Raw genomic sequence first — 281,010 nt, 5'->3', positions numbered from 1 at the left:
AGTGCGTGCCGCCACCCTGGACCCCTTCAGTGCCCAGAGCTCGTGCTCCACCACCTCCCTATGCCCCACCGACAGTATGTGCCAATAGACAATATCCAAAAGGCAAATACAGGCTCTTGAAGCTACTAAGGGTTTGCATGGGAAATATTGAATCTGTCACATTAAAAATGGACTTTGAACTAATTCGCTCCTTCTGACTGTTTGTTCCACTCACTCAGTGGATGACTTGTTTACATTGATGTTCCTATTTTCTGTCCCCTTCTTTATGTTCCCTCTTTTTATTTTGGAAAATTCTATATAAATGATTGATTTAAATAAATAAAAAAAGTGGACTATGGTTTAAAATGGAATACTATAAATCCTATACACTTTAAATACAGAACACTTCTGTTGGTTCAATGCTAGGCAAATGTCCAATTTTCAGGGAGAATGTTTATTATTCCCGATCCTCCCGATGTGGGAATGGGGGATTGCTGCAACCCATCACTGGTGTATAGGGGGGGGGGGATAACTTTGATTTACCTAAATTATTTAGTATTTTTGTTCCGCTAGTAAAAAAAATTTTTTCCTTGGTAGAATTCACGTAGGCGATCATTCGGTACTTGTTTCCTAGCACGGCCACAATCGCGGCCATCGGGTGTCATTTTTAGTGGTCTGCGACGCGACCGACGCGATGCCCCCGATTTTCCCATTGAAATGCATTGAAAAAAGTCAATATCGTGTCGGTCGCGTCGTATGCGGCTAAAAAAGGCTTAAATGGTCCAGACGCGATGCCCCCGATTTCCCCATAGGGAACAATGTTAAATGCCTCAATTTACCCGCGATGCCCCCGATTTCCCATAGGAATCAATGTTAAATGGCTCAATTTACCCAAATCATCATAGGGAACAATGGTAAATGGGCCAGAAAACCCAAAAAACACCCCTGAACCGTGAAATGTCCCCCCAAAAGTAGTTGACGCCACCCCACGATCAACGCGAACCCGAAGCGTGGCGAGCGCAGCGAGCCCGCGAGGGGCGGCGGTACGCGTCCTCCGACCTTTTCATACCCCCACTATCCACGTCGGCGTGGAGTTGAGAATAGAATAGTGTGGCGAGCGCAGCGAGCCACCGAGCCCCAAGCGTGGCGAGGGGATGCGGATACCTTCCCAGGTAAACGCGTCCCTTCGCGGGCTTCGCGTCCCCTCGCGGGGCTCGCTGCGCTCGCCACACTATTCTATTCTCAACTCCACGCCGACATGGATAGTGGGGGTATAAAAAGGTCGGAGGACGGGGAAATCGCGGGCATCGCGTCGGGACCATCGCACCCGATTTTTTTAGTGCATGCGATGGCCGCGATGCCCAAGATTTTTCCTCACGATGCCCACGATCATGATCGTTGTGGCCGTGCTAGGAAACAAGTACCGATCATTCTGATTGACCCACAAAGCTGCGAAATTTGCAGCTTTGTGGGTCATCTAAACGCCGCCCACAGGCAGATTTATTTATTATTTAGTTATTTACAGTTTCTTATATAGCGCAGCAAATTCCGTTGCGCTTTACAATTGTATTTCACCTGCACACATGCGAATGGATGCATAAACATCCATTTGCAGCTTGCGTGCGGGGCAGAAATAATTGGATGGTTGCCAACCATCCAATGATTTCTCAAGTGCTCGCAGATCTAAGTCAGTCTCTGCTAAGTTAAATCTGCAGCGCCCCTGTACAGGAAGAGGGCAGGCAGCTGACATCTGCTGCCTACCCCCAGCACCCATGACACCGATGAATAACCATGAGAACGCCCAGCGTTTTCATGGGAACGCCCATGACATGCTGGGTGTTTCTATGGGTGCGACTGCACTCTGCAGCCACACGCCCCCACCCGCACTGCTCTGTGCGAACAGGCCAGCGATTACACAACTCGCCGCTTCCGCTCACACATATGGGCTGCACATGCGAGTAAGCAAATATGCGCTTGCGCAGTCCATCAGCATCGCTCACCCTTGCTAATTCGCAACAGTGAGGATGAACCAGAATGACCCCATAGTATAATCATGTTTTTAATAGTATGTTAAAAAACATTTGTCCTGATGTTGCAATGAATACTTGTTGTTCCAGTGTGATAAATGTTGAAATCAGAAAAGGAACAGGTCAGATTAAATGGAATAGATCAGCATTTAAATATATGGCATGTAGCTAATCATTTGGATACGGAAGGTATCTTTGGGTCAGTGCGCGTATTAATAAACCACAAGCAGCTTAGTGCAACATATAAAGTGAAATCCCACTTTCACTTAGATTGGACACAGATTACAAAAAAGAAATATGGCTCTAAGCGCTAGTGATGTTTGTCAAACATCACTAGCGCTTAGAGCCATATTTCTTTTTTGTAATATGTAGCTAATCATTACAAAACCTTGTGATGTATTAAAAACTGGTACAGAATTCTGACCTCTGCAAAGATCTTTGACATGAGTTCTGTTTTGTTCTTGTAATGAGCTTCCACTGAGGATAGATAGCTACAAAAAGCAAGACATCCATGAGGCTTAAGGATTCGATCAACCTGAAATGATCAAAGTATAATTAATAATAATTAAAGATAAAATAATGATAAAATGATGATGATAATAATGATTAAAGCAGCATGTTAACACAGATGGAAAACCAAATAAAAATGTTTTTACATATATAAATAGCAAATTGTCATTGGGAATGAAGTATGGCTCCACCTTTTTCTGATTCACCAGCATCTATATCTATTCTGGATGATATTTCCAATAGTTGTAATTAACAGCCAGGACCTATTCATTCTGGGCATTTTTCATCTGGGGCCCGGTGCTGGGGCTCGGAGCTGCTGATTCAGCTTTTTGAAAAGCAAAATCCGTATTGGTGGAAATGGCTGCTAATTTTTTTAATTACAGTAGCTTCTGTTTCTGCCTAAAAAAGACATGCATTCACCTATCCACGTCTTTTCCGACTATCGGAATGTTTCATAAAGTCGGAAAAAAATACAGCACATTGAATAGATTGAATGTGAATTTGATCTATTATAGACTAAATAAACAATATTTCCAACTTTCGGAAATATTGCCAGGGATTGACTACTCTCCTAAGGCTTTAGTCTAGTCTCCAAACTTTAGGGCGTTTCCTGGAAACTTCCCTCTTCAGCCAATATTATCAAATCCCAGAACCACCCAAATTATCTCCATAAGCTATCCTACCCAATTACATCCTCACATAACTTTACATATTTCTCTCTCATGACTTTCACATCCTCCTGACAAGTTTGCAAGTTTGCCAACATTGCTGGGTGTCCATATCATACAGCCCCCCCCCCCCCCCCCCCAAGAACCTCTGCAATCTGGCAGGACCAATATGCAAATAGGCGGCACTTGTCCTGGTTTGTCAATGCCTAAAGCCCAATCCACACTAGGCATCCGCACCAATGCCAATATTGGTGGGGGCCCAGCAGGTGGTGGGGGGGTGGGGGGCGCAGCATCGGAATATGGTGATACTCGATAATTAATTGTTAATAAATAATAATAGTCCAGATCCCAAGGTGGGGTAAAATTCTGGGTGTAAATAATTGTTGTTGCAAACTACTAACATCTCTACAAATGAATGTAATTGTGCACTTCTATGGGCGGTATCCAATTGTCTACAATATTTTCTCATGGCTAATGGTTTGCCCAAGGTGCTGAAATGCCGCGGCAATGGCACATCCCACCATTTGCTTATAATTGGATTGAGCCCAGAGTTGAGAATAAGAGATGCCTGCTTGTACATTATCAAACACGCATCTTCATATTTAGGGGCTCATGTACACAAGGACACATACGGGAAAAGATGCACACAAGACAAGTATGAACAGTTCACATTATTATCATTAGTATATTATATATATATATATTTTTTTAATGACAGAATAATAAACCGTTTTTTTCTTATGTGCAATATACAAATGTGTTACCTCCTTTAGAAACGTCTCAATGTTGAACCAATGGACAGCACACCATGCAGTTATTAGATCTACAGAGCCATCTTCCACTGGTACTTCCTCAGCTGGAGCGGCACTGTAGGAATTACAAATGATTTCAATTGATTTAATTTAACTCTCCATGACAGCCATGACGGATGGGATGTACTTATAACCAAAAGTATGTGGACCCATAAACGTCACACCCTGGTGTGCTTGTTGAAAGTTCATTCTAAAATCAAAAACATTCGCTTAAGGCCGCCATCCACTAGTTTGTTTTGCCCACTTTTTATGCATTTCCGATGCACTACTGCGAAGGATAGCATTAAAAGTGACACATTGCATGTCATTTTCATGTGGTTGCTTTGTGAGGTGTATTCCCGTTCGCCACGCATTGCAATCGCAGATCCTACGGGCGCTATGAATATTCTTGGCAGCCTGTAGCCCCTGCAAGGTTCGCTTACGCCCAAAAAGTACCTCATACAATAATATTGTCTAGCAGCTGCCTGGTGAGTTGGTGGGGTACCGCATGCGAGGTACCGCATGCAATACCTCGCCCTAGTGGATTGGGGGCCTTTAGATGTAACATGTGCAGAGAGAGTTAGATTTGGGTGAGTTATTTTGTTTCTGTGCAGGGTAAATACTGACCGCTTTATTTTTATCTCACTTTGAAGTAAAACCCCACCCAAATCGAATTCTCTCTACACAAGTTACATCTGCCCCACCTTCAGTGCAAATGGTTTTGTCAATTTGAGAAGGAATTTGCATTTGCGAGTGAACCAGAATAAGGGCCTGAGAGCCATAGGGGGTAAATATACTAAGATGGGAGTTCCATTGAAGATTGGATGTTATCTATTATCTTGTAGACAGAGCTAAATAAATAAGAACTAGAATCTGGTTGCTATGGGCAACACCCCATATGTAAAAACTACCCTGGCTAACAGACTGAAACATTAGTTTTAAATTACATGTAAGGTAATAGATCAGGCAGAGAGAATATAATAGGATGTTTTATGTTCTTGTTTTTGGTTGCAACAAAATAAAAAAAAATGTTAAAGAATAAAAAGTTATGCAAAAAATGTATCACATTTCCTTCAAGAATCATTATCACACTCAAGCAGTGGGGTAGTTAATCGACCCCTATGTTTCAAAAGCAAAATGCAGTGTTCTACAGCTAAATAAACAACCTGAAATAATATATATTTCAATAATTTACAAGTTGGATTATTCCTTTCAGTGTCTGCATTCCCCTTCCAATATAATAAATGATAAAGGGCCTGATTCAGACTTAGTTGCCATTTTGTGAAACAAAGTTCAACTGCCGGCGCTAGGCTGTGGGGGGGATGCCTGTGAAGCCATATTTTGAGTTGCAGCAGCTGTGTGTGACATCTCCCCATGAGCGGTCCAGACTTGCCTGCAGTGTCCGGGCCACTCCCACAAAATACAGCGACCTGCCCCTATAACGCTGCCCCCAGCCAGCACTGAAACTGCGATCTGCTGTGATTGCAGTAACATGGCCAGCGGTGTAGCTAGGCACCATGGTGCCCAGAGCAATATATAAGACACTGTAACGGACTCTGCTGCGCTATATAAGACGCTGTAACGGAATCTGCTGCGCTATATAAGACACTGTAACGGAATCTGCTGCGCTATATAAGACGCTGTTACGGAATCTGCTGCGCTATATAAGACACTGTAACGGAATCTGCTGCGCTATATAAGACGCTGTAACGGAATCTGCTGCGCTATATAAGACACTGTAACGGAATCTGCTGCGCTATATAAGACACTGTAACGGAATCTGCTGCGCTATATAAGACACTGTAACGACATCTGCTGCGCTATATAAGACACTGTAACGGAATCTGCTGCGCTATATAAGACACTGTAACGGAATCTGCTCCGGTATATAAGACACTGTAACGGAATCTGCTGCGCTATATAAGACACTGTAACGACATCTGCTGCGCTATATAAGACGCTGTAACGGAATCTGCTGCGCTATATAAGACACTGTAACGGACTCTGCTGCGCTATATAAGACACTGTAACGGACTCTGCTGCGCTACATAAGACGCTGTAACGGAATCTGCTGCGCTCTATAAGACGCTGTAACGGAATCTGCTGCGCTCTATAAGATGCTGTAACGGAATCTGCTGCGCTATATAAGACGCTGTAACGGAATCTGCTGCGCTATATAAGACACTGTAACGGAATCTGCTGCGCTATATAAGACGCTGTAACGGAATCTGCTGCGCTATATAAGACACTGTAACGACATCTGCTGCGCTATATAAGACGCTGTAACGAAATGTGCTGCGCTATATAAGACACTGTAACGGAATGTGCTGCGCTAAATAAGACGCTGTAACGGAATCTGCTGCGCTACATAAGACGCTGTAACGGAATCTGCTGCGCTCTATAAGATGCTGTAACGGAATCTGCTGCGCTATATAAGACGCTGTAATGGAATCTGCTGCGCTATATAAGACGCTGTAACGGAATCTGCTGTGCTATATAAGACGCTGTAACGGAATCTGCTGCGCTATATAAGACACTGTAACGGAATCTGCTGCGCTATATAAGACGCTGTAACGGAATCTACTGCGCTATATAAGACACTGTAACGGAATCTGCTGCGCTATATAAGACACTGTAACGGAATCTAATGTGCTATACAAGACGCTGTAAATAAATAAATATATATACAGATAAAGATATAGATATATACAGCACAGCAGGGCAGATGCCAGAGAGGTTCTCTGGAGCGCCTGAGCGGGTGTCAAACCCGGGGGTCCATGGCCTGGAGTCTAAGGTAGGCCGCGGCTCTCAGGGGTTAATTCAGGGTTAATAGGAGCTATCCAGCTCCGTTGTATCACCCTGCTTGGACCCCTGGAGGGGGGGGGGGATACAAAGGCTGGGTGGTTATTGCGCCGGGAGGGAGCCCCAGCGTGAGTACGGTGGAAGGCTTCAGGGCCGGGGGTCTCCGGAGCGGGTCTCTCTCTCGCGTGACGTCACGGGGATCTGCGCCCGGTCTGTGATATGCACTGACAGCCGGGCAGAGAGAGAGCCGAGGGCTGCCCGGCTGTATTCACAGTGCTGCACGTCCCGGACTCCCGGCTATTTCAAATCTCGCGCCACTGCGGCAGCTCGAGATTTCAAATAGCCGGGACTAGGGAGTCGGGAGCCTCGCGTGCAGCATAGCGAATAAGGCCGGACAGCCCTCGGCTCTCTGTCTGCCCGGCTGTCAGTGCATATAACAGTATGACAGACAGACTGGGCGCAGATCCCCGTGACGTCACGCGGGAGAGAGAGGAGGGAGGGAGTCAGAGGCAGGTGACTCTGGAAGGAGTCTTGAGTGCTGCTGCGCTATCCGAAAGCCGGACCGAGCAGCAGCAGCAGCACTAGAGAGGAGAGAGTCAGCCGCTCTGCCTCACCGTTGGTGGCAGGAACCAGGCAGGGGCAGGGCAGCCGTCGGCGCATGCTGCCTGCTGCCCGCCGTTAGTCCTATTTAGTTAAGTACTGTGTTGTTCATCTTACTCATTTGCGGAGGGGGGGGCGGGCCGGCGGCGCCAGTCGTCCAATCGGCGCCCGGAGCGTGAGCTCCGGTGGCTCCGCCCTCCCTACGCCTCTGCCTATGACAGAGGCTGCTGCAAGCCATGTCCCCATTCTTGTCACTATGGTGGCATGTCGAACACTGTGTAAGCTGTTGTACATGCTCCCAGCCCCTATGTTTCAGCGAATAGATGCTGCGCACAGTGTCTATTCTCTGCTGCTCACCCCCCCCCCACCCCCACCACCACCACATGGGACAGTCCTTCAAAAATTGTGACAGTTGAGAGGTACAGTATGTGTAAAGTACAGGTTGAGTATCCCTTATCCAAAATGCTCGAGACCAGAAGAATTTTGGATAACAAATTATTCCGTATTTTGGAATATTTTCCTATTTGAATGATGTATCTTGAGGTATCTTGCATTCATGTTGTATAAACACATCAAACACATGAAATACACACAAATATATTTTATTTGTGCATCAAACAAGGTTTTAAAATATAAAACAAACTTTGTGTACTACCTCAGACACTGAATTTGAATTACAAACAATCATTTCCTTGCACATATTTAGTGCCAGTTAGATGTTATTTCCCCAGTAGTGCACATGTTATTTCTCCAGTAGTGCCAGTTACAGATGTACCCAGAAGGTTTTTAGCAAAAAGTAAAAAAAAAAAAAGGACATTTTGGAGACTGGTTTTCAAAATAATTTGGATAACAGATATTTGCATAAGGGATACTCAACCTGTAGCAAAATGTCAATCCAAAAATAGTTTTAAAGATTGGAACTGTAAAATCTTTGATATTTACATACCTCCCAACATGACCCTCTCCAGGAGGGACACTTTGCACTGTTTCTGGACTTCCCTCTTAATGTATGATTGCCATCACCTTTTTTAAACAGGTAAATGGGTAAGCAAGGCGTTACACCACAGGTGATGCTAATCATACATTACGAGGGAAGTCCAGAAACAGAGCATTGTGTCCCTCCTGGAGAGGGTCATTTTGGGAGGTATGTATTTATAATGTTATCCACAAGTATAAATTGTTATATTATTGCTGGGAACTAAATTATATTTTTTATTTGTTTATAAACTCATTATTTCATTAAAATCCTTACACAAGTTCAGAACATGGGACCCCTGTCGCGAGGAAGCAAGCCCAAAAGGGTACACTTTTTGATGTTCTGGACAAGTTTAATGATGTACTGCAGCAATTTATGTATGCTAAATTGGGGGGCCCTAATGATCTGAACTTGAACCAAAATTATTTGCAAAATTTTTAGATAAAAAGTGTTATTTAATTTTCAGTCAGCAAATACCTGTAGGAAATATGCACCATTATAATTGGATTGCAGGCGTATTGCGCTCCATTTGTTACCATATAACAGTATTTCATAATACCAGTGCCATGAATCATCTGAATTTATCTGATATTTCTATTGGAATTTTACTTTGAAGTGTATTTCAAGATACATGCTTATTTCCTGTTACCTATACCTGCCCCTGAGATAGAGGCTGTAGCTCCTGTGCGTCACTTATCTTTGACTGTTTCATTGGATTTGTCAGCGTGCCCAACTAAGCAGTTAGTCTTATTTCCAAACATACAAAAAAAGTACAGGGCAACGCCTGTCTCACTAGCTCCAAATATGGTCTGAAAACACACCATTAATTACAGCCTACAAGCCCTTATCCTAAATCTAATTACCTCAGTCTCCACCCTCCACCTGCTTCATGTAGGTCACCAATCATCTTAGTAGGTTAGCTCTAGCAGACAGGGCCCTCTTATCTTGTGTTCTCTCCTTAACACTACTCCTGTCTCCTGTGCTCGTTGTCTGGTTTCCAAGTCCTATTCAGTAAGTTTATGTATGATTGACAACGGGATGGTAGTACAAGGCCTCCACATAAAATAGACCAATCACATGGTTAGCGATATATCATAAGCATTCAAATTGCATTTCTATTTTACACATTTAAGTAATCTTCTGGGCTGGATTAAGGGCCAAATCGGCCTGGGGCTGGACATGTTCAAGAGAACAGTAGAGATATTGCAGATCTTTTCTTCTGGCTGCAGTTAGAATGTACAACTGCCATGGTCTGTAGAAGACTTAATGCCCTCATATATTATGCGATTTGGGCCCGATTTTACCCAATTCGGATGAATCAGGCCGTAAAATCGCCCCAAATCGCATGTTTTGACACCCTGTCCGACCCGATGCGCGGTCCCGTGCACATCGGATCGGAGTCGGGCAGTCGCACCGGCTGCACATAAGATTTCCTAAATCTTATGTGCAGTCTCCGGGCAGGGTCAGTGGGCGGGGGACGCCGGGGAACTGCAGGGAAGAGCGGTGCAGGATGAGCTGACAAATAGTCCGCAGGCGGGGGACGCCGGTGAGCCGGGCATAGGGAAAGGCTGGCAGGGGCAGCGGACACATAGGCAGCGGGCGGTGGAACGCCGGTGAACCGGCGAGGGGATCAGGTCACGTGCTGGGCAGGAGGACCAGGCAGCCACAGCTGCAAGGGAAAAAAAAAACAATACAAAAGAATGGGCAGCCAGTGATTGGCTGAGAGCTCTCTCAGCCAATTGCTGATTGGCTGAGAGAGCTCTTAGCCAATCACTGGCTGCCCATTCGATTGTGATGGGGTTTTTGTTCGTTGCAGCTGCGGCTGCCTGGTCCTCCTGCCCAGCACGTGACCTGTTCCCCTCGCCGGTTTACTGTCATCCCCCTGCCCACTGCCGTGCTGCCCCTGCCAGCCTCTCCCCATGCCCGGCTCACCGGCGTCCCCCACCTGCTGACTATTTGTCAGCTCACCCTGCCCGGCTCTTCCCTGCAGCTCCCCAGTGTCCCCCACCCGGCTCTCCCCCTGCAGCTCCCCGGGAGTTGCATATGATAAATCACATGCGATTTATCATATGCAAAACTTGGCACATCAAGTGCCTAATCGTGTGTTCCCCTCCTGGGGGGCTGCAGGGGAAATCAAGTCTGACTTGTCCCTAGGACAAGTCAGACTAATGTATGGGGGCCTTAACATGTTTAGATTCTTGATTTATATTGTGTGGACTTCATATCTTATCATGTGTGTTCTTTAAATATGCCATTTACTCTTATCTGTACTTGAACCTTGCTGTAACAATTGCAAATTTCTCTATTGTGAGATGAATAAAGGAATTCTATATATCTAGAAGTGGAGGAAGTGATGCCAATACCATGTAGGCATTTATTACCCATACACTATACCCCCAGAGATTAGTACCAGGGCCAGATTAACAATGGGGCGGGTGGAGCTCCAGGCTTCCACATAAAAATAGTCCAATTATAATGAAAGCATGATGATCATCAGACAGTCATCATACAGTTGGCAAATAAATCGAAAGTATTTCATTTCTATTTTACACATTTATGCAATTTTTGTACTTTGATATATGTAGAGATACACAGGGGCGTATAATGTATGGGTTCTATATGCCTACATGGTATTGGCCTCACCCAGGTCCTGGAACATTTTCAGCTCTTAATCCAGCCCTGAATGTACCAAACACCTTCATACCTTATTCAGAAGGAAGAAGAGAGAGAGAGAGAACTGCAGCGGCTCCCTGCTGTCCGACGCTGTACTCGACCATAGCTATTAAACAGCCGCAGGCTAAGGTATTCAGGTAATAGGCCATAAAATATGTCACGCTAAATTAGCATTCATTTGGTGCCTCTATACAGCAGCGTAACTATAATTTTGGCGCCCCCCCGCCGATAATAAAACACGCGCCCCCCCCCCCCCCACCTCACCCTCACCCCCACTCCGGACGCCGATGCCCCCCCAACCCCCCATCCCCCGCATACTTACCTGTATTCGCTGCGCTGGTCCCGGCTCCCATTCTGGCTTCATTCTGATATGAAACACGGACCATCACAAAATGGCCGCCCCCATACAGCAGACAGTTTCAAAGAACTGGCTGCTATATGGGGGCGGACATTTTATGGTAGCCCGTCGCAATAGCAGAATGAAGCCAGGGGAGCCGGGACCGCCGCAGCGAATATAGGTAACGCTGCGGGGGATGGGGCATTACGATAGCACCGCAGCCCCCCGGCGCCCGCACTTACCCAGCGCCTCCCCGCGACCGCGGGGGCTGCGGTGCTGTAGTTACGCCAGTGCCTCTATATAGGTCAATAGAAATAGTAAATAAAAGCGGTTATCTGTTACTATTGTATTAGTGCTAATCTTCAGGTCTCCATACATTAATCCGACTTATCCGATGGAGTCGGACCTTATTTCCACGTCAGCTCCCCCGGGAGGGCTCTGACACGATTTGGCACTTGATGTGCCAAGTTTTGCATGTGATAAATCACATGCGATTTATCACATGCAACGCCTGGGGAGCTGGACGTTGGAGGGGAGCCAGGTAGGGGGACACTGGAAAAGTAATTATACTTGGGGACACAAAGGAAAGTAATTATACTTGAGCACAAATGAAGACATTTGAAAATGAACTTTTTTTGGGGGGATGTCCTATTATCATCCATTTCCAATACATTTCTAATCACCCCAATCCCTTCTCTTGGCCGCTATATTACCATTGACGTCTGTACTCACCAGGCTGAGATAGCTCCATCTCTGGAGCCCACGCTGTGGCCAGCTTTTTTTCACAGAGAAGCAATCACAGGCTTTCAATCAAATTCCTCATTGGACAGCTGGCACCAACAACCCAGCAGTGCACGGCGGCTGTCATCGGCTGCTGGCGCAGCTTCAGCGCTACACATCAGTTGTGAAGGCCCGGCCTGTGGCAGGTAGGGTTGGCCAGCGAACTATTGATGTTCCGAAAAATTGTTGGTTAGTATTAAAATTGATATTTTAACAAACCAGTGGATAAAAAAGTAGTTATACTGTATTCGTTAACCTTCTACATCATGCACCCGGTTACCCCTAGCAACCGCAGGTTGCCACAGTAATTTCAGCAATCAATAGCTCTTCCAGTGTAAAAGCTTCCCCATTCACAAACAATGTGAATGGCTGTAAACCACATTTGCATATGAATAAAAGCTGCTGACTCTATTGTACAGATTCCTTACAAGATTAACCAGTTCACTGCTATATAAGAAATAAGCCTTTACACTTTATATGCTGTATGATCAATGCAGCCGCACAGCTAATTAAACGTGCTATACAGACGCATCTGCGAATGAGACGCTCAATGAGAGTTTATGCATTGAATATCATTTTATAACTTTAGGTTTACCATAATTAGACTAACTATGCCAATCAATATACAAATTGATTATGGTTAGAGCTGATTTTGCGTCTGCAACGCTGATACCATGATAACGAAATAATACACACAGACATTGGTTATGTGGAGATCATGGATCTGACCCTGTGCCTTATATATTGAAGTCGACACAGGGGGGTACAGTGTAACAAACAATACATATATATATCTATATATATATATCTATATCTATATATATATATATATATAGACAGAATAGCAGGCAGGCGGCGGCACTCCAAGGGTTTTTTATTCGTGCAAAACAATCTCCAACGTTTCGGGGACTAGCCCCTTTGTCCGAAACGTTGGAGATTGTTTTGCACGAATAAAAAACCCTTGGAGTGCCGCCGCCTGCCTGCTATTCTGTCTACAACACTGATCCGGAGGGCACCCAGGTATTCACCCATTTGAGTTGGAGTGCCGATCCGCCCCACCTCTCTATATATATATATATAGATATATATATATATATATAGATATATAGATATATATCTATATATATATATAGATACATAAACTATAGAATAGTACAGTACAGCTTATACATGGGATTATAATAGATATAAATGCAGGTACCGCTAACACACATAAGAACTAACACATATAAGGGATACAATTACCGTCAAAAGGAGAAGACACCACGATTGGACAGGGTTTCTCCATGATCCTGAGAATTTGTTCTGAATTAGATCACATGTCTGCACTCAGGGGTCCCGGGCTTAGGCTTTTAAACCAAATGGGTGTGGGGTCAGACTGGATGATCATTGGGTACAAGAAAGGGGCTTGGGCACCCCATTGATTGGCTCTCAGCTTCACAGGGACGTCTTCCTGTTCATGGGAATCTCGACAGAGCATGCTTGTTTTCTTTGTTCTTGGGGTGAGGCGAAACTTAAGTCCTTTTTTCTTAAGCACACTGATTCATTCTATAACACAGACTAGGTAACTGTAAGGTCATTTATAGTGATTGTTTCACTATACTGACCTTTGCGACTGTTGATGGCAATTGTGACAAGTTAAATAGAAACTAAGTCTGGATTTACACAAGAGGGTTTCACACACATAAGAAAGAGAACATATAAAATAATTAACCATTAATGTTTCACGTCCGACCCTGGTAGTTACGTTTAAGCTAATAAGGGCGGTCGTAATACCTTAATGGGATAGAGGTACAATTTCGACTTCCACAGTCCACCCTTTGACAGTCAAATAAAACTGTCACATTTCACAATATCTGGAGACACATACAAATAATTCATAACTCTAATATTTTGAGTTACATAATTAAACATAAAAGGGGAATAAACCATTGTGCGCTATGTCCAATCCGAGATTATGGATAAATGGGGAGCACATTAAAGCCCCTTTCACATTGCAGTTTTGACACAGCATATTGCCGATTTTTAACTGCTTTAAAACGGTACCAGCTGCAATATGAAATCTCCACAATCAATTTACCGGTTACAAAATACCGGTATTTTGAAACGTGTTAAAAGCAGGATCCTACACGTTTCTGAGCCGTTTTCCCTGCAGTCTGAACAGTTAAGAAACGGTATTTGCTACAAATGATAACCACACATTATCCCCGCCCACAAGCAGGAAAAAAACATTTAAAATGACTTTGTATGGCTTTCTATGGGTGAAACGGGTTCAATCTTAAGGTACAAAAATGTTATTGAAACTGCAATATACCTTTACAACATGCAATATGAAAGGGGTTTACCTGGCTTTTGACCCATTTAAAAAAAAAAAAACATTTACTCAGGGTGACAAGGGGAATAATGTACAAATTTTGGGACCAAAATAAAAACAGGGGTGTTTACATTTATTTACATTTTCCAGATAGGGTGTATCTAAGAAGAAAGAAAGGAGGAGTCATAGAAACACTTATACACTATTAGGATAAAAACGAAAAGAAATAGAAAACATTTAAAGGGAGGAGATATATAATAATTAGAGTAAGAGAACAAAGCAGACATGCATTTCTAAGTATGGTATCCCTTATTGAATAATGGTCTCTATTGTAACCTGAGTCTTCTGTGGGACCACCTTATACTCATCATTTCAATGTGTTTCTTTCTATCCTGGGTTACCCACCCCATACATTTAAATAAAACGCAGAATAATATGATGACACCACTGATACAGAGCAACTATGTAGTCTATGATCTCTTGGGACCATTATTAAACCAATGCATTAGGCCAGTGGTTCCCAAACTGTGTGCCGTGGCACCCTGGGGTGCCTTGGGGGACTTGCAGGGGTGCCCTGGGTTGATGGTCCAGGACCAATTCAAGTTCTTTATATCCAATATAATAGTAAAATTATGGACAAACAGAAATTTTGTCCATTACAACATAACTGATCCTAAGGATGAGATATAAACACAATTTATTTAATTTAATATTTGTTTGTGAATTTCTCAATGAGAAACCTATAGCCTAGGGGTGCCGCGAAAAAAATTCTGATGCTTCAGGGTGCCGTGAGTCAAAAAAGTTTGGGAACCCCTGCATTAGGCTCTACCAAGAGATCTCTTCTCTAGTCTGTTCATAACCTCCTGTGCAGAACCAATTCTTTTATAGGCTTGTAGCTCTTTTCCGGTGTATCGGAATGTGTCATCATATGTCTCAATTATGTTATCCATTAAGTCTGTCAATACTTGCTAGTATTGGAAGTTAATTATTCACCTGGCAGTATGGGTGATATCTAATGCGAGGGGAATTTGACACTCGAAGGTCTCATGGACTAGATCTGAGGCCAGAGGTTTCTTTCTGATACTCAGATCTCTTCTATGCAATTGTATGAAGTGTGTATGAGTATAAGGTAAAGTTATACATTTGTGGATCTTTACCATTGAGTCATGTGTAAGGGTCATCACTCCACCTAAATAACACCGTCCAATATGAGTCATAGAGCACATTTAGATGCTCGTGTGTTACAAATAAAATAAACATCAACTGGAAGGAAGTGAGGTACAGAGAATTTCATAACCCTTTTATACAATATCCACATAAACATTCCCATTCCCTCCTTCCCGACTTGACTTTCACAAGAGTTCGGCTGTATGCACTCTACCGGACATCTGTTTCACTGATTAGATAAGTTTATTCTGCGCCTTTCGCTTGTGCAGGTTTCTAACAATATTTTCTTGGTCTATTGGCTCTCCATCTGGATGCTGTGAATAGGTTATCCTCTGATTATACCATGTCGCTTCCCATATCCCTTGTACCTTTGAACTAATAAAGTTCTAACATATAAGGGACTTGTCTACCTGATATGGTTGCAATCTAAGTGCAGGAGACCTGGTGCATACGTATTCCTTATGCAAGGATCTTTCTTTGCTTAGATTATGTATCTCCGCCAGAGATAGAGGGTGTGGGATTAGATCCCTACTACTCCGTTTCTGGGGTACTTGCGAACATACCCAACATTCTGTCTGATCTAAAACTCTTCCTATGAGCGAGTGATTGTTAGGCGCCGTCCCAGGTACCGCCGCCGTCCTAATCCGTCAGCAGCATCTGCGCTGCTAGGACGGCGGCCATCTTCCTGGGACGCGTTACTGGAAGGCTTCGGGGATGTTGCTAGGCTACGCCTCCGTCTCTGCAGGGGGAAGACTCTGCAGGACGGACCGGAGGTGACGTCACGCAGGGGGCGGCAAATTCAAAATATAAGCCGGCGTCTCTCTCAGACAGACGCCGGTTATAACGTTCTGTCAGCCTATGTCAGAGTGTGTTCCTGGTCCTGGTTCCTCTCGGAAGCCCTCCTGTTGTTCCACGCCTGTCCTGCCCTGCCTGGTTTGGTCCTGCTGTGCCTGGGATTCAGCTTCTGCCCCGCTGTACACTCATCAGCCCAAGAGATCTGCAAGTGCTTGTCTGGGACTCCGTCATCTTCTCAAATAAGTCAGGGGTTACCCTGTCTTTCTCCTTACGCAGTTTTGACACACGGTGTCACTGGGCATTATTCCCATTTCTTTATATAACATCTCATTTGCATTGTTGCCATTCCCTTTATATAACATCCCATTCGCATTGTTGCCATTTTCCTTATATTACATCTCTTTAGCATTGTTGCCATTTCATTATATAACATCTCATTAGCATTGTTGCCATTTCATGGTATTATATCTCACGTGCACTGTTGCCAGTCAGTGTCTCCTGCTCGGCCTTATTACTTCTTTGGGCTTCTGCGAGTTCCCTGGTATAGGGATTTAGCTAGCTGGTTCCCCTTGCCCTCTCCTGGCCTCGGCGGACGTGTTGTCATTTCCTAAGACCTGCCTGTAGCGGAGTGGGGCGGACCTAATTCGCCCTTCAGCCGAGACGGGCCCAGGTGAAGCCTAGCACTGCACACGTCCGTCGATTCCAGTCAGAGGCAATGGAGTTAGGGTACTTGGGATACTCCCAGAATCCTTACAGTGATACTCGCCCAAAGGATGTTGCTTTACATCAGCTGTCAAGTTATGTTGACATGTGTGCATACAAGTTTTCTCCATATCAGGACTACATCTCCTGCAAATACAATATTCATCAGACGACAACCCATCACATTACCTTCACCCTAAATTTTCTTCAGACTCCTTACCAACTCTACGGTCGAGCAAAGTATCAGGACTACTCAGGGATCCTAGCATGGCTTGATTATGATCCGCCCACCTACTGTCAGAACTCCGCCTTTCCTTTTCCACCCTTTGGTAACCACGCAACACCTTGGGGAGAAAAGAAATGAGAAAACAGGAAGAAAGTAAGGTCTTCATCTTCTGCCTGTTGCTTCTTTCTTCGTCTGGCCAGGGGATAGTCAGGGTAGTCTTTCCTTTGTCTTTTCCTTCATTAGATATCTCGGCTTTAGTTGTTTCTCAGTCTTCCCGGAACAGCGCTTCTAGCGATACTCCTTTTTCATTGCTTCTCAACCGCTTCCGGATTATTGACCTTTTTACAACGGGACGAATGGATCCAAGCTTCCTTCTCTGCAACCTTTACTGACGTGGTGCTGATCAATAGTACTTGGTTTGGCCCTTCTCCAGTAGCGCACGCAGGGGGGGTTTCTGAGTACCCAGAAACCCCCCCAGGAGTCTAAGGGCCATAGGCAGAAAGCTGAGGGTCCCCTCTTTCCATGGGTACAAGAATTTTAAAAATCGGCCCTTGGGAACCAGAGATATCTGACTTCAAAGCAGTGGTCCCCATACAAGCCTGTTAATTGCTCTTCCCAGTCAGATATTTCAGGTTCTGTCTGACGTAGAGTTTTTCTGAGGGTATATTCCAAAAGCTGTGATTCTCCCCCTTTGAGGGACACTAGTAGCTTATCTCTACTGTTCCCAGAACCAGAGATATCAGCCTTCCAGCAGCTGGTTACTGCTCCAGCTCCACACACCTGGTATGTAGTTTTATATACTCATTGGCAGATTGCTCTGCCTCCTGAAATCTGATCCCCTAGTCCCTAATTCCATTTGGTAGGTGGGATTCTCTAGTTTTTAATTCCATTAAAATCTAAGAAATCTATTTCTGGGAACTGGAGATATCTGCAGTCAAGCAAGTGGTCCTCCCACCAGAAAATTATGAATAATAAGCCCACTCTACTATACACCCCTCCTCTGCATATTAAACATCCTCTACCACCCTGGAAGTTATGTATCAGGGCCCTTTCATTCAGCCCAATGCCCCCTTCTCCCACCCCATCTCCCACCATCTGTGCAGTAAAGGGGTAATTAGTGGAAATTACTCATCCAGGCCCTACATGCTGAGCGGTTGATATAATACCCCCTACCACCCGGGGGGCATCAAAGCTTCCCCCACCCCTACTGCTGGAGGATCAGTAGGTGCCCCAATACATTGCTATGCCCAAGGGTCTACACTGATGTATGTATATATATATATATATATATATATATATATATATATATGCAGTTTTCAGCGGCACTCGGTAATGAGAAAAAACGACAGAACGCCAAATGACGCCAACGTTTCAATGCTTTATGGCATTTTCGTCAGGGCAGCAATTCTTATTACAGTACTCACCATTTTTGTAGTGCTCGCCTTCACCAAACCATCCCTCTGGGCGGGATCCGGTCACTACCGGTGTCTCGCCCGGAAGTCATCACCCTGTGAACCCACCACCGCCATCTTACTTAAGGGAAAGCTGTATATACACAAGGAACAAGGTGTTGGCAAAAAGTCATGATCATACATTCCAACAGGCTTTGTACTGCAGTGAATACATAGGATATTATAGACAGTTAAATGCCACAATAGCTATAATAAATAATCATAAAAAGCATTGTAAACCCATCGTCTCATTCAGCCCACCTGGACTGAGGGAGTCTAGTAAAAAAATCCACTTAGCTTCTTTTTGTAAAAGTAACTTAGACCGATTGCCACCCCTTACAAGTGGGGGGACATGGTCAATTACCATATGTCTAAGCGCAGTAGGTGAGTGCCCAGCCTCTGCATAATGTCTGGCCACCGGCTGATTGCTGGTGCCAGAGAGAACTGCTGCACGTATTGCTAGCCGATGTTGGGCCATTCTGGTCTTAAAAGTGCAGTCAGTTTTGCCCACATAATATTTGCCACACGGGCATATGAGGGCATAGACTACAAATGAAGTATTACATCCCAATCTATGATGAATTTTATATTCTTTGGCCAAAAAAGGGTGTTTGATAGTGTTACCAGTCAACATATATCCGCATGTAACACACCCTGTACACTTAACACAGCCTACTTTAGGTATACCCCAAAATGTGCCACCACTCTTCTTTCCAAAGTTAGTGACATCCGTGTGTACCACGAAGTCACGAATATTTTTGCCTTTGGAATAGCTGGTCATTATTCTCTTGTCATGGAGTGCTGTTAATTTTTTATCTGACGTTACTATAGGCCAGTATTGTTTTACTGCTTTTTTAGCTATTTGGCTGGAAGTATTGTACCGATTAGGCCAAATAATAGTGTTGGAATGGTTTTTAGGAGGCGTTTTGGTAAGAACACTCGCTCTAGATCTGCGCATTACATTTTCTTTGGTTTTAATCAGACCCTTACGATCATATCCACGTTCTGTAAATTTTTCTATCATTAGATCTAATTGTGCTACGGTGTCTGCATCATTGTTACATATCCTTATGTAACAATGATGCAGACACCGTAGCACAATTAGATCTAATGATAGAAAAATTTACAGAACGTGGATATGATCGTAAGGGTCTGATTAAAACCAAAGAAAATGTAATGCGCAGATCTAGAGCGAGTGTTCTTACCAAAACGCCTCCTAAAAACCATTCCAACACTATTATTTGGCCTAATCGGTACAATACTTCCAGCCAAATAGCTAAAAAAGCAGTAAAACAATACTGGCCTATAGTAACGTCAGATAAAAAATTAACAGCACTCCATGACAAGAGAATAATGACCAGCTATTCCAAAGGCAAAAATATTCGTGACTTCGTGGTACACACGGATGTCACTAACTTTGGAAAGAAGAGTGGTGGCACATTTTGGGGTATACCTAAAGTAGGCTGTGTTAAGTGTACAGGGTGTGTTACATGCGGATATATGTTGACTGGTAACACTATCAAACACCCTTTTTTGGCCAAAGAATATAAAATTCATCATAGATTGGGATGTAATACTTCATTTGTAGTCTATGCCCTCATATGCCCGTGTGGCAAATATTATGTGGACAAAACTGACTGCACTTTTAAGACCAGAATAGCCCAACATCGGCTAGCAATACGTGCAGCAGTTCTCTCTGGCACCAGCAATCAGCCGGTGGCCAGACATTATGCAGAGGCTGGGCACTCACCTACTGCGCTTAGACATATGGTAATTGACCATGTCCCCCCACTTGTAAGGGGTGGCAATCGGTCTAAGTTACTTTTACAAAAAGAAGCTAAGTGGATTTTTTTACTAGACTCCCTCAGTCCAGGTGGGCTGAATGAGACGATGGGTTTACAATGCTTTTTATGATTATTTATTATAGCTATTGTGGCATTTAACTGTCTATAATATCCTATGTATTCACTGCAGTACAAAGCCTGTTGGAATGTATGATCATGACTTTTTGCCAACACCTTGTTCCTTGTGTATATACAGCTTTCCCTTAAGTAAGATGGCGGTGGTGGGTTCACAGGGTGATGACTTCCGGGCGAGACACCGGTAGTGACCGGATCCCGCCCAGAGGGATGGTTTGGTGAAGGCGAGCACTACAAAAATGGTGAGTACTGTAATAAGAATTGCTGCCCTGACGAAAATGCCATAAAGCATTGAAACGTTGGCGTCATTTGGCGTTCTGTCGTTTTTTCTCATTACTGAGTGCCGCTGAAAACTGCATGTATCGGGACGGACCTAGTCTGTGGACAAGTCCTGTCTATGTGAAGGCACCGGGAACAGTAATTCTTCTACCCTAATAGTGAGTGCCGGGACCTCCAAGTAATATATATATATATATATATATTATTATTATTATTTATGTACATTTGGTCTATCTATAATACTTTAACTGACCCGGCATATACTGGGTCACATAAGTGTCCATCTCCGTGCTTTGCTCCGCCCCTCTGGAAACCCCCTTCTGAAAATCCTGCGTTTGCCACTGTTCTCAGGGATCTATCAAAAAACTTGGGCATAACAAATTTCAGAGAATAACAAAAGTCCCCTGGCTCAAGACAATGTCAGTCCTTTACAGGCAATTCAGATGTCAGTACTGTCAACTTCCTCTGCTGCACTCTCACTTGTTGATTCCTCTTTATAAGATATTGAACAGTCACTTCTTTATTACACTTTAGCCATCATAATGTGAATGCCTTCCGAGCAATATTTCGAATGGAGACAGGTTAAGTGGAGTTCTGATACTATACAGCACTATAGGCAATGCCTCAGGCCATAGCAACCCTTGTTTCAGCCATAACTTTGCTCAATTTGTTCTTGATAGTAACTTCCATTCTCTCTGCCTTTGCGCTTGCCTGCGATCCGTAAGGAGCATGGAGTTTACTATCAATCCCTAGGAGTTTACACATGACTTGGAAGACTTCTCATATACAGTGAGTACTTTTGGGATACCATATCTATAAACAAATACATCAACACATACCAGTAATATTAAGAAAAATTTCTAAACATTTCTAGAGTGGACTATATGAAGTCAATTTGTATTACCTGCAAATGATCTTGCTGGAGGAGGGATGTGGAGATGGCTCTGTAGGAACGGCCTTTCCAGTGTCTTTCCTCAGACAAGTAAGGCATGACATTGCCGTCTTACCTGCCTGTGGAGTGAACTCTGGGGCACACCAGTACGTTTTTACTAGTTCACACATACCTTCCCTGCCAAGGTGAGTCAGGCCATAGGCTGTCTCTGCCATGACAGTGTTGCATGCTCTGGGAGTCACTGGTTTTCCTTGTCCATCTTTCCATTCCTGTCCACATCCCTTTGGCTTCCAGACTGCTTTCTCCTGCAGGGGACACAAATCTTGCACCTCTATGTGAACACACAGACATTTACAGGGGAATAAAAACATTATTCGCAGAACGCGTGGCACACCCAAATCTCTTGTGTTACCCCAACAAACGTACTTAGAGTCGGGTATAAATATTGACTGCCTTTCCCTCAGCCAGCTCACACACCTTGGTCAGTGCCACTAATCAGGCTACTGTTGCTGAATGGGATGGTCCAAGAGGTTCAGCCTCTACTATACCTTCTCCATCTATCACGGTATAGCCAGTGCACAATTCTCCCATCTCGGTGTCTCAGTGGCATCTGCCATCAGTGAAGAGAATTTTTTTTTTATTATCTCTACCTTTTCCAATGGGTTGTTACCACCCTTTGGGGATATGCTGAAAAGGTCTGATTCAAACATGTCATACAATCATGTTCGTCTAGGCTCTCACTAAATTCCACCATTCCAGCAACCTCAGCATCAACTCATATTTTAATATTAGGACCTAGTGCTCAATGTTTTGGGCATCGATAAGGGAGGCTCAAATATTTGAATGCCATTGAAAGATGGCATCCAATGTTTTTGGCCGGGGTGTGTGCACACTGCATGTGCTGCATCGCCATATCCAGCGGCGTTGCTGAGGGCGGCCCATCCCGCCGGGAAGTGAGTACATACGCAGAAGAAACTTTAACTAGATGGATAGCTAAAGTTTACTCTGCGCATGCGCGCACCTCCCGGCGGGGCGGGCCATCCAGGGCAATGCGGGGGCCTTCTATGTTCTTCTGCGCTTGTCCGGCCAAATGACAGCAGGAACCATCGATGGTATAATGTTTTATAGTCATCGATGGTTCCCACTTAAAAAGCCATTGATGGCAACCATCTATGGGGATGTGTTGATGGCCATCCCTAGTGGCAGGGGGCCCTCTCAGAGCAGTGGAACTGGGGGGTATCCGCCCCCCATAATCCAGCTCTCACTGCACGTGTGTCCTGGTCACACTGATGACATCCACCAGCTCTAGGCTTGGGGTGGATGCCCCTAGGCATCCCAAATGCTCTAGGCAATTGCCTGCTTTGCCTATGCCTAGGGCCATCTCTGAGGTTTGGAGACTAGAGGAATGGATGAGGAGGTAGAGGCTGGAGAGTGGGTGAGGAAACTGGCAAGAGGATGGAGATGGAGGCTGTCATCAGGTGAGTAGGAGAGAAGGCTAGCATGAGGGCAGAAGAGGCTGTTTGAATAGTGGAGAGGGGGCTGAGGCTAGCATAAGGGGAGTGGGTGAGGAGGCTGATATGATGAGAGAGGAGGCACCTGATATGTAGTGTAAGAGGTGGGCGGTGAGGTAGAAAATATGTATCACAAGGGGAACACCTGCTGACAGGTAGGACATAACTTCTATTGGCCTTAGTTGTTGCATTTACTCCATGCCCACATGAGGCTCATAGTTTTGGCATACTCTTTTAAGCCACACCTATTTTCCAGGAGCTGGCACACTGAAGGAAACCAGACAGGCTATCAGAGTGCAACAAAACCTATTTGAGTGAGGGGAGAAGAATAGTCCCAAAAATATCTGACTAGTAATTTGCGTTGTATCACACTTATATGTCATTATCTAAAGTCCTTGTGTGTCATTGTGAAGAATACAAGATAAAAGACTGTGATTAGGTGGATGCCAGACTATCTTTTAAAATAGAGTTATTTAGTTAGCATTGAATTTACTGCACACACAAACTTTATGAATAACTAAGACGTTTCAGAAATATTTTCCTGCCAGGATGCTACCCAGTTGTGCTGTCCTAGTAGAAGTCAAAGTCCTTAGTAATTCCCGAGCATGCCCTGTTACAACTTGCATGAGAGAGAACCTGCTCAGTGTGCATTTCTCTGGGACACGCTTGGTGCGCCTTTCATGAGCCTTCTGATCTGATAGTGGTGAATTACATTCTCTGCGTGACAACAAGGTATTACCAGATGTTTCTTTTGTGTCATCTGTGATTGAAGCCGCCCAGCAATTGATCTGTGTTCCTGCTTTCCACATGATGCCTGACTTTGTCTTGTGCCTGTGCTGTTTTCTTTAGTCTTAAGGTGCCCACACACTAGAATGATTTTTTGGCCGATTGGCCGATTTCCGATAAATCGTCCGATGTTTACAGATAATCTGTCGAAAATCGGCCGATTTCGGTCCGATGCGCGCTCCCGTAGATCTTTTGCTAAATCTTCTGATCTTACGTGCTGCATGAAAGATCAGAAGATTTAACAAAAGATCCATAGGAATGCACACGGAATCTTAAAAAAAATCATTGGTAAAGATGTGCGCTTGCCTGAAATCTTTTGTCCAGGACAGGCAAAAGATTTGAATTCTAATTTATGCGCACATCTTATGATCGCAGATCTTTCTAGTGTGTGAGCACCTTTACTTTCTGGCTGTGTTAATCCTGCTGATCTTTGGACTTTGCGGTATGTTTTTTTTTTTGTTTAGTCCTTTGAGCATAGCTTTCCGTCCAGGTATATCCTACATTGTGTGCATATTCCCCAATATTTTGCATTCATTCTGCTACCATCTGAGGTATTGAGCACTCTATTCCCATAAGATCCACGGGAGTGCGCATCAGACCGAAATCGGCCGATTATTGGTAAACATCGGACTATTTATCGGAAATCTGGCCAATCTGCAAAAAAAAAACGTTCTAGTGTGTGGGCACCTTTACATACTGCATGAAAGATCAGAAGATTTAACAAAAGATCCATAGGAACGCACATGGGATCTTAATAGAAATCTTTGGTAAAGATGCGCGCTTGCCTAAAATCTTTTGTCCAGGACTGACAAAAGATTTCAAGGCTTCTGATCGCAGATCTTTCTAGTGTGTGGGCAGCTTTACAGATTCATATCATATGGTGCAGCACCAAAGATTTTATCATCAGATGGATCTTAAGGTGCCCACACACTAGAACGATATTTTGGCCGATTCCCGATAAATCTTCTGATCTTAAGGCCCCCATACATTACGCCGACTCTTGTCCTAAGGACCGACTTCCACTCAGCTCCCCCGGCAGCTCCTGATATGATTTGGCACTTGATGCCCGCCCAGTCTTTTGAATAGGATGTTTCCTATTCTCCCGCCGCTACCCGGACCCCGCTCCTGCCGCTAGCTCACTACTCCACTAGCGCAGCTCCCACGGACCGGACAGGACCCTGCTCTCCGGTCTCTGGTCCCCGCTGCCCCGGACCTGCTCCCTGCCTGCTGCACATAAGATTAATTTTATGTGCAGACCGTCCGACATCACGATCTGATCCGATGCACACGGGACCGCGCATCGGATGAGATCGGATGTCATACCCTACGCGATTTGGGAATCGGGCCCAAATCGTGTAGTGTATGGGCGCCTTTGCATGCTGCACGAAAGATCAGAAGATTTAACAAAAGATCCATAGGAACGCACATGGGATCTTAAGAAAAATCTTTGGTAAAAATGTGCACTTGCCTGAAATCTTTTGTCCAGGATTGACAAAAGATTTCAAGACTAATGCTGGGTACACACCAGGATGACTAGGGCCCGATCCCCTCAATCTAGATCCAATTCCAACCAATTGGATGTAGATTGTGTGGTGATTGGGCCCTTTTCTGACCTGGTGTGGAACGATACCGATCCGATGCGTGGTCCCGCGGGTCGGTCGGTCGTTATTGAGATCCCACCTGCTGCAGGTAGGATCTCAATGACGACCATACAGCCGGGTGCGGGTCGCCATCGGATCGGACCCGCTCACGGTGCACATCGTGAGCGGGTCGTGCCCCCCCGCGTCACCGTGAGCGGGTCGGACGAGACACTGACGACCCGCTCATGATGTGCATCGTGAGCGGGTCGTCCTGGTGTGTACCCCGCATAATTTATACGCACATCTTAAGATCGCAGATCTTTCTAGTGTGTGGGCACCTTAAGATCAGAAGATTTAGCAAAAGATCCACAGGAGTGCGCATCGGACCGATATCGGCCGATTTTCAGCTGATTATCGGTAAACATCTGATGATATATCGGCCGATTTATCGGAAAAAGTCCAAACTGCAAAAAAATCGTTCTAGTGTGTGGGCATCTTTAGACTCCGTCGCATATCTAATCTGAGGGAACTCAGAATTGGCCTTTTTTTCTACAGACCTGTTTGTCCGATCCATCTGAATCTGACAAAAACAGGCCAAATCTGACTAGTGGATGGGGCCCCCCAACCACTACGCAGACATATCTGAAGCTAAAAAAATCTCTTCAGATTTCCCTTGAGCTCTCCCAGGAATCTGATCTGGCACTGTGCTAATTTTTCACTCTATTCACTTTAGATACATCTAAACAGACCTTTGATAAACCACTGACAGCTTCAGACCAGATGGATCTTTGGTGCAGCACCTTGGGCCTCCATCCACTAATCAGATTTGGCCTATTTTTGTCAGATTCAGATGGATCTGACAGACCAATCTGATGAAAAAAGGCCAAATTTGAGCTTCCTCAGATCAGAACGATCGGTCGGAAATCGGACAAAAAAAATCGTTTTAGTGTGTGGGGGCCTATAGGGCTGTCAGATCCATCTAAAAGCTGGAGAAAACAGGACAAATGTGACTTTAAGGTGCCCACACACTAGAAAGATCTGCGATCTTAAGATGTGCGCATAAATTAGCCTTGAAATCTTTTTTCCGTCCTGGACCAAAGATTTCAGGCCAGCGCACATCTTTACCAAAGATTTTTCTTAAGATCCCGTGTGCGTTCCTATGGATCTTTTGTTAAATCTTCTGATCTTTTGTGCAGCACGTAAGCTCAGAAAATTAAGCAAAAGATCCACGGGATCGTGCATCCGACCAATATTGGCCAATTTTCGACCTATTATCTGTAAAAATCTACCAATATATTGATTGATTTATTGGAAATTGGCCAATCTGCAAAAAAATTGTTCTAGTGTGTGGACACCTTAGGAGTTTACCATAGGTCTACCCAGGGCTATTTTTCAGCAGGCTCCAGCAGGAACTGAGGCCCTTATTCTAGTTCACTCTTTCTGACAAAATATTTTTTAGATGGACAAAACCATGTGCACTGTAGGTGAGGCAGGTGTTACTTGTGCAGATATGATTAGATTTGGGTGGGGTTTTACACCTGCCTCACCTGCAGTGCACATGGTTTTGTACATCTAAGAAATATTTTGTCAGAAAGAGTGAACTAGAATAAGGGCCTCAGTTCCTGCTGGAGCCTACTGAAAAACAGCCCTGGGTCTACCATAGGTATCCGAAGTGAATAGAGTGAAAAATTAGCCCAGGGTCAGATCAGATATCTGGGAGAGTTCAAGGGAAATCTGAAGAGATTTGTAGCTTCAGATATGTCTGTGTAGTGGATGGGGGGCTTAAGTGGTAGAAGCAGTGATAAGGGAGGAGAAGTGATAAAGTGCCTGGTACTTTATCACTGGCCAATCAACTCCTAAAGGCCCCCACACACTAGAACGATTTTTTGGCCGATTGTCCGATTTCTGACCGATCGTCCGATAATCGGCCGATTATCGGTAAAAAACTATCCTTTTTTAATCCCAGCCTGTAACTTCAGTCTGGAGCTTACTGGCCGATTATCGGTAAAAAACTATCCTTTTTTATACCAGCCTGTAACTTCAGTCTGGAGCTTACTGGCCGGTGATAAAGTACTACCTATAAGCCCTACTGTATCCTGGAATGTAAGGTAAGCAAAGGAGTAACCGGCTTAGTACTAGTGTAGGGCAGCCATAGGGAGAGATGAATGGCTACAAGCGAAAGGAGATGTGGGTTAAGAGGTGTACACACGGAGCGATTTTTGCTAGTGAGCAACTAATTTAACTAAGCAATTTTGACTAAGCGATTTGACTAAATGCACCAGCGATTTTGACTAAGCAATTTGTCTATGGACGATTTTGACTATACTAGAATTAACAAACTTGCTGGGTCTAGTGAATATCTCCCTCAGTGATTGCAGATCGCCTAGTGAATATCTCCCTCAGCAATGAATAGCAGAGATTTTGACTAGACAGCCAGTGATCTAGTCAAAATATTCTTGCCTGGCAACTCTTTTTTACTAGGCGATATTATAGGGAGATTTGTCTAACCTTGACAGAGATCTTTACTAACCTTCTAAGCAATTTTGACTATGTAGTCAAATTGCTTAGAAGGATTGCTCCGTGTGTACACCCCTTTAGATGAAAACTGAGTATGTGAGGGCTGTAGCTGAAGTGAGAACTGTGAGAACAGGAGCTTACAATCTAGGGGAAGAGGGGAGACAGACAGGTGGCATGAGTTGCGAGGAAAGGTTTCTTTGCTGAACTTAATGGATCCAGTAGGCTTCTCTTCTTCATCTTGTTGAATGGAAAAGCAGCAGGTGACCTGTCCCTATGGGGGTAATTCTGAATCATTTGTTGTCTCTGCGCATGCGCATAATGATTTATACACATGTGCAGGCTCTGTTGGAGAACAAACTCCGCGACTTGCATAGTTGCCGGCCCATTTGCACGGAGCAGTGCAGGTGGGGGGCATGTGGCGGTGGGCCCGGGTCGCACCCAGCGTTTCCGCTGGATTGCGGACGGAAAGAGTTGTGCCGGGGGTGGTCGGTTGACGTTACATGATGCCAGCCACCGCCATGACTTCAGCGGAATGGGCACAAATATAAGTCTGTCTCCACAGACTTATATTTCGTGGCATGAAGAAATCATTCAATGGTCGCCGACCATCGAATGGTTTCTCCTGCTGCAGGCACATGCGAGGGGATGTGTCATGTGTACTACGGGCCTAAGGCATGAGCAGTATATTGATAATCGGACGTTGTGCGAATTCACAAAGCAGCAATCAGGTCTGAATCGGCCCCAAATGTCTTCATTCATGCGATATGTGTATCGCAGACTTCAGCTTAATTCCACGCAAGGTAAACGTAGAACTAACAAATATCCCGATCCAATCGCTCTTTCTAATTAGTTATGTGGTTCATTAGGAATTTACACAAATTGTTTCTTTCACAGCGACAAACAGTGGTAAACTGTTTAATTCTTAATGTAGAACATAACCCCTTAAGTGAGTGCTAAATGTGTTATATATCATAGAGAAATGGCCCTTGGATTGTTTGTTTTATATAAAGTTAGGTCAGCTGCTTACTGTACACAGCGGTGTCTTTTCGTCTGAGAAACGTATTTGTCTCAGGTTTAAATATGGGACATCATTAAACATGCCTCATGGGATCTCTTTGTGTGTCAATATTCGGACTTTGCTCACCAAAGGTTACTATTCATAATAGATGTACATGTGGATAGTTTAGGCATTTAGATATGACATCCCATGTTCTAGAGCTGAGATTAATTGAGATTTTATTCTGTATTTTTTTTTATGCACCAAACCATTTGTATATATTAGAGATCTGGCTTGTGTCTATACTGACCCTGGAAGAAATGCATCAAGCCTTGCAGAGAGATAAAATTGAGTAGAAGGCGGTAGCCCAAAGCATAAAATCTGCTTCAAACTAGGGAGGGCCTTTGGTGTGGTTGCAATCAATGGTGATAATGCAAGCGACAATGGGACCCGGACAAAACCCCGGACTGGACATCGAACTCTGCATTCCGGAGCTTTTAGTGTCCGGTAAGGGGGTCTCTTGTCCGGGGGATGCCTGTGATAGCTTTCACCAGGGACAGGGGGAAGGGGAGATTACAGCCTCCCCATGTGGTCTAGACCGCTCCGGTTTTTGCTACATGCCCGGACCATACAGGGAGGCTGTAGTGTATTCTGACCTCCTCCTCTCCCTGGTGACAGCTGTCACAGGCAGCCCCCTGAACAGGACACCAGCTGAACCGGACACTACAACTACAAGCTCCGGAATGCAGAGTTTGATGTCCAGACCAGCATTCCGGGGTCTTGAATGGGTCCGGTTTTACCCATACCTAGTGATAGTAGTCAACTTTGAAATGGATTACTATGGTTTTACAAGCCGATGCTCATCCTTTTTCTTTGGTGGTAAAAAAAATAATAATGCACCATTAATGGAGCATTTTGCACCGGCCACAAAACGAAACTATGAAACCTCGATGACCAGCTCTACGTTCAATCTTAAGTTTACACATAAGCAAAAAAACGGATAAGGTGCTTAGGGCAGAGTGCTGCTGCTGCAACATACCACAACCGAACCGGGTGGTTGACTCGTGAATCGTGATTGGAAGCTGTGCTGGTGCGTACAATATCTGGTCACGCGGGAGAGCGGAATTGGGACATTGCCAGCAGCTCCCCGTGACAGAAAACGGGGACTGGGCGGGGTTCTAGAGAGACCACAACCCCCGGCGCCGCGAGGCCACGCCCCTGGACCGGAGGCCAAGCTGACTGGTCTTCCCTCGCACAGGGAGCAGGGAACGGGAGGTAAGCCTCAGGCCGTGACATGACGCTACGCGTCCGTGCTCCTGGAGACAACGGGCCCGTGCTGGGCGGCATAGTGCGCTCATACACGGGGCCTGCGTCATCTTTACTGTCTGTGCTATGGTTACTGTATTACCACACAGGTAACGGGGTGCGAGGCAGACCAGGGCAAATGAGGACATGGTTTTACATGTGATGGTGCGTCATTCCTGACAACATAGAGAATGTTTGCTCTGGGGGCAGTGCTTATTCACTGTATTTCCCTGCCTCCCTATTGCACAAGCTGTTAAACTGCTGGATCACCCCTACACCTCTGCTGACCAGCTATTTCTTATTACTGTAGGTTGCACTTACTATAAAATGGCTACACGACTATTTGAGACGAAAGAACATGCATCCTGCTATCAGAAATACAGGCTCACGGCACCACAGGAGATCCTAGACATCATGATGAGCTATCTTGGGGAAAAAGTAAGAAAAAGTCTCTCATCAAGAATTACAGTCAGCTTTGTAATAAACTATACAGGTCAGACATTAGTTGGTTTCCTGCAACATGAATACAATTCAATTGTCACTTCTAGGGTAGAGGAGAACATACTAATGCTGTGTACACATGGTGGGGGAAATTTACAAAGAAGTATTCGTGAAAAAAAATTAGTATTTTCATACGAAAATACAATCTTTTGGGGCGTATACGTATACGTATATTTGGCATTTACTATACCAAAAATACGAATTTTCGTATTGGTATTGATGGGACATTCATATTTGTATTTACAAATACGAATGAATACCATGGGTCTTCAAACTGTGGCCCTCCAGATGTTGTGAAACTACAAATCCCAGCATGCCTTGCCACAGTTTTAACACTCCCTTGTGGCAAGGCATGCTGGGATTTGTAGTTTCACAACATCTTGAGGGCCGCAGTTTGAAGACCCATGGAATACACCATCAATACAATACGACAGAAATCACCATTCAAAAGATGGTGGTTCCTGATTTACTAAGCGGCCGTATTGAAAAAAAACGCTAATGTAAAACGCCCGCGAATGGCCGGGCAAATACGACAGGAAAATACACTTTATTTTCCTGTCGTATTTGGCAGAAGTCTGCACGGATCAGTCAGATCCATGCAGGCTTCAGTGTAAAAAAAAAATAGAAAAATAAATAAATTTTAAAAATGGCGTGGCCCCCCCCCCCCCCCCCCCCAAGCCATAACCAGCACCAGGCTGAAAGAGCCGGGGCTGGTAATAAAAAAATCAGGAAACCCGGCAAATAGGGGTTCCCCGATTTTTTTTTTTATTTTTTTTATTTCTTTTTTTTTTTAAACCAGCCACACGCTCCAGGTCCGGGGCTGGTTCGAAAAATACGGGGGACAAAATGACTGGGGCCCCCCATATTTTATAAACCAGCCAGCAGGGTATTGCCACAGCTAGGGGGAGACTTTTTATACAAGTCCCCCGGCCAAAGCATTCATCCCTACCGACCAGTCAGCCTGGCCAGGGGCCCTGGGGGAATGGGGACCCCCCCCTCAATAAAGCCCCCCCCCCCCCCCTCCAGGACTTACCTGACCAGGCTGAAGCCTGGTGCTGTCCCCGATGACCCTGGAGCGGTGGTCACCGGGCTGATCTTTGTGTAAAAAAAAAAGAATAAGCTATTGTTTTATACTGTGGAACTATGAGTCCCAGCAAGCCTCCCCCGCAAGCTGGGACTTGGAGAACCACAAGTCCCAGCATGCGGGGCATTAAAGGGCCCGCTGGCACTTGTAGTTCGACAGTAGTAAAAATGGTACTCTTTACCTAGATGGGCGCCCGTCGTGGTGATCGCGGGTACATTTAAGTCTGGCCGCGACGCGACCGACGCGATGCCCGCGATTTCCCATTGAAACCCATGTTAAACATGGAAATCGCGTCGGTCGCGTCGCGGCCGTCCATAAATGTACCCGCGATGCGATGCACCCGATTTCCCATAGGAATCAATGTTAAATGGCCCGACCGGCGCGATTTTACTGTTAAATGCCTCAATGGACCAGATTTGGCCATAGGAATCAATGTTAAATGGGCTACAGAGCCCAAATAGGCACAATTAACCCTTAAATGTCCCCCCAAATTTTTAACGCCACCCCACGATCCACGCCAACCCGAAGCGTGGCGAGCGGCGGCGGTACGCGTCCTCCGACCTTTTCATGCCCTACTATCCACTAGGGCGTGGAGTGAGAATAGAATAGTGTGGCGAGCGCGAAGCGTGGCGAGCGGACGCGGATACCTTCACAGTTATACGCGTCCCCTCGCGGGCTTCACAGGTGTCCGTGGCGACGCGGACACCTGTGAAGCCCGCGAGGGGACGCGTTTACCTGTGAAGGTATCCGCGTCCCCTCGCGGGGCTCGCTGCGCTCGCCACGCTTCGGGCTCGGTGGCTCGCTGCGCTCGCCACACTATTCTATTCTCACTCCGCGCCCTAGTGGATAGTAGGGCATGAAAAGGTCGGAGGACGCGGGCTCGCTGCGCTCGCCATGCTTCGGGTTGGCGTGGATCGTGGGGTGGCGTTAAAAATTTGGGGGGACATTTAAGGGTTAATTGTGCCTATTTGGGCTCTGTAGCCCATTTAACATTGATTCCTATAGCCAAATCGCGGCCATTGCCAAATCGCGGCCATTGAGGCATTTTACATGAAAATCGCGCTCAATCAGCCTTTTTAACATTGTTCCCTATGGGAAAATCGCGGGTAGCAGATTTTTATGTACCCGCGATGACCGCGATTTTTACCCCCGACGCCCGCGATTCCAATCGCTGGCGCCCATCTAGGTAAAGAGTACCGTAAAAATAGTCAAATAAACACACACTGACACACGAAAAATAAAGCTTTTTTACATCCAAAGCCCATACATACTGATACTTACCGATCTTGAGCCCGTAGGTTGGTCGGGTGCCGGACGGGGTCCCGACAGTCATTAACCCGACGTCGGGATCCCGACTGTTAAAACACGACCCCCATAGAGGGAGAATAGAATAGGCGAGCACGCAAGGGGCTTTGTTGCGCTGGCCACGCTGTCTGACACCGGCCAGTTGGGATCCCGACGTCGGTATAATGACTGTCGGGATCCCGACTGTCGGTGAAACATACCACACCCGGTAGGTCCCTGGGTCCGGGGCTCCATGGTCCAGAGGTCCGGCGACATCCATAGGGGACCTGTGGAAGGAAATTCTACTCACGGGTCTCATCCGGCGTAGATCTGTCCTCTTCTCTCCGCAGTAGTCCTCCGGTACTTGGCAAAATAACAAAACGACACCCAGCACCAGCAAACAGGAGAAGCACAGAATGTTCATCTTCTGCGGCTCTCCTCCGAATGATTCTATTGGCCGCCTAGCGGCCAATCAGGAGCATAGAAAGTCAGAGAAGAGGCACGGAAGATGAACATTCTGTGCTTCTCCTGTTCGCTGTATTAAACAATAGTTTATTCTTTTTTTTTTACACAAAGATCAGCTCCAGGGTCACCGGGGACAGCACCAGGCTTCTGCCTGGACAGGTAAGTACTGAAGGGGGGAGGGACCCCTTTATTGGGGGGGTCCCCACTCCCCCAGGGCCCCTGGCCAGGCTGACTGATTGGTAGGGATGAATTCTTTGGCCCTACCAAAGCATTTGGCCTGACTTGTATAAAAAGTCTCCCCCCGGCTGTGGCATTACCCTGCTGGCTGGTTTGGCCTGGGGCTGGTTCTTAAAATACAGGAGACCCCTAGTCATTTTGTCCCACGTATTTTGGGTACCAGCCCCGGACCTGGAGCCTGGGGTTGTTTTTAAAAAATCATGGAACCATTATTTGCTGGGTTTCCTGATTTATTTATTTTTTTATTACCAGCCCCAGCTCTTTCAGCCTGGTGCTGGTTACGGCTGTGGGGGAACCTCACGCCGGGTTTTTTTTTTATTTATTTTTCTATTTTTTTTTTATCATATAAAACATTCATATTCCACAGCGCTTTACAGAGAATATTTCACATCAGTCCCTGCCCCAGTGGAGCTTACAATCTATATTCCCTACCACATGCACACACACACACATTCTAGGGTTCATTTGTTGGGCAATAATACCCCTTTCACACTTGCAAGCCGGGTTGCAAGACGGGTTCTAAGTTCCGGGTGCGACCCGGCTTGCAAGTGCTTTCACACTGGCCACCCGAACCGGAATGAAGTCGGGCGGTGGCGTCATCTAGAGGCTTGGCCGGGGTGGCGCTGGGAGATGTCGGAACCTCCCAACGGTGCATTTTCACTGCAGTGAACGGGATCTGGGTCACTCTGACCCGGAATACCTGTTCACACTCACCGCATCCCATGTCGATTCCGGAATCTACCCAGGTCAGGACCTGGGTAGAAATCCCAGACTGCTGAACACGGGATGCGGTGACAAGACCCTTTCACACTGAGCTAAATCCCGGGTTGATGCACAAAAACCCAGAATATGTTTGCAAGTGTGAAAGGGGTATAATTAGCCTACCAGTATATTTTTGGATTGTGGAAGGGAACCGGAGTACCCGGAGGAAACCCATGCAAGTACAGGGAGAATATACAAACTCTGCACAGTTAGAGCCATGGTGGGAATGGAACCCATGACCTCAATGCTGTGAGGCAGTAATACTAACCATTACACCATCCTTACTGCTATGAGGATACAATACTAATTAATGTGTGCCCTGATTAATCTGTGCAACTAATTAATTAATTGCAAGGGCATCCCAATGGCTCACAGACCATGTCTAGATCAGGGGTTCTCAAACTCAGTCCTCAGGACCCCACACGGTTCATGTTTTCCAGGTCACCCGGCAGTTGCACAGGTGCACTCATGCCTGACACATTTTAAAAGATCCACAGGTGGAGCGAATTATTTCACTTGTGATTCTGTGAGGAGACCTGGAAAACATGCACTGTGTGGGGTCCTGAGGACCGAATTTGAGAACCTGTGGTCTAGATAAACACCAAAAGGTTGACATGCACTAGGGCAACATTGACAAAAAAGTAAACAAAGCAAAGGTGGACATGACAATGGGCGACACATGAAAAGGTCGACATGAGATTTTCACAATTTAAGACTAAGTCTCCAAAGGCGCCCGCATAGAAACAAAATATGTGCATGCGCATAGCTTTGACCCTCCAGCTGTTGTGAAACTAGACATCCCAGCCTACCTACTACAGGGCAGAAATCGGTCCACATTCTTGTACTGTTTTTTTTTATGGCCTCTACTGGCCAAAAGGGTGTTTGAACCAGGTTTCTGGGTCTCCAACTGTCCGTTGAAAGTATAGGAAATGGGGTGTGACCACACACCATTTACCTGTGGCCACGCCCCCTTTCCTATACTTTCAAACCCTATTTACCTTATCCACACTATATCCTGCCTGACAACACCCCCCAACACTCCTAGTCTACCTAATCCTTTACTTTGCCCCCTGGTACCACCTCTATTCTTCTCTCCTAGTCTCCTACATCTCTTCCTCTCCCCTCTACTCTTCGTTACCCTTACCCTCCTTTCCTGTTACCCCACTTGCCCTCATTTCTACCCTATCTCGGGCCCTCTACTCTACCACGCAGCCCTGCTCCCTCATTCCTCCTACAGTTTCCCTTCATAGCCCAGGAGTCAGAACAATCACTAGACCCTCTACACCTCTGCCTTCTAAATTAATATCACCTCAATGCTATAGCAATCCTAGAATGTGGTTTTGGAGTGTGTGATATTTCTCGGGCGCTCCTAAGAGGGGCTGCTTATAAGTGTACCTTAGAAGTCTAACCTTTAAGACTTGACAAAGAATGTGGAGGAGAGAAGGGTGGTACCCTCTATTGGGCGCTCACTTGTGTGGACACCCAGTGAAATAATAAAATAATACTTCCTTTGGTACTTGTTTCCTAGCACGGCGCCACCGATTTTGATTGTAAGCATCGGATCGGAAAAATCGCGTCGATCGCATCACATGCTAACCCAATCGCATGCGATGCGATCGACCCGATTTTTACATTGGAATCAATGTGAAATGGTCCCTGAGACCAGATTTTGCATTGATTTTAATGTAAAATGCCCCAAAAACCCCATTTTCATAGACAACCCCCCTGATGTTTCAAATGCCCCCCCATTGTTAACGCCACCCCAGTATTGTTGCCAACCTGAAGCGTGGCGAGCGGCAGCGGTACGCGTCCTCCGACCTTTTCATACTCCTACTATCCACGTCGGTGTGGAGTTGAGAATAGAAAGTGTGGCGAGCGCAGCGATTCACCGAGCCCGAAGCGTGGCGAGCGCACGCGGATACCTTCACAGGTATCTGCGGCCCCTCGCGGGCTTCATAGGTATCCGCGTACCCTCGGGGGGATCGCTGCGCTCGCCACGCTTCGGGCTCGGTGGCTCGCTGCGCTCGCCACACTTTCTATTCTCAACTCCACGCCGACGTGGATAGTAGGGGTATGAAAAGGTCAGAGGACGCGTACCGCCGCCCCTCGCGGGCTCGCTATGCTCGCCACGCTTCGGGTTGGCGTCAATACCGGGGTGGCGTTAAAATTGGGGGGGGGGGGGGGGCATTAACCATACTTTTTACACATATTAAATGTGTAATGGGCCATATTGGACCATTTCACATTGTCACCTATGTAATATCGGGTTGATCGCATCGCGGGCCATTATAATGGCCCGCGACCAATGTGATCAACCCGATTTTCACTTTAAAATTAATTTAACATTGTTCCCTATGGGAAAATCGCGTTGATCGCGTCGGTCGCATCGCTGCCCCTTATTAGGGGCCACGATGGACGCGATCAACGCGATTTTCACTTTTACCGGCAATTGAGCTGGTTAAAGTCAGAAAATCGGGTCCATCGCGTCCATCAAGTACCTTAACTTAAGGCATGCGATCAACCCCGACGGGTGCCGTGCTAGGAAACAAGTACCCTTCCTTTTATAAGGGTGATCTGTTGTTGTATCGCTTCTGTTCTTCAATTCCAAATCCTTGAAGTTTTAATCCACGAAATATGTGGGTAGAAAAGGTAAAATACAACAATGGGTGTATCTGTCTATAATCTCCACATAGGATTAGGGTATATGGTTTGAGGTGCGTACCTCACTTACACAATCTAAGGTAAGGTTAAACACGTAGTGGTATCTTTAAAATAAATGGTGTGGGTGGCGTACCCGTACTCACGGTGTCATGTGCTGCTGCAATCGTATAAAAGTATCTTTCCGGTCTGCTTGCATAAAACTTCTTTATTTGCATTGGCCACTTAGGGCAGTATTCAATGAGAAATCTCGTCGCGTGCAGAGAATCCTGTTTAGGATTCGCTGCACACTCGCTGAGTTCCGGAGGGCTGGCTGCCACTCGCTCACTCCGTATTCAATGTTGGAGGGGCGAGTAGCCCCTTGCGGCGAATCTTAACCCCTGCAGCGGACGAGCGTCCGCGGCAGGGAGCCGTGGGACGGTGGCAGACAGGGAGATTGAAGTCTCCCTGCCTGCACCAGAACGTATGTGGGGGGGGAGGTGCCCCCCCCAGAGCCAGCAGGGGACCGGGTATATTCACTGCTCCCTATCATGCATATGTAATGATCGGGTGCAGTGAATATATGAATATCTAATGAGCGGCTTAGCTATAAGCACATGAATAAAAATAGCATGCCCCTTCACAGAATCAAATTCCTGATTTTTTTATACCAAAATTAAAACAAAAAAACTTTTATTTAAAAAGTTCACATTCCACTTCTCCATGAAAAGATGGAGAATTGCTACACGGAGAGACACGGCGAAAATCACTCAAAGACGGCGAGAAGTGCATGTTGAATAGGGTTGCTCGCTTTTTGAGAGCAAAAGTCTCCATCCAACGCGAGAAAAGCGCAAACACGCCATAAAACATGGCGAATTTTTCTCATTGAATACTGCCCTTAATCTGCCATGCCTATACTGTCTGCCTTCTCAGAAGCCAGTATCCCAGTCTGTTTTTTTTTTTTATATATATTTACATTTTTGATGGAGGGTAACAGAATAAAGTAAAAAGGGGGGGAAGGAACAGGGGGGACAAGGGGGGGGGATACATAGACTCTGTACATAAGTAAGCAGGCAAGAAATATCGTCATATGGTACACAATGAGAATTTAGTAAACCTAAACAGAAACATCAGGTAAAATATTTAACCATAATAGTAATGTAAGCTAGGTCTATAGTGGCCAGATAAATCTAAAAGTAAAATAATTAAATAAACATTAAGTACGCAACCAACACAGGCAGATCGTAAAGTGGAGAATTAAGGAATCATGGAGAGTCTGCATCTCGTTAAGGCTGAATTGATGGGGGTCACATTGGGGTGATTTGGGAATGTGCGATGTACCTGCTCAATTAGTAACATATTCATGCCAAAGCAACCAGCGAGCCATTGAAGAAGATGTAGAGCCTGAGTAGGAAGACTATTGTGTTTCCGTGGTGAAGTTAAAGTTTAATTTTCTGAATAACTTTTAAAAGTAGAGGAGGGGTGGGTTGTTTCCAGCACTGGGCCAGGGCTGCGCGGGTCGCAATGAATATATGGCCTAGAACATAGCGTTTATTAGGTAAGACCGTGTCAGGGAAGATATTGAATAAGGCTAGTAAGGGAGTGGGTAATATTGTAGTGTCTAGGACCTGATTTGCTAAGTCAAATACTTCCTTCCAAAACACAGTAAGGAGGGGGCAAGACCAGAATATGTGGTATATGTGACCGATACTACCACATTGTCTCCAACAGAACTTGGAACACGTGGGCACATGTATTAGTTTTATGTGCATCTCGGTATGGTTCATACATTTTGACATAGCATAGGAGGTGAGAAAAATTTTGCTCCATTGAGCGTCTGAGAGAGTCACACCTAGGTCAACTTCCCACTTAGTCTGTGCATTTGAATTCGGGAATTTGGAATGTCTAGCAATGTTTTTTACCAAAATGTAACGTCCCCTTTCGAGTTTGGTAGGTTAAGGCGAGAGTAGATACGTGAATCAAAGTTACCAGGTGTACTAGTAGAAGTAGGAGCAGTATTCCACCAGTGGCAAATTTGAAAATAAGGTAGTAGTTCAGATTTGGGGAGAGAGAATCTCTGCTGGAGGGCAGAGAAAGGGAGGATATGCTGGCCTTCCAAAATGTAACTGAGTTTAGAAATACCTAGTGTGGTCCATCTGGCAAGGTGTAGATTGGGTATTAGTTTGGATATTGATTTCAATGAAATTAGTGGGAGTTGAGATATGGGGTGGGGGAGTCTAGAGATCAAGGCATCCCCGGTTGCAATGGAGGCCCTAGTGGTTGGGAGAAGCGAGAAGAGATCAGGACGGAGTTGTTTAGGAATTCTAAACAGATCATCAATTGGGGTCGGTGCATGCGATATCTCAGGGTCCACCCACTTTGAGTGCGCTTCGAAGAAAGTTTTTATCTAGGCCAGTTTGCAGGCATCACGGTACAAGGCTAGGTCTGGGAGGGTCAATCCACCTTTGGCTCTAGGGAGGGTCATCCTAGAGGGAGCCAGTTTTTTGGGTTCCTGAGGACCAGATATATTTGAGCATAATTGAGTTACATCCCAGTCTGTTTTAATGATTCGGTCTTATAGCTGAGTACTATTGATAAATCTCATTGCATGTTCAGCTTCCCCTCTGGTGTAGTATCTCAGAAAAAAGGGCCTTATTCTGGTTCACTCTTAGAGGCAAATTCCTTCACAAATGGACAAAACCATGTGTACTGCAGGTGGGGCAGATATAACATGTGCAGATAGAAGTAGATTTGGGTGGGGTTTTTCCTCAAAGTGAGATAGTTCGAATCCCTTTCACCGAGTCCATCCTGGTGACACAGCTCTACCATGGGATGTAGCTATAGCAATCCTGATAATCTCATTCACATCAACCACTAACTCATACCTCCTATCCTGTGCCCTCTGGAATGCCAGATCTGTTTGCAACAAACTGGTTCCCACTCATGACCTTTTAATTTCCAACTCCCTGCATCTCCTAGCCATTACTGAAACCTGGATCACCTTCTCTGACACTACTTCCCCTGCTGATCTCTCTCTGCTGGGGGCCTCACATTCTCACACACACCTCGACCTGGAGGTCACCATGGTGGTGGTGTTAGGGTCCTTTTACCCTCTAGCTACGCCTATCAACTCATTTCTCCAGAACCATCCCTAACATTCTCTACATTTGAGGTCCATGCTATACGCCTCTACCAACCTGCCAATCTTCAAATTGCTGTCATTTACTGTCCCCCTGGCATGCCCTTCAAATTCCTCGACAACTTTGCTTCCTGGCTTCCTCACTTCCTCTCTTCTCACATTCCCTCTATTATCCTAGGTGATTTCAACATCCCTATTGATAACCCCCTCAAAATCACCTGCCTCTAAACTCCTTAATCTCACATCTTCACTTGGTCTCTCCCAGTGGACCACCTCACCCTCCCATGTGAATGGGAAATAACTGAATCTGGTTATCACTCATATTTCTGATTTCTCCAACTCCCCTTTCCCCTCTCTGACCACCACCTGCTCTGCTTTACCTTATCTCTCTCTGCTTCCCCATCTCTACCTCTTAAGGCTACCATCACCAAACGTAACATTGAGGCTATTGACACCTCATCCTTGTCCTCCCCCTTTGACTCACTTATCTCTCCTATTCTCTCTCTCATGCCCTGAACAAGCCACTTCCCTATACAATTCATCCCTTACCTCTGCACTTGACACTGTCGCCCCACCAACTAGTTATGGCCCTCATCCATTCCTCCCCCACCACCACCTCCCCACTTAAACCTATCCCCTCCCACCTCTCCTCCGCCACCTCTCTTCTTCTGCCTGTTCCCATCTTGCCCACCTTCTCAATCTCTCCCTCTCATCAGACACTGTCCCCTCTGCCTTCAAGCATGCTATTGTCTCCCCTATTCTTAAAAAACCTACCCTTGATCCTAACACCCTCTCCAACTACCGACCCATCTCTCTCCTCCCTTTTACCTCCAATCTCCTTGAGAGTATTGTCTACAACCGCCTCACTGACTTTCTTTTCTCCCACTCTATGCTTGACCCGTTCCAATCTGGCTTCCGTTCTCTCCACTCCACTGAAACTGCCCTCACAAAAGTCTGCAATGATCTTCATGCTGCCAAATCTAAGGGCCACTACTCTCTGCTTATTCTTCTTGACCTGTCTGCTGCATTTGACACTGTGGACCACCCTATCCTCTGAATCCTTTAATCTCTTGGTCTGCGTGATACTGCTCTCTCCTGGCTGTCCTCCTACCTCTCTGATCATTCCTTCTCTGTATCCTCTCATAACACTATGTCCCCCCACTTCCACTAACCGTTGGTGTCCCACAAGGTTCTGTTCTTGGTCCTCTTCTTTTCTCTCTCATTAGGTGAGCTCATTTAGTTCTTTTGACTTCCAATAGCATCTCTATGCTGATGATGCTCAAATCTACCTTTCATCCCCTGACCTTTCCCCCACTCTCGTCACTCGTATCTCCAACTGTCTCTCTGCTATCTCTTCCTGGATGTCCCAGCGCTTTCTCAAACTTAACATGTCCAAGACTGAGATGATCATCTTCCCACCCTCCCGCACAACCTCGCATCCCACAATCTCATTATCTATTGATGGCACGACTATCATCTCTAGCTCCAAAGTACGCTGTCTTGGAGTAATCCTTGACTCCTCTCTCTCCTGCAAACCACATATTCAGCACCTCTTACAAACCTGCCATTTTCATCTCAAAAATATTTCCAGAATTAGACCTTTTCTCACTCAGGATGCCACTAAGACCATTATCCACTCACTGATCATATCAAGGCTGGACTACTGCAATCTCCTCCTAACTGGTATCCCTGAGAAATGCCTGTCTCCACTCCAGTCTATACTCAATTCTGCAGCCCGGCTCATCTTCCTAAACACACTACCTCCACCTCCCCTCTTCTATAAGGCCTTCACTGGCTTTCCTTCCCTTTCAGAATTAAATTCAAACTTCTAACACTCGCTTATAAAGCCATCACCCACTCCTCTCCCATTTACATCTCTGACCTTATATCCCTTTACACTCCCACTCGTCCCCTTCGCTTGGCTAACACCCGTCGGCTCTCCTGCCGACTTATTACCTCCTCCCACTCCTACCTCCAACATTTTTCACGTGCTGCTGGAATTCTCTACCTCTCCCCCTCAGACTCTCCACTTCTATACAGAACTTCAAATGGGCTCTTAAGACCCACTTCTTCAACAAACCCAGCAAACTGTCCTTCTAACCTTCTGTTCCTCGCCCTATCTACCCCTCCGGTGTCACCCCTGTCTGTCTGCCCCCGCTCTATAGAATGTAAGCTCTCACGAGCAGGGACCTCTTACCTCATGTGCTTATCCTTTCTTACTTCAGCAGTCTTCGACTGCACCAAAGCATGCGGTTTGCTGCCACCTTGATACTTATGTTGCAGCAATCGGCTGATGTTCCTATAATCATTTAACCTGTATTGTCTTAAACTGTAAGTTACTGTTTTTCAGTATGATTATGTGTACTCTGTAACTGGGCGCTGCAGAACCCTTGTGGTGCCATATAAATAAAGGATGATAATAATACTGTACCAGCCAAAAAGGTGCATGTAATCAAGATCTGAGCTAGGGATGGCAACGCGCCAGCTCGCCCATTGCTGTCACTTGGGGGCATACTCAGGGAGCGATCTGTGCTTAGTTTCTAAGTGATTTAGTCAGAAAATGGGCTAAAATCCCCCTGTGTGTATGGGCCTTAAGCCTCTCTTTCTCTCTTTTCCTCCCTCCTCCTGCCCAACTGCTGTGGGAGAGAATAGACAGATAAGTAGTCATACATTTCTATCTGATCTATGGTTGCCTACCTGACCCTCGCCATGAGGGAGAAAATGCTCTGTTCCTGGAGTTCCCTGGTAATGTATGATTGCCATCACCTGTGGTGAGCTAGGTAATTGATAAGAAAGGTGTTTTGTCACAGGTGATGGCAATCATACATTACTAGGGAAGTCCAGGAACAGAGCATTTTCTCCCTGAAGGAGATGGTAAAGGTGCCCATAGACGGTCCGTTCCCGGACCGTCCGTTTTGTACTATGCGATGCGCGCTCCCGCGCATCACATAGTACGGTACAAAAAGTATGTGCTGCACATACTTTTTGTACTAGCTAAACTTCGCATCGGATCGCATTGCATGCACACTGCATGCACTAGGGATGCGAAGCGTGCTAATTAAGACCCAAACGGATCCGTTTAACGGACCGTGTATGGGCCCTATTAGGTCGGCAACCCTGATCTGATCTATCAAAATCTACATAGTGGGAAGAATTCAATGCATTTTTTCTCCATGTGCAGCGAATCCTGTTTAGGATTCCCTGCACATTCGCAGGGTTCCGGAGGGCTGCAGCATTCGCTGCCAGCCCTCCCTGTCACCCTAATCCATACCGCAGGGGCTCGCTGCCCCTGATGGCGAATTTTAACCGCAGGGAGCCGGGGGACAGCAGCAGGCAGGGAGATTTAAGCCTCCCTGCCTGCCCCAGAATTTGTGGGGGAGAAGAAGGGCTCCCGGGTACACAGGCAGCAGAAGCTGCCCCCCCCCCCCGGGAGAGCTGGCAGGGAACAGGGGTAGGGAGCCACTTCACTGGTCCCGCTTGTAATAAGCCGGGACCAGTGTGAAGTGAATATATGAATATGTAATGAGCGGCTCCCGGCCCCCTGCTGGCGAATGTGTAAAAAAAAAATATATATATATATATATATATATATATATATATATATATATATATATATATATATATATATATATATATATATATATATTAATGTGCTTCAAGCACATGAATAAAAAATAGCATGCCCCTTCACAGAAAAAAATTCAGATTTTTTAACTCCAGAAATAAAATCAAAAAACCCTTTATTTTAAAAGATCACTTTCCAGTTCACCTAAAAAAGATGTTGAATGCAAAACTGTGAATCATGGCGAAAATCATGCTGAAAGCAGTTCTCCATCCTAGCATTGAATACACTCTCGGGGAATCCCAGTGAAAACCACATTGAAATACACCAGCGAATTGCAGAAAGCATGAAATGGCCGGCATTCACTGTTTGCTTTCGGCGAACAGTGAACATTGAATAGGGTGAAATCAGATTTTCAGTGAAAAAGATTCACTGCAAGGAGTGAAAACACCCCGAAAAAACGGTGAATCGGGAGAATTGAATACTGGCCTTTAAGTACACTGCTTTCTTATATAGTTGCTTATTAGATACAAAAGAAGAATGCATTGATGTATTTATTTAACACAAATTAGAAAGTTAATTTACGTAAAATCTATTTTAAACATCAGTAATATCTAATAAAACTAGTACTGTATAATAACTGTTTTCAAAATCAGTTGTTTTTAGAAAGCATGTATTCCGAGTACATTCAAATCAGCTTTCCAGTTTATATACAATGCTGCTTTCTTTTGTATTAACCCTTTGAGTGCCAACATCTGTGAGAGATGCGAAAATGTCCTCTAAAAATGCCAGCATCGCTCACATTTGTTACTACATAAATTAATTTAAAAAAATGTTGTGTAAAATAAGGATTGTAATTCCTATATAAGCTAAACATTACAGGTCATTATGATGAATACAAATGTTTGCTTGGAATTTCACACCTATTTTGACCAACATAACAATATTCAGACCCTACAAAGTCTGTATTGCATAGGGACGGCTATAGTTACAAATATTTTTTCTTATCAGACATGAATCCTTAAAAGAAATGAAAACAAATGTGTAAGTTGGAAATATATAAGGTGTGCTTACATTTCTGCCCAGTGTGAGCTGTATTTCATTGTAAAGGTCTTTTTCTCTTTCTAGTTGCCAAAGCCTTATGAGCTTGCCGTGGATGTTGGCTGTGGAACAGGACAGGGCACCAAAATTATGGCTCCTTATTTTAAAACGGTGCTGGGAACAGACATTAGTGAAGCCCAAATTGAAGAGGCCCAAAAAAATCCTGGGATTTCAAACATAACATTTAGGTGAGATGAACTGCTCATAATTCTCAATTATTTTAGAAACTTATTTAATTATTGTACACTACAGTTCAAAAGTTTGGAGTCACTTTCCTTATTTCCTTCTCAGAAATACACTTTATACATTATAATGTGGTAAATGACTATACTAGCTGCAAACATCTGTTTTTGAAAGGAATATCGGTACTTGTGTAGTTTCACGGCGCCAGCGAGGCTCGCTTCGCTCGCCCACGCTGCGGGCTCGGTGGCTCGCTACGCTCGCCACGCTATTTAAAATCAACTCCATGCCAACATGGATAGTGGAGGTATGAACTATCCATGTTGGCATGGAGTTAAGTTATTTTTTTAACATAGTTTGTGGCGAGCGTAGAACCCGGAAGTAGCACGGCGCCATGCTGGCGCCGTGAAACTACACAAGTACCGGAATATCTACATAGGTGTATAGAGGCCCATTTTCAGCAAACATCACTCCAGTGTTCTAATAGTACATTGTGTCTGCTAATCACGTTAGAAGACTAATGAATGATTAGAAAACCCTTGCAGTTATGTTGGCACAGCTCAAAACGGGTTTGCTCATTAGATAAGCTATAAAACTGGCCTTCCTTTGAGCTAGTTGAGTATCTGGAGCATCACATTTGTGGGTTCAATAATACTCTCAAAATGGCCAGAAAAAGAGAACTTTCATTTAAAACTTGACAGTCTATACCATGGGGCTTCAAACTGTGGCCCTCAGATGTTGTGAAACTACAAATCCCAGCATGCCTTGCCACAGTTTTGCTATAAGGGAGTGTTAAAACTGTGGCAAGGCATGCTGGGATTTGTAGTTTCACAACATCTGGAGGGCCACAGTTTGAAGACCTATGCTCTATACTTGTTCTTCGAAATTAAGGCTATTCCATGCGAGAAAATGCCAAGAAACTGAACATTTCCTACAACAGGCTCTAACCAGAGTAGAAAGAGAAGTAGAAGGCCCCAGTGCACAACTGAGCAAGAAGACAAGTACATTAGAGTCTCTAGTTTGAAAATTAAATGCCTCGCTGGTGGCTTCATAAAAATGGAACCCGCAAAATGCCAGTGTCAACGTCTACAGTGAAGAGGCGGCTCTGGGATGCTGGCCTTCTAGGCAGAGTGGCAAAGAAAAAGCCATATCTGAGACTGGCCAATAAAAGGAAAAGATTCATATGGGCAAAAGAACAAAGACATTGGACAGAGGAAAAAATGTGTTATGGACAGAAGTATCGAAGTTTGAGGTGTTTTGATTACACAGAAGAACATTTGTGAGACACAGAACAAGTGAAAAGATGCTGGAAGAGTGCCTGACGCCGGGTGCCAGTCGGAATCCCGACAGTCATTAACCCGACGTTGGAATCCCGACTGTTAAAACACTGACGGCCGGGTTCCCGACGGCCGTCTGCTATTTTCCCTCATGGGGGTCCAAGACCCCCATAGAGGGAGAATAGAATAGGTGGCGAGCTTAGCTTAGCAAGGGGCTTTGTTGCGCTGGCCACGCTGTCTGAGACCAGGCAGTCAGGATCCCGACGTCGGGATAATGACTGTCGGGATCCCGACTGTCGGTGATTCATACCACTCCCTGACGCCACCTGCCAAGCATGGTGGAGGTAATGTGATGGTCTGGGGCTGCTTTGGTGCTAGTAAAGTGAGAGATTTGTACAAGGTAAAAGGGATTTTGAATAAGTAAGGCTATCCCTCCATTATGCAATGCCCTGTGGACAGCCCTTGATATGAGCCAATTTCCTTCTCTAACAGGACAATGCACACCTGCAAATTATGCAAGAACTATTTACAGAAGAAGCAGGAAGCTGATATTCTGTCTGTAATGGAGTGGCCAGTGCAGTCCCCAGATCTCAACCCCATTGAGCTGTTGGGGGAGCAGCTTCACCGTATGGTATGCAAGAAGTGCCCATCAAGCCAATCCAACTTGTACGAGGTGCTTCAGGAATCGTGGGGTGAAATCTCTTTAGATTACCTCAATAAATTAACAGCTACAATGCCAAAGGTCTGCAATGCTGTAATTGCTGCAAAACAAAGTTTGAAGGACAAAATTATTTCAAATAAAAATCATTATTTCTAACCTTGCTAATGTCATGATTATATGTTCTATTCATTTTGCAACCTCTGATAAATAAGTCAGTTTTCATGTAAAACACAAAATTGTCTGGGTGACCCCAAACTTTTGAACTGTAGTGTGTGTTTTAGGTAATTGAGTGTATATGAACCAGTCACCTACAAAGGTTGGGATACGGTCATTAGGTATACAGTAACTAGGTCGACGTGGGTCTAGGTCGAATGACATTAGGTTGACACTAGCGCTAGGTCGACAGTCAAAATGTCGACATGGGGTTTTTCACTGGTTTTTTTTTCAGCCGGTATGTGCGGACAGGCGGTATTTCCTCTACCTCCCCCATGGCAGCCATCACTTATGGGTTCTTCCCCTATTGGGTAGCTTTGGAAAGGAAAAAAAGACGCCCCTTCTCCATAAAAGGCTCCTCCTCCTTCTCTCTGTGTCTTTTTTTCCTTTCCCAGGAGGGTAGCATGTGTTTTTTTTTTAGTGGCTTACCCTGTGAAGTAGATCTGGTTTCCACCGTCGCCTTGAGCGTCCAGGTGGAAACAAAGTAACCAGGCGGCTGGTGAAAACCTCAGGAAGCCGCATGCCGTCCTCAGGTTTGGGCGGCTAACAAGCGGTGGCGTCCAAGGAGGCAAGGTGGAGGTCTCCTGTCCGGAATCCAGGTGAGACCGGGCGGACGTCGTCACCTGCGGCGGGTGACAAGCAGACAAACAGGCCGCGGCGCGGCCGGACAGCGCGTCCTTATGGGCGCAGGAGGTGACGCGGCGTCTGACGCGGCAGGGGCTGGCACCGGCGTCTGATGCGGCAGGCGTCTGACGCGGGTATCGCTGGCGTCGGCGTCTGACGCGGTGACGTCAGGACGCATCGCTGGCGCCCTCGGATGATGCGGTCGCCTGTGGCACGCGGAAGGCGCTTTCTTTAAAAGGAGGAAGCGTGTGGGAACGCTGTACCACCAACGAAGGGCAGCTCCACGGTCTACAGAGCGGCGTTATTCAAGAGGTGGTGAGTGTGCCACCTGGCTCCACTACTGAATGTGGTAATTGTCTTTGGTATATACTGCACAAATACCCTGATAGGTTATTGTTGTTTATAGACAGCCTTAAAGGGTCAGTGCAAGCATGGAGGAAGAGAGGAGGCAGATCAGTCAAAAGTCAGGGTAAGCCACGAGGAGTAGATTGTATTTTCTTTTTGGAACATGGTCATGAGGGTGACAAATCCTGCTGATGATTATATGTTGTTATACAGATCTGACAACAGCAAGGATAAAGGGGAGAAATCTAGACACAAGAAAATGCACACGGCTAAATGCCTTATGTGCAACTTATCATTGCCGGATAAATACATGGGGAGTGTATGTAAAAAATGCAAGACCCCACAGTTGTTACCCCTATCACAGATGTCGGGGTTGGTCCACATGTTAAAGACGGCCCTTGCCGACACTTTTGTGACCAAAAAAGATCTGGAAAAAAGTACAGGGAAGAGAAGTCGCTCCAGAGTAAGCGAAGCGTCGGCAGAGTCTGGAGATGAAATAGCAGATACAGCAGCAGATGAGGCTGAGGATCTGGTGGTAGATAAATCGGAAAGTGACTTCAATGCTGACATGGTGGAAAACCTCCTAACATTGATACACAAATCCCTGAATATCGAAGACGCACAGGAGGAGGTGAAACTCCAAGAGCTTCTGTTCCGAGATAAGAGAAAGAAAGGGAAAACTTTCCCTTTATCTCAGACATTAAAGGATATGGTGTCGGATGAGTGGAAGCATCCGGATAAAAAGATCACTGTACCTGCAAAGATAGGGAAGATGTATCCATTCCCTAAAGATCAGACGTCCACTTGGGATGAGGTTCCTAAAGTCGACGCAGCGATAGCAAGGATATCAAAAAAGACGACCTTGCCTCTCGAGGACGCAAACATATTTAAAGATCCTATGGAGAGGAGAGTAGAGCTGGGGCTGAGGAAACAGCACCTGACGTTAGGGGCAGCTATGAAGCCTGCGGCCTCTATGGCTACCACATCCAGGGTGTTGCGAGAGTGGTGCCAGCAACTAGAAGCAGATATGATGGACGGCCTAAGAAGGTCAGACATGCTGAAAACAGTGCAAAATATACAGCCTGCCGTCGAATTTTTGTGTGAAGCATCTTTAGATACGATGAGGCTGACAGCAAGGGCAAATGCTACAGCAACAGTAGTTAGGAGAGCACTCTGGCTCAAACCGTGGGCGGCAGACGTGCAATCTAAGATGAAGTTATTGTCACTCCCTTTCCAAGGCGATTATTTATTTGGAGCACAGCTAGACCAAATCATAACAAAGATATCCGGAGGGAAATCTGTTTGGCTCCCGCAAGAGAAAGTGATAAAGAGGATGGCAGTGAATAGGTCGGTTAGATACCAACCACAATAATATAAAGAGGCAATAAGCTACCGACCAGGTAGAGGATTTCGCAGGAGTAATTGGTCATCAAGGGCAAATTTTCGCTCCCAAAGGGGAAGAGAAAATAGATTTGCCGCAGGGCAAAGCTCACAATGACGCCAAGTTTCAGGCGGTAGGAGCCAGGCTGCTGAGATATATAAGCACCTGGGAGAGGTCCACAACGGACAAATGGGTCCTCGAAATAATAAGGACAGGATACAAACTGGAGTTCGGGAAGATTCCAGGAAATTTTTTTACAGAATCCCCCATACCAAAAGTCTCGTCAGAAAAAGAAGCCTTGTTGTCAAGTCTAAAGGAGATGATAGATCAAGGGGTAGTGATAAGAACTCCCCGAGATCAAGTGGGGATGGGTTGGCATTCCCGCTTTTTTGTGGTCCAAAAAGCGTCCGGAGGTTACAGGACGATTCTGGACTTAAGGAAACTGAATCAATTTCTAAAAGTGAGGTCGTTCAAAATGGAGTCAGTGAGGAGTATACTCCCAGACTTAAGAAGAGGTTCATACATGACCTCTATAGACCTCAAAGATGCATACCTACATGTACCTATATTCAAGGGACATCAGAAGTATTTGAGGTTTTACATCGAAGGAGTAAGTTACCAGTTCACGGCGCTTCCGTTTGGGTTAGCCACATCCCCCAGGACGTTTACCAAGGTTCTGATCGTAGTAGTTGCAAACCTCAGAAGAGAGGGGATAGTGGTCTGGCCATATCTAGACGACCTATTGATAATGGCGGAAACAAGGGACTTAGTTATAAAACACACCAGCAGGACAATGCAGTACCTGACAGAACACGGCTGGTTGATAAATCAGAAAAAGAGCCAGCTGGAACCTACAAACCGGATAAAATATCTGGGGGTGATACTGGATACGCAAGACATGAGAGTGAGTTTAAGTCCAGAAAGGCAGCAAAACATGGTGCAGACAATGAGATCTACACTGGGGAAGTCGGTCGTATCGGCGGAGTTGTGCATGAAAATGCTAGGGCTCATGGCGTCGGCTCTGGAGACGGTACAATGGGCGAGGTTTCATACCAGAAAGCTCCAAAGATGCTTCCTATCACAGTGGAATGGAATCAGCAAAAACCTAACACAAAGGATAGTATTAACAAAGAGGGCGAAGGAGGACATAAGGTGGTGGTCATGCAGAAGCAGACTAGAAAGAGGAAGGTCCTTCGCCAAGACGACTCAGGTGGTGGTTACCACGGACGCGAGTATGATAGGATGGGGAGCAGTGTGCCGAGACCAGACAGCTCAAGGAGCATGGATGCACGAGGAAAGGAGGAAACACTCCAACCTCAGAGAAATGAAAGCGGTCCTATGTGCATGCAAGAGTTTCCAGAAACAGCTTGTCAACAAAGAAGTAGTAGTCAGGTTAGACAACCAGGTCGTGGTGTCATATATAAACAAACAAGGGGGCACTCACAGCCTGCACATGATGATGGAAGCAGAAGAACTGTTTGCCTGGGCGGAAAACAACGTGGAGGATATACGGGCAGTATATCTGGCAGGCGAGGAAAATGTAGTAGCTTGAGCAGGACAATGTGTCTACCAGGCGAATGGGGCCTAAACGCAGAGGTGTTCAGGACACTAACGAGGATGTGGGGCAATCCAAAGATAGACCTCATGGCAACATTCCAGAACAGGAAGGTCAGCAGATATATTTCCAGGTTCCGGGACCCACAGGCAGAGCAGTGGGACGCTTTGACGGCAGATTGGCCGAAGGAACTGGCTTATGCGTTTCCTCCATTCCCGATAATACCAAAGTTTCTGAGGAAGGTACTAAAGGAAGGGGCAACCGTGATTGCGATCCTGCCGTACTGGCCCAGAAGGGCATGGTTTGCGCAGCTTCTACGTCTGGCAGTAGACGGACCGTGGAAACTCCCAAGGAGACCAGACCTGCTGGTTCAAGGCAAAGTAAAGAAACACCAACCGGAGGATTGGAACTTGATGGCGTGGCTACTGAGACCAGGGCGCTGCTAGGCCAAGGGTTTTCGGAGCAGGTGGTAAATACCTTACTGAAAGCCAGGAAAACATCCACCTCCAAATCTTACTACAAAGTCTGGCTGAAGTATACATACTGGTGTAAGGAAAATAAGAGGTTACCGGAGCAGATACCGACTATTCTTGAGTTTTTACAAAAAAGGATTGGAAAAACAACTAGCAGTTAGCGCTGATATTTGCACTTTCAAAGTGCTATCAGCCATGTTGGACATCAATATCGCAAGCAACAAATATATTCAAAGGTTTATACAAGCGGCCAAGAAAATAAGACCACGTTTTCATCAACCTATAGCTCCATGGGATCTAAACCTAGTTCTCAATGCTCTTACACAAGAGCCGTTCGAGCCCGTTCAAGAAATTCCATTGAGAATTCTGTCATGGAAAGTGGCATTCCTAGTAGCCATAACGTCCGCCAGAAGGGTTTCAGAGCTACAGGCCCTCTGGGCAGAAGAACCGTTTATGAATGTGTTCGAAGACAAGGTGGTAATGAGGACAAACCCCATGTTCTTACCTAAGGTAGTTTCAGATTTCCATGTAAATCAAGAGATTATATTACCATCTTTTTGTGCAAAGCCCGCAAATGCGAAAGAAGACAGGCTGAACAAGCTAGACGTAGTCAGAGTATTAAAAGTTTATTTAGAGAGGTTAAAGAAGGTTAGGAAGACAAAAAATTTGTTCGTACTAACTGAGGGGAAGAACAAAGGGGAGGCAGCTTCCAAAATAACAATCGCAAGATGGATAAAAAGCTGCATTGCAGAAGCATACAAAGCAAGCAATCAGGTACCCCCAGAAGATCTGAAAGCACATTCCACGAGGGCAGTAGCAACCTCATGGGCAGAGAAAGGGGCGGCTTCCATATCAGATCTGTGCAAGGCAGCAGGATGGTCGTCCGTGCACACATTTACAAGGCACTACAGGGTAGATGTCATGTCTTCGGCAGATGCCAAATTCGGAAGAAAGGTCTTATCTGCGGTAATATAAAAAAAAAAAAAAGAATCTTTTCTTTTGTTGTATTTCTAATTAATTAATTGATTTGATTATGTACCCAGCCCAGTGAGAATTGAACTGCTGGGGCATTTCCCATAAGTGATGGCTGCCATGGGGGAGGTAGAGGAAATATCAGATTTTTACCTGATAATGTGTTTTCCTCTACTCCACCATGGCAGCATAGTTCCCGACCCGAAAGATGTTATAATTCTGTATGCGATTAACTATTTGTGTTTAAGAGCTAGAAACGAAAGACAAAGAGAGAAGGAGGAGGAGCCTTTTATGGAGAAGTGGCGTCTTTTTTTCCTTTCCAAAGCTACCCAATAGGGGAAGAACCCATAAGTGATGGCTGCCATGGTGGAGTAGAGGAAAACACATTATCAGGTAAAAATCTGATATTTCATGCCCTACCATCCACTAGGGCGTGGTGGGAGAATAAAATAGCGTGCCGAGCGTAGTGAACGATGCGAGGGGATGCCTTGAACTTCAAACTGTGTCCATGTCGACTGTGAAAAACCCCATGTCGTCCTTTTGACTGTCGACCTAGCCCATGTCGACCTAACTCTTGTGTCGACCTTGACCCACGTCGACCTTGACCCACGTCGACCTTGCTGCATGGTCGACCTAGTGGTGTCGACCCAATGCTTGTCGACCTAGTTATGGTCGACTAAATGATCCCAACCCCAAAGGTTGAGGCAGTCATTTTGGTAACTGTTCAATGGAACAATCCATTGGCAATTGAAAATAGGCCTCACCCACATGAATATTGATTGAGTTTATGATCACTAATTACAACTGTGTAGTAAAACCTGTCAGACGCCTTTCTGATGGTTTTTTTTTTTATGCATTTAAAGAATTATTAGTATTTTTGAGCAGAAGTGTTCCTGTGTGACTTTTCTTTTTTTATTGCACAGAATGGTTACCTCTACTATGTGTAAGTTACCAAACACTTGAATTATGTACGTATTAATACTTGCCTATTTTTTAAAAAGTATTGTGTGTAGTGTTAAAGTGGACATGTACTGCTCTGTCTGAGCACTGTTGCTTAGTAAGATCTACTTGTTGATGAAAAACTGATACTTTTCATTGCTTATTCATGTATTCTGTATTACATGTTGAGTATCCCTTATCCAAAATGCTCGGGACCAGAATAATTTTGGCTAACGGATTATTCCGTATTTTGAATATTTTTATATTTGAATGAGGTATCTTGCATTTATGTTGTATAACACATGAAGGTACTTGTGTATTATCTGCGTAAGAACATTGCATCGCATGCGTTTTTTGCGTGCAATGTGATTTTCCTATGTAATTTATTCACTGCTCTTTTTTGCCCCTGGGCGGTGCGATCGCATGCGATTTTATAGGGTGAGATGCCATTTACTTTACTATACACTTATATGAGATGCAATGAGATTGAGGCACCCCACCCCCCACTATCCACGCCACCTCGAAGCGCAACGAGCGACAGCGGAACGCATTCTCCCGACCTTTTCATACCCCCACTATCCACGTCGGCGTGGAGTTGATTCTATATAGTGTGGCGAGTGTAGCGAGCCACCGAGCCCTAAGCATGGCAAGGGGATGCGGAATACATGTAATGTAATCCGCATCCCCTCGCGGGGCACGCTGCGCTCTTCATGCTTTTTGGAGACTATGGTTTTTGGAATAATTTGGATAAGGGATACTCAACCTGTACTCATGTACTTACTGACCTTTTATACACACACACTGATTACAGGCAAACAGATCACAGGTGAGGATGGTTACCTTTAGTAGCCAGTCAAACCCGTTTGTGTCAACTTGTGCATGTTATCAGGCCAAAATCTCCAGGGTATGTAAACTTTTGATCAAGGTCATTTGGGTAGTTTCTGTTGTCATTATGATTTAAAAAGAGTAAACAGAGTAAATGGCGTCACCCTAACCATGAGTAAAAGAAAAGTTTGTGAGTTATCATTCATATTCTCTGACATATGGGCAGAGAATCACACATTCTGCTAGGGTTATGAGCATAACTGTAAGTGGCCACAAGAAACCCATTTTGAAATTGCATTAAGCTATAGGGGGCTTTGTGCCTTATAATTAATGCAGGGAAATACCCTTCCCTGGATATTTTCAAAATTGATCATATCCCCAACTTCTGTGAAGCAGAGGTCATAACCTTTGTGCACGCTAAAGTGCACCACAAAGGGGGCATGGCTATACAGCAAACTGCATAGCCTTGCGACAAACGATTAACTTAAACTCCAGTTCTGCACCCTCCACTGTATGCGGTCCTTAGGTCGGCACAAGAAAGGTCAACACTCCTTAGGTCGACACAAGAAAGTCGTCAGTGTCCTTAGGTCGACCGGCAGAAGGTCGAGACAGGGTTTTTTCCCCCTACTGTGGTTCCAGATAAGGCAGTAGTTCATGCCCTACCATCCACCAGGGCATGGAGGGAGAAGAGAATAGTGTGCCCGAAGCATGGTGAGTGATGCAAGGGGCTGCCGTATACTTAGACAATGTCCAGGACTAGACGTCTAGAGTTAGATATCTAAAAAAAAAAAACTGTCGCCCTTTCTTGGGTCAACGTAATGACCCATACCCCCTCCACAAATTGGACCCCAAACAGGAGAAAAAGAAACTTAAAGACCCATATAGGAAAAATAGAAACGCATTGGCCCCACTGGGGAAAAAAGTCACACATCTGTGTTCTCTGTAATGGCCAATCACAATTATTCATCTCCCAGTCCGTCTAATGAATGTGGGCCTGACTGATACAAGAAGAAAACTTTGCATGAATGTTTTCTGCTGATTTAATGGTCTATGGCTGTTGTCTTGGGCCTTTTAGTTCCTGTGAAGTGAAATGTTAATGCTATAGCATGCAATGACAGTCAAGATAACCCTGCATTTCCAATTTTATGAGGAAGGTCATTTCCTGTTTCAGCATGATCGAGCACAAGGTCAGGTCCTTTGGTTTGTTGAGTTTGGTGTGAAATTTGAGCTCCAGCTGTGAGGCAGGCCTTATCACTTTGTCTGACCTTACTAATTGTCTTGGTGCTGCATGGATGCAAGTTACTCACATTCATGTTCTGGAATCCTTTGCTAAAAGAGTGGAGGCTATTTTAGCAGCAAAGGGGAATGAAGGGTGTATGGGACAACTCTAAATTAATGCTCTTGGTTTTAGAATGAGCTTTCGACAAGCACACCAATGTTCGTGGGTCCACATACTTGTGGTTACCTAGTGTTTATTTATAATTTAAAAAACGATTATGTAATTATATGGGTTAGTCAGCTGATTAAGGACGTGCTTTTTTTGACCATTTTCCAGCATTGTGTGAATGTAGTGCTTGTCTTGGCAATTTTTGCTAACCTCTTCAGAACCAAGGCATTCTGGAAGACATAACACATGGAAGACATAGTATTTTGTCCTTCCCGTAGGACCCTGTCATGGACATGCTGTGTCCACGCAAGAGAGATAAAGGATGTTATTGTGCAGGCTGACCACAGAAATTAAATAGAAGTGCCATTAATTAGTAAAGGTGCATTTTATAAGGTAATTGCAAACTAGGTACATGGGGGAATATTTACTAAGCTGGGATGTTGCCCATAGCAACCAATCAGTTTCTATATATTATCTTCTAGAATGTGCTAAATAAATAATTAAAATCTGATTGGTTGCTATGGGCAACATCCCATCTTCAATAGAACTCCCACGTTACTAAATGTACCCACATGGAATCGGGTCGCTGCAGTCGACGTATGCAAAGCATTTTTTGTAGTACTATTACTGGTTGCATTTACTTAACCTGACTATTTCAGCACATCCCATCTGAGTTTTAAAGGAATAAATGAAGTTCACTGAAATCATTTGTAATTCCTACAGGGCCGCTCCAGCTGAGGAAGTACCAGTGGAAGATGGCTCTGTAGATCTATTAACTGCATGGACCGCTGTCCATTGGTTCAACATTGAGAAGTTTCTAAAGGAGGTAACACATCTGTATATTGTAAAAAAAAAAAAATTTAAAAAAAAAAATAACTATATTTCTCTAGAGGGGCGGGCGCTAATATAGATAAGGAAAGGATATGGTGATCTAATATTAAATAAATTGTTTCAACAAGGATTTTGGTTATAAGAGCTGCAGAATTAAAGTGAAGTGTTAGTGTAGACCCCTCTAATTAGCCTAGGTCTGGTTCCCAACCTGTGACTCAGACGCATGGATCTAAACATATACAATTTAGAGCAAAGAGAATTCTGCTCTAATAATTCCAATGTTGTTTGAACATGTATATTATTATTATTATTATTATTATTATTATTATTATTATTATTATTTCAGTTATCTAACAATAGAAAAGTAATAGTAAAAAATAGGTGGCCAACTTAGTTCAAATATGATACATTCAATAGCACTTCAATGATTCTAAAAAATATATTTATATATAAAACAATAAGCAATATAATGATAATACTTAGTATACTTTTACCATATTAGATTGCCTTTGGATATGCCATACGACCTGTAATGGGAATAGCCCGTAGGTTTTTTTCCGATAGATTGTAGTCCCAGTTAGGAGATTAGGAGGGGTCTAGAATGATTGACAGTTTGAATAGGCGAGACCTCGCCACGTCAAGCTGAAAATTTAAGTCGAGCAAAACGAGAAAAAAAAACCTCGACAGTTACCCTCGCGCGACAGATATTGAATACCCCCCTAAATATTGACTATATAGTAAAAATCGAATCGGTATCACATAGACATTGAATGGAGATTGCACATAATCCAATTATATGCAAAGTTTGATGTGCCGTTGCTGTAGTGTTTCAATGCCCTGTGCAAATTCATTAGTCATAGAAAAATATTATGGCTAATTAGATACTGCCCATAGAAGGAAGGAGGAGCATTCTGCCAATAGCAGCAAGATTACATACTGCACATTTGTATTCACTTGTAGAGACGTTAGTGGTTTGTATTAACAATTACTTACACACAAAATTCAGTACTTATGTATTATCTGGGCTCCCATGTTAAATGCACCCCATTTTTTCATACCCCTACTATCCAACTACGCATGGAGTTGATTTTATATAGTGTGGCGAGCGCAGCGAGCCAACGTGCCCGAAGCGTGGCGAGCGGACGCGGTCTCATAAGAAAAACGGGAGCCCAGATATAAGTACCCAAAATTCTAATACCCCCCAATTGGATCTGGACTATAGGAATTACTATTTACTAATTAACCATTAAGTATATAGCACCACCATTTTCCATTGCAGTTTGCAAATAAGAACAAACCCGTAATAAACCAAGACTGGGTAATAATAGACAGACATAGAGGTATGAAAGACCTGCTTGCAAGCTTACAATATATAGGGATATGGTCATTGATACACAAGGATAAATGCTACCTGTTGCATAATCACAGCCAGGTTCTAAGGTTCTTAATGGACTGCATTATATGGTTACCCAGCAATGTTGGAAAAGTTGTCAGAAGGATGTGAAAGTTAAGAAAGAGATGTATGTAAAGTTCTGTTGGAATGTAATTGGGTATGGTTGCTTATGGAGATAATGTGGGTGGACCGGGGATTTCAGAATATTAGCTGAAGAGGGAAGATGCCAGGGAATGCCTTAAGGCAGGGGTTCCCAATCTTTTTTGATTCACGGCACACTAGAGAATCAGAATTTTTTTCATGGCACCCCTAGGTCCCAAAAAAATTAAGTAGATTGGGTATATATGCGATTCTTAGCGGCAGTTATGTGGTAAAGGGCAGGATTTGCTTCTGTTTGTACACATTCTATGATTGGCAGCCACCAGCACTGGTTTTGCTCATAAATAATTAACCATTAATAATTTGAGTTGGTCCTGGACCACCAACCCGCGGCACCCCTGCATGTGTCCCGAGGCACCCCAGGGAGCCGCGGCACACAGTTTGGGAACCACTGCCTTAAGGTTAGTTTAGCGTAAACTTATTGTGCTTGGTTGGGAGCAGATTTTGAAAAAAAAAGACCTGTAACCATGAATGGGAGCATTCATTCAGCACTTTTGTGGATGAGACTCCAATCTACCAAAAGTTATGGATGTTGGTGGATCAGAAAAAGCTGGAGCCATTCTTTATTCCCAATGACAATTTGCTATTTATATAAATTCTGATGAAGTAGCAAAATCCGAAAGATTAACGCTATCGTTGTTGTAAGATTCAACTGATTTATGATGTCCAGTGAGTGCCGCTGCTTGTATTGAATTATTACTTACCTGTTGGGTCCGAAGGGCACTGTGGCTGTAACCATTGGAGTGCCGGATCATTTATTATATGCATTATATACGTAAAAATATATTTTTTCTTAGCTTTGGCTTCTGTGTTAACATGCTGCCTCAATCCTCATGGCAATTGTACTTTGTACTTTGCAGGCTGATCGAATCCTTAAGCCTCGTGGATGTCTTGCTTTTTTCACCTATCTTCCTTCAGTGGAAGCTCATTACAAGGACAAAACAGAACAGATGTCAAAGATTTTTGCAGAGGTCAGAATTGGATAACTGTTTTTCAGTACATCACAAGGTTTTGTAATGATTAGCTATACGCCACATATATAATATATATATAAATGCTGATCTATTCCATTTAATCTGACCTGTTCCTTTTCTGGTTTCAACATTTATCACACTGAAGCGACAGGTTATTGTACCAACATTAGGCAAAATGTTGTAAGCATACTGTTAAAAACGTGATTACACTATGGCCCTTATTCTGATCTCGGCGGTACGGCCCGCGTGCGGCCGTACCGCCGATGTTTTCACTCTGCACATGCGCAGAGGTCACTCTGCGCATGTGCAGGCGAAATCGCCGCACAAAAAATGTATACGCCGCAAAGGGGGCGTATAGGGGCGTGAGGGGCTTAATAGCCTCATTACCCTATGCATACGCCCAGCGTTTCATGGGCGTTCCCATGCAAACGCGGGGCGTATGCATGGTAATGAGGCTATGACGCCAGTGATGGGGGCGGAAAGCTGACATCGCCGGATGTCAGCTCTCCGCCCCCATACAAGCTTTCACACGGACGATTGTCCGTGTGGTCTAAGCTTGCGGGAGCTGGTGGAGCGTGCGGCCCTGCCTTCGATGGTCGCCGACCATCGAATGCAGGGGGCAGCTCCCACCATGGTGGAGGCGTACGCCCCACCATTTTCATGCGGATCGCCAGCCGTCCGCGTACGGACGGCCGTGGCGATCCGTATTGTAGGCGGGGATTGGTTTGTGCGGCCGGAGCAACGTATGCGGCTCCGGCCGCACAGATCAGAATAAGGGCCTATGTGTATACTACCAAGGAAATCCTTTTTGTTTCCTGGGGGGAAAAAATACAAAATCAACTTAGGTAAACCCCTAACACCAGGGATTGCGGCAGTCCCTCATTCCTGTGACGGTCATGAAGAGACTAAAACAAATCTGCTTTTTAGGGTAGTTATAATGGTTGTTTACTATGTTAATTAGATCTATTCTGTAATGTAATACTTTGAAATATACTACATGGCCAAAGTATGTGGGATTCTGAATGTAGTACCCATAAAAGCCTATTCAACATCCCATTTATTCCAAAAGAATGTGCAGTGATATGGAGTTGGTCCTCCCTTTGCCTTGATTCTTCTCGGAAGGCTTTTCACTACATTTTGGGAAATGTCTGTGGCTAATTGCTGCAATGTCCCACCCCACTTTCAAGACTTGTGCCACATACTGCAGTAAGCTGGGCTGACAATATTGTCCGACTATTCTTCCATGATTTGTAGTCTTGATTAATTACATTGCCACTGCTGAAATTTCAGTAGAATCTCTGCTGCTAGAAAGGGTTGCACCAAAAAAAGGGGCCTGCTCTCCTGTGAAGAGGCGTGGCTTAGTGGGTGACACTGCTGTAAGACACTCCCCCATATTTTTTTTTGCCGCTGTGAGGGCATGCACAGGGCTCTGTGAGCTGCTGGATATGTCCCCAGATGAATTTTTATATATGTGTATGCCCCCATCTTCATTACACCTATCTGTCTCCCTTGCACCTCTCCATCCCTCTTTAACTCTCCATCCCCCTTGCAGCTCTCCATCCACCTGTCCCACCTGAACATCTGTCCCCCATTCACCTTTAATTCCCCCTTTCACCTTTCTGTTAACCCATTTCCTTTGTACCCCTTTCACCTCTCTCTATCCCTGTGTTTCACCTGCACCTCTTTATTTACCTGTCTCCCCTGCACCTCTCTGTTTTCCCTGTATCCACTTCACCTACAGTATGTATACATATAAAACTTAAAAAAATACTACACAAAATTTCAAAGTGCGAATCATCCGCTCCTAATGGGATCGACCCCTTAGTGGCTTTTACAGACTCTGAGGCTATTTTCTTTGCCTTAGGGAATTGTCTATTGGTACATACTGGTCGAATGTTAATAGTGGTAGATTTTATGAAGGCACGTGTATGTGGATGTAGATGTTATGTCTTTTCAAGTACTCTTCAATATGTAATGTAATTTCCATTGAGTTAGTTTCACAAATATTATTTCTGTTTATTTCAATTAGGAGAATTATTATTTGTGTTCTGTAGATGTATGTGAAGTGATGCAAACCATGTGTTTGCAAAAGTCTGCTGTAAGTTTATGCTGTATGCCACATGTATTATCAAAAGCAAATGAATGCCTTTCTATTCAGTATACTTAATAATCATGGGCAGTATGTAATAGCCTGCGTGGTGCAGGCTGTTTGGGAATTGCTGTCTATATTCTTAGTGGCAATCATTTATAAGGCAAAACTGACCTGGTTGATTTGTACAGTATCGCAGGTATTGCCGAATAGCCTGCAACTCGCATCTATTACATATTGTCACGTGTTCTATGTTCATAGAATCTAAAAAAAAAAAAAAAACATTTATTTTCCAGGTGCAAGATTTACTGGAACATTATCAACATGAAAAAGTTAGTCTTGTCAAGTCAGGTTACAAGGAGATATTTGAGGCTATTCCCTATACAGACAAGAAAAGGTATGTAAATGTTGTAAATGTGTTTGTTTTTTATGTTCTTAGAACATGGTGCCTCATTTATACACATTATTACATTACTAAAGGATAGTGCCAGTGTCTGTGAACTGTTTTGTTGGTACTTTTTTGTATTATTGATCAAGTAAACCCAAACGCTACATCGCATACTGTAGCTATTCACTGGTTAGATACATTCATTACATGCAATCTCAAACAAAGTGTATCTCCATCTGCAGGGGACGGTAGGCCCCCTTACACTTGTCCAACTTATTGTCCAACAAGTTGGACCTGATTGACGCAAGATTTATCCTATGTGCAGGAGGATCAATTTCTTGCAATCTCTTGGTTATATCCAATGGCACCGGATTGTGCATTGGGTCCTACACATCAGGCACATAAGATTTTGTCAGACAGGCACATCAGATTTTGTCAGATAAATTGACCCAATCCACCTGAATTGGGTCATATCTGACAAAATATCACAAGTGTTAGGGGCCCTTAAGTGTATGTAACCAGTCCTGCTGCATCCTTAGCTCAATGTTGGATATAAGGAGGCCAGGCTTGAATATGCCCAGCTGCCTGCATATGAAGACCGTGCAAGAGACATTGCCTTTGAGACCACATGCTAAAGATTACAGATGGAATTAAAGTTTTTATTTGCATAAGGAGTACTCGGGGCTAGAGTTAAACACCCATCCTTTATATAGAATTTATCTGCTTTTTTTTCTTTATTTATTGCAGGATAGCTGACATGGATAGGAAGGTCACATTGACTTTGGCAGACTTTATTGGTCTTATTAAGAGCTTCTCCATGTTTCAAACATTTCATAGTCAGGAACCTGAGAAAGCAAATGAATTAATGAAGACAACAGAACAGAGGTAAGAAATTAGTTATGTCTACATACATCTGTCACGGGTATGGATAATTAGGTCACCAGCATTATGGTCGATATGAGTTAAGGTAGACATGCAGGAAGGTCGACATGGGTAAGGTCGACAGGGTCATTAGGTCGACATGGGTAAGGTTGACATTGAAATAGGCGACATGGTTTTATTATGTTTTTTTTTTTTTTCCCGGAATGTGAACACAGTCAACATAAGCACTAAAACGTAGCACCGCTTCCCCAAGCATGGCTCGCCATTATATTCTCACACATTGCCCTAGTGGATGGTAGGGCATGAAATACCGCCTGTCGACATGGACACCAAACGCTTGCCATGCTTCGGGCACAGTGCCTCGCTACGCTCGGCCACTATTTTATTCTCCCACCACGCCCTAGTGGATTGTAGGGCATAAAATACCGCCTGTCGGCACATGTCGTGTCAACGTGGACACCAAAACGTAGCACCGCAGCCCCTCGCATGGCTCGCTACGCTTAGCACACTATTTTATTCTCCCACCGCACTGTAGTGAATGGTAGGGCATGAAATACCGCCTGTCGGCACATTTTGGCAAAAAAAAAACAGTAAAAGAAACCCATGTCGACCTAATGACCCTGTCGACATAACCCATGTCGACCTTCCTGCATGTCGACCTTAAGCCATGTCGACCTAAATGCATGTCGATTTAATGGTGTCGACCATCATGCTGGTGACCCAATGACCGTATACCTCTGTCACAGAATACTTTGTTATTTAGTCAGGCTGTATCCTTAGCATCCAAAACTGATGCAACAAACTAGCCAGAAATGTATAAATCCTACTATTCACAGCATCTAACCAATAAAGATTTCATTTATGATTAATTATAGGATACCGTTGGATTATAAAGTCACATTTATCAAAGTCTCTAAATTTATTTTCTCTTTCATCCAGCAGGGGACACTGAAGTGATACTTACAATGGGCATAGATTGTTAGTCACTGGTAGCTGGCACTTTAAGAATTTTAATCAGTGTGACTGCTCTTCCCCCTCTATACCCCTCCTACAATCCAGTCTTCGATTAGTGCCCACTGGTTGCTTTTTTCTGGGCTCCTCCTGAGAGGCATTTTTTATAAGTTAGGGATCTGCTATCAGTGCTGCTGCACTGCCTGTTCACATTTTTGGAGCTGCCAGAGAGACCCCTCCGTCACTGCAGTTTGGGCAGGGGTCACTGGCGTCGAGACCACTATCTCGAGGTACCCGTACACAACTGTATGCGTCGCGGACTCCTCATCTGACCTCATCTGGCCAGCACAGGCAGCTCGTGAGTTTAGTGCCTGGCATCCAACAAGAGGGAGACCAGGCATTAAACCGATCATTAGGTTCCGTCAGCGGTTCGCAGCGTGGGCTTTACAAAGCGGCACCAGTGCGTTAAGCGGACATAGCTTTCTAAACTACCTCCTGGCTCCCAACGGCCCTGGCTGTACTCAAGACGCCAGCGGACATTTTCTTCAGCAGCACATGTTACAGGTAGTATACAGCTACCACTGCTGGGGATGATGCTGTTAGTTTGTCATCATTGAGGCTACAAGCTTCACCAGAGTAGGAAATACAGAGGTGTATAGCTTGCCAGGAAAGTTTAGAGCACAGGGTGGGGGCTTGGTATGGTCGCTTGCACTAGGAGCTCAGTTTCTGAGCTCCCATCCCTGGCCCCTGGAGAAGCGAGGCAGACGGAGGAAAGGACGGGATTGCCAAGGATAGGACCTGGCATAGAATTCGGCGACCCCCCCCCCCCCCCCGGCCAGGACAGGTGATGTATCAGCCTCGGGCCCGGCATGTCTGACAGAGGCTTTCCCCATCGGCCAGTAGGATCTCTTCCCCCCCCCCCCCCCCCCCCCTCGATGAGTCCACCGGGCACAGCAAGACTCTCATGGGATTTCCGACCTGCAGACCCCCCCGTCCCTGTCCTCCAGCAGACTGCACCAGCTCCGTATGAAACTCAGCATTTTATAGCACGGTGGGGATGGGGATGGCCGCATGCATCCGGAACACCCATCCCTGGCCCCCGGGGAAGCGGAAAAGGGGCTCCATCGTGCGGCCAGAGGTGAGGTCTGGAGGATGGAGGAGACCCCGACATAGGATGCAGCCAGAGAGAGTGGCCAGAGGTGAGGTCGGGAAGACGGAGGAGGCCCCCAGCGGCAGGCTCCCCCACCAGCCTGAGGACACCTGGACTGGCTGGAGTGCAGTTGGAGGACTAAGATGGATAAAGGAGGGAAGCACCCGGCGCAGGACGCGGCCCCGAGCGGCAAGATGCATCGCCTCCCCTCATCGGCTCGGAGGACACCTGGATGCAATCCCGTCGAGCAGACAGCAGGACCCCCAGATGCACCCCCCCAGCGGCTAGGAGGACAGGAAACCCGGGTGCATGAGAGTAGCCTCTAGAGAGGCGGTAGTGCTCCTGCATTGGGGCAGCGATGATGGTGATGGTCCAAACGTCAACTCCCGGCCTCATTGCCTCACTGATTGACTCTCTCTGACTATCCCCCCTCTCCCTGCACGCTGGCTCTCCCCCCCAGCCGCTGCTCCAGCCAGGGCCCTGACACGCCCCCCCACAGCCTCAGGATCTATTCTTTGGTGTGCTGTAAGGGAGATGGCTGTTGAGCCCTTCCACTGCTGCCCGTGATTAGCATGATCAAGATGGCACCGCTAATGGCTGCCGAGGAACTGTGCCACTCATCCATATTTAACCCTGTGTCTCCCCTGTCTTGTACATTGCACAGCAATCTATATCTGTACCATCTCTGCTTATATTGTTACCTATCTAGCTTCTGCAACAACCAGTGGCAGCCACTAATGGCTACCTAGGCGTTGTGCAGCTCGGCAGGTATGTGTTCCCTGCGTCTACAATCCCCAGGGTACATATAGCCCTTACCTGTATGTGTTATGTATATTTGTACTGTCACTGTTGAACTTTTACCTAACCGGGTGTTGCACAGCAATCCAAATCAAATTCCTAGTATATGCAAGTATACCTGTCCAATAAAACTGATTCTGATATAACGTGTTTAGGGCAAAAGGTGCGTTTTTTTTCCTCCCTTTCTGCCCCACTCTCCTGTCTCTCTGGTTTACAGCCTCATTTCTCTCACTGTCAATACTATATTGTGTTGTTCAGTGTTTCCTTCTAAACTTCCTTGCTCAGGGTGCTAGTAGGCATGGAGGGGAGCCAGATGACTGCCCAACAATCAGGATCCCGACAGTCAGTATACCGACATTGGAATCCCGACTGGGGGGATCCCGACCAACAGGGGCTATTCTCCCTTGTTGGGGATCCACGACCACCATAGAGGGAGAATAGAACCTGTGGTGAGGGAAACGGGGCTACAGAGCACGCAGCATGGCTTTTTAGCGCTCACCTCCCTGTCAGGGCACCGGTAGTCAGGATTCTGATGTCGGTATACTAACTGTCGTAATCCCGAATGTCGGGCAGACATACCACATCCAGGCTGGAGCCAGCCCTGGTTTAGATTGTTTTGCAAAGTTTACTCAGGGACAGTCTCATAACTCCCTGATCTGTGTGACATGTATTCCTGATAGTCAGAACTCTGTGCAGAACCAAGACTCCGCTGTATGGGCGTCTCAGCTCACTATGGTTATGTGCAGTCTCTCAGCAGAGCTCTCTTCTAGAAAGGACAGATAATCTGCTAGGCAGTCTACTTTCTCTGACTCTGAATCAGGCATTGGTTAGGTCAGTAGCTGGTTTATCTCTAAGGTTTTGGTCCCTGAAAAGTCTTCCCCTACTTATGCTACCCATACACTAGGGCGATATTGCAAACAATCCTTCGATTTTGATCGCATCTGTGCAACAATAAAACAAAGGATTTTATACATATCGAATAGGTCCCTCGACAAGGTGCGCAGGATTGATGGTCACATATCGTGTCGATAGATATGATGTGCTACACATAATATTTATGGAATTGCATGAGCGATCGCTCAAATGCAGTTGGGGGCGGAGGTAACACTATCAGCGTTGGTTCAGGGAGAGGGGGCTGGAGGGAGTGATGGCGGCATCCGTTGAAGTAGTGGAGCACTGTGAACGAGCGCTAGCTGGCGACGGGGGTCAGCAGCAACAGAATTTGAAAATACAGTTTAAAACACTGGGCAGCCCTCTGATTTCTTGAGCTCTCTCAGCTAATGAGAAGACCACCCAGTGTGTTAAAAAAAAATCAAATTCTGTGGCCGTGCTGACCTCCACTGCCCGCTAGTGCTACTTCAAAGCACTACTCTACTCTCCCACACTCCCAAATAAACAAGCGCCGCACTCCCAAATAAACAAGCGCAGGCACAATGTGATGCCAACGTTTCAGTGCAGTTTATTGCATTTTCATCAGGGTGCTGTTACAAAACATACAAGATACAACTCACCTAAATACCCTTCATACATGTCCGCGTCCTCTCCCGTCCAGACGGGATGAGACTATGGATGACATCATCTGCCCACTCAGGGGGAGGTCCCGGAGTGTACCTGAAAAACCATGTGATAAGACAGACAAATTAAAACAGAGCATTAGGTAACCTAGCAACAATGCATATATACATAGAATGTATTAACCTTGTCCTGTTACAGCAACCAATACACTTCTTTCTTATAGCAGTGTACATGCATATATACTTTAACAGCAATATACTGACCAAGGAAAGCGATCAAATAAAGCAAGTTAACCCGAGATTTTAATTTAGACCTCTGGGTGACAGTGTGTCGAGTCTAATCCACCGACTTTCAGCTTGTAAAAAGCGGAGACCTCTGTCACCCCCCTTTATTAATGGGAATATGGTCAATGATCCGATGTCGCAGAGTTGCCAGACTATGCCTGGCTTGTGAAAAATGTCTGGCCACAGGATGATCACTGTGGCCAGAAATCAGCGCAGCTTTGATTGTAGAGCGATGCGCTGCAGCTCTCTCTCCTTAAATGCCCGTTCCATTTTTACAACATAGTGTTGGCCGCACAGGCAGCTAATGAGTTACACAACAAATTTGTACTGCAGGTGACCCTTTGTCTGATATGAAAACATTTACCAGAATACCGATGGTAAAATTTATCACCTGCAACCATGTGGCTGCAGGTGACACATCCAGTGCATTTAAAGAACCCCAAACGTGGGGTACCCAAAAATGCTTTAACAGTGGTGCTACATCATTCTTTAGCAAGAAATTATTTCAAATTTCTGCCTCTTGTGTAGGCATTCATCATTCCATGGTCTTTAAGGGTTTTGTGAGATGAATCTCCACTGATGATAGGCCAACATTTTTGGGCAGATTTGTTAATGGCAGCACTAGCGTGATGGTAAGAATTTACCCACACAGCTTTTTCTGTTCTAAGGACCTATCTTTTCGAATGAAAGCTCATCATGAGGGATACTGAGAACCTTGTTTAAGGGATATTAAGTCAATAAGGGATGTTAAGGGGTAACCCCTTTGTGTAAATTTGTCAATCATGTCAGATAGGGATTGCTCAAGTTCATTACTATCACTTGTCATTCTACTGACACGAAGCATTTGCGAATATGGTAAACCCCTTTTAAGGGGAACCGGGTGATTACTACTGGACAGTAGTAAACTATTGCGGTCTGTCAGTTTAGAAAAGAGGGAAGTTTTTTTTCTACCCTCATGCAATATAATTTCTACATCAAGATAATGAATTTTGTCTGCCCTGATGTCAAATGTTAATTTAACAGGAAACTCTGGTTATGTTCATGAATGAGAGATTCCTTCGCTCGCGGGAGACCTCCTCAATCACGGCAAGCATTCGGTCAAATGAACATTTATTTAAAATCGATGTCCATGTTTTACAAAAGGGGATATTAGAACGCCCAATTGTAGGGTGGGTTTTGAATCCGTAATGTCCCTGCAATTGGGCGTTTTAATATCCCCTTTTGTAAAACATGGACATCGATTTTAAATAAATGTTCATTTGACCTAATGCTTGCCGTGATTGAGGAGGTCTCCCGCGAGCTTAGGGTCATTCGCGATAATATCAAAACATTTGAAACCATCAGTATGCCGATGTTATCAGCGGATTCATCAGTTAATTAGAAGGATAAACTCAACTCCTACATTGAGAAATACAAAAAGGATTTATTAAATTACAAGCGCAACAAGAAGGAACGTGTGGCCAATGATTATGAACATCATCTGGTTATACCCCTGGCTAACATGAAAAGATCAATCACAACGCATCACTAGATGCCATCAACCTGCTCCATTCAATCGTGCAGGATTGGACACCGATAATTGGAAAGACGAGGCATCCTCCGCAAGTTGCAGGTCCTTCCACCAGTCAGATCCCTTTAGGGGTCAAAACGAGGGCACAACTAGCAAATCCAGAAGGACATTTACCACTGTGGGCAAAACAAAAGGAAAAAAAGGGCCATTTCGGGGTTGCAAGTGAGCCCTAATGAGAATGTTTTCAATCTTTTTTTTCTTGCCCATTGACTCCACTGGAACATACAGTACTCTCCAGAGGACTGAACATTTGTCCCCATTCAAAGTCGAACAGTTCATATTGGGACGACAATTATGTCTAAAATAATTTTATGCTAATAAAGGTCCTAGTGAACCCAAAAGGTATGGAACCTTTCCGATGGTACCACCTAAAGTTCGGGCAAAATCACGATTTGATTCCCCGTCCACCAATATATAGATCCGCACCTATTGCCGTTTGAACAAGAGACGTCACAAAATCTACAGAAATCAGTCCCTGCACATATCAATTTTTCTAAAGATGAATGACAGGCACTCAAGACATTGAGATGGGGGTCATTGTCCAAATACTTCTGATTATGTGGCTGAATTGTTACTTCAACTAAACGACTCTAGTGTTTATCGATGCCTTTTAAAGGATCCTACCTTTGTCTTCAAATTGGAATTAGATATTCTACTCTCTGCCGCAGTATCGGAGGGGATCATTGATATTGAGATCACAGAAGCACTAGTTACAAAACATCCGATGGTGCCTTTTGATATATACAATTGCAAAGATATACAAGGACCTTAACAAAAACCCTGGACGTCCTATAATATCAGCTAGTGGGTCCCTGTTTGAATGTGTTTCCATCTATTTGGATTCTCTGCTTCAGCCTGTGGTGCAGGCACGTGACACTTATTTTTTGTAAATGACACAAAAAAAATTGCCCATGCGGCCAACTCTGTCGGAAAAACATAACGGGCATTTAAGGAGAGAGCTGCAGCCCATCGCTCTACAATCAAAGCTGCGCTGATTTCTGGCCACAGTGATCATCCTGTGGCCAGACATTTTTCACAAGCTAGGCATAAGTCTGGCAACTCTGCAACATCGGATCATTGTACATATCCCCATTATTAAATGGAGGGGTGACAGAGGTCTCTGCCTTTTACAAGCTGAAAGTCGGTGGATCTTTAGGCTCGACACACTGTCATCCAGAGTTCTAAATGAAAATCTTGGTTTAACTTGCTTTATTTGATTGCTTTCCTTGGTCCGTATATTGCTGTTGAAGTATATATGCATGTACACTGCTATAAGAAAGAAGTTTATTGGTTGCTGTAACACGACAAGGTTAATACATCCTGTGTGTGTGTGTGTATATATGTGTGTATAGATATATATATATATATATATATATACAGTATATATATATATATATATATATATATATCTATACACATGCATGCATTGATGCTAGGTTACCTAATGCTCTGTTTTAATTTGTCTGTCTTATCACATGGTTTTTTAGGGACATTGGGCCTGCACTTGTTTGTTTGGCTGAATGCCACCTTCCAAAAGATTGGAGCCTTGACTAGGAAGGGGGTGCCGGCCATACATACCTGTATATATATTAGGGCGGAGTGAAAAATTTAAATTAAGAAATTCAAAATCGGCTAGTGTAGAAAAGCTGTGACTTGACCTGAATAAGAAACGTGCAAAAGCATTTTGATCTGAGTCAACATCTTCTGTTCTGGCAAGAGGACTAAGTTTCACTTTTTAGGTGAAAATAACGAAACCTATGAAGATGCTCCAATCTAGTTAATAGTATGTCAGGATGTCTTAGAGTGGTTCATTAATATACTTTAGCATAGTAAAAAACAGTACGAGCTTGTCCTTGTGCAAAGTGACTGAATTTGGCGGTAGAAAAAATCCCTGATAATTGACCCAAAGTTGAATTTCTCAATTTCAATTTTTTCACTCCGCCCTAATATATATATATATATATATATATATATATGCACTGCAGATATAGCGTACCAATGTGCAAATAAGCGTCACAATCACCATTTTGCAATAGTAAATGTGCAGTACAGATCTAGTGTCCATAAAGTGCAGTGAGACGTGTCTGATTACATAGGTACTCGCCACCAAAACAACAGTTAGCGATTATATATTTATAATGCATTTCTTAGATAGTCAGATGGTATTGTTATTTATTTCTGTCAATACACATTATTAACATGGAGCCAAAATAAATTTCTGTATCTGTTAAAAATAATGGCTCAATTAATTTATATGTCAGAATCTTGTAGCTATGTGATGTTCCTTAATCTTGTTTCAGGTTCTTGGACGTTATGGAAGTATCGTCTAATGAAACCAAAATTGAGTTGTGGCTTAAAAATGTGTTAGTTCTAGCTTCCAAGCCGAAGTGATGAGAAAAGTCGGAGAAAAGTATATTTTCTATAGTAATTGCTGGAGAATTTACTAAACAGTATTTCACTTAAGCCGATTCTCCTGTATACCTTCAATACATAAAATGTTTTAATCTACATACAAAGTCTATTTTTTACTTTCCTTCATCAATCCTCAATCAATAAAGAGCAAAAATAATGATTGAATCTAATTATTTTATCTGATTATTCATTTGAATTATTTGTGTAAATTATGATAAATTAGATGTTCCCAGCGCTACCAGTTTTTTTTTTTTTTTCTCTTCTCTTGTGCTTTCCCCATTCTTTTTGTCTTCTTTCTCCTCTTCCTTCAGCGCTCTCTTACTGATCATCCCTCTGTGGGGGGAGAAGCATCAGCAGCATCTGGCTATTATTTTATAGAATGTATTTGATAGATTACTAGTTAGAATGTATTTGATAGATTACTAGGTTTGATACATCTCTCCCTATTGCTCTTATCAGCACTTTATTTTATTATCGATTATCCTTAGCGTTTTTTTCTTTTCATCTTTACTGTTGTACTGTGGATGTTCTCATCTGTGGACACTGTGTGTGTGGCCTGCAGATCCATGTATGTGTTTTCCTGTATTTTACACCAACCTTAAATTTTGGCTGTTGATAATGTTGTGATATAGCTAATTATCAGGAGCAGCAAACCAACTTTCATTACATGTCCATGATCGTGTGCTTGAAACTAGACAGATTGACAGACACAAAAATTAAACCCAATCGGTTGTTCTAAACACTTCCCATTCAGTACAGCCCAAATCACTGATCTATGTATTGCCCTAAGCTCCTTAAAGGAGTGTATGGTCTTACCTACATAACACAAGGGCATTTAACCAGGAGACAAATTAACTTTCCTAGCTATAATGTGGTGACATATTGGGCAATCCATGCACTCTTTCTCTGGATATGTGTAGTCATTGCCACATGTCCAATAAATCCAACTCTAAAGTTTCTTCCCTACTTAAGGCGCAATAAATTCTTGGTTCGTTTAAGGCCCTTTTTTACTCTGAATAATAGGCCATAGAGATCTAGTGTTTTTCTCATTAATATTATTAGATGTATTGAACCTCCGTGCCCAGTGAAGTTTATATATTGAATCTTTCTTAAAAGATTTCTCTAGGTATTCCACTCAACTTTTGTCTTGCTAGTTGTAAAGATTTGTCAGAATAGCCATGTTCTTTAAACTTATTAATCATAGCATCCAAATCTAAAACAACCTGTTCTCATCACTGGTAATTCTTTCATCATAATCCAAATCAACTTTTTCTCCTTCATCCACTAGGTGTCACTGGAGTTACTGGGGATAGAAGGCAATCACAGGGAGCATGGGCACTTTGAATATAAATTAGTGTGACCAACTCCTCCCCTTGTACTTCCCCTCCCAGTCTTAGATTGTGCCTGAATAGGAGCTGGTCACACTTGGCTCACTACTGGGCTTTTTTTTGTAATAATAGGGCTAAAGCAGCAAGATTTGCCTTTAAGGACAGGCAGATAGTTGCTGCTACTATCTGCCTGCGTTGCGGGAGTCTGCCAGAGGGAGCCGGCTGCTACTACGGTATTGCGCCCGGCTCCCTGGCTGAAGAGACCACGTCTCTGAAGATGAAACGGGCACCGCTCACACGAGGCATGTGCCACGATCCTCCCCCAGCCCCACCGCCGACGCCAGAGCCACAGCATTGTAAGTATTACCCTGCCTCCCTGTTAGAGCGGAGGTCAGGGAACACAAGCGGCAGTGCAGCAGAGGATTTATTTTTAAATCTGGGGCCATTATGGAGACAGAGCTGCCGGGCAGGGGGCGACGACACCGCGCGGTGCTCCCAGCAGCCCTGGCATTCCCCGGCATTACTGCATGTCATGGTGGCCATTTTCTTTGTACTTTGGCGCGCTGATCACGCTGCTGGAGGCTCCTTGTTGCGCTGTAGATCCCATCAAAGACTACAGCTGGGCGATTCCTTGTCTCCTGGTGACCGTCCTGCTGAAAGCTCTACCCGGTCTGTGAGTTACAGTGGGGTTTAGAGCTAGGTGAAGACAGTTTGGGCTGTTTTTCAAATAGGGCTATAGTGCTTACTGTATTATATGCCATAGCGCTGTTTAGGGACTGCGACAGCTCTATTCTTTCACTGTCTCTCCCTTCCAGTACTTCTGACTGGCAAATCTATACCTACGCTCTGTTTAAGTGTGGTAATACCTGTGTACATCATTGTTCGCAATGGCAGGGGGTAACTCCAAGAGAGTTGCTTGCGAGAAGTGTAATGCAAAATTGACACCTTCTACAGAGGGCTGTTAACCCCCTCTAGCACAGGCTCCTGTGAATACCCCTGTCTGGGCATCATAGCTTGCAGATGTCATGTCACAGTTATCTTTTGAGCTCTTAGCAGCTCAAAAAGATAGGGGACATCCAGAAACCAGCAGGCCTCTTCAGCCTCTGCTGTAGAAGGCTTAACAAAAGCTCTGGCCCAAGGGCCAGCGGAGGGCGCTGGTCCATCCTCTTCAAGGGCATTAAACCCCCCTCTTTTACAAAGAAAGAGGTTGCTTCCACAGTCTGTGGACTTAGGTGATTATAATGATATGCCTGATCTCGAGGAGGGTGAATTTGCTCCCCCAGAGGAGGAGGATGTTTTAGCGTTTGATAAGCAAGAACCTGAACAAGCATCTCAGGGCTTGGAGGATTTAATTGAGATGGTAAAGATAGCTTGTAATGTGACCGAGGGAACAGAGATTCCTGTCCATCCTTCTCTTTTTGGTAAGAAGCAAAAGCAATCTTCCACTTTTCCTCCGGCAGAGGAACTGGATGACCATGTGCTCCAAGCCTGGTGTCATCCAGACAAAAAATTTCAGATACCTTGCAGGTTTTTTCTAATTACCCCCTTTAACCTGAGGGCAGAAAGAAGGTTGAGATACCACCAATGGTTGACTCTTCTGTATCTTGACTGTCTAAAAAGACGGTCCTTCCGGTCCCAGGGGTCACCACCCTTAAGGACACCTTGGACTGTTAGTTAGAGGTAACCTTAAAGTATATTTTTTCTGCGGCTGGTGTTTTACAGCGTCCGGCTCAGGTCGGATGCTGGATGAATAAGGCAATGGGGGTATGGGCCTCACAGATTTCATCATAAGTTCGTGAGGGTTCTGACCTCAGATATTTGTATGGTTGCAGCCAGAGTTTCTGCACTCCATATCAGCTTGCAGAGCTCTTTGGCTACGCCAATGGCAAGCGGACACAGTGGGGGTTATTCTAGTTCACTCTTTCTGACAAATTCCTTCTTAGATGGACAAAACGATGTGCACTGCAGGTGGGGCAGATGTAACTTGTGCAGAGAGAATAAGATTTGGGTGGGGTTTTACTTCAAAGTGAGATCTATATTGCATTGTAAAAATAAAGCAGCCAGCATTTACCCTGCACAGAAACAAAATAACTCACCTCTGCACATTTTACATCTGCCCCACCTGCAGTGCACATGGTTTTGTCCATCTAAGAAGGAATTTGTCCGAGTAAACTAGAATAAGGCCCAGTGTCCAAACGAGCAGTGGAGGCTCTTGCCTTCAATGGTGATGTTCTATTCCGGCCTGAGCTTGATAAATGGATATCCCAAGCAATAGGAGGTAAGTCTCACTTTCTTCCCTCAGTAGCTTCACCATCTACTCACAGGACACCACAAAAGGCCTTCCTTTCGGTCCTTTCGTCCCACTAGCAGATTCAAAGGATGTTCCAGAGGCGGTGCTCCATCACATAGAGGTTCCAGAGGACGTGGAAGAGGCGCCTCTGCAACCAGCCAGGAACCCAAGTCCACTAAGCCCACTGCATGACGGTCTCCCATCTCCCAAGGTCGGGGCTCAACTAAAGTGATTCTGTAACACCTGGCTTCCATCTTGTCAGGACTCATGGGTAAGGGATCTTGTAGCTCAGGGCTACAAGATCAACGTACTCAGGGATACTACTCCAGTCTTTTCCTCGTGCCAAAGCCAGACGGCTCGGGGCGGACTATACTAAACCTAAAGGATTTGAACCCGTACCTACAATCAGTCAAATTCAAGATGGAGTCCCTGCAATCGGTGATACAGGGTTTGGAACAGGGAGAATTCCTGGTATCTCTCGATATCAGGGATGCGTACCTACACATCCCTATCTGGTCTGCTCACCAGGCCTTCCTTCCATTTGCGGCACAAAATCATCACTGGCAGTTCAAGGCCCTGCGGTTCGGTCTCTTGTCGGCACCCAGGGTCTTCACCAAGGTTATGGCAGTGATGATGGAGGTCCTCCGCTCTCAGGGTGTGACAATTATCCCTTATTTGGATGACCTTCTGCTGAAGAGCCGTTCGAGGGATATTCTGTTGTCCAATATCCTTCTCACACAGAAGACTAATTTCTCACGGGTGGATCCTGAACTTCGCAAAGTCCCAGCTCCAACTCTCTCAATGCCTTCTGTTCCTGGGGATGACTCAGGACACCCGCCAGATGAGGGTTTTACTTCCATCCAACAAGATTCAGTTCTTGCAGGCCCTGGTCCGGATGGTGCTATGACGTCGACAGGTATCAGTATATCTTTGTACCAGATTCCTAGGAAATATTATGGCCTCCTTCGAGGCAATTCAGTACGGTCGCTTCTACTCATGACCTTTCCAGTTGTCCCTCCTCCATCAGTGGTCGGATGTACACCTGCATATTCAGAAGAGGGTGACTATCACCTTGAGCATGTCTGTCTCTATTGTAGTGGCTCAACTCTGAAAATTTGCAGAAAGGCAAGAGGTTCGGAATCTGGGAGTGGAAACTCCTCATCACAGACGCCAGTCTTCGGGGTTGGGGAGCTGTTACTCTGGATCATCAGTTCCAGGGATTATGGACGAAACAAGAGAGCCTGCTCTTCACCAACGTGCTGGAACTCAGAGCGGTATAATATGCCCTCCTTAAGGAGCAACATCTTCTGCAAAACAGGGCCATCCGAGTCCAGTCCGACAACTCCACTGCCATCGCCTATATCAACAAACAGGGCGGCACTCAAAGCCGGGTGGCCATAAAGGAGGCTCAGGGGGTGGACACGCTGGTCGCGCCTTGGCCTTTTCAGTTTGTGTACCTTTTGCCTCCATTTCCATTGATACCTCAGGTATTACAATGCATACGGAGGGAGGGAGTCACAGCCCTTCTAATAGCGCTGGACTGGCCTCATCGCTCTTGGTACACCAACCTTGACGGCTCTGCTGGTCAATAAGCCATGGCCACTGCCTGTTCAAGAAGACCTCCTCAGTCAAGGACCCTTCATCTTTCCAGATTTAGGACGTTTTCATTTGACGGCATGGCTGCTGAAAGGTCCATCTTAAGGTGAGCAGGTATTCCAAGAGCAGTTATACCTACCATGATGAGGGCCAGAAAGGAAGTTACTTCAATGCACTACCACCGGATTTGGAGATCTTATGTGGCTTGGTGTATGGGGTTTCCACCACCCTGATCAAAAAGGCTAGACTTCTCCAGTTTCTACAGGCGGGTTTAAATTTTGGTTTAAAAATGAATTCCATGAAGGTTCAGGTCTCATCCCTCTCTATCTTTTTCCAAAAAGGGTTGGCCTTCATCCCAGAAGTACAAACTTTCTTCCAAGTGGTGCTGAGGTTACAACCTCCTATTCATCCACCTACGGCACCCTGGGACCTAGATTTGGTCCTCCAATTCTTACAATCGTCAGTGTTTGAACCATTAGAAGACGTGGACCTCCGTTACCTTACTTGGAAGGTGGTTCTTCTGTTGGCCCTGGCTTCGGCCACGTAAACCTACCCATTGTGGTCCCAGCTTCCTTGCAGGCTTCGCCAGAGGAAAAGACCTTGGATGTGGTTAGGGCCCTGTGCATCTATGTATCACGCACGGCCTCGCAAGCTTTCGCAAGTTGGATGTCTTGTTTGTCATCTATGACCCTGTACGTTGTGCGTGGCCAGCTTCCAAACAGACTCTTCTCAAATGGATTCGTCTGACAATTCGTCAGGCATTCATTGCTGGGTCTCAGACACCTCCTACTACCATAGGGGCGCACTCCACTAAATCAGTGGTTCCCTCATGGGCAGCCGCCTGTGGAGTTTCTCTCTACAGCTCTGCCGAGCTGCTACGGGGTCAGGTCGTCAAACCTTTGTCCGTTTCTATAGGTTTGATACCTTTGCGGCGCCAGCTTCACAGTTTGGCCGCTCTGTCTTAAGGGGTTCTCAGCGCTCTCCCGCCAGTTCTGGGACGTCCCCAGTGTAACTCCAGTGACACCTAGTGGATGAATGAGAAACAGGGATTTTGTACTTACCGTAAATCGTTTTCTCAGAGTCCACAGGTGTCACTGGACGCCCGCCTTGGCGCTGTTCTCCACCACAATACTTTCATGGTTAGGTTCCTCTCAGGTAACCTTGGAGTTTTCCCTTGTCAGGGTTCATAGTTATATGGTTATCATACCAATTGGTCTGTTTGACTCTGTATGTTATTGTTACTTCAGTGTTTTTCTCACTTTCTTTTTCTACTATACGTATTGAATGTTGTTATGTTGTGATTAACCACCTCTTCGGAAGTGTGAGTATCTTCCTGCTCCTTCCGGGCACAATCTTTGACTGCCTGGTAGGGCAAGTAGAAGGGGAGCAGTTAGTCACACTAATTTATATTTAAAGTGCCCATGCTCCTTGTGGTTGCCTTCTATCCCCAGTGTAACGCCAGTGACACCTGTGGACTTGGAAAAAAGGATTTACGGGAAGTACAAAATCCCTGTATTGGCCATGTATACTTGCATATACTAGGAATTTTTCTTGGATTGCTATGCAACAGCCAGAACAGGTACAGTTAAACAGTGACAGATATACAAACACATACAGGTATACGCTAGAAGTACACAGAAAAGAGGGGTTACTCCATGCGGAGTTGGTGCATGCTCGCACAACCTATTAGTTTAATTGTTCCCTGGTTCAAACAGGTTAGGTAGACCCCAGATTTTTATCAGATACGGTAGTGCTGTTCCCTACAGCAATGGGTACAGTATTTCAAGGCAAAAGAAGGAAAAAGCTGTCTGGGGGAACGCACTGAAAAAGTATTTTAAAATGTAACCTTTATTAATTTTACTTTTAATATTCCCTATTTCACAATAACAAGGGAAGAGTTCAGCTGTTTATGAACTCTTCCCTTGTAATTGTGAAATAGGGAATATTAAAAGTAAAATTAATAAAGGTTACATTTTAAAATACTTTTTCAGTGCGTTTCCCCAGACAGCTTTTTCCTTCTTTTGCCTTGAAATACGCTAGAAGTACCCTGGGGAATATAGATGCATGGAACACATACCCGCCGAGCTGCGCAGAGCCTAGGCATCCATCAGCGGCTCCACTGGTCGTTGCAGCAGCCCGGTAGGTAACAATATATCCCACAGGGAACACATACCCACCGAGCTGCACAGCGCCTGATTCTGATATGAACATAGAATAAGTGTAGTAGGAGACTATATTAATCCATATCAGCGATACACAGAATACAGTCGTTTCAGTCCCCTCTGGAGCCTTTTTTTTAGACCTATAAGGTGCTTCAGTGCTATAGTGCACTTTACAGCTCTTCGCTTCTGCATGGCATCCAGACAGGCTGAGCAGCTCTCCCTCCCAGTGCTATGCTCAGCCCTCCAGTATACAGAGACATGGGGGTGTGCTATAAGGCAAGGCCACAATAACTCTTGGCACGCCACCTTGGGACATGACAATGTTCCCTTTTTGTGCATGCACAGACTACTATACCCAGGGCTGTTTTTGAGCCCCTGTCAATCCCTGTGTCTGATGTTCTACAATTAATACTAGTCTGGCTTATGTGGCTTTGAAAAGTGGTTTCTGTCACATATGGTCTGGATTTTAGATGAAAGACGTACAATCTGCATGTAGTGGTTTATGATTGTTTGTGGTGAGGGTTCTTCCTTCCTGTCAGCATTTATTCTCCCTTTAACTTCAATCCATTCCTTATAATGAGTTTTCCAGATCTATATTGCTATATTATATAGGAAATTAATGCTTATAAATACTCGTATATGTTTCCTGTTAACAAAAATATTACAGGTCATAGTTGACATGTGGAGGGCGTCCAATTTTGTATTTTGTCCATGGATATAGGGCTTATTTAGAGGTGGGCACACAAGTGGAAAGCATATTTATCTATATGTGTATGTACACCAGATTCCAGGTGTGACGCAAATGTTGCATACACAAGAGAGAATATTGTCTTTACAGTGTTATAAATAAATGCCAGTGCTAAAAGTTCCATAGAAAATTAACTAAATACAAACACCAATACTAATTATATACAAACCTCTATTGTTTTCTCATTTAAAAATCATCAGGGACTCATTTCCTGCATTATTACAAAAGAACATGTTATTTAATATGCCTTAATGAAAAGAAAATATCTGGCTTTAATGAAATCCAGATCATTTCTGGCCCAGCACTTCATAACATCAGAAGTTGATACCACTTTATAGTTATGTCAAATGTGACAGAATGCCAGTGCTGGAATCCTGACTTTCTGGGACAGGTTAAGGTTAGGATGGGGAAGTGGAGGGATAGGTTTAGGCTGCAGAGATGAAGGGTTATGCTGCTTTCAGACCGCAAAACTGGCGTTGACCAGGTATTTTGGAACGTTTCTAAAAACGGGTCTGCCAGGTAAAACCCCTCTCACACCGCATCTCTTTATGAACCCCCCCACAAGTGACCCCATTTTGCAAACTACACCCCTCAGGGAATTCATCTAGGGGTATAGTGTACATTTCAAACCCCCAGGGGTTTCACCAATTTTGGTACAACTGGGCTGTGAAAATGAAAAATTACATTTTTTTACACAAAAATGCAGTTCTGGCTCAAAATTTTTCATTTTCAGAAGGTATGAAGGAGAAAAAGCACCCCAAAATCTGTGCCCCAATTTCTCCCGAGTACGGCAATGCCTCACATGTGACCAAAAAATACCATTTGGGTGCATGGCAGGACTCAGAAAGGAAGGAGTGATTTTTGGATTTTGCAGCTCAGATTCTGGTGGAATGTTGGTGGGTGCTATGTCGCATTAGCAAGACCCCCCAAGCACCAATACAGTGGAACCCCCCCCACAAGTGACCCCATTTTGCAAACTACACCCCTCAGGGAATTCATCTAGGGGTATAGTGTACATTTCAAACCCCCAGGGGTTTCACCAATTTTGATACAACTGGGCAGTGAAAATGAAAAATTACATTTTTTTACACAAAAATGCAGTTCTGGCTCAAAATTTTTCATTTTCAGAAGGTATGAAGGAGAAAAAGCACCCCAAAATCTGTGCCCCAATTTCTTCCGAGTACGGCAATGCCTCACATGTGACCAAAAAATACCATTTGGGTGCATGGCAGGACTCAGAAGGGAAGGAGTGATTTTTGGATTTTGCAGCTCAGATTCTGGTGGAATGTTGGTGGGTGCTATGTCGCATTAGCAAGACCCCCCAAGCACCAATACAGTGGAACCCCCCCACAAGTGACCCCATTTTGCAAACTACACCCCTCAGGGAATTCATCTAGGGGTATAGTGTACATTTCAAACCCCCAGGGGTTTCACCAATTTTGATACAACTGGGCTGTGCAAATGAAAAATTACATTTTTTACACAAAAATGCAGTTCTGGCTCAAAATTTTTCATTTTCACAAGGAATGAAGGAGACAAAGCACCCCAAAATCTGTGCCCCAATTTCTCCCCAGTACGGCAATGCCTCACATGTGACCAAAAAATAACATTTGGGTGCATGGCAGGACTCAGAAGGGAAGGAGTGATTTTTGGATTTTGCAGCTCAGATTCTGGTGGAATGTTGGTGGGTGCTATGTCGCATTAGCAAGACCCCCAAAGCACCAATACAGTGGAACCCCCCCACAAGTGACCCCATTTTGCAAACTACACCCCTCAGGGAATTCATCTAGGGGTATAGTGTACATTTCAAACCCCCAGGGGTTTCACCAATTTTGATACAACTGGGCAGTGAAAATGAAAAATTACATTTTTTACACAAAAATGCAGTTCTGGCTCAAAATTTTTCATTTTCACAAGGAATGAAGGAGACAAAGCACCCCAAAATCTGTGCCCCAATTTCTCCCCAGTACGGCAATGCCTCACATGTGACCAAAAAATACCATTTGGGTGCATGGCAGGACTCAGAAGGGAAGGAGTGATTTTTGGATTTTGCAGCTCAGATTCTGGTGGAATGTTGGTGGGTGCTATGTCGCATTAGCAAGACCCCCCAAGCACCAATACAGTGGAACCCCCCCACAAGTGACCCCATTTTGCAAACTACACCCCTCAGGGAATTCATCTAGGGGTATAGTGTACATTTCAAACCCCCAGGGGTTTCACCAATTTTGATACAACTGGGCAGTGAAAATGAAAAATTACATTTTTTTACACAAAAATGCAGGTCTGGCTCAAAATTTTTCATTTTCAGAAGGTATGAAGGAGAAAAAGCACCCCAAAATCTGTGCCCCAATTTCTCCCGAGTACGGCAATGCCTCATGTGTGACCAAAAAGTGGCAGGACTCAGAAGGGAAGGAGTGATTTTTGGATTTTGCAGCTCAGATTCTGGTGGAATGTTGGTGGGTGCTATGTCGCATTAGCAAGACCCCCCAAGCACCAATACAGTGGAACCCCCCCACAAGTGACCCCATTTTGCAAACTACACCCCTCAGGGAATTCATCTAGGGGTATAGTGTACATTTCAAACCCCCAGGGGTTTCACCAATTTTGATACAACTGGGCTGTGAAAATGAAAAATTACATTTTTTTACACAAAAATGCAGTTCTGGCTCAAAATTTTTCATTTTCAGAAGGTATGAAGGAGAAAAAGCACCCCAAAATCTGTGCCCCAATTTCTCCCGAGTACGGCAATGCCTCACATGTGACCGAAAAATACCAGTTGGGTGCATGGCAGGACTCAGAAGGGAAGGAGTGATTTTTGGATTTTGCGGCTCAGATTCTGGTGGAATGAATGGTGGGTGCTATGTGGCATTAGCAAGACCCCCGAAGCACGGTGAAATTATGAACCTAATAATCCATAGATGTGTGGTATATTTTAAAACACTCCTTTATACATAGGCCGGGTTTGTCGGGGCAAGTGTCACACTGGAAAATAGTTTGCTTTCTTATTCCCTTTTTATAGCAAACTTTGCACCTTTTTTGTGTCCTGCCCTTTTTTCCAGTGGAGGGGATTTCATCAGGAAAATGCTGCCCTGGTACAATACGGGGGCCAGTACTAGAAGTACTGGGGCCCTCTGCCTGCTGGTTCCCAAATATTAGGCCCTTTATGACTTCCTCTTGAAAGTGCATAAATGTCCCCCTCTGGCCGGTAGAACGGAATAGCACGTAAGCGTTATACAGTGCCATCTGGATGATATACACGGCCAGCTTCTTGTACCAGATTTTTGTTTTCCGCAGGGCACTGTACGGCTTCAGTACCTGATCTGAAAGATCCACTCCGCCCATGTACCTATTGTAATCCAGGATACAATTAGGTTTTGAGGTGTGGGTACTGGTACCTCGTACAGGGACGGAGGTGGTACTGTCTCCGTGAATTGTTGTCAGTATAAGGACATCCCTCTTGTCCTTATATTTGACCAACAACATATTTTCGGTGCATATTCCCCTGCTTTCACCCCTTCTCATTACTTGGGCAATGTGCGTTTTTGGGAGGCCTCTTTGGTTCTTGCGCACAGTACCGCAAGCTGCTGTACCTCTTGAACCAAGGGCCTTAAACAGGGGGATGCTAGTGTAAAAGTTATCCACATAGAGGTGATAACCTTTATCCAGGAAGGGGTGCACTAAATCCCAGACAATTTTTCCACTAACACCTACGAGGGAGGGGGGGCATTCTGACGGTTCAATTCTTGAATCCTTCCCTTCATATACCCTAAACATGTGGGTGTACCCTGAGGTGCTTTCACACAGCTTATACATTTTTATGCCATACCTTGCCCTCTTACTGGGAAGGTACTGGCGGAATTTAACCCTTCCTTTAAAATGTATAAGGGACTCGTCAATACAAATAAATTTTTCAGGGATGTACATCTCTGCAAATTTGGCACTGAAATGATCAATGACCGGCCTGACTTTGAATAGCCGGTCAAAGGTGGGATCATCTCTGGGTGGGCACTGTGCATTATCGTTGTAATGCAAAAATTTAAGGATCATCTCAAAACGAGTCCGAGTCATGGCCATACGGTAAAATGGGGTGCTGTACAGAACATCTGTACTCCAATATTGCCTAATTTCTGGCTTTTTTACTATGCCCATATGAAACACCAGACCCCAAAACGTCATCATCTCTACTGCATCTACAGGGGTCCACCTAGCAAATGATGACGTGGGGTTTTGAGCACTAAACTGCTGGGCATATAAATTTGTTTGGTCCACCATTAAATTTATAAAATCATCAGAGAAAAATAATTTGAAAAAGTCAATTTCTCTGAGACCTGTGGAATCAAATTGGATTCCTGGCATGGCCAAAAACTCAGGAACCTGGGGCTCAAAATTGTCTGGTGGTGGGGTCCATACGAGATCAATTATTGGGGGGGGGTCTCAGCTGCTCTACGGGGGCGTCTTTGAGGGGGTCCCTCATCACCAGAGGAGGAAGAGGAGCTTAAGACGAATCCTTCAAATTCCCCGCTTGCATCACTGGCTGTGTCAGAGTCAGAGGCAAGCATGGCATATGCCTCCTCCGCTGAATACATTCTTCTGGATGACTGGGATGACATTTGGGATGACATTTGGGATGACATTTGGGATGCCATTTTTATTTTTGTGTTACTGGTAGTGAAATGTTTCAACACGTGTATAGTGTAGGGGGGGGTACAAACTTTATTTCAACCCGGGGGGTATGTAGTGTGTAGTGTGTATGTAGTGCATAAAAAAAAAATACTTTATACAAAAAAAAAAAATTGAAGGGGTTAAAAAAAAAAAAATTGAAGGGGTTAAAAAAAAAAAATTTGAAGGGGTTAAAAAAAAAAATTGAAGGGGTTAAAAAAAAAAAAAAAAAAAGGTCCTGCGCCAAAAATTGAGCACAGATGTTGGTCAGTAACGTCCGTCACTGAACAGCGCTCAAAGGCAACAGGAATTTGATCAAAAAAAATAGATCAACCCTGTGCCGAAAAAGCTGATCAGTGATGTACGTCACTGATCAGCGCACAGTGGCCACAGGACACCCACAAAATCACAGTGTGTGTAAAAATTTTTTTTAAAAAAGACCCCACAGCACCCACAAAAAAAAAAAAGGTGATCAGTGATGCGACACTGATTACCAGTGAGGGGCAGCAGGTGCACAACCTTTGGTGCAACTGACAGTGCAACTGGCAGCAACTGACAGGTATATATAAAAAAAAAAAACCTCTGCACCCCCAAAAAGTTGCTGATCACCTCAGATATAGTGATCAGCACAAAAGGCGGGGGCAGCAGACACAAAATATATCACTCTCTATCACTCTCTGTCACTATCTCTCTCTATCTCTCTATCTCTCACTATCTATCACTCTATGACACTGCAGCAGCAGCACTGACAGTTATATATATGAAAAATAACCCCTGCACCCCCAAAAAGTTGCTGGGGGTGCACAAAAGGGGGGCAGCAGACACAAAATATAGCAGTCTCTATCACTCTCTGTCACTATCTCTCTCTATCTCTCTATCTCTCACTCTATGACACTGCAGCAGCAGCACTGACAGGTATATATATCTAAAAAAAAAAACCTGCGCCCCCAAAAAGTTGCTGATCAGTTAATTTATACTGATCAGCACAAAAGGGGGGGCAGCAGTCAGTTATATAAAAAATATATAGCACAATCTGTCACTATCTCTCTATCTCTCTCTATCTCTCTCTCTCTATCTCTCTCTATCTCTCTCTATCTCTCTATCTATAGCTCTATCACACTGCAGCAGCACAAAATATAGCACTCTCTGTCACTAGGCCTCTCTATCTCTCTCTATCTCTCTCTCTCTATCTCTCTATCTAATAACTCGCAGCAGCACAACACAGCACAGGATGTCACAAGAAGAAGCAAGATCCAGGCAGTGATCAGGTAAGTATTTAGAGGGGTTCTGGTCAGTATATCGCGGCAGCTGGGCACGGTGACCGCACTGCACGCAATTCCAGACCGGAATGGCGTCTGCAGTGCAGTCACCGTTAGTTTAAACCCCCCTCCATGGCTGTGATTGGTTCGTCGGTCCGACGAACCAATCACGGCCTTTGGGGGCGGGCGGGGTGAGGTGGGGTGACACCAGTGTCACCCTTACACCCCACGGTGATTGGTGCTGTACTTTACAGCACCAATCACCTCCGATCCCTGTGTCACCGGCGAACGTTATTCGCCGGTGACACAGAAAACGCTGTGAATGGCTGTTCACACTGAACAGCCAATCACAGCGATCGCCGACGGGGGGGCGGCATCGCAGCCCCCCCTGGGCATGCAGGGACATGTCTGCTGTCAGGGACAGCAGACATGTTTAAACTGTCACCGCGTCTATAGACGCGGTGACAGTTTAAAGCCATGACGTACATTTACGCCATGTGTCGGGAAGTACTTCCCGACCATGACGTAAATGTACGTCAAATGTCGGGAAGGGGTTAAACGGGATATTACCGTTTAAGTGCCGTATTTTGACACTCTGGACCTTTCAGACCGTACATATTACCGTTTTGAAACGGTAAAGAAACTGCAATATACCGTCTAATTTGTGCGGTCTGAAAGGGGCATTAGTGTCATGCATTGGGTAGAGGGGAGACAGGGAGAAGGGAAGTATACTACCTGCAGCCTATTGGGATTCTCAGCATCATAATGCTGCTGCGGTTGTCTGACTGTTGCATCCTGACTGCCGACCTCCCGTGTGTGGTCCTTCTTGTTGGTAGTGTCACAACAGTAGGGAAAAATAACCTTGAGTGATATTATATAAATCAACAAAACCGTACGTACTTATTCCAATCTACCCAGATACTAGATATCATAATGCATAAAACAAGGTTAATCACAGAGTGAGAAGATGGAAACTCTACTATTAGTAAAACCATAATCAATTACATGAACTCATGTTTGCAAGGAAAGGTGTCACTGACAATGGTCCTACATTTTCCAGTGCTGACTTTAGACAATTTGCTGATGTGTGGGAATTTGTCCATACTACTGTCAAGTCCCAACTATCCATGGTGAAATGGGTTGGTGGAAAGTTCAGTGAAAGATTTCTACAAAAGTCTTTTAAACTACAGCAGTACACATTTACAGAATGGACTTTCTCCTTCACAAATGCTAATGGGAAGTAAGCTTAGAGCAAATCTCCCAATACATGATGAACTGCTTTCATGACACCACTGCCATGTGGTGTCTCACCAGGTTCAATACTATCCCCCATGCTTTTTTGCAGTGTACGTGCTGCCACTAAGTGCAATAATTAGGCGTCATATATATGTGTAAGCCTGAATCTAGCCTGAATGTAGTACGGTATCATACCTCCCAACTGTCCCTATTCCTGCAGGAATGTCTGAGTTTTTGGGGATGTTCCCGCATGCCCGGGGCCGGCAGTGTCCTGCGGGGAGGGGGGGGGGGCTGTTGGACATCTCCCCTGTCAGTGAATAAACGCTGTGACGCCATGCCCCCACAGCATCAAAATGGGGGAAGCGAGTATAGGCCACACACCCTTTCCGGCTAGCCTCACCCCATCATTTTGGGCGCGCTCATTCGGGTGCGCCTGTGTCCCTCAGCCTGAAAGTTGGTAGGTATGCGGTATGCAGTGTGTTTGGAGCTGGAAACAGAATAGAAGAGCACAGCAGGGACTTCACATGCCTTTGTGTCCAAATAATTGGATGTACAAGCTTATGAGCAAAACACTGCCTGGGACAAGGAACTTCTAGTTATCAAGCTAGCCCTGCAGGAATGGCGCTATATTCTGAAGGGATTGAAATTCCCTAACCTACATGACCACGTTCATCTTAACTGTGACTACTTCAAATGTGTGTACGGATTATGATTGTGAAATGTCAACACTGTCAGTATGTTAGGACCATCATTTTGGCATGTGGGCTGTTAAGAGTTAGGCACTAGAAGAAAGGTTATGGGAAAAATACTTATTGGACCACTGTAGCATTGGAGGTCTGACCTGAAAGTGAGGGTCACATCACTGCTGGCAACTGGAATACGCAGATGGAGCTGCTGAAGCAGCCAGGAGAAGGTAAGTCACTGCTACAACACCAGGACAGTTTTGACATTCTCTAACATGTCTACATTTCATCACTGTCTACATGATGAACGCCAACATGGTCACTGTCAACATTATGAATATCAGCATTATGACTGTCGATATTCATTCCAAACCCACACATTGGATGCTAATTGTATAGCCCCCTTAAACATATCTTTTTATAATTACATCATCAGTATAATCATACACAACTTCTGACCAGTGACAGATATATATTGTTGCTGCTATTTCTCACATGCATACAGTGCAAACATATACGTTCTGCCCAGGATTTAATACAGACTCATATAGGAGTGATTTTTCACAAACAAAATAAATGAAATGTTATTCATGACAACAGTGTCTCATTCAGAGCTGTCTGTAGCTCTAATCGGCAAATGCACCAAATGTAGTAGATTTACTATAATTGTGTGCAGTGTTGGGTTAGGGCAGGAAGGGTCCATTGGGGAAATACAGATACTTAGTAGAAGAAATGTTATGGTTAAAAACGTACTGCCTCGCTGTATCATTGGAGGTCTGACCAGAAAGTGAGGGTCAGTTTGTCCACTATTGTGCTGCTTGTTCCCGTTTTTTTGTTCCCGTGTTGCATCTTTGCTTATAGTGATATAATACTTAAGATTTATGCTTTAGCATAGCTAAGTAGTAAACTCCATGGCTACTATTTTTCAAAAGTAGGCAAGTATGCTTATATTAGTTGGAGCAGCTAGGTTGGGGGCAGCCCGGTCACTTCACTATATACTACTTGGGAACCTCATGTCCCGCTCACATAGGGAGCAAAGACAGATTTTTTTTCCCTGGGCACTTGTGATTGTCCATAGTCAGAGAAGGGAGCGGAGAGTAGGAGGAGACCGGAAAAAAAGCTGTCTTACCTACTCTTCTCCCCTAGAAGGCTCATTACTAGAGACAGGATTATATGCAACAAAAAAAAGCTTCAAATATGCATGCAAATATGCATGAAAAATACTTAAAATATACATGAAATGTGTTAAAATATGCTAAATAATAAAAAAAGTTATTTTTAACTTATTTATTTAAAAATCAGCATACAATTAGTTGCAAATAAACCTCAAAAATAGGCCCATAGCATCTGCAAATGTCAGTATGCTGGCTGCTACAGCAGACTGCAGCGTCCAAAGCTCTTCTTGCATCAACTGCACGGACCCTCATCTCCAGCACCGATGGATCAAATGTCAGCATAGCGTGTGAGGCCGGCGCAGTGGAAGGCTTCCTCCCTGCGCCGCATACTCACTGTGACAGCATTTTCTCCGTGCCGCGTGATGTCACAACCCTTCTGCCCGTTGTCCTCTGCTGCAGAAGTCTGTCTCTTGGTGTAAAGTCGGCAAAGGTTCAGGAGCTTCGTAATGGCATCCGCCCTGACTGACTTTTATCAACATGGATTGGCAGCCTAGAGCAGTGTCCAGGGTTCCCCACTGTGCGCACATATTGCCCCAGCCAGGCAGCCTGCACACTCTACCACTACCTGGCCAGCAGCAGCAGGGCAAAGTGCTGTAACTCGCGTGTGGGAAGAGGGCTGTGCCTAAAATATGCACCATCACTAGATTTTAGGTAAAATATGCAATAATCAGTGAGAATGGGCAAAATATGCCTTTCTCTACTTATTACGCTATCCTGAGATGGCAAATGTTCACTGAGAAGTGAAATGGAAAGCTGAGCTTTCTTTGCTTCTATGAATCACTGTCCCCATATTCTCCATCAGTGGCACTGCTAGAGATATCTGAGATTTCTCTATGGTAACCCCTTTTGTGAATAAGAGGAAACAGTGACAATACCTGTTATCCCTGATAAAGGGATTTTCACTACTACAGAAATAGCCCACCCCAATTTTGATAAAGTTCCCTTATAATGTAAAGCATAACACCATAAATGCTGGAGCTATGATTCTATAGGGGAGATGTACCAAGCCTTTGAAAAAGATACAATGGAAAAGTTGAACCATGGCAACCAATCAGCTTATAGCTCTCATTTATATAGCATGGTATGTTAAATGACAGAGGTTAAATTTACTAAGATGGGAGTTCTATAGAAGATGGAATGTTGCTATGGTCAAACAATCAGAAGCTACTTCTTATTTATTTAGAACTTATAGAAGATAATACATAGAATCTGATTGGTTGCTATTGCAACATCCCATCTCCAATATAACTCCCATCTTAGTAATAAACCCCTTAGGAGCTGATTGGTTGCTTTTCTCCTTTTGATTCCTCTCTGAGTTTTATTCCTCACAAGGTGCAGTAACTTCCTGTGTATTAATGTGCGCTGCACATTGAGTGCTTCCTATTGATTTCCCTTCCCCCTGTAGCTGCTGACTTTCTACCTCCAGATCCACATTGTATCTTGGCTCCCATCCAAATTATAATCTTTTCCACATGTGCCTTGTTTTTCTTTGCATACTCTCCATAGATATTGAGTTTCTCTGTGACAGTCTTCCCCCTCTGTTCAACTACTCCCCCTTATCCTTCTTCCACCCACAGGCTCTCTCTCTTTTTCCTTACACTTCACGCTTTCTTATACATCACCCTCCTCTGCTACACACCGTCTCTCCACACAGGGCACGGTGCTTCTCAGAGACAGCGGAACAACTACTGGACTTTTGGATAGTGCTTATGGAGAGGAAGGTAAGTTTAAGATTTTGGTTACAATGAGGGTGCTTTCTGGGTTGCAGCTACAGAATAATGAAAGCATTGGGAGATGCATATATATCTGGAAACATTAATGCACACATATAGTATTATGCTTATTTGATTAACATTGTATGTATATATATACTGTATATATATATTATGCTAAATTGCATATAGGGGGAATGTAATAGGGTGTGAGAATCAGAAAGTGAGAGATTTTGTGAGAGTTTTGGATTCTCTCACCCTATTACACCCCCCCCCCTCCCCTAATATCAGTTATCCTTTTATGTTAAAGGGTACTGTATGCGGTACACGATTAACAAATGTGATTACCTTCATTCACATTGGCTCACGCCAGCAAACATGTTCACATAGTTTTTAGCCAGTGGTGGTAAAACTAAGAGTTGCCCAGTTTTATATCTACAGAAGAGCCATAGACCCTTTAGATGGCATTATGAAAATACAACATAAATAGGAATTTCAACAATTTTCCGCTGAAACCAACAGCTCCTGATTTCAAAGGACAACTTTTGACCCAACCAATGAATATTCTGAATTCAATGTACAGTAACGTGTGTAATGTGTGTGTCACACTAAGGACGTGACAATGTAAATTCAGGTATTACCGCTGATCACATAAATGCGTCCTTTCTAGCCGCTCTGCTTCCCGAGGTGGGAAATTAAAAGTCTACAAAAAGGACAAACTTTTCAGTGTTTCCCAGCACCTGAATGAGCCTGAGATTTCTGCCTTGCAAAAAACTAAAATTTGAAACGATATTATTTTAAAAATATTTGAAAATTCTTGAAAACTGTTTTTTTAAGATTCCATATTTTTAAATAAGATTATTTATGAATATTTATACTTATCATTTATTTTTAATAAATAAAATAATTCTAATTAATGTGTCAATAATAAAACTATTGCAAATCGACTCATTAAACAAAATGTTACAATACTAATCTTACAATTTAGATTACCTGCTGTAGACATTAATACTAGTATATTGTACAAATTTACAGCTTTTACGTTACCAGCGTCATGACATAAGTAAGTGAATCAGCACGGTAAAACCAATGGAATAGCTAAGTTTAAACAAATATTCCTTCAAATAGAACAAATTCTCCTCTTTGCTGCCAAGTAGTCACAATTTAGGCAATTTTTTTTGGTACTTGTGAGTTATCCGGGCGTCCGATTTTTTGATTGTATGCCTTAAGTTAAGGCATACAATCAGATGCGATGCGATACGATATCGCATCGCATCGCATCGCATGCGACCATCGGATGCGATGACCCGATTTTTCCATAGGAATCAATGTTAAAATGGACTGAGTCCATTTTAACATGGAATTCAATGGGAAAAAGGGGTCCTTTTCATACCCCTACTATCCAAGTGGGCATGGAGTTGGATATAAACCTGTGGCGAGCGTAGCGAGCCACCGAGCCCGAAGCGTGGCGAGCGAAGCGAGCCCCGCGAGGGGACGGTATTCCGTGTCCCCTCGCGGGGCTCGCTACGCTCGCCACGCTTCGGGCTCGGTGGCTCGCTACGCTCGCCACAGGTTTATATCCAACTCCATGCCCACTTGGATAGTAGGGGTATGAAAAGGACCCCTTTTTCCCATTGAATTCCATGTTAAAATGGACTCAGTCCATTTTAACATTGATTCCTATGGAAAAATCGGGTCATCGCATCGCATCGCATCGCATCCGATGGTCGCATGCGATGCGATGCGATGTCCCGATCCGACCCGATTTAAAAATCGGACGCCCGGATAACTCACAAGTACCTTTTTTTTTTTACAGGTTTTATTGGTACAGTAGTACAACCTCTCTATTTAATGCCTGCAAACCTGTACAATAGATACACTTTAAGCAAAAGTGTCAAATTCTCTGTGACAAGTGAGCAAAAAGTGGAATACATAATGCCCACTACTCACAGTACAAACATTTTCGTTGGCTACACAAAGTACACAAATCAAAGCCTGACTTAATTTATCTGACAGAAACTTCCACATTGAAAATATTAACATTGTGGGGGAAATTTACTAAAGGAAACTTGTAAAAAAAAATAGGTGTATTTGTATCCAGAAATACACTTACCGTATTTTTGGTATTTACTATCCCGAAAATACGGCAATTCGTATTGATGTGCTATCAATACGAATACGAATTGCCGTATTTTCGGGATAGTAAATGTCAAAAATAAGTGTATTTCTGGATACAAATACACCTATTTTTTTTTACAAATTTCCTTTAGTAAATTTCCCCCTGTATGTCTGTTATCAGCATATATTTTCACCCAGGAAAATAAGGATACAATTTATTGTGTATTGTCCCCTGTTATCAGATGCTGTATCACTAATAATATATTTAGCTAGTAAAAATGTAAAACATGAATGTTCCATATACACAGCATTCACAGCAACACTAAGTAAGGAATGGAAAATAACCTGCACAGGGCATAAATATAATTTACAGGCATATGTTGCACATTCAAAAAAACTATTTTTGTCACATGTGATTTACCTTGGCTATTTAAATGGCCACACTATTGCTAGATAGATGCTGTCCATGTATATGGCAACAAGCACTGTGGATTCGGAAGTGCACTGATTTTAACCAAAAATATTGGGTGAGGAGTTAAAAGACGTAATGAACTGGTATACTAAAACACTTAATATATAATCTTTAATATTTGCTATATAATAGTTTCATAACAAAAATTACAGAAACAATATAAAGCACCGGTGGTACTCCTATAGGAAAACAAGGGAAAAGTAAACTAGTTGGAGCACACTAAACTGGTAGTTAAAAGGTTACTTTTAATACCTTAAACTTGGACTCACATAAAAAACAGAAGTACCGGTAATAAAAAAAGTGTAATATCGGGTGCAAATCATCCAGTATAGCTCCTGTATAACATATCAGTGTAACTGTAAGCAATGTCAAGGAATGTAATATTATACCCACTGTCCCAAATACAAGGACATAAGTATATGGGTACAATATAACACACTGTTCTTTTTAAACACATTGAAACACGTGGAAGTAGAAAGAAAAATGCACAAAATGCTTCAGTTAAGGATAACAATCAGAGGTCCCATGTAGCATATCTGTGTAACAATAAGTGATATCAAGGTACATAATATTACACCCACTGTTTCAACAGAGCAGCATGAGTTGCTATAGGTAACTATAAAAGATGGTATAAGCACAAATTGAAGGAAGCGAGTATAAAGGGTAAATCTTGTTTCTGCTATTGGTTATTGTATATGGTGCCCAGTTGAGAATTTGACTTGTTAATTAGGTGTGTCATACGCCCAGATTAAAAATTTCTAAATCTCTGATCTTTCTGGATCATGATTGGTGGAAGATAGGATCCAGCAATGGTGTAACTATAGAGTGTGCATTGGATGCAACTGCTCTGGGGTAACTGCTATTTTTTGAAAATAGTGTTGTGCCGCCATCCTGTGACCCCTCCTGGAGGCAGTGGGAACAGGAGACCCGGTGGCTGCCAGCATCTGTGGGCGGGAGACCGGCCATGCTGATGAGATTGAGATCTGCCCCCCCCCACTTCTCACCTCATCCCCTCTCACACTGCCCCAACACCTTACCCCTTCTCAACCCTCATCACCTAACCCTCTCTCACCTCACCTCTCTCACTCCCCCTCTCTTCCCCTGCTACCCCGGCTTTCATATTTTTTGCTCGTACCCTTTTCTCTCTCCACACTTTTCCTCTCTCCCCCCCCCCCCTGTGACTTTGTCACCCTCCTTCTCCCTTATTGTCTCTCCTCTTTTTCTCTCTCCCCTGCTATATCTCTCTTTTCCCTTACCCCCTCTCCTCCATGCTGTCTCTAACCCTTGCTCCCCCTTTATCTCAATCCTCTCACCTGTCTCTTTATCTCTCTCTGCCACTAATCTCCTCTATCTCTCTCCTCCCCACTTCTTTCCCTGTGCTTCCCTTTTCTCTTTCCTCCCTCTACCTCTCCATGACAGTCTCTCGGTATCCCTCCTCTTTCTACCTAGCACTGTCCTTCTCTCTCTCTCTCTCTCTCTCTCTCTCTCTCTCTCTCTCTCTCTCTCTTCCTGACATCCTCTCTCTTTTTCTCTCTCTCTCTTTCCCTCTTTCCTTTTTACTCCACTCACTCTTTCTTTTGCCCCCCCCCCCCCCCCCCACCCACCTCTACCCCCCAATAGGCATTTTAGTGACAGAGGGAACTATTACATACTCATTTGGTCCAGTTAATCTGCATTTTGCAATGTACAAAAAGTATGTGCAGCCTGTGCTTTTTATACTAGGTCACATTCCATCTACGGTAGTTCAAAACACACGCTGTTGTAGCGTATCACGTGCATTTTTAACTAGATTTGATACAATCTACTACAAAATACACGGAGCAAATTGCACAGTGTGTGCGGGCGCCTTAAGTAACAATCAGAACTGTGCAACTTAGCTGTAGATGTGGCCCAACTGCTCGCACATCCTGTTATTTGGAATTTCAGAAAAAGGTTACCGTAACTACTGTTTCATACCAATTTACTGCAGGGTGACACTGAAAGGTAACACTTATTCTTTACAAAATATTTATCTGCTGGCACTATTTATACCTGTTGTTTGTTATTATAACATCAGATTATTGTGACTGGCACAAAGTGGAGAATTACGTAGTGGAAGTGACATATTACTGGTGCTGTATTTATGTTATGTATGTAATTATACTGCTACTATATTCCAATGAGGTATTCTGTCTGACACTGTATTATGTACAGGACAGCTTTCTGCCACTTGGTAATAGCAATCACTAGTTGTCTCCAATTCTGGCAGGTGAGGAAATGGCACCCGGAGGGGCTCCTGTTTGCTGCAGCATGCTGCTCTGTGATCTCCTCTGTAAGCGGATGCAACAAAGCTCTCTGTGCAAGTGACGTTAGCAAGTGTCTGCTGCAGGTAAGTGATTGGTGAAGGTTTGGATCCATATAAGCTAGACCAGTCATCCGACACACTAACAATGCATGTTTTCTGGATCTCCTTGTTGAAACCCAATGTATGTTTTCTGGATCTCCTTGTTGGAGCACAGGTGCATTCATTATTGATTGATATACTTTAACTCCTTCAGTGGTGTTTTTTTTTATAGGGAGCGCTCCCCACTGGGCGAGTTTTTTAGGGGAAGAGCTCCCTAAAAAAAAACCACCACACTGTCTCCTGGGGCCGGGCAGCGCCGCTGAGCACTATGTCAGCCACAGCACCCGGCATGTCAGAACCCGGCACCGCAGGTTGTAACACAACAGCCAAGGGGGGAGGGGGAGAGGCACGGCCAATTTCAGTGATCAGCACAGTGGCACTGCCCGGTGCTAAACAGTGGCAATCCCGAGAATTTGCCGGGCTTGCCAGACTGGGAACTGAAGCAAGGCCCGGAAAATTCTCGGGATTACCACTGAAGGGGTTAAAAGATCCACAGGCGGTGCTACTTGTGATTGTATGAGGAGACCTGGAAAATATAAATTGTTATTAGTAAAGTTACTAAAAATGGAAAGAGGTGATCAGATTTGGTCTATCATTCTCTAGTGATAGACAGAATCTGATTGGTTGCTATGGGTAACAGCACCTATTTTCATTGTTAGACACTTTAGTAAGTTTACCCCTTATATCGGGAGTACTGGATGTGAGAAGCACTGCCTCAGACCAAGGGGTACATTTACTAAAGCTTAAATAGTTCATACCTCCCAACTTTGGAGGAGGCGGAGGCGGGCGTGGGGGCGTGGCCTATACTAGTGGCTCTTCAGTTAGGCCACACCCCCATTTTAATGATATGGGGGCATGACCCAGAGGCTCTGTGAGCCTCTAGCCATGCCCCCAGCCCCCTGGCTGCGGGAATAGACGCTGTGCGCATAGCGTTTATTCCCCGCTGTTTAGCAGCCGCCCCTCCTCACCGCGGACACTGCGGGCGGGACAGCGGGACAGGCCCTGATAATCGGGACTGTCCCGCTAAAATGGGACTGTTGAGAGGTATGAATAGTTCTCACTATTTTGGGTAAATGTCCCACAAATTTGAGCGGTTCACATCTGACTCTGTGAAACCACTTTATCCAGAAACATGGCCTGGCTGGTGTTTTGCTCTGGCCTCATTAGCTGAAACATTGCAGTGTAGATGTTGGTTCCCAAACCCTGTAATAAACCATCAGTGGCAATCATGCACAAGCCAATAATGAAAGTTCATCTGAAGGAAGATAAATCATTGTAATACTAAGAAGACAGAATGAATTTGCAGTAAAAAGGGCATATAGGGCCTAATTCAAGTTTATTTGCATATACGAGTAGCGCCGCAAAACACGATTGATTGACAGGCAGAGGTGATAACAGGGAAGGACGGTGCAACTTAGCATATGCGATCCAAACTGAATCAGGCCCTTACCTTCTACAGAGAATACTCAAGCAGTATATATATGTAGCCACATCTGATGTGTTGTACTTGATCTTATAAATGTCACTTTAAGCTGTATTTAGATGTGCCTGTCTTGTGGAAAAAAACATTTCCACATTAAACATCTCCTCTCATTTGTGGCCTGTCCTCTACCAAGTTTCCTGGCACAGTTCATGACTTCTGTGTGTCACACTGACAGAGTGTTCACATGTTCTCCCTGCAGGAGCTCTGCCAATGTAACATTAAAGGAGAGGATTGTCCCTGCTGTCAGGAATGCATGCTGTGTCTGGGCAGTCTGTGGGAGCAGTGCTGCAGCTGTGTTGGTAAGTAGTACTGTATGCCAACATGACATCATAGTGGCTGGGCACAAACACACAAGAGGGAACAAAAACCTCACACACTGACTTGTGGATTAGAAATATAAACACCACAATAGTAGACACATTCCTTGAATGTACAGTTGGTGTGGATGTATTGACAATAATGCAGTCACACACCTATTTGAGAGTGTGTAGCTGTTTACTACAACTGTGATATTAAAGAGCCTTTATTAATAGTACAGTTCAAGCATAGTTTATATTTCACCAATGACATGGAATGGAATACCAGTGTCATTTTATGCCATCGTCAAAGTCTGAAAACTACTGTTACAACACAATTAAATATCCAACACATAGTAGTGCAATAATGGCACCTATAGACAATAGAGTTACCTTCACATATACATGAGCTTCTATGACCCATATACTGTGATTCTACTTCTGATTGTACCAATGTGTACAGGGCCGGTGCTAGGGTGTTTGGCGCCCTCCTGCAAACTATAAATTTGCGCCCTTCTATACTTTACATAGGGACAGCGCACACTGAAAGAAAGACGTGTGGACTCACAAGGAAGGAGCATGGCCATACAGTAGTACTCCCATTCCAAATTACACCACACAGTAGCACAATCTTATTCATATTATACAGCACCAGTGCCATATCTGGCCATTTTGGTGCCCTGTGCCAGAAAGGGAATTGTTGACTGGCCTACCAGTCAATATAGCGAGAATGTGGCTTCATGGGGAAGGGGTGTGGCTTCATGGGGAAGGGGTGTGGCCACATAAAAGTACCAAAAACATCATACTGCTCATAGCACATTATACCACACACAGTAATGCCCATTATACATTATGTAAGACATCTTGACGCCCCTAACACAATATGCAGCACACTGTAATGCCCATTACACATTATGCTACACACTAATGCCCATAACACATTATACCATACATCATGATGCCCCTTGACACACATTATGCTAAATGTAATGCCCTGAGTACTCCTTCATATACCCACAGTAGTAGCGCAGCTTATACATATTGCCCACAGTTACCGACAGTAGTAGTAGTGCTTGCTGCTTATACATAATAAGTAACTGACAGTAGTATCTGTTTATACGCAATGACCACACCAGTTGCCGACAGAAGTAGCGCTGCTCCTAAGTAATGCCCACACCAGTGGCTGACAGCAGCACTGCTTAAATACGTAATGCCAACAATATATTACACAGAATGAGCCAAAACTGTTGTACAGAGAATATTATTACCAGTTATTATATAGCACACACATATTCTGCAGCGCAGCACACACAGACATTCTAGAGTTAATTTGTTGGAAGCCAATGAACCGACCAGTATATTTCTGATTGTGGGAGGAAACCGGAGTACCCGAAGTAAACTCACAAAAACACAGGGAAAATATACAAATTCAATGGGCAGCACCACTGAGAATGATGAAGCATACACTGAAAGCCAGCATGACATAGCCAATGAGATGAGATTACAACAAAAAGACAGAACGTTAAATAAGTGGCAGAAAATTTAAACTGGAGTTTTTTTAGCTTATTAAAGTCCACTACAAGATTATCAATACAATTCTTATTATTACTGGATAAAGGGAAAACAAAAAATTAAACACACACACTGCAGCCTGGCAGTCAGTGCTTACTCACAGGTGAGTTTCTACAGGCCTGGTAGGTAGTGTAATTCGTCTGCACACTGCACTGTTGATTTTGCTGCACAACTCAAGGGGTTTGGCAGCTTCCTTCCATCCTGCCCCAGCACAGGTTGCACTTCTAATGTACGCAGTGACGTCATGATGTCACCACGCACATGTCACATAGACACACATTGACAGTCAGAGCAGAGTCTGTCTGTCAGTGTCACCTGACTTCTCCACTCCACTGAGGACATAGCCTCCTCCCACTCCCAGGCTACAGTGCACAGTGCCTGGCCTGCCCTGCTGAATGCGGCCCGCCTCCTCCTGCCCTCTGAGCGGAGCTGTCAATTGCCCCACCTCCTCGAGTCCTCAGACTCTGTAGCAGTGTTTTAAAGATGTTTTAAATATAAAAACCAGATCCTCATTATAAAATAAAAATGTGAGTCCCGGCCAATCGTTGCCATGTTGATGTTGTCATCAATCAGTCAAATAAAAATATGAGCACAACCAGTCCCGGGTCTCCACCTGCCGCCGAACCCAGTGCCCTGCTACTAGATGCGGCCTCACCTCCTCACGCCCGCTGTTCCCTGAGTCCCGTAGAACAGCGGGCGGGAGGAGGCAAAGCCACATACATTAGTAGGGCACTGGGTGCGGGGTCGGCGGCAGGCGGGGACCCGGGACTGGACGTGCTCATATTTTAATTTGATTGATTGATGACAACATTTACCTGGCGGCGATGAACAGGATCCTCGGGGAGGCAGGCAGTAGCAGATCTAGACTTTACTTTTATGGGGGCAGTTTAAGAATTCTGACCCCCTCCCCTCTACTCATAGCTACTCCTGCTTAGTTTTGCCCCTCCCATTTTGAAGATTGAATAAGAAAATAAACAATATTCAGTGCTAGATACACATTATATGCTCTCCACAGTGCCAGATACACATTATATGCCCACAGCAGTGCAAGATACACATTATATGCCCACAGCAGTGCAAGATACACATTATATGCCCACATGCGCACCAACTCCCCTTGGTGTGGACACATCACATAGAGCGTGGCCAATGAAAATGGGTGTGTGATACACATGGGGGCCAGATACAAATATGGCAATAGAGCAGTACCAGATGCACATATACCCCCAGTAGTGCAAGACAGGTGAGGTGTCAGTGGTTTTATATATATATATATATATATATATATATATATATTTATTTCCAAAATTGATGTCACTCACTGTATCCTTCAATTTATATACTTGCCCGCATGCCCTCCAGGGAAACATGTTACCTAATGCAGTATGCAAAAATGGCAGTACTTTCGGGTCTTATGTATAAATTACACCAAGCTCAACCAAAGCATCGAAGTGAACATCTGAGCTTGATGTGATTTATTCATAAGACCTGAGAGTACTGCCATTTTTTGCTTCCAGCACCCTCTGTCTCCTGCCCCGCACAAACACCAGAAAGTCGGCATAAACATTACAGGCTCAGCATAAGAATTTAGCTACCAATGGTGCCCTCACCTGCACCAGCAAGCATACATCCTTCCCCTCCTGCATAGAACATCATTAGGACAGTTGGTGCCGGCCAGGAGAACAGCACGCCCACGCTCTACAGCACAGCTTAGCTAGGAGTGGAGTGGAGCCGTCTGCGCCGATGCACAAGCACACGGCGGGCGGGACGCTGAAGGACAGCGCAGGCCAGGGCGGGCAGGAGTGAGCGTGGTGTGCCCACAGCACGTCACATCGCAAGCCAGGACAGCGCAGGAGGACAGCACAGGGCGGGTGAGAGGGAGCTCGGTCTGAGGTAACGTTCGGGAGGAGGCGGGCCGGGCCACATCTGATCCATCAGTGACAGTCGGAGCGGAGGCAGGGCCACACGGCACGGGGACGGACTTCACTGAGCTGAGCCTGAGGCTGCCACTAGTAGATCTAATGGCCAATCCGCCCCTGCCCCAGCCTCTCCTCCGAGCTGATTCCTGCTAGCAGTACTGTAGCTCCCTGTCACTCCCGTCCTCCTCCTCACGCCACTGCTTTGATCTCCGCGACGCTGCTGCCGAGAGTCCACGCTGACACTGAGCGTTCCCGGCTCCTAAGTGCCTGTCATTGATCGCGATCTGGGGGAAACAGGCGCCGCCGCCGCTTTTTTTTATGCAGCAGCACTGACCTGTGCTGCGGCACAGGCAACTTTCGCAGAGCAAGGGAGTGCGCCTTTTCAGCACGGCGCCTCCCTGCTTTGCAGGACCCGCTGAGCGGGTAGCGCCGGCCCTGAATGTGTATTACACACTAATGTTAGGTACACACTGCAGTGATCAAAGCGAAAAGGGGGTACAGCGCTAGGTTTAACTGAAAGAAGTATACACTACCACATGTACATAGGTATATAACATTTATTGTACAAAGAAATAAATGAGAGCTCTCATAAAAACATATATAATGATAAAACGGTGTGGTAAAAACAATCTAACAGAGGCTCTCTGATATGAGTATAGCTCCACAGTGTGTGCACCAGCACATATATAGTTACCAGAGGGAGACGGAGAATGTGTACGATCTCCTTGGTGATTTGGCTGCATATAGTAAGTCCCAATCCGGATATATTGCCCAGTAGGTCCAGGAGTCTAATAAAGATGGATTAGGCAGTCCTTAAGGTATATGAATACCAGGCATGATGTTGCAATGGCTGCTTGAGAATGTAGGTCCTGGAGGGGGATGAACTGGTCCGGAGGTAAAGTGCAGGATTGTAGTGCAGTCTCGGTTGGTGCAAACAGGCAATAAAGTGCAGTGGAGTATAATGGAAGCTGCTCAACGCGTTTCGACGCTAGCTTGCGTCTTCATCAGGAGCTGGGGTATAAGGTCTTGTCCAGAGACCTTATATTTATACCCTGGATTGATTGTTCCCTTATGCTGCTTTCAGACCGCATAACTGGCTTTGACCCTGTATTTGGAAACGTTTCCAAAAACGGGTCTGCCAGATAAAACCCCTTTCACACCGCAGCACTTAAACGGTATATTACCGTTTAAGTGCCGATTTTTTGACACTGGCAGACCCGTTTTTGGAAACTTTCCAAATACAGGGTCAAAGCCAGTGCAGCCTTCAGCCCTCCCCTCCGTGCAGCCCCCCCCCCCTCGCGCGTGTCGACCGAGAGCATGTCGACGCCCCCCGCGCATGTCGACGCCCCCCGCGCATGTCGACGCCCCCACCCCCCCCACCCCTCCGCGTGTCGGCGGCCCCCCCCCCGTGTCGACTTACCCCGTGCCGGTACCTCCGTTGTGGATCCCGGCACTGCAGCTCAGTATGCTCGGAAAGCACTTATGAAAAAAGTGTCTTCCAGAAAATGGCTGCCCCATAGGAAACCCTGTTTAAAAAAACTGTCTTTCGTATGGGGGCAGCCATTTTCTGAAAGACACTTTTTTCATAAGTGCTTTCCGAGCATACTGAGCTGCAGTGCCGGGAACCACAACGGAGATACCGGCACGGGGTAAGTCGACACGGGGGGGCGCCGACACGCGGGGGGGGGGGCGTCGACACGCGCGGGGGGCGTCGACACGCGCGGGGGGGCTCCAGTGCTGTGAATACTTAATGAGCGCTCATTAAGTATTCACTGTGCTGAATTTAGGACCCAGCTCATTGGCTGGGTCCTAAATACCGTTTCAGAACCGATTTTGAGCCTAAAATACCGGTTCTGAAACGGGTAGGACCCTGCATTTTTTTTTTTTTTTTTTTTTTTATAAACGTTTTATTGTAGTTTTTTTTTTGAAAATAGAGAAAACAAAACAAATAATAATAAAATACAAATACAGGTAAACTGTTACATCAGAAGAGGTCTACGGCATGCATTGTACACAGTCTCCGGTCTGCTTATCTCGCAAACTATGAATATAAATTACTAAAGCATAACTTGTCGGTAGTAGACAAAGCCACCGTACAAAGTTTTGAGACTAATACAGGTCCAGCTAGGAGGGAGAGATGGAGAAGTAACTCAGGGGTGGCCACGTATGTGGCACCCTACCGTGTAACGGTGGTTCATTTCCCGCCGTTATTTCAAATTGGACTTTTCCTCCAACATAACATAACATTGGCCATAAACCACCAACTGAACATTTAAACACATACGAACAAAGAGGGGAGGAAGGGGAAAAAGGGGGGTGGGAGGACAAGGAAGGGAAGATGACAAATAAATGAGACAATACAGCATTCACTATGAGATAAAGAAAAAGGGGGGGGGGGTTCAGAGTACGATCAATACTATGTAATCTGGCGTAGCATGATCCAAGTGGTATTTTCGAAAATCTTCTGAATGGAAGACTGTATTTCTGGGTCTAATGATTGAATAAAGAAGTCCCACTTAGCATAGAAACGAATCACACCTTTCTCAATGTCATGTAGGGATGCCTGACGTTCATAATACATGATTTTCAGTAATGAGTGTTTCAACTCCGTAAGCGACGGGGTAACCCTGTGGATCCAGTGGGTCAGGATCAGTTTTTTAGACTGGGCCAGTATCAAGCTAAGAAGTGGTATTATCCTTTTTTTATGCGGTCCAAGTGTCCAATTTTTAAAGTTAAGGAAAAGGATGGGGATGGGATCATATGTGAGTTGCAGGTTAAATAAGGTATTCAGGAAACCCAGGACTTTCCTCCAGAAAATTCTAATCTTGCCGCATTCCCAAAAATTATGGAAAAGGGTGGCCCCTATTATCTTGCATTTAGGACAGAGACCCAGATCTCCCGGAACAAAGTGACTCCTTTGCCGCTGTGATACATAGGCCCTGTTAAGGAATTTCAAGTGGGTTTCCTGAAGAGAAGCAGACTGCAAGTGTTTGAGAGTGGTGGGGAGATTTTTTAGTAATGATTGGGTCAGTGGGAGTGAGGGGATATCAGTTTTCCACTTAATTTCCAACATTTGGAGGAGCTTGTCTCTTGGGAGTATAATGAGTGACTGGTATAGATTTCTTATTCTATAGCCCAGGACGTTGTGTGGGGCTAGTAGACTAAGGATAGGATCTGTGGTTACTGGGGATGTAAAAGGTGGGGGTAAAGACTGGGCATAGTGACGGGCTTGCAGATACATAAAGAATTGGGATCGCGGGAGATGGAATTTGTCGGCCAGTTCTGTGAAAGAGAGAATCTTTCCACCTGGGTCAAAAACGTTGCAGATAGCTGCGATGCCCTTCTGACGCCACTCCAGAAATAAGTGATTATTTAGACCTGGGGCAAAGGACGGGTTGCCCCAGAACGTAGCGTGGGGGCTACTAGTTGGGTTCCTAGCAAATCTTTTATGGATGGTGATCCACATTGTGTATGTTTCTTTGAAAAGGAGGTTGTCTTTTATAACGCTTGGAAGCTTGGTGCGTGGGGTATGGAGCAAGGCTGCTGGAGCAAAAGGGTGGAAGAGGGCACGTTCCAGGTTTTCATTGGTGTATGACGACTTGTTCAGAAGCCAATCTGTGGCGTATCTGAAGTGGGCGGCTTGGGAGAAGTTTTGCGCTTGGGGTAAGGCAAATCCCCCCTCAGCTTTAGGAAGGAACAGCCTGGTAAGGGGCATTCTTGGTTTTTTCCCCATCCAAATAAATTTATTGGCCATAGTATTATAACGGGAAAGATCTGCTTTAGTGAGGGCGAGGGGGAGCATTTGCAGCAGGTAAGACAATTTAGGGAAAATTACACTTTTGATCACCGTGATTCGGCCATAGAGGGATAAAGGGAGAGTGTGCCATCTTTCTAATAGTTTTGCAATGGCCTGCAATACAGGTTTAAAATTGGAAGTGTATAGTGCATTAAGGTGCAATGGTATCATAATGCCTAAATATTTCATAGGGGCCGTGCAAATGCTAAACTGACTCAATGCTGGGAAGGAATCGGGGTATGATGGGGGCCAGGCTAGGGGTAGAATACGGGATTTCTCATAGTTAACCTTGAGTCCCGAGAAGGATCCAAAATGGTCTATGATTGCCATGGCTTCCGGGATGGATTTGGGGGGGTTCGATAGGAAAAGAAGCATGTCGTCTGCGAACAGACTTAGCTTCACCTCTCTGGCTCCAACCTTAATTCCTGTTACCGCGGAGGAGGCTCTTAGTTTAATAGCCAGGGGCTCTAGGGCCAGAGCGAAAAGGAGTGGGGAGAGAGGGCAGCCCTGTCGAGTGCCTCGCTTCAGGTTAAACGGGGGAGACAAGTAATTATTGGTCAGAATCTGGGATGTAGATTGGGAGTAGAGATTCATAATTGCGGTTATAAATGGTTCTGGGAACTGAAAGTTTTGCAGTGTGGTGATAAGATGGTCCCAGGAGACCATGTCAAAGGCCTTTTCGGCGTCTAGGGAGAGGATGGCCTGAGGTGATGGGGATTTCAATGACTGGTGGTATTGCATGACTGTGAGGAGCTTCCTAATGTTTAAGACCGAATGTCTGCCCCATATGAAGCCCGTTTGGTCCTTGTGAATGATCTCAGGGAGTAGAATTTTTAGCCTATCAGCTAGAATTTTCGTGTAGATCTTGTAATCAGTGTTTAGAAGTGATATTGGTCGGTAGGATGAGGGGAGGGTGGGGTCTCGGCCTGGTTTTAAAATAAGCTTGAGGAGTGCCGAATTAAAGTATGGGGGTTGAGGAGTGCCTTTGAGGAAAGAGTTGAAGAGGGTTGTTAATGGGGTAACCAGTTTGGGAGCTAATAATTTGTAGTACTCACTTGTCAGGCCATCAGGGCCCGGTGCCTTTCCTGGCTTAAGGAGACCAATTGCCCTAGATACCTCTTCCTCCGAAATATCTGCCAACAAACTGGTGGCACTGTCAGTCCCTAGGGTCGGGATTGAGGTGGAGGCCCAAAAGGCCGTTTTACCAGCCTGGTCTACAGGTGAGGCGGTGTATAGCTGCGAGTAGAATTTATGTAGGACCGCTGAGATGTCGCTTCCTTTATGATGAAGGGTGCCCGTATCATCCTTTAGGGCGGTGATAGTGGTAGGGGGGTGTTGGCCCTGTAGTAGATTAGTCATAAGCCGATTGGATTTACCTCCAAATCTATGGTATTTGCTTTGGGTCTGGAAGGAGATCCTAGTCTCGAGCTTAGTCAGAAGGGCATCAAATATCGCTTTGGCCTGGGTAAACGCTATTTTGTTTGCATTGGTTGGTGACGTTTTAAAAATCTGATAGGCTGCCGTTAAAGATGCCTGCGCCTCTAAATAGTGCGCAGTTTTTTCTGTACGCAAGTGGGAGGTGTAGGAGATTATTGCACCCCGCAGTACAGGTTTAGATGCCTGCCAGTACATGAGGGGGGAGGCAATGGACGTGGATTCATTATTTTGTTTGTAGTCCATCCATGTGGATTCAAGTAGGGATTTAAATTTAGTAGAGTTAGCTAGGTGGCTAGGGAATCTCCAGTTTATGTATGTGCCCCTGTCTTGGGAAGAGTGTAAGGTGAGCCAGCATGCAGCGTGATCCGATATGGTGATCGTTTCAATTTTAGTATCTTGAACCCGGGGAAAGGCCTGTGTGGATAATAACATGTAATCTATTCGAGACAGTGTTCTGTGTGCTGCAGACAGACATGTGAATTCGCGTTCTACTGGGTTGTAAGCCCTCCAGACATCCGTCAGGTGAAGACTAGACATCAGATATTGGATCCCATGGCTGGGGGGGGGACGTCTGGTTTTGGCTACTGAGTCCCTATCTAGCACATTGGAGGCCACAACATTGAAATCACCTGCCAATACAATAGTAGTATCCATATATGGTGTTAACAGGGTAACCAAGTTCCTAAAAAACAGTTTGGAAAAGGTATTAGGAGCATATACATTACACATCGTGATCCTAGTTGAGTGTACGGTGGCGTCCACGAGTACCCATCTACCTTCGGGGTCAGTAACAGTGCAGTGCACCTGAGTTGGGGTGCTCTTGTTAGTTAAAATGACAACCCCTCTAGATTTTGAGTTGTATGGGGATGCTGCCAAAAGTGACCAACCCATTGTGTTCAATTTTAAAGTTTCCTGGGGGGTTAGGTGCGTCTCCTGGAGAAACACCACATCCGCCTGTAGCTTATGAAGGTAAAGCAATGTCTTCTTACGCTTAGAAGGGACGTGGAAGCCACCTACATTCAATGTTACCACCTTCAAATTAGCCATTATCATCTAATGAGTGGGAAAAGCTGATCGAATTTCCATACAGTGCAACCGCCCAATATCCGAGCCACACAACACTGTGTATTAAAATGAATCTGATCATCTCTAGACATATTATCAAAAAGACATGGGGAGAAGACAGAAGGGAAGAACACGAGGCAAGGAGGGGGAATAGGAGCAACCAGGGGGTAGGAGGCGGAACCCACAAGTTTAACATAGTAAGAAGGGGTAGATCTTGCGTGGGCAAGGTGGGTTCCCCTCTGCACCCTAGCTCCTCAAGGAAAACAAACAATGCAAAACATACAAAGAGACTTCTGGAGTCCCAGCGGCAGAGACGGCCACTGGGTACCATGCCCCCTGGGGGGGAAGCGAAACAGATACATGAGCCACAAGGCTCGCCCCGGCCATAAAATATATAATTTTTCAGGGCCAGCTTGAGGTCGGGACCAACGTGGTCTCCAGGCCCCACAACTGGCGCCGAAACAAAACCGCTAAATATAACATACTTATCAATATACGTTAAGAAAGACAAACAGTATAAAGCTGGTGGAAATCAGATGCAAAAATAAATTCGCACAAAAAAGAAAACCTGGAACTTTTGCAATAAACCTTAAGTAAGTTCTGTGATCGGGGAAGCTGCCGTCCACATGGATAAGTCTCGTAGAGCCAAAGAGTCCAGTGACTCACGGGGAGGGGGGGGGGGGACGAATCCAGGTTAGGGCCAGTAAGTAACGATCCCACGTCCAGCGTGGGAGTGACTAAGATGTGTGTCCCCTGATGAATGAGATGGGGGTGGACAATAAGGCAGTTGTAGATTGGACGTCAGGTAGTGGGTTTCAGATGAAGTCACTGGCCACAATCAGTTTTGGTGTCGTCAGGGCCCACCGGTGAAAAGGAGGCTTGGGCTTGCTCCAATAGGTAGGCCTCTGCGTCTTGTACTGTACTGAACTCCTTAAAAGAATTTCCTGAAAACAGACGCAGCTTAGCGGGATATAGTAGCGCAAATTTCACTCGGTCTTTTACCAGTCTGGTACATAACGGGGAGAACTCCTTTCTCGCTCTCGTGACTTCTGCGGAGAAGTCCTGGAAAATCAGAAGTTTATTCCCATTCCACTGAAGGGATCGGTTTTGCCTAAATGCCATCCATAGGGCTTCTTTGTGTTGGAAGTTGAGGCATTTAAAGATCACCGGGCGGGGTCTGTTGGTGCGGTCATCGCGAGGTGGGCCTAGCCTATGCGCCCTCTCAATGATTATGCCCGTGCAGGCCTCTGTAACACTCAGTAGATCAGGGAGGGTGGATGAGAGAAAGGCATATAGGTCAGGGCCCTTTAAGGTTTCAGGGAGTCCTATAATACGGAGGTTATTCCTTCTGGAACGATTTTCCAGATCGTCCAGTTTATTCTGCATGGAATAGGAGGATTTCTGCAGATATTCCGTGGTGGTTTTTAAAGCTGAGATGTCCTGGAAAGCTTCTCCCAGGTGAGTCTCATTTGCAGTAACCCTTTTGGAGACCTGCTTAAGTTGTGACTTAATGTCCTGTACAGATTGCTGCAGCTTAGCAGCGTGTGCATCCAGAATGGGGTTTATAGTGTCCTGTTTGGCTCTGACCACATCTGCATAAGATAATGCTGAACCCAGGGGTGGTGTTGGGGAGGGAGCAAACATATCTATCTGGGTGGAGGGTATAAAGGGGGCCTCTCCAGCACTTACTTGGGGCTGGGCAAACATTTCCTCTGCCTCAGCCTGTGCTCTCTGTGCCTGCTGCCTTGTGAGCTGTGTGTCGGCGGCCATCTTGGATGTGGCGCCCTGTGCTGTAGCTGGCTGGCGCTGCTGCTGTGGCTTCCCCTGGGGCAGGGATTTTGATATTGGTAGGCTTGGGGTGCTGGTGGGACCTTGTAGGGGCTGGGCAGACATCTCACCCTTCTCAGTCTGCGCTGTTTGTGGCTGCTGCCTCGAGTGTTGTGTGGCGGTGGCCATCTTGGATGTGGCGTCCAGCGTAGCAGCAGTCTGGCAGTGCTGCTGTAGTCTCCCCTGGGCAAATAATTTCTGCATCGGCAGGGTTGGGGTGCCGGCAGGGGCTTCCTGCAGGTTTCTGGTGCGTTTTGAGGGGTCCTGTGCGGCGTAGTGTGGCTGGCTGGCCGGGGCGGTCAGGGAGCTCAGCACTCTGCTGCTGGTCCCATGGAAGCAGGAACCGGAAGTCAGGACCCTGCATTTTAACCGGTTAGAAAAAAACGTTTTTTTCTAACCGGTTAAGTGGTCCTGCACCTTTCAGACCGCACACATTACCGTTTTAAAACGGTAAAAAAACGGCAATATACCGTTTTTAAAGTGCGGTCTGAAAGGGGCATTAGTTGCAGGTGTGGGAACTTGGACAGGTATTATGTTAAATATGGTTAAAAACATACATTAAATACAATCAAAAAGAACAATGTGGTAGGTATGCACAGGAGGGATGTGCAAAACATTAATATTATACAAACCAACAGTGAAAACAACTGATTTTAGAACACAGTATGGTGGTCAGGTGATCACATCACATGATCGGGATTAGTCACCTGATCCCGGATGTGATCTCAATGATCCAACTCAAATGAATCAGTTAATACCAATTGAATAACATTCTGTATATAGGTAGATAGCGTTATATATAGCGGAGTAGTCAGATCTCTGTAGAGACGAGTTGTCATTATACATGAATCGGTATAAGTTTAGCATCCGCGCTCCATGATTAATGGAGGTGTCTGCCTCACGCACTTCCGGTTGGCAGAAGTGCGTGTGGTAGGTGGAAGTGGCCGTTCTATGGGCTCTGATGGGAGTCAGGCGTCTCCGTGAGTATTGGAGGCGTCTGACTTCCATATTTCCGGCTGGGATGGGGACTATCAAACAGCACAACACTTTGTCACTTCACTCAATTGTAATCAATTCAACTTATCTTTCACTTCACATTTTGACCCCACCCACATTGAATTTTTGGATATTTCCCTGGACATAGTCAACTCCACCATTACCACTTCAAATTATACCAAAACTGTAGATACACATTCGTATCTGCATTACAAAAGTTCACACCACAAACCTTGGAAAGTTAATATCCCCAAGGGACAATTAATGCGGATTCGTCGCAATTGTTCTTCAATAGACTTGTTTAATGAACAAGCTATTGATATTATCACTTCATTTAAAGAGAGAGGATACCCAGACCCCCTCCTACAAGAAGCCCTTGACGAGGTCCGCAAAATGAGAAGAGAGGACCTTTTGGTCCCCAGAACTAAGAAACAACAAGATAAACCGCATGAAATGGCATTCATCTGTAAATACAATACAGCGCATTTTCAAATCAGACAAATAATCAATAAAAATTATGGTATACTTAAACATGATAGGATCTTAAAAGACCTTTTGCCCAATAAACCTACCATCATATACAAAAGAAACAAGACCTTAAAGACTATTTTGGCCCCTAGCCACTTAAGAACATCTAGTGAAGAACAACAACAAAAAACAGAGAATCCGAACATAGATTCATGGCTGATTTCCAGACCTGCGGGGTTCTATAAATGTGGCAAGAGTCGCTGCACCACATGTGACTTTGCCGCCAATAGAACTCTACAGATACCAACCGAGGATGAACCCATCCTAATAAGGAATTTTATTGGTACTCTTTACTTAGAAGGGCGCCCACGATTTTGATCGTGGGCATCGTTAGTAAAAAATCTCGGGCATCTCGGGCATTGAATGCACTAAAAAATCGGGTGCGATCAACCGACGAGATGCCCGAGATTTCCCATAGGGAACAATGTTAAATGTCTCAATTGACCCAATTTTCCTGTTCAATGCCTCAATTGACCCGATTTTTCCATAGGAAACAATGTTAAATGGGCCACAGAGGCCAAATAGGCACCCTGAAGTGTATAATGGCCACCCGAATTGTTAACGCCACCCAACGATCAACGTCAACCCGATGCGTGGCGAGCGCAGCGAGCCCGCGAGGGGCGGCGGTACGCGTCCTACGACCTTTTCATACCCCCACTATCCACATCGGCGTGGAGTTGAGAATAGAAAGTGTGGCGAGCGCAGCGAGCCACCGAGCCCGAAGCGTGGCGAGCGCAGCGAGCCCCGCGAGGGTACGCGGACAGCTGTGAAGCCCGCGAGGGGACGCGGATACCTGTGAAGGTATCCGCGTCCCCTCGCGGGGCTCGCTGCGCTCGCCACGCTTTGGGCTCGGTGGCTCGCTGCGCTCGCCACACTTTCTATTCTCAACTCCACGCCGACGTGGATACTGGGGGTATGAAAAGGTCGTAGGACGCGTACCGCCGCCCCTCGCGGGCTCACTGCGCTCGCCACGCTTCGGGTTGACGTTGATCGTGGGGTGGCGTTAACAATTCGGGTGGCCATTATTCACTTCAGGGTGCCTATTTGGCCTCTGTGGCCCATTTAACATTGTTTCCTATGGAAAAATTGGGTCAATTGAGGCATTGAACAGGAAAATCGGGTCAATTGAGACATTTAACATTGTTCCCTATGGGAAATCTCGGGCATCTCGTCTATCGCATCGCACCTGATTTTTTAGTGCATTCAATGCCCGAGATGGCCGAGATGGGCGCCCTTCTAAGTAAAGAGTACCATTTTATTAATTGTGAAACTAAATTCACCATATATTTGCTGATTTGTCCATGTAGCTTAAAATACGTAGGACGGACTACACGTCCTCTTAAAATCCGTTTCATGGAGCACCGCCGGAATATCATTAAGGGCATAACCAGTCATAGTCTTTCCAGACATTTTCTCCATTTCCATCAAAATAACCCCAAAGGTCTACAACTTGTTGGTCTTGAACATATTCCCCCCTCCTGAAGGGGGGGGGGATAGGTAAAAGACCCTCTGTCGTCAAGAGGTCTTTTGGACCTTTAAATTGAACAGTTTACATCCAGACGGCCTCAACGAGGCACTAGAGCTAAATAGTGTAATATGAATACCCCTCTGTCATTACTCTCTTCCCCCGTTTCATCCACCCCTTTTTGCACCCATATTCCCTTTGAATGAGGTATTTTCTGTGTTACATTTAAACAAAGTACAATATCCATTATCTTAGTTTCCTTCGTCACAATCCAGTTCATTTATGTGCATGATGCTTAATTGCATAGGTCACATATTAAATATACATTATGATTGTGGACGACCCCTTGAGATATATTTATGCATATATCCATTTTTATATGGATATATACCAGAATGTATAATTACATGTAGAATTTATCTAACGATAATATTATATATCTTGCTTGCTTCATACCAGTAGCTGAATGTATATTAATCTATTATATTTCGATTTCTATTTTTGTTATTTGTCATACTCTCCTTATATATCAATAAATTCCCATCACAATTCTCTCCATTGGAAAAATATATACAGATGGGTCAGGTCCCATCTTTGCAGGGGATGGCGCTGGCGTCGCCAGCCGCCATCCCCCGCCAGCGCCATGGCGATGGTGAGAAGGGGACGCACGCGCCCGAGAGGGCGTGCGCGTCCCCTTCCGACGGCGCTTCCATCAGTTCCCCGGGTCCCCGCCGGCTTGCCGGCGGTAACCCGGGGTCCTCGCCGCCTGCCAGCACCCCCCACTAACCCCCCCTAACCCTGTCCGTCTCCCTGAGGCGGAGACGGACAGGGTTTCCGTCGCGCTAGCGCCGGAGACTGAGACGCGCGTGCGCGTGAGACGCACTTGCGTCTCAGTCTCCTCGCTGGCGGGTCGCCAGCGCGTACGTTCTGGCGACCCGCCAGCAAGGATGGGTACAGTAACATACTGTATATCCGTTTAGCTTTTTTTTTTTTTTTTTTTTTTAAATTTTCATTATTATAATTATTTATTGTCTATGATATATATATCTCCATATTTCACTGTTTCTTCTCCATATAAAGAACTGAATGATTTGCCAACCATATGTATAATGCACTTCAATTTCCGCCTTCCAAGAACACTGTTTTCCGGCAACTAACGGAGCGCTACATAGAGATGTCTCAGACTCAGATCAGAGACACTAGTAGAATCACTTCCGCCAACCATCCGCATCCGTGCCAGACGGAAATATGGAAGTCAGACGCCTCCAATACTCACGGAGACGCCTGACTCCCATCAGAGCCCATAGAACGGCCACTTCCGCCAACCACACGCACTTCTGCCAACCGGAAGTGCGTGAGGCAGACACCTCCATTAATCATGGAGCGCGGATGCTAAACTTATACCGATTCATGTATAATGACAACTCGTCTCTACAGAGATCTTGCTTACTCCGCTATATATAACGCTATCTACCTATATACAGAATGTTATTCAATTGGTATTAACTGATTCATTTGAGTTGGATCATTGAGATCACATCCGGGATCAGGTGACTAATCCCGATCATGTGATGTGATCACCTGACCACCATACTGTGTTCTAAAATCAGTTGTTTTCACTGTTGGTTTGTATAATATTAATGTTTTGCACATCCCTCCTGTGCATACCTACCACATTGTTCTTTTTGATTGTATTTAATGTATGTTTTTAACCATATTTAACATAATACCTGTCCAAGTTCCCACACCTGCAACTAAGGGAACAATCAATCTAGGGTATAAATATAAGGTCTCTGGACAAGACCTCATACCCCAGCTCCTGATGAAGACGCAAGCTAGCGTCGAAACGCGTTGAGCAGCTTCCATTATACTCCACTGCACTTTATTGCCTGTTTGCACCAACCGAGACTGCACTACAATCCTGCACTTTACCTCCGGACCAGTTCATCCCCCTCCAGGACCTACATTCTCAAGCAGCCATTGCAACATCATGCCTGGTATTCATATACCTTAAGGACTGCCTAATCCATCTTTATTAGACTCCTGGACCTACTGGGCAATATATCCGGATTGGGACTTACTATATGCAGCCAAATCACCAAGGAGATCGTACACATTCTCCGTCTCCCTCTGGTAACTATATATGTGCTGGTGCACACACTGTGGAGCTATACTCATATCAGAGAGCCTCTGTTAGATTGTTTTTACCACACCGTTTTATCATTATATATGTTTTTATGAAAGCTCTCATTTATTTCTTTGTACAATAAATGTTATATACCTATGTACATGTGGTAGTGTATACTTCTTTCAGTTAAACCTAGCGCTGTACCCCCTTTTCGCTTTGTACACTAAACAATCGGGAGACTTACACACTCCCTGTACAGCAGCTTTGGTTGTGCCTGTGGTTCTATCCCCCCCTCTTTTTATACACACTGCAGTGATTCCCACAGCCGCTGGTACATTTAACTATATCGGCAGCGCTGTGGGAGAATGATATATGGCATACACACTGACCAGTCGTTATCGATCTGCAGCTGCATTATTAATTATATTGACCGTACACACTGGACCAAGGGTTCTCAAACTCGGTCCTCAGGACCCCACACAGTTCACGTTTTCCAAGCCACCCGGCAGGTGCACTCATTACTGACTGACACATTTTAAAAGATCCACAGGTGGAGCTAATTATCTCACCTGTGATTCTGTGAGGAGACCTGGAAAACATGCACTGTGTGGGGTCCTGAGGACAGAGTTTGAGAACCTGTGTACTGGACGATACGCACGCTATATCGTTAACGATATCGTCCATATATTTAGGTACGTATAACTCAGTGTGTACCCCGCTCAAGGGGAAGATTTATCAAAGCTTGAAGAGAGAAAATACCATCCAATCAACTCTTACAGTAACTGTCATTTTTCAAACTGACACTTACAGGGGAATCCAATTGGGAGCCAGGTTTAGCAAGGCTAAAGTTAATTTACTTTGCATCCAATTTTGGATTGCCGCATGTACAATGGCTCCCGATATCTGCGGTATCCAATAAAAAAAAAAAGTAGCTATGAGTTTTCCTTTGCACTCCCCGGAGGCACTCTCAGCAAGTAAGGAATCTTTTTGTTTTCTCCCCGGAGGCAGAACCAACAATATTGACTATACACTCTGCGATTCTCACGATGGCCGATTTTATGGTGTGGGCAGTACGGATGGTGTAATGGTTAGAATTACTCCCTCACAGCGCTGAAGTCATGGGTTCAATCCCCACCATGACCCTAACTGTGCGGAGTTTGTATATTCCCCCTGTGCTTGCGAGGGTTTACTCCGGGTAGTCCGGTTTCCTCCCACAATCCAAAAAGCTGCTGGTAGGTTAATTGGCTTCCAACTTCCAACCAAATTAACCCTAGAATGTCTGTGTCTGTGAGTGTATGTACATGTGGTAGGGAATATGCGATATGTGTTATGGCTGTTATAGATAAGGTTTTCTTTAATAACTACCCTCTTTCCATGTCTCAGGTTTGTGCAGTGAAAATAAAGGAAGTCGTAAGCAAGCAGCCCGGAGAAGTTCGCTAGAGGTGTTGCCTGTTCCATTGCCGTCTCTGTTCCAATCCTTATGTGAATTACAAGGAGATGCAGCTGTTGATTGGAGTGTTTACACACTACCTGTCTCTAAAGAGATCAGTCAGCAATCGCATGTGGATCATATCCTTCTTGGTGCACATTCAGGTACAGTAATACAGACAAACTTGAGTAAGTGAAAGAGTTCGTGAGATCCTTTCTGTTATGTTTGGCTCCAATTTTCCAGATAAACTTTTAGAACTGCATCCATTCCTCTCTTATAGCAGGACCTATTTTCCACTGTGTTCTAGTACCTGATTGTCCCCAGGCAGGGGCGTAACTAGCACTTCGTAGGCCCCCTCCCCCATTGTCACTAAAATGCCTGGTATGGGGGCAAAAGAAAGAGTGAGAGACAGAACAGGTGTTGAGAAAGAAAGCAAAAAGCAGAGAGAGAGAGCGAGTGAGAGAGAGAGGGGTGGTCAGAGAGAGAGAGAGAGAGAAGAGGGCTTCACGGAAAAAGAGGGAATAAGAAAGAGAGGTGCAAGCAGGAGTTAGAGATAATGTCAGAGAGAAAGGTAAAGAGAAAGAGGGGAGCAAGAGAATGGGAGTGTCAGGGAGAGAAAAGAGGAGAGACAGGATGGGAAGAAGGTGAGACTGTCAAAGAGGGGAAGCATGGGGAAAAATGTGGAGGAGAGAGAGTAAAAAGAGACTAGAGGCGGAGAGATAAAGAGAAGTGAGAGAAAGAAAGGTGAAATGGGGGGGGGGAGAGAGCATAAGGGCCCCATTGATCAAGGATTGCATATGCAATGTCTGTGCACACGCAGGGACAGGAGCTCCGAAAGGATCCAATCCCTGTGATGTACTCAGTTGGGTGGTCTGTGCATGTGAGGTTATCATTGACCCCCCGTTGACTGCAGTGCTGGCCAAGCAGTGTCATGTGTAGCCCATGGGCGGCAAAGGAGGGATCGCAGCACGTATCAGAGATACCTGCTGCTATCCCTTCTACATACCTGCTGGCGGTATTCAAAATTTGCGGCTAACTGGGGGGTTAAAATGTGTGTTTTCAGGGAATTTGCCACAAATATTACATGATAAATGGGTAGATGGAGGGCAATTGAGAGAGGGCATGGGGGGAGAGGGGGAGGGAGAGAGAAGGGGTGATGGAGTTAGTGTGTTTAGGGAACGAGGGGTGGGAGGAGGGAGAGCAGGGTTTTAAAGGTTTCTGACAGATATCACTTTGTCCCTCCTAATCCCCCCTCCCTCCTCCAAGTACCCATATACCTCGCTCTGTCCCCCCTCACCCCAGTGTAGGGGAAGTGAAGGGTAGGGCTCAGAGGAGGGAGAAAAGGGGTCTGAAAGGGTTCTGAGTCTGACATAAATAACTTTGTGCCCCCCCCCCTTCAGTACACTCACCAAGACCCACTCTTAAGTTTCACTGCCGCCGTGTCTCCTGGTCACCGGCTTCGGCCGCCGGGTCTCCTGTTTGGTGCAGCTACTGGTCGGGTCTCCCATTCGGTGTAGTCTGTAATGCAGCACCATCACTGGCCAGGTCTCAGCTCGGCACGACCACTGGCCGGGTGTCACGCTTGGTGCCGCAGTGCAGCGACTGCCCGGCAGCACTATGTGAAAATATAAAATGAAAAGGGTGCAGGGGATTGCCTTGCCTCCCCCCTCCCCCCCCCCCCCCCCAAGCCATCGGGCCCCATGGCAGTTGCATCCCCTGCACCCTCTATAGTTACGTCACTGCCCCCAGGCCTTGTGTGCAATAGTATAGGTTTATAATAAATACTGGTAAAGGAAACGGTGCAGACAGCAGATAAGGAATAGACAGAATGTACAGTGGTCAGGGCTGGCGGCAAGCAAGAATAAACAGAACAAGGAGAGATCAGGGTTAGCAGCAGACAAGGTGTCAAAAAGAGCACATTAGACATTGGACAGACTACAGACTTATATAGAGCACAATGCCTACTGTAAGTCAGTTATTACAATAGTATGGAATACAAGTATGTAATGCAGTCATTTTATAAACCCTCAGTGAACAGCTTTATAAGTCGTTTATTGAGCCATCACAGCACTGATATTAATGGTAAGTACCTGAGTATCAGAGAATTTAAGCGATGTCACTGCAATCAGTGTAAACAGTAGACAGAGAAGTAAAGGAAAACCTTATTCTACCACTAGGTTTGTAGGTTATGGTATATTAGATCTACAGTGTCTAGGTCTACAGTCATATGGTGGACCGCTAACGGTCGACAGTCAAAAGGTCAACAGGGTCTAAAGATTGACAATCAAAAGGTTGACAGGGTCAAATGGTCAACAGTTTGACAGGGTCAAATGGTCGACAGTTTGACAGGGTCAAATGGTCGACAGTTTGACAGGGTCAAATGGTCGACAGTCAAAAGGTCGGCGGGGTCAATAGGTCGACATGGTAAAATGTTGACGTGGAAAAAGTCAACATGCATTTTTCATGATTTTTTTGTGTGCAAATGTTGACATAGGTTGACAAGGACACTGTCTAAATGTACCACGTACGCTCGTCATGCTTCGGGCTTGGTGCCTTGCTGCACTCGGCACACTATTATATTCTCCCTCCGTGCCGTAGTGGATGGCAGGGCATGAAAAACCACCTGTCGACACATGTTGGTTCAAATTGTTGTAAAAATAAAATGCATGTCGACCTTTTGACCATGTTGACCTTTTGACTGACGACCTATTGACCCTGTTGAACTATTGTCTGTTGTCCTTTAAACCCTGTCAAGCTTTGGACCCTGTCGACCTTTTGATTGTCGACCTTTAGACCCTGTTGACCTTTTAACTGTTGACCAATAGTGGTCGACCTAGAATCAATCTATGATCAGTCTGGATACCAGGTTTGTTCAGGATTCTATTTATAGTTCTGCTGATATCCTGGGACCCTCGTATAAACATGCTTAGCCCAGTAATACAGCTGAACAATACATGAACTTACTAGTTCACAGGTGGATTTTGTCATCTACTGCCATATGATTATTATCAGCTATGATGCTTCCCTTATGTGAGTGCCTAGGAATTTGGAAAGCTGGTTCCATGTACTGTACAGTGTTTATTTAATAATTCCTTTATCTCATAAAACTGGTGGAAATTCACTTTGGGTGAAAACTGCGAAATCTCATTATAATATCCGAGAAGCCTAAAAGACATCTTGGATTAGATTCCCACACTGGGGGTCATTCAGGGGCAGTTGGATTTGCTATCACTGCTGCTTCCTTGGAAGCAGCATTAGTAGCTTGGTAGATTCAGCTAGCAGACCTACTCATTGCTGTATAATGACCAAAACAGCGCAAATTGGGCGAGTGAGGGGAAACACAAAGGTTGTAGTATATTTATATTTTTATAATCTGCAGACTGATGGTTAATTAGAATGTCAGCGCACCACCTGCTTTAACAAAATGTACTATGTTTTGTGCCAGGTGGTGACTGGCATGTGCTTGGCCAATCCTCTCTGTAGCCATTGGCAGGAGTTTAACATTGAAATTTGCAAGAAAATAAATAAAAAAGTGGAGGAACTGGATTATATAACAGCAGTGATGGTGTTATCTTATAGTACTGCAAATCTGTTCATTATGTCCTAAAAGAAATTCAATAAACATATTTTGCTCTAAAAAAGTGGGGGAACTAGATGAGGAATACAACATAAAAATGGATATTTGTTTTAATACATTCCATTTATAAAACCTCTATTTATAGCGTAATTGTTGGACTGGCAAATGTTCATACTTTCCTAATGAACTAAAAGGAGGTTGAGAGCAATGTTAAATAATGCAAAAAATACATTTCAAGAGCCAATGGCTACATTTCAGCCATACGAAGTGCTGATCAGCAATGCTTGGTATCAGGAGAATAGTATACTGAGAGGACCTGAGAAGTCCTAGAATACAAAAAAATGGCATGTATTTAGCCAATGTTAAATATTGCAATAGCAAATGTATCTTTCAGAAGCAATATTTTTGTATGTAATAAATACAAAATGGGTCTAAAGGATAAAAATATCTGATTCTTATAGTATTTTTTGTGTTGAATATATATCCTTGTGAGTTGTATCTATTACTTGTGGTTTCTGAGTAACATTAAAAAAATTTTTTAATACATATTTACATATAAAAATCTGATCATAAACACAAACTTTTAGTTTAAAAAGTAGCTTTTTTCCTACTATACTTGAGTTAGGAGCCAGCCGTAACCAGGCAGCATATTGAGGCTCCACTTGCCTTTTCGGTACTTGTTTCCTAGCTTACAATGTTAAAGGCACCCCCATTGTCAACACCACCCCCACTATCAACGCCAACCCGAAGCGTGGCGAGTGCAGCGAGCCCAAGAGGGGCAGCGGTACGCGTCCTCCGACCTTTTCATACCCCCACTATCCACGTCAGTGTGGAGTTGATTTTAGATAGTGTGGCGAGCACACACTGATTACTTTACATGTATTCCATGTCCCCTCGCGGGGCTCGCCAGTCGGAAACAAGTACCGCCTTTTCTTTCCCATGTTAGGACTGTCCTGATGAAAACGCTCATTGTGTTCCTTGCTCTCTTGTTTCCTGTAAAAAAAAAAAAGTCCTAGTGGGAGACCAACATGTGAACATTTAGAGCAGGGGTGGGCAATTATTTCCACTAGGAAACCACTTGGTGGGTTTGGTCGAGATGCAGTTTAAATCCCGGCGGTCGGGATCCCGGCGTTAAAAATCCCGAACGCCGAAATCCCAAACGCCGAAATCCTGACACTTTCTCCCCCCGTGGGTGTCCACGACACCCTCGGAGGGAGAATAAATTAGTGTGCCGAGCGTAGCAAGGCACCGGGCCCGCTGCGTGGCGAGCGCAGCGAGCCCGCAAGGGGGGGCGATCCACGTCCCCCCCCTTGTTGGGATTTCGGCGTTCGGAATTCCGGCGTCGGGATTTTGAACTAGCCGAATCCGGTTTGGTCAATCTGTTGCACAGGACATGAGTGGTGGGCAGACCTGCAGCACTGGAGGTAGGGATGCCAAACCCGGGGCATTTTTCAAAAAATGATCAATCCCAGGATTCCCGGGATTGGCATCCCTAAAAGAAAAATGCCCCCCATTCCCCACATTAACAAACTTGGGGGAGCAGGGGATCAGGGTAGGCGGCAGCAGTGCGGCAGTTATCGGGTGAGGCAAGAGTGGGCAGTGGCAGATTTTTCAGACGCTGCCTGGCATTAGACTGCACATGAGCAGACTCCAGGTTTGAAGACTCCAATCCCGGGATTGAAATCCCAGACTTTTGGGGGGCCAAATCCTAGGATCCCGCTGATCCCAGGATTGGCCACCCTAACTGGAGGGTTGCATTCCAGGGCTTGAGCTGTATGTATATTCCCACATATAATGCATGTCACTTCTAAAGGCTGATTAGTATTATCATTTTATATCAGATATTATACTCCAGCCCCCTCCACAGACTACTCTTCCCCAACTCCTATGTACACAGCCCTCCCTGACTCCCCTGTGCTTGCATCGGACGGACCATACTGACATTCCCACTCTATCTAGTCTCAGCAGCTTGGGTCCCGAGAATGCTGTGTTCGGGTGTTTGACTCACGGCAGGTGCTAATGAGTGAGGTACAGTGAGGTCAATGGCTGGGGAGACACTGGCTAGTATCAGTGCCAGATTTACAAAAAACACGGTACTTGTGTATTATCACGGCGCCCACTAACCAATTTGCTTGGTGGGCTATTCTGCGTAGGAAAATCGCATCGCATTGCATGGGCCATTTTAGTGCCATGCGATGTGCGATGCGATGCAATTTTCCTATGTAATTTATTCACTGCTCTCTCAGCCCCGGGGGATCGCATCTATACCTATACCATAAAATGATTGTATGACATACAATGATGTTTTAGGACCCCCCCCCCCTCCCCCCACTATCAACGCCACCCCGTGGTGAGCGCAGCGGAACGCGTCCTCCGACGTTTTCATTACCCCTCTATCCTTGTCGGCGTGGAGTTGATTTTGAAGTGTGGCGAGGGGACGCGGAATACATGCAAAGTAATCCGTGTCCGCTCGCCACGCTTCGAGCTCGGTGGCTCACTGCGATCGCCACACTATATAGACTCAACTCCACGCCGAAGTGGATATTGGGGGAATGAAAAGGTCGGAGGATGCGTTCTGTCACCCCACGCGGGGAACGCGGCGCTCGCTACGCTTCGGGGTGGCATTGATAGTGGGGGGGGGGGGGGTGCTAAAACATCATTGTATGTCATACAATGATATTATGGTATAGCTAATGTCATGGCATCGCACACCCGATAAAATCGCATGCGATTGCATGCGATTTTGCGGGACATGCGATGCGATGCCCTGGTGCTGAGAGAGCAGTGAATAAATTACAGTAAAAATTTGCATCGCATCGCATGACCCTTAAATGGCCCATGCGATGCGATGCAATTTACCAAAGGTGCCATACGTAGCAAAACTAGGCGCCGTGATAATACACAAGTACCTAAAACACATATGATTTTGTAGTGAGACTTGGCTATAAAAATGATGACAATAATATAGATTTATTTTTTATAAATTCTAAAATATATTATTCTAATCATATCTGTAGACAAAATCAGGAGTGTTACCGAGTATGACAGGTGAGGCTTTCTCTGCCTATTCTGACCAGACATCACTGGTGTTGAACAGTGAAAAATGCACAAAGCTATAATAGGAGTGGTACAAGATATTGGTGGCATCCCCTAGTGTCACATCCCTCTATATTCATGAATGCCACTAAACTACATAATAACTTAATAACTTTGCAGCAATGTTAAGTGGTATAACTCTTATGGTGCACGGTGGTGTGCTTGGCTGCAGAATTCGTACAGAACTTTCTATCGTCCCTGTATTCCTGCACTGTACGGTCTATTTTAAGCCTTGGAGAGAGACAAAGGGGGTAATTGTGGTTACCAAACTCCCTTGTACGTTCCTGCAGGGAGTTCGATGGTGAAGATCTGCGCATGCGCATAAGTGAATGTGCGCATGTGCTAGTCTTCACAGCGGGCGCCCTCGGAGGCTTGCATAGTCTACGCGGTGCTCACATCGGGGGGGGGGGGGGGGGGCTGCAGCAGTGTGTACCCAAAAAAGCTTGGTGCGCCCAATTGCAAATAGCCGCGTCCACCTGCCTTGCGTGGGCGTGTAGCTGATGTCACCGGCTGTCATCTGCCTGCCCTGTTCTCAGAGCAGGGTGCCGCTAACCTAAGTAACCAGAGAGGGCCTTCCATAATTGAGCGCTACAGAAATCATTCAATGGTCGGTGACCATCGAATGATTTTGTTCCCGCATGCAAGCCTGCCGGTAACATTCGCAGGGGGTGGGCATTTGCATGGCCAGCGGGTTGCATTACATGGCTAACAAAGCAGCGAACTACCGCTGCTTTGCGGGCCAACTAGAATCAGGACCAAAGTTTGGAGAAATAAAGTACCAATCAGCTCCTAACTGTACTATGCCTGTATCCTGGCAGTTAGGAACCGATTGGCTGGTACTTGATTTCTGTCCAAGGCTTAGTGAATGCATCCCTTCATCTGCTGCTGGCTTTGGAAAAATGTGCCAGCATCATTAATGGCTGTGCCAGAAGGCTTGCCCAGCAGCTGTTCTCACATGCCATCTTGGGGTGCTCTTTGTCTGAATATAAGGTCTTTTGTCCATTTTTTATTAATTCTATTTATTGAAGCTTTCTCTGGATCTTTAATTTGTTCAATCACCATAGTGTGTCATACCCTAAACCTATTAGTGGCACACATGATTCCATGCCCATGTGCAGTATAATACAACATTAGTGGACTGTCATGGCTCCAAAAGCAGGGGTGGGCAATAAGCATCCCACCAGCTGTTGTAGAACTACACATCCCAGCATGCCTTGACATAGTTTTGCTATTTTGCCATGATAAAACTGTTGCATGGCATTCTGGGATGTGTAGTTCCACAAAACCTGGGGGCCACTTCTCCCCCCTCCACAGTCTATTCAGTAACATGAGTCATTGAACACAAGTGTGATTTATACAGCAATGGCATATGTACAGGATATAGCATCATTTACTAAATGTTTATGTTCTTTTCTCCACCTCAGCTCCCCCTGCTCCATCTTCAGTGAACATGTCCAGTGTTTGCACAGTGATGTATTTTAAGTCTTGTATGCCCATGCGACGCTGTCATGAAACCTGTGAAGTTACTGGATCCTCGAGGTATCGCTGGTTCCACAATGGCTGCTGTCAGTGTGTGGGACCAGATTGTTATGGATACGGCAACAAGGATCAACTATGCCAACAGTGCCACCCTAAGGGGATGCTGCCAGCTGGGGAAGCTGATGCTGCTTAGTACTGGAAATTGAAACAACGGGGAGAGAGAGAACGGGAAATGCAAGGGGAGGTGAGCTGTTGGTCTGCTGTAAGTGCGTTACTCCCACAAGTGAACTCATTTTATGCTTTGAACATAACAAGGCTTATTTGTGGCCCTGCACACAGTCCAGGCCCACACTGCTTTAGTATGTACACAAGAGAGCCTAGTTGCTTAATGCATTGTAACCTGCACGGAGCTTTGTGAGGAGTCACCTGAAAATGTATATGGAGGGAAAAGCAGTCTAATTCAACAAACTATGCAGTGGATCCTATTAACCCCAAAGGGTGCGGATGATTTGCTGAGTGTGAATTATGGCGTGCCAAATTCGCTGAAGTGCTCTCACCTCCATAGCGGTGCAAGCAAATTTCAGTGAAATTGGCCCTGCGAAGGGTGCGAGTTAGGGTTAATTCAGGTGCCGTTTTCAGTGTGAAAATGGCACCCGAATGGCAATTCGCTTCCTTCGGGGTTAATAGGATCGACCCCTATGGGTCTAAATACAAACCAAAGTTTGTACTGCAAAAAATGAGAACTCTTAGCTTGCATCCTTATGGTAGTCCCCTGCCTGCACAGCTTAGCTAAGGCAGGCACTGGGCCGCCATGTTTTGGGCTGTAGCGACTGCATGTGACATCACACAGCATCCGCACCCCTCAGGTGGTCTGGACATGCCCCTCCCAATGCCGCATCACCACTCAGCACCGGCACTTAGACTACAGAGCATTTTCCTGATGACCGCAGTTTAAGAGCAAGCAGGACAGCGAGATTACAGCGTAACAGTTCTACTAGTTGGAGGAGGGGCTGCAGAGCTGTTCCAATAGTGCTAAGCATGCCACAAAAATAATGAAAATAGGGGGTAGTGCCACTCAGCTCTGCCCCATCTATCAATGGCCCCGCAGTTTTCAGTAGCGGCCGGTCTAGCTGGCCATTATTGAAAAGTTGTGAGGTATACTATCTGGTCTTTAACGCCCATGTTAGCATTACTTACACTTTTGTAAGTGAATCTTCATTTTATTTTAAAACATGTTGTATGGGTAACAACAACAAAAAAACACAGTAGATCAGTGATTCTCAACCCTGGTCCTCAAGTACCCCCAACAGTTCACATTTTCCAGACATAAGGAATGAGCCCGAAATTCACATTCTGACACACAGAATGCGGTGGGAAGGGGTGTTTTCCCAACTGTAAACTTATCCCAATTGCTGCCTGCAATGGAGATTTGTGACCCCTTTAAAAAAAAAAAAAAAAATATATATATATATATATATATATATATATATATATATATAAAATCACACACACTTTTAGGTGGCACAAAACTCCATAATAGGCAGCATCTGGGATGAACTTACAATTGTGAAGACACCACTACCACCCCATAAAAGCATATACAAAAAAGCCCCTGTGGACTGTATACAAACCATCCCCCACATTCAAAACTTATAGTGCTTTGCAGCTCTAAGGATCCCCGCTGTTGGATCCAGCTTACTGGCATGGTGCTGCAGCTGAGAATCCTGCTGACACCTCAATGTGGCTGAACACTCTCGCCGAAGATGATCTTCCCGGCCCACTGCTGCCTCGGATCTTCCCAGCTGGCTGCTGCCGCTGATCATCCTGCCGCAGGCTCCTTAGTTAATGTGCGCAGGCGACATCATGACGTCATCTGTGCACTGCATCACTGGGAATGCTGAAGCCTCTGAGAACCTCTCAGAGGCTTCATCAGATATTTACATGGGAGATAACGGCACTTGATCGTGATCTACCAGTGGGAGCTACATGATTGACTGGTAGATTGCGATCGACAAGGCTGACATCACTTGGCCCCACCCCATGACAGAAAATGCCATGATTCGTGGGCCACAGAGAGGAGTGGGGCTTAATAAAAGCTACCACTCTCCGTAGACCCGCGATTTGCGGTATTTTAGTCAGCGGGGAAGGAGGAGCAGGGGCTCTGGCCAGCAAGCGGGAGACTTGCTTACCTTCCCGGGGGCCGACCCGGTTTTCAGGAGACTCCCAGCCATTACGTGACAGTAGGCAAGACTGGTTATGGTTATAAAACCAAATTACCTTTTATGTGGGGGAAGGGTGTAATGTAATACAGTATCTGTTTTTGCAGACACACAGTAGGTGGAGATATATTAAAGAGCTTCTTCATCATGGTGAAAGTTTTTGCAATGGGATTATTTAAATTTGACAATCTGATTTTTACAAATGGGAGGAATATAAATTGAGCATTGTATTAGGCTGTAGACTAGCCAGAAAGGAAGCAGCTATTTTTCATGAGGCTCTAGTCTGATTTTTAAAACTGCATGCCATTTCAGTATGATGCGAATAAAATGAATGTTTCTACTTCTGAGGTTGTGTATTATCTGGAGTCATTCTGTATACTGTACCTCATAACTATTATAATACATTTCATACTTACTTGAGTTAAGGGATCAACACTTTGTATCCAAAAGGGCTAGGCACAGCAGCAGAGGCAGTACGGGAAAGAGCGGGTGGTGGGAGGGTGATTGGGGGTCAACACTGTCATCCTGTGGGGTAAGCAACTTTAACACCAGCAGCTAGAATTGTAATTTAAGTTTAATTAAAGTATGACTTGGACTCTAATTAACCGTGAATGGTGATTGAGGGCAATTGGCTTGTTGGGAACTATCCCTGATGTTTTTCACTTTCAATGTTTATAACCCCCTTAATATATTAGGACATAATAATATGTATGAATCGACTACTAACAATTCTTACTGAGTTTTGGAGTTAATGGAGCAGACGTGTTAAGCCTTAAAAAGAGATAAATTTGAGGGTGATAAAGAGTGATAATCGTCCAGCCAATCAGCTCCTGTCATGTATTATGTTGTTAGAAAAATGGCAGTTAGGAACTGATTGGCTGGACATTTATCACTCTTGCGTTTATCTTTTTTAAGGCATAATACCTCTGCCCTATTGTGAGCTAGGAATATTTACATCTCATACGTCTTCACAAAACTAACTATTGCATGACATTGAAACTATTCACAGAATAACTAAAAAGCTTTCACTTTTAATCTTAAGGTGCATACACACTAGGCATTTTTGCAGGGAGTAACATAGTAGATACGGTGAAATAAAGACATTTCTCCATCAAGTTCAACCTGTTTAACTAGAGTAATTGGACTAAATCCTAGATATTATCTCCCCCAGGATTGCACATTTTGATACTATCAGCAGCATAACCAGTTTGTTGGATATGACCTCCTTTAACCTCTTCAGTGGCAATCCCTGTATGTTATTATCCATCAAGTACTTGTCCAATCTGATCTTAATCAAATTTGCACTCCTAGGTCCTTCTCCATTTCTGGTGCTCCTTATGCTGGGTACACACCAGGACGACAAGGGTCCGATCCCATCAATCTAGATTCAGTTCCGACCGATTGGATGTAGATTGTGTGGTGATTGGGCCCTTTTCTGTCCTGGTGTGGACCGATACCAATCCGATGCAGGTCCCGCGGGTCGGTCGTTATACAAATCCTTTTTAGTAAGAAGAGAGCGCTTGGATGAAATTAAGAAAATATAATAATATTTTATTTATCTCACATACTATAAAAACAGCAGTTTTAAAATACTTGCTTACCAGTATAACTGGTTCAGCTACAATATAAACAATAGTAACCTGTATACTGATGTGACCCGATCATACTCACAAATGCATACATAAAATATATGATTTAATATATTTCCAGCCATAAATCATGTAAGTTTCCTTTTTAAATAAGAGACACAGTCTTTTGTATGTAAATTGGATAGTTTGTATCCTCAGATTGAATCTCCCCAGAGTCTGGAGGAATTTGTAGTGTCCTTTCCAGGCTTTTTTGGCTCCTAACAGTCAAATGCAGCAGGTAGGATCTGAATAATGACCATACTCCCGGGTGCGGGTCGCCATCGGATTGGACCCGCTCACGGTGCACATCGTGAGCGGGTCGTGCCCCCCGTGTCATCATGAGCGTGTCGGAAGAAACACTGACAACCTGCTCACATCGTACATCGTGAGCGGGTCATCCTGGTGTGTACCCCACATAACTCTACCACATTGTGATTGTAGCTAGCACAGTGATTATTTCTACAAGATGCATAATTTGACATTTGTCAACACTGAATTGAAATTTTATTTATCTGCCCACTCCCCCAGTTTGTTTAAATCCCTCTGTAGCATGGATACATCCTGTGCTGTATTAAATCTCTACACAATTTAGTATCATCCGCAAAGATGGACACTTTGCTCAATAACCTATCCTCTATGTCGTTAATACATAAGTTAGAGAAGAGGCCCTAATACCAAACCATGGGGTACTCCACTTCGATTCCCACCATGGCCCTAACTGTGCGGAGTTTGTATATTCTCCCTGTGCTTCGTGGGATTAATTGGCTCCCAACAAAATGAACCCTAGAACGTCTGTGTGTGCATGTACATGTGGTAGGGAATATAGATTGTAAGCTTCACTGATGTGACAAATATTCTCTGTAAAGCATTGCAGAATGTGTGCACTACATAAATAACTGGTAATAAATAAATAAAGCCCAGTTTTCCAATTCCCTTCTCAAAAAAAAAAAAAAAAAAAAACCTGCTACCTCAGGATGGTGGTAAACAGGCTGGAGAGGGTAGAAGAGCAGCAGTCCCTTCATTATCACCATCAATCAGAGGGTGCTACTAGGCAAGGAAGCAAAGCGGCTTGTTCCCTGCAGTCACCAATTTAGATTGCACTCCCTTTTCCCCAGTAGATGCACCCACAGAACCTCCAAGCACAACCCCAAATCCCACCATAACCAAGATTCTGGCTTCCATCCGAGCTGATCAACACACAACTAGTTCCTCCACCATCAATTCCCATCTACTCCCATTGCCGATTCAGCACGGAGGCTGGGAGATACTACTTCCCTTCTCAATGCTGTAGTGGACACCAAGCCAGTCCTCCTTATTGCGTGTCCAGCAGCAGCTGCTGTGCAGACAGCTGTCTGCAGCCTCTAGCCAGGGCATCAGCTGCTGGCATTAGCAAATCTGTCTTCACCCCAACCTCCCCCATGGCTGACTTGCTGCTCATTTCAGGAACATGCAGTTAGGTCCTACAGAATGAGAATGCTGTATCTAGAAGTACTGCACTAGGATTGCAGAATGCTGGCTTTTTTGGATTGCTTTGTCAGAAGGGTATGGTATGTAGCAAAAGGTAAACGTTTAAGAACACAAACCTACATAAATAGACCTCTCAGTGGCATATATATGCATGAATCCTGGGGGCCAGCATGGGATACGACAGTTTCCGTTATGCCACTGCCTGGGTAGGGTACATTAGGCCAACACAACTCATTCACACTTTTCCAATTTTGAGGATTCCCAATAGCACCATGTTATATGTTGCCATTTTCCATTTATGAGTGTTCACATATTAAATGTTGACATTCTGACTGCGCATATCACCGCAGCCCTGGTTTCCAGGCCACCTCTCTCCCTTGGGTGTGATGCAGCTCACAGACAATGGGCCAGATGCACTAAGCTTCAAAAGTGATACAATGGAGAGCCAACCAATCAGCTCCAGCCTTACATTTTTCAAACAGTTTGTGACATGACAATTTATCACTTTTGAAGCTTAGTGCATCTGGCCCAATGGGTCAGATGTATTAAGCCTTAAGCCGTGTACACACGGGGAGATTTTGACTAAGCAATTTTAGGAGAGATTTTGGCTAGATGCACTGGAGATTTTGACCAAGCGATTTTGTCTATGCACTGATAGTCTATAATCTAGTCAAAATTTTCTTGCCTGCACAGTCACTCTGTGCTAACCAATTTCTGCTAGACAATATTGACTAAGCACGAGAAAAATAGGGAGATTTTGGCTAACCTTCTAGGAGATTTTGACTATCTAGTCAAAATCTCTTGTTAAAAGTTCTCAGTGTGTACACCCCTTTAACAAGAGATAAATGCAAAGGTGATAGAGATAAACGTTCAGCCAATCACCTCCTTACTGACTTTTTTCAAACACAGCCTGTAAAGGCCCCCACACACTAGAACGATTTTTTTCCGATTGTCCGATTTCCAACCGATCGTCCGTTATATTGCCCGATTTTTACCGATAATCGGCAATAATCGGCCGATTATCTGTAAAAATCTGCCGATATATCGGACGGAAATGGGAGAATCGGCTAAAAAAAATTCATTCTAGTGTGTGGGGGCCTTAACATGGCAGTTAGGATGTGATTGGCTGGACGTTTATCTCTCTTTATCACCCTTGCATTTATAAGGCTTAATACATCTGCCCCAATGTGTAGGTAAGCAGTCAAAAAGTCAACACCAAAAAGTCAACATCACAATGACAACACACAAATGGATTGATGTGAGTTTTTTTTTTTTTTTTTTGTGTCAATGTCTACAACTCAGCATGTGGACCGCCAATTAGTGTGGCGCATACCCTCACATGGCTCAATTCACTCACAATGCTGGGCTCGGCATGATAGAAAAGTCCCCCAAAATAGTGAAAAACTCATAGATCATTTTATGTCAACATTTTGCTTGTATCGACCTAGACATTGTCTGTGAGTCATCCGGATGCCCTCGTCGCTGGGCTATGCTACAGGGTCTCTTCTGGGCCTCAGCTCGGTTGCTGCTGGTAACGAGACACCTCCACGCCATCCCCCTCCCACCCGTACACACAGACACACAACCCGACACAGTGCACACAGGCCGACGGGGCAGCCGCATTCTGAACTGTTGGCGGAAGCCGGAACAGGAAAAGCGCTGCCAGTGCAGCAGCAGCGGGATCCGCCCCCGAGCGAGGGCCAATAGCATCCCGCCAGCTGCTCCCACCCTTCCTGTGCCTGCTCCAATCTGTGATCAGCTGTCGCTGGAGAGAAAGCCTGGCAACGACCCGATCCGGGGATATTATCGGGCGCAACCAAAACAACAAGCCGATTGGGGACATCGCGGGCGCAGCAGAAAGTCGACCCGCAGCGCTGCACGGCTCGAGGGCACGGCGCTGAGATAGAGCAGAAGACCCCGAGTGGATGTAACATGTTGCGATGTGAGTTGGTGTAATAGTGCTATGTTCTTCGACTCCGAGACGGAGCGAGTCAGCCGGCGGCGGGGTGTAAGACTAGGGGTGGAGCGCGGCGGCTGCGGGATCTGGCGCTGTGTGTTCGCTGCTGCCACCCTGCTGTACGCGCTGTGCATACGCTGCCCTGTTCTATGTGCGATGTCCCCAGGTTATTGTTCTTATGTGACGCGCCTGCTGTATAGCGCATTACCCCCGGCACAGCCTGCCCAGGTTATGCCCCATATCTGGTACGGAGACGCGCACACACATTTGTAAAATGACGAAATTTCACGCTTATAAACGTAACCTACTACACTGATGTCGACATTATGAGTGTTGACATCATGACTACATAACATTCTAAGAAGTTAAAATGGTACTTGTGTATTATCACGGCGCCCCCAATTTCCATCGCAGGTCATTGTACAACCAAAAATCGCATCGCATGTGATATGATCGCATGCGATGCAACTGATTTTGAGTCGCACATGCACCCAGATGCCTAATTCCTATGTCAAATGCCCCCCAGACCCGATTTTAGAATGTACACCCACCCTGATGGGTAATGACTATGTTAAATGCCCCCCCATTGTTAACGCCACGCTTCGGGTTGGCGGTACGCGTCCTCCGACATTTTCATACCCCCACTATCCAGGAGTTGATTTTAATATAGTGTGGCGAGCCACCGAGCCCGAAGCGTGGTGAGCGCACGCGTAATACTTGTGAAGTTATGCGCGTCCCCTCTCGGGGCTCGCTGCGCTCACCATGCTTTGGGCTCGCCACACTATATAAAATCAACTCCACGCCGACGTGGATAGTGGGGATATGAAAAGGTCGGAGGACGCGTACCGCCGCCGCCGCCGCTCGCCACGCTTCGGGTTGGCGTTGATAGTGGGGTGGGATACAATTAAAAATCGGGTCTGGCTGGGTATTTAACATTGAAATCGTGTCGCATCGCATGCCATTATAATGGCATGCGATGTGACGCGATATTAAAATTGTACACTCTGCCCGGGAAAAGCCTCAAATAGGTCCCGTCGCATACCTTAATTAGTGGTATGCGATGCGATGGGCGCCGTGATAATACACAAGTACCGTTAAAATAAATGTAGAATTTATTGTTTAAAGGCATGTTAGCATGAGCAGCCAGGGTATGGGTGAAAATCGGGGGTGTCCTGGACACCCCCTGGATCTGACCCTACAAGCTCCGGACTGCAGATTTTGATGTCCTGTCCGGCGGTCCGGAGTGTAGTCCGGGTCCGGTTTTTACATAGTCCCTGAGCAGCCATTTGTCACCGTCGTAAGTACATTTGTTTTTCCACAGCTTATTATAATAGTGGGTTGGTGTGACAATAGTACCAGGCGCCAAAGATTAAAATGAAAGGTTTTATTAACAGATAGAATACATAAGATATAAATAAACATGAAGAGGTTCTTACCCCTAAGGGTATTTGGAGCTGGCAAGCATTGTTAAAGGCAGGGATGCAGTCCGGACGTGCACCCTGCCCAGGCTCCAAATAGCTTAGCACTGGGTAGGTCCAAAGAGAGGTCCTCAGTCACCTCCAACGCGTTTCGAGATTCTAGTCTTACCGTAAAAGAAAGATATTTTTAATGTGTTCTGTAAGGTACTATGACTAGAGGGCCCCCATACCCTACTGTGACTTCGGTACTTCCTCATCTTTGTGGTCACCGCTACACCAGTTACGTTAGCCACTACTTAACCGCTGATGCCCCTTGTGGGCTTGCCATAACTTTACTGGTGGTGTGGACCCGGGGTGTACAGTAGGTAAGTTCCGTAGCGTAAGCGGTGGCCGCAAAGGTGAGGAAGTACTGCGAATTTTCTGCGGGGAGAAGTGGCAGCCATTCCACCTTGAACTACAGGTGTGGTACGGGACTCTAGACAGTGGGGATCCCGACAGTCATTATCCCAACTGCCCGAAGTCAGACAGCATGGCAAGCTCAAAAAAGCCCCACTGCGGGCAAGGTGGCTCGCTACACGAGCCACCTATTCTATTCTCCCTCTATGGGGGTCATGGACCCCCACGAGGGAAAATAGCGGGTGGCCGTCGGGCACCCGGCTGTTGGTGTCTTGACAGTCGGGTAAACGACTGTCGGGATCCCTACTGTCGGGAACCCGTCCGGCACCCGGGAACTACCTGGGTGACAGGATCACATACAATATATCGTATTCAGTCTTTTTGCATACAATATATCCCATTCCCCACTGCAGGGAGGCTGTACGAGTTGGAGGTTGGATGTGCAGCATGTCCGATCGGATGTCAAACACATGCGATTTAGCCACTTTTCACTGGTGTTCTCGGCCCGATCCGTCTGAATCAGGTGAAAGTGGCCAAATCGCACTAGTGTATGGCCAGCTTAAGTTACAACTGTGACACGCAATAGCTGCTGTGATACGTTGCTTCAGATCTTTAGTACCTACAGGAAGTGAACAAAAACAGGTGGGATAAAAGTTTTCACTAGTGCAGCCGTTTCAGATGTTAGCAACACGCGAGTGGCCATTGCATAATGTAAGTGATTTGGCTGCTCCGCAGGTGGAGAGGGCCTTTTGTGGGCTAGAACATTTTAGAACACGATATATGAAACCCCCACTTACAAGGCAGCCCATTAACTACTGGGGAAACTAATTTATGAACACTACTTGTTTGTGCAAAGGGAAGGTTTTTATAGGTCAATTGTATCGGGAACAAGACCGGGGGCCACCTAGTGGGTTCCTGATGATGCACTCTGGTTGACCCAACAGGAGCTGTCGAGTGGCTTCAGGGGCCTGCGGGGGGGACCTGCAGCGGTGGACGGGGGCATGCTCTCTTACTGTTGGTCACACCCCTCCCCCAAAAGCATTATGTGGTGTGTGTGACCCCAACTTTGTAAAGTGAGGGGTTTCAGGTACCCACATTTTTTTCACTGTGGCTCGATCACTACCTCCTCTGTTTTTTGTACATGCGTTCAAATTCTGACCATCTTCTGGATGTAGCCGCTGAACGATAGCGTATGCACGATATAGTTTGTCCAGTAGTACAGGCATTTCAATGGGAAAATCATTAATGATATCGCATATTGTGTACACACTTTTAGTTAAGCTGGGTACACATTAGACGATATGCTCTTTGAACCATATCGTTAACAATTTCATTTGAACTCCACAGAGCTCCAGGGCAAAATATATCTTTTGTGAATATTGGAAAGCTGGGTACACATTATACTACAGTGCAAATGATACAATATTACGAATGATTTCCCTGGAACGCCTGAACAAACTATATAGTGCATACACTTTAACCCTTTGAGTACCAACATTTCTGTGAGAGATATTTAAAATATCTGCTAAAAATGCCAGTGATGCTCAAATTTGTTATATAAATTCAAATAAAATGTGTTGTTTTAAAAACAACATACATATTGTTCAGTGGCCACATCCAGGAGTAAAGCTGTCGTTGGCGATATAGTCAGGCTTTTACTGCATGTACAAATGGCGGGGGCGCTAATTGCCCGCAGGTGCGTGCATTGTTTTTTTTTTTTTAACAACTTTTTATTAAGTCAAAGCATAAAAACAATACAAGGTGCATTGCTGTACATTCAAGCATTTGAGTCAGATATCAAAAGTTTAAGTACATGAGGTTAGGTTACACAGTGGTGCGTGCATTGTTAACAATATAGTGCGCATACACGAAATGATATGCACGAAATGTAATTATCGATATTGTTATTGTCTTTACTGCAAAGTTATAGTCATAGAAACTTACAGACATATACATATATCATGTAAGAATTTTGACTATATCAATCATACTTTGGTTTATATTAAATGTTGAAAGTGTCTATTTCTGTAATAGTAACCCTGCATAAGCATTATTACATTTTATTTATAAATCGCGACATGTGTTTTGCAGCGGCATACAATAGAATAGTACAGGGAGACAGAACTTATCATTACAGTAAATAAATAACAAATATTGAGTACAGGTAACAAAAATCACCACAGTACAACAGCTTAGACGTAAGTAGAGAAGGAGTAATTGGCATGCTACTAGGGGCTGACAGCCATAGATGGAGATGAGCCTTCACCAGCAAGAGAGCATGTGGGCAAAGATTGTCGCTGTGTAGGAGAGAGCTGTAAGGGAAATGTGATGACAAAGGGGCTTTGACAACAGGAGGGGAAGAGGTCCCTGCACTGAGGAGCTAACAATCTAGTGGGAAGGGGCGACAGACTAAAGACATATGGTGCATGCAGGTGGGAAGTGGTCTGATAGCAGGAAGTAAGCAAAGCAAAGATGGTCAAAGCAGGAGGCAGAGGGTTGGAGGTGCAGCCTCAGGACTAGGTTATACAGTGGAAGGGGGACACCCACAACTCTCAACTGAGGCGCATGGTAATAAATGATCAAAAATAATATTAAAATTAATCCCTTGATTCAAAAATCACTGCAACTGTCTATGGAAATTGCTGTATTAATTCCCTGATAATGGGTCAGAAGGTGTTTTTGAAAAATAAGACTGCACTTTGTGCCATTGATTAAAATAATCACAATCATTAATATTTCTACAAGGTGTTTTTTCGTGATGCTCCCTTTTTCTGATGCCGGGATACGACTGTTAAAATACCGACGCACGGGTTCCCGACGGGCACCGGCTATTCTCCCTCCCGGGGGTCCACGACCCCCCATAGAGGTAGAATAGAATAGGTGGCGAGCGTCGCGAGCCCGCAAGGGGCTTTGTTGCGCTCGCCATGCTGTCTGAGTCCGGCCAGTAATGCTAATGGCTGTCGGGATCCCGACTGTCGGAACAATGAACCACACCCCCTTTTTCTTCCTTCATACTTAACCAAAATTGATAAATGAGGTACGGTTTGAAAGATTACATTCTTCCCTTCTGACAAATTGATAATATACTATTGAAAAATGTATTGTTTGTTTACAAATAGAAGTAAAAAAAAAATACTATGCTCAACCTTTCCGCTGCACTGTATCCAATCAGTGTATGAAAAACATGGGGGGTTCCACACACTAATGAGACTAGCTGCACTGTTACATGACTGCCATTGCTGCTACCAGACCACTGTGCAGTCTCTTTCCCCCCCACTTGACACCTAAAACAGAACCTACACAGCTACTTCTCCCTTCATACTTAACCAATATTGATACATGAGGTACCATTTGAAAGATTAGGTTCTCCGCTGAATGCTTTAACATCTCCCCATGTGTTGGCCCCTTAAGATAATTTTAACTCTGCTACTCCAAATTGCTACAAATGAACCGTTCTCCTTTCATCCTCCTACAAACCACCAACCTTGCTATAAACTTATTCCTATTTTATTTGCATGCGAACCTAGTATATTTATAATACAAATACAGATAATTTTATGCATATGTTGTATTCATGATGATTATTTTGGCAAAGCAGAGATGGTTAAGGCATGCAGCAGGGGGTTGGAGGAGCAGCTTCAGGACTAGGTTATGCAGTTGAAGGGTACGCTTTGATGAATAGGTGGGTTTTCAGTGCCTGTTTGGAGCTTTGCAAGGTCGGGAAAAGTCTAATGGAGCAGGGGAGTGAGTTCCACTTAAGAGGTGCAGCACGGGCAAAATCTTGAACTCGAGCATGGGAAGCAGTGATCAGGGTAGAGTAGAGGCGATGGTCATTGGCCGACCATAGAGAGGGAGGGAGATGAGGTTGGAGATTTATGGAGCAGTGGAATTAGAGATGGCCTTGTATGTGAGGGTAAGAAGTTTGAAGCAGATTCTGTAGGGGGATGGGAACCAGTGCAGATTTTGTCAAAGGGGAGTGGCAGAAGTGGAGCGATGGGAGATGATAAGCCTAGCCCAGGGCTGGGCAATTGCGGCCCTCCAGATGTTGATGAACTACACATCCCAGCATGCCTTGCATCAGTTTCAGCATGGCCACATAGCAAAACTAATGCAAAGCATCCTGGAAGGGTGCCGGATGGGTTCCCGACAGTCGGGATCCCGACAGTCATTTACCCGACGTCGGCATCCCGACTGTCAAAACGCCGGGTGACCGATGGCCACCCACTATTTTCCCTCGTGGGGGTCCACGACCCCCATAGAGGGAGAATAGAATAGGTGGCTCGCGTAGCCACCGTGCCCGCAGCGTGGCGAGCGCAGCGAGCCCGCAAGGGGCTTTTTTGCACTCGCCATGCTGTCTGACTCCGGGCAGTCGGGATCCCAACGTCGGGATAATGACTGACTGTAGTTCATCAACATCTGGAGGGCCGCAATTGTCCAGCCCTGGCCTAGCTGCAGAGTTGAGGACAGTTTGGAAGGGAGTGAGTGAGGGCAGTGAGGAGAACATTGCAGTAGTCAAGCCAGGAGATGACCAGTGAGTGGATGATAAGTTTAGTTGCACTCTGGGAGAGAAATGGCCTGATGCAAGCAGTGTTTCGTATCTGGAACTGACAGGATTGCGCCAGAGCTTGAATGAGGGGTGCAAAGGAAAGGGAAGCATCAAGAGTGATAACCAAGCAGCGGAGTTTAGGAATGTATCAACAGTGATAGAGATATTAGTAGGGGGTGTTATTCTGGCTGGGTGAAAGATATAGAGTTTAGTTTTGTCCATGTTGAGCTTTAGCCCTTTGAGCAGGGGTGGCCAAACCGGTCCTCGAGATCTACCAATGGTCCATGTTTTCCAGATCACCTAGCAGGTGCACAGCTGCAGTCAATACTGCTCACATTTTCAAACCTGCTGCATTCATTTCTACTATAGATCCACAGGTTGCCTGGAAAACATGCACCATTGGTAGATCTTGAGGACAGGTTTGGCCACCCCTGCCTTTGAGAGTGAGTGAGTGTGAGTGAGAGTGTGTGTGATTAGATCCAATGAACCAATGTGTGTGTTCTGCAAACTACAACTTTTCAAGTTTGTATGATTCTTATTCAAGCTCAACTATGGGCTGTAGTCAATGAGAATATTGACGGCGTGCAGCGAATCCTGTTTAGGATTCGCTGCACACGCGCAACTGCCCGCCGTGTTCCGGAGCCTCGCTGTCCCCCCATTCAACATCGCAGGGGCTCGCTGCCCCTGACGGCGAGTGTGAACCCCTGCGGCTGACGCCGCAGGGAGCCTGAGGACGGTGGCAGGCAGGTAGATGGAAGTCTCCCTGCCTGCCCCAGAACGTATGTGGGGGAGAGGTGGGCTCCCCGGGAGCTAGGCAGCACAGGCTGCCCCCCGGGAGAGCCAACAGGGGACCAGGTATTCACTGCACCTGTTCGTGCATATGTAATGATCGGGTGCAGTGAATATATGGATATCTAATGAGCGGCTCCCGGCCCCCTGCTGGCTGCTCTGTGTAAAAGATTTTTTTTTTAAATTAAATATATATTAATGTGCTATAAGCACATGAATAAAAATAGCATGCCCCTTCTCAGAATAAAATGCCAGATTTTTTTACACCAAATGTAAAACAACAACAACTTTATTTTATAAGTTCACTTTCCACTTCACCATGAAAAGATGGCGATTTGCTACACGGCGACACACGGCGAAAATCACTTAGAAAGACAGCGAGAAGTGCACATTGAATAGGTGATTCGCTTTCTGACCCAAAAAAAAATCACCTACCAACGCGAAAATAGCACAAATTCGCCGTGAAACTGCGAATTATCCTCATTGAATACTGCCCTATATATAATGCGAAAAGCTGCATGTGTTAAACCACCCAAGGCATGGTTAAATGCATGCAGATTTCAGCATTACATTACATTTGCCTCTAAACAGACAAATTTAATGGTATGGGTGACAGGTTGGGAGTAGACCAGACACTTGAAATATTCACTGTGCTTGACAATGTATAACAGGGAAAACAGAATAACATGTATATAAATGTATTTTTATATAGGTCACAATTAGAGAACTGTATTAGAATAAGGCTGACACGAGTCAGTCCTGCTTGCTAAATAACCAATTGTGTGCATTGTCCGCATTGACAGCACATATGCAGCTTTCTATGCATGTTTTGGCCGGTATTCAATTATCCGCTGCCCTTTTTCACAGACAATTGACCCACCTGGGGCTATTCAAATGTCCCCCCACCCCCCCCCAGGATTGAGTTTTTTTGGGGGGCAAAAACACGTAGGTCCCGGAACTTATCCAGAGTTCTATGTGCTTTGTATGAAAATTGAGTAATTTTCACACAAAAAAATAGGTACAATTGAATAGTCCGGTGCCAAGTAATAGGCAAAAATCACAACACCCCGCATAATGAGGACCATTGAATAAATCTCCTTTAATACTTTATTTATACTTTTGTTTCTTAGGCCTACATGTTTTTCATTACCTTGATTGATTTATAAACTAATTATAGTTTATAATGTTTTACTTAACGGACTTGTAATTAGGGTGGACAATCCCGGGATCGGTGGGATCCCGGGATTTGGCCCTAAAATGGCACAGTCTAATGCCGGGCAGAGTCGGAACACTAGCTCAGACGCTGCCTGGCTTCTCCCTTCCTCGGCTATCCAGCTCTGCGCAGCGTGACTTAGTCACAGGTCACGCTGCGAAGGCCAGCTGCGTCACAGGTCACGCTGCGAAGGCCAGCTGCGTCACAGGTCACGCTGCGAGTTTGGAACTCAGCAGACCTTGATTAAACAAAGGTAAAATGATTTCCGCAGACTTCAGCGCTTGGCGGTCTCATTCTCTTGTGTGACCTACTGCCTGGTGGCTAAGTTGCAGCAGTGTTTACGGTTGACCGAGGCTGATATTTTACGAACTTGTTGGAAAAGCAGTATCCTTTTACAGCGCCACATTTAAAGTTACTGTTCAGTACAAACCATTCTACTGCTAATTTTGGCATGTGTACCCCTGTTAGTAAGTGGTATGGCTGTAATAGCCAAAAACACATTTCACATTTATTTGGCTAGGAATTGTATCTAGTATTTGTTGCCCAAAAACTACTGTGATGTTAAATGAATAATTAATTGTGAATAACGGGGTCACTATCCAGTATGTTGGTAAATGTCACCAAAATCGGCTTGTGCAAATTTATTTATTTTTTTGTGGGGGGGGGGGGGGGGGGGGGGGGGGGGGGGGGGGGGGGGGTGTGAGCTGTATTCAGAAATGCTCAAATTTACTTACAAGTAAACAATTACAGCAAATTTGTAACAAACATTTAAAAAATTATTTGTAATTTTAAAAATAAGAGTAAACTTTCTTTTTTCCTGTAAAATACATCTTATCCACAACAGAAGCAGCTTCTGCTGATTAAAATGATATGTGGCATGCCTGTAATCTGTATGTAATTACTATTGTATCTGCATACAAAATGTTTTGCTACCAGCCATTTAGATCAAAGTTTAATTTTAATGTTACAAATAATTAAATAAATGTTTGTTGTAAATGTGCTGTGTAATAGTGTGTACACACGGGCAGATATGGCTTCTGATGTTGCTGATACAGTGAACATCGGAAGCCATGTCGCATACAGATCGCATGCTTTTTTAGGGCTTGCGAGGCCGATGCGCTGCCGATGCGTGCTCCTGTGGAAGCGTAAGTCGGCCGTCAAATAGAGAGGGCAGCCAAGACTATATAGTGCAGATCTGCACTATATAGTCAAAATTGTGCCACTGCATGCATGCCGTGCTATGCGAGTCCCGATCTGATCGTATCGGGACTCGCATAGCACGGCATATCTGACAGTGTGTACACACCATTAATGTGAGAACTTGTTATTGACTTACAGCATTACCAAATACAACTTATAGTGTTCCTTCTAGGAACCAAATAAGGCAGGTCGCTGGAGGGGCCGCCGCATCACCAAAGGAGGCGTGCCCGGGCCGCCGCATTGCACATGGGGGCGTGCCCGGGCCGCCGCATCGCTGAAGGGGGCTTGCCCGGCCATGACTACGTCACTGAGCTGCCGGGACATAGCCATGGCCGGGCAAGCCCCCTTCAGCGATGCGACGGCCCGGGCACTCCGGCGGGACAGACTGCAGGCTGATTTAGAGGGGCAGGGCGCATTTTGCCCTTTAAAAAATCGGGCAGGGCGCAGCGCCCCGCTAAAACAGCCTAGCGGGAACACTAAACTTATTCATAAATGGTTTTGTGGGTACTTGTTTCCTAGCATGGCGCCCACGATATTAAGTTGTATGACATTGAATCGCATTGCATGCCATATGCATGCATGCGATGTGATTTTAAATTGTATAATCCCCTATACGATTTTTAATTGTATAAGCACCCTAATTGTATAAGCACCCTTACAATGTTAAATGCACCTCCACGCCACCCCCACTATCAACGCCAACCCGAAGCGTGGCGAGCGCAGCGGTACGCGTCCTTCGACCTTTTCATACCCCCACTATCCACGTCGGCGTGGAGTTGATTCTATATAGTGTGGCGAGCCACCGAGCCCGAAGTGTGGCGAGTGGACGCGTATTACTTTACATGTATTCTGCGTCCCCTCGCCACGCTTCGGGCTCGCCACACTATATAAAATCAACTCCATGCCGACGTGGATAGTGGGGGTATGAAAAGGTCAGGACGTGTACCGCCGGATCTGATTTGCATTTGGATCCCCATTACATTGACAGAGATTCGGCAAAAAGTCAGACATTACTATTTTTCCCAGTTCCTAAAATTGAATTAGGAAAGGTGTTTCTGTGATTTTGTGAGCATGGGGTACCGGAGACTCACAGACCATGTCTCGGTAGAAAGTCAAAAGATTGACAGTGACAAAAGGTCAACATGGATAATTTGTGTCAACCTTTTGTCAATATCGACCTTTTGACTGTCTACGTTGATGTTAGCTATTCCACAAAATGTAATAGCTGTGTTAAGCCCCGTACACACGGGGGGAGATATATTGCCCAGTGTCTCCTTTTCATCAGCGACCAGAGATGGTCGCTGATGAAAAGGAACCTCTGCTGGGGGAGCCGCAGAGGTAATTAGCTGGTCACAGGAGCAAGCTCCTGCGACCAGCGATTGGAAAGGGGCTGAAAACGGGAGCGGGCACCCGGCGATTTATCGCCGGGGCACATTCCCAATCACTGGCAATATGGTCGCCAGCGACCATATTTCCAGCGATTTCAGCCCCCGTGTGTACACAGCATTAGTGAGATATTTTGTGCATAATTGAAGCCAAGTAGGTATTTTCACACTTTAGAACAGGTTTAGAACTTGGCAAGTGGTACAGTATATAAATGTCTGTGAAATAGTAACATATGATACTCTTGAAGGATGGAACACATTTTAAGTTCTGCATATGTATGGTTGGAATGATGCAATTTTTGTGTGTGACTTTTAGTAACTTATATTTTTTCTAGTTGTACACGTCATATTTTCGTTTTTTCCCTTTGTTTAAGGCAGTACAAATGGTGCAATGATATCATTACTGACTCGTAGCACTGAGGTGATTGATTCCCATCTTGGCACTAACTGTGTGGAGCTTGTATATTCTCCCTTTGCTTGCTTGGGTTTCCTCCAGGTACTCTGGTTTCCAACCACAATCCTCCTGACAAAGAATTGTGTACATGTGTTTAGGGCAGACTAGATGGGCCTAGTAGTTCTTATCGGCTGTCAATCTATATGTCTATTATAAGGCATAATGATAAATCATTAGTAATTTGAGGGTAGTAAGGTATTTCAAGTGTTGCCCTTTATTGCCTAACATAGTCCTATTTAGCCAATAAAAAGTATCACTTCAAAAACTTCTTGATTACATCTATATATGTATATCAATGGCTAACAAGGAGCAACACTTCAGCTAGACAATCATAGTAAGAAAGAAGATGGGCAGAGTGGGTGTTGGGTTTTTGAACATAAGAGTGGTTAATCCCATTCAGCTGAGGGAAGAGGTCAGGGAACAAAGGATCTTGACAGACTAACTGGGTGGACACCAGAGGTGGAGTTAACCTTTTGTTCTCCCATTAAATAGCTGGGGGTGGAAGCGTATACGCTGCCATATGTGATGTGTGTTTCATGCATCTCCCATGAATGCTGAATGTTCCTACAGATCTTCTCTATCCCGCAACAGTGATTTGAATGCACTCACCGAATATGTGCATCCTTAGGAAGTTACATTACTGGCAGTAGGATTATCACGATCAGGTAAGGAGCTTATAAACACAACACAATTGATTCAAGGAATGTATCTGATTGCTGTCCTTTTTAGGTTACAAAGAATAATACTGTATGGTACTGATTTAGCAGCAATTACACCAGGGTTTTTTCTATGCACTCCTCTGGATAAAAAAACAATGTAAATAGTATTTATGAAATCTGACCTATGGACATGTGTTTTTTTTTTTTCAACCTTGCTTATGAATTATGTAAGTAAAATCTTCCAGTTTTGAGGCAACCAGAAACCTAGTAGTACTTGTGCCATTAAGTACTTTAACCAAATCGTTGTTCTAGAACAGACACTGGTCTAGCAATACTTACCCATATGCCCTACTTTCAAAGCATAAACTGTATCCAGTAAGATGGGATAATATATATATGCTAGGCACAGAGGAACCATAGAACAGCAGCCCTCGGCTCTGTGTCACAAGTAATGGTCATTGGTAAACAGGGAAGAACTAACACAAGAATGAGTGCACACAGACGCATGCGTATAGTATTGGGCCATTGTTTACACAGTATGTTAAGTACAATATATAGATGGAGCGCCTCTCATGCTTGCGGGTCCTGCGATTCTATTGCCAACTGCCAGGGCCTGCCATCAGATGGAAGGGGGCGCTTGAGATGCTCCTGAGCCCTGTTCTGTCTGAGCCCTTCACCTGCCCTAACTCTGCCCATCGTCCTAAAGCGGAGGGCAGGTAAAGCGCTCCCCGACGCCGTGTTGACAGGGACGCGCGTGCATGTTAGACGAAGTTGCAGATGATTGCAGCAAATGGTTTTATTTTGGTTTGTGTAGGAATTAAGAACCCATGATGTGGGATTAATGGAGCTATTCAAATAAGGGCAGTAGGTTGCCATGGGTATTTGGGTATTTGGGTATTTAATAGCCAATTGTCCCCAAAAAGAGAATGAGAGAGAATAGGCTTTTTTAAGGCAGCCTACCAGGATTGCCAGGGATAAATAACGGATAAATTTTTTTTAGTGCCCAATAATTTTTTGCTGATAATTGATCAAAATATAACTGCCTCATACTTTCATTTTGAAAGATATATTCAGATTTGCAGCAGTAAGGACAAATGCTGACACCTACGGTCTTTTTGTGTATATATGATATCCTGACACAGTTTTACACTGCTAACTCTCCACTTGGTGATAAGTTGTCACTATTCTATCTGTCTCCAATTCTGAAATTATAGCTGTGTTTTGCCTAATTCCGTGCTGGATTGCAATACCGATCTTTGTACAGTTAAGCATTGATTTTTTTTTTTTTTATGCACATGCGGAGAATCAAATTGGTTGCCCATAGAAACATCCCATCCTCAATAGTACTCCTATCTATACAAACTCATGAGAGGGGGAATTAAATGTTATGAGGTGTGCATATGCTGGTAAATGTTTCTGAGCCCTTATTTTGAGTTGCTGTACATTTGTCTTAACATACTGTACATCAGGGCTTAACATTTTTTTTTTCTAAATCTAGGAGCCAGGATGAACGTGTAGGAGCCAGACAAACTAAAAACAGGCACGGTGCACGCCGAAGATGTACACCGTAATGCCTATTACTCATGTCACACACCAATTACATATTATGCCATAATGCCCATTACACGCTATGCCACATGCCGTAATACCTATTGCATATTATACCACATGCCATAATGCCCATTACATGTTATACCAAAAACTGTAAGGCCCATTATATAGAATATCACTCGTCGTAATGCATATTACATATTATGCCACATAAGTGTTACTTACCTACATGCTCATTGCGATGGGTTTCATGCTTGATGCCAGGCAGGAAAGGATCCAGAAAAAATGACAGGGGGCACCATTATAGGGCAAGGGGGTGGTTAGTGGTGCCAGGGAGAGAGAGGGAGAGGGGGATAGAGAGAAGGGCAGAGAGCGAGAATGAGAGCGGAAGAGGGAAGAGAGAATAGTGGAAGGCAGAGAGAGGAGCAGAAGGTAGAGAAGGAGCTCGGAGAGAGACCTACATCTATATACCGCCAGTACACCAAATATTGTATTCCTCGGAAATCCGCCATCTCCCTTCACAATATAAGCAGTGCTGTGTACTGTACCTAGAACAGGGGGTTCCGGTGGCGGTTATCCTGTGCTTGCAGCAGCCTCTGTTACTCCTGTCATCAGAAACATGAGCAGAGGGCCCAGTGGTGGGTTATACTGTTAGGTTTCCTGCTCACTGAAGCACCTGCAGCAACCAAAGCCTTATAGATTTTTGCGCCGGGGCAAACATGTGCGGACAGAGCGTTGAAAACTCACCCGGCTGCCGCTATATAATAGCAGGTCCGAAACGCGGATATTTCAAAACTCGAGGCAGCTCGCTCCTGATTGACTGCTGAACCGCCTTGAGTTTTGAAATAGCAGGGCCATGGACCTGCTCAGATACAGCGGGAGCTGGGTAAGTTGTCCACTGCTCTGCCCGGCTGCTGCCACTATCGCAAGCCACCACTCCGCCTGGGGAGATGTGCTTTCTGGCAAATCTGGTCACCAGGAAGCAGAATCTGGTTGCTGGTCCCCATGGTGACCTGGCCGGCGTGTTTTGTCGAGCCCTGCTGTACATGCGAATCTATAAATGCATTGTGCACCATCGCTAGTGTCAACATGTAAAGGTTGATCTTAACAAAAGGTCGACACAAGCAAAATGTCAAAATAGAAAAGGACTACACATGAAAAGGTCAACATGAGTTTTGTGGGGTTTTTTTTTTTAATGTCACCATGTACCCCTAATTAGTGTAGCACGTACCCTCGCATGGTGCCTGGATCCGCTACTGCTGAACTCGGTACACTTCCAACGTTCCCAATCGAACTGTGCCTGGCTTTGCAACTAGGCTACACAGCAGGGAACATCTGGTATTGTGCGCTGTATAGCAAACCGCCACGGGTAATAGTTTTAGCAAACTACAACTCAAACTGAATGAGGGCCTTGGTTTGGTGCATTCAAAACTAAGAAACAGTTTGCGTATTTGTAAAGCTGCAAAAGTTGTTTAGTTTTCAAGACATTTAATAAACCTAATGTGTAGGCTTACTCAGAGTTACACATCAGGCAAGGCAATTGCCAACTATTGTAACTTCATTCCTGTTTCTTTCCTTTTGCAGTTTGTGATATATACATTGCATGTTGTGCCATGCCTGATTCATTCTTAAGGTCCATACACACTGGGCGACTATGCCCAGTGTGCATGGACAGCGTTGATCACTATCATCACTGCGGGGAAAGCCGCTCAGTGCATACACACTAAGCTTCTTTCCCCCTGCCCAGGGCCGACGGAGGGGGGATGACGGCGTTGCATAGCAGAGCGCTATGCAAAGATGTCCTGAAAGCCGCTCATCTGCTGGTATAACCAGCAGATGAACGGCTTTCCCGGCGATGTTTTGCGGGAAAGCGCAGCAGCGCTCATCGCCGGGCCATACACACTGGGGGCTTTGAGCTGAAAGCCGCTCAAACCTCCTGTTTTGAGCGACTTTCAGCTCAGTCGCCCAGTGTGTATTACACTGTCAAGTAATTTAATTGAAATATATTAAAGTTACAGTATTTTAAAAGAACTTTGTATTGTTTTGTTAGGTTTATTGGTTTACCTGATCTTTTTTATAAAAATCCAATTTAAATAAGAAAAATCCCATTTAAGTTAACCAAAAAAAAAACGTTTATTTTTTATATAATCATGATCTTTTTCACTCGCTGGTTCCATATTAGAGCCTCATTCTGCGATGGAAGAAGAACATGTAGCTGCTGCGTCTTTAGTGAGATGTTTAAAAATGCTAATGTAGCAGGAGGCATCAGTTGGGAAAAAGAAGCCTCCTGTCACCATTTGCAACCCCAATGCTGCATCAAAGATTCAGCTCAATATGACCACCGGAACTGCTCGGCTGGGGTCATGCACATAATTGGTACTGTGCATGTGATCCACCCACCACTGGAAATGTTCATATATCCCTGAATCAGGCACATAGTGATCTTAATAGACCTAAACAAACAATTTTTACGGAATACACTTACGTGGCCATGGGGGATGCCGGCCAATCTGAGTTTTTTTTTTTTTAATGAGGTGCCTTGTAAATGATTGACACTTAAAAAAAACCCTCAGAGTTCATACGGCATCCTGCATGGCCACCGACCTCGGAGAATATTACATTTGGTCCACAGTATCTTTTTTCAATACTTTGTTTAAATAAAATTGTTTGATAAAATCAATTCGATTTACACTTTAACAAACTCCTCTTTGTTTTTGCAGAAGATGCAATAAAATCCTCATGAACGAATTTGGGTGGATGAAAATCACGACCTAACTTATGCTACTACACAACTAGCTGGATAATGTCTCCCACCAGCACCACAAAGGCTCCTGCTACATACTCAGAAGTCACGCCAGGACTTGTATGTCTGCCTCCTATTTCTGATGATCTTCAGTTAATTTGGACTCAGGCAGAGCAGACTAATGAGTTAGATGATAACCATCAGCTCCTCCAGACTTTCAGCTACTTTCCCTATCCTAGCATGCCAGAGATTGCCTTACTCTGTTTACGGTATGGACTTCAAATGGAAAAAGTGAAAACCTGGTTCATGGTACAGCGCATTCGCTGTGGTATAAGCTGGTCTTCAGAGGAAATAGAGGAGACACGTTCACGTCTCCACTATAATCAGGATCAGCTACATTTTAAGCCTTTGGTGGATCTTGCTAAGAAATCAAATGCATTTAAGAACTTAGAAAAACTTCCCATACCTGCCACAAAAAGTGACGCAGGGCAAGAAGTTTTACCTCGCGCCCCTTGTCCACCCTCAGGTGATGCTGCCCCAGAACCCAAGAAATTAAGATTAAACTGTATGTCATCAGAAAGAGAACCACAAATGGCTACCAAGCACACCAATGAAAACAGAGTGGAAGTCCCTAGCAGGGAATTATCAGGTACTTACAGACCCTGTTCAACAACTTCAAACCTAAACACTGAGCCAGAACAGGTACTTCAGAATTCCGTAAAGCCTCCTGTTGCAAATCCGGTATTGGGAGCTGATAGGATGGAAAGACCATCTGCTGTCTCATGCCTTTCCTCTGAGGAGGAACACCAGAAGAGCTTCTGGCCTACATCCTGGAATATGGATGACTACAAAGGATTTATAGCTGATGGGTATAACAATCAAAGTGATGGAATACATAACCTCAGAATGGAAGATTACTACATGCCAGTCATGAGACGCCAGCGCAAAACCAAAGAACAGTTGACCATTCTGAAATCTTTTTTTTTGCAGTGCCAATGGGCAGGCCGTGAAGACTACAAGAAACTTGAAGATATTACTGGACTTCCAAGATCAGAGATTATCCAGTGGTTTGGAGATACACGCTATGCTCTTAAACATGGCCAGCTTAAGTGGTTCCGTGATAATGCCCAAGAACGCCCCAGTTGGCTAGATGAACCACAACATCTTGTTCAAAATGGAAGACACGGAGAACAGTCATCTGTAGAAAATGCTGGAGTCCGAACATTGGCTCCAGAGCTAGTATCCACAGATTTGGAGTCCAGAACTACCGTTCCACCATTAACATCCTCAGCAACACAAGCTCTGACCTTGCCTGTAGTGCAAAGGCCGATGGTAAAGTCGGCCACATCATTTAGTCCCCATACAGGACAAAACATGGGAAAAATGCCAGGAATGCATAATAAATATGCAACTGCTTCTGGACCATCAAATACTGCATATAACATTTCAAATGCCAAACCTATTTTAATAAACTGTTCAGGACGTGAGTCTCCTCCCAAGGACAATATTCCATGCACTACTTTACATGAAAAGTTTGATGTTCTAGAAAAGTACTGGTGTGCTCATTATGAATTGCGGAAGGGAGACTTGCAATCACTAGTGACAGAGTCTGGCTTAAGCCAGCAGCAGGTACTGGACTGGTTTAGTGACAAATCTAATATACCAGCTGAGGTGGAGGTATGTCTTGATGATGAGGAGGAGGTGGAGGAGGAGGAAGATGATGATGATGTTGTTCTTATTCAGGACTAGAGTGCCACTACTGTAAACATTTATTTTTCCTAACAATGGTCTTTGAATAAAAAAGAAAATTCATATGCAGCATTAATTTGTCTTGTGGCTTTGTCAAAAAGCTTTTGTATTTATTTCTTCATAGCCTATTGGGTACTAAAGCTTATAAAAATGAAGTCTAGCTATTTCCCATAGCAACCAGAGTTTGTCATTTCACTATTGCATCCTACAAAATTATAGACCCTGACTGGTTGAAATGGGCAACACCACCATTTTACTTAGAAACTTCTGTCTATTAAGAAATATAAAGTTTTAATTTATTTAGCATTCTGCAATGTGTAAAAGTAACAACATTCTGCTGTAAAGTGATTCTCTTCTTCACCCATCACTATTGCCAATGACAGTCCTCATCAGACACTTTTATTAGATCCTATATCTACTCTACTAGTGGTCTTCTCATGGTATAAATAAGGCGTTGAACGTAGTACTGGTGTAGAACATCCCATGCATAGATGGACCCTAGATGGCCTTGATAAAGTACAACCAAGGTACCACTGCCTGGTGGGTGCCTGGTGTGATGTGATGCAGGCAACTGGTCTTTTTATACAATAGAGTAGGATAGAGGAAAAACCTTGTAACATGAACCTTTTTCATCTGCCTTGACATACAGTATATTTCATTGTATACAGTTAAATTGTGTTTGGTTTCAATGGCAACAGCAGAAGGTCAATATTGATAATGTCAACCTAGTTGGAATGTCAACATCATTATTGCTGAAACCTGCAAAATGCCAACATCGGAAATATCAACTGTGTCATAATGTCCATTTTTCCATGAAGGTTAGTGATCGGCATAGACAAAATATCCATATATGTGACGTTCCAGTGCTTCTCATTCTCCTGTCAATGCAAAGCCTTAATAGGCATCTTATGAGTGTTTCTGTTTCTGCTTAAAAGAGATAACCATATTGCACACACGTGTTAGTGTAGTCTTCTAACAATACAATAACATGTGAAGATATAATTAAACATTCCCTAATATTGTTACTGTTATTCTCCTGAATAACTGCTAAAACCAACAAACAAGGCCTTTTCATTGCAATTATTAACCGTGTTAGACTGAATGGCTAATTATTTACGTTGTGTGTCATAAACATATCCTAAATGCAGTGCTCCTGCAAAAATGGTCCAAGCATAACTGCAGCGATATTCTTGTCAGTAGGTGTAATCTGTTTAGTATATGACCATCAGTGTTGACCTTTGCAGTGTTTTAGAATAAATTAAAAATAGGCATCTGTCTTTGTTGGTAGGAGCCAAGTAAGTGTGTGGTATTAAACGTTACATATGTATGCTTCCTACCCCAAAGCCTCCCGCGCTGTAGCCAGACTTTAACCTTCCCTGCAGCCTAACCCTAAATCCCAATGCGCACTGTACTGCCCATAGTATTGCATGTCATACACATGCGATTTGGGCCAATTTACCCAATTTCTTGGCCCGATCTGCTGGAATCGGGTGAAATCAGGCCCAAATTGCAAATAGTGTATGGGAGCCTATAACCGACCACCGATTTATGATTGGCAGGTTGGGAGTCTTGATTCTGGCGTCGGCATCTCTATACATGCCGGGATTTTGGTGCTGGTCTTCTGATTAAGAGTCAGGATGCTGGCATCAGTATTCTGACTGCCGCCATGTTGACAGCCAGGATGTAATACACATTCCTTTGGGAGTTCATGTTGCCACTTGAACTTCAAGCACTGGGACCTTTACTGTACTCTCATTCATGGGATGAGCTCCTCTTACTTCAGCTTTGTAATTTTATTGGGAAAAAAATAAACATCTGATGATATGATCTGGAAGGAACTGTGACATGAAGTGACTTATCCATACAAAACCACATACTCTGGTCAGAATGTGTGTAAGCTGCTCTGTATCTGGACAGAACACTAATTTGGGCATGATATGCTGCTGTGTCAGTCAGTTTGTGCATTACAGATCTGCATGTAATATGCCACTGGCTGAATAGGAGGTAGTATATTGTTGCTGGGCACACAGGCACCGAGCCAAAAACACATTATTAAAATTACCACAAAATCCTAATAAACTGTGGTTGATCGTGTTTAGTAGTTTTTCCAGACAAATCTTTCATTGTTAGTTATACCATCTGTGTTTTGTTTCAATAATATTTCTAGATTGTTACAAGGGAACGAAAACTAGAGACTCCCAGAAGCATGACAATACAGTTTGTCCATATAATATAATCAGTGGTGACTAGTGAAATAGGGTTCACTTTGTTACAATGGTATCCCAATGATAGGTCGACACTAAAAGGTCAACACAGAAAAGGGTCCAGATGAGGGTTTGTTTTTTGTTTTTTATTAATTTTGCAAAGGTTTTTTTATTTTGTGGTACAGTAATTGGGGTCAAACAAAATGTAATGGGATCCTGGAGCCTGGCGCAATTTAAAGCAGCCCAGGAAAAAATGTCAATGAGGAACGTTACCAATTCTTAGAAACACAAACTTAGATACAACGTTGAAATAAATTAAGATTCTGGGTGCTTACAAGATTTTAACAAAAGGGTAAAGAATATATCATACATCCCTTTTTTTGTCCTTTCTATATGAGTGGTGTCGATCCTCCTATGGCTTTGTTTTGGTCTTTTCCACATTCTTTGGACTGAGAAGGGCGAAAATAATTAATACACAATGGGGGTGATTCTGGTTGGTTTGCAAATCCATGTGGACTGCAGGTGGGGCAGATCTAACATGTGCAGGCAGTTACATTTAGGTGAGTTATTTTGTTTCTGTGTAGGGTAAATACTGGAAGCTTTAAGGCCCCCATACATTAGGCCGACTTGTCCTAAGGACAAGTCGGACCCAATTCTCCTCCGAGCCGCCCGGCAGCTCCACGGGAGGCTCACATACAATTTAGGACTCGATGTGCCATTTTTTACATGTGATAAATCGCATGCGATTTATCACATGTAACAAAAAATAACAACGGGGAGCTGCAGGGCGGTGAGGAGCAGTGGGGGCAGGCGGCGGCGGCTCTCAAATGAGTGGCCGGCTGGGGAGGAAGCAGTGGGGTCGCAGTGTTAATCAGATCAGTGCTGGGGTGGTGCGGCGGTGACCAGATCATCAGTGTCCACTGTCCAGCACTGCAGCGGGCGGGCACTCATTTAAGAGCTGCCCGCCCGCTGCAGGAGGTCGGACGTGATCGTACATGCTGCACATCCAACCTCCTGATCCACGCATCGGATCAAATGTCAAACACATGGGATTTTGGGCCGATTTCACGCGATTTATCAGCCCAAGTGCTCAAATCGTGTGGCATCGTTCCAAAATCGCATAGTGTATGGGGCCTTTAGTCTTAGTTACACTGCCATTCAGATTTCCGTTTGAACACATCCCACCCAAATGTAACTCTCTGCACATGTTACATCTGCCCCACCTGCAGTGCACATGGTTTTGTCCATTAAAGAAGAAGTTTGGTTTTGCAAACCAACCAGAATCACCCTTAATATGTGTAATAAAGTCTGAATTGGCTAGTAGGTGTCGGTATACCTAAACTCACACTTTTTCGCATTGTTCCCATATAAAGGTTTCTTTGTATTCAATTCACTAAATATAGGGCAAATGCCACCAGACCTTTAAGCGATCTATCAATGTACCCTACTCACAGCTGAAACCGGAATTAACCAGGCACAAAACTGTTTCTTTAGGTGCCCACACACTCGAACGATTTTTGGGCCGATTTCCAATAAATCGGCCGATATATCGTCCGATGTTTACCGATAATCGGTCGAAAATCGGCCGATTTTTGTCCGATGCGCGCTCCCGTGGATCTTTAGCTGAATCTTCTGATCTTACGTGCTGCACAAAAGATCAGAAGATTTAACAAAAGATCCATAGGAACGCACAGGGGATCTTAAAAAAAATCTTTGGTAAAGATGTGCGCTTGCCTGAAATCTTTTGTCCAGGACGGAAAAAAGATTTCAAGGCTAATTTATGCGAACATCTTACGATCGCAGATCTTTCTAGTGTGTGGGCACCTTAATGTACACTGCTGCACTATGTACCCTCCTCGCACTGCAAGAGGATGATGTGAGGTATATAAATGTTTCTTTCATATATCCATTTTGGATTCAAAACTTTCCACATTTCTTCAAAACAAATATCCACAGGATTCATAATTACTGTATATACAGGTGTGAAGATCAATATTTACATAAACAAGTCCAATAAAAAGATACAATTGATTAAACATCAATAAATAAGTTCTCTCATGGTCCAGAGGGACATAACTGCATAGTTAATTAAAAATTGGCTGTCCACACCCCTGAATTGGTTGACACATTTCAGCCTATTGACCTTTATCAAGACACAAAGTGTGGCAAGCTAGATATTTAAATTACGTAACAGCCAATCACAAAACGCAAAGGAAGTTACCTCATTAAATGTCTCTTCATTATACTTTATAATCTGATTTATTTTTATATAAGTTATAGTTACTCATTCTTACAACCAATATAAACCATAAGATGTACAATACGTCTCAAAATACCTTGAATTTCTGCATATTTTATACATAAACCTAGGGAAACCTGGCAGGAATATAAGCCAAAATTGTCAGTGCTTGTCACTGCCCATAAATATGCTTTATTATTTATTTATTTATTTAGTTTCTTATACTGCTTTCACATTGCAGAAATGGGTAATGACACGATATTCTTAAATGGGACTTTAAACCGGGTCTGAGCCTTGAGACCTTTCACATTGCAGGTGAAAACCGTTTTAAAAATCATTTAATAGCATTCAAACATTCAACCCGTTTAACCCCCAAGGGACACGTTTCAAGCCATTGAAATAGAGCTGTTCAAACTGCCCAAAAAACGGCTTTAAAACGTGTAGGACTCTGCTTTTTAACCGTGTTGAAATACCGGTTAACTTTAACCGGTAAATCAACTCTGGCACTTTCACATTGCAGCCTTAAACGTTTTAAAATGGAAAAAAAACGGCAATATACCGTTTTAAAAGTGCGATGTGAAAGGGGAATTATATAGGGCAGCAGATTCCTTTGCGCTTTACAATAGTAGACAGTGATAAAACAAACTGGGTAACAACAGACAGACTTGGATGTAGGAGAGCCCTGCTGCAACCCTACAATCTATAGATTTATGTGGCAATGGGTTAAAACAAGGACTATCCTATAAACATTGAATCCTCTGCTAAAAGTCAAGGAACCAAAGTTTGCAATGAGATTCCTACAATGTCCCTCCTTTTCCTGGAAGTAATGTGGATTGGAAACTGGAAGTTGAGACTAGGCCATTTTGAAAACTGGCAGATATGCACTTCAATAGTTCTGGTCTCCACGTGTCCTCCACCACATCACTTCCGGCAGTGCCCTGTCACATAGAGTCCACCATTTACAAAACCCTTTTGCACAACATTTAGGGGGGTATTCAATGTCAGGGGCACGGCTGTCGAGTAAGCTCGACAGCCGTGCCCCTGTCCCATTCTCGCTTTGCTCGACTTCAGCTCGGCGGTCGGGAGTCAATGTCCCGAGCGGCGAGAAAGGGGCGTGGCCGCGAGTTGAGGGCGGAAAAAGACGAGCTCCGCCCGGGAACTCGCCAATTTCCGACTTTTCTCGGCACAATGAGCCCAACAGCTTGTGATGGGGGGGGGGGGGGGGGGAGACAGCATTGAATAGGGCCCCGCAGTCATCTCCCCCGTCGGGAGATGGCTGCCGGAGCACACCAAACACCGGAGCACACCAAACATTGAATACCCCCCTTAAAGAGAATATTTGAACACATCAGTCCCTGCCCCAGTGGAGCTTAAGACAATCTATATACCCTACCACACCTACACACACACATACATAGGGTTCATTTTGTTGGGAGCCAGTTCACCTACCAGTATATTTTTGGATTGTGGGAGGAAACTGGAGTACCCGGAGTGAACCCACGCAAGGACAGGGAGAATATACAAACGCCACACAGGGCCATGGTGGGAATCAAACCTATGAACTCAGTGCTGTGAGGCAGTAATGCTAAGCATTACACCATCCATGCTGCCCATATTCTCGATGCGGATCTGCCCCAATTACACAAAAACAAAGTAACTGTACTAGGTTTTCATCTGCACTTTCCCAATGCTCCAAGGGGGTTATTCTGGTTCACTCCTTCTGGCAAATTCCTTCTTAGATGGACAAATCCATGTGCACTGCAGGTGGGGTAGGTGTTACTTGTGCAGAAATAGTTAGATATGGGTGGGGTTTTACTTCAAAGTGAGATCTATATTGCAGGGTAAAAATAAAGCAGCCAGTATTTTCCCTGCACAGAAGCAAATGAACTCACCCAATTCTAATTCTCTCTGCACATGTTACATCTGCCCCACCTGCAGTGCACATGGTTTTGTTGATCTAAGAAGGAATTTGCCAGAAGGAGTGAACCAGAATAACCCCCAAGTGCCAAAGGACAATAGCAGAAACCATTTTGTGGGGGGGGGGGGGGGGGGGGGGGGGTTTGGAGGGCAATTGGGGTATTTTATTAAAGCATATTTTACATCTCTATATTTATTATATAATAAATCAGGTTGCTATTGAGCTGCACAAGATAACTTACTTTATTTACCAATCCAAGGGTAAGGAAACATGCTGTTTAATAATATAACATACACATGCAATGTACACTTCAGAAACAATATGTAAGCATAGATAAGTTCAGAAAACTTCAGAAACTATATATAAAGAACAGGAACATCTGAAACTACATAAATCCACCTGTTTCTTTAGATGCAAGTCACTCTGTGTACTGGAATTACTCTGAGCAATGATGATTGGGAGGGAGAAGGGCAGTCTGACGCAAGAACATTCAGCTGGAATAAAGAACACATTAACAGTATTTGCAATATTAAACCCTTTGAGTGCCAACTTTGCTGTGAGAGATGTGCAAAATATCCACTAAAAATGCCAGGGTAGGAGTCAAGGAATATAAATCACTTTAGTTATTGCCGGCAAATGATCTGAAGTTAATTAGTTGAAGTTTTATAAAACATTGCGCCAAAAAACAACAACAACAAAAAAATGTTGTTGTGAGTGATACCGGCATTTTTAGCGAATATTTTGCATATCTCTCACAGCAACGTTGGCACTCAAAGGGTTAAGTATATACTGTGCTCTCAACTTCTTTCCACATTTGAGTCCCGTGAATGCCTCTCCCCTCAAGGTGCGTACACACGGGGCAATATGATCGCTAGCAATATATTGCTCAGCAATCATATTGCCCCGTGTCCCGTTTTTTAAACACTGCTGGGTGAAGAGGCAGGGGATGTCGCTGGTCGGAGGAGCATGCTCCTCTGACCAGCGACCATTCAGGGGCTGAAAACGGGAGCGCGCACCCAGCGATTTATCGCTGGTGCACACTCCAATCACTGGCAATATGGTCGCTCAGCGACATATTCCCAGCGATTTCAGCCCCTATCGCCCCCGTGTGTACACAGCATTAGACACACGGGGGAGATATATTGCTAGCAATATATTGCTGAGCAATACACTGTAGGTACTCTTTACCTAGCACGGCGCCCACGATTTTGATCGTGGGCATCGCAGGTAAAAAAATCGCGGGCATTGAATGCACTAAAAATCGTGTGCGACGCGACCGACGCGATGCCCGCGATTTCCCATAGGGAACAATGTTAAATGTCTCAATTGACCCGATTTTCCTGTTCAATGCCTCAATTGACCCGATTTTTCCATAGGAAACAATGTTAAATGGCCCACAGAGGCCAAATAGCCACCCTGAAGTGTGAAATGGCCCCCACAATTGTTAACGCCACCCCACGATCAACGTGAACCCGAAGCGTGGCGAGCGCAGCGGTACGCGTCCTCCGACCTTTTCATACCCCCACTATCCACGTCGGCGTGGAGTTGAGAATAGAATAGTGTGGCGAGCGCAGCGAGCCACCGAGCCCGAAGCGTGGCGAGCCCCGCGGATACCTTCACAGGTAAACGCGTCCCTTTGCGGGCTTCTCAGGTATCCGCGTCCGCTCGCCACGCTTCGGGCTCGGTGGCTCGCTGCGCTCGCCACACTATTCTATTCTCAACTCCATGCTGACGTGGATAGTGGGGGTATGAAAAGGTCGTAGGACGCGTACCGCCGCCCCTCGCGGGCTCGCTGCGCTTGCCACGCTTCGGGTTCACGTTGATCGTGGGGTGGCGTTAACAATTGTGGGGGCCATTTCACACTTCAGGGTGCCTATTTGGCCTCTGTGGGCCATTTAACATTGTTTCCTATGGAAAAATTGGGTCAATTGAGGCATTGAACAGGAAAATCGGGTCAATTGAGACATTTAACATTGTTCCCTATGGGAAATCGCAGGCATCGCGTCGGTCGCGTCGCACCCGATTTTTTAGTGCATTCAATGGCCGCCATGGGCGCCGTGCTAAGTAAAGAGTACCGCAATATATTGCTCAGTGTCTCCTTTTCATCAGCAACCAGAGATGGTCGCTGATAAAAGGGAACCTCTGCCGGGCGGTGCTGCAGAGGTAATCAGCTGGTCGCAGGAGCCAGCGATTAGAATGGGGCTGCAAACGGGAGCGCGCACCCGGCGATTTATTGCCGGGGCACACTCCCATCACTGGCAATATGGTGTCCAGCGACCATATTCCCAGCGATTTCAGCCCCTATCGCCCCCGTGTGTACACAGCTTTACTCTATATATTAACAAAACCTTTACTCATTCTCACAACTAAAACTTTCAATTTGTCCTTCCCCTTATCTACCTATCTTTATTCCAAACCATGAAATGAATGATGACTGATTTTTCTCTTTTGCATTTTCACATCTGCACCTTCATTCCAAAGATCCTCACACAGAATCCATTTGAAGCTACTTGCTGTTACCATAAGAGCCTTCATGAACACTTACTCCGCATACAGTTAATCTCTGACATTGGTCATATTCACCCTCTCATACTTAGATCTGCCCCTGAAATTACCCTGGTCTCCTATCTCTTGCAATCATACCTCCAGGACCTCTCAAGGGTTTCTACACTCTTATTATAATCAGTATCTCTAACCAACAATTAATCTTTCAAGCTCTCTCCCCGAACCCACCTCACTATAGACCAGTGGTTTCCAAACTGTGTACTGTGGCACCCTGGGGTGCCTCAGAGCACTTACAGTAGTGCCTTGGGTTGGTGGTAGGGGACCAATTAAAATTATTTTTGGTCTATGTAATAGGCAAACCCAGTGCTTGTGGCATTCATTTGTAAATTATGTGGACAAGCAGAAGTGAATCCTGTCCCTCACCACATAGCTGAACCTAAGGGTCACATATGAACCCAATTTACTTAATTTAATATTGTTTTCTAAATTAAATCGATAAACTTTTGGCCTAAGGGGGCCATGAAAAACGTTCTGATACTCTAGAGTGCCATGATTCGAAAAAGTTTGGGGACAACTGCTACAGACTATACTGCACCTCCTGTGTACTACCAGCTACCAACCTGACACTCTACTTCCTTGTCTCAATATAACAAGGGCCACCAAGAGGGTTCATGAACCATTGTGCAGCTGCTTTTTCTTGGTCCACCTTTCTGCAACAGCTATTTGTACATTCAGTGGTGCACCATGGTAATTAGCTTCAGTAAAAGTAGTTATTGCGTGTATATTTTGTGGGGTGGAGTATTACCTCACAGAACAATAAAAAGCTATTGCACTGCACAGTCACTCCACTGCATACATTATCTGCACCACCTTATTCCAGTTCCACTGCACCTAGCACTTGGTGGCCCTGAGCAATACCCTATTCCTGTAGATTGCAAAATGTTACAAGTAGTGCCCACTTTACACTTTGTGGTATGTCTGTAATCTTATATGCCCTTGTTCTGCTTTTATGTAGTTAGCATTTTCTGTGATTTGTTACACTAACCCAACCTGGGGCTGCCATCTGATATTTTTGAGCCCAGTCAAAATTTGGCAGTTAAAATAATAAGGTTGCATTTTATATAAATGTCGGGCTATAGGAACCAATCCCTTCTTTGAATGACACCAAGTGCAGGATATGTGGTAAGCCCTATTCAAGTTGTGCAAAGTGATAAGTATCTTCCTAAACTATTTGGTTGGTATTTGAATCTGGTAGAAAAAAGGAAGAATAGTGGGTATTAAGGAATTGTTCTCCTGGTCACTCTATCACGCTTTATTTTAACTGCCTTCCAGAAGTGCCACCAGTGAATATGCTGCTTATTTACCAATGCCACTGCATTACCTGTACTACGTCATATGCTGTACAATTTTTTCCCATTTCTCTATTTGTCAATTTGACATCTGTATATTTACCCAATGAGTGAGGTGTTATTAACCCTACACAAATCTCTAGTAAATATAATACAGGAACTCATAGTTGGGAACAGAATGGTTTATATAAACATGTTACATACAATATGGAAAACATTAAATTACTATAGGCAGTAATAAAAAAAAAACACTTACTTATGTTCTTGATCTCTGTAATCCTGGCATTTTGGGTGTAAATGAAAGCTGTAGAAACAACTGTCCTTACTCATGGTGCCATAATTCAATTATACATTTATCACATAAATATATCATTTGGGCCTGATTCTGAATCAGACGCAATGCCAGTATTCATAAATAATGGTCAATATTTTTCATTTGCGCATGCAAGTAGCTAACATTGGAGATTTTGCACCTAGGTTGGGGCAGGAGCAAGTTTCAATGGTAATAGCCTAAAGAAGCACCAGGCGAGATTGTCACATCTAAAGATGCACAAATGAATGTCCCAGTAATTGCACATTCAGATGTAGTAGACCTGTATGCCAGGGGAAGGGCACTAGCATAAAATTGTAGATGCGACTATGTTAAAAACGCTAAAGCAGTCACCGCAGCATCCCGCTCACTATCGGCCCCTTTATGCATAGGCTAAAAAACGGGAACATATTTTTTTTATGGAAAATGTATCATACTTGGAAAGGTGCACAATTTTATGTATATGATGTTTGGTTTCTATATCCTTAAATTGTCAAATATGGAATAATATTGGTTTATTTGACATATGCTTTTATCTTTCTGGATTATTAGAGCATGATGCTTAATATCCACCTCCAACAAGCAGCAGTGTTATGTCTACACAATACTTTCCACACAATCATTCTGGCATATGTACAGCACAGGAGAAAAACACAGAAAAGGATCTTAAAGGGGCCTAAAGGTCGTCATCTACGGAAACAGAGACAACAAATGCTATCAGAATGATGAAAGCAATCTGATATTTATGTTTTCCACAGTTTGTATTCCACAACCATTTTTAGCTGTTATTTTTGGTTAAATATATGTACAAAAGACTAACTATCCCTCACCTCTGAAGTGAAGTACTGCCAGTGAGAACTACAGGCCCCTAAACAAACCAAATTGCTCCTTAACCATTCAACAGACCGAATTACTCCTTAACAGAAAGTGAAAGCAAAATGATTTTTTTCAATCTTGCTGGATATGGAGAGAGGGAGACAGAGATTGGAGGAAGGAGCAGATATTGACCAAGCCGTCATTGGCTATTAAATAGTACTTAATTCATACTTGCCTACCTGACCTTCTCCATGTACTTCCCTGGTAATGTATGATTGCTGTCACCTGTGGTGAAACACCTTTACCTAGCTCCCCACAGGTGATGGCAATCATACATTACCAGGGAAGTCCAGGACCAGAGCATTTTCTACCTCATGGAGAGGGTCAGGTGGGCAAGTATCTCTTATATATTTAGCCAGATCTGTCATTCATCCCCTGTGTAGCTAACGCTCCCGCCCAGGATACACAAAACACCCCCCCCGGGAAAAGTGTTCGGTACTTGTGTAGTTTCACGGCGCCAGCATGGCGCCGTGCTACTTCCGGGTTCTACGCTCGCCACAAACTATGTTAAAAAAAGTAACTTAACTCCATGCCAACATGGATAGTTCATACCTCCACTATCCATGTTGGCATGGAGTTGATTTTAAATAGCGTAGCGAGCCCCGCAAGGGGACTCAGACACACGGCGCCATACTGGCGCCGTGAAACTACACAAGTACCAAGTGTTCTATGTGTATAACGTTCTACACATCCCACCCCCTTGGCATTACCTCCCCCTGCCCAGCCAGGGCTACAGTACACACCCACCATCCACCATTACTCCACAGCCACCATCCACCATTACTCCCGCATCCCCCCCTCTGCCAGCAAACCACCCCGACCCCCCTCCCGCGATTCGCAGCCCCCCCCGCAACCCCCCCTTCCCCTATTCGCGGGACCCCGCGCCCCACCTCTCGCGATTCGCGGCACCCCCGCGACCCCCCCTCCCCCCATTCACGGGACCCCCCGCGACCACCCCTCCACAATTCGCGGGACCCCTGCGACCCCCCCTCCCGCGGTTTGCGGCACCCCCATTTGCGCGACCCCCCTCCCCCCATTTGCGGGCCCCCCCTCCCGAGATTCGCGGGACCGCCGCAACACCTCCCCTCCCGCGATTTGCAGACCCAAGCCACCCCCCACGATTTGCGGACCCCCCTCCCGCTATTCACAGCACCCCCGCGGACACCCTCCTGCGATTCGTGGCACCCCCATTCACGGCACCACCGCACCCCCTCCCGCAATTCGCTGGGCCCCCTCCTGTGCTTCGCAAACCCCCGCTCCCTCCCGCGATTCACGGCACCCCCCTCCTGCGATTTACGCTCCCCCACGATTGTAGCCCCCCGCGCCCCCCCCCCCCCCGCAATTCGCGCCCCCCACCCCCCTGGAATTTTCGGACCCCCTCCCGCGATTCACGGCACCCCTCGTAACCCCTCCTGCGATTTTGCGAAACCCCTCCAGTGATTCATGGAACCCCACAGCATCTCCGGCGCTCCCTCCCGCGATTCGCGACCCCCCGTGGCACCCCCCCCCCCCCCCGTGAATCACGGCACCCGCCCTCCCCCAATTCGCGGGACCCCCGTGACCCCCCCTCCCGCGATTCGCAGGAACCCCGCGCCCCCCACTCCCGCGATCTGCGTGACCCCCCTCCAGCGATTCACGGCGCCCCCCTGGACTTAAGAGGGCTTAATGTATGATTACCATCACCTGTGTTGAACAGGGTAAGTGATAGGAAAGGTGATGGCAATCAATAATTAACAGAAACAGAGCATTATGTCCCTCCTGGAATGGGTCATGTTGGGAGGTATACAATCACCAAGTAAAGGAGAGTGTCTTCTTATTATCTACAGCAGTGGTTCCCAACCCTGGTCCTCAAGTACCCCCAACAGTGCACGTTTTCCAGGTCTCCACAAAGAAATACAAGTGACATAATTAGCTCCACCTGTGGATCTTTTAAAATGTGTTTGAATAATGAGTGCACCTTGAGGACCAGGGTTGGGAACCACTGAACTACAGTACCAATTCAGTATACAGCATAGTTGTTCCAGTGGTCAGTATACCTGGGTTTGAATCTCGGACAGAGATTGCATTTACTTTTCTTCTGCATGACAACTGTTTTCATCAGACCAGCCAGTCTCACATATATTCCTTCAATCACCCACACAGACCTACTAACTCTTGGTTCACTAGCCCCATACTCACTAGATGAGAATGTAAAATATATCGCTCAGAGGGGCCATTCTGAGTGATACGTTTTCCATTCTTGTATGAACACTGCTAACGATATGCGCTCCCCACGTCGTTAATGCCCCCCTTACTGCTGAACATGCAGGTCAATTTTGGTGATATAGCCAATAACCTTGCATGTTCAGTAGGTCCCGGTGACATCACTGAACGATATAGTTCACAGCTGTCGTTCAGTGTGTGCCTGACAGGTTAGAGGGAAACACTGCCGATATAGCTCAAAGAGCATATTGACTTGTGTGTGGGCATACCTCCCAACATGACCCATACCAGGAGGGACACAATGCTCTGCTTCTGGACTTCCCTCTTAATGTATGATTGCCATCACCTGTTTTTGAACAGGTTAACTAATAAGAAAGGCACTTCACCACAGGTGATGGCCATCCTAAATAAAGAGGGAAGTCCAGGAGCAGAGCAGAGTGTCCCTCCTGGAGAGGGTCATGTTGGGAGGTATGGTGTGGGGCATAACAAAGCAAGCATGACAGTATGGTGGCACTATGTAAAAAGGAAGAGTGTACTTATTTTATGTATGTGTTCCATAACATAGTATATATTAGGGCAGGGGTGGGCAACTATTTGGGTTGTGGGGCCACTAAACACTTCCAGTAAATATTCAGGGGCCGCACAAGCACACACGCAAAGAGGCGCAGTGGGGCCCCTACCTACACAACCATGTGTATGTATGTGTGTATAATTTTATATATATATATATATATAAATATATATATATAGTAGATCTGGGGTCGGCACTCCTTATAACTTTAGATAACTGTGCCGGTGCCTTCACAATAAATGTAGATTTGTATCCAACCAGGGTGCAGCACTCATAGCAAAAATAACTCACACGATGCACAAGCCTTAGTGATCAACGTTTCAATTTCTTTATCAAATTGTCATCAGGATAACATTTTGTCATGATGACAATTTGATAAAGAATTTGAAACGTTAATCACTAAGGCTTGTGCATCGTGTGAGTTATTTTTGCCATGAGTGCCGCACCCTGGTTGGATATATATATATATATACACACATGGGGGGGGGGGGGAGAGCCAGCTCCTGCGCCCCTGTGGAGCTGGGTTGCCCCCCCCCCCCGCACCCGCTGGTGCTGCAGAGGCTTATTTACGCCACTGCCGACAGCCCATTCGCCAGCCAGCCCATCCTCCCGGCTCCCGCCCATCCTGTACACAGTAGCCAATGGCCGGCTCTGTGTACAGGCAAGTCAATGAGGGATTAGTGACTGTCATGGCCAGCGCACGGGCAGCGGCACTGCAGCAGCAGCATGTCAGATGATTATCAGGGTGCCGGGTGCATAGTACCCAATAAAACAAAACATTCACACAATAAAAACAAAAATGGAATGTACGGTAAAATAAAGGTGTTTTGTTTGTTTTTGTTGCACTGTACCTTCATGCCTCAACAACAATACATACAAAAATGGCATAATCATACATGTTCAAAATCTCTGACTCACAGACTAGGATCATTTTTAGATCTGAATTAGTGAATTGAGTGTTAATAACATGTCAGATTTCCTCAATACCTCAGGCATTGGTAGGACCCCCAAATTGTCGCAAATATCTGCAGATGTATAGGACATATGTGCCTACTTTTTAAAACTAGTTTCAGGGAGATTATAGTTGGTAGTAGAATTTTGCACAGCACCCCATTGAGGGGGCGTGTCATGCTCCACCCAAAGGGCGTGCCTAGTTCCATATATGGAGAGATTGTGAAAATAGATTGTGAACGTGGCACCTAGAAGCGTGGGTGTGTACTGCTACATCTGAGAGGAAACTTTTAAAATGACTTAAGGGGAATACACACATAGAGATAATCAATTTTGCTAAGTGATTTAGGGTAGGCGATTTTCTGGTGTCCAGATCGCCCATTGAGAGCACATACACATGCAGAGATTTGAGCTAAGCAATTTTGCATAAGCAAAAAAAGGCAGGGTAGTGGTTCAGAATGAGAGATCTCTATCACTGTCTCTCATCCTGTACACACCTAGAGATTTGCAGTCACTTGCTTATTAATTTGACTAGATTTGACTGCATGCACTGACTTAGCAGGAAATAATTAATCACTCGGGGCATACACACAGAGAGATCTGCATGCCTCCCAACATGACCCTCTCCAGGAGGGACACAATGCTCTGCTCCTGCACTTCAGTCTTAATGTATAATTGCCATCACCTGTGTTAAAACACCTTTCTTATTAGTAAACCTGTTGAAAACAGGTGTTGGCAATCATACATTAAGAGGAAAGTCCAATTGCTTAGATAAATTTGTTATATTTCCACTGTATCAGTGGTGTCAAACTCATGGCTCTCCTGCCACAGTTTTAGCAATCTGTTAAATACAATCTGTGGCAGGGCATGCTGGAATGTGTAGTTCCACAACAGCTGGAGGGTCACGAGTTTGACACCACTGCACTATATGGAAGCAAATGCTGATTTTTCATTTTGTTCATATACATTTCCATGTTTTTGTTCCCACCAGACAGATTGGACAGATAAATCTTTAGGTGTATACCCAGCCTTATTAGTATGCCTTGAGGATCCAGGTTGGATGCCTGATATAGGCATAATCTCTGTTCTGCTAACAATGATCATATGATTGGGTGATTGGACAAACTTGTGCCAAATTATACATTTCTAGGATATCCATTTGTAGTTGCCATGACATAGTTTGCTATATTTATTTGCTGCTCTTTAGTCATTAGCAGCATAGGAAAAAAATAAAGTTATATCTGTGAGCAGATGATTGTGAAAAATTGGGTCACATAGAGAAAGTTTACAAGAGCCAAAGCCTGCGGGGAAAGATTCATTACCATCAGTTATCCGGCCCAGGGAATGAGCAGGCAGATAAATAAGAATGCTATGCAGCTGCTGTATCTTGAATGCCCATAGGGTGTATAATTGCAGATAAAAAGCTAGTCAACGCAGTAGCGCACGCAGGGGGGGTTTCTGAGTACCCAGAAACCCCCCTAGAAGTCTAAGGGACCTAGGCTGAAAGCTGAGGGTCCCCTCTTTCCATGGGTACAAGAATTTTAAAAATCAGCCCTTGGGAACCGGAGATATCTGACTTCAAAGCAGTGGTCCCCATCCAAGACTGTTAATTGCTCTTCCCAGTCAGATATTTCAGGTTCTATCTGACTTAGAGTTTTTCTGCGAGTATATTCCAAAAGATGAGACTCTCCCCCTTTGGTAGACACTAGTAGCTTGTCTCTACTCTTCCCAGAACCAGAGATATCAGCCTTCCAGCAGCTGGTTACTGCTCCAGCTCCACACACCTGGTATGTAGTTTTATATACTTTTTGGCGGATTGCTCTGCCTCCTGAAATCTGATCCCCTAGTCCCCAGTACCATTTGGTAGGTGGAATTCTCTAGTTTTTAATTCCATTAAAATCTAAGAAATCTATTTATGGGAACTGGAGATATCTGCAGTCAAGCAAGCTGTCCCCCCACCAGAAAATTATGAATAATAAGCCCACTCCACTATACACCCCTCCTCTGCATATTAAACATCCTCTACCACCCTGGAAGTTATGTATCAGGGCCCCTTCATTCAGCCCAATGCCCCCTTCTCCCACCATCTGTGCAGTAAAGGGGTAATTAGTGGAAATTACTGATCCAGGCCCTACATGCTGAGCGGTAGATATAATACCCCCTACCACCCGCGGGACATCAAAGCTTTCCCCACCCCTACCGCTGGAGGATCGGTAGGGGCCCCAATACATTGCTATGCCCAGGGGTCTACACTGATGTTAATGCCCCTGTATGTATATATTTATATATATATATATATACAGACGGCGCCGGCCTTATGCTTGCTGGCGCATCGCCAGCAGCATGCTGCTGGCGATGCGCCAGCAACACGGCGCGCCATCTGACTGAGACGCGCGTGCGTCCCCCACGCACGCGCGTCTCAGTATCCGGGCGGCCGGCCGGCGAGGCGGACGCAATACTGTCCGCCTCCCGCTCGAGGGGGGCTGGGGGGACCCGAGGAGGCTGTGGGGGGGTGCGGGCGCCCGGTGTGGGCACCGGGCGACCGTCGGAAGGGGACGGCAGCACCGTCGGAAGGGGACGCGCGCGCACCTCGTGCGCGCGCGTCCCCTTCCGACACACAGATGGCGCGGGAGCAGGGAATGGCGATGGCGTCGCCATCGCCATCCCCTGCAAAGATGAGCCCGGCCCCATCTGTATATATGTATGTACATGTGTATATATATATATATATATATATATATATATATATTTTATTATTATTATTATTTATATACATTTGGTCTATCTATAATACTTTAACTGACCCGGCATATACTGGGTCACCTAAGTGTCCATCTCCGTGCTTTGCTCCGCCCCTCTGGAAACCCCCTTCTGAAAATCCTGCGTTTGCCACTGAACAGTATCCAAAGGAACAGAGAAATGACTGGGTATTGAAATAGAAACTGACCTTGAATTTATAAATCCTTTCAACTCAAGTATCTTAAATCAGGAACACCCAAATCCAGTCCTCAAGAGCTACCAACAGTTTACATTTTCCAAACCACCTAGCTGGTGCACAGATGCATTCATTACTGGTACACACACAAAGATGTATCTGTCCAATCTGTCTGGTGAGCACAAAAATCTGGAAATGTATGAGAGATAATGACAATCGAACTATTTCTCCCAAACACTGGAAATGGCAAAAAAGGTTTGTTAGATCTCATTTTTATAAATCAAATTACTTTAACCAATTTGTCTGAATTACTCGTTTGTTTTCCAGCATTTGGAAGCAAATGGTTGAGTCTCATCATAGGCGCCGAAACCGTGGGTGCTTCGGGGCCCGAGCACCCATGGAAAGTGAGGAGCACCCACGGCACGGGCCACGGCAGTGGGGTTCCAGCAGAGGATATACCATCAGCAGCGGGGGTCCCTGCGGCGGATGGAAACTAGTAGCGGTATTGATTCCCTTCCCTTCAGTGACCTGGCAATATTGACAGTTCGCTGACTTCATGCGTGGGCGGAGCTGACATACCTCCCAACATGACCCATGCCAGGAGGGACAAACTACTCTGCTGCTGGACTTTCCTTATAATGTATAATTGCCATCACCTGTTTTTGAACAGGTTAACCAACCCTAGCCCTCGAGAGCTACCAACAGTTCACATTTTCCAGGCAACCTAGCTGCTGCACAGCTGCACTCATTAATCACTGGCACATTTTAAAAGATCCACAGGTGGAGCTAATTAGCTCACTTGTGATTCTGTGAGGAGACCTGCAAAACATGCACTGTTGGTAGCTCTCGAGGACTAGGGTTGGCTACCCCAGGGTTAACTAATAAGAAAAGTTTTTCTCCACAGGTGATGGCAATCACAATTAAGAGGGAAGTCCAGGAGCAGAGCAGTGTGTCCCTCCTGGAGAGGGTCATGTTGGGAGGTATGTCAGCTCCGCCCACGCATGAAGTCAGCGAACTGTCAATATTGCCAGGTCACTGAAGGGAAGGGAATGCATACCTCCCAACATTTGATTTTGTCTATCAGATTGATTTAACCAATTTGTGTAAATGACCATTGTCTGTTTTCCAGCATTTGGGAGAAAATTTTCAATTGTTCTTTGCTCCCATACATTTATAGGTTTTTTTTCCCACTTGATAGATTGGACAGACAAATCTGTAGGTGTGTACCTAGCTTAACAGTCTACATATAAATGATAACCATGGTTGAGCACAGTTTAACACTGGTTAATACATCTTCCCTAAAAGAGAGATCCTCGTGTAATACCTACAAAAATTCTGTGTTATTTTTTTAAACTGCTGAGAGTTCCTATTAAATGTTATAGATTCAAATAACAGCTGGGAGTGTCCCCTGTAACTCTGATGTACAATGAGCATTTCTGAATAGGCCCTTTAGTGTATATCCAGCAGCGTCTATTGAAGTCATTCTGACAACAGAAACAGAATGACCAATATTATACATGTTATGTATTCTTCAAGCCAAGGGGAAGAAGTTCATCTTCAACAACCCGAATGCAGGATACAAAAGGGAGAACTTGTGGCCATTTGAAATAACATATTGCTGAAAGTTATTCAATTGCTTTAACTGCATCAAACGAAGTATGGTCTGCTATCACTAATATGATTTGCAGATCCCAAAATTTGTGCACGTCATCACACGCAGATATTTATCATAATGCTGCTTAATCATTTCTTTACATCAAAACTTAGTAGTAAAGGTCCTTTACAGTTCCAAGATGGAATCAGAAGAATTCTGATAATTAGCTTTAATCTGTTTTATTCAAAAGCTGCTTTTGACCTTTTTGGTGGCTGAGAGACAATGTCTAGGTTGACTGTCAACAGGTCGACACCAAAAGGTTGGCCTGCACAAAGTGGAAATTGTTAAAAGGCCAACACAAGCAAAAAGTCAACCTGAGTTTTTAGGGATTTTTTTTTTTTACTTTATCATACTTTACCATCCATGTGGACTTTGATTGGGAATGGTAAAGTATGCCAAGCACAGTGAGGCTCCTGGCCCGAAACGTGCTCCGATATGGGCATTGACACAAAAAATGTTTAGCATTGACACAAAAAACTCATGTTTAGCTTTTGTATGTGTCAACCTTTTGTCAATGTCTACCTTGTGCATGTTGACTTTCTGGTGTCAACCTTATGACTGTCAACCTAGACATTTTCTATGAGCAGGTCATAGGCACAACAGTATTTTCAAACATTTGGCTTGAATATGAAGTATAATTTAAATAAGAACATTTTTCCAGATACCTTTACATACATGAATCATATCATAATGGCAAACAACACACTTTGGAGTAATTTTACTACAGCTTTCAAAAATTAAAAGAGAGTTTCCCATAGCAACCTATAAGATTCTGTCTGTCATTTTCTATGATGCAATAGAGCATGGGTCTTCAAACTGTGGCCCTCCCAGATGTTGTGGAACTACATGTCCCAGCATGCCCTGACAGTTTTGGCATGCTCTTATAGGAAAAAATGTGGCAATGCATGTTGGAACATGTAGTTTCACAACATCTGGAGGGCCACAGTTTGAAGACCCATGCAATAGAGAAAGGATAGATAGAATCTGATTGGTTGCTATGGACAACATCACCTCTTTCTATTTTTAGAATCATTAGTAAATATACCCCCTAGTGTACACTGATATTTTCTATTCTTTATAAAGCCCAGGTTATGTTTTCCTGTAGTCCTTGCCTTGAGGACTGTATGTACGATATGAATGCACAAACGACATGCAAACATTGCTGTAAAACATGCAGTACACTACCTGGATGGCCCTGAGGCGGTCAGTGTTTGTACTTGGGGTAATGCAGGATTCCCTTGTTGTAGCTAAAAACAAACACAAATAATATGACATGTTTTCTATTCTTGCAAAATACAATTGGCTAATGCAAATATGCCCAAATTTGCAGCCATAAAATGCATTGACTAATAAAGCTATACAGTACACAAGATGTGTGCAGGTCTGTACTATTAGCACAGATGCCCAATTTACTCCAGACCTACAGTATGTATATTTATACCCATGTCTTTAACCATTTGTTCTGTTTGGGAACTATGCATTGGCTATTAGACTTCAGTAATACTTTCAATATCAGAGGTGCATTTCTGACTGTGCAGACATGCCCTTAATGCACTCTCTATGTTAAAACACAGCCTTCCTTGTTTGGATGTCAGCATTACCAATATCAACCCTGGCATTCCCATACCTCCCAACAGTCCCAATTTTAGCGGGACAGTCCCGATTATTAGGGCCTGTCCCGATGTCCCACCCGTGGCCGGCAGTGTCACGCGGTGAGGGGGGCTGTTGGGAGTCCCCGTCGCCTGCTAAGCATCGGGGAATAAACGCAGGGGGCATGGCTAGAGGCTCACAGAACCTCTGGGTCATGCCCCCATAGCGTCAAAATGGGGGCGTGGCCTCGTGGGTGAGCTGCGAGTATAGGCCATGCCGCCGAAATTAGGCCACGTCCCCGAAAATTCGGCACGCCTACGGCGCGCATCAACTACGTCCCAACTCCAGCACCCTGAAAGTTGGGAGGTATGCATTCCAACTACAACCAGAGATGTAGCTGGAATTCCGAAGTATGCCAGAGATGTTGGAGGGGAGGGTGTTTAGGCACTGGGGTGTGGGTTTAGGCTGCAGGGCAAGGAGGGATTCCTGGCGGAATTCCCTCCAATTGGATGCTGGCGCCAGTATTCAGAATAACTGCATCTAAACCGCTGTATGTGTTGCTCATGTACCATCTTTCTAGGCATAAGCATGCTTGGGGACGAATTCGCAGATCAGGTTTGTGGTCTGTGTATGCTCAATATCCGTTTTGTGCATGTGCAGAACAGATTCTGCAATACTGCTCACAGTACCCCTTAGTCATCCCTGTTTGTAATCATACAAGGCCCATAGCCTGCGTTGCCGGGTGCAGACTTCCTGGACCCAGCAGAGGGATTCCAATTCAGTTACCTTTAGCTAATGCAGACTGACCAAGGGCTGCATACTGAGCCAAAGCCCAATGGTGAACCAATGCTTCGTTCTAGAATACAGCATCTTACAGGTGCAAGTAGGAGGTGTCTATCTCATACGGATATCTCCTGCTGCATTTGCATTTAATTTGCATGCTATTGCACAGAAGCCTCCCTGCCCATAGTCTGCAGCCGTGCTTTCCTTTTACCTGAGCTTGCTCTTAAAGTGCTACTATCAGTACGAGCTTGTGTCTGGCTTCCAGAAATGTTAGACCTCTCGCCAGCATAAGAAATATGTAGGTTGGATGTTGGTTGTGAAGGTAGGCTGTGAAAAGAATACAATAAGATTGTACACTGAAAATGTGCAAAAAAATCAAAAAATATACTGTATATAAAATACAAAGTACAAAATACAAAGTACACCAAACCTGCCCATGTAGCACTATCAGTCATTGGCTGAAAACTATCAATGTAGCCAACATCTTCATGATTACATCCTCCAACAGTTACTACCCACTCAAAAAGTGAGGAGTAACTAGTAGTTTTGTAGTATTTTTAAGAACCACAATATACAATAATAATTGTATGGCCTACTTTTGTATTAATGGAATCTCTTGTCTAATATGGACCAAGCCTTCAGTATGCCAAACGTGCCCGATCTGCATTCCTATGTCCATCCCTACATAACCCGATCTGCAGGGCTATTTTTCAGCAGGCTCCAGCAGGAACTGAGGCCCTTATTCTAGTTCACTCTTTCTGACAAAATATTTCTAAAGGCCCCCATACACTAGCCGATTTTGGTCAGATTTAGGCCAGATCAGTCGGATCTGGCCGAAATCGGACCAAAATCGGCTAGTTTTGATGTCCCCTCAGATCCGATGCGCAGTCCCGTGAGAGAGCGCTCAGCCAATCACAGGCTGCCCATTCATTGTATAGGCTTTTTTGTCTAGCACTGACAGCTCCCGGCTCCCTCTGCCCGGCTCTATGCCGCCTGTGTCCCCCGCAGCGTCCGTGTCCCCCGCAGCGTCCCCAGCCCCCCAGCTCCCACCAGCAGCCCCCCCCCTGCTCCCCGGGTTTTTTACGTGTGATAAATCGAGACGATTTATCACATGTAAAAAATGGCACATCAAGTGCCAATCTAATCAAGCTCCCCCGGGGAGCAGCCGGGGAAGCTCAGGGGGAAGTCGGGGGCGACTTGTCCTAAGGACAAGTCGCCCTAGTGTATGGGGGCCTTTAGATGGACAAAACCATGTGCACTGCAGGTGAGGCAGGTGTAAAACCCCACCCAAATCTAATAATCTCTGCACAAGTAACACCTGCCTCACCTGCAGTGCACATGGTTTGTCCATCTAAGAAATATTTTGTCAGAAAGAGTGAACTAGAATAAGGGCCTCAGTTCCTGCTGGAGCCTGCTGAAAAATAGCACTGCCGATCTGTATATCTATGCCACTCACTGCGTGACCCACGTTATATGTCTATGTCACGCCATCCCTGTATGACCCACTCTGTATTCCTGTCCCTCATTACATGCCCCAATCTGTACACCTACAATATATCCTTTAGTGCCCCATGCTGTATGCCTATGTCTCTCCTTGCGTGACCAACGCTGTATGTCTATGTCCATCCCTGTGTGAACCACACTCTACTCTTATGGCCCTTCTTTTGTGCTCCGATCTGAATGCCTATGTCCCTCCCTGTATGACCCGATCTGTATGCATATGTCCCTCCATGCGTGACCCAGGCTGTATTCCTATATCCCTCCCTGCATGCCCCGCACTGTATGCCTATGTCCCTCCCTGTGTGACAAATGCTGTATGCATACGCTGTATGCCTATGTCCCTCCCTGTGTGTCCCGCACTGTATGCCTATGTCCTGCACTGTATGCCTATGTCCCTCCCTGCACGTTCCGCACTGTATGCCTATGTCCCTCCCTGCACGTCCCGCACTGTATCACATCACAGCTGGCCAGCGTGGAGTTACCTTGATGCAACCTGACAACAAGGTACCCCAACTTCCGCAACCTGCCATTTGCAACAGATTGACGCCTCCACTGTTTGCTGTTGATCCCACTAAATGACTGCCCTCCTGGTAAAGTGATTCCTGCTCTGTTTTTCCAGACTTTCTTTTATGCCTGCTGGGTTTAAGCCTGGTGAAATTCTCACCGCACTTTTGACTCTATCACTTAAAAAGATTATTACGCATGAGCAAACAGTAGCTTCTGCTTGCTTTATGTAACTGGCCCATTCTGCAAAAACAAATGCCATTGTCAGATGCCGCTTGTGCTCAGAGCCCCATTCCTTCCTATGGGAAGCAGTTCCTGGGATCGCAAACAGGTATTCAAGTGGATCCCTCCACTGCTTGTGTGCCAGACAACTGGGACGTCAGTGCACTTCTACCCAGCGAGTGGTAACAAACAACTTTGTAATTTGCACACTGCTGGTTCCAGCCATTACCACGCAACAAGAACAGCGGGGTGCTTAATCTCAGAAGCTTCCCTAGATTGCTATGCAACCAGGGAGCCAGATGATCTAAGCTACTAATCAAACTGCCTGGACCTGACTTTCCAGCTGATATCTATGGCCCTTATTCTGGTTCGGACGGTACGGCCCGCGTGCGGCCGTACCGCCGATGTTTTTATTCTGCACATGCGCAGAGGTCAATCTGCGCATGTGCAGCCCCCTTCGCCGCAGACGTATTTCGTCCGCCGCAAAGGGGGCGTATAGGGGCGTGAGGGGCTTCAGACCCTCATTTCCCTATGTGTACGCCCCGCGTTTCATGGGCGTTCCCATGCAAACGCGGGGCGTATGCATGGTAATGAGGGTATGACGCAACTCATGGGGGCGGAAAGCTGACGTCGCCGGATGTCAGCTCTCAGCCCCCATACAAGCTAGCACACGGACGATTGTCCGTGTGGTCTCAGCTTGCGGGAGCTGCTGGGGCGTGCGGACCTGCCTTCGATGGTCGACGACCATCGAATGCAGGGGGCAGCTCCCACCATGGTGGAGGCGTACGCCTCCACCATTTTTATGCGGATCGCCAGCCGTCCGTGTACGGACGGCCGTGGCGATCCGTCTCGTGGGCGGGGATTGGTTTGTGCGGCCAGAGCACCGTGTGCGGCTCTGGCCGCACCAACCAGAATAAGGGCCAATGTGACTGGGAGGCTGATCTGTGGAGACATTTGTGATTAGCTACATTCTCCTTTATATTGCACTCAGCCCAGCTAGTCCTTGTCGATTATAGCTTGTTCTCAGACTGTGTTCCTGAAAACCTGCCTTGCTTTGTATCCTGTATACTTGCCTTTGCAAGTATCATGCATTAATGCTTTCATCATCCTTCACTCCAGGTTTAATCCTCAAGTCAGAGGCTTCCTGCATTACTGGTTTCATCATCCTGCCAGAGAATACTGCACTCCAGGTTTAATCATCATGTCAGAAGTATCCTACAATACTGGTTTCATCACCCTGCCAGAAAATCGTGCACAGCAGGTTTATGGCCTCATTCTGGTTCACTCGCAAAAGCAAATTCTCTCTCTAATGGACAAAACCATGTGTACTGCAGGGGGGCAGATGTAACATGTGCAGAGAGAGTTCAATTTGGGTGAGTTATTTTGTTTCTGCGCAGGGTAAATACTGACTGCTTTATTTTAACACTGCAAATATAGATAACAGTTTGAAGTAAAACCCCACCCAAATCTAATTCTCTCTGCACATGTTACATCTGCCCCACCTGCAGTGCATATGCTTTTGTCCATTAGAGATTGAATTTGCTTTTGCGAGTGAACCAGAATTAGGACCTTAATCCTCATGCCAGAGGAATCTTGCATTATTGGATTTATCATCCAGCCAGTGTAACCTGTTATCCTACTGGAACTCGCCTTCCTATGCATGGACTATCTGAACCACCAAGCAGAAATAATATAACACTTTGTTGTCTGAGTCTGTGAGTGTATAAAGCTCTAAACACACGTACAGATTTTTCTGTCTGACCTATCTGGTGGGAACAAAAAACTTGACAAGTATGTTAGCAAATGACAATCAAAAAATTGTTTCCAAACGCTTGAAAACAGACAATGATCAGTCTGACAAATTGTTAAAATCATTCCGATATAACAAATTTATCAAAGCATATATTTTTTCTGTTTTCCTGCATTTGGGTGGACATTTTTGATTGCCATATGGGTACTTGTATACTATCACGGCTCCCATCGCATGCCATCGGATGCCATATGTAATGGCATGCGATGCGATTTTACCGGGTTTTTAATGCATTTGTGGAAAATCGCATGCGATCGCATGGGATGCGATACCATTTTCACACTGTATCACCCCCACTATCAACGCCAACCCGAAGCGTGGCGAGCACAGCGAGCCCGCTATGGGCGGCGGTACGCGTCCTACGACCTTTTCATACCCCCACTATCCACGTCGGCGTGTAGTTGAGAATAGAAAGTGTGGTGAGCCCAAAGCGCGGCAAGCGCAGCGAGCCCCGCGAGGGGACGCGGATACCTTCACAGGTATCCGTGTCCCTTCGCGGGCTTCACAGGTATCCGTGTCCCCTCGCGGGGCTCACTGCGCTCGCCACGCTTCGGGGTCGGTGGCTCGCTGCACTCGCCACACTTTCTATTCTCAACTCCACGCCGACGTGGATAGTGGGGGTATGAAAAGGTCGTAGGACGCGTACCGCCGCCGCTCGCCACGCTTCGGGTTGGCGTTGATAGTGGGGGTGATACAATGTGAAAAATGACATTTGGGGTGCATTTTACATGATTTGAACACATATCCATGATTTTTATGCTTCGGGTCCATGACATGTCCATGATTTTTACGCTTCGGGTCCATGACATGTCCATGATTTTTATGCTTCGGGTTGGCGTTGATAGTGGGGGAGATACAGTGTGAAAAATGACATTTGGGGTGCAATTTGCATGATTTGAACACATGTCCATGATTTAAAATGTGGTTTTGCGATTTAATTCGGCAAAATGGCCGAAATTGCCCATTTTCCCGAATTCGCATATTTCATGAGATGCGAAAAACTGAAAAAAAAAATGGTGAATTTGCCGCGAAGTCGCACTTTCTGAAAGTACGATTTTTAGTAGCACCAGAACTCGCATCCAGATGTTTTCCCAATGGAAAGTATACAATTTGCATATTTAATGAGATGCGAATTTGGGAAAATGTGTGTAAAAATCGCAAAACATTTAGACCAAGTTCTGACAGGCGAATTGGCCAGAACCCTGCACAGATCATTGAGATCTGTGCATGGTCCTGTGTTAAAAAAGTGTTTTGGGGAAAAAAATGGTGTGGGGTCCCCGCTCCTGAGCATAACCAGACCCGGGCTCATTGAGAGGGACCTGGTTCCAAAAATACGGGGGACAAAAAGCATAGGGGTCGCCCGTATTTCTGAAACCAGCCCCAGACTCTTGGACCGGTCCAGGCTCCAAAAATACGGAGGACAAAAAATCTGGAGGTCCCCCGTATTTTTAAACCAGCACCGGGCTCCAACAGTCCGCGGTGTCATGCCACAGCCGGGAGGACACTTTTTATATAAGGTCCCCCGGCCGAAACATGAGCACCGTGGCTGGAGGAGTGGGGACCCCCCCCCAATAAAGGGGTTCCCCCCCCCAGTGGACGCTGGCCTGATAGTGTTAAATATCACATACGTAACATTGCTTTATGCAGGAGAACTACAAGTGCCGGCAGACCTCCCCCGCATGCTGGGACTTGGAGAACCACAAGTCCCAGCATGCGGGGCATTAATGGGCCCGCTGGGACTTGTAGTCCACACAAACACACACCTCACTTTTACACCAACATACTTACCAATCCAGGATCCAGCGCTGGCTCCCTGCTCCACAGCCTGTTCACCCCGCATGGACAGCGGGATGAACCGGCTTTCGCTGGCACAGCTATCACCTTCTGTAGCGCTGTCCCAGTGCTACAGAGGCTAAGAGCATGATTGGCCGATGCATTTCCATGGAGATGCATTGCTCAGCCCTGATTGGCTGAGCTATGCCTCTCCATGGAGTCGCATAAGCCAACCACACTATCAGCCTCTGTAGCGCTACAGAGGCTGTTAGCTGCGACGGAGAAAGCCGTTGTCCGTGCGGGGTTAGCCGGCTGTGGAGCAGACAGACCAGCGCTGGACCCTGGATTGGTAAGTATGTTGGTGTAAAAGTGAGGTGTGTGTTTGTGTGTGTAATAAAGTTATACTTTTCTGTGTGCGTTTTCTTTTAACATTCTTTTTACAGGTGGACTACAAGTGCTTGTACTTGTGGTTCTCCAAGTCCCAGCATGCGGGGGAGGTCTGCTGGCACTTGTAGTTCTCCTGCATAAAGCAATTTTACGTATGTGAGATTTAACACTATCAGGCCGGCGTCCACTGGCCACGGACACCGGTGACAGCCCCAGGCTTCAGCCCTGGACGGGTGAAGCCTGGGGGGGACCCCTTTATCGGGGGGGGGTCCCCACTCCTCCAGGTACCCTGTCCAAGGCTGACCAGCCATGGGCTGATTTTGAAAATGCGAAAATATTGCATTCTATTAAATGTCACCCGTGGTCTCTTATAATGGTATGTTTAATAAGTAATCACTTACCGATAAGACATGCTTTGTACAGATAAGGGAGAACCTGAAAATACATTCCATTACAAAAGAATATAAATGCTTTCAATATATTAACTGCTAAGTGTTAACATTTGTTAATTAATTAGACACAGTGGTTTTCACCTAACTTTGTTATATTAAATGTCTTTAGGGGTACAGCAGGAAATATAACTAATGTCCAATACACATTATTGGATTAAATATTATAACAGTATAAAACATTAAAACAGTATTATTGCTTAATTGGTTGTTCCAATGTGTTCAACTGCATCATGTACTTTATTAATACATTTTTCTAATACTATTGTATTGCTGTTTCAACACTTTTTTTCTTGACCCATTTGATCATGTTCTCAGCCAAACAGAAATTGTATCTGAAAACACTCCTTTATGCATGAAATGTTGCCATTGTCTTATCAAAGTACAGAAAATGCAGTCTTCTTGCATGTGGGTTATATTGTGTTTAATGCTGTGTACACACGGTGAGATTTAACATTCGATTTTGACTATATAGCAGATCGTAAGCAGATCGCACAGGTTTTTTACCTTGCGATCCCGATGAGCGCTCCGGTGACAGCACAAATCGAAACCCAGATAGACAGGGCAGCAAAGACTATATAGTGGAAATCTAATACAGATTGTATAAATTGTATGTTAAAAGTACAGAGATAGCAAAGATTGTATAGCACTCAAATCTTTAGTCGAATAGCAAGGGAATCTCACCGTGCATACACACAATTAGTTCACACTATACACAAGAATAATATATGATGCAAAACTCTTGTCATCCTACTATGTTTGGCACATTTTAGAAGTCCTACAAATACCTTTGCTTTACTTTTTTAAAGGACCATGCCCTACCAAAATGGTGATATGCCTACCTTGACTGGAACTCAGTGGAGTGTTCCTATCCTGTAGTCTGTTTACTGATGTTGGTTGCTAGAGATAGGCAAAGTCTATGGATTAGCATTTAAATAAAAAAAAATATTTAATGTTCAGCAGTAAGCTTAAAATCATCAATCACTATTTGCAGTATTCTGCATATACTGGCTGCAAACCAGTGGCAGTTGTTGCCTGTGGGCTGCAGCTCCAACCATACATAGAATGGGGGGGGGGGGGGTTGTTAACACATAGAAACATACATGTAATGTTTAATATAATATATGTACTGTCTGCTTTACCACGGAGGTTGGAAGCATTGTGGATCACCGCCGTCGCTCGACCCAGGACTCAGCATTTGGAACTATTCTTCTTTAGCCAGTCCCCAAACTCCTGTGCAACTAGCCAAATGTGCCCCAGTTATATAATTCAATAACTTTTTGTTTTCTTTAATATTTATGATAACTAGCTGAATCCCCGAGCTTCGTAATGGAATATCAAGTATTTAGTGTGTTTAATTTTAATTTTGAAGGAGTTCCTGGTACACTACACTTTTAGTCTTTCCTTCAGGCTAAGCCCCTAACAATTCTTAATAAAAAAACAAAAAACAAAAAAAAAAAACCCACAGATTGTCGGTAAAAGAATCTGTAAATTTGTTTTTAAACCTAGATTAACATGCTGCTAAAAACATACACACCTATTGAAAAATAGCATTTTCTTACCCCTTTTGCTTTAGCCTCAGTCTGAATAGTCTGAATAACTACTGTCAGACTTACATATGGCAAATGTATATTAATGTATCTTAGCATTCACTATCTGACAGAGAGCAAAGCATGTTTGGAGAGGTCCACAAGAAAAGATTTGCCGGTCTGAGTTGTTTGGGGGAAATAGAATAGAAGCTGTCAATAAAATCTGGAGGTATTGATATTGGAAAAAGCGAGTAAAACACATTGGAGCAGAATTAGGTTAATTCAAAGCTACTTTAACATATACCCCAGAGGAAGTCACTAGAGACAAACGCATTGGCTGGACAAGGCTACTGTGAACCAAAAGTTGATTACTTGGTGTTCATGAGCTCATAACCCTAAGGCTGGCATGTCCAAACTGTGGGCATCCAGCTGTTTTGAAACTTCACATCCCAGCATGCCTTGCCATAGTTTTAGCATTCCCTAACTAAACTGTGGCAAGGCATGCTGGGACTTGTAGTTTCACAACAGCTGGAGGGCCATAGTTTGGCCATGCCTGCCCTAAAGGGTTATGATATCAAGTCTGTAACAACCAACTTTATAAGTCCATATGATTTATAGAAAGATAAGTTGCAGAAATGATACATTTTTTAAACAAAATGGGTACTTGTGTAGTTTCACGGCGCCAGTAGATCGCATGCGATTTGACATCCGATATTGCATGCGATTTACTAACTATTTCATTACCCCACTATCCACTAGGGTGTGGAGTTGATTTTATATAGTGTGGTGAGCGCAGCGAGCCACCGAGCCCGAAGCTTGGCGAGCGGACACGGATGTTGTTTCAAAGCGACTCACGATATTGCATGCCATTTGCACGCAATTCCGTCAAATACATTCCGTGGCCACTCGCCACGCTTCGGGCTCGCCACACTATATAGAAATCAACTCCACGCCCTAGTGGATAGTGGGGTAATGAAATGGATAGTAAATTGCATGCGATATCGGATGTCAAATCGCATGCGATCTACTGGCGCCGTGAAACTACACAAGTACCACAAAAGGTTTAAAGGAATTTTATAATGATTGTGTAACGGTGAACTCTGGTATAGAGAACTCTGGGTATTTTAGAGAAGACAGAAAAGAGTGCCTTTTCTTGGTGCACCTAGAGAAATAATACTTAGTAAAACATCACTTTTATTGAATTCATTTAAAATAGTTGCGAATATATAAAAGGACTGGACAACACATAAGACAACAAGTAGTGATTTAAAAAGGATAAGAATCCTCACCTAGTGGGAAACCACTGCCCGCTATCCCCGTTATTATTATGATAGATATAGTGTGGCACAAAAGACTTGTTTATATTACCAAAGTCATGTAATGAGGATTGTAACTCATTAAATACAGTGTATTGAAAGAATCCTGAGGCTCTCTAATGCAGTCACCAGCAAGCGCTTGAACACGGATGTGGTACCGTTTCAGCGCTGCTGTTGGCTTGCTGGAGCCAGTAGTTCCACGACCTGCGTTCAAACCGCAGAGCTGGGTCTGAGGTGTGCCTGTGTGCACTCCCTCGCTCATGCAGGTTTAGAAGAGACAGGGTCACACACGGCTCTGGCGCCAGAGACCGTGTCAGTGTACTGGTTGTCTTATTGCATCTAGACAATGTACTTAAAATGGTTAACTGATGTGCCTGGTCTTCCCACTCTCACTGGTTAGTTGAATAAGCTGCCTTTTGCGATGAAATATGTGAAATCAGCTACTTTATAAGAAAAAAACCTTACGTTTTTGAATAGGGCATATGTTTCTCCGAAACAACACTTGTATTTTCACTCAGATAGTTTAGGATGCTGTTTTAAATGTAAAATGTCTAATGCCACAATGTTCCATAACTTTTGGGAATTGCTAAATTTCATAAATGCTACATTCTCAGTTCAACTGTGTAGACACCCTACTGCTTTTTTTTTCTTGTATTTTTGTGTGTGGGACTTGGGCTCGTGGTAGCAAGAGATCATCCCTGCTCTTACGGTTATACTTACCATTGCTAAAAAAAACAATTATCACCCACTGGTTATATAGACAATCACCCTCTATCGCTGCAGTTAAAGCAATATTGCTTAACACAGTCTTTTATGAAAGGCAGGTTACTCTGCCAGATATAGAAATAGGGGCCCCTAGGTTTTATAGGAAATGGAATACTGTCATACTGAGCTTTGTTATGCCTACCCAACTACGTATATAGAAAATATTTGAGATGACCACCAATTCCTTTGTCGCAATTACTGCAATATGAATGTATGCTCCTTCCAAATTCTAACCTTTTTGAGGATCGTGCTGATTGGAGGTGTTTAACGTTTTTGTTTGCATTCCCCCCTTTTCTCCCCACTCTGTCTCCTCATACTTATACCCCTTATATTGTTATTTATAAGTATTTGCAACATTATTGTTTTGATACAAACCTCACTGGTGATTAAGCAGAAAGGAACAAACTGCGCTTAAAGGAAAAATTGTGTTGTCACACAGAGTGCTTATTAAATGTATTTATTATCACATACTAATACATAAAAATGTATATAAAATAATTAAAAACATATACAACAAATATATAATTTGTATGGTCTAAGGGAAAGGGAATAGGCTCCCCTGATTCTTCCTCTTTAAATGGGATCCTGTTCCTAGATTGGACTGGGCTGTACTGATTGATAAGATAAGTGATGGACAGTTTATTGTTACCACTCTCGATTTTTGTGAAAAGTCATGCGCATAATTGCAGATAAATTGAAGAAAGCCCTTTGGAGTGGTGCCAGTGGCTCTTTGTCCTGTGTTGGGCATAAGCTGCTTCCCAAAAAGTGTATTCACAAGTCCTGGTACAGGTATACGTTTTGTATTCCATGAATAAGTCCACATAAATGGGTTTTGAGGAATTGGGGTGTCTGTGACTGTCGCGTTTCGCCGAGAAGTCCCCAGCTCGTCAAGACCTCACACAAAGTAATTCTTTAATCGTCTTTATTTTTTAATTGGATGCAACATAAGAGTTTTTATCATGTCACAATGCTGTTTATTCTGAACTTTCGGTACTTATGTAGTATCTGGGCTGCCGATTTTGTGATTGTATGCCTTACCTTAAGGCATACAATCAGATGCGATGCGATGCGATTCGATGCGATTTTGCATAGGATTCAATGTTAAGAAGGTCCTGTTCATTTCCCCACTATCCAAGTGGGCATAGAGTTGATTTTATATAGTGTGGCAAGCGCAGCGAGCCACCGAGCCCGAAGCGTGGCGAGCGAACGCATATTTCTTAAAAAGTATTCTGTGTCCCCTCGCGGGGCTCGCTACGCTCGCCACGCTTCGGGCTCGGTGGCGCGCTACGCTCGCCACAGGTTTATATCCAACTCCATGCCCACTTGGATAGTGGGGAAAGGAAAAGGACCCCTTTTTTCCCATTGAATTCTATGTTATAATGGACTCAGACCATTTTAACATTGAATCCTATGGAAAAATCTTGACCATCGCATCGCATACGATTTGGTCGCATGCGATGCGATGCGATCCGATTTCTAAATCGGACGCCCAGATACTACATAAGTACCGAACTTTCTTATCATTTGTATTACTACAGTTGTAATTTATTCTTTTTTTTTTTTTGCAAATATATATTTTTTATTGGGTTTACAAAGGGAAAAGAAACACATTACATAGTTACATAGTAGGTGAGGCTGAATAAAGACTTGCACCCATCTAGTTCAATCTATGTTTATAGTAGCTTATCCCTTGTTGTATAGTATGTTCTGATATTTTTAAGACAGATTATGTTAATTCTTTGTACCCATGGATGTTTTTAACCAATAAATGTTTATCCAACCTTATTTTAAACGTATTTATAGTGTCTTCCGACACCACTTCTCCAGGAAAGAGTTCCAAAGTTTGACTGCTCTGACTGTAAAGAACTTTTTTCCTCTAGATGAACAAAATCTTTTTTCTTCTAATCTAATCTAATCTAATCTAATCTAAACTCGTGCCCTCACGTCCTAGATCCCTAGATATGCATGTTGAGCATATCCCCGCTTAAACGTCTATTCTCTAGTGTAAATAGTCCCAAATTGTTTAATCTTTCCTTGTAGCTTCAATTCTCCATTTCCCTAATAAGCTTTGTTGCTCTTCTTTGGATTTTTTTCTAATTCTATCATGTCCTTTTTATAGTGCGGGGCCCAGAACTGCACTGCGTATTCGAGGTGCGGTCTAACCAATGATTTGTACAGAGACATAATTACTTTTGAGTCAATAGTTTCCATGCCCCTTTTAATACATGCAAGAATTTTGTTGCCCTTTTTTGGTGCTATATTACATTGAGCACTACACCCCAGTTTGTTGTCTATTTGGACTCCTAGATCCTTTTCGAGTACTGAATTACCCAATTCATCCCCGCTTAGGTTATAACTAACACACTGGTTATGTCTTCCAAGGTGCAGGACCTTGCATTTGTCCACATTGAACCTCATCTTCCACTTTTTTTGCCTCATCTAGATTGTCAAGATCATTTTGAAGCATGGTGACATCTTCTGATGATTTAATAACTCTGCTCAGTTTTGTATCATCAGCAAAGATGGATACATCTTTGCTGATGGATATATCCCAATATTGTTAATAAAAATGTTAAACAAAATGGGCCCAAGAACCGAACCCTGAGGACATTAGTAGTAAAGTGAACAGATGAGCAAAAATGACATAAGTAAATTCACATATTTCGACAACGTATAAGAATGTTGTAATTTGTTCTTAAGAATAAATTGTTTAAAAAAAAAATCTGAACAAGAAAACTGAAAATTAATATGCAGCAAATAATGCATTTAATAAACAAAAAATGTTTACCAGAAACATAAGATATCGTGCCAAGGAAGCACATACACTGGATCATATGAAGTCTTGGTATTTATAGTTGTAGCCGATGAACAGCATACCAAGTAATCAACACAGCTAGAAAGGTTACAGCATTGCAGAATACAGGTCTCACAGCATCCTACAAACACTTCAGAAAGCTCCAGTGGTCCCTACCATAGCCCACACCCTGGCAGATCACATAGCCCACACCCTGGCAGATCACATAGCCCACACCCTGGCAGCTATTCCACCATCAAGAGTAATGAGCTCTACCCTGAAAATCACTATATGAGGAGAACACAGGTGCTGCTCAATCAGCCCAACCCAGATCACATCAGTTAGGAAACCTGGACTGGATCTACAGTAATTTTCCTTTTCCTGCTGCTGATCTAAAACCTGGTCTGGATTTTCCACTTTATCCTCATGGGGAAATATGTTGTATCTGCCACACTCCACTCCCTTAGCTTCAACCACCCTGGTGAAGCTAACAAATTTTCAGGCAAGCTCTCTACCTAGCCCACCTCTACTTGTGTCATTCGCTCAGGTACACAGCCCTCCACCACTTTCCAAAGGTTGCCCACCTCGCCTTCTTCCTCCTCCCCTAGCTTCAACATAGGGTTGCTTGGAGGATCGGGACCCACAAACCTCCTGGAAAGGGCATCAGCATTAAGGTGTTGATTCCCCAGAGGAGGCTGCACCTCAAACTTAAATGGCTGTAAGGTCAAAAACCAATGGGTCCCATGAGCATCCACCTCTGTTTGTATACATCCACTGTAAGGGCGCATGGTCTGTGACCAACAAAAACTCTCGTCCCAACAAATAAATTTTAAGGATTCAACTGTCCACTTAATTGCTAAGCTGTCCTGGACAGTTATTTACGCCTCAGGTAGAGGATGATCTTCTCCTATCCTGGAGGAACAATGTTGGCAGTGACCATCGTGAGCTCACTACCAGTATCCACATCTCCTGGCCTTCAGGGATATCATTTGGCCATCCCGGCACCATATGGTAACATCGCCCTCTCCCTGCCGAGCTACTACTCAGCGCCAGACAACCAGGTCAGGTGCCGCTCATCCCCCACCACTGTAACACTATTACACGTGGGGGACAGCAGCACACCTGCAGGTGTTATTTAAGCCACAACTTCATCTCCCAGTGCCTGATATAAATAGCAGGTGTCGCTCATCCCCCACTACTGTGATTCATCACAAGTGGAGGACAGCAGCACACCTGACAAAATAATTATTTTCAAATCAACACCTATATACCGGCCTGTTTGGGAACATTCATCCCTCAATCACCTAAGGAGCTCACCCTGCACTGGAATATTTCTAAACACGGGGGCCCTTTTGGGGTCAACAGGGACCGCAGTATCCCTCTCTTTTTATATCTCTTGCAAAACTCCAATAAACTTTGGCACACTCACTCGCCATACCTATAACAGCTCATCATAAGTACCTTGATGGCAGCTGGTAAAGAGTGGACCACATAGAGAAGGGAAGGGTGACCTCTCTTACAATTGTGCTAAACCTCCACCCTTACCACAGGTATACAAAGCGGGGCAGCAGCCGGCTTGTGTAGAAGATTGAGAGTGCCTATCTCAGTTTCTCTCTATCCCTCATTAAAATACAGCAATCTCCCACAATACCTAAAAAGCCCACCTGCAGAGAGTGGCAGCTGGCAAACTCTGGGTGGTTCTGCCAAAAGGGAAAGGCGACTTCCCAAAATTAACCAGACAACCCGCTTATGCCAACAGGTACGTCTGTCTAGTACTTATCTTAAACTGCATTATTAAAAGTAAAATTTTAATACACTCATTGAACCAGAGCACTCTCTGCGCCTCTATCTACTGTTATACTAGTCCCAGAACAAAAGAGGCCTTTTCTTGAGTTGACCTCTCGCTTTGTTTTCTACACAACTTTCTCAATTGTTATAACTTACAATAAACCAACATACATATTGTTTTTTTCAAAAGAGTGTCCCAACAAAAAAGAGAGTCTTTTCTTTCTTCTCCTGAATACTCTATTTACTCTCTAGGGCAGGGCCGGTGCAAGAGTTCTTGGCACCCTAGGCAAAACCTCTGATGAATCCCCCCCCCCATTAACCCTTAAGAAAGAGGTATTGATTGATTGATTGATTTACAGTTTCTCATATAGCGCAGCAGATTCCGTTGCGCTTTACAAATGCAACACTGCAAGAACAAACTGGGCAACACTGCAAGAACAAACTGGGTAAAACAGACATTCATGGAGGAAGGAGGGCCCTGTTGCAATGCACAATGTACACGTATATACATATATACAGTATATAACCACACAGCCATACACGGGCTCTGTTAGACACACATATATTATAATTCCCTCCCCCAGGCAGCCAATACTGCAAGTGCCAATGTGCCATACCTCCACAAAGAGAAGATTAACGTTGGTGTGGGGGCTGGCAGGGAGGCGTTGCTCCCTGTCAGTTCTGCGGGCTCCACAGGCGGCTGCTCTCTGATTGATGCCCCAGTACTGTTGCAGCGCCGCGGGTCCCCCTTCCTGCCTTCCGAAACCGCATAAACATTTTTTAAATGGTGCGGAGAGAATTGCTGCTGCCACCCGCCGATCCAGATCCACGTGCAGCAGGGTGAGGGTGTTATGCGGGTGGTGGGTGCTGCCACCCGCAGATCCAGACCCACAGCGGGGCAGTGGGGGTGAACTACGGGCGCTGCCACCCGCTGATGACATTGATCAGCTCCAGGGGGTGGGGGGTGCTACCTCTCACCGATTACACTGACCTGCCTCCAGATGTGTGTGTGGGACGGGATGGGGGGCTTGCGGGCTCACCTGCTGTTTCTCTGAAGGCTGGAAAGGTGACTGCTTTGATTTCTTCCTGTTCCTCCTGCTCCTCGTGCGTCAGGCAGCTGGTTTCCTGCATCTAATCTGCAGCTCTGTACCGCCCCCCTGTGGCCGGCGCCCTAGGCAAATGCCTAAAGATGCCTAGTGGTGGCGCCGGCCCTGCTCTAGGGTGCACCTCCACACACCTTAATTATTAGGGAGAACCACCGTTTTCTCCCTTTAAATTGAAAAACATTTGTGGACACATCATAATCAGCTATTTTTATATATCTGATACAAACCTGTGCACTGGTCCATTCCCCCGTTCCCCCTTTCCCCCAAAAGAACACTATGTATAAATGTATGGCTGCTATATGGAATGTCTGGATTCAAAGACTAGAATCAGGGCCTAATTCAGATTTGTAATTAAACCCAACAACTTACGCACAAAATCTGATATTTGGATGCCTGCGCATGCAAAAGACCCACTCTTCGCATTTGCAGAATGCTTGCATTATTGCTTGAAGGCCCATCAGCCTTAGCATGACTGACATGCTGCAGAGTTTTGGTTGGTGTAGAAGGGGAAACAAGCAATGTTGACAAAAGTAAGGAGTGTTGCCTGCATTTTGTAGGTCCTCAAATGCAGCACTAGGATATCGCAGATGCATGAGGAGGCAACTATCTCCTACAGATGCCACCTGCTGCATTTTTTTTTTTTTTTATTTGTACAGAATTATACATTTGCTTCCACTCAAGTGGACATGCATATAACTTCTTAAAAAATATTTAAATTTTTTTATACGCCAAGACAAATAAATAAGGAAATGGTAATGCATGAAAAGGTTAATGTTATATTAATCTTATTTATATATTTTTTTGTGTCAGGGAAGTTATCCTAATTTAATTTAATTAAAATGAATGAAATGAAACCACTAGATGGTGCAAATGAGACACTGACAGTTTTCCTCAACAGCAGAATGCCAAAGAAATGAATTGAAGTATAATGTTGCCGTATGCTGCATACTTACCAACTTTTTTAGTTTCTTTTACAGGAGAAACACCCAATCCCTTCCCACAGCTTTGCTATTGCTAATTATTGTAACACCATCCTGCCAGCTTCACTAGAAAGCAGTGATGGTGTGTAAACAGTACAGTCAAAAGGTCGACATGCACCAGCTCGACAGTGACAAAAGGTTGACACAAGCAACTGGTTGCCATGGAAAAGGTCAACATGAGTATTCAGGGTTTTTTGTGTGAATGTTGACACCAGAGCAAGAGGACTCCCAATTAGTGTAGTGCATACCCACGCATGGCTCAAAGTCTCAATTTAGGTCAGTTTAGGACTACAAGCATTGTCATGCTCAGAACAATTCATTACGGTGGGCACAATAGGCGTTCAAGAAAAGCTTGAAAGGTATACTCTATCAAGAGGGACGTGTCTTGCAACACCAAGGGGCATGGGCAATAGTCTTCATTTAATCATTCAGCCTGTAATCATCATGTCCCCCTAATCGCACCCAAATGTCAGATGAAGGGCCCACCAGGGACTGTAGTGGTAAGGCTAATGCTTATGGCTTGTGGACAGCCACAACAGACGCTTGCATAGCCTTTATGGTCTTTATTATGGGTAAATTAAACCTGGACTGTTAGGAGTAGGAGACCACGGCGTGACTCATTATTTTGCGGTGACTAAATCCGGAGAGTGCCGTCCTGCTGGTATGCATGAATTTAGATAATTGACCGGCACCACTGAAATTTTTTAATATATTGTGGCAGTGCTGGTTGTATTGGACAGTGGGCCAATGGTCAGTGAGTTGTATTGGACAGTGTCTACATGCTGAGGAAGCCGCTGATTATCCAAAAAGGCAGAGAAACACATTCTATGTATTATTTCAACAATATTTCACACATTCCTGAGATGGCTGCACTATACAGGAAAAGCACCAGCAGCAGGGAACACACGTGGAGGATCGCAGATCGCAGAAAGGGTTGGGTAACTTAAAGCCACTTAATACCAAAACAGGACTGAGTATCCAATAATGCATATTTGATCAATTAACATCAATATTGCAAATTTTGACCAACTAACATCATTGCATGCATGATTTACTAACAATTGTTAGAGGCCTGAGTAACCATCTAATCACTGCAATATAGTTATATCAGATGTGATCTACCAACACCGCTTACAAGTCCACACTGTGAAAAGCCTCTGATAGACGGGACTGCTACTATTAACGCTTGGTTTTTAATTATTTGTCCTCACAGATATATAAATTGTTATCTAATCGGGATTGAATCGAATGGTACCCAAATACATTTGATTTGACTATATAGTACAGATCTGTACTATATAGTCTTGCCTGACAAGACTATTTTTTTATTAGATTTACACTACACAGGAGCGCGCATTGGGATCAAATCTGCATCGAATGTAGAAAAAACATTAGATTTTCTATTTGATTTTGCTTCTAAAAAGTGTATTCATAACTCACTGCCTTGATTTGACTAACTCACTGACACTTGCCTGACATTAATGTATGGTTCGAATGCTATGTACACCCACCTTGGATGCTGAGAAAATGCTGTAATCTATCTTTAAACTAAATATTACTTTAACACCCACTTTGTACATGGGTTGAAAAGGGTTCTATTGCACAGGGATGCTATTTCTAGGGGATGTTTCCCTTAACTTACGGAATTCAATTTTGTACTGGACAGGCTAGAGCTGGTTTACATGTTTACATTATTACATGGTATAAAACTACATTTAAAATTTGTACTGATGTTGGGATTATGATTCAAGATCATAAGTACATTACGTTTCAAGAAAGTGTTTTTGTTTATTTTTAGCATGGCCTTTAAGATCTATGAATAACCTTTTCCTAGCAACTAATATGAAAGATTAGACCCTCCACCCCACTTTAAACAAGGTGCGTCCTATTTTCATAGGACATCAAGAGGCTGATGAACAACCTATTTATAACCTGATTATTTACAACATGCAATATACACTGCAACAGCAATTGACAATTAGCCCAATATCTGTGTGTTACTACAGAATATATAATGGAGTTTTTCCGTTGCTGCATAAGCAATACAGTGCAGTCCTTAATCTTGTCATGGTTATATACAGTATAATAATCTGGTAAAACTGAAAGTTTTGACAGTTAGTGGGATTGATAATGAGTAATAAGAGTTTTCAATGAATATGCTAAATTAAAAATACAAAATAGTGTAACAAAGTTTTAACAACTTATTACAAAAGTTATAAAAATGTATATTAAATCATCAATCACAATAATAGGAAGTGAAGGTGTTACAAGAAAGGTACAGTGGCGTAACTATAGAGGGTGCAGGGGATGCACTTGCCATGGGGCCCGAGGGCTTGGGGGGCCCCATAACAAGTGCACCCCTGCCTCCTCTAGATTTACACCACTGACACGCGCTGCCTCTGCTTCTTCTCCCTAGCTGGCTGCGCCGCAAAAGCAGAGACAGCAGCAGCAGCTCCCCGCATGAATCAAAGGGCAACTGCCTGTCCGTCTCTTCCCACCCCCACCCACAGCAGCTCCAAGCCAGGACTGGAGGAGATAGCGCAACGGAACGCTGCCTCTCCTTCTGCTCCCCAGTGAGTGGTGCAACAGCAGCTGCTCCCCGCTGGATACAACAGGTAGCTGCGTGCCTTTTCTCAGGCTCCCACCCCCGCCGAAATGATCAATGGTACGCTGCCTCTCCTCCTCAGTGGGCAGCGTGTAAGTAGGGACAGCAGCCGCTTCCCGCAACACGCAGCTGCCTTTCCTCCTACCCACCGCCATCAGCAGCTCAGAGGGAAGCTGCATCTCCTTCTGCTCCTCAGCGGGCAGCAGCGCCAGCACCAACACATCGTTAACCTGGCCAAAGTCAATGGGTTTACTGGTAGGATTGAGTCATTGCCTGGGGGAAGGTGATAGTAGTGGTCTCAATGTGCCATGCTGCAGGGTTGGGATGTACAGGCTATATGTATGGAACCAGTGTACAGGTATGTGTGTTTGTATTGGAGAGGCAGTGTAACTTTATGTATGAATGTCTATCAGTTAAGTATACTTCCCCTGCCCCACTCTAATCCTTCCTGCCCACAGCCTAAGCCCCCACAGCCTGACCTAGCCCTCCATGCTAATGCCTAACCACCTTGCACCTAACCACTTCCGCCTAGCAGCCTAGCCCCCCTTCTAGGTGCCTAAAACTAACCCCCCCCCCATTGCCCAACCCTAATTAATCCAGAAGTGCCTAAACCTAACCCCCCCCCCCCCCCCTTTCCCCAGCCGCACACTACCACTCCCTGCATTCTTACCAATCGGGATTCTGGGTGTTGGGATTCCAGTGTGAGCATCTTGATCCATTTTGATGTTCCAGAACCAGTCTTCTGACAGCAATTGGGATGCCAGCATCAGTATATTGAACGCCAGCATCCTAACTGCCAGGACTACATCCCATGTGTACATGTACAGTATGAATATATATATATATATATACACTATGCATTGTGGTGCAGCATTAAAAGTTGTGGGGGGCCCCTTAAAAATTTTGCTATGGGGCCCACAATGTTCTAGTTACGCCCCTGGAAAGGTACATATAGATCTTGTGGAGCCCAAGGCTCTGCAACCTCAGGCTCAGTTCTATCAAATTCGTAAGGAAAGTTAGCCAAAATTGCAGTGTTACCGTTGAATGGCCCCGGAAGGTATCACATGTAAAAGTAGACTGTGGAGGCACAGTCTTATTTTTCCTTACGGAGCGGATCATTAAAAAGGGCCATACTGCATAATCCAGTGTGTATGCCCCATAGCACAATTCAGCCATGCTGAAACCACTTCAACCTTCTGCAGAGAGGTCCACCTGTCATAGGCCAAGGTGTATCAAGCATTTTTTTATTCAGGGCAGAAACCCCTAAAATGAGGGACCAGGCACATATTGTAAATATCCAATTGTAACCAGTTGCTGCCTTTTTTAAAGATATGGGACACTGAATCCCAAAAGTGAAGTAAAAACTTGAAAGATAACAAAAGAGTGAGCGCAGGCGGAGTGAATATCACATGAATATTTAATCAATAAATTAGAATACAATTAAATACATATATGTATTTATTTACAAGAGACATATGTGCATGTATTGTCTCCTTACACACTTTAGTATAAAAACTGGGATAAAACGCAAGCATAAAAATCTCTGGGGATGCTGCCTGCAGCTACATGTAATAGTGTGACTGGAGTGCTTGCTCAAATCACAGGACACCTGGAATGAGCCCTTATGTGTTTTCAGCTACATAAAATAATCCGGGATTGGTAGGTGGTGAAGTAGCCGACGTCTGAAAATTTCAATAAGGACCAGATTTAGTAAAGCAAAAAATCAAGTCAATTTGTGTCTGGAACAAACCATGCTGCCATTAAAGGTTGTCACAAATCACGGTGTGCAACCCTGTTTGCAGCCGCGCCCCTTACCATCACGCTGGTGCATGCTGCATTGCAGGCCCATTGCCTGTATCATCTCTGGCTGTGGAGCGTGGCATGATGACCCTTGTGCCCCCTGCATCCCCCTGGTCCTTGCGTGGTGTTCCTGGCCAGGTCCACGCCGGGCCCATGCTGCATGGGCGCTGTCATGATACCTGTGGTCAGCTGACAGTTTTTGCCAATCGCATTGTCTGCTGGCTTGACCCTTGACCTGATTACCTGTATCAGAAACCAGGTAATTCCAGCTACTTCCTGGTTCTAATCAGAGATAGGCAGGTGGATATAAGTCAGCATTCTAGCCCTGCCTCCTTCCCTTGAACAAATGTTCATTCTGCCTCCTGTGTGTTTGCCCCACAGACAGAGAGTTCCCAGGCTCCAGGCTGTCCAGTGCTCCCAGCGTTTCCACCTTCAGTGTCCTGCTGCTGCTGTTACCTGGTTCATCCACCATCTACCAGTTCTCCTGCTTACTACATCCCTGCGGTTGAGAGTGCCCAGCTTTCCCCAGCAGAGGTCACCATTGGCACTGGCTAGCTGTTCCTTGCTAGCTCCCAGGCTAGAACTATACATTGGCTCCCAGGCCAACCTGTTACCTTGCTAGCTCCAAGGCTAGAACTATTTTGGCTTCCAGGCCAACCTGTTACCTTGCATCAGAGACTAATACCATCTCCAGTCCTGACTGTTGAAAGTACCGTCTACACCTGAGTCAACCATTCATTGTTGTTGCCTTCAGAGACTATTACCATCTCAAGTCCTGACTGCCAACAGCCGGGAAGACAGCAAACCCCGTTGCTGACAGATTGTTCAAGGCCGATGGACTTGGCTTACGACCCAAGCGTGGGACCAGCGACTCTCCAAAATGTCACAGCGTGAATGGAGTCGCAAGAAGCCACTCAGCAACGGGTGATAAAGTATCTCTAGGAGGTGTCTACTCGCCTAGATACCTTGCAGCAGTCGTTAACATCCCCCGTGTCAACCTCTCAAAATTTTTCTGCATCACCTGCTGTCGCTTTTTCTTCTCGTCTTCAACTTCCAGTACCAAGCAAATATGATGGCAATTCCAAGAACTGCAGAGGGTTCATAAACCAGTGTCAGATACAGTTTGAACTGTTACACCATAATTTTCCCACAGCCAGAATCAAGATTGCCTATATAATATCGTTACTCATCGGTTCTGCTCGCAACTGGGTGTTACCTCTGTGGGGAAAAGCTGATCCTCTGCTGGCAGACTATGCCAAGTTTATTCAGACTTTCCACTGTATATTTGAGGAACCAGGTTGCTCAATTTCCGCATCCACAGACATTCTACAGGTCAAGCAGGGTTCAAGGTCCATGGGGCAGTATGTGATCCACTTCCAAACTCTTGCCTCAGAATTGTTGTGGAACAATGAAGCTCTGACAGCAGCATTCTGGTTGGGAGTGTCTGACCAAATTAAAGACGAGTTACCTACCCATGATCTTCCTGACCAATTGGAAGATCTCATGATGATTCCCAGAGCTATTCCTAAGCCTCGTTCGGTGTCTCCCCCTGGTGAAGAACCTATGCAGATAGGTAGATCATGTTTGACGGCAGAAGAACGAACCCGAAGGCAGCGCAACAAGTTGTCATTGTCCTGCTGCTCCTAGTCATTTTATTGACTCATGTACTGAGCGTTTGGGAAACGCCAAGCCCTAACCTGCAAAGGAGGAGTTAGGTTATAATGACTTGTAAAATCTCCTCCCGCTACTGATCTCGTCCTCCCAGTGTCTCTCGTGACCCAGGATGGCCTCCAATTTGTACCTGCACTAGCAGACTTTGGGTCAAATTGGAACTTTATATACCAAGATCTCATCATCAAGCTGAAGATTCCCCTGGTTCCCATGTCTCCACAGTTATACCTCACCGTGGTGGATGGAAGCAAGATTCCTGGCAGTGAGGTTTGCTTCCATACTGAACCTGTTTCATTCAGAGTGGGTTTTCTGCATCATGAAGTGATGGAGTTCCTTATGATACCCAAGACATCCTATGACATAGTGTTAGGCCTACCTTGGCTGCATAATCCTTGTATCAACTGGTCAACCTTACAGTTGGAGCGGTGGAGTACAAATTGTCATCAGCACTGCATCACCCCTGTGATCCCAGTACGCTCTGCCACAACCAAGACGCTGTCCAGTTTACCAGAGGCCTACCATGAATTTAAAGATATATTCTGCGAACAAGCTGCTGACACACTGCCGCCACACCGGGAATGGGATTGTCCCATTGATCTCCTTCCTGGGAAGGTTACTCCCAAAAGTCGAACATACCCTCTATCAGTTCCTGAGACGACAGCTATGTCCACATATATACAGGAGAATCTACAAATAGGATTCATCCACCGGTCCACCACGGTCACAGCTGGGAACACAGCAAACCCTGGTGCTGACAAAGGGCAACAAATATAAGGCTGCAGCCAAAGCTTCAGATTACAGCATGGTAATTTACCATGGCTAGGAAACACAATGACCACTTGGCACAGTCTGCTCTTTACCCACAGCCAAAGGAATATACTCAGGAGTCACTTCCAGAATCTGCGAGTACTCAATATAGCTAGCATTATGCTACCCTGTATGCTGGTGGGTGATAGGTAAATGTAACATTTGTAAAATAGCCACAAATGAGCAATTGGCCATTAACAGGGTGCTTATAATGCAATGTCTAGGACAGATGTCAACATTTTTTTTGTCAAAACGAGGAGCCAGCTTAAAAGTTTAGGATCAAGACCTTTGTCTCCAACAAAATAAAAACTTATTGCCCACTGCACACACACATTAAGTGCCCCTCACACCTCCCCACATGCAATCAGCCTACCACGTTACTGTACTTCAATGCCCATCAGACTCAGCAACATGCCCCTCTCAGTGCCCCCAATTCATTGTGAGCCATAAAGAAATGAAGTTCCCCCTCAATTCAGTCATGCCATAAATGAAATATTTAAAAGCTAAGTCTATTTTTTTGTTAGAATACATGCTCTCTATATGATAGAAAAATTGAGTAATACCAACTAGTATAACAATATTGAATAAATGAATAGAGAACAAGTTGTTTTGTTTAAATCATAATATGTATTGTGTTTTATTACAAAACAGGATTTACTTACCTGAAAATCTCTTTCTCCGACTCCACAGGGGGCACTGGAGTTCCATTTACAGTGGGTATAGAAGTCCTGTCACTAAGAGGTGTGACTGCGTCTAACCTTCTATACCACTCCCCAAGCCAGTCTTAGTATACCTTGCCTGAGGAGAGCTAGAAGAATACTCATGAGAAAGCAGAGAAACAATTTCACACAACTTGAACAACACACAACAGTTGTGAAACAGAAAGAATAGTATAGAAAAAAACTGAAAACCAGTCGCAACATATAAAACAATAACCATGGTAGGAATGACCAGCGCATGGTGGGGGACTAGTGTCCCCTGGTGAATCGTAGAAAGAGATTTACCAGTAAGTAAATCCTGTTTTCTCTTTCATCCAGCAGAGGACATTGGAGTTATTATTATTACTATTATAATTTTATTTATAAGGCGCCACAAGTGTTTTGCAGCGCCGTACACAGGAACAGTACAGGGAGACAAAACTTGGCATAACATTGAATAAATAACAAAAATAGGAGTACAAATAAAGAGCGCCACAGTTCAATACACATTACAGCTTAAATATAAGTAGTAAGGACTCAATCAACATACAACTAGAGGCTTGAGGCCAATGATGGAGATGAGTATGCGGACGAAGATGGTCACTGAGTGTTTGAGTATAGGAGAGCTGTGAGTGAAATGTGAAGAGAAGTGGGCTTTGACAACAGGAGGGAAGAGGGTCCTGCTCGGAGGAGCTTACAATCTAGTAGGAAGGGGAGACAGACAGATTACAAGAGGTGCAAGCAATTGGGTGGTAGCTAGATAGCCGGATGTAAACAGGCAAGGGGTTGGAGAACCAGCTAGTTTATGCAGTGGAAGGGTACGCTTTGATGAATAGGTGAGTTTTCAGTGCCCGTTTGAAGCTTTGCAAGGTCGGGCAGAATCTAATGGAGCGAGGGAGTGCGTCCCACTGAAGGGGTGCAGCACGATTGGGTGAGTTCCATTTACAGTCGGGATGTCCCAGAGCTCTCAACAAGGGCAGGATGGCGCTGAGAACCCTGTAGAACTGCACGGCCATATTGCAATGCAGAAGCCGCAACTGAATCAAACGAGGAGAACCGGAGAAAAGTATGATGGCCAGATCAGGTGGCGGCTCAGCAAAGCTGATTCATGGAAACCCTGATGGCAGCTGCACATGAGGAACCAACCAATCTCATAGATTGCGCCGTAATGGAAGCCAAAGGCTCCCTGGACGAGGTCACATAGGACTGCCTAATGGTTATAAGGATCCATTTTGGCAAGTGTCTGTTTCGATGCTGGCCAACTGGGAAGGGCAGCATAATATAGAACAAACAAGGAATCAGATCTAAGAGCAAACTAAAGACCAAAAAAAGTTTTTCCCTTGGATCTGTCACCTGCAGATATTGTTCCATGACAGATATATAGACTAGTCTCTCAATGGATGCTGGCAGGATGTGTGCTTCATCACTCCAGCCAATGTAGTCGGCCTAAATGCTCTGTCAAGAGGCCAATTCAGCAGAGCTGGACAGTGAGCTGGAGCTGCTGGCATCTCTGTCAACATGCACCTATCAGGGAATGAACACTGGGGTATCACAAGTAACACGCAGTAGCTCACACACAATAATGTGATAGGGGATCTGTGGCAGCTCCCATTGTTCACACACACACATCCTCTCAGGGATAGATCGCCAGAACATTTTAACTATTTAATAATTTATGGCGAGAAGCTGTCATTACGTCAACAATAGCAATGCTGACATTCATAATCTCGTCTCAGAATGTTGACGTGTCCTGTATTGTCGATATCTGAAATACCAAATTGTCGAATGTTGGCACTAGGGATAGGCTTCGAGAACTGACATTTACACTACCGCCAGGAATCTCAAAGACGTTGGTAGAGCTGTTGTAGAAGCCGGGAAAATGCAAATCACCACTGGACCACCTGGGACTATATATACGTTGACATTCTATCATGTCAACATTTCAATTTTGCCTACATGACGAATGTCAACATGGTCTATATTGATTTGCTAAGCATGACCATTAAAACCATAACATGAAGGGTACTTGTTTCCTAGCACGGCTCCCATCTCGTTAATTGTATGCCTTAAGTTTAAGGCACTTAAGGCATACAATCAACTAGATGGACCCGATTTTGTGTCAATCATCAGCTAATTTGCCGGTGAAAGACAAAATCGCGTTGATCACGTCCATCGCGGCCCCTAATAAGGGCCGCAATGCGACCGACGCGATCAACCCGATTTTCTCATAGGGAACAATGGTAATTTTTTTTTAAAGTGAAAATCGGTTTGATCGCGGCCCGATTTTACATAGGTGACAATGTGAAATGGGCCAATATGGCCCATTTCACATTGAATATGGTTAAAAATGATGTTTAATGCCCCGCCCATTGTTAATGCCCACTATTGATGCCAACCCGAAGCGTGGTGAGCGCAGCAAGCCCACGAGGGGCGGTGGTATGCGTCCTCCGACCTTTTCATACCCCTACTATCCACGTCGGCGTGGAGTTGATTTTATATAGTGTGGCGAGCGCAGCGAGCCACCGAGCCAGAAGCGTGGCGAGCGGACGCGGATACCTGTGAAGCCCGCGAGGGGACGCGGATACCTGTGAAGGTATCCACGTCCGCTCGCCACGCTTCGGGCTCAGTGGCTCGCCACACTATTTAAAATCAACTCCACGCCGACATGGATAGTAGGGGTATGAAAAGGACACAACCATTTATGCTTGCTCGATGCTTTTATACAGTATAACGGGTGGACATAAGCTTTAAACGCACAGCAGCACATGGCACATAGGATTGCCCACCACAGACTGGATTAACAGAGAGAGTCAGCAACCACTGAATATAGTAGCTGCCTGTTCATGAAAAGAGTACAATAGAATGCTGTCATTGTATACAGGATACAGTTATTCCGCATTCTCAATCTCTTAATGATCATATGACCACTAGGGTTTCCCTGCAGAAGACCGATGCACTTAGCTCTAATAATACAAAAAATAAAGTTAACTTTGTTTTAGCTACAACTGCAAATGAAATATGTCTGTTCCAGTTAAAGCAAACAATCAGTTCCTATAGAAATGAAAATAATATTCTAGTGTGGTTTTGGTTGCCTCTATAATGTTATTGGGCACAATTTGCTGGCATAACCTCAATGCAGGTAAAAGTAATATCAATACTTATCACTAACTGAAAACAATTTAGTGATTATTTCCACCCCAATACAGAATTTAATACACACACACACACACTACACATTATAAAATATAAAAAAGCACAGTATCTACAAACTGCACTGAGATGCCAAAGATTTTCCAGCAGAATAGTCCTTTATATGTCACTTACACTGCTTGTTCCTGAATAAGTCCGCACATATGACTCCCCAGAGGATGGATGGCTGGTTAAAGAAAACATACAAATTTATGCATGTATTGTTAAGTTGTATTATCATTACAGAGGAAGAAATATTGTAGATGTATAAAGGATGTAACACTGATCCTAATACTGTAAATATGGCAAAATATTTTGCTCATCCTTCTACTGATAGATCAAGTTAATGTTGTGACGAATGGGTGTTCTATTGAGATACCCACCAACTGCAGCACAAATATGCTAATTTGCATCTTTTGTCCCCTTATTGGTAGGTCATTGGCTATATTGTCAGATAGTGTCAGCGGAACGGAAACTTTAGATGCAGTTGCTGACACTAAAAATGCCCACCAGCCCCCATCCTGAAATTACATTAAATTTGAATCTGCATTGCCCTGGCGGGAATCATCAGGATGCATGCATAGCACTTTTAGGAATCATGTACAGGAGGAAATCATTGGGTTTTTGTGTCCATCTTAAACTCCCCCTTTCCCCACAATATGTTATCTAAGGTGGGAGACTATATTGCATTCATACAGGGAGCATGGATGGGAAATTACATTTTCCTTGATAACAGGTGTCATTTGGCATAATGCTCCCTTAAGCTAGATGAAAAAGGTTATGTCAGTTGGACAGGTAATAAATAATAAAGAATAATAAAGAAACCACCTTATCGTATTACTATGATAATATGCTATTAAATTGGGGTGTGCTACCACTGGACATAGAGGGTTATTCTGTTTCACTCGCAAAGCCACAATCACTCTAATGGACAAAACCATATGCGCTGCAGGTGGGGCTGATTTAACATGTGCAGAGAGAGTTAGATTTACCCTGCACAGAAACAAAATAATAACACCCACATCTAACTCTCTGCACATGTTACAGCAGCCCCACCTGCAGTGCATATGGTTTTGTCCATTAGAGTGATTGTGCCTTTGCGAGTGAACCAGAATAACCCCCATACTGTAGGTTAAATAAAAACGCCAGAAATTAAAGAAATATCAAAAGGTGGTGCACTCAGTAAAGTTGCTCCCCTAAGCCAATGTGTTCATCTCGGGGCCATATTAAAGCGCTGCGGAATCTGTATGCGCTATATAAGAAACTGTTAATAAATAAATAAATAAATAAATATGGCAAGACTAGTAAGACTAGGTTGGGGTCCATGCATAAGGCTACTGTTGGTTACCAAATCCATACCAAATACTGACCTTACAATATCTATCAAGTTCTGTATCTCATTTTACTAACTATGTGACTTAGAAACAACAATATTTGTGTTGCCCACTGGCGAAAATAAAAACTTACACAGATGTTTAACCCCTTCCCGACATTTGACGTACATTTACGTCATGGTCGGGAAGTACTTCCCGACACATGGCATAAATGTACGTCATGCCTTCTAACTGTCACCGCGTCTATAGACGCGGTGACAGTTTGGAGATGTCTGCTGTCCCTGACAGCAGACATCCCCCCTCGCCGCCCAGGGGGGGCAGGGGTGCCCCCCCCGGTCGGCGATCGCTGCGATTGGCTGTTCAAAAGTGAACAGCCAATTGCAGCGTTTTCTGCGTTACCGGCGGCTAAGCCGCTCGGTAACACAGAGATCGGTGGTGATCGGTGCTGTTAAGTACAGCACCGATCACCTCCGAGCGGCAGCCCACCCGCCCACCCGCCCGGCAGCCCGCCCTCCTACCCGGCAGCCTCCCTCCCACCCAGCCAGCAGCCGCAGCGCCAGCCCCCCTCCCACCCCCCCGCCAGCAGCAGCAGCACAGCTGCTTTAAATCTGTGATTTTGGTTTTAAATTTATTTCTATGAACTATATATATATATAAATATATATATATATATATGTGTATATATGTATATATATATATATACACATATATATATATATATATATATATATATATGTGTGTGTATATATATATATATATATATATATACACATATATATATATACACACACACATATATATGTATACAGTGATCGGTGCTGTTAAGTACAGCACCGATCACCACCGATCGCCAGCCCCCCCCCCCCCGGCAGCCCCCCCTCCCACCCACCCGGCTGCCGCAGCGCCAGCACCCCTCCCACCCCCCCACCAGCCGCAGCGCCAGCCCCCCTCCCAAAGCTGGTGAGCAAAATGGGGTCACATGTGGGGGGGTTCCACTGTATTGGTGCTTCGGGGGTCTTGCTAATGCGACATAGCACCCACCATTCATTCCACCACCAAAAATCACTCCTTCCCTTCTGAGTCCTGCCATGCACCCAAATGGTATTTTTGGGTCACATATGAGGCATTGCCGTACTCGGGAGAAATTGGGGCACAGATTTTGGGGTGCTTTGTCTCCTTCATTCCTTGCGAAAATGAAAAATTTTGAGCCAGAACTGCATTTTTGTGTAAAAAATTACATTTTTTTACACAAAAATGCAGATCTGGCTCAAAATTTTTCATTTTCACAAGGAATGAAGGAGACAAAGCACCCCAAAATCTGTGCCCCAATTTCTCCCGAGTACGGCAATGCCTCACATGTGACCAAAAAATACCAGTTGGGTGCATGGCAGGACTCAGAAGGGAAGGAGTGATTTTTGGATTTTGCAGCACAGATTCTGGTTGAATGACCCCTGAAGCACCCATACAGTGGAACCCCCCCACAAGTGACCCCATTTTGCAAACTACACCCTTCAGGGAATTCATCAGGGGGTATAGTGTACATTTCAAACCCCCAGGGGTTTCACTAATTTTGATACAACTGAGCTGTGAAAATGAAAAATTAAATTTTTTCATTTTCACAGCCCAGTTGTATCAAAATTGGTGAAACCCCTGGGGGTTTGAAATGTACACTATACCCCTAAATGAATTCCCTGAAGGGTGTAGTTTGCAAAATGGGGTGACTTGTGGGGGAGGTTCCTAACTTTTAGCACTTATGGTGCCTAGAAACCTACATGGTGCCTAAAAAAAAATCTCATAAAAAGGAGGCTCCAAAATCAAGTAGGTGCTCCTTCTATTATGAAGCCTGGGGTTTGGTCAACGTGCACACTAGGGCCACATATAGGATATTTATGAAAACAAAAGAATTGGGGGAATCAATTTTTAGTCACATTTCTCTAGTAAAATCTACTGTGTTCCTTAGAAAAATGTATTAAAATTGAAACTCTGCAAAAAAAAAGAAATTTTGAAATTTCGCCTACACTTTGTTTTAATTCCTGTGAAACACATAAAGGGTTAACAAACTTCCAAAATGCTGTTTTGAATACTGTGAGGGGTGCAGTTTTTGAAATGGCATCATTTATGGGGGTGTCTCACATACAAGTCCCTCAAAGTCACATCAGAACTGAACTGGTCCCTAAAAAAATCAGTGTTTGAAATTTTCTTGAAAATTTGAGAATTTGCTATTCATATTTGAAGCCTCCTAGTGTCCAAAAAAATGAAAAGGAGGTTGAAATAATGATTGCAACATAAAGTAGACATATGGTCTTTGTTAGTTATTAACTATTTTGAGTGGTATGTTTATTTGTCTCACAAGCAGAAAATGTGACATTTTGCAAATTGCAAAATTTTCCATTTTTTCACGACATTTTGGTATTTTTCACAAAAAAACACAGACTGTATCGACCCAAATTTACCACTAACTTGAAGTACAATGTGTCACGAGAAAACAATCTCAAAATCACTGGGATAAGTAAAAGCAAAAAAAAGTTATCCCCACTTAAGTGAAACATGTCAGATTTGAAAAAAATGGCTCTGTCAGGAACGCAAAAACTGGCTGTGTCAGGAAGGGGTTAAAATACAAACAAATGTTATTTTTTGGAAGGAAACAGAATTAACTGTAGATCCAAGGTTTCTAAAGAAACTCATGCTGCTTTCAGACCGCATAACTGGCTTTGACCCTGTATTTGAAAACGTTTCCAAAAACGGGTCTGCCAGATAAAACCCCTTTCACACCGCAGCTCTTAAACGGTATATTACCGTTTAAGTGCCGATTTTTTGACACTGGCAGACCCGTTTTTGGAAACTTTCCAAATACAGGGTCAAAGCCAGTGCAGCCTTCAGCCCTCCCCTCCCCTCCGTGCAGCTCCCCCCTCCCCCCGCGTGTCGACACCCCCCGCGCGTGTCGACGACCCCCCCGCGCGTGTCGACGACCCCCCCGCGCGTGTCGATGACCCCCCCGCGCACGTGTCGACACCCCCCGCGCGTGTCGACGCCCCCCCCGTGTCGACTTACCCCCGTGCAGCCGGTAACTCCGTTGTGGATCCCGGCACTGCAGTTCTGTATGGTCGGAAGCACTTATGAAAAAAAGTGTCTTTCAGAAAATGGCTGCCCCATAGGAAAACCAGTTTAAAAAAACTGTCTTTCGTATGGGGGCAGCCATTTTCCAAAAGTCACTTTTCTTATAAGAAAAGTGACTTTTGGAAAATGGCTGCCCCCAGCGTGTGGGTTTTCCAGTGTGGCATAATGTGAATTTTGGCCTAATCTGGGTGTCCCTGCATCCCCCGCTGTCAATGTCCCTGCATCCCCGACCTGTAGCATAATGTAAATTTTGCCTCAATCCGGATGGCATAATGTCAATTTGGCTTCATTGTCCCTTTGTCCCCTTACCATCACTGTCCCTGCATCTCCCCGCTGCTTCTGTCCCTGCATTAACCTGCCGTCTCTATCCCTGCATAAGCGGTGTGTGGCATAATGTGAATTATGGCTCAATGCGGGTAGCATGTGAATTTTTGCTTTATCCGGTTGGCATAATGTGAATTTTGGCTCACTCTGTGTAGCATAAAGTGAATTTTGGCTCTTTCTGTATGAATTTTGCTTATTCCATGAGGCATAATGTGAATTTTGACTCCATGTGGCATAATATGTAAGAAGCAAGTATAAGGGGATCTACTATTGTACTGTATAATGGAGGTCATTCTGGTTGACTCGCAAAGCAGCAATTTTCACTGCTTTGCAAAACCAACTAACGCCACCCGCATGAACGCTCGCTGGGTGGCGAATGTCCCCGCAGGCATGCAAATGGTTGTTTGCATAAACATCAATTTGCAGCCTTGAATGTAGGCCCAAAATCAATCGATGGTCACCAACAATTGAATGACTTCTGTAGCACTCGCAAATCTATGTCACTCTCTGGTGGCTCAGATTTGCAGCTTCCTGCTATGTGAACAGGGTAGGCAGCTGAAATCCGCTGACGTCAGCTGCCTGCCCACGGAAGGCAGTAAGCTGCCCCCGTTCGCATGGGGACACCTAGTATTTTCCTGGATGCACCCAGCGTTTACGTGGATACGCCAAGAAAATGCCAAGTGTATACACATGGGCTTCCTTCCCCTGAATTTAGGGTCTCTCCGTGACTCCAGTCACTGTAGGACCTGGCAGTCAATCAGGGAGCGTTACAGCAGCAGCGCTCCCTTGATTGACCAAGCTCCGCTGACCTGTCAGTCAAGTGGAGTTCTGTTTCTATTTAGAATGGGCAGGGATTCCCCACTCTAAATAGGCGTGGGAACTTTGCGGTTTCTAAAACCATAAAGTTTACTCAGTGGAGCTCAGCTGATTTTATCCCCTGTATTTCTGCTAACAGGAGTGGCTCAATGGACTGGCCAATTATTTCGTTTTCATTTTTTTACAGAGAAGTCTGCTCGGATTTGATAGATCCGAGCAGGCTTCAGCCAAATATGTCTAGAAAAGTAGTACAGTATTCTCCAGTCATATTTTCTGCTGAATTACTGTCCAAATTCAGCAGTACGAATGTTAGTAAATGTGTACACCACCATATATGGACAAATTTTATCGATGATGTATTCCTTCATACACCAGAATTTGTCTGAGCTTGCTGTATATGAATATGGCAATTTAACCGAATTCAACTGATGCTAATTTACCAGCCGTATTTAACATCAAATGGTTACAAATACGTGCAGTCGTACCCATTCGATCTTCGTAAATTTCCCCCAACATATCTGTTTCTACCTGGTATGCTATGGTAAGTTTGCGTTTAATGGAAAAGAGTATTCAATCTCCAATTTAATTACATGCCATACACCAGGAGTCATCTATTTCATCGAGTGCACCTGTGGTCTTATCCAGTTTATAAAAAGTTATTGCCCCTTTTAGGGAGCGTAGAGCACATCTGCACACTAGGGGGGGAAATCTACTAAGAATACAAATATGATTGGTCGTATTCTTAATACGAATGAATACGGCTGTTTTAGCCGCATGCAAATTCGTATTCCGGAGGGAAATTTACAAAGCAGTCACATACGACTGCTTTGTAATCCCAGATGTCGTATTCATTCGTATTACCGGCCAAATATACGGCCACTAATACGAATTCGTATAGGCAGTCTGCACGGATCAGTCAGATCCGTGCAGGCTACAGTGTGTAAAAAAATATAGAAAAATAAATAAATAAAAAACACGGCGTGGGGTCCCCCCCCACGGCCGTAACCAGCACCAGGCTGAAAGAGCCGGGGCTGCTAATAAAAAATCAGGAAACCGGCCAAATAGGGGTTCCCTGATTTTTTTTAAACCAGCCCCAGGCTCCAGGTCCGGTTCCCAAAATACGGGGGGAGACAAAATGACTAGGGGTCCCCTGTATTTTAAGAACTAGCCCCAGGCCCAACCAGCCAGCAGGGTAATGCCACAGCCGGGGGACACTTATTATATAAGGTCCCATGGCCAAAGCATTAACCCTACCGACCAGTCCGCCTGGCCAGGGGTCCTGGAGGAGTGGGGACCCCCCCAATAAAGGCCCCCCCCCCTCCAGGACTTACCTGGCCAGGCTGAAGCCTGGTGCTGTCCCCGGTGACCCTGGGCTGTGGTCACCGGGCTGATAAAGTGTAAAAAACTAGAACAAACTATTGTCTAATACTGTGGAACTATGAGTCCCAGCATGCGGGGTATTAAGGGGTCCGCTGGCACTTGTAGTTCCACAGTATTAAAAATAGTCAAATAAACACACTGACACACATTATAAATACAACTTTATTTCTTTCAAAGCCCATACATACTGATACTTTCCTATCTTGAGCCTGTAGGTAGCCCTCGGTCCTGGTCCGGTGCCCTGGGGCTCAGGTGTCCGGTATCCGATTAAATCCATAGGGGAAACGGAGGAAGGAAATTTTACTTACAAGTGTCCTATGGTGAAGATCTGTTCTCTTCAATCCAGCAGTAGTCCAGGGGTCTTGGCAAAAAAATAAACCGACAGATCCTAAACCAAGACGCACATTGTCTTTAGTTACATTGTGCGGCTCCGCCCCCCCCCGAATACCGCTATTGGCCGGCTTGCGGCGCCTAGCAGCCAATCAGGAGCCGCTAGGCCGCAAGCCGGCCAATAGCCAATACACTCTGTGAAGTATACCTGCATTTGCATAAATCAGGAATATACTGTGGCCTCTGTAGGGGAATGACCAATGTTCCAGATCTTGTCAGACAGGAGATCCAGATCAACCACCCAGCCTGCAATGCTTATATCCAGAATCAATTCTTGACCAAAGAGATGAATATAGGCAAGAAATAGGTTTTCTTTCAAAGAATAGTATGAAGAGGAGCACGCACAGGCAGCTCAGCTTGGGCAGGAATGCCACACCCCTATTGTGAACTAAGGGCAAATCAGTCATGAGACATGTTCCCTGAAGAACACCCAGCGTTTTCGTAGGGACGTTCCCCTGATGCCGCCCCCTGTATGCCTCCCTCCCCTACCTGTGCAAATGATTCTGCGAGTGTGATACTCGCCAAAGTCGTTCGCACAGGGGGGCTGCACATGCGCATTATCAAAAACATCATAATGTGGACAAATTCTCTTCATTGCGAATTAAGGAGCACATGATTCTGGCACTATAAATATGGAGGGGAAACCTTGATTTTCGATCTAGGCCTCAGCACTCCCCATAACAGTGGTGACATGCCTCTGCTTGGAAAAGTGTCTGTCCCCAAATGGCTGCAGACTGTCTACTGACGTCAGGAACCGTAGTGCATCTGGCACAGGATCAGTACTGCAAATCCAATGCACAGCTTCGGTGCATGCGCAAACTACCACACATTGGTACTTTGTGTCATATGCGACAGAACCTTCAGGATCTGAAACAAGCCCTTTGCATGTCTGAACAAGAATGGGGAACATACCAGAAGAGGGGATGGCCAGAAAAACCTGCAGCTGGGTAGAATACAGATTAGCCTGCTAAAGCAGTGACCAATAAGCACCCCTACACTGAGTTTATCAGACACAAATTTGCATTAACTGTTTAATAAAATAATACCAGTGATATTCCAGTAAAACCAAGCCCCCATCACGGTCTACATAGAGTTTTATTATACTGCTTTCACATCGCAAAACCTGCTTAGACCCGGTTTTTGAAACTTTCTTAAACCATGTCTGAGGAAGTTAAATCCCTTTCACATCACCAGTTGTAACCAGTATATTACAGATTCATTACAGGGTTGGTACCTTTCACAATGAACCCGTTTCACCCATAGAAAACAGTGTAATGTCATTTGTAATGGACTTTTATGGCTCACATTTTTGTATTATACCTAAAAATAAGCCTGTATATTGATGATTATGTACTGGACCAATTACAAATGTCTTAAGTTATAAATGAGAGAATCCTTTACAGTGCCAGTGATTTGTCTCTTTCTCTGGTTTCCTGATTCTGGATTGTTTCATCAGGCAGGGAGACAGTCTATCACCTTCTGTGGTACAGTCATATATTCAAAATACCGGGTCTGAGGCTTTCACACTGCAAAATGGATTGGCTTTGAAACATGTAGGATCCTTCTTTTAACACGGTTTCAAATACCAGGTTTTTGTAACCGTTAAATTCACTCTGACACTTTCACACTGCAGCTAGAACAGTTTTGAAACGTTTGAACAATGGCAATATACCGTGTTATAGCTGCGTTGTGAAAGGGGTATAAGAGATATACGAGGCCATTTAGACCAACAAACATGGATTTGGGTCTGTCAGTAGGATAAGATGTGCAATGATTAAAGTCCAAGTTATGAACAGAACCTCAGCTGTTTGGCTTGCACAATGACACTTTGTGAATACAATTTCTTTGCTGAAACTACCTTACTTGGAGATTGGTGACTGCCCTGCTCTATGGAATTGGTGGATAAATAACTTTGGATGGAAATGATCCCCCAATGGCATTTGCCTGAGCACCCCAACAGTTAGAATATTTAATATTGAGTGCAAGGGATTTTGACACTCTATTGATCCAACCAGTAACAGAAAGTGAGAGCATTTTCCAAACATGCACTTTATGCCAAACAAACTCAATCTGGTGTTGTTGCAGTGCGAAGTATAGAAACAAAATTCAGGTTTGGTCAAATTTATACGAACCCCATATAAATATTAAATCATTTAGGGATTTAAAAAAAGTGCCCTTAATGGGTAGGCCACCTTACAACTGGGGAAATATTTAATGGTGACCTCAGTCTCTCCTTAAGAGATGGGGGAGTCCATAAATGCAAACTAACAGTTGACAAAAACAGAAGCATTATTTGGTATAAATAAAATTCCATTTCCTTTTTAGTATTTGGTAAAGCTTTATTTTAAATCACTCTTTTTACTAGAGAAATGTATTTACTGGTCCTCAACTTTAACTTACCTAACAACGTGTCCACAGGACTGAGAGTTGTGCCAAGGACTAACTGGATGAAAGAACAATGATGGTGCAAATAGGTCAGTATTTAATAATGACATTTATCATATACCTTGGGTAGCCAACTCCAGTTCTCGTGGGCTACCAACAGATAATGTTTTCCAGATCTCCTCACAGAATCACAAGTGACGTAATTAGCTCCACTTGTGGATCTTTTAAAATGTGTCAGTGAACCTAATTTCTTTCCTTCACGCACATCACCAGAAGATACCAAGGGAACTAAGAGACAACCCTCTACTCTGGTCCACATGCAGGTTGTGGCATATTTTGAGACACAAGACTGGGCTGAACGCTCATAAAACCCTCTTCCTTACATTTTTGCACAACCCAGTTTTTCAAAATGGTAATGCAGGGAATCCATTTCAAATATGGTATTCAAGGGGACTGAAGTTCGTTGGTTGCTTGGTCGATGTGTTTGACAGGAAACTCTTTATATTTCAGTAGGGTGTGGAAAAATTTGATTTCTTGGCCTCGTGCCCCTTTGCGTTTCACCAAGCACAACATTATGTAAGCCAGGTTATTAGACACTTTTCTGACCAGGATTGGAAGAATACATTTGATACATTTTTATCTTACCCTACACCAGACTGTAAGGCGATATCTAGGCATTATAATGTTTTGGGAGACCTCATTGATTACAATACTACTAGATCAGGCCTACCCCAATGGCAACAACATTTTCCAGATTTAACAATACTCTCTTTTAAAGAACTTACACAATTCTTATCGGGTGATACCGGCAAGTTCCTATAGAGAGTTATTCTGCAACATATACCATATAACCTATATCAGTCCTCATAGGGCTTATTTGATGGGTTCATCCTCATCAAGTAGTTGCCCTAGATTCCAAGCGGAAAACGCTGATATATTCCACTATTTGTGGACATGCCCTAAAGTGAGGTCTTTCTGGCTCAAAGTTTATAGATTTGCTCTTGAGAATTTCGTTAATTATGTACCCTTCACACCTGAATGGGCAGTTCTGGGTATTCTACCCCAAAGTCAACGTATAGCTAGAGGCTGCCGAATATGATTGTTGAGTCTATGCTCGGCAGCTAAAAAACTATTCTTCAAGTTTGGAACATCCCCCCCCCCATTTTCTTTATTTAAGGGAAAACTATTTTTTTTTTTTTTTTTTAGAATGGATTGGATTGAGGCTTTCCTTTCCAAAGAATTAAAGGTGGCTGGTTTATTCGATCTTTGGGAGAGTTACATTTCAATCCTTCCCACCCCATCTAAAACTTTGTTAATCATATGTCTTTCAAATACTTCTTGACATCTTGCAAGACTTGTGGCCAATGACCCGCCAACATAGGGTAATCTTTTGTCACAGAGTCCTCGCACGGTGTGCCTCACACAATCAGTTAGGGGCATTGTTAGGGGTTATAATTGTCAATTTGTAAGAATACTTGTCTCGCTACTGTTTGAATATGTCCCAATTACTAGCAAATATGCATTTTTTGCTTAATATTGTGCCTCAATTGTCATTGTATTTTGTTTTGTGCTACAGAGCCATTAATAAAAATATATTTAAATAAATAAATGTGTCAGTGAGTAATGAGTGCACCTTTGCAGCAGCTAGGTTGTCTGAAAAATGTGACCTGTTGGTAGCTCTCAAGGACTGGATTTGGCTACCACTGTAATATACTATTAATTCTAACCAAAACACCTATAATACATTGCAATAAACAAGACTTCTTCCCATTTTCCATTTGGCAGTACAAACAGTATAGAAGTTGGTATTACTGCCTCACAGCAATGAGGTCTGTGTGGAGTTTGTATATTATCCCTGTGTCTGCTTGCGTGTCCCCCCAAAATGCAAAAAATAACCCTAGCATGAAAGAGTGTACATATACCTGTGGTATGGATATGGTTGTAAGCTCCACTGTGGAAGGGACTAATGTGAATGGTGAACTCTTTAAAGCACTGCAGAATATGGGCAGAATATGTTGTATTCAATGTGGCCAGTGAGGGGGATAAATGGCGAGGATCGCCGAAAACAAGCCACCTTTGCCGTTTAACACTCGCGCTGGCCGCTCACCATATTCAACGTACTGAGGGAATCCTCACTACAGAGGACGGCGAGGATTCCCCCAAACAGTGAGGCTCATGGCTAATGCAGGGAGCCTGCTGCATTTTGCCATGAGCCTTGCTGTATTGACGGCCATACACGCCGTTTCCACCTCACTGTAAAAACCCAGCAAGGTGGAAACTTTGAATACTGACAGGCGAGCTGTGACGGCAAGCAATCAGCACTGCTCACCGTCATAGCTTGAATACTGCCCTATGTGTGCACTGAGAAGGAATAACACAACAGGAAAAAACAGGAAAAAACTGAAACAACTAACTGCACCACAGAGGCCTGAAAACACAACATTCAGAAACAAACAACAATAGATAGGCACAAAAGTGCTAGGTGGGCATCCAGTGACCCCTGTGGTATCAGAAAAACAGATTTAAACGGTGAATACTAAAATCCTCTTTCATTCTCTAGGAAATACTGGTGACTAGTATACTGGGGACGTCCCAATAATTCCCTCTCCGTGAGGGAGAGTCCAACTCACCTGCACAACACTACGACCAAAACTAGAACAGCAGCCACAAAAGTGTTAAATCTGTAAAACTTAACAATAGTGTACACTGTGGGCCACATAAAAGCATGGCGTAAGTGCCTGGACCAGCAGGCGCTAACAGAAAGAAAGGAATGAGCAGAAAATACCTCAGGCAGAGGATGAGCAGTAGCAACATTAGCTAGTGAGATGGCCAGTCGGATCCATCTAGCCAAAGTCTCCTGAGAAGCAGGCTAACCTATACGAGAAGCATCATCAATCAAAAATAAAGCACAAGACTTGCGCAAAGATGTGGTTATGGTCCTCATAGATCTAGGGAGCCAGTACTCGTTGGAGAAAGGTTTGAACCTCCGGCAAAAGAGCTAACCACTTCTGAAAGAAAAGAGGGCTAAAACCTGAATCTCCAGGGATTCCAACTGTAGCCAGCATCCAAGCCTGCTTATACAAAAAGGAGAAGATGTAAGAATGAAGTGTGTATCTTTTATATTTGCACCATGCTACATATGAGCGACCACCTTAACTGGCGATCTGGAGCAGTAGTGGGGCAACTGTTGGCCATGAGATCTATTTGCAGCTTGCCCCAACATCTGACTAGGTCCTGACAGACATCTGGATAAAGGACCTATTAACCAGGTTAACGATCCTGGCGACTGAGATAATAATTGACCTCCCAATTGACTACCTTGGGGATGGCTGTCATGTATAGTTCTGCCCATTTTAGAATGTGGTTGACTAATTTCATGGCCAGACCACTTCAAGTTCCTCCCTGGCGATTTATGTAGGCCACTTCCGTTTCACTGTCCGAAAGCACTTGCACCACAACTTCCTTGATTAGAAGGGCCGCTTCTTTGAGAGCATACTAGACGGCTCAACTCCAGAATGTTGATTGGGAGAAGGCTCTCCAGATTGGACCAATGCCCCTAGAACTGGTGTACCAAGGTTCCCCCCTCCTCTCCCCCGCAGAAGCTGGAACCAAAGATGGGTGCCAGAAATCAGCAGTAACTGCAGCAGCTCCAGAGCCGACTTGCAAACACATGGCTGTTAGAGCAAGATGGAGATGACCTCCGTGTAGGAGCGAGGAAGAAACATTAGTGACCTCCGCTGTCTCAGTCTCTCATAGGAAGGAGCCTGAACTAGGATCAAAGCTCCACCTCCTCAGCCCATTCATCCCAGGACCTACGAAATACAATACAATACCTACCAGAACAAAACTGTCTATATGTTGGCCGCTGTGCCCCCTTTGCAAGACAGTTTACAACATGTTATGTAGAGTAGAATCTGGTAAACCAGTTTTCTCCACAAGCTCTATGGCATTCCAGAGTCCCTAGTCAGGGAAGTGAGGCACACATACTGCTGCCTGAACGATCGGGTTGCAGAAGGCTGTGAGATCGCAGTCACACTACTGCAAGAAGTTTTTGTTGCATCGACCCACCCCCACTCTTAGTTGTCAGAAAGCCTAGGAGTCCGGATACCTGCTTGTGGCAGTAGTGTTGGAGCCTCATGATGGTTTCATATAGCAAGTTGCTAGATGCAGCCTATCCTCAATGTATAAGAATACATTTTAAAAGATAAAGAAAATATATTAAAGGAGTGCTGGAAAATAGCCTAATGTGACCAGCTCCCTTGGGCATATCTCTAAAACTGGGGCTTTTGAGGGATAAAGGGGGAGGAGTCACCAACACTTGTAAATTTTTTCTAGTGCCAGTTCCTCTCTGCCACCCTCTAGACTCCAGTATTCAGTACTAGGCTCTAGTGTTCCTTAGTGGATGAGAAAGACCAGAAAATAGGAGAATTAATGCTTATTGTATTAAAATACTGGAATGCTTATTTTCTTATGATAGTTTATTACCCATGTACTCTGAGAACAAACAAAAGATGTGTCTTTTACCTGTTTGAGAGGGAGACGTGATGGCAACTGGTCGAGGTGTACATGACCTAAAAGCAGACAAGTACTATTAATCAACACTGTGGGGCCTGTTATGTGGAATAATTTGCAAAACTATCACCTTCTAAATGAACATATCTGCTTTTTACTCCTTTTATATTAACCGGAAATGCATAGACCTGGAACCGGAAGTCCCCTAGGAAAAGGGTATATAAACAGATCCAGACAGTAGTCACTCCCACCTTGAAAAAGGGACAGACGGTCCCTAAACATGTTGGTCTGAGGAGCTGACTACTGCCTTTTATACACTCCAGGGAAGGATTGAGGGAAAGAGTTACAGTTGGTCTGTAATCCCCAGCACCGATCTTTGTCTGAATCAATGCCCAGGTGCAGATGATTTTCAACGACTGTGAAAAAGATGCCCTTCTCCTGGCCAATTTTTCTATATGTTTTTATCACATTTGTATTCTGCAAATAAATGTATTTTATACAAGAAGGATTGAAAGATACCTTTATGCGATTGGATAACAACTACGCACTGTGAATACGGGTATCCCACCTATTGTGTCATTATACACCCTATATAAGCCCACATCCTCCATTATATTCTTTGATAGGAGGATTGTCAGGAGTTTGGTATGGAGAGAAGAATGCAGAGGAGAGGGAGAGAGCAGCAGAGAGAGATAGAGAATGCCCAAGAGGTCAGTGTCTGTGAGGAGGATGTGGAGGAATCAAGGCACACTGGGCCTCTCTAAGTTCACTCTTATGTTGGGTACACAATATTTTTTACTTTTTACAGTCACCATATCTACTGCGAAAGAGCAGGAATTCGTGGAAGGTTTTATTGAACGCTATCGTTCCCACGAATGCCTGTGGAGAACAAAGTCAACGGAGTATTCCAACAAAATAAAAATAAACAAAGCCCTGGAGGATTTGGCACGCTACAGCCTCCCTTTATACCCGGAGGCCAATGCAGAATGGGTGTGGAAATGCATTCAAAATCTCAGTACAGTTTTCCTGAAGGAACACAAAAAGATGGAGGCTTCCAAGAAGTCTGGTGCTGGAGTCGACCAGGTGTACCAAACCTCGCTCTGGTACTATGGGCAGTATTCAATGAGAAAAGTTCTCCGTGTTTTGTGGAGAACTTGTGCTTTGTTCGCCTTGGACGGAGCATTTTGCTCTCCAAAAGCGAGCAACCCTATTCAATGTGAAATGTTCTCCGTCTTTCTAAGTGACTTTCTCCGTGTCTCTCCGTGTAGCAATTCTCCATCTTTTGATGGAGAGCTGGAATGTGAACTTTTAAACTAAAAGGTTTTTTTAAGAAATTTTGGTGTAAAAAAAATCAGTTTTTTTTTCTGTGAAGGGGCATGTTATTTTTATTCATGTGCTTATAGCACATGAATATATATTTAATTTTAAAAAAAATATATATTTTTTTTTTCCATTGAGTGATTTTTATTTAAATTTTTCGATACACAGATTAACATAGCAAACATAAACTACTTTATCGATTGAATTTGAGGGAAAATAAATAAAATAAATAATAAAAAAATAAATAAATAAATAAAATAAATAAATAAAGTAAAAAAACACATATCAATACAGTAATAAATTATATGTTACATTAGTAGTGGTATCTTCCAATCGAACAGATAGCGTTATCAAATTCACATGAATTAATAATTAATCTTTAATTAATAAAATTATATCTTATGCGATGAATATTTTGATGAAAGCCAACGGGACCAGATAAGATAAAATTTAGATTCTGTTTTGCGATTAATATACAAATATCTCTCATGTAGCACTGTTACATTTACTAAGGAAATCCAAGCCTTAAAATCAGGCCCTGATGAATCCATCCAAAGTCTAGCTATGCAAACCTTAGCCAATGTACACAAATTAGTTGTATATTGTCTCGAATGTTTATCCAGGACATCATTACCAGACACTCCAAGGCAACAAAATCTCGGTGTTAGCTTATTTAAGGGAATTCCTGTTACAGATATAGCTTGAAGCACTTTAGTCCAAAATAATTTCACCACCGAACATTCCCATAATAGATGCCAAAATGTTCCCAAGTTGCATTTACATTAAGGACATATATCGGAAGTTCTTCCTCCAAAATGTACTAATCTAACTGGAGTCAGATACGTTCTATGTAGAATAAACAATTGAATTTGTTGAAATCTAATTGAAGCAGTGGAATTACGAGGACATGTAAGTGCCTCATTCCATTCAACCTCAGACAACCCACCCACCTCCAATTCCCATTTCTGCTGCAGATTCGGTAGGTCATCAGTATGATGATACGATTGAAGAAAATTATATAAACATGAAACAGCACGTTTAGAGCCCAGTTGTAGGAGGAATGTTTTTAAAGGAAAGTGTCGAATAAGAGGAGGTCCCTGAGGAAACTGCAAAGACAATGCGTGACGAAGTTGAAGATATCTGAAGAAATACATAGATGCAAAATTAGATTCATCTTTCAGCTGATTAAAAGATTTCAAAACTCCCTCCTGATATAGCTGACCCACAGAAATTACTTCCCTTTCACCCCACACCATTCTAGGCTTAAGGGAGGTAAGTTTTGAATAATTTAGAAAATTCCATAAAGGAGTGTCTGGGTCAATATCCCGAAACTTCATTAAAACATGTATTTCTCTCCATATTTTTTGTGCCTGAAAAACCAGTGGTATTTTCTTTTGTGAAACAATTTCACTAAACAATGCCTGAATGGGTGAGAGTCCATGTTTCATTTCTAAAACCAATAAGCTTGGAAGGGAATCTAAGAGGCAATCCTGAAGCCATAGTCTTAAATGAGATAACTGTGCCGCATAATAATATTAAAAATATTTTTTTTTTTTTTTTTTTTTTTTACACAGTGCAGCCAGCAGGGGGCCGGAGCGCTCGAGCCGCTCATTAGATATTCATATATTCACTGCACCCGAACGTAACTATGCACAAACGGGTGCAGTGAATACTGGGTCCCCCGCTGGCTATAGGGGGGTGCAGCCTGGGTCCTGGAGAGCCCCCCTCCCCTCCACAGTCCTCTGGAGCAGCCAGGGAGACTTTAATCTCTCTGGCTGCTTCCGGCTCCCTGAAAGCTCCCTGCTCCCTGCAGGGGTTAAGACTCTCCGCGAGTGGCGGAGAGCATCAGCCACATTGAATAGAGGGAGCAGGAGTGGCAGAGAGACCTCCGGAACACGGAGAGTGCATGGAGAGCGAAATAAAACGCTCTCCATGCACGGAGAACTTTTTCATTGAATACTGCCCTGTGACAGGATGACGGCGAATGAGGATGGTAAATCCATATACATTGGTCACGTTTGTTTCCTATCTCATCGATTCCTCCTGCCAATCCACAGCCCCCTCTCCATTAAAATAGGCCATGTACTGTTCCCTCACCGGTTTGGCTCGTACACTCCCCGTGAAGTGTGTTGGGGTTTGCAAGGAGGATATCTGCACTACCTCCTCTGGCAGATCTGGGTCTTCTTGGAGTGCTGTGCCTGTAGCCCTTTGTTGGTAAAATTGTGCAGGACACAGCACGCCGTGACAACCCAGTCAATTTTGTCCACCCTCAGGTTGATGGCAGTGTGTAATATGCAAAACCAGCAAGCCAGGATTCCAAAAGCATTTTCCACAACACGCTGTGCCCTGTATAGCCTGTAGTTAAAAATCCTTTTTTGGTGGTTAAGGCCCCTTTGTGCATATGGCTTCATTAAATTTGCAGGCCAAATGCCTCATCCGCCACAAACACAAAATTAAGCCCTTTTTTTTTTTTTTTTATAAAGTGTTTTTATTGCACAGGTCATACGTACAGAACAGAACATCAAATCAAACAATATACATATGCAAGAGTCAAAGTCCAGCATTGTATGCCAAAATGTAACATTATTATATAAATTATGTTAACATATAGTGTCGTCAAGTTGTATATTCATTCAAAGTAAAATAAAGTGTCAGTTAATAAAGAGAAATGGTGTCTCAGTTCTGTTCTGACTGAGTAACAATATTTCAATTTTCTGAGTTATAAAAAAAAAAAAAGAAAAAAAAAAAGGGGAAACGAAAGAGAGAAAGAGAACATTAGTCATGCATTAATGTACATAATAAGGGTTCCATCACACTTAGGGTGGCGTATCTATGTGATATCGTAGGTTGAGCAGTTCTTGTAGATACATTGCTGCTATCAGTAGCCACTATTGAGGTCATCACCCAGCTCTGTAGCATCAGGAGTGTGAGGAGTGCGGAGACTCCAACCACCTACCCCAGATCTTATCAAATTTAGGCAGGGTACCACGAGACATATAGACATATCTTTCATGCTGTACAGTGGTGTTGACTAGAGCTCTCCATTCCGCCAGCGTAGGTCCCGAGCTGGCCATCCAATACCTAGCTATGACGACCTTAGCCTGAGAGCATATGTTAATCACGTATTGTCCCTCTGCATTATTCAAAGGGGCATTTTCCTTACTTCCCAGTATACACAATTTAGGCGTCAGGGCCTGCCCAGAGATCCCAGTTGATGTAATAGTTGATTTGACCGCCACCCAAAAAGAGTTAACCAGGGGACAGTCCCAGAGGAGATGCCATAGGTTCCCCTGTGAGAAACCACACTTTGGGTAGGCCAGGGAGGCTCGTCCACTGAATTTAACCATAGTACACGGTGTGTATGTTCTATGTAAAATAAATAGCTGGACTTGTTGGAATCTTGTGGAAACCGTGGCATGTATTGGTGATGCCAGGGCCTCCTCCCATTCCTCCTCCTCAAAAATACCCACATCAGCCTCCCATTTGGTTTTTAGAGTGGATAGCGAATCCTTGTGTAGAAAGGATAACAGAAATGAGTAAGCTAGAGAGATGGTTTTAACCTGTCCCAAGTTAGTCAGGAATATTTTTGCTGGAGAGGATAGCAGCACAGGGGGACTGCTGTTGAACTGAGTGTTTAATGCGTGGCGCAACTGCAGATACCTGAAGAAATACACCTGAGATAACCCGTACTCCTCTTTTAGCTGTTGAAAAGATTTTAGTACAGATGCCTCATATAGCTGCCCAATCGTCACCACTCCCCCAGTTGACCACAGTCTCCTGCCTGACAAACAAGCGAGTTTGAGTAACTTGGTGGAGTGCCAGAGGGGAGCCTCAGGATCTATGGCCGTGTATTCCATCAAGGAGTGGGTCTCCTGCCATATCCTAATGGCTTGAACCACCAGTGGAGGGGCCCCCCCAGGAATCTTCCCACCCAGGAGTAGTTGCGAGGGTGAGATATTGGGACATATTTGATACAAGAATGTATTCGGGAGCGAAGCCTGGTCAGTGTCTTGCAGCCAATGCCTGAGATGTGAGAATGGGCTAGCATAATAGTACAACCTGAACTGTGGTAAAGCCAAACCCCCATCCGTCCGTGGTCTAGTAAGGGTACTGACACTGATTCTGGGACGCTTGTTCGCCCATATCAGTGAAGATAGCAAGCTGTTTAAATGCCTGAAGAAGGAAGCCAGCACGTACACGGGGACTGATTTAGAACATATAATATCTTGGGCTGTAAGATCATTTTTATTAGATTGACCCTACCAATGACATTTAGGGGTAATTTGGTCCACACCGACAATTTGTCTTTGACAATGGACAACAGTGGATGTAGGTTCCTGGGGATAAAGTCCTGACTGTCATTAGTAATAATGATCCCCAGATATTTAAAATGGGATACCCAGCTAAGTGGAAGGGGGGCGCCCAGGGCCAACGTTGGGGGACCACGCAAGGGCATTATGGAGGATTTGGACCAATTCACAGTGAGGCCAGAGAAACCACCAAACTCCTCCATCAGCTGCAGAACAGTTGGCATAGACAGCTTATAGTCCTTTAAAAAGAGAAGTAAGTCATCAGCATAAAGTGCCACTGTGTCTGTCCTCTGTCCCAGTTGGAGCCCAACGACATCTCGGTGGTTTCTAAGAATACAGGCAAGTGGTTCGATAGCTACAGCAAAGAGACCAGGGGAGAGGGGACATCCCTGTCTAGTACCCCTTCCCAAAGCAAAAGGGGGTGAGACATGGTTATTGACAGAAACCCTGGCCATCGGATGGAGGTATAACAGCTGCACCCATTTTAAGTATTGTGGGCCAAAGCCCATACGTCGCATTACCTGCCACAGATAAGGCCACTCGACTGAGTCGAAGGCCTTGTTGGCGTCAAACGACACAACGGCAAAGTGCGTTTCCTCCATATGGATACCCAATCAACTCCCTCACCGCCGCCTCAAACCATCAACTACCGTCACCTATATTCTTCTTTACTGGTGGACGATCCGGAGTCTCCTCTTTTTGAGGATCTGTAATAAAATATAGGCTATTTAGCCATTTTCAAATAGTTTTGGTACTGTGGGCCTTATTCTAGTTCACTCTTAGAGGCAAATTCCAGATGGACAAAACCATGTGCATTGCAGGGGGACATATGTAAAATGTGCAGAGAGAATTAGATTTGGGTGAGTTATTTTGTTTCTGTGCAGGGAAAATACTGACTGCTTTATTTTTACACTGCAATAGAGATCTCACTTTGAAGAAAAACCCCACCCAAATGTAACTCTCTCTGCACATGTTATATCTGCCCCACCGGCAGTGCAAATGGTTTTGTCCATTTGAGAAGGAATTTGCCTCTAAGAGTGAACTAGAATAAGGCCCTGTGTGACAGACATTGTCTCAGCTGCATATATATGAAGGCCACTGCTCACATGGCGCACATCAATGGGGCCGGGCCCATTCCATCTGTGTCATGTGTGCCACAGCCTTTACATATACAGTATGTGGCAGACACCCTCTGCTACACATTACCTTATCCCTACTGTTGCATTCTCCAAAGTGGCTGTTTCCAAAGTTGCCAGAGTGTCTTTCACTTTATATATATATATATATTATATATATATATATATATATACTGGGGGAAAGGCCGGCACTCCTCCTTGTGGTGTAATAACCTGCCCAGGTGCCTTCCAGGATGCAGCAAGCACCCAAAGTAATAGAGCAACTGGAGACGGCGGCACTCAAAGGGACTTTAGGAAAATGAATCAGACCACTCTGGGGTTCAGTTCAACGTTTCGGTCGGTTAGACCAGGGGTGTCAAACACAAGGCCCGCGGGCCAAATCCGGCCCGCCAGACCTCTTCATGTGGCCCTCGCAGCCGCCGCCAGCCTTCACCTTTTATTCTCGTTTTTTTTTTTTTAAACAAGAAAGCCGCCTCTTCAGCGCATGCGCGGCAGCCTACAAGCCAGAGAACGTCTGCCCTCTAGCACAGTGCCGCCGGTCGTCAACCCCTCCTCCGCTCCCACCTGCTGTATAGGAGCCAGAGAGAGGAAAGAGCAGGTCCGTCGTGGTGAATGGTGCTGCTGCTGAGTGTGCACTGCACAGTGACTGGGAGCACGCTGCCCCCCACTCCTGGATAGATAGTGCAAGAGCACTACTCACAGGAGGGAGGGGGAAATGCGCCTGTGTGAGAGCGCAGCTGTGTCCTTGGTGGTGGAGCAGCTCAGACTGGAGTGGACGCATCAGAGCGGGTAAGTGTCAAACTCTCTGCCTATGTGTGTGTGCGTGCACTGGCACATTGCAGCCCATCATTAATTGCTGTGTCCCATGATAATAAGCAGGACATATGCCCTAAGACTGAGTGCTGCCCCCCTGTGCAGGCAGCGTGTGCCCTAATGCACTGCAGTTCACAGCAATAGCAGGAGGGAAATGCTACTGCTGAGTATACAACAATTGAATGCAGTGACAATAATTTATGATAATAAAGAGTGGACACATAGTCCTACAGATACAACCGGCCCTTTGAGGGTGACCAAACTGCTGATGCGGCCCCCGATGAATTTGAGTTTGACACCCCTGGGTTAGACCTTTATCAAGAACTTAATGCATACACAAATCATAATGTCCAAGACACCACATATATACTACCCAGGTGATTAATGATTAACTTACCCCCTGTCCACACGTGCGGCACGCCCGCCCGTTCTCGTCTTGATGACGTCGGCCCCTGCCAGTGCATTACCTCCGTGTGCAGCGGCTGTAGCCGCGGGTGTAACCCCGCCCACTGGGGGGGCGCGTCCGGCATTTGATTGCCTGACTCGCGCCAGCCTCTCCAGTGTGCGTACACTGGAGTGTGTGCACAGCATGTATATATATATGTGGTGTCTTGGACATTATGATTTGTGTATGCATTAAGTTCTTGATAAAGGTCTAACCAACCGAAACGTTGAACTGAACTCCAGAGTGGTCTGATTCATTTTCCTAAAGTCCCTTTGAGTGCCGCCGTCTCCAGTTGCTCTATATATATATATATATATATATATATATATATGCTGCTACCTGCATTACCAGAGGGAGAACAGTATTCTCCCCAATCTGGAGAGCAAAACCCAAGTATTCCCCTTTTTTTTCACTCCCAATAGTATGGGGTACTGTGTGACAGTCATTGTCTCAGCTGCAGATATGTGAAGGGGGCTGGGTCCATTGCATCTGCGCCATGTGTGCCACACAGTGGGCCTTATTCAGATCTGATCGCAGTACAAATTTGCTCTGAAAATGGGCAAAACCATGTGCACTGCAGGTGGGGCTAATGTAACATGTATAGAGTTAGATTTGTGTGAGTTATTTTGTTTCTGTGCAGGGTAAATACTGGCTGCATTATTTTTACACTGCAATTCAGATTTAAGTTTCAGCACACCCCACCCAAATTTAACTCTCTTTGCACAGGTTACATCTGCTCCACCTGCAGTTCACATGGTTAAGCCCATTTTCCGAACAAATCTGTACTGAGTTCAGATCTGAATAAGGCCCAGTACCCCATACTTATTGGGAAAGTTAAAAGTGGGTGATGCTTAAATGTGTATATATATATATATATATATATATATATATATATATATATATATATATATAAATATATATATATATATAGTAGTGTGATTTTTCAAAGATATCTTTTATACGGTATTATATATTTGCGTTAACACAATTTTATATATTTTTTTCTATATGTTTGCAAATGTTTTATACAGTGGTGTAGCTAGGTGCCACGGCGCCCGGAGCAAGGGCATGTTTCGCGCCCCCCAATTTGTAGTAGGTGAGGCTCCTGCGCAGTGAAAAGTGGGCATGGCCCAACATTATACCACACACCGTAATGCTCATTGCACATTTTAGCAAACTTTGTAATACCAATTACACATAAAGCCACAGCCATAACGACAATTACACATAAGGCCACACATGATGCCCATGGCATACTATAGAACACAACGTAATGCTCGTCACATACTAACACACCGTAATGCCCATCGCATACTAACACACTGCAATGCCCATCGCATACTAACACACTGCAATGCCCATTGCATACTAACACACTGCAATGCCCATTGCATACTATTTAACAAACCGTAATGCCCATTACAAATTTAACACATAAGTGCCACTTACCTACATGCTCGATGCCAAGGGCTTCATGCTCAATGCCAAGGGGGACTGAAATTGCTCGTTGCCAAGGGGGACTGAAATTGCTCGCAGGGAGGGTAGGTGTGAGTAATTGATAGTGGAGGGGAGGGTGGGAGTGATAGTGCAGAGCAGGGAGGGTGGGAGTGATAGTGTAGAGCAGGGAGGGAGGGTTGGAGTGATAGTGCAGAGGTGGGTGGGTGGGATAGTGCAGAGCAGGGTGGGTGGGTCGGATAGTGCAGGGTGGGTGGGTGGGATAGTGCAGAGCAGGGTGGGTTGGTGGATGGGATAGTGCAGAGCAGGGTGGGTGGGATAGTGCAGAGCAGGGTGTGTGTGTGTGTCATAGTGCAGAGCAGGGTGGGTGGGTGACATAGTGCAGAGCAGGGTGGGTGGGTGACATAGTGCAGAGCAGGGTGGGTGGGTGACATAGTGCAGAGCAGAGAGTAGTATAGAGTCCCCCCAGCTGTCAGGGTACAGTGTGCGCCCCCACCCCACCCACAGCCGGAAAAGCAGCGGTGCAATCCGCCTGCCCGCGCCCGAGTCCCGGCTCCCCGCTGTGTTTAGCGAGATGTGCAAGTGCACGGTGCTGCTATTTAAAAGTCACATTTCCCGCTGGACCGCGCTAGCCAATAGGCGCTCGCGGTCCAGCAGCCACCAGTTGTTTGGCTGCTGGACCGCAAGCGCCTATTGGCTAGCGCGGTCCAGCGGGAGATGTGACTTTTAAATAGCAGCGCCACCGTGCACATCTCGCCGAACACGGCGGGGGAGCTTGCGGGAGAGCCGGCAGGGGAGCCGGAGGGGAGGGGGAGATTTGAGTGGGCGGGATAGAAGTGGCAGCAGCGGGCGAGATAGCGGTGCCAGCACAGCTCCGGCGCCAAGATAGCTTCCTGCGCCTGGAGCTTGCGCTCCACCGGCACCGCCCTTGCTACGCCTCTGGTTTTATATATTAAAGGCCTAAAAAACCTGTTTCTGTCCTAGGCCTAAATTTACAATAAAACAGATTGTTTGCACAATAAAGTGTACGGTGTATTTTTCCTCCTTACCTTGCAATACTGGTACTTCAGCACCTTCACAATGGCTTTGCAGGTCTCCGGGATGATGAGGCCCAAAGCTTGTGGGGAGATGAGGGATCCAAACTTCAGGTCAGCAAGAGACCATCCTGTCACCAGAAACCTCAGAGTCAACACCAGCCGTTCCTCAGCAGGGATAACCATGCGATACTTGGTATCCTGCTTGTCGATGTGGGGAGTCACCAGATGCAGCAATTCCTGGAAAGTGTCATCATCCATCCGCAAAAAGTTACGGTAGTCATCTGGGTTATTTTCCCTAAAATCCCTGAGCAGTGGCATGTGAGACCGAGTCTGACGACTCAGTAGCCACTGCTTTGTCCAGCATGATCTTCCTCTCCTACGCTAGGCCCTCTGACGCTTGAGCTTCACCACAGCATAATAGAGCAGGTAATCTTGCTGGTGACGACCCATCACTGTATTCTCCATAGTGGACACTGTCAGTGCAGGGTTAATAGACACTTTGTAATGGCAGGCAAAACAAAGTAATGTAAAATAGCTATGTGCAGCGTTCAGCAGGTATACACCAAGCCTCACTAGTCACAAAGAAATACACTGGTTTAAAATGGTTGCTGCTATTCCTATCCCCTCAGCTAGTCCAGCCCCTTTATTTTAATTTCAAAGGCACATCTGACGATGGTTGCATGGGGTGCTTGTAAAACCCCCCCAAAAAAACAGTGTTCTGACCGTCTTTACGACCATCACGGTTGCATCAGGATCGGATCAAGATCGTTTCGCAAAAAAAGCACACTTTTTCAAATCGTTAGCTAGGGACTGCCCAGGAGCTACCGGGAAGTCCAAGGGAAATCGTTCCATGGTTGTGGACGATCGTGGTCGTTCTGGTGTGTACCCTACATTAGAGGCAAATTCCTTCTCAAATGGACAAAACCATGTACACTGCAGGTGGGGCAGATATAACAGATAGAGTTATATTTGGTTGGGGTTTTACTTCAAAGTGAGATCGATATTGCAGTGTAAAAATAAAGCAGTTAGTATTTTCCCTGCACAGAAACAAAATAACTCACCCAAATCTAATTCTCTCTGCACATGTTATATCTGCCCCACCTGCAGTGAGGCAGCTCGGTGAAGTGATAAAGTGTCTGGTTTTTATCACTGGCCAATCAGCTCCTAACTGTGAAGTTACAGGCTTGGTTTGAAAAATGACAGGTAGGAGCGGATTGGCTGGTGATAAAAACCAGACACTTTGGGGGAAATTTACTAAAGGAAATTTGTAAAAAAATAGGTGTATTTGTATCAAGAAATACACTTATTTTTGACATTTACTATCCCGAAAATACGGCAATTCGTATTCGTATTGATGTGCTATCAATACGAATACGAATTGCCGTATTTTTGGGATAGTAAATGTCAAAAATAAGTGTATTTCTGGATACAAATACACCTATTTTTTACAAATTTCCTTTACTAAATTGCCCCCTTTATCACTTCACCAAGCATAAGAAATCTACCCCTAAGAGTGAACTAGAATAAGGCCCACAGTGAGGAGGCAGGAGGAGGAGTTTGTCAGGGAGCAAGAGGAGGAGCCTAAAAACACATATATTGAGTGTCAGGAGGAGAAGGAGGAGGATGGCCATTTTGTGGAGGAGGATGAGGTTTGCAGGGATAACTGCACATGGGCGCAATGTGAACTTTTCATATAAAGAGGATTACGCGTAAGTGCGCGCTATGGTACCTGTTTCCCGTGCCTTCTTGGGGACCAGCAACACCTTAGTAATCAGGGGCAGAAAAAGCAGATGTGGCAGGACATCACAGATGAATTTGATGCTTTGAGTTTATTTAAAACAAAAGTCACAAACGTCAAAGATTAAATTATATTAAAATGGCTTCTTAAAGTTAAAATGGAAACGGAGCGGAAGCAGGTCTGCCGCACAGGATACCGCCTATGAGTGGGAGTTAAAACAAGTGATTCTGCCTGAGGTCCTTCCCGGGATACATGTCACCGATACAGACCTTCCTGCATCCTCGGAACATCATGGTTAGTGCCCCCATATTTATATTAACTAATATGTGTTCAGGTACACCCTCGCATGATACGTGGAGCCGAATAGGGACCTGGATCTGGTGCGGTTCCTGTGCCCTCCTCCTGCACAGCTCCTCCAAACGTGCCAAGTCACAGACACTTAGCTCAAAACCTGACAGCAGCAACTACATGGCAAACACTCTCACAGGTGTCATTGATGAGGATAATGTATATGTAGGGGTGGTCCTGATGATTGTAGGGTTCACGTGCTATTTTTAACCCATATGCCTTTTTTATTTTGGTGTGGTCAAATTTGCCATCCTCACCCTGGTCTATTTTGTGAGCGGTTTTTTAGTAAAATTTTGTGTGCGATTTTGAACATCGCACGATTTGCGATTTGTATACTTTGTAATGGGAAAAAAAATATGTATGCAAGTTGTGGTTTGCAATTGTTTACTTCCCTAAAAAACGCTAATTTAACCGCAAACCGCACGCTATTACATGTCCGAGTTTTAAAATGCATGAGATTTGGTCCATTTTTTTTACAGAAAACTGTCCAATAATCGCATCATACTACATTTAGCCCCAGGTGTCCTACCAGTTGCAGATTTGGTTAACTCACAAAGGAGCACTCTGGCATTATTAAAAATCCCTTCCCCAGGATTCAGGAAATATAGACACTAATGAGGATCTCACCTGCTGCTACTTTGTGACCTGCTCAGAGAACCCTGAAGAGAAACAAAACAAGTATATTAACAAGGACCAGGAGGAAAACCATGTAAACAAATAAAACATACAAACTCTCCACTGAAAGTGCCCTGGTTAGAATGGAACCCATGGCCTACTGTTATGTGGCAGCAATATATAATGCCCTAAGAGTGTGAAAAAAAATTGCAGTTGAAAATGTAGCCTAAAGCTGGCAATCTACAGATTTATTGTCCAATCTGGCTGTTAAGAACAAAAACCTGGTAATGGATGAAAGCAAATGACAGTTTACCATTTGATTTGAAATGATGGAAAACTGCCAAAACCGGTCATTCAGCTACTACCAGGTTTTCGTTCCAACCAGCCCAATCTGACAATCGATCTGTAGATGTATGGCCAGTTTATCTCCCAATTACTGGCACTTCTGAATACAAGCAGGATTTTTTTTAAAGGAAAGATGCTCTGTGCTACCAGTGTACCTCAGATCATGACTAAAATATGTAGTTTTTCTATATACTAATTTTCTGTTCTATATCTAAGAAATATATCATTGTACAAAGAAGATCAGAGATCTAAACCTGCAAGTAGGCTACAGCCTCTCCTCTTTATTCTTAGGACATCCACTCAGATTAGTGGAGAGGAGATTTCGAACAAACAAAAGGAAAGGTATTTTCATGGTAAGGGCAGTAAAGGTATTGAACTCTGCTAGAGGAGGTGGTGTTGGCAGATACATTGAATGGTTGGGCATATGTATTTATTGGAAAAGAACATTCAAGAGGTACAGTATAACCCATAACCATTACTGATAATACAGTAAATAATCCATATTGGGGTTACCTCACCAAGGCCAAAAGGTTGAATTTGATGGCCGAAAATCTTTTTTCAACCTTAACTACTGTTACTACTATGTTACTATGGGGGTTATTCTAGTTCACTCTTTCTGACAAAATCCTTCTTAGATGGACAAAACCATGTGCACTGCAGGTGGGGCAGATGGTACTTGTGCAGAGAGAATTAGATTTGGGTGGGGTTTTACTTCAGAGTGAGATCTATATTGCAGTTTAAAAATAAAGCAGCCAGTATTTACCCTGCACAGAAACAAAATAACTCCCCCAAATCTAATTATCTCTGCACATTTTACATCTGCCCCCTGCAGTACACATGGTTTTGTCCATCTAAGAAGGATTTTGTCAGAAAGAGTGAACTAGAATAAGGCCCTATGTAACCTAGTCTATCTTCTTAAAGAGAATCAAGTAATACAGGACAGCCCACTCGCTCATACAGCACACGTTCCAAGACTTCTCATATACCAGCTTTGCAGGCTTATTCCATATACCATTGTTCCCAACACAAAGCACTACTCCTTTAAAGAAAGCTGCCTTTGTTGATCTCCTTACAAATATATTGATAACCCCAGCAACCTACTTGCTGGCTAGATTTGGCATCACTACTTGTTCATATGTTGTAATGACTGCTAGCTAAATACTTCCCCTAAAGGGAAAGTGAGCACCATTCATTGAAGTCAGGGGCAGATCTAGACTTTTCTTTTAGAAGGGGGTAAAGAATTAATCATGACTCCTCAGCTTTCCAGTGTCAACTCCCCATTCAAGTTCCAACTTCTGTATACCCAGAATGCCACTACATTGTCACGATCCGAGTATTAAAGCAAGCTTTTTTACCGGCTAAGTGTATGCGCAGGCTGAGCTTGCGTTTAAAGTCCAGATGCAGCCAGCATCCTGTGCAGCTGTCCTGCGGTCATCTCCCGGTTCCCTCAGCGCTGCTGAGTCCGCGGCTGTGCAGCACGCCGCTTCCCTCAAGCTGAGTGACAGTGCCCAGTGTCCGGCAATCCTCTAATCCGCTACAATTGCTCCCGGCCACAAGCATGATGGATACAAATACTCTTTCCCGCCTTAGCCTGATATGGGGGCTGCCCTGCTCCTTTCAGTGACATGTCAGTCTGAACCAATCATGTGCACTCTAAGCTCCCTGTCATACCTATACACCCACAAAAAAGAAGAAGTATCTTGTTGGGTGCACTGAGAATCAAATATTTATTATAAAATGTAACTTTTATTAGTTCCTATAAAAAGGTCTCTTAATCAGAAGGAGACCACATGACCTTGTCTCAGAGTGAAATATTAAAAAAAATTTAATATTTCACTCTGAGACAAGGTCATGTGGTCTCCTTCTGATTAAGAGACCTTTTATAGGAACTAATAAAAGTTACATTTTATAATAAATATTTGATTCTCAGTGCACCCAACAAGATACTTCTTCTTTTTTGTGGGTGTATAGGTTTAACTTTAAGTAGTGGGTAGCACCCCCCGGACATCTTTAGGGGAAGGTTTGATCTCCTCTAAACTTTGAAAATAACTGGGGGAGGAGAATCCAAACAAAAGATACTGGTGCGGGAATTCCTTCTTTTTTGTGTCTCCCTCTCATACCTACCCGGCCAATCATGGCCTTCCAGTGGGTATAAGTATGCTGGGAGCTCACAGACTGATGCTAGTGCTTCAGTTGTCAATTGTCTCCTGTTGTATCTCTCTCTCTGCTGCAGTGTGCTTCTCCCCAGGTATTCCAGCTCCTGTGACTCTCCAGGTATTCCAGCTCCTGTGATTCAGTGTCCTGTATAGGATACTCACCTCAGCAGTTCCTGGCCTAGCTCTGCATTCGATGTTCCAGCCATCGGTCATTTTGCATTCGATGTTCCAGCCATCATTTATTCTGCATTCAATGTTCCAGCCATCGTTCAGCATTTCCTTGATGTTCTAACCATCGTTCTGCCAGCATTCGATATTCCAGCCATCGAACCTTCTGCTTTCGATATTCCAGCCATCGTTCAGCATTCCTGCGGTGTTTGAATCATCGTTCAGTCAGCATTTGATGTTCCAGCCATCGTTCAGCATTCCTTCGATGTTCTAACCATTGTTCAGTCAGCATTCGATGTTCCAGCCATCGTTCTGTCAGCATTCGATGTTCCAGCCATCTTCCACATCTCATCTCAAGGCAACCCTCAGTAAAGTATTGCTATTACCGTGTGTTGGTAATCTTTTTTGAAAGGACTTCATCAGTGCTCTGCATCTTATGATACCTGTCCTCTATTGTACCGTTACCACCGTGCATACTTTACTACCTGCTATTGCCAGTTACAACCTTCCTGTCATTGGTTATTTCCCAATAAACCTGGTTGTATTTTACATTGCCTCCATCTTGCCTCTGGGTGCACTGTCGTGCAAGTGAATGCGCAAGGGTCTCCTGAAACCTCTCCGATTTCTGTATCGGCCCGAGTTCCCACCAGAGGTCTTCGTTACTGGGACTCCTGCACTTTTTCTGACTACAGACTTTCCAACAATTCCAAATGATGCTGCTGCCCAGAAATTTATTGAGATGAACAACAGAACCATTGTTTAATATTGGCTGCATATGATAATACAGCAGAACAATTGCTAAAATATCACTGATGGATGTTGGGGTACAACTGGTCTATGGGCTTAATTCAGACCTGACCACAGGGCTTTTTTTTGTTTTCCAAAATGGGCAAAACCATGTGCACTGCAGAAATATATATTTTAGATAGTGCTGCGCTCTGCCTATATTGAAGTTTATATTGTGGGTTGGTACAAAGAAAAGTAAGTGAAACGTGTGTTGTTACAGAGAGAAATAATAAAAAAATTAAATGTTTCACCCACTGTGTATACTTGCAGTGTCTTTCAAATGAAATATATTCATTCAGAAGGTAAACAAGTTAGCATAAAGATTTTTTAAGTTTACTGGTTAATCAATATACTGTATGCAGTATTGGCACACAATTGTCTAGTAGTGCAACCACCTTCTGCAAATAATAACGAGTTTCTTTCTGTATCTGTTATCCTATCAAAAGTATAATTAAAAAAATGTACACAATAAAATAAAATTATATATACTGTATACACAAAAATGAAAAAAAAAAAATGAAAAGATGTAGGAACGAATAAGAATGAGAGCAAATATGATAAATGAATTTTAGTTCCCATTAGTTCTTCAGCTAGGGTGTACGTCACCTACCAGTATTTGTCTTTTCCTTGTGTAAACTAATTGAGCGGCGTCCCGCTATCTTAGTTCCTTCCCGTGCTTAAAACTCAAATGTCTCTTAAATAAGAAAAATCTTCAGGTAACTCTTTGCTCCAAGGCTTGACATATTTTTCTAAAATCTAGGAGCCAGGACAAAAGTGTAGGAGCCAGACAAACTAAATTGGGTACCTAGAATGGCGCCGATTTGGATCTTGGGCATCGCAAGGTAAAAAATCGCGTCGGTCGCATCGCATGCGGCCGAAAAATCGCATGCGATGCGACCAACGCGATTTTACATAGGGAACAATGTTAAATGGCCCAATTGACCCGATTTTACATAGGGAACAATGTTAAATGGCCCACAGACCACAAAAAGACAAAGTTGGGCTCGTCGCACTAGGTACTGATAATGTAAATATCGGAAGAGGCCCCCAGTATTTATTACACTTAAATCAGTGATATTGGCGGGTGTGCTACCTTTTGACAAGAAATTTGAATACATCAAGGGGAGAAGGAAAGACTAGGCTTGCCGTTATTGTGGTGCACCGTAAGGAGGTATTTTATATAAAATATAACTTTTATTCAATTATTCACTTAAAAAGCGACATATAAAACCAAAGACATACAAAATGGACAATTAACACAAAAGTTTTAAAATTGAGGAAAAGATTCCTCACGTAGTGAGACCCCAATGTCACAGTATCCTGTGGTTTTTGTTTGTCACAGCAGTGCGTCTTACTATATAGGGAGTAGTCTGCAGACCTGAACAGATCAGTGAATTCTACCCATGTGATAGTGTTATATCTGAGTAGCCTTTAAGTTACAATGATGAGTACTAATCCTCTAATTGCTAGGGTACTCCAACACTAGTTGTTTTAAATATGGTTATAGTGGGGAGATATAGTGATCTGTTAGGTCTAGTTCTGCTGAGTTTTTAGAGGCAGTATTACATGTGTGCTGGATGGCAGTATAACTGTCTGGAGGGTAATCAGCTGGTGTGGTGAATATATCACCTTTTCAATTCACAGGTGCTACCCAGCTGACCTTCCAACTGACTGAGTTATAGATAAATCAAGAGATCCAAATTTGTAGCATATTCATGGTGCACATAGAATGAATTGGCATCAGAGGGGTTAAATGCTAATGGTCTCTCTGTTTGGGTAATAGGTAGTTTTAGGTGATGATATAACTGTCTGGAGGGTAATCAGCTGGTGTGGTGAATATATCACCTTATCAATTCATAGGTGCCACCCAGCTGACCTTCTAACAGACTGAGTTATAGATAAATCAGAGATCCCAATTTTATAGCATATTCATGATGCACATAGAATGAATTAGCATCACCGGGGTTAAATGCTTGCGCTCTCTCTATATAAGTGAACACTTGTAATACCCTAAACAATACTAGAATACTAGCCCTGTCACCCCCGACAGATCCGGATTACAGCGCACCCTTGATGCTGACAGATGTCCTGGCACCAGCGGGGTAACGCCTTCGGTCTGACGGCGGGTGTAACTGTCCCTAATCTGCAGAACTAGGTAAGTATTCACCATTTGTATCTGGACATAGGTGGAATGGGGGAGGGGAGGCACAGTTTAACAATGAACCATGTGCCTTCACCACCCACTGGACAGTGCCGGAGGGCTGCGCACACTGTTGTGACAAAACAATGTTCAATGACAAATCATAAAGGAGGACAATGGGGTGCAGTCACTAGGTGGACACGGTCAACGTGCGTGTCGCTGCTCGCTTCATCAGGACCCACGCCACCCCACGATCAACGTCAACCCGAAGCGAGCCCGCGAGGGGTGGCGGTACGCGTCCTCCGACCTTTTCATACCCCCACTATCCATGTCGGCGTGGAGTTGAGAATAGAAAGTGTGAGCCCCCGAGCCCGAAGCGTGGCGAGGGGACGCGGATACCTTCACAGGTATCCGCGTCCCCTCGCGGGCTCCACAGGTAGCCACGTCCGCTCGCCACGCTTCGGGCTCAGTGGCTCGCTGCGCTCGCCACACTTTCTATTCTCCATTCCACGCCGCCGTGAATAGTGGGGGTATGAAAAGGTCGGAGGACGCGTACCGCCGCCGCTCGCCACGGGTTCACGTTGATCGTGGGGTGGCGTTAACAATGGCATGCGATGTACATGCGATGCCCGCCGTTCTAGGTAAAGAGTACCCTAAATTGCCCCCCAAAAATAAAGACTGCAAACTTGTACAAGGTGTACTTTAATTAAAGCAGTATGAAACAGGACATGCCTAGAACAATAACGCCAATCACTGATTAAACTATTTGTTGTGTTTGTGTCCATGTACATGACGTGACACCCAAATAATTGCCCCAGCAATGACACCCACACAATGCACCCAGTAGTGACACCCATATATTCCCCCCAGCCATGACAACCATAAAGTCCCCCTAGCCGTGACACCCACATAATCCCCCCAGCCGTGACACCCATATAATCCCCCCAGCCGTGACACCCATATAATCCCCCCAGTTGTGACACCCATATAATCCCCCCAGCCGTGACACCCATATAATCCCCCCCAGCCATGACACCCATATAATCCCCCACAGCAGTGACACCCATATAATCCCCCACAGCAGTGACACCCATATAGTCCCCCCAGCCATGACACATAGTGTATAATGCCCCTAGGAGTGACAGATGTAGTGCACCAGTAATGCTCACCGCCCCACCCTCTTCTGCTGATGCTTCAAATATATTTTAGGGGAGAAGCAGAGATTGCGCTTCTCCCACCAATGACCCCGGCGGCCATTTGAAATATGGAGCCAGCTTGTTAGCCAATTACCGACCCCGGCTGCCGGCACCCGAGCAGCGATTGGCGGGCGGCGCTGCTTTAAAATATATAGAATATACTTACAGCCCGCTGTGTATCCCCCCATGCCGCAGCAGACTGCTCGTCCACATCTCTCTGTGGTCAGCCATTGCAGATGCCTGTCCCGCCCTGCTGAGCCGCTCTCAGCAGAGGAGATCACCCCGCCGCTGAGGTCTCTGTTTAATAAAGACCTCAGTGGCATGTCAGTGCCCCAGCAGTTTCCAGGGGGCACTGTCAGTGTCTGTCAGTTCTTCCAGGCGCTCCCCACCACGCTGACATGCCGCTGATCTCTACTGAGAGCGGCTATTGACGACTATTCCAGATGTCCCCTGCCACTATGTAGTGGTCCAGGCAGGGCACATACATAAACTTACAAAATGGTCAGGGCGCAGTGCCCTGCAGAATAAGCTTAACATGATCACTATGCAGGGGAGCGTGATTGAAATAGCCGGCCACTGTACACAGCGCAGAAGTTGGAGCAGTGACTGTTACTTACATCAGCTCTGCGCCCTCACCAGCTCCTGCGCTGACACCTACGACACTCCGCTCAGCTATGCGGGCAGGGAAGCGTGATTCAAACAGCCAACCCCGGCACACAGCGCAGGAGCAGTGATGGTTACTGACACCAGCTCCTGCGCTAACAACCTCAGAGGACGGAGCTATGCGGGGCGGGTTGGAGGGGGGGGTGTTGACGTGGAGGTCCACAGCTTTGGAGCTTCCTGCTGCTGAAGACAGAGCTGATCACTGCTGAGAGGAGATGTGACACTGCCATCAGGCTTAGGCAGGGACACACTACTGCTGCGTCCTCTCTCAGCCAGCAGGCCCCACCTCTCACAGAATCTAGTCGCCATACAACAAAATCTGGTCGCCATGGTGACCTGGCGCCCGGGGTTTGTCGAGCCCTGCTTTACTTATAATATATACAAAAAGAGTGACAGTGGATCCCTCTAATGGGAATGTATTCATAATAACTTTATGTCTAATGCTATGGATGTCTTAATGTGCAATGTACATTGTGATGGACACTATAAATTGTGCCTATTTAATGGAAAGAATTAATCCAAACACAAATGTTCTGTGAGACTGGGTAATGTGAAAGAAAATTATCTTTATTGTAACTGGTACAATCTAGATTAAAAGTCTATCAGCAAGAATGGGGGGATGGGGTAGGGGTGGTCACACTTGGGGTAGGCTTCACAAGGACCAGCTGTGCGCTGTGGATCTCACTGCTGTGTCTTCCGCAGGCGCTGGTATGCGTCAGCCTACCTGTGTCTACCTGGATAGGGTGAGGGACCAGTGGGGGCTCCGTGTGGGGGAATTGAGCACAGGGTCCTGCTGGTTGGTGGGATGGGTGATGTTGGGATCACTGGTGGGTGTGGGGTGGGAGAGAGCGCTGGGACTTGAGGTCACAGGCTTGAGTCTCTGTCCGTGCAGAAAAAGTTCCTGGTGGTCAAGGAAAGTGTTGGGTGGTATCGGGGGCTGGCATCCCTAACCCTCCGGTGGTGCACCTTGACACTTACCTGATACCTGGAAGTTGCTGCGACGATGTAGATCTCTGCCTCGCGTCATCTTCAGTCTTCACCGGCGTCCGCACTTTCTGCGGTGCAGCCGGCAGCAGGTCCACACCGCTGCTACAGTCGCTCCTGTCACTTCTGGGTTCTGCTGGCGTGCGTACACCTGGGGCATCAGGGCAGCTGGAGGAGACTTGTGTTGTGCTGGGTGGGTGCAGGACTAGCGTGTCCCCCCCCCCCCCCAATTCCACTGGCACTGGAAAAGAGCTATTATAAAAGGGGCGTAGGGAAAGCCAGGTAAGGTGCAGGATTATCAACCACAAATTACACAGTTGTTTTTACTTTTACTATTACCCTATAAGAAATGATAAGACATGATTATGGTCACTTGTTTCTAAGCTATTGAAATTCATTACAAAGGAAGAATTAGAAATCAACAACGTGTTTCTCACCTTCAGATGAGTGACCAAAGATCTAAGCTCTGCATTTTCCTTCTTTAGAGCTTTCAGTTCACTATGGGGCAAGGAATATATTATTAATATAAAAGCTAGTGCAGTACAGCACTGCCAGAACAAAAACATAACAATGACCATATAAAAAATATGTAATACTTCTCTTGGTTGTCAGTCTTCTGTAGAGCCATCTGCAAATTCTTTTGGCTCTTAAAAATGTATTGTTTGTAGAACGTCATGTGAATTTCATGCTGCTGCTTTTGGAAAGTCCAAGCCTAATGTATAGAGGATAGATATCAGCAACACTGTACTGTTTCTCAGTAACGGTTCTCCACATTAGGTAAATTATGTAAACTGTTAGCTTCTAAACAGACTTTTGTCAAAATGCAATTTTAAAACTTTGAATTAAAGTGCAATATATAAATGTACTATATTGGTTGAAACTCTAGGAGGGTTATTCTGGTTGATTGGCAAGGCTGCGTATAGGCAGCCTTGCGAGTCCACCAAACCTAGCCTTACGAATGGTGACCTGGCCACCACCCATTCGCAACGTGTGTTCGCATGCACTGGCTTCGAATGGATGTTTTTGTAGCCTACGGGGAACATCCACATCATTCGATGGTCGCCAACCATTGGATTATGTGGAAGGAACACGCACATCAAAGGTTGCTCAGAGCTGTGATGTCAGCTATCCGCCCCTGGCGTCCATGTCACCACCAGGTGATATCTATGGGAACGCTCATGACACGCTTGGCGTTCCCATGGGCTAGTCCCCCGGCCCGCTGCCCCAATCCCCCCCCCCCCGCTCACCGGCATGCGCATTTAGCAGACATCAAGTTAGCATGAGTAGAAGTGGGGTTTTGGGGGTCAGTCGCACAAGATCACAGTAGTAATATTCTTCTCATAAATCCAATTGGCCCCCTGCTGGATATATAATAGATAAGTCACACCAGTATATACGCAGGGGTGTGCTACCACGGCGGCAGATGTAACATGTGCAGAGAGAGTATTCGGGCGGGGTTTGTACTTCAAACTGATATCTATATTTCTCAGCCCATTTCCTCAAGTATTTCCTCATTTTGCCCACTTGTGTTTAACTCGCAGCTAAAAGAAGTCCCTTTGAGAAGACATGAGGGACCTCTGGTTATCTGTTTGGCATGTCTCATACTGAATACACTTCAGGAAAAGGTGGAATCTATTTGCGGGTGAAATTCTCCCACCTGAGAGTTAACATAGTAGTTCACAGCCCCGTAATGCTGGATACAAATGTGTACAAATTTGCAGGAGAGCAGGTGTGGTGCAGTTACTGTCATTTTAATACCACTGTAATGGCGACATGCACTGTTTGCAGGGAACTGGCTCTCCCTCTAACCAGGGCATCTGGTAGCGAAATTACAAGTTCAGCCATCCAGTACAAACAAGCAACATATAGTAATGCATCGAAAATACATAATAATTACAGTGTAGAACACTTCAAATAGATCAGGCTTAGTGGGATATTATATCCCGGGTCATGGCTGTCGGGCTAGCTCGACAGCCGTGACCCTGTCCTGTTCTCTGCCTTTTGACTGTCTGCCTAGCCCATGTCGACCTAATGATTGTGTCGACCTAATGACCTGTCTACCTTGTCCAATGTCGACCTTTCAGCATGTCAACTTAGTGGTGTCGACCTAATGACTGTCGACCAACTTATGGTCGACCAAATGATCCATACCCGATCTAAGTTGGGTTTAATTGGACTAGCCCTTAAGGGTGCTATCGTAAGGATCCATGCTATTTATGTTGTTTTTATGCATTGTGATGTCATTGGAAACCTTATGACTTTCTGAAAACAACACAAAAAACAGACTTAAGTGGACCCTTAGAGGCCTATAAGGGTCCATTAAATGAAAAACATTTTTACTTTACAGAACTTTTGACAAACTGAAATTAATAAGCGATTCATCGGCAGGGTGGTCTGTGAATCGGACACGGTAGATATTGTTGTGAATTCTATGTGAGATCGATCCTCAGTTATTTTTTCTCTTCATTGTTTGTTTTTTCATTGAGAGTTTTTGGGCCTTATGACTAGTACATTAGAAATGCACCAAATGCTGATTTCTGGATACAGAAACAAAAAAGTTTATTTGCATATTACAGCTAAGCGGGATAAAATCCTATTTGATTGATAATCTTTAGTACCCTGATGCAGTAACTGTGTTTTGCTCACTTAACGCGTAGGGAAATTGTAAATCTATTAGGGGTGAATGCAGAGCTGTAAAAAAGATAGGTTTTCCAATGGATCTAGCATGCTATCATCTGTTTTTAGAGCCATCTTTTGCACCAAGATATGGTTCTTGCATGACAGCTATAAAATGAAGAGAGTGGATGAGGAAGGTCCGGCCACACAGATTCCAAGTTCCAATAAAGTTACATGTATGCTTAGTCAGAAACTATCGTTCCTATTTTGTTCCAATCATACTGTACTGACAAAAGGATAACTTTACCATAACCTGGCAAACTCATGTTTACTCAAAACATTATTCATCATTAGTATACTTGGTAACTCAAATCCTCTTTTTTACATTGCAGTAATGTTAATGAACATATGAGCCATAGCCTTACCTGAGCAATATTATTAAAGTATGTCTGTACTGCCTGTTTTAGGCTTCTAAAATATATCTTCTCATGAGGCTTGAGCTGCAAGAGAGAATAGTTACATAAAGGCAGGAATAACTAATTATATATAATAATCATGACAGATCGGACAAGTGCCAAGACTCTCCTATCAATTTGCTTTCACATAAAATGTTTCTGACCTACAGGCCTCTTTTTCAGACATTATTGCACTATGGTCTCTTTCTTTTTGAGTTTCTTTTAGATCATAGAGACTCCAAAGAATATATCTTAGCACATTGTGTAAGTGATATATGTGTGTAAAACTCGCCAGTGGATCTACATAAAATTGTTGTATGTTCTATGTTTTAAAGCCACGGTGAAGGCTTTTTTGTATTTCCTGGGCTGAGTTTGATTGCGCTGTGGGTTATTTAGTACTTTTTTCTTTGTTTGACATTATTAATCATATTTGCCTTCTTTTTTATCTGTGTTCTGGATGATGTGGAAGAAAAGAGAAGATGGACATGATATGACATGATTCACATCAAATAGCCTGGGTGGGTCATTACTGCCCAATAATCTCAGTAAAACTCAATTATACGCATACATTTACTGTGTTGAGCGGGTTTTGGCAATTTACTCCAGTAGAATTGTCTGCTCTCTGAGAGTCCGACAGGTCTAACAATAATTTGGGATCTCACATATATTCTGGGAGAGGGGTGATACTAAATCCTGGCTCCTCCTCATGGATAGAGAGCCAAATGCTGCACTGTGACATATCCAGAAGCACCCGGCTTCAGTTACTCAGAAGGGGGTGGCAGTGCAGACACAAACCCCAGAGAGCACCCATAATCTTCAGGAATGTTGGACATGCCCCTGAAGTGGTGGTGAAAACCATGTAGCCACGCTCCTTCTCTTTAGACCATACCATTCCCACAATGCAATGCCCATTTCCAGACAAAAGCGTTTATGCGTGCACTGGGTGTCACCAACACTGACAGTATACAGGTGTATTCAACTGTATTCATTGGCATGATTTCCCACACACCAGCATCATCTGTGCGGAGGTGCCCTAGGCTTTGACTGATACTTACACTTGTCGACCCCTGTTTAGCACACCAATGCAATGCTAGCAGGATGCGATGTGCCAGAATTCTCCCCTTAAACTGCTGAAAATCATATCCCTCACAAAGACACAAAAGTGATTTATGTAACACGGTCCCAATATCCCTCTCAAGACTAAGGACATGAACATTGAAAGTTTAAAGTGAGGTACACATGGGGTGATTCTGCTAAGTGATTATGACTACATCGTCAAAATAACTTAAGTTTGCCGTAATCACACATAGCAGCAGATTTTGATGCCTGGCCCCGCACTGTCGCTATCGCTTGGCCAAATAGTCAGTGCAGGCAAGAATATTTTTGCTAGACTGTGTATTAGGCTGCGGCTCCCAGGGCTGGCAGGATGTAGTTAGCCGTCTCTCTGACAGCTTAACTACATCTTGATACACACAAGCTCAGTCCAAATCACCGGCACTTAGTACTGTGTGTACACGGCTTAAAAATTGTTAGTCCTGAATTATAATGTGTGGGACAATAAAATGAGAATTCACTCTTTCCACCATGTCCATCTCTAGATGGATCTGTAAACCTGCAAATTTAAGTGCATATTGATTTTCCAAGGGCAATTCTAAGCCACAGGAAATACATTGCGGCAGGTGGACTTTTTGTATCAAGTTTCAGTTGTTCAAGTATCAGTTAAAAGCTTCAGTGTTACAAAACCAACAGCTAGTGTGCTGCTCCATAGATAGGCCCTTATTCTGGTCGGTGCGTACTTTCCCGAAATCTTACGGAGCGGGCTGCACGCCACGCTGTGCGGACATCGTCCAAAGAAACGCCCACCGAGCCTCCGCATTCGGACGGACTCACTCTTTAAGAAGAGGGCGTGTTTACGGACGACATTCAAACCTTTGCGTGTGTGGTGGACACACACAGATTCTGCACGGTCTTACAGCGTCTGCACGGTCTTACCGCGTCAGAACGGACGGGAACCTGCCCGTACGCACCGATGCGGTGTATTTACGCACAAATCACCACTATTATCAGAACACCCAAATCTGTAACATGACCCACTTATGCAATTAGGCCTCCTCATTAAAAAGGGATTGTTTTTAATGGTCATCAATTATTTAACTAATTGATAATTAAACACTTTACTACCACTTTAGATTAACCCTTACATCATGCTAAGTTCACAACATTCTTTCTTGCCCCTTTACGCCCATGTGTTATGTATGCATATGACATCATCAATTATTCTTCACATGCAAACACACACATACACATCAACACACTATGTACATCTTTACATTACCCTTCACTTTCAAACACTTCTATGCAATAAACCCATCTATATACTGTATATACCTTTTGCAGCATACATAAATAAACAGCACTATTTATACTTATATATATATATATATATATATATATACTTATACTGTAAAATAATACAATAACACACAGACCACTTCTAACTTTTATCACAAAAATTTATTAACATTTTAACATATTAACATAAACATCCAAAAAAATGCTTCACAGCAGGAGGTCGCACAGGTCCTGCACCTCTGCAGCCATGACGACAAGGTGCTGGCGCAGCCTGAGGAGGGCCCCTCTCACACCCTCGCCTTGTTCCCTCTGGTCATCTGTGGGCATGTTAAAGGGGGTTCAACATTAATTATGCTATTCAGGTAGACCTTGTACAGTCAATCCTAAGTACCTACAGCATGATAAATCATACATACAAACAATTACATAGGCAATACTGTTTCTAATGGAAAAAAAAAAGATGGTGCCACACACACACACAGTGGGTTACACTACAGAATATGTGAATGATAAAATTGCCAATGTATGTATCAAAATCACAACAACACTTGAGCCTCACTCACACTTCTCCTGCCAAAACACTCACCAATCTACTAGAAAGCTACATCCACTACAACATGCCACATTTTGCCATACATATATACCTGCATGTCACTGCTTAATAGCTAAACTGCATGATAGATAGATACATAGATGGATAGATAGATAGATACCACATGAAAAGGCTAGCCTAGTCCCTCTACCCCTTACTTCCTGAATCATTGTCACATTGCCAGATAGGTGAAAGTGCAGCACTAATCTGCTTCCATACACCAAACAATTTCTAAGGTCAATCCATCCTACATAATAGCTTTCAAAAAAACTTGGCAACAACACGGGCCAACTGGCTAGAGGGGGGCCCAGGGGAACTGCCCACTTGTGACTCCATTATAAATCAGGCCTGACCATACTCCATTGATGTTTTATTTGTGCTTGTATAGAAAGACCCTCCATAAATAAACACTCATCACCTACGTGAGCCTCCAGATTCCACGTTTGCAGCTTGGGCCTATAACCCCTAAGTGTGTCTGTTGTAACCCACTTTAGTTTATTAATTAATAATAGAGTAAAACACACTAGATTCAGCAGTGGTACATAACAAATAGTAGTACCACCAATTATTAATGATGCCTTATGTTTACCTACCACTTTCTTCAAGCTCCACCACCTCGCAGGCCTCCTCCTCGGCCACCACCTCCTCGGCCACCACCTCCTCGGCCAGCTCCTCCTCGGCCACTACCTCCTCCTGGGCCAGCTCCTCCTGGGCCAGCTCCTCCTGGCCCAGCTCCTCCTGGGCCTGCTCCTCCTGGCCCTGCTCCTCCTGGCCCTGCTCCTCCTGGCCCTGCTCACGGGCCTGTCTTGCACGTTCACGTGCTGTAAGAAAAATCAAAATGCAGAGTGTTAAATAAGGCACATGATTTGTTCATTCATCATTCACCAAAAACAATGACATATTAGACCCACATTACAGCATGTCAAACAGGAAGTACCACACATATAGTGTATGCCATGTTTAACTCGTGATCAGCCAGGTTACCTTTTTGGCTAAAAAAAGGTCATGGAAGCAATAATGTACAATTGGCCATTTAATGTGTAAACACTCACATCGTGCAATGCTGGCCCTGATTTGCTGGAGCAAATCCGGCTGTCTCCGCCTCAGATCTGACCATCGCCGCTCCAGCTGAGCGATGGTCCTGCGCACCTGGGTGCGCGCGAATATGCGCCTGCGGGCCGCGGCATAGGAATGACGCTTCTGCCTATTCGTAATAAAAGGGCCCGCACGCCCCAGCCTGGTCTCCATAACGGAGACCAGTGCCCTCAGCTCCGCGGGCGAGAATGGGGCTGCTGTCCCATAGGCCGCCATCTTAGCAATGGCACAATTCAAGCAATCATGTCCTGTAATTGGTTGTTCAGAGTGATATTTGGTATTAACTTTATTGTTCATTTTGTCATTAACAGCGTGTATGCGCCACAACAGACGGCTAAACCATTGCATCGCAAAACAACACTTGCTGTAGCTTTGCATAGCTGAGCAGACCATGCCATTACTTAGTATCTCCAAAACAGACAGGGTGAAAGAAGTTTGCAATCCATTATATATAATATATTATATTCACCAAACATGGGTAAAAACAACAGGTGAAATAATGTGCATCACTAGCCAGTTACACCTAACTGTACAAGGTACTAAACTAGACAGCTTTATTATAGTGAAAGCTATACACCAGAAACATAGCAAATAGTGCAAGACCTTTTCCCAATATTAGGCCATGGTGCCATGTGAACACTTACCTTCTACCGGCCCACACTAGAGATGTGGAATGAAATGTACCTAGCATCAAGGCAGTATTTGGAGACCTTTCACATGTGATTTGGATGCAAGCACTGATTACTATTGCCTGAGTGGTAGACTGGATTAACATATGGAATGGGTTAGTGTCATTTGTTGTACATACCAAACAAGTGCACAGTACAAATGTACATTCACATATACATTTCATGTCTGGCCACAGTTTTAGGTGTTTATTGGTGTTCAAATCTGCCATTAACTACTAAATCAGACTTAGCAAGTATGCCTGGTTTTGTATTTTTTATTTTTTCGCTGGTATGGGCGTGGCCTATGCGCCACACGGTCTATGCTGCCGTACGGAACGCTGCCGCACGGAACGCAGGGTGTCGCTGATGTACGCCAATTACAGAAATAGTATATAAAGGTGTGCTAGAAAGGCAATAAGTTGTTGCAAACATGGCTGGATCTCAATCTGAGGGAGACCAGGAGTGCCAGGAACTCTTTGCTCGCCTGGACTCCAGCACCTCCTATGTGCCCCTCACCACAGACCAGCCAGTGGGAGAAGAGCAGGCAGCTGGCCCATCAACATCAGCCCAATCTGCAGCTGGCCAATCAACATCAGCCCAATCTGCAGCTGGGCCATCTTCTGCCTCAGCAGAATCATTTGGAACACAGCAGGTGGCTTCCCAACAGAGTAGCCTGGCCAGCACTTCAAGTACAGCGACAGGTGGCCGTGGCCGAAAGATGCCAACAGAGGAACCAAGCAGCAGGAACATGGCATTCGAAGCGCAGGAGCTTGACATACTGGTACCCCGCGCACGGGATTGGATCGAGTGTCCACAGGACAGGTTGACACACACAAGGAGATGGAAGATTTGGGAGGACATAACTGCGGAGATTAATGCGGTAGCTCCACAAGTTCGTGAGGCGGAGCACGTCAAGAAGAGGCAAGTTCATGTGTGTTACATTTGAGCAGTACAAGACCAGTAATGTTTAAATGAGTTGTTAGATGGAGTTGGTAAATGGTCGGTCACGTTGCTTGAATCCACAGACATGATTGCCATGTCATTTAATCGATAGTTATTGTAGAGTGAGTGTGAATGTATCTTCTAAGGGTTGGTTTTATAGTTTAATGGAATGTAAGTTTTATGTAATGAAGCACATGTTGTAATCTGTTGCAGATTGCAATGGCTGCTACCGCAAACATCAGGAGTGACATGTAGTAATATGTAAACTTTGATTGCAGGTGGCACGACTTCAAAACCAACCTCAAGAAGAAACTGACCAAACGGTGGGAACACAGCCACACCTCTGGGGCTGGCCCCATGCCAGGCCGCCTGAAGCTCACCCCCCTGGAGGAGATGGCCGAGTGCTGCATTGCAGTAGAGGAGGTCCGGGGGGTGAGCAACATGGATAGCGAGGCCCCAGCGGAAGTCTTTGCTGCTTTTGTTGAAGGTAATTATTTGCCATGGCATAAGTAGTTGGTACTAATTTTCTTGGAATGTGTTGTAATTGTAATTTTCTCTTTCACCAGCATCCCCATCGCTTGGTCAAGAATCTCTTGAGGAGGTGGAGGAGTCTGTGCCACCTGCCACCAGTGGCAGGCATGTGCAGCAGCAGCAGCCACTGGCCGAACCGGATTACGACAGGTGGGTGCAGGTGCTTGGGCAGATTCACCAGCAGGGAGACTTAGCATCAGAATGGATGCGTAGGACTGAGGAGGTCATGCAGGGTTTGGTCAGCACCCAGCACACAATAGCTGGGAGCCTGCAGGCTATTGCTGAGGCCCAGCAGGCCATGGCTGGCACCCAGCACTCAATAGCTGCAAGCCTGCAGGTGCTGGCAGATCAAGCCCTGCGGCAAAATGACCTCCTCCTCCACCATAATGAGCTTATGGTGGAGCTAGTTTCCAGCAATAGGGCCCTATTGTCATCCGTTTCTGGTGCATTTCCACCAGCAGCACTCCCTGCTGGCAGAGGGGAACACCATCCCCCCCCTCACCAGCATCTGCTCCACCTGGGCCACCATCCCAACGTGGCCGTGGCCGAAGAGCTGCTGCATGTGGCAAGGAGCCTACCAGGGCCAAACGTGCCCGCAAATGAACTTGTGTCCGCATTAATCTCCAACCTTATGTCTTCCCAAATCTTTCATTTAGCTGTGTGTGTCAGCTTCCTGTGTCCAATCCCGTGCAGAGGGTACCCACATTTGCCCTCGGTTGGAATGTCTTGTTTGGTTCCCCTGTTGCCCTCTTTCGGCTACCATTACTGTCTGCTGTACTTGAAGTGTTGGTGCTATACTTTTGTTGTGAAGCCACCTGATGTGTTCCTAATGATTCTGCTGTGGCTATGTATGTCACAAATACATTTTTATTTTTTTTATTTTTGTACATTCCTGCCATGGTACCTTTTAATTTGTTGCATGTGTCAAATAACATGCTTTCCATTTTCTTTTGGAAGTTATTGTAAAAAATTTATAATTTGATCCCCAAATGTGTGGTTTAATTGTTAAATGTAGAAGTGACATGTCTATTTCTATTAGTGATAGTAAGTTCTGTCCATTGGTTGCAGTGTAAATGTGTGTCCAAACTGCAGCATATATGTGTGTGTTTAGTAATGGTCCATTTAAGCTGCAATGGTTCCAATTGAAGCAATGAGAAGCGTGTAATTAATGAGTAATGAGTAAAGGAGTGGATTGTATTGTGTTCAGCTGACATTGGTTGAGGTGCGCCCGTAGTGATTAGGCGTTCCGATTGCCTAGCGCATGACCGAGTGGTGTCCGCAAAGAAATACTTGCTTATGGACACAGCATATTTCTAGCCTTTTGGTTCTTGTGCATTCGGTGTGCTGTCCGAATGCACGCCTACCAGAATGAGTGCACTCCCTCGTGTACGCCCATGTTTACGCCCAGTTTAGCCCACTTTGAAACTATGCCCCTGTGTAGTTCCGAATGACGCCCATATTACGCCCATATTTCCCGAGTGTTTGCGGTGCACATTTTTGTACGGTATTAGTGCGAACAAGTACGGAGACCATGCGTGGCACATGCGCATAGCGTTGCCCACGCATGCGCAGACGGCTAAAAAACACCATCCGTAAGAATTCGGGAAAGTACGCACAGACCAGAATAAGGCCCATAGTTTGCCAAGTCAAATTTAACTACAGAAAATATGGTGATTCATTTATTTTTTCATAATGCAGGTCAGAAATACAGGTTTATATTGTGTGTTTAGTAAGTAATCTATTTTATTATAATTAAAAAAGAAGCCAAAGAAATAACCATAAGCAGGGTCATTGGCATTCATACTCACATTCTCTGAAATAGGCAGATATTTGCTGGCAGTTCTGCATATGCTGCAATAGTCTGTGCAAGGGAGGGAGAAAGGACCATGTTAGATATTAACTACTGTACATGTAAATGCTGGCTCAGAATGATGGGGACAGGGTTCAAATATTAATCAGCAACATCCTTAACTGCAGGTGTGTGACAGGGTGCGGCACTACTCTATGTAGTAACATTTCTTATAAAGCACAATCATTTATCCCTTACAGACAATATGTATTCTTTATTTCAGAGTCGTAACTAGAGCTTTTGTTGCCTTGTGCCAGAAACTTCCGCCATTTAACTTACTGAACTGATGCTCCTAAGACAAATGTAAATACAATAACCATATAGCATTACTCCACTGTCTTTATTTTAAGAATTATTTCCTTTAGGTCAGCAACTTTTACATTAAAACAGCTAATGTAAGCAAAGAGAACTGGGGCACAGGATAAAACAGTTTAGCACTGAGGACCTTATTCTAGTCTACATGCAACGCTGCGAATTTCACAGATTTGCGTGTGGACCAAATGCCCCCTGTGATTCCCCGCACGGCTGTGAATGGATGATTTGCACAATCATCCATTTGCAGCCGAGGAGAAATCATTGGATGGTCGGCGACTCACAGATCAGAGACACCTCTATGGTGCCTCTATTCTCTAAGCACCCTGTGCGGGAAGCAAGCAGGCAGCTTACATCCGGTGATGTCAGCTGCCCGCCCCCTGCACCAGCGTCACCGGGCGAATACCATCTGAACGCCCATGAAACACTGGGCGTTACCATGGGCTGTGCCCCCCGCCTCTAGTCCCCCGGTTGCACTGCTAGGTGCGAGTGGGACAGCGAACATGTAGTTCGCCGTGCCTGCTTGTACCGTGCATCTGCACAGAAATTTGCCTGCGCAGACGCAAAACATTGGTCACATGGGGGATCAAAGTAATCAGAATAACCAGAAGGGTTGTAGTGGCAATCAAATGATTGTCACTGAGAAAGCGCAGCTGCACTCCAATAATACACACTAATCAATTAATCAAGATGAAAATTTATTTAAAAAATACATATTATAACAATTCATGCATGAAATACAATTCATAATAAAAAACACACCCACAGACAAGACATACAACATATAACATAAAAAGTCCTATTTCTAGGCACTTGATGAGGCTGATTTATAGTCTCTAGTGAGGCTTAATGAGGCTTTTTGTATGGCTTTACGATATGCAGATTGAGTGAGGCAAAGATCATTATAGTTACCAGTCCCAAACTCCGGCTAATTATGGATGTCTCCTCTGAATGATTTTGTCACCACAAACGTCCTTTTTCTGAGTTTGCTCTCTACCTCCACTGAGGGAGAGCACTCCAGGGATTGGGTGTTGAACCAGGTGCTTTACCAAGAATTACCGGCAGATGAATACCGCAGAGTATAGAGACTCCTTTTCAGATGGCCACGGGTACTGGAAAGATATTGGGGCTCCACATACGCGTTTCTCCGCCTTGGAACTGTATCAGTGGCTTCCTCAGATGACTCATATTATGAATTGTATTTCATGCATGAATTGTTATAATATGTATTTTTTAAATAAATTTTCATCTTGATTAATTGATTAGTGTGTATTATTGGAGTGCAGCTGCGCTTTCTCAGTGACAATCATTTGATTGCCACTACAACCCTTCTTGTTTACACGTGTGGGAGGTACACAATCCTCCTAAAGGAAGGCTGCAACCACACTCCAACATTAAAATAAATGGTGCCTTTAGTTATATACTGGGATAATAAAAATCTAGTTATTATTACATAAAAATAACATTAATTAAGATCAGCGCTACTGTGTGACCTTTCTTGGTCACAATTGCCCTTTTTTTCTAATCAGAATAACCCCCTGAGTAGCTGCAGTCTCCAAGTGCAGTTAATCAACACAGTTCTATAGTATCTCTGATCAGCAATTATTCAGACCCCTTTTAGTCTTTACCCTACACACAAAGCAAAAAAAAAACAGAAGTGAAAATAACCACATCAATTTGAAGCAGATGTACAACCTGTGAGGAAAAAACTGTGATTTTAGACTTTGTGCATTTTATTATTGACATAGATTATAATCATCATACACATTTGTCTGCGATTACCTGTAGGCAAGCTAACACCCCTACCCCCTGCCCTGTCACTGCAAAAACGTTTCCAAGATGTTGAAGATTAGGAAAATGAGCAGCTTGGAAGTGAAGTACAGGCATAGTCAGCTGATTGGGGGATTAGCAGAAACATACTGAAGTGGGTCAAGAAAAATGAATATAATACCGTCCACATGAAATTGTAACCACAGTATGTATAAACTTCAACTCAGTGGCACACTAATCTATCATAATTCTATTCTTATGCTGTGTACACACAGGGGCGATAGGGGCTGAAATTGTTGGAAATATGGAGACCATATTGCCAGTGATGGGAGTGTGCCCCGGCTCCGCGCTCCCGGTTTCAGCCCCGTTGTAATCACTGGTCGCAGGAGCTTGCTCCTGCGACCTGCTGATTACCTCTGCGGCACCGCCGCATCTCTGGTCGCTGATGAAAAGGAGACACTGAGCAATATATTGCTAGCAATATATTGCTGAGCAATATATCTCCCCCGTGTGTACAGGGCTTTAAACTGTGTACACACGGGGGCGACATATTGCTCAGCAATATATTGCTCAGTGTCTCCTTTGTCGCTGATGAAAGGGAACCTCTGCCGGGGAGCCACAGAGGGAATCAGCTGGTCGCAGGAGCTTGTCATAAGGGGGCTAAAAACGGGAGCACGCACCCGGCGACCATATTACCAGCGATTATAGCCCGTGTGTACACACCTTTAGTGTTCACTCTAGGATTTCTTTAGGGCAGGGCACTGACCACCGAGCAGGGCACATTTTTTTAATTAGGAGGGCACATTTTTATTTTTTATTTAAATCTTTATTTCAGTTTTCATACAAATCAAAACATATACATACAGACAGACAATGGTACAGTTCATCATAAAATTTACCTATGGGACTGCGCCGCTCAACTGACCCGGGTAGACAAAAGTTCAAATAATTGGGGATAGCGCCAAGCCTTCTTCTATGGGTTACTGGGTTATGACTGGGTGAGGTAGAGGACTTTCGGTACTTGTTTCCTAGCACGGAACCCATCGCATCGTATACCATTACACTAGGTATACGATGGTATGCGATGCGGCACGATATTGTACAATAAAATATTGCATTGCATTGTATGCCATTGGGTCCTTACAATGTTAAATGGCCCCCCATAGTCAACGCCACCCCCAGGATCAACGCCAACCCAAAGCGTGGCAAGCGCAGCGAGCCCGCGAGGGGCGGCGGTACGCGTCCTCCAACCTTTTCATACCCCCACTATCCACGTCGGCGTGGCGTTGATTTTAGATAGTGAGGCAATCGCAGCGAGCCCGAAGCGTGGCAAGCGCAGCGAGCCCCGCGAGGGGCTGTGGAATACGAGCCCGAAGCGTGGCGAGTGAAGCGAGCCCCGCGAGGGGACGCGTGATACATGTAAAGTAATCCGTGTCCCCTCGCGGGGCTCACTGCGCTCGCTCGCCACGCTTCGGGCTTGCTGCGCTCGCCACACTATCTACAATCAACTCCACGCCGACGTGGATAGTGGGGGTTTGAAAAGGTCAGAGGACGCGTACCGCCGCACCTCGGGGGCTCGCTGCGCTCGCCACGATTCAGGTTGGCTTTGATAGTGGGGGTGGCGTTGCCAATGGGGGTGCATTTAACATTGGGTGCTTGTACAATTAAAAATCGGATCGCATCGCATGCCGCTATATTGCATGCGATGCAATGCGATTGTATAAGATGTAATACAATGAAATCAAAATTGGGGGCGCCGTGCTAGGAAACAAGTACTGGACTTTCTTATGACGGGGGGGGGGGGTGATCTATTATCCATAGTTGGGGTGGCACGGGGTAGTCTATAGTTTACCCTATACATGCTTAGGAGGCGGACTGCAGTTTACATTGCTTTTACTTCCCTTAATGGGGCCCGATTCTGAGCCAAAATAAAGTCCCAGATAGATGGCAAGCTAATATCCCTCAAAAAGTACTATATACTTGGACTTGACATATTTACTAGTCTATCCCTGGGTATTAATAATCTCCTACTAAAATAAGGAGGAGTATACACATCAAAACTTCATGAATAATATTCTGGTTACAACAAAGTGGATGGTGCAAGTAAGGTGACTTATTATTACCGTGGGTATTTATACATCTCATATCAACAGTATCATAAATTTACAAAGGTGTCTTATTTATATTGAGCTATCCGAATTATGCATCTCTTTATTTCTCTATATTGTGTAATCAAGGAGGGGGGGGGGGGGGGTTTATAAACATAAAGGGGACAACATTACTTGTATGCTTGGTGGCATCATGGTAATTTCCAATACAACCTTACGCCCTTACTATTATAATATGTGCGATTATATGTCTATTACAACGTATATATCGTGCACAAAAAGCATGACGAAAAAATATCGGGTATTATTTATCCTTATTTATCGTGATTTGTGCCCTGAAAAAAAATAGATTTTACCCAGTGATGCCAGATCAGATCAAATCTGGCACTGGTGTTCCGTTTTATATATATATACATTTTTCTTGTCTATAGGTATAGTTGACGAGTGATGTCCAGCTATTGAAGTCGGGACCCTTGTTGGACATCCATGTCCTGCCAATTATTACTTTCGCCAGGGAACAGAGGTTATTTATATACAATCCTTCGTTTCCCAGGGTTCTAACTCCAACTATGCCTAGTAAACAGCACTTGACAGTGAAGACTTCCTTCGAGAAGCCTGTATCGACAATGGTTTGAATGACTCTCCCCCAGAATTCCGCTACTACCCCACATTCCCACATGTAGGTGTATGAGGGTACCCGGGAGGAGACCACACTTCGGGCAGGTAGCAGATGCTCTGCCAGCTAACTTGGACAGTGTCGTAGCTGATATATATGCTCTATGGAGTATATAAAGTTGTATCTGTTAGGTACAGAGGGCATTTGTGGCTTTCGCTACCGATGTCTTTGCCACTATCCATTCTTCGTCCCTCAAGGTCCCAACATCTGCCTCCCATTTCTCCCTCGGCGCGCTCAGCGCAGGGTACGGTATAGTCTGGACACTAGTTTGTTGCTATTGTCTCAATATTAATTTAATCGGGGATTTGCCGAATGATGGAGATTGACCTGGAAAGTGCTGCACTAGAACACTTCTTAACTGTAAGAAGCAAAAAAAGTATGTATGCAGTAGCCCAAACTCCTCCTTCAACGGCGTAAAGGATTTAAGGCCCGTTATATTATACATCTGTGAGAGAGTAGTCACCATATGAGGGTGCCATACTTCTTTGAACTGGAGTTCTTTAAGTTCCTATCTAATAATAGGGCTTCCACTGGATATTCCCGGTCTACGAATTCGATTTCCATCATTTGGTTTGCTTAACGCCATATTTTAATGGAATGGACCAGGAGTGGAGGATCTGAGGCCTTTTTAATGCCCTGTAAGATTCTATATAACGGGGTTTTACCTGGGGACGAGGAGGTCACCAGGGCTATGGCCATATTGTTACTGTTTGCCTCTTGGTCCAGCCATGAGCTTAACTGTGTTAATTGGGCAGCTATATAATACCTTTTTATGTCTGGTAGACCCAATCCACCCTCCCCACTCGGCCTCATTAGGTTATTTAACTGAATTTTAGTCGGGCCGCCTTCCAAATGAATGAGGAGATTATACTGTTCAGTTTTCTAAATATTGGTTTAGGGAGGTAAATTGGTTGTTGAATCGCGTATAAAAATTTAGGAAGGACCGCCATCTTGACCAGGTTTATCCTGCCTGATACTATCAGTGGCAGTTTCTTCCAGGATTTTATTTTTTCCCATGTAATCCAACAAGGGGTGAATATTTAGACGTACATAGTCCTTCGGGTCCCAGGAGACAATAACTCCTAGGTATTTGAAGGATGTAGCCCATTGCAATGAATGGGTTACAGCTGTTAAATATTTCGCCGGAGGACCTGCCGGGAAAATAATGGATTTTGCCCAGGGGATTCTGAATCCGGAGAAATCTCAATTCCTCAATCAACTTTAAAACCATCGGAAGTGAAGAGTTATAGTCCGACAAGTATATTAGGAGGTCGTCGGAATACAATGAAACCGTGTCCCTTGATTCGCCATAGGCGAATCCGATGGCGGCGGGGTGCTGCCGTAGTAAACAGGCAAGGGGCTCGATCGCCAGTGCGAACAAGGCAGGGGATAGTGGACACCCCTGCCTCGTCCCCCTGGCGAGTCGAAATGCCGGGGATGTCCAGCCATTTACTGCAACTCGGGCGGACGGGTTGAAATATAACATTTGGATCCACTTTATAAAATTGGGGCCTAACCCAAAGGCATGTAATACTGCCCATAGGTAGGGCCATTAGACTGCGTCAAACGCTTTGATTGCGTTTAGAGAAGCGATCGCTGGTTCATTCTCGCCACCCTTTAGCAGCTGGAGATGGCTGTACAGCCTACGCAGGTTTATAGACATGGACTTTCTGGGCATAAAGCCCGACTGGTCCGGGTGAACTAATTTCGTTATATGTCGATTCAATCTCTTAGCCAAGATTTTAGCTAAAATCTTGGCTTCCGAGGATATCAACGAAATGGGTCTGTATGAGTCCATCTCTTTTGGATTTTTATCCTGTTTTAGAATCACCACAATTTTTGCCTCCATCATTACCTCTGGAACGGTGCCCGCCTCAAAGCAGCTACCCAGGGTCTCATATAGGAGGGGGGCTAGGATTTCTATATACTTTTTATAGACTTCTGCCGGGATCCCGTCTAGTCCGGGGGCTTTCCCACTGGGCAGCTCATTAATGGCGTTTTTTACCTCTTCAATATTTATGGGGGCATCCAGTTCTATATTGGCCTCCTGATTTAAACTTGGCAGATCAATATTTTTAAAATAATCCGCTATTTCCCGGGGGTTGTGTTTTAACCGAGTTGCATAGAGCTGGGTAAAGTCATTTTTAAATGCGTTCCCTATCAATGGGGTGGTGCTTACTACTATCCCCGACTCATTCTTAATCATACTTATTAGGGGAGGGCACATTTTACATTCAAAATTTAAATTTGAAACAAAAAAGATTATATATATATAAAAAATTGCATACTGTGGATTACACCAATTACACATTGTTACACATCGTAATGCCAATCACACATAACACTACACACCAAAATGCCTATTACACATTATACCACACACCAAAATGCCAATCACACATTATCCCACACGTGGTAATGCAACACACCGATATGCCTATCACACATTATGCCACATACCAAAATGCCTATCACACATTATACCACATGTGGTAATGCCACACACCGAAATGCCTCACACATTATGCCATATGCCGTAATGCCACTTACACTATACCCCACACATTGTAATGCACCTAACACTATACACCACACACCGCAATGCACTTTACACTATACGTTACACCATAATGCCACTTACATTATACGACACACACCATAATGTCACTTACACTATACACCACACACCATAATGCCCCTTACACTATATGCCACACACCATAATACCACTATATGCCTCCAGCTGCTGTAGTTCAAACCAGGCAGTGATACTCCAGCGCACTCGCGGGCACCGCGCGGTCTGCGGCAGCAGTGTTACACCCCTGGACCAAAGCATCCTGATGACACACTGGTCTCACACCCCTAGTTATGGCCCTGAGATATTGGGAGAAAATACAAACTCCACACTGTGTCATAGCCAGTTAATTAACTAATGATAAAAGTGCTGTGAAGTAGTAGTGGTGCCTTTACTGCTTTTCCTTATTATGTGTATATGTGTTATGTATGGCGTATACAGTGGCAGATCTGGGGGAGCAGGAACAGGACAATCACCCCTTATAACTTTTTCCTAGTGGAGTGGTGCCAAGGCCCCCGCTGACAACTGCTCCATCACAACAAACCAGACATTCTCACCTGCAGACATTTGCACTGATGTTGTAGAGCATCAGCCGTGCAGACAATTCTGTCTTCACTGATTCCATTGAATACTAGAACGCACATGCAATAATGGTATTTACAAGCCAGCAAAGCAACAAGGCTTGCAATGGCAGCCAATAACAGAACTTCTCTCTTGCACGGCAGCCATGTATGCCGCTCTGAACTGAGCACGGGTTGGCTGAGCGCTCTTGCTGTGTGGTCGGGTGAGGTGCTGTAGGTAGGGGCCGAGCTGAATCTTCGGGGCACTCCACTGACACACTGCATAGGCTGGAGGGAAGAAGACCCACGGCTATGCTGGCTGATGTCTGTGATGGGGCAGGGTAGGCTGCTCCCTCCTATCATCGCAGCAGCTTCCCGGTGGCGGCATTCCTCGCAGACCTTGTCGACTCTGGCTCCCTCAAGCCACCATGGGGTCTGCGGGACCATTGTTACACCACTGGCAGCAGCGGGTCCCGCAATCAGGGTACCTGTAATAAGCACCGGCGGAAGTGGGCACCTGTCACAAGTGCCGACGGCAGTGGGTTCCGACATTAATGCCGGTGGCATTTGCAGCAGCTGTCACAGAGGAATCATCAGTGGTAGTCAATATGGATGGGGGAATATGGGTTCTCTACACTTTAATTGTGGCAGAAAGGTGGAAATTTATTATTGCAATGGATTATTGTAATAGTCTCCTTACCGGTCTTCCTAAGAAAATAATCTCACCACTACAATCCATTTTGAATGCAGCTGCGAGGCTCATCTTCCTGGCTAGATGCTCATCGTCTGCTGATCCGCTCTGCCAGTCCCTCCAGGGGTTGTCTGTATATTACCGCATTCAATATAAAATACTTCAACTTACATACAAAGCCATTACTCTGACTACACTTCTATCTCTTCGCTTATATCAAAATATATCCCCATCCGACCTCTTCGCTCTGCACAAGATCTGCGTCTCTCATCCACACTCTTTCCTTGCTCCCACTTAGATTTGCAGGATCTTTGTCTGGCAGCACTCATCCTATGGAATGCCCTTCCACACACATTAAGGCTCTCCTCTAGCCTCCAAACTTTCAAGCGTTCCCTGAAAACTCACCTCTTCAGGCAAGCTTATTATATTCCAGAACCCCCACACAACCTCCAGTAGCATTCATACCTAATTGCATCCCATCAGGACTGTCTTGTAATCTGAAGGGACTGCCATGCTATGGAATTCTATGCTTATGTATCCCTCCTATTATAGCTATAGATTGTAAGCTTGCGAGCAGGGCCCGCCTACCTCTATGTCGGTTTGTTTCTACCCAGTTTGTTTAATCACTGTTGTTTCCAATTGTAAAGTGCAACGGAATCTGCTGCGCCATATAAGAAACTGTAAATAAAATAAATAAATATATTTACTGTACAAACCTCCTTAGTAGTAGTACGTTTATTTATAAGGCGCCACAAAGTGTCCGCAGCGCCGTACATGGCAAACAAAAAAAACAAATTACAAGGTAACGTACAGGGTGTGTTGATAAAATACAGCATAAATAGGGGTATAGCTGGTAGAACTAAAATCAGCATCAGTTCTGAAGTAGGTGTCGGAATTATCGAGGAGACTGAAGATGATGTAGAGGAAGGGAAGAACAGGGCAGGAGCACTGGTGAGGTAAAGAGGTAGGGTGAGTATGTGAGGAAGGAGGGCCCTACTCATAAGAGTTAACAGACTAAAAGGAGGTGGGTGGAAGAACAAAAAACAATAGGAAAAGTAGGAACGGAGGTGAACAGACAGAGGAGTAGGATAGGCAGGATAGGAGGAGCAAAAGAGGTTAGGAGGAGGAGGGATAGGCTACTCCTTAGGGGGATGACTTTATTAAAGTAAAGTAAATTTGACTGTTTGCACGCTATTATCTGTGATCAGGTACATAATGCATACACGCCAGCCTGACACATTTCATTGCAAGATATTTGTCTACTTCTGTATACGGCAATGACATTTTATTAGAAATGACAATGTGTCTCACCTCTGCAGCAGCTGGTGTGTATAACATTACACTTTTCATGTACAATTGGATATGTTTTTTATAATTTTGTAAAATTTAAAAACAATGTAAGCATTTTATCTGCACATTGGGCCTTATTTTGGTTCACTCTTTCTGACAAAATCCTTCTTAGATGGACAAAACCATGTGCACTGCAGGGGGCAGATGTAAAATGTGCAGAGAGCATTAAGATTTGGGTGAGTTATTTTGTTTCTGTGAAGGGAAAATACTGGCTGCTTTATTTTTACACTGCAATATAGATCTCACTTTGAAGTAAAACCCCACCCAAATCTAATTATATCTGCACAAGTTACATCTGCCCCACCTGCAGTGCACATGGTTTTGCCCATCTAAGAAGGATTTTGTCAGAAAGAGTGAACTAAAATAAGGCCCATTATTATTATGTTTACAAGCCCTACACTGGCTCCCCTTTCCCTTCAGAATACATTTCAAGCTCCTCACATTTACCAAAGCCATCACCCATTCCTCTCCCACCTACATATCTGACCTTATCTCTCTTTACACTACCCCCACTTTTTTCGCTCCAAAAATGCACGCCAACTCTCCTGCCAACTGGTTACTTCTCCCATTCCGGCCTCCAAGATTGTGGCTGCTGTGATCCTTATGGAATTCTCTACCTCTCTCTTAGACTCTCCACCTCGCTAAAAAACTTTAAATGGTTTCTCCAGACCCACTTCATTAAACCTGCTGTCAGCCTGCTCCTTCCCTTTAGAATGTAAGCAGGGCCCTTTGTCCTCATTTTTTCTTAGACTATATATGTATCTCTGCCACCCAAATAATTGCTATACATTTGCAGCACAAATTTACTCACATTTGCACAGATGGCAAAGTATCATAGATGTTTTTGACATTGCATTAGCAATCCATGTTTAATTAGACCCAGATCCATAGGACCAATTGTGACACAAGGGGTGAGTTTTAATAGGATGAGAGATTCAGAAAGTGAGAGATTTGGTAAGAAATCTCCGGTTTTTTAATGCGGCAATCATTTACACTGCTAAACCAGTTTGATTTCGCTGTGTAAATGATTGCCATAATGTCAACATTGTTGAATTGTTGGCTTGGAACATGGCAACATATTGACCATGTCGAAATATTAATTTTGTCACAATGAATTAGAGAGGCCAGTCCCAGGTTCGAGATTGGCGCTTCCAATTGCAGGGTTTACCAGTACATATACAGTTCCCAGCCCTTCTATTGATGGTTTAATATCATGTTTCATTATATCTGAGCCAAGTTAGTGGATATTTGTACTCTCATGGGCTCACTACAGCTATGCTTGGAACTGGTTACTTTTCCTAATCGTTATTCACATACCTTTTAACTCGTCTTTTGACCCTGTTGACTTATTGACCATGTCGAGCTTTTGCATGATCTATCAATGGGATAACACTATAATAATACCACAATATTGTTTGCTTATCATGGCTCTTTAACTGCCCGTTTAAAAAAAAAATCAGACCTTGGATCTATGAGGCCCAAACATATATCTAAACCTACTGCATTCATCTATTTGCCAGGCTGGTCCCACCATCCTCCCAACTTCCTGCATGTTGATATGCATCTAGGCAGCATCTTCAAATTCATCATCCTAGCACCATGGCTGGGCAGTCAAACTACATGCAAATATGTAACTTTGAACATTTTGTCTAAATACATCATGCGTAAGGTAGTCATTTGGAGCACAAATTTTATGCCACTGAGGTCTAACTTCACCTTACATTTTTGTAGGTGTCTTGTTAATTTAGAGTGCAAAGCTTGACATGTAGGTCTACGTGGAATGTGATGGGTAGCTGGAGCTACTTCATCCAGGGCAATATGTAGAGTCTGGTTCAGGGCAGGCCCAACGCATATGCCAGGTACGCGGCAGCATAGAGCGCCAGATAATCCAGAGCTGCTATACTCTTCGCACCCCCTAGTGCTGTATAGTGTTGTCTCAGCCGCTAATTAAAAGTGCCTCAAAATTGATTACACAGTTTCCTGCGTGGTTTCACTCTCCAGCCTCCCCAATGTGTATGTGCCAGGAATAGAAAAGTTTCCAGCTACATCAGGTGGAGGGCAAAAATCAGCAGGAATTGTCTCTCACAATGAAAAAACTTGCCTTCTCCCAGCGATCCAAGTCCACCCCTGCCCCTAACTGTACCAGCCAACCCTCTGCCCTCTTCCGGTCCCAGTCTCCCCTCTGCCCTCTATCGGTCTCAGTCTGCCATCCCCCTAGCTGTACCAGCCCTCCCTATGCCCCTACCTGTACCAGCCCATCTTCTGCCCCCTACCAGTCCTAGCGCTCCCTCTGCCCTCTACCTGTTCCAGCCCACCCATTGCCCCTTAGCTCTACCAGCCCACCCTTTGCCCCCAAACCTGTCCCAGCTCTCCCTCTTCCCTCCTACCTGGCCCAGCCCACCATTTGCTCCCTACATATCCCAGCCAATCCACTGCCACCTACCAGTCCCAGCCCAGAGGGTACTTTTTTCTATCTCTTCTCCCAACTCCTCATCTCCATTGTCTCTCATGTCTGTGTCCCTTTCTCCCTCCCCCATGTCTCTCTGTTTTTCTGCCTTTTTGACCCACGTGTCTTATTCCCTCAAGTCTCTGCCTCCTGTGTTTCTTTTGCTGCGTACACACTGGGAGATTCGCAAGGGGAGCAATAAAGGGAAGGGATGAGGAACCTTTGGCACTCCAACTGTTGCTGAACTACACATCCCAACATGCCCTGGTACAGTTTTACAAGTTGGCCTGGTTAATCTTCTTGCACGGTATGCTGGTATGTGTAGTTCAACAACAGCTGAAGTATTGTTCCCGCTAGACTGTTTTAGCGCCCTGTCTGATTTTTAAGGGGCAGAATGCGCCCTGCCCCTCTAGCAGCGCCCCGCTAAAAAAGCCTGGTGTCTGCCCGACACACCTCACGGGGAAGCCCAGTGCGGCCGTAGACTGTGATGCCCAGCGCTTCCCTGGCAGCACAGCGATTCCGGCTGGGTCGGTCCCGCCTCCTTTTGTGACGGCGGTGGCTGGGCCCGCCCCTTTGATGATGTCGCTGACCGGGCATGCCTCTTTTGTGGCGTCGGCGGCCCGGGACTGCCCACAGCTGTGATGTCGGCGGGCCCGGTCCGCCGCCCTGCCCGCAAGAAATCCTAGAGGGACCACTATGAAGTGCTAAATGTTCCTCATCCCTGATATAGGGAATTCTGTAGACACTAAACAATATAATTAACAATAGCATCTAGTGACTTCACCGGGTCCCCTTGTTGAGCATGCAGTCAAATTAAACTACATGCACAGACACTGGGGCAGGGGGGTATTCATCGTTTGTAGCATGCACACTTGATGAAAGTTTAAGGGATATTGCTCAGAAGGTTGAAAATGAGCGATATCATAGATAAAATCATTGTGTACGCACATTATCTCTCCCCCATGTGTGTCTGTCTCTCTCTCTATCACACCCCTTCCCTGTCATTTTTTTCTGGACCTGGAGATATTCCATTTAAAGCATAAGTCTAATTTATCAAGAGCCCTATCTCAGTGGTTCTTAAACTCGGTCCTCAGGGTCCCACAAAGTTCAGGTTTTCCAGGTCACTCAGGTGCACAGGTGTATACCTTTATAACATTATTATGTGTAAAAAGTGTCTACTGTGGCATAACACACCTAGGGTTAGCTTTGAGAAAGCTAATAGAGCAAAATGCGCATTGGCAACTCGTCTCTTTTGCAGTTGTATAGCCAATATGTGTGATTATGACATTTAATGAATGATTAACATTCTCTGCAATATAGTGGTTAAATAACTGTTGATTCTGATTGTGATATGTGTATTAACGCTATATAAATATTTACGAGCACATGCTGCCTGCCATAACAGTGTGATTGAGGGACACTTGTAATGGTGACCGTGTATCAGTATACCGGCATCTGCTGCCTGCAATATCGGCTACTAACAAGTGTGTCTGCTATTGTGTGGGGACAATTATACAGTATAAATAGTTACCAACACACACTGCCTGCAATAACAGTGTGACTGAGGGACACTTGTAACAGTGACCGGGTATCAGTATACCAGCATCTGCCACCTGCAATAGCGGCTACTGACAAGTGTGTCTGCTATTGTGTGGGGACAATTATATAAATAGTTACCAACACACGCTGCCTGCCATAACAGGGAGACTGAGGGTCACCAGTAACTGTGACCGGGTATCAGTATACCAGCATCTGCCACCTGCAATAGTGGCTACTGACAAGTGTGTCTGTTATTGTGTGGGGACAATTATACAGTATAGTTACCAACAGACGCTGCCTGCCATAACAGTGTGATTGAGGGACACTTGTAACGGTGACCGGGTATCAGTATACCGGCATCTGCCGCCTGCAATATCGGCTACTGACAAGTGTGTCTGCTACTGTGTGTGGACAATTATATAAATAGTTAATAAGGAAACCACACCCCTATATATTTCACTAAGGGGTGCCAAAATATAAATTTGCTTACCAAAAAATTGCTTCGGGCTGGCCCTGGTCTGTTTCACGTGTTATAAAGCCATATCAGGAGAAGTGAATACAGAAAATGTGAGATCAGATATTGCAGAGAGGTGAAAAGGTCTTGAAAATTAATTGTGATAATATTTCTGTGGGTTTGAGGAGGATTTGTGGACTTCAGTGACATTGAGTTAAAAGTAATGGAGGAGAGCTTGCAGATGATAAGGTTGTGATCTGAGAGAGGGAAATGAGTGATAGAGAATTTAGAAACTGAGCATACTGTAGTCTTGTGAATACAAGATCAAGGCAGTGGCCCTCCTGATGAGTAGATGAGCGAATCCATTGGGAGAGGCCAAAAGAGGAGGTTAGAAAAAGCAGCCTGTAGGCAGAATATCAATAGTGATAATGAAACTCCCCATGATTATGGTGAAGATATCAGAATATAGAAAGTGAGGGACCCAGGCAGAAAACCCTTCCAGAAATTGCATGGGTTAAACAGGTGGGTTATAGATACCTGTAGCTGCAGAATGCAGAGAGAAAGGAGTGTAAATCCTTATAGAATATACTTCAAGTGATGTCAGTGTGAGTGATTGAACCTGTGGTAAAATGGAGTACTGAAAGCTTGGGATAGTAATATCCCAACCTCACTTACATATCTGTGTGTGTCTGTGCCTGTAAACAAAGCACAAGGGAACTTGACATAGAAAAAAATTGTGTTTGCTACATCATAGAGCTATGTATAAAGATTCAGACTCTTTTGCAAAAAGACATGCAAGTATCACATATTATATTAATCAGTGCAGTCTCTTTAAGCAGCTTGTTGCATCAACTTGCATTTAATCTCCATTTCAGCCAAAAAAAGATGCAAAGAAGACACTACGTGCATGGTACCTGGCATGTCGCGAAAGACTGTTTGGTGCACAGTATGAGAACACATTTGTACCACTGCAGAACAGTGTTCAGCACCAAAGTAAAAGTAGTCTTCTTTCCTAGACAAACTTAAGTAAATAGCTAGAAGATAGAAAGTTAAACGGCACTCTGTACTATTCATTTTGCCTAGTGGAAAAATCTGTTCACCCTATCACCACATGGGAAAGCCAAATACATTTTGAGCCTCAATAACAACTGTGACTCTCTGGAAGCATGCGCTGTGTAGAGGAAAGAAAGAAATGCTCCACTGCATTTTGGCATTGCCACTGTGTCCATCTCAGAAAAAGGTGCAAAGTGTCACATTGGTAGCATTAGAGGTAAATGTAAGACAAGTAATTATGGGGGAGGAACGGTATCAGAGATGGATATCACTTCTCCCTCCATGTTTTTATGAGAAATGTGCGAAATAACAATGGTGCTATGTGCCCCCGACATTATCAGCTCTGTTAAGTACAAGATGGCATGCCGATATGGCAGGCAACGTATGAACCGTCAGTGGCACTGACCATTCCAAAAGCTGCAGATATCGATATTGACACCTACAATATTTCGCAAATGCTGCGGGGTTGTTGAGAGTACTAGTGACGACACAAGCGCACTGCTGCTGGGTGCCCAGAAGAAGAGTGCTGAAGTGGGAGGATGTGGATCACCAGAGAGGTGATGCAACACACTCCAATTTTGGCAAGAGGGAGGTTAATACATGCTGCTAAAATAACCTCTTTCACTATAAAAATGCAGTAAAGCGGAACCACACATACAAAAATCGCTAAAGAAGTATTGATACATTTAACCCAACAGTTTATCAGTTCAAATAATAGCATTTAAAAAGGTACTCATTAATAAACTGTCCCATAGTATATGAATCACTTTATAGAGAAACAACCTTTGGTTATGCACGATTGGCAAAGGATGTGTCCACAGCTAGTGATGTAGTAAGTGGATTTCCCCTGCAGAAGACAAACGTTACAGTGCATCCAGTCCATACCTGTAAAAGAAAGATGTATATATTAACACTGCAAATAGTATGAAATGACTGAGTCCCTAGAAATCCACATTTAATAATAATGGCAAATCTTTGTACCCACATGCTGAGACTAAAGCATCTTAACATGCGTCAGCAGAATATGTGACAGGTTTATGTCAAATGTACTTACACCCAACAAAGTATTAGGGGTTTATTTACTATGATGGGAGTTCTATTGAAGATGGGATGTCAGCCAGAGCAACCAATCAGAATCTAGTACTTATTTATTTAGCACCTTCTAGAAGATAATAGATATCCGCTCCCTCAAAACCCACTTTTTTCGACTAGCCTATACCTCCTAACCTCTTTTGATCCTCCTATCCTGCCTCCATTCCCCTCCGTTCCTACTTATCCTATTGTTTTTCGTTCGTCCACCCACCTATTTTTAGTATGTTAACTCTTATGAGTAGGGTCCTCCTTCCTCACGTACTCACCCTACCTCATTACCTCACCTGTGCTCCTGTCCTGTTCTTCCCTTCCTCTACTTCATCTTCAGTCTCCTCAACAATTTTGACACCTACTTCTGAACTGATGCTGATTTTAGTTCTACCAGCTATACCCCTATTTATACTGTACTTTTCAACATACCCTGGACGTTACCTTGTAATTTGTTTTTTTGTTTGCTATGTACGGCGCTGCGGACACTTTGCGGCGCCTTATAAATAAACGTACTACTACTATATCACTGCCAAACTACCACACTGCCAAACAAACTAAAGGCCCCCATACACTATGCAATTTGGGCACGATTTCACCAGATTCGGATGAATCGGGTCGTGAAATCGGCCCAAATCACACTTGTAGACATCCCGTCATTTGCTAAATCTTATGTGCAGCCCAGAGCCATGCGGGGGACAGCAGCGGGCGGGGGATGCCGGCTAATATAGAGCCAGACAGAGGGAGCAGAGGCAGGCTGCATAGGGAGCAGAGGCAGGCTGCATAGGGAGCCGGGCAGGAGGAAGTTGTTCCGGTGACAGCGCAGAAGCAGGGCGCCGGGCAGGGAGAAGACGCTGGCTGCCGGGCAGAGGCGGGAGCCGGGAGAAGCAGATAACTTTTTTAAAAAAAAGCATCTAGGTCTTAATCGCTGATTGGCTGAGAGAGGTCTCAGCCGATCAATGGCTTCCTAGTCATCTGTATGGGCGTTTTTTTTTTTTTCAAGTTATCTGATTCTCCCGGCTCCCGCCGCTGCCCAGCAGCCAGCGTCTTCTCCCTGCCCGGCGCCCTGTTCCGTGCTGTCAGCAGGACAGCTTCAAGTTCCTCCTGCCCGGCTCCCTATGCAGCCTGCCCCTGCCTGGCTCTCTATTAGCAGGCATCCCTTTCAATCTCTTTCAATCTCTTATCTCTGCTCATGCTACCAACCCTAAGTGACTAAGCGACTTTTTAACACATTTAAGTAAGTCTCTTCTGTACACTCCATCGGCTACCATCAGTGCACAAGAACTTGCCTCCTACTTTAAGGACAAGATTGATAACATCCGAGTTGAAATGGTAAAATGGTATGCTCTTCCACAACTAACCTTCTTTCTTCCCCACCTGAACCCTCTGGTACTTTCTCTTCATTTGAGCCCACAAATTAAAAGGAAGTATCCACACTCTTCTTATCCTCTTACTTAACTACCTCTCCCCTTGATCCTATACCTGCACAACTCATTAAAACTCTGTCTCCTGTGCTTATGCCAACCTTAACTCAAATCTTTATCTTCCCTGGAAACGTATACTTTATCTTCCCTGGAGATGTGTATTATATTTATATAATTGTTTGCATTAGCTAACGTACAAACAGTTGCTATATGGCCTACCACAACTATCTACATATCTGACTGTTGTATCCTACAGAAATAGTTACAATATAGCCACTAATCAGTGGCGTAACTAAAGAGGGTGCAGGGGATGCAGCTGCTATGGGGCCAGGGGGCTTTGGGGGGCCCGAGTACCAAGCAGGCAATCCCCTGCACCCTTTTACATTTATTTATTCACATAATAGTGCCACTGTGTGCAGGTTCCCTGAGCGGGGGGAGGCAGGCAGGCGCTGCACACTGCTGCTGCGGCTGCCCCAAAGGTCAACTATAATGAACGCGGAGGGGAGGGAGGAGCTGCCGCAGGGAGGAAGAAGGTGCTGCTGTGGGTGGTCGGAGACTCCGGAAACCTGCCCTTAAGATGCTTCATGGAGGGAAGGGTGGAGGTGCCGCTGCTGCTGACTGGACCCTGCCCTGGTCGGAGACACTCCGTGGAGTGGAGGGAGGAGGTGCTTCTGCTGGCCGGCAACGGATCCTGCCCTGGATCCGCTCTGCCCCATGGAGGGAGGATGCTGCTATGCTCCGTGGAGGGGAGGGAGGTGGTGCCGCTGCTGACTGGTCCCTGCCCTGGAGACACTCCGTGGAGTGGAGGGAGGAGGTGCTGCTGCTGGACGGCAACGGATCCTGCCCTGCTCTGGCCCATGGAGGGAGGACGCTGCTGTGCTCCGTGGAGGGGAGGGAGGAGGTGCCGCTGTCCAGAGCCTGCCTGCCCCTGAAGACAACAGACCCAGTGATGGTAAGCAAACCCCATCCTACCACTCATCACCACAAACAGAGACACACACACACACACACTTTAGTCTGTCACACCTCTGCATGCCCATCTGTCTATATTGCTCCCCCCCATCCATCTGTACCCCCATTATGGTGCCCTGTCCCCTCTCTATGCCCCCCCATCTGTCTGTCAGTCTGTCTTCCCATAAGTTGCTCCATCCGATTATAACCATTGTCCACCTATCCCCCCATACCCATCTTTCAGTCTGTGCCCTCATATGCTGCTCTATCCATCCGCCTATGCCCCACTTTCCTCCATCTGTCTGTGCCCCTCCATCCATTTATGCCTGCCCCCCCCCTATTGGTCTTTCCATCTATGCCCCATTATGGGGGTCATGCCTGTCCGTATGTCTGTCTTTGTCCCGCCATATGGTGTTTTGTCTGTCTATCCGTCAGTCACCCCATCTATGCCCCCATATGGCACACTATCTGCATACTTGACCCCTCATCAGCCAAGCCCTCCCCATCCATCATCTGTCTGTCTATGTTCTCACTGACACACTGTCACACACTCTTTTTTCCATGATGCCCCTGACCATCACTTTCTCTCTCTCCCTCTTGCTCCTCACTCTGTTTTTCTCCTGACACCCTCTTTGTCTCTCGCTTCCTTCATCCATAAGGGGCATTGTAGTAAAAGCGGCAGGGGGGCCCTTTCCAAAATTTTGCTATGGGGCCCTTAAACATCTAGTTACGCCTCTGCCGCTAATGTACCCAGCATTCACGGAGCTTGTGTTTCATTGCGGCCAAATTTTCTCACACATATAGAAACATCACAGAATTTACACTCACCTCATGACTTGGAGATCTCTGCACAGCACAACACTCGCAGGAGCCTGCAGACAGCGGCACCTTTACCGCTCCCTCAGCGCTGCGCACCGCCCACTCCTAATCCATCCGATTATTTACCACGTACTCCTGCGCTGCAGCCCAGGCCCCTCCCCTCAGTGACCGAGGCTTCCCGCCCCTCCCTTTCCACGCGCCACCGCGGGTACCTGCTGTCTGTCCGCGCTGGTTGTCAATCAGAGTCAGAGATTGATTGGGTGAAATGTCATTCGGCGGCACGGGCCAGTGTCACTGTTTAATTCCAGCCAGTCTCTAGACCGCCTGCAGAAGAAATTTACGGGGGGACAATGGAATCCGGTGCGGACATGCTGATGAAGGCACTACCAGCAAACAGACAGGAGGACTGCTGCTGAGAGAGTAACATGAGATAGGCATGACGTCGTTACGGGCACGTATGGTGGAGCTTCGGGCTGGGCCCGAGCGGCTGTACGATTTGTGGGTAAGCACCTTCCTTTGGTTAAATTATATGCAGAAAGGCTTGCAATTACATTTAATTCTCACATACTGATACCATTTGTATTTGACACAAGGCAGGCTTGCTAGGGGAATTATGAGGTATGCAATCTTTTGCCGCACACAGCCTTCGTAAAAAATTAGAGGGAACATTGGTTGCCAGTAGGGTTGCCACCTTACTCATTATCGATTCCTGGAGATTTCCCTCCCCCATAATGTTAATGCGCGTGCCTTCGAAAAGTGGGCGTGGTCACGTAAATGGGTGTGGTCAATTCAATAATGGGCGTGGTCTCTAATACCTAATATATATAGGTACTCTTTACTTAGAAGGGCGCCCATCTCGGCCATCTCGGGCATTGAATGCACTAAAAAATCAGGTGCGATGCGACAGACGAGATGCCCGAGATTTCCCATAGGGAACAATGTTAAATGTCTCAATTGACCCGATTTTCCTGTTCAATGCCTCAATTGACCCAATTTTTCCATAGGAAACAAGGTAAATGGGCCACAGAGGCCAAATAGGCACCCTGAAGTGAATAATGGCCACCCGAATTGTTAACGCCACCCCACGATCAACGTCAACCCGAAGCGTGGCGAGCGCAGCGAGCCCGCGAGGGGCGGCGGTACGCGTCCTACGACCTTTTCATACCCCCACTATCCACGTCTGCGTGGAGTTGAGAATAGAAAGTGTGGCGAGCGCAGCGAGCCACCGAGCCCGAAGCATGGCGAGCGCAGCGCGCCCCGCGAGGGGACGCGGATACCTTCACAGGTATCCGCGTCCCCTCGCGGGCTTCACAGCTGTCCGCGTACCCTCACGGGGCTCGCTGCGCTCGCCACGCTTCGGGCTCGGTGGCTCGCTGCGCTCGCCACACTTTCTATTCTCAACTCCACGCCGACGTGGATAGTGGGGGTATGAAAAGGTCGTAGGACGCGTACCGCCGCCCCTCGCGGGCTCGCTGCGCTCGCCACGCATCGGGTTGACGTTGATCGTGGGGTGGCGTTAACAATTCGGGTGGCCATTATATACTTCAGGGTGCCTATTTGGCCTCTGTGGCCCATTTAACATTGTTTCCTATGGAAAAATCGGGTCAATTGAGGCATTGAACAGGAAAATTGGGTCAATTAAGACATTTAACATTGTTCCCTATGGGAAATCTCGGGCATCTCGTCGGTTGATCGCACCCGATTTTTTAGTGCATTCAATGCCCGAGATGCCCGAGATTTTTTACTAACGATGCCCACGATCAAAATCGTGGGCGCCCTTCTAAGTAAAGAGTACCTATATATATATATATATATATATATCTTGCACAACGATCCCACCCCCTTTGTCTGCCGATCGGATGACAATATCAGTGTATTTACTTAAGGCATTGAGAGCTAGCCGTTCTTCATTGCTGAGGTTGGCTGGAATGTTGCTTTTTTTGGCATGCGAAGAAGTGATGGTCTGTTCCATGTGGCCCAAAAAGCTTTTGATGGAGATATTGGAGGAGTTGGGATCGAAGGTACTACTTTTATGCAACTGGGGTGGTGTCCTGGAGGTGGGTGTGGAGTTCCCGAAGTGTTCACGGAGACGGAGTCTGCGGCCCAATTTGTACAGGTCAACGCGATCTTCCAACAGATTCGGACTGTGTGTCGGTACAAATGACAAACCTTTGTTAAGGATCGAAAGTTCAGCGTTAGACAGTGGGCGTTTGGACAGGTTGAATACTAAGTCCTCTTTTTTGCAGATCTTTTTGGCCTGCCTGATGCACTGGCCTCCTCTGCGGGTTGGCTTGTAGCGGGCAACGGGCCTCGAGATCTGGTAGTTGCTCCTGAAGGAGGTTTGCGTGGTTTGGTGCCACGGTAGTTTTTTGACGGTTCTACATCACTGGAAGAATGTTCACTAGATTGGTCTGTGTCAAATTTTGGTTTGAAGTTCCGTCTGGGTTTGTTCCTGCGGGATTGTTGTTGCGAATTTCCATAAGCCCAGCTGTAAACCCTATATTCCGCATAATCGCGGTTGACAGTTTCCAGTTTTGTTCTCTTAAACGTGATGAGATCCTGTCTGTATTTCTCAATCTGGCAGGTGAGGTCTTTAAGCCAATCTTGCGTTTTATCCGCTTTGATGGAGGGAAGGTGCATGGCTTCAAAGTCTGAGATTTTTTCTTTGACGATGTCCAATTCCCTCCTGGATTCCTCTATCACCAGTAGGATGAGATCATGCGAGCATTTATTCAAGACAGAAGTCCATCTGCGGCAGAATTCCGGGTTGTTGCGGCCGATTGTGGGGATGTTTCTCACCCTGAAGCCACGAGGGATTTTTTTCTCCCTGAAATACTGAGACAGCGTCACACCGTGTAGAAAAAAGTCTATTTCTCTTTTTTTAAGCCGTGTAAGCAGGGTGATGAGGTGTTCAGTGGGCAGTTTTTCATCCTTCTCTGAGAGGAGATCTTTGAAGAGGATGGCTTCAGCCTCGGAGTCCGTGAGGACCAGGGTAGCACCCGGCGTGAGTGTGATATCTTTGAAGCCAGGGATGGTGCTTTCTGATGCCATGGCCGTTCACCGTGCGTAAAACCAAGTGAAGGGATCACCAGTGGGGGGAGAAGGTGGTGGTGATGTCCTGGATGCCGAGGAAGTATTCCTGGGGTAGAAGATGAGGGTGCCTTGGATCTCTGCTGACCATGGGATGTGGAGAGCAGGAAAATGTAGGACAAAGGTGTACCGGCACTCTTCCTTAAGGATGCAGATACTTGAGGTGCCTTTCCGTTTCTCAAGGAAAAAATGTAACCACAAATAGGTAGATGGCACTCCCAAGATTTGTATAATTTCTGCGCGGCGGCAGCAATGAAGAAATAAATGAATCAACACAGGCTTGTGTCAACGTTTCGGGCAAAGCCCTTTATCAAGACATAAAGAAAAAAAAAAACAGCAGTGTACTCACATTTATAGCAGACAGTGGGGGCAGGAACACCTCGTGCAGAAATCACCAGCACGACCCGGGCAGGTGATGAGTGACGTCATCTGGCGCACTCAAACGGGGAAAGCGGGGTCACCAGGGGCGTGCTATCAAACCCAAAGGGTGGTTGCTAAGCGACCAAGAACGCTGTTCTGGCGCTTACAAAATGAACTGAGTGAATGCCGACTTGGAGCTAAGTGCGGGGAAACAAGTGTAAACGTGGAGCGGCAATGGTGCTGAAAGCCGGCTGCTGATCTCTGCAGCGGTGTCCTGTCAAATAAAGACGTTACAAGTTAGAAAGCAGTACGGACATCAAGGACGCACTGAGTTCACAGCGGATCAGAGCAAAGCATGTATGGGACACAAAGAATCATAGTATAATGCATATAAAAACAAAGTTACCACAGAGTTCTAATGAATGTGTGCTGCAATGAAAGAGCAACGGAGGAAAATGGGGGAAAGAAGGTGGAACAGAGCGAGGGACAGGGTTACAGCTGAAGGGGTAAAGAGCAGAGTGGAGGGAGAACGGAGGTGGCGGGCTGACGACACTGCATGTGTCGACTGCGGGGGAATGGCTGGGGACAGTGAAAAAAGGGTGACGTGGTGTAGACGGAGTGTGCGGCCGGTGTGTGACAGTGTCTAACGCTGAACTTTCGATCCTTAACAAAGGTTTGTCATTTGTACCGACACACAGTCCGAATCTGTTGGAAGATCGCGTTGACCTGTACAAATTGGGCCGCAGACTCCGTCTCCGTGAACACTTCGGGAACTCCACACCCACCTCCAGGACACCACCCCAGTTGCATAAAAGTAGTACCTTCGATCCCAACTCCTCCAATATCTCCATCAAAAGCTTTTTGGGCCACATGGAACAGACCATCACTTCTTCGCATGCCAAAAAAAGCAACATTCCAGCCAACCTCAGCAATGAAGAACGGCTAGCTCTCAATGCCTTAAGTAAATACACTGATATTGTCATCCGATCGGCAGACAAAGGGGGTGGGATCGTTGTGCAAGATCTCGCAGCTTACAAGGATGAGATATCCCGACAACTCGCTGATCAACAGACCTATCGTCAATTGCCTGGTGATCCCACCATCTCGTTTAAAAAGACCCTCGACACCTTCTTGGTCGACGCTGTGACAGCCGGTTCCATCCCGCCAGAGATACAACAAGTTCTCACCACAGAATTCCCCAAAACCCCGATTCTCTACACGCTGCCAAAACTGCACAAAGACCCGGTACATCCCCCTGGTAGGCCCATCATTGCTGCCAGAGACTCTTTGTTTTACACTGCAGCCCAATTTTTGGACATGTTCCTTCAACCCATTGTACAGCAACAGTTCACCTATTTGAAAGACACCACTGCCCTGTTAATACACCTGCAAGCACTGTCTCCCCTGCCGTCTAAATGCCTTCTTTGCACCATTGACGTTGTCTCACTATATACCAGCATACCACACTCCAGGGGCCTTGAAGCAGTGAGACGGGCAGTCTTCAATAGTGAATTGTACAAAGGCCCGGATTGCGCCTTCTTCATGGATCTGCTTGACTTAGCACTATCAAACAACTATTTTCTTTTTGACAATAAATACTACTTGCAACACTCTGGGGTGGCGATGGGGTCCTGTGTGGCCCCGAGCCTAGCTAACATCTTCATGTTTGAAACTGAAAAAGACTTGTTCTTCTCAGACCCTGAAATCTCCACCAAAATTAAAGCCTACTACCGATATATTGATGACATCATCTTGCTATGGGATGACAGCCAAGATAGCTTCCTTACACTCATGGAACATATCAATCGTCAGGACGCGGACATCAAGTTCACACATACGAGCAGTTTCGTGGACATCAACTTTCTGGATGTACACATTACACAATCGGAAGACCTTCAACTTATCACCACAGTTTATCACAAACCCACAGACAGGAACACTGCACTTTTTGCCAGCAGTTTCCACCCACCAGCCTCCAAATGGTCCCTACCCTACTCGCAGTTCTTGAGAGCACGCCGCATCTGTTCCAATGCTGCTGATGCAGAGAAGGAGATGACCGCTATGTCCGAAAAATACTTGGCTAGAGGTTATCCAGCCAAATTACTACTTTCCACGAAAGAAAAAGTTCTGCTTCTTGACAGGAACCTGTTGCTCACTCCGAAAGACCAACCAGGGACGACCAATAAAATCGTTTGGTCCCAATATTTCTCCACTTCTAGCCAGGTCCTAGTGAAGGCGGCTAAGAGAATATGGCCCCTCGTCACCTGCGATCCTCACCTCTCTGCCCTCAAGGACTGTGCCATCATGCCTGCTTTTAAACGCAGCAAAAACATTAAAGATCTTATTGTGCATAATGACATTTCCAATTTCAAAGAGGCGCCACCACAGTCCTTTCTACGCAGAAAAAATGGCAACTTTCGCTGCCTCAGTTGTGTCACCTGTAATGGACTGGAAACAGGTGACTTCTTTCTTCACCCGAGAACTGGTACCAAGATCCCCATTCGCCACCCCCTCACATGCAGCAGCAGATACGTCATATACTACATCAAATGCCCCTGTGGTTCCTTGTATGTCGGCAAGACCATCCGGCAATTTAAGGAACGTATAGCGTTGCACAAATCAAGCATTCGGGCAGCTTTGGGGACCAAAGGCTCAGACCAACCTGTGGCCAGACACTGGAAGGCCTTCCAGCATAGTCTCCCCAGCTTAAGGTACAAGATCATTGACTGTATTCCTGACAACAAGAGGGGTGGGGACAGAGGTCGAGCCTTATTAAGACTAGAGGCCAAATGGATCCACCAACTGGACACTGTACAACCGAATGGACTGAATGAGATGTTACCACTTGCTTGTTTTCTTTAAAAGCATCATTGCCTGCCTCATCCACCTACCTTGTTCTAGTTGTTTTGTCCCTACCCCTGTCATTTAACATCTCCTTACATCATTTTGTTTGTATTATCTGTCTGCTCTCTATTTCCGCACTCATCCAGCCTTTCTCATAACTGACACACATGGTTTAGGTTGCTGCAGGCACCTTACCATATTCCCTGCACTCCTGAGCACGTCCTCTGCAAACCGCACGCATAGTTCTGTTAGTTCTGTCCCTTCATTCGCCACTCACTGCACCCCACATCACCCCAGTCATTTTCTTTATCACTACCTTCTCTTTGACAAGGTTGCTCTGTGCACCTTGCCACATCTGTCCATATGGACATCTTCTCTGCCTTTTTCAGTGTACCCGCGCGCATTGTCATCTAATGCGGCTAGTACACTTAGTCCAGCATCGGTTTTTTCCACTTGTCACCCCCACCTACACGTAACCACCTTAGGGTATTTAGCGCCTTCCTAGCGCATCCCAGTCACTGGTCTATCTCCATCACCACTTCAAAGACCCCTCTTCCTCAGCTGTCACCCGGTACTGCCGGGCGCACACCTGAGAACCACCTGTCCCTCACCGGCTGGTACTTCACTTACACAGCCGTCACTCGTCACTGCCGGGCGCATACCCGTATGCCTCCGGCACCACTTCCCTCCCTCACTCGCTGATACTTGAGTTCCCCACACTGTCACACACCGGCCGCACACTCCGTCTACACCACGTCACCCTTTTTTCACTGTCCCCAGCCATTCCCCCGCAGTCGACACATGCAGTGTCGTCAGCCCGCCACCTCCGTTCTCCCTCCACTCTGCTCTTTACCCCTTCAGCTGTAACCCTGTCCCTCGCTCTGTTCCACCTTCTTTCCCCCATTTTCCTCCGTTGCTCTTTCATTGCAGCACACATTCATTAGAACTCTGTGGTAACTTTGTTTTTATATGCATTATACTATGATTCTTTGTGTCCCATACATGCTTTGCTCTGATCCGCTGTGAACTCAGTGCGTCCTTGATGTCCGTACTGCTTTCTAACTTGTAACGTCTTTATTTGACAGGACACCGCTGCAGAGATCAGCAGCCGGCTTTCAGCACCATTGCCGCTCCACGTTTACACTTGTTTCCCCGCACTTAGCTCCAAGTCGGCATTCACTCAGTTCATTTTGTAAGCGCCAGAACAGCGTTCTTGGTCGCTTAGCAACCACCCTTTGGGTTTGATAGCACGCCCCTGGTGACCCCGCTTTCCCCGTTTGAGTGCGCCAGATGACGTCACTCATCACCTGCCCGGGTCGTGCTGGTGATTTCTGCACGAGGTGTTCCTGCCCCCACTGTCTGCTATAAATGTGAGTACACTGCTGTTTTTTTTTTTCTTTATGTCTTGATAAAGGGCTTTGCCCGAAACGTTGACACAAGCCTGTGTTGATTCATTTATTTCTTCATTGCTGCCGCCGCGCAGAAATTATACAAATCTTGGGAGTGCCATCTACCTATTTGTGGTTATATATATATATATATATATATATATATATATATATATATATATAACAAATAGCTGGTCAGGCACTCCCAATGATGGGCTGTAGGGTCCGGTGCCTTCACAAGGTAAATCAATGTAGCAACGGAGGGTGTGACACTCGGTAGCAATGAAATAAATCAAAGAGCCATAATGGTGGACAACATTTCAGTTGTATTCAACAACGCACCTTCCTTTGCTATATATATATATATATATATATATATATATATATATATATATAAACCTCTGAGAACAGCAGCGGCACTCTGAAACTTGATGAAGGTGAAAACAGTGTAATTTAATCGCAACTTGCCGCAACTTAATCTCAACTTGCCCCGAAACATGTAGACGATTAAATTACACTGTTTTCACCTTCATCAAGTCTCAGAGTGCCGCTGCTGTTCCCAGAGGTTTATACATCAAGCAGTCCGCTTGTGCAGAAGGCAACTGAGCCTGTTAACCCTTGGGGGTCTGAATGCCGGGCATACTTGGATAATATATATATATATATATATACCTACATACACGTAGACGGAGTAGCCCGGCACAGCCTCCTAGATCAATTCTTATATGTGGGTGCCTGCGCTGTATGAAGTTATACAAGTCCCGGTATGTAGCGCCGCACTCCAAACGTACCTTTCAGTAAAAAGGTAAACTTTATTCTTTCAAAGGCAACGTTTCAATGCCACTAGGGCAGTGGTTCCCAAACATTTTTGCATCACGGCACTCTAGATTATCAGAATATTTGTCACGGCACCCCTAGGTGCAAAGTTTGCTACCAAGAATTTCAGAAAACAATATTAAATTAAATAAGTTACAGTATGCTTATATGTCATCCTTAGGTCCAGTTATGTGGTGAGGGACAGAATTCACTTCTGTTTATCCACATATTTAAAACCTGGAAGCAACAAGCACTGATTTTGCCTATTACATTGACCATAAATAATTTGAATCGGTTCTGGAGAACCAAACCGATGCACCCCTGCAAGTGCTCTGAGGCACCCCAGTTTGGGAACCACTGCACTAGGGCATCGTCATCAGGCAAAGAACAACATCAGCATAAAACAAACATACCTTAAATAACACCCGGAGTGAAGCACGCCAGCGGGGGGGGGGGGGGGGGGGGGGGGGGCGAGGGCCGTCCGCCTGGCGCTGGGCAGTGACGACAGCAGGGGCCGCCGTACTGACGTAATTACAGTGCCCATCACCAAGACAACAAAACGAAACAAAAATAAACCAATACATAATATCCCGGAATAATACAAAACATGATGATCAACAGAGAATATACAGTAAACACAATCTATAAATGAAACAGAACCGCATTTATGAATATATATATATATATATATATATATATATATAGATAGAACAAGGTAGTAAAAATGTGCGCTCAAACTGGTACACCAATTCCAGTCCAGAGGGACAACCTGAGTGTCACACAGGTGTAGCCAGCACCAAAGTTCAAAACAAGGAACCTGCAGCAAAATCTTCCAAATGCCTCTGGAATCCACAGAGGAAGGACAATCTATAGGGGAATAGAAGAAATGCGCTTCATGGTGCAGTATGTACGAATGAACACACTTTAATATTTTGGAGGTCCACAGATATACACACAGGGACTCGTACCAAAAGTTAAAACGCTGTGGGCTGGATACCACAAGGAATACACAATAAAACCAAAGGCAAGACTGCTCACGGTGCGCCGGGGGTCATCAGCCGATTCTCCAGACGCCGGACAGCTGGAGTGCTGCACGGCAGCGGGGATCAGGTAGATGGATGTTTACACCGGTCCTCGTGTACGCTCGATTGGCTGACACGAGGACCGGTGTAAACATCCATCTACCTGATCCCCGCTGCCGTGCAGCACTCCAGCTGTCCGGCGTCTGGAGAATCGGCTGATGACCCCCGGCGCACCGTGAGCAGTCTTGCCTTTGGTTTTATTGTGTATTCCTTGTGGTATCCAGCCCACAGCGTTTTAACTTTTGGTACGAGTCCCTGTGTGTATATCTGTGGACCTCCAAAATATTAAAGTGTGTTCATTCGTACATACTGCACCATGAAGCGCATTTCTTCTATTCCCCTATAGATATATATATATATATATATATATCATGTTGGGCTGGCTGTTTAAAAAATGTACATAGGGCAGTCTCTAGGCTGGCTGGCTGGCTAGCTTGCTTGGTGATTTGTAATCATAATATATAGGGTTTTTATACTGCAATTGTGACTTTATTTGAGAGGGGACTTGTATGTATTTGTTCTTAAAATAAGTACTTGCACGAAGCTACAGGACTATCTCACACTTCTCTACACTATTTGAAAAAGTATATTATGACAATTAAAAAAAAAAAAAACAGGGATCAGAACTAGCAGAATACTGATAGCATTCAAGTATTTATCTTATGCTTGGAAGTGGCAATCACTGCTCTAACGTCTGATTCACTCGCTCAGTCTGTCCATTAGACTGAGGATGATAAGCGGAGGAAGGGCTAAGCTTGATCTGTAATGCCGAGCAGACTGATCTCCAAAATTTGGCTACAAACTGTACGCCTCTATCCGAGACGATATCCGATGGTAGACCATGCAAGCGAAAAATATGAGACAAGAATAAGGAGGCCAATCTTTGGGCAGAAGGCAGACCATTCAAAGCAACAAAGTGTGCCATCTTGCTAAATCTATCCATTACTACCCAGATGGTATCGTGGCCCAAAGACTGTGGCAAATCAGTAATAAAATCCATGGAGATATGTGACCAATGTCTCCATGGAACGGGCAATGGAACCAACTGACAAATGGGATAAATGCGAGGGGATTTACTTCTGGCACATACGTCACAGGACGACACAAAGGCCTTAACGTCTTTCCTCATGGTAGCCCACCAGATGGCCCTGGACAGCAAAGAGAAAGTCTTATCCACCCCAGGGTGACCTGCAGACCTGCAATGGTGAAACTCCAAAAAAAATTCTCACGGAGTTCCAAAGGAATAAAAAGCCTACCCTCCGGAATGGACTTGGGCGCTGAAGACTGTGCCAGAGAACTTGATCTAAAAGGTTTTGTGTAAGCCCTGCAATGATACAAGAAGATGGAATAATAGGTTCCTGCTGTATATGAGGATCTTAAACAGCAGAAAAACTTCTTGAGAGGGCATCGGCAATGATATTCTTAGAACCTGGCCTGTAGATAATGATGAAGTTAAAACGGGCGAAAAACAATGTCCACCTGGCTTGTCTGGCATTAACTCTCTTGGCTGATTGGAGGTATGCCAGATTCTTGTGATCAGTAAATATGGTAACCTGGAACTTAGCTCCTTCCAACCAGTGCCTCCATTCCTCAAGTGAAGACTTGATAGCAAGGAGCTCCCGATTACCAACGTCATAATTACATTTGGCCGAGGAGAATTTCCTGGAAAAGAAGGCACACGGATGCAGGAGAGCATCAAATTTATCAATTTGAGAGAGTACTGCTCCAATGCCAATCTCCGAAGCATCCACCTCCAGGACAAAAGGTAGAACAGGGGTTAGGATGTCTCAAGACTTTAGCAGAGATAAAAGCAGACTTCAACCTCTTAAATGCTTCAACGGCCGCATTAGGCCACAATGAGGGATCCGCACCCTTTTTGGTCAAAGCTACTATAGGAGCCACAATATCTGAAAAAGACGGAATGAATCTTCTATAGTAATTGCGAATCCTAAAAACCTCTGTGTGGACTTGAGATTAGAAGGCTGTACCCAATCTTTTATGGCCTGGACCTTAAGTGGGTCCATTTGAAAGCCCTTGGGAGAAATAATGTATCCCAAGAAGGAAATACTCTCTATCTCAAATTCACACTTCTCCAATTTAGCATAAAGACTATTCTCCCTCAGCTTCTGGAGAACAGTGCAAACATGCAGACGATGTTGTTCAAGGGACGAGGAGAAGATTAGGATATCATCCAGGTATACGACAACAAAAAATCTCTCAGCACATCATTAATAAGGTCCTGGAAGACAGCAGGCACATTAGCCAGACCAAAAGGCATCACTAGGTACTCATAATGCCCTGTATGAGTATTAAATGCTATCTTCCATTTGTCTCCTGCCCTTATCCGAATCAAATTGTATGCACCCCTAAAATCTATTTTAGAAAAAATAGAGGCCTTACGTAATTGATCGAAAAGAACTGAGATGAGAGGCAGGGGATAAGAGTTTTTCACAGTAATGAGATTCAACTGTCTAAAATCAATACAGGGGCGTAAGGAGCTGTCTTTTTTCCCCCCGACAGGAGACTTAGAGGGCCTGATAAACCATTTCTTAAGATTCTCCTCTATATATTCTTCCATGGCTTTCTCCTTGGGTAAAGACAAAGAATATAATCGCCCCTTGGGCAATTTGGCATGTGGGAGAAGATTTATCTCGCAATCATATGGTCGATGGGAGGCAAAGTATCGGCCTCTTTTTTAGAAAAGACATCGGCAAATGAGGCATATGGTTTGGGTAATCCTAGAACTGAAAAGGTAACCATGCGAACCGGGAGAACCAAACAATTCGAGGTACACTGTTTACCCCAGCATAATAACTCACCCGTCTGCCAGTCAAACCCCGAATTATGCAATTTAAACCAAGGGAGTCCGAGGACTATAGGTTATATAGGACTATGGAAAAACAAAAAAAAGACAACAATTCAGTATGTTACCCCAATATGCACCTCCAGAGGTACTGTACGATGGGTATTGGCTTGCCATCGAGACCATAAACTGATATCTCAGGAGTGATGGGAATGAGAGGAATCTCATGATCTTGAATTAATCGAAGATCTATAAAATTCCCCACGGCCCCACTATCGACAAAAGCCTGATCCTCCCACTTACGTACCCCATAAGAAATACATATGGGAAGGAGGAGAAAGTTATTGGGAGATGTTACTGATAGGCCTGACAGGATGTCTCCCTGTGTCCCCAGGCCTTGGCATTTCCCTGATGCTCAGGGCATGCATTCACCAGGTGCCCCCTGGGATAGAATGGGGGTCCTCCACAGGAGACAGGCACATATAACTTTCATCAGAACGGTTGTACTGGCTCCTCCTGTCTATGTCCCCACTCACAAGCCATTTTAGAAAAATGTGCCGTCCGGAGAGGATGCACACTTCTGAAGCTCCAGAGAGTTTTTCTTCAGTTTACTTTTTTTTATTATTTTGAGTTTGTTGATTGAACTATACAGAATTCCTGCTTCGATGGCTAAGTCTATTTATACTTGGGCATCCCAGATGCAGGAAGGTTTGTTGGGAGACATGCCGGTGGCACAGGTTTCAGAAAAGCTGGGCCACATTCAGGATACAGCTATAGTGCTTTGTGAAGCACAGAAGGAGCTAGGCGCTATAAATGTGCGCAATTCAGCCTTGCCGGTGTCAGTCCGCAGGGCTCTGTAGTTGCGTCAGTGGGTTGCGGATGCAGAGTCTAAGTTCACAAATGTCGTGGCCTCTGCACCTCATGACCGTAGCTCCAGTACAGCTGCACCTAAGCCCTCTGCATGACAGTTTATGCCCACCATGAGAAATGCTTTTGGTGGGAAATTGGCTGTCGTACTTTAGTCACGTGTGGGGTGCCTCCTGCCTATTTTCCTGGGTCAACAAACTTATTTCACACTGTTAGAAGCTGGAGTTCAACAGACCACCTCCCCAGAGATATTTACGGTCAGGACTCCCAGCAGCTGTGGAGGATCAGGTGATTCAAAAGCTGGTCCAATCTCAGGTGATTATACCTGTCCCAGTACTGGAACAGGGTCGGGTTACTACTCCAACCTGTTTGTGGTATCGAAGCCGGACAGCTCGGTGAGACCAATTCTCAATCTGAAATTCTTAACCCCTTCCTAAGGGTGTTCAAATTCAGAATGGAGTCATTGTGATCGGTAATCGAAGGTTTGGAGGAAGGAGAGTTCCTTGCAACCCCGGACGTGAAGGATACCTACCTTCACCTTCTGGTTTTGCCCCCGCACCAGGCGTATCTCAGATTTGCTCTAAAAGACGAGCATTTTCAGTTCCAGGCCCTACATCCTGGCCAGTCCTTCGAAGCAATCCACTCCAGAGTTTTCTAATTGGTCCTGCTGAACAAGTGATCAGGTTCTCATCTCCAGGTGCACAGGAAGATACATCAGTCGTCCCAAGCCAGGCGGTCTCTTCAGTGGCGACTTCAGTCTCCAAACCTGTTGGCGGGACAGAGGTTTGGAATCTGGGACTGAATTCTCCTCACAATAGACCCCAGCCTTATGGGTTGGGGGGCAGTGATGCAAGGGGTACACTTCCAAGGCAAATGGTCCCTCTGGGAATCCAAATTGCACATAAACAATTTGGAGTTGAGAGTGGTGTATTATTCCCTTCTGCAGGCTTATCCTTTACTGAAGGCCCATGCAAAACATGTTTAGTCGGACAACGCAACAACGGTTGCTTACATCAACTGTCAGGGAGAAACAAGGAGCAAGGCCTGCATGATAGAAGTATCCACAATCCTCTCTTGGGTGGAGACTCATGCAAAAGCAATATCAGCCATCTTAATTGGCTGAGAACAACTGACTTCCTCAGTCGTCGCTTCGGGCATATGTCAGAAGAACTGTTTATGTCCGAAAGACTGATTGTCTTTTGTACTGTACGACGCATAGACGAAGGGTATGCCTGGGTTTGAACCAATCTTTTGCCTGTTGGATTTTTTCAACATACTTTTTTGGTCTGGTCAACATACTTTTGGAAAATGTTGAAAATTTGACGCTCTGGCCAAAGAGGATACCCAGTTTGGGCAGGTGGTGCTGTAGCAGTCTCCGCACAATACAAGATACTATTGCTTATTGAGAGTGCTGGACCCCTGTACCATATATATATATATATATATATATATATATATATATATATATGCGTGCGTGTGTGTGACAAATGTAAATAACAAGGACCACTTTAATATATTTATATAGCAAAGACCAATTTAATATATACAAAGTAATAAACTAAACTGTATTCAAAGAAAGGAAACTACAATATGTCAATATTTTCATTTAAGCCAGTGGGGATTAGCGAATTGAGGGTATATATTTCTTTTTTAGCTAACAGAGATAATTCTCTATCACCACCTCTCGAATCAAATTTTACCCCTTCACTGGTAATCCCGAGAATTTTCAGGGCTATGCCTTAATGCCCAGGCTGGCAAGCCCGGAAAATTCTTGGGATTGCCAGTGATTAGCACCGGCCAGCAAAAACCTGGGCCGAAACCCCTGCGTTGGAATCCATAGTGACAAGCAAGAGAAATAACAACTATGACCCCCTTCTGTGACCTTTGAATATTTTTCTTTTAGGCCGGTTATAATGTAAGACCCAGAGGGAGATCCACCACCATGCCCCCTAACTCTGTTGCCTCTGAACCGTAAACCATGTGTCAGTGCGAGAGCTAGGCTTCGCCTATAACAGCCGCGTTCGAAGGAGCCGGTTAGGCCAGCTCCAACCCCGATGCCGCCAGGTCTTAGGACAACGGAACCACGGAGACGGCCAGAAGGCAAGAGGAGGACTAACTACCCCCACAATGGCAGGCCAGGAACCCCTCAAACGGGACACAGTATGCACGGTGGTAATAACAACGTAATTGATGGTAACCGCTGCTATGCACCAAAGATGGTAATAAGGTAGTTGTTAACGGCAGCAATGCACAACTGATGGTATATAATAAAATAACAATGGCAACA

The 281,010-nt window shown here is 44.9% G+C and overlaps 5 protein-coding genes across 10 annotated transcripts; 3 read left to right on the top strand and 2 right to left on the bottom strand.

The window, feature by feature from the left end:
* Window positions 1-30,398: 30,398 nt before the first annotated feature.
* On the top strand, window positions 30,399-71,754 carry LOC146080757 (putative methyltransferase DDB_G0268948). 2 transcript variants are annotated; one of them, XM_083188400.1, is made up of 8 exons: window positions 30,399-30,554; window positions 30,895-31,022; window positions 45,384-45,544; window positions 56,912-57,014; window positions 59,432-59,542; window positions 61,931-62,031; window positions 62,770-62,907; window positions 71,473-71,754. In XM_083188400.1, exons 2-8 carry the CDS (start codon window positions 30,912-30,914, stop codon window positions 71,561-71,563), a joined length of 816 nt encoding a protein of 271 aa, XP_083044526.1. In that variant the 5' UTR covers window positions 30,399-30,554; window positions 30,895-30,911; the 3' UTR covers window positions 71,564-71,754. The 2 variants fall into 2 exon arrangements, with proteins under 2 accessions (XP_083044526.1, XP_083044517.1); XM_083188391.1 differs by lacking the exon at window positions 30,399-30,554 and adding an exon at window positions 30,634-30,749.
* An 18,314-nt stretch (window positions 71,755-90,068) lies between these two features.
* LOC146080750 (twisted gastrulation protein homolog 1-A-like) lies at window positions 90,069-126,062 on the top strand. The gene is made up of 5 exons (XM_083188379.1): window positions 90,069-90,441; window positions 95,271-95,390; window positions 97,088-97,187; window positions 115,301-115,510; window positions 123,444-126,062. Exons 1-5 carry the CDS (start codon window positions 90,193-90,195, stop codon window positions 123,689-123,691), a joined length of 927 nt encoding a protein of 308 aa, XP_083044505.1. The 5' UTR covers window positions 90,069-90,192; the 3' UTR covers window positions 123,692-126,062.
* A 4,475-nt stretch (window positions 126,063-130,537) lies between these two features.
* HOMEZ (homeobox and leucine zipper encoding) lies at window positions 130,538-148,963 on the top strand. 2 transcript variants are annotated; one of them, XM_083188366.1, is made up of 3 exons: window positions 130,538-130,754; window positions 144,328-144,396; window positions 147,101-148,963. In XM_083188366.1, the coding sequence occupies exon 3, from the start codon at window positions 147,184-147,186 to the stop codon at window positions 148,870-148,872; it is 1,689 nt and encodes a 562-aa protein (XP_083044492.1). In that variant the 5' UTR covers window positions 130,538-130,754; window positions 144,328-144,396; window positions 147,101-147,183; the 3' UTR covers window positions 148,873-148,963. The 2 variants fall into 2 exon arrangements, with proteins under 2 accessions (XP_083044492.1, XP_083044482.1); XM_083188356.1 differs by lacking the exon at window positions 144,328-144,396 and having other exon boundaries at window positions 130,539-130,754.
* Window positions 148,964-149,690: 727 nt separating this feature from the next.
* RNF212B (ring finger protein 212B) lies at window positions 149,691-265,815 on the bottom strand. Of its 3 annotated transcripts, XR_014474967.1 has the most exons (17): window positions 265,483-265,586; window positions 261,983-262,084; window positions 245,625-245,677; window positions 237,607-237,681; window positions 235,162-235,277; window positions 235,003-235,063; window positions 226,140-226,171; window positions 212,923-212,969; window positions 208,414-208,456; window positions 198,788-198,839; window positions 178,447-178,504; window positions 177,557-177,590; window positions 171,171-171,286; window positions 169,772-169,833; window positions 159,344-159,391; window positions 155,633-155,727; window positions 149,691-149,796 (listed from the first exon to the last, which is right to left on the bottom strand). XR_014474967.1 is itself a non-coding variant. In XM_083188343.1 (16 exons), exons 2-15 carry the CDS (start codon window positions 262,080-262,082, stop codon window positions 159,344-159,346), a joined length of 897 nt encoding a protein of 298 aa, XP_083044469.1. In that variant the 5' UTR covers window positions 262,083-262,084; window positions 265,686-265,815; the 3' UTR covers window positions 155,466-155,727. The 3 variants fall into 3 exon arrangements, 2 of the variants coding, with proteins under 2 accessions (XP_083044469.1, XP_083044455.1); XM_083188343.1 differs by lacking the exons at window positions 149,691-149,796; window positions 265,483-265,586 and adding an exon at window positions 265,686-265,815 and having other exon boundaries at window positions 155,466-155,727; XM_083188329.1 differs by lacking the exon at window positions 149,691-149,796 and having other exon boundaries at window positions 155,466-155,727.
* Window positions 216,766-223,782, bottom strand: LOC146080725 (uncharacterized). Of its 2 annotated transcripts, none has more exons than XM_083188308.1 (2): window positions 223,439-223,782; window positions 216,766-219,247 (listed from the first exon to the last, which is right to left on the bottom strand). In XM_083188308.1, exon 2 carries the CDS (start codon window positions 218,085-218,087, stop codon window positions 217,149-217,151), a length of 939 nt encoding a protein of 312 aa, XP_083044434.1. In that variant the 5' UTR covers window positions 218,088-219,247; window positions 223,439-223,782; the 3' UTR covers window positions 216,766-217,148. Both variants share the same exon structure in this region, with proteins under 2 accessions (XP_083044434.1, XP_083044441.1).
* Window positions 265,816-281,010: the final 15,195 nt, after the last annotated feature.

Source organism: Crinia signifera, chromosome 1, assembly GCF_055691185.1.
Source record: "Crinia signifera chromosome 1, ASM5569118v1, whole genome shotgun sequence".
Lineage (NCBI taxonomy): Eukaryota > Metazoa > Chordata > Amphibia > Anura > Myobatrachidae > Crinia > Crinia signifera.
The sequence above is the reverse complement of the archived record's forward strand: the minus strand, read 5'-3'. Positions and strand labels throughout refer to the sequence as shown.

What these genes read in the sequence shown, in the direction of transcription:
- LOC146080725 (XM_083188308.1), bottom strand. Translation starts at nt 218,087, where the DNA reads ATGGAATACACGGCCATAGATCCTGAGGCTCCCCTCTGGCACTCCACC.
- LOC146080750 (XM_083188379.1), top strand. Translation starts at nt 90,193, where the DNA reads ATGTGCCTTGTTTTTCTTTGCATACTCTCCATAGATATTGAGTTTCTC. An exon ending in GCAGTGCTGCAGCTGTGTTG is followed by an intron (nt 97,188 to 115,300) that starts GTAAGTAGTACT and finishes TCCATGTCTCAG; the next exon opens with GTTTGTGCAGTGAAAATAAA. An exon ending in CCTTCTTGGTGCACATTCAG is followed by an intron (nt 115,511 to 123,443) that starts GTACAGTAATAC and finishes TCTCCACCTCAG; the next exon opens with CTCCCCCTGCTCCATCTTCA.
- RNF212B (XM_083188343.1), bottom strand. Translation starts at nt 262,082, where the DNA reads ATGGACTGGATGCACTGTAACGTTTGTCTTCTGCAGGGGAAATCCACT. An exon ending in AGGTCACAAAGTAGCAGCAG is followed by an intron (nt 212,970 to 226,139) that starts GTGAGATCCTCA and finishes GTCTGCTTTTAG; the next exon opens with GTCATGTACACCTCGACCAG. An exon ending in CTTATTCAGGAACAAGCAGT is followed by an intron (nt 178,505 to 198,787) that starts GTAAGTGACATA and finishes GCCTATCTCTAG; the next exon opens with CAACCAACATCAGTAAACAG.
- HOMEZ (XM_083188366.1), top strand. Translation starts at nt 147,184, where the DNA reads ATGTCTCCCACCAGCACCACAAAGGCTCCTGCTACATACTCAGAAGTC.
- LOC146080757 (XM_083188400.1), top strand. Translation starts at nt 30,912, where the DNA reads ATGGCTACACGACTATTTGAGACGAAAGAACATGCATCCTGCTATCAG. An exon ending in TTGAGAAGTTTCTAAAGGAG is followed by an intron (nt 57,015 to 59,431) that starts GTAACACATCTG and finishes TGTACTTTGCAG; the next exon opens with GCTGATCGAATCCTTAAGCC. An exon ending in ATGAAGACAACAGAACAGAG is followed by an intron (nt 62,908 to 71,472) that starts GTAAGAAATTAG and finishes ATCTTGTTTCAG; the next exon opens with GTTCTTGGACGTTATGGAAG.